General features: G+C 38.0%; 1 protein-coding gene across 1 annotated transcript; it reads right to left on the reverse strand.

Moving 5' to 3' along the window:
- Nucleotides 1-17392: 17392 nt before the first annotated feature.
- Nucleotides 17393-218494, reverse strand: lrp1bb (low density lipoprotein receptor-related protein 1Bb). The gene is made up of 91 exons (XM_044366489.1): nt 218260-218494; nt 194433-194570; nt 171870-171989; nt 171074-171202; nt 168854-169111; nt 167528-167690; nt 157611-157833; nt 154617-154809; nt 154325-154468; nt 152837-153073; nt 151924-152104; nt 147925-148144; nt 146126-146315; nt 143763-143885; nt 143289-143432; nt 141973-142098; nt 140400-140513; nt 135419-135499; nt 135095-135265; nt 133670-133852; nt 128524-128724; nt 126027-126272; nt 123147-123344; nt 122070-122274; nt 117328-117492; nt 116733-116977; nt 109550-109681; nt 109083-109310; nt 108482-108656; nt 108087-108181; nt 104798-104947; nt 100087-100227; nt 99829-99954; nt 99246-99377; nt 92026-92160; nt 91578-91707; nt 90039-90165; nt 89727-89878; nt 89014-89138; nt 88394-88765; nt 85243-85432; nt 82059-82263; nt 79613-79805; nt 76573-76698; nt 75351-75479; nt 75030-75149; nt 74041-74154; nt 73699-73848; nt 73362-73484; nt 67191-67310; nt 66196-66324; nt 65677-65799; nt 64576-64716; nt 64154-64341; nt 62724-62907; nt 62546-62631; nt 59642-59764; nt 56183-56364; nt 55810-56009; nt 55240-55428; nt 54955-55103; nt 54587-54680; nt 54209-54325; nt 53678-53797; nt 52695-52814; nt 47607-47723; nt 46386-46492; nt 44072-44204; nt 43186-43292; nt 42819-42951; nt 42258-42380; nt 41962-42084; nt 40210-40353; nt 39786-39920; nt 38796-38915; nt 38375-38616; nt 37740-37963; nt 36550-36656; nt 35378-35494; nt 34961-35134; nt 33040-33165; nt 32475-32639; nt 28092-28253; nt 27348-27522; nt 26882-26986; nt 24402-24515; nt 22723-22799; nt 21861-21951; nt 21374-21524; nt 19594-19668; nt 17393-18579 (listed from the first exon to the last, which is right to left on the reverse strand). The coding sequence occupies exons 1-91, from the start codon at nt 218492-218494 to the stop codon at nt 18439-18441; spliced, it is 13956 nt and encodes a 4651-aa protein (XP_044222424.1). The 3' UTR covers nt 17393-18438.
- Between the last annotated feature and the right edge of the window lie 69864 nt (nt 218495-288358).

The raw sequence follows: 288358 nt of genomic DNA on the forward strand, positions 1-288358 counted from the left end.
ATCAGATAATACAGTCAGAAGTACAATGCATAATATTTCTGAGAGAGAGAGCATACCACCTAGAATTACCTTTTCTCTCGCTGACAATTTGGCACTCAGCCAGTTCTTAAGTACCCCTGTACAAACTCAAAAATACCCATAGCTAACTCTAAAGGTTAATGAACAACCCTCAGATAGAAAGAAAGGTCCAACTACTCTAGGAGTAAGATTTCTTCATGACCATGTCTACTAGAATGACAGCACAAAGGTGTGGACCAAAGCAGCATCGGATGACAACGTGACTTTGCTGTCACATTGAATTGAAGAACAAACAACACTGTCCTCTAAGGGCTTGTCACATCAACACATTAAATAGACATAGACATCTACACAACTATGATATGTCTCACCACTGGCTCAGACAAAAGTACAACAACATAAAGTAACTGTTGACCAGAGGCTAAATAACTTACGTACAGTCAACTACTTCACTTTACACAGTAAGGATCTAAGTTTAAAATAGACACAGCACGTAGAACAGGTGTTGAATGACAGACTAACACTGACCACTCAATTTGAGAACAACAATTGTATAATATATACAAGAAATACATCAAATGATAACCATTATTTAAATCTCTTTCACAGCTGGTACTCACAAGACAATACATTTTCATTTCACAGGAATGTAATGATTGTTTATATTAGTCCTTGTCTTCTATCTCCTAGTTTGTCCATCCATTCCTTTCTTTAATTTGTCCATTTGTCAGTATCAGGGTCGGGTCTATGTTCAATCAGAATTAGCTTGTACGACATGTTGTCTGACCCCATTGGAAACCAAAAGTCTTAGTGTGTTATCAAGCTAACATTTGCTAATTAGCACTAAACAACAACTGCACCTGGGGCTAATGAGTGTGAGTGTTATTAATTGTGAAAGTAAAATATATGGACGGATTGGGGAACCCTAGTTACCCGCTGACCGACCACGCAACATTGCCATCCCAAACTACTGACTGAATTTTGATTAACCTTGGGAATGTAATGCATCTTATGTTCTACATTCATCTATGTTCTGGCAGTTTCAGGGTTATTTTTAACAAACAAAGTACAACATTATTTGTTTGTTCATCCACGCAGCAATCCAGTATCACACACACATTTCAATCAGATTACAAAAGCCAACAAAACCAAACAAAATATCAAAAACATCCCACTTCAACATTGTAGTCCAGTTTTCTGGAGTACAGGCCCAAAGCAAAATGCTCCTCATGAATTTAACTGTATTACTTTCTGGCCCAGAGGAAGACTACATCACTTGTAGGGAATGATTTGATTGATATCTCTTGACACTGCACTCTCATCACTATAACTCTATTCAAAGTCAGTGTTTGTCCAGTGTGTTGTTATTAGAAAGATATCCAATCCTTGGTTTATCTATGTTCATACAAGTGCATTGTATAATGATCACTATGAATGTAGGAAATAATATCTCAACAATATTCAGAACATATTCATGTAATATGATTATATAGGAATCCTTATTACATCGTCTTTAAAAAGGTATTGAACCAATTAAAAAAAAAATAGACAAAAAAGACTTTACTGTACATACAGATACCATTGTGCAGGATATATACTGTCAATAATTGTTATTTGGTGATTAAAATCTAGCCTAATGCAGCAGAGCATCTGCCCTGGCTGGAAATGGCCATTTACTGTACTTATGATTAATGCTCTTTACACTGACTGAGGAAATGTGCAGTGGAAGAGATGCCTTTAAATGATTCATGTCCTTTTGCAGCTTTTCTTTATATCATTCATATTTCAGTTCATATTCCAGCCCAATGTGCAGATTCAAATCCAGATTCTTGATCCTGCAGACTGGTGCTAGCTGTGCAGTGAAATATAGTGCCAAGTCAAATACAACTACACAACTAAAAAACACAGGATCATGCATGATTTTCTCCTCTGTTCTTTGAGAATTTAAACTACAAATCCCACATGGTGCATGTATTTATCCAGGTGATTGCCTAATGTCTGTTTGCCACCATATGCCATGGTTGTCATGGTTGCTGAATTACTTGTCTTGTATGCTTTCCCTTTTTGTGGTAGGCTGATGATGGTATTAAGTTAGGTTTTAACATGGATGAATGTTCAGTTCCAAAGTGGAGTTGTAAATTAGCTCTTATCATGATTAATTAGGGTATGAGAGGTTGAATTCAAATATAATTAAAGGTTAACAGATGTTTGTTTCCTGGTTGAAATGTCCCCACCTAAAGGACTATTCCGGTTTTCTTTTCAATCAATTTACCTTGTTTCTGCCATCATAATGAATGATGAATTGAAAATTTAATCAAATAATTTCCTGCAGAAACTTTATTTATACGGCACACTTCATACAAAAAGATGCAATACAATGTACATCACAAAACATGAAAAAAAGACAAATGCAAGAAATAGAAACATTAAAGTGAGATGCACAGTCTCAACCCTACAAGGAGAGTGTTCCAGAGTCTGGGGGTGTATGAACTAAATGCAGGCCTCACACACTTCACGCACTCCTGCTAAGTGCACAAGGGTTGAGAGACGTTTGAGCAGGCTGTGATTGACTTTTTGAACACTCATGCTCACTTTTAGTAAGTCTATGACTCTGCTGCCTTTAAAATAGCTGCATTTAAAGAAATATCACAGCATGTATGAGATAACTGTATGTTTAACACTGCCGTAGCACTGTTAACTTGTTTATCCCACACAAAACAGTACAGTGACTTTTTTTTAAACTATAAATAGCGGTGCTTTTAAAGTTCTGTTGCAAAATGTTGGCACTAGTTCTCCTTCTCAGTCGGATACAGGTGAGGAATTTGGGACTGAGCCCTCCATCCTCAGATCATCAGAGAGTTCTCTGCGTGGTACGGGGACTATACAGTGCCGTCGGCCATAAAGCTCTGTAGAGGGTTCTGCAGATGGCCCAGTATACCACTGAGGGTGAGCATCTTACCCGACATGAACACCAAGTGTTGTCTGAGGAAAGCTCAGAGAATCATCAAAGACTCATGTCAACAGAGCCACAGACTGTTCTTGCAGAATCATATCCTGGACAAGCAGGCTTTAGTACAGTTTCTTTCATTTGACTGCTGAACAGACTAGGTGATGGTTTGAGCTCCTCACAAGGATTCTTTCTTCACTTAATGTAGTTTACTGCTCATGGTCACCACACTAACACAATATACAGCTTTGTATTCAATTCTGTTGTGCTTTAATATTCCACTGTATTGCCCAGCATGCAATATATCAATGTTTATTGAGACTTGAATCTTATTTGAAGGTGTAAAGGTACAGTTTGTGTATTTGTTCAGTATGTTCTTATGACCTATGTACTGTATATGTTGCCCATTTTTTATTGCTAATTTTTTATGTCTGTGGTACAGCATGGAACATATATTGTAATCCATAAGGTTACTCCACTGATTAGGGACTTTGCTCATTCCTACCTGTGTAAAGCATGCAGTGATGATCAAGATGCTTTTTTCTAAAATGTACATGTGTTCTGGTTGGGGTCCTCTTTAACAGCTCCAAAATATATTTAACATTGTTGTATCAGCTTGATACTTAAATATTGTTCCTATTTTCATGAGAATTACATATAAACATGAGTTTTGAACTGATTACATGTTACTTCTGTCTGGGGTCTCAGAGACCCCTGCAGTAAAAAAAATGCTAAGTTTCATAACAGTTTGTTCATTTGAGGTTAAATAAGGAGACCTTTCTATGGTCTAACTGACCCCTGACGTTTGTGGCAAACAAAAGGAATATATGTATTTGTTCATGCATAACCCATATAATAGAGAGAGCATGAAATACTTCCTCATTTAGTGCTTTATGTTTTTTTTTGTATTTTTTCACCTTCACCAAATATGCAAGATCATTTTGTGGAAATGGGAAATATTAACACTTGAATGATTTCCTCCATATTCAGTTCAAATAAGATCAAAAGAAATGAAAAAGGGTTGATTATGCATTATGTGCATTATTATTATTTTTGCACATACAGCAGTGGGGTCTATGACCCCAGACAATGAGGTTGTAAAGCCAAAGTCAACAAAACACAAGGTTAAATAGTTCAAATAGTCCATGGGCCCTATAATGTATTCATAGCTGTCTGGCATACTGCAGTGTTTTTATACATCACTGCTCCATTTGGTTTTCATTTTGGGTGCATCGGTTTTCAGCTGACACACTCGCCAATAGAGAACAAACATGCCAAAGCTCTTGCTGTTGTGAACTGTTGTGAATCGATGTGAGGAAACATATGATTAAACCAAAATAATTTTGCAAAACATTTTCAAATTGAATGCCGCCCATTTTGCATGCAGATTGATTTTGTCATTTAAATTTGAGGGGGAGGAGGACTCATAGGGATCCAAAAGGTGCCAGCAATGTATAGGATTATTTGAGTTTCAATATTACTGAGCAATTTAAGAATTTGTGGTTTACATTCTCAACTAAACCACAATGAACCTTTCCACTCTCTGCATAGTTCTGGTAATTTTACTGACCTTGATGTTGAGCCACACCAATCTCTGGTTAATTAATCTCAAACTATTACTTGCTCATGGACACTGACATTATGTTGCCACCAGAATGTCTTCCTTAGTAAAGTAAAGAAATTAAAGGCAAAAAGAAAAGCCTCTGGAGGAGGAATTAGCAACCAGCTGAGGAAGAGGTGAAGGCTGTTTCCTTGTGATCACCCTGCCGAACCTGAGATCTCTCAAGAACAAGCTGGATGAACTGATATTTTGTACAGGGTTATTGGTAAAAACCTTGCCTCATCCATAGCAGATCAGCTGGACTGTCTACAGTTTGCATATCAGGCACACAGGGGGACAACACTCATCATGGTTTACATGGTTGCCAGTCACTTGCAGTGGACACATTTTTTTCAAAAGGCTCTTGATCTGACCACCCACAGATGGTATACAATGCTCACACCAGAGGGGTTTCTATTATCACCTATATAATTTTTTAAAAATACCAGTATTTGTTCTGTACCATAAGAATGTCAACTGTCATTACTTTGCTCACTTTTCAGAGTTGGAGCAATGGTATAAATTTAGTTCCCTGCTGATAAATGTTGATAAATAAAACAAACTCATTTTATACCACACAGGTCCATTACCATGTCTTTGAATTAGTCTGTAAAAGTAAATGTTCCCTGTGGAGTTTTTAGTGTAAGCAAACAAATGTTCTGTTTACATTCAGTGTTTCTCATCATAATATATTGTGTGTATCCTTGAGGTCTAACAAATCTGTGGAGTACATTTCCTTCCATATAAAACATTCTGAGAGTGTACCCCCATGGTTGAAGGGCTAAGACACCGCCTATAAAACACATCGTTACTGGTGTCTGTTCCAGAAAGTGGGTTCAGTGAAAACTGAACCCTGAGATGAGGGAAACTCTGCGGTAACTTACTCTGTGAACCTAAGCTGCTCACTTGACTGTGTTTCTGTCCCTCCTCCAGAGTCTGAAGGAGCTGTAGAACACATTGTTTCATTTCCTCATACAGTCGATATTGAAGCACATATTGAAGCCCATTCATTTGTAGAAAGTAAGTAGTAATCTGTTTAAATAATAAAAAAATCTGTCCATTAGACACATAAGGCCCTGATCAATGAATAATCTTATATCTCTCATGGTGTGATTGATCACACTGAGGAAACATTCCTATCATAGTTATTATATCATATATGAGATGATGTGAATATTTCTGAGTGAGAATGATTGCAGTTCAACTGAAAAAAATGGACTAAATGTAGTTTAAAAGTGAGTTTTTCAATATAGGATGGTTGGTCTATAAAAATAAAATGACTTATCTGTTTGATCTATATTTTTGTATGTCATCTTCAGTTGCTGCCACCTGTGTTTTGTCCCCATCAGGTTGCACCTGAACATATTTATTTAAAAAATTGATAACTATTTATAATACAGCCCACAATTTAAAGTGTAATTTCATTGTAATAAGGTACCAACTTTTTTCAGAGGAAAGGAGAAATAAATTACAATTCAAATTCAATTTTTATGAATACTGGGTACCTATATGGTGCAGTACTAGGAAACAGCTTTTCTTTGGGGAAAATGGTGTTCACAACACTGATATTTTTTAGGAATCTTTCATGTTATTATGGTTATTCACAGTTACAAAATACTGTCAAAACTGTATTATTGAAGAATATAACATATATATGGATTACGTTCCTAAAATGACAACAGGGGTATTAACTATTGCACTATATTTTCTTACTGTCAACACCTTATATTACAACCCACATAATTTGTTCATACAGTGTAATTAAAGACTGAAAAGAGAGAAGAGAGAGAGAATAGTCAAGACTATTTTTTTTATTACTGTCTGCATTAGCCTCTCATTATTCTAAGATTTGTACCTGTTTTCTACCCCATAACTACATGGCTGTATCGCAGCATTTATTGAGTGCCCCTGTTGCCACTTTGGGAATGAAAACCATATACAGTATTTTATATGTTCTTCAATAACCTCTCTGTCTGATTTTCAAGAGATTTTTTCAAAGTCCCTTGGGTAACCTTCCTGTACCTCTGCAGTTTTGGTAGCATATACTGTAGCTGTGAAATACATTATACTATAATTACTTTAGTTTTGTTTCCCAGTCCTAGTAGGTACTCAGTATTTACAAAAACACTTTCTTTTATTTCTCCTTTTGAGTTGTGGGTCATGTTCAGAGTTTGTTAAACCTGCTTTCTGGAACAGGCTCCTGGTTTGACATTGGAGACATGTGCATGTGACATAATAGACAGGGATTTACAAAAGCCTTTTTTTTTTTTGCTTGCAGTTATCGCAAAATATTGCCACAAGTCCATGTAGTGGAATAGATAAATCAATATATATTATCTCTTATCTGTTCATATCCAAACTTATCACTCTATATTCAGTTTACCCCAACTGCCTGATATAATCCACACTAATGTTTTATGTAGAGCTAAGAGCTCCTCCATCTGAAGGCCTTAGTGACCTTCTCCCTATCTTTCTCCTATGGTCTGCATAGGAGAAGGCCTTTTTATTTATACTATAATATTTATTATATTTTTCTCCCTGTCCAGAAAATTACTGAGCATAAAAATGACTGGAATCCTTCATTACACGTAAGGTAAATGGATAATGATGTTACACATTGCCAACTTAATCATCTATCAACTACTATAAAGGCTTCTGTTGTAATTTTGTTGATTCTTCTTTTGGCTCTCAGGGTCTAATTTAAAACATCAAGCCACACGCACAAAGCTGAGTTAACAAGGCTTATAAGAGTCCTGACAAAACTGCATCATTTTTGAGTAGCTCTTCAGAAAGGAAGTCATCTCTGCACTATGCAGCTACACAAAAATAGAGCCACTATTCCTGAATGCGCAATTTAATACTTAAACACAGTGTGACTACAGTATGGCTTGTCTCCAGGGATACAAAAAAAAAACAACAAACATTTTTTGGGGTGGCAACAGCAACAAACACACATTCTTAGGCACTACAAATGATAATCAGTAGATGACACTGCGAGTGTAGTGTACATGATACATAACCATCAAATCAAAAGTATGGAATGCCTCTTACTGAAAGTCAGAATGCTACTGCATCAATGGAAGGTACAATGGAGCCAGAACCTGCTGTACCAAAAATAGCAAAAATAGTGCAGTTTGATGTCTAACATTTTGAGTGCATTTCTTTCCTCATAAAAAAAGATTATTTTTTTTAAGAATTTGAAATCATGCAATATTTACATCCATGGTCACCTGTTAGTAGCCTTCCTCTTCCTTGCTTTTGTTGGTGAATTTCCATGCTTAATTGCACGTGATTGCAACCAAATATTTATCCGTGGAATAGAGTGAAATCATCAGTAGGATTGCATGTGTGCTGGCACATGTGTATGTACTGTATGTCTTTGTGTGTGCACGATACAAAGAAAATGAGGACCCGCTTCTAAAGACATTGCCATGTACTGTAGTACTACTAGTGGTCAAAAATTCCACAGCGTACCTTAAAATAGCACCAAAAAGACGGCAAAACTTGCACTAAAAAAAGAGAAAAAATTGGCCAATCTAAAAATTCTAAATACTCTAAAGCAGACACTCAGGAAGCTAGTGTAGATAAGTTCACAGAACAGTATTTGCCATACAATACAAAGGCAAATAAATCAATATTTCTCTACCACCTGAGTTAAGTCAAGAACTTTGTTACAACAAAGTATTTCATTTACAGTATTTTCTGAACACAGCCTCAGCTGTGTTCAAGTTTCTGTCCTTCACCACACATGATAAATCAAATCAAACCCTCAAGTCTTACCAAATCTGTTTGGCATCAGCTGCTATCTGTCAGGCGGGTTTAAATGCAGGAAGAAAGGCCCAGTTGAACTTTCATCCCCTTTTTATATTCTACTCCTTCGCTGGGTCTAAGCACTAAACCTTACTTTGGTATCTTCACCTTCATATTTTTCTTTCATCTTCTTTGTTTCTTTCTTAATACAGTGATTAGATTGGGGAACAAAATCTCTTTTAAACTTGTAACCATCACAATAGAGGAAGCATAAAGGAAGCTACACAGTGAACAACCCAAGACAGACATCTAAACTTAATGGGCTTTCAAATGAAAATGTTCACATACGCATTGACAGATCCCAAAAGATCAGAAGGAGAATAGAGTTTCACCTGTTCATTTAAGCCCACAGCTCAAGAGGCAGATGCGTGCATTGAGTTCTATGGATCTGAGGAGTCATGGATGGGAGTCACAATTATCTAGTATCCATTCTGCCAGGCCACAAAATTGAGCTGAACTTTCTCTGACCGTCACCCCTCATTCCCCTCACAGCAGAAAGGGTCAGGAAGCTCTAGCGATTCCTACCATGCTGTGGGGCTCAAATACACACAGAGACTCTATGAAAAAAAGCTAACATATCATTTCCTCAACATCTGCTGCCACAGCAGGTTTTTGCCTCCTGTAAGCTGGCAGGGCCTTGTGCGACTGACATGAAGTGGATTTAAACCAATAGCAGGATCATTGCTGCAGCCAGACAGAGCTTGGACAGTCATGTCTATGGCACCGAGAGGCATACTGCTGTTTATTATCAGCCAGACTGCTTCGCATGCTCCCTTACTTTAGGCCACCAAGGTTCCAGATCAGGCCACAGACAGGCAGACAGCAAAGGGGCAATTTGGCACTGAGGAATGGAGAGATAAAAGCAAGCCCTGAGCTACTTTTGGAATGTTAACATTATTTTTTTCCTGCTTGGATGAATATGTTTGCAAAGTGGAGTGCACCGCCCTGGTTACTTGGCACACGCTACAGTATGCTAGTGTATATCTATCACGTGTAATGGTCCATGGAGGTGGTCAGTCTGTGACTAATAGGTCAGATGTGTCCACTCTGCGTACAATCCCTCCAGCCATGCATATCTGGCTGAATCAGTACAAATAAGGTATACCAATACCTCTGTTCCAGCTCACCTCTTTCATTTCCCACTCATAAGCTATATTGCTGAGGTAGGGAACGCATTTTCTGCTACATACCCCACCTCCTCCCTCTATACTTCCCTTCTCTGATTCAGTACACATGCATCAGTCTACAGGGAGGAAGAGAATAAATAGAGTGGAGACAGTGGCTATTTTCAAATGCATACCATGGCTAATGGCTGCAGTTACTTATTAGGGTTAAGTTGATGACCAGACCTTTATATCTCTGTTGGCATAAAGAAATTGTACATATAACCTCTAACTAGTGGATAATACACACAAAGGTGTCTTGATATGGTGGAAGTACTTTATATTAGGACAACTCTGAGTGTATTATCACAGTTATACCATGACCACTTAGCACAGGAAAAACTATGTACAGTACCTGTGTTCAAATTGCCTTTCATTTCTAAAGTTTTTTTGAAGTCAGTTTAATTCATGGCTAGTTGGATGAATTGATAGATGGAGTTAACTGTCAACCTAGCATAGACAGAAGTATCGTTTCCACGGTTACCTGTAGTTTTTTTATGGATTGCACACTGATTTAAAACAGTGCTTAAACTGCGGACTATACCTTAGTCATGCCTATACCTTTTGGGCTCGGTCCTTAAAAACATCAAGCATATACAATGCAGTGGTAAAAAAGGGGGAAAAAGAGTAGATTAATATAATAACAGAGGTACTGAGGTGCATTTGAACAGTGATGTGACCGCTTTGAAAAAAAGTGAATGAAAAGTCAGTGACTACAAATCTTTGAACTGAACTGAACAAAGTGATTCGAATCACCAGAGTGATTTGTGATTTCCACCTCTAGAAGGAATAAGTCAATAAGTGAGTGAGTTAGATTACTGTCTTGTTTATCTTGTTTAATCTTGTCTAGTTTGTTTGTTGTTACAGTACCTTTTGTTCCTTTTCTCTTGCTCTCTAATAAAACACTTTATAATCTGTTTTTAGAAAAGTGCCTTAATAGTCGGTGTAGGTGTCAAAGTGTTAGAATTAAGGGGATATAATGTGCAGTACCCAATCAGCATGCAGTCTTTAACACTGCATGCTGCTGTGATCAAGGACCAAGAGCAGAATTGCAGAAACACAAGAGCTGCCAAAGAAAGAGTGGACCCTCCCACAGATTTATTGGCCGAGCTCACTGAAAGTGCAGCTTTCACCGTGGGGATTACAATTCAGCCCCATTTCCCCCTTAATCCCATCATTAGTCAGGGTTTGTGAGGACACAGAACACCCTACACTTTGGGCTGCATGTAAATACAAGGACTTATTGACCAGCATTTTAGAACAAAAAGATCTATTCTTTGGTAAACAGCTTTTAGAAATTAGATAAATGGGACTGGGTATTAAAGCTTCAGAATACATTTTACAGTTCTTCTTAGGACAGATCAGACTTGTTACAAAATTATTGGTAATAAAACTGGTTCATGAACCTTGTCAATGATATAATTTGTTACATATGATTTCCAAACCATTTCTACAAGGTCATTATGTCTACTTTCCACCACCAACCTCAAGATATATGATCAAATGTAACCCTTGAACATTATGAGAAAACCTATGGCAACATGCATGGCTCTATAAAACCTTTGGCCTCAGTAGTAGTGTATAAAATGACAGTAGAGGTTTGATTATTGTTTTTTAACAGTACACACATTTGCAATAGTGCTAAAATAAACATTTTAAATTTTCAGACAAAGGCCCACTTTCCCTGCAGGATTAAGCTTGAATCTAGACTGAGAATGTTCTCAAAGTGTATCTCCATTGGGCTTTATTTTAGTCTAGCCCACACTAAATCCTTGTACATGTAGGGTGTATAATGTTAGTATTTACTGATGTATGTCCATTTAATTTCAACTCAAGAATGACTGATGGCTAATATTTTAAGAGTCAAAATACTCACTCAACATGTTGCAGGGTGCTCACCACTGACCCAGTTTTATTCAAATAAGTCTTCCATACTGTACTTTTAGCCATGCTAGATGCATAACTCTGTGATTAGCAAAGTTGGTTGGTAAGTTCATCAGTCCACCACTTTGGTCCGGACTGAAATATCTCAGAAAATTGATTACCATGAATTTTTGTGCAGATACTTAAGTCCCCCTGAGAATGAAGAGTGTCAGAAAATGCTGGAATGATAGCGTGCCATAAAGTTTGAGTGTTGTGTTGCCTTGGTGTACCCTGGTTTGGACCTCTAAATATATAGTAGTATTTGAAGTTTTTGAGTATTTGGTGTTGCACACCTTTCATGCCACTAGAGTGCAGGACACATTAGGTTGAAGGCTATATAAAGCTGTTAACTCATGAAATCAACAGGTGTTATACTTTACTTAGTTATAATTGTATTGCTATGTATGTAGTATTTTACAGCAAATTAAAAACTAAAAAGAATAACAACAATCATAACTATAGCAGCCTCTTCGGTATTCTTCAGGATACAGGCAGTAGTTTGGCATGTATGGGAAGTGTAAAGGGCAGCGGTTATGTACGAGAGCTGGTAGCAGCAGCCAAATCAAAGAAGAGATTGAGTTGGGTATATGTTTTTTTTTTTTTTTAGTACGGAACAATCTAAGCATATACAGCTGTGGTAAGCCCAGAGGGGAAAACATGTATCCATCAGTCACCCCCTGCACTGCTTAAAGCAAGCTAAACTGTGTCACACAGTACTGACACGCTGATGTCCTTCTCAGGATGAACTGTAATAATTTTAGTGACCCCCTAACATTTCATCTAGCACTATCATGAGGTCACATTTTTATTTTGTCCAAAACTTTTATAACCAAATACCAGACATTGCCATTAGTCTTTTCTGTACTTTGTGTTAGTGGTAATTAGCACATGTTGGCATGTTAACATGCTAAGATGGTGAACATTGTAAACATTATACACTTAACATCAGCATGTTAGCACTGTCATTCTCTGCATGGTGGCATAAACATTCAGCTCAAAGTGCCATAATGCCTCAGTGCAGCCTCACAGAGCCTCCAGCATTACTCAAGTCTTGTTCTTAAATTAAATTTTAAAGTTTGGTGTCCAGTCATGCAGCTATTGAGTGCCACCATCAGTCAGGTGTTTTTTTTTTTCTTTTTTTTTTTTTATTCATTACTGGCCATTACTTCTTCAGTTCCCCTAAAATTGCTGCAAATGTTGGCATCACCTGTTTCTTCAAATCAGCAGTGTTGAATTTGAAGTTATATCAAGTGGAGGTAAATTTGCTGTTATTTCCATTCAACCCCATACCTCCTCTCTTATTTACTCTTTCTTACAGTCTCTCTCTCACCACACATGCAGAGATAAGCAGCTTTCCTTGGTGCAGGAAGTGGCATGAGTATGCAGCACCTGTTGTTCATAATGTGAATACGACTCCTGCTGTTATTGATTCTGTCCGAGAGATGAGCCCTCTGGGTTTTTCTGATGTTTATGCAGGAGAATGGTGATGCTTGCTAAGTGGAAAAGAGACAATAAATCAATAGGCAAGGTGAGGGGAGGGGAGCACGCCTATCTTAGTTCAGGACTTGTTTTCAAATTTCTGTTTTTCTCTTCTTTTGATGCATTTTAGGGGCAGAGTGAGTGGGCCAGCAGCCCTTTCCTATTTTTTTCCTGTGCAGCTGGGTTACATTACTGCTGAGCTGGAGGTCTTCATTAGTAAAAGACTTTTGTATAAAGAGAACTTGGAATGAATTTCAGTGTACTGTATCAGCTTCGTTATAAAACTTTTAACATTTCAGAACACTTTTGTTCATTTATTCTGCATATATAATAATAATTACATGTTCAACTGAAAAACACATATGACCAGTGTGAACCATGAAAACCTTCACAGTACAAACAACTAATATTGGATCATCTGAAATTATTTGATGCTGTACAGTTTATCATAGTTTTTGTAATATGGCATGGTTCATAGGGAGACAGCACACCATGTAACGTGTAGGGAAGAACTTCAAAGCCGATTATTGCTTTGCACTTTTGATTTATTTTTTACAACCTAACTTTGTGGAAAGGAGAGAGGGAACAACAGGTTATGGAGAGTCCCTTGAAAGCACTTCGCGTGTGTCAGTAGCTCAGCATTATCTCTGGGGAACACCCCCAAGTGATGTCCAAATTAGGAAATGTGCGTCATGTAGCAGGTGGATGTGACACCCCTTATTGAGAACTGCTGATAGACGTAACAGCAGAGCAGAGGAGAGAGACTGAGATAGCGATGTAACTGACCTGCGTGATGGTATTTGACATGTTTTTTTTTTTTCTTCCTAAAAACAGATAATTTTTAAAATATTTGTTTCATAAATATTTAAAAAAATATTTGTGACATGCAGTTGAAATTGAGATATTTTTTTCAAACATTTTAATATACTTTGACAATATTTGAAATTTTGTGATTCATTGAATACTTAATGTAACACATATAAAATGATCACAATTATTGATTTATGATTTATGATATTTTACAAATTTCCTCATCTGATAGAAGTAGGTTTAAATTTTCATTTTCAAGTTACAGCTACAGAAGTTCAGAAGTTCAAAAAGCATCCAGCCAAAGTCACATGATCAGTAAGTTGAGATCAAGAGTACTGTATGTATAACATTTGCATTTTGCCAGAAATTTGGTGGCTGAATTGTGAACTATGATCTACTGTTTCACACAAAGCTACTTTATAAGGTTTGATGAACCACTTTTATCATGATTGTTTTTTTATGACATGTTAAATTAATTGTGAGTTTGATTGAATTATGATTGTGGCACGCTGTGTTTGTAATTTGCAATTTTTTTTACAGAATAAATTAACTTTACACCATATGACTTCATACTGTAGTACAGTAAAAAGGCTACAATAGCTACAGATATTATTGCTGCACAACCCACCAAATACAGATTTCCTGTCTGTATCAGTTTTTAAGGCCAACATCAATATTTGTAATTAGATGCATTGATAATTAAAGAAATCCCTGTACCTGATCAATTTAACTGGTCTGTGATTTTTACTTATCTATTATTATTATCTATTATTGACCAGACATTGAGACATTGAATTGCCTGTAATTCCCACAAATTATAGACTATAATTTAGTCACATGTTTACAATAGTAAGAAGTGAGAGAGATGATTATTATAATTATCAGTACCGAGGGTTGTTGTCTACTGAAAAAAATGATTTCTAATGCTAGATACTACAATATTTTCATCACCATTTTCATCCAAGTATTTTTTTTTCTTCCAGATTTGATTCCACATATTACTTTGTGTGCTTTTAGGCAGCCAATACTCAAATCTTGGATGTCAGAACTTTGCACCGGCAAAAATGATTTAATTTACAACAATTTATGCTTTCAACTGATTTATCCTTGCAATTACTTTGTACAGAACATATGAATAAAAGGTTATAGATGATCTGAAAGAAGTAGCTGCCAAAAGGGTAAGAAAAGGTATTCATCATCACACCCTTAGAAAACTGTATGCTGTTAAATACATACACACAAATCATTAGTATGGACCCTTAAATGTATGATGGGTACAAAGAGCTGGTACATGAGCAATGAAGCCTATAGTGCCATATTGATCAGATCATAGATATATGATATCATTTACTTTTATGCTAGCATTAGCTCAAATGACTATACTGTTTATTATATCATTGTCCTACTTTGTTGCTGAACAACTGTAGACAGTCCTAAAATACCCCATAGATTGCATACAACCACTGATGACATGTTCTTATTGAAAGGACAATATTTTTTCTTTACAAAATTTAATTAAATTGATTTTTTTCTTTCAATATGCTCCATATTTCTCAATTGGAGTCAGTTTAGCAATATAAGTTTATGATATGGAAATCAATTTTAAATGTTTCAACATTGTTTCTGAGAAGTCGTTTTTTCATCAGTTTGGTATGCCAGATGGCTCATAACTATCAGCCTTGTTGTTATGGAGATGAAGACAGTCAGATGTGTGAATCAGAGCTGCAAACAAAACACTGCGTCATAGTTGCCGGATTCATCCAGAACTGACTCAAAAATTAAGTCCAAAAGTGAATAAAGTCTGAAAGTTTTATCTGCAAAGCATAATGTTTATCTTCTGCTTGCCTGTAGTGGTACAAGCAACTTCCCTGTAGCAATGATGATTCTGCCTTTTAATTTTTAATCCCTAATCTTGCATTGTGATACATGCAGATCTTTATTGTCTGGGCATATTGTTATAATCATTTATTGTGTAATGTGTTATGTCTGCTGATGTTGTGCTGTTAACACTGTGTACTGAGCGTATTCTCTTTGCTGTAAATTTGCAAAAATTTCACCGACAAATTTGTGGTTGCTTGACCATTGAAGTAGAATGAAATTTAAGCTCAGTGAATGGACGTTTCTGCTCTTGGGGAGCTGTAGCTGACTGCTCCTCATTTTTCTCAACACAACCTTGTATTTTGGAATTTCTAATTAAAGAACAAGATGTTTTCTGAAAGAAATGCTCATCTTTTGTGCTGATGATTAAAAGAGGAATTTCATGTCCATCCCTGGGAATGCTACACATGCCACTGACCTTACACTTGCTATTATGAAAATGAACTTCATAACCCTAATGAGAAAACTAGATTTGGGATTGCAGAGTGAGCCATGCTGGCCTTTTGTCCCTTGTGTAAACCAGAGCACTGCAAGGAAACAATCCCCCATGGCCCCCATAAAGACCACCATTAATTACATCATGAAATGTAACTTTTCAAGATGGTCACATGTTAAAACACCAGAAACTTCATTCAGCACAGACAAATCCAACATTTAATTAATTTGAAGTAGTTCACTGCATTTGATTTCCTGGCTGAAGTTACAGCAGAGCCTCCTACAGATGTGCTGCAGTCAGGATCTGAAACACTTCCTCTTCTCAGCACACCAGCTTGTCTTTCTCCAAGAGAAACATGGCTGATCAAAAATAAATTAGTTTCTCGGTACTTTTATCGGCCCATTTGAGAAAGACAAGCTATTGATTTAAAAACTGGTCATCCATCTTATTTTGAACTTGTTGATCTTTCAGTGTTCACAGCCAATGCTCTCAGTAAGATATGCTGTTAACAAACAAAGTCAGTTACTGCAAAGAAACTATGAATATCCTTTCATCAATCTAAAAATCTTCAAGAATGTTTTGGAAAATTATTTTGGTTTTAAGTGTTTGTGTATTTTAAGCTAGAAAATGGGATAATCCATAAAAATATTAATATGATAATATAAAACAAGACATACTTGATTTATTTTACTTTTTGGTCATTATTAACATTTTGGAACTGTCCCGTGTTATCACAGCAGATTTCTTAATGGTGTGTTACTAAAAAGCTTTACTGCAGAGGACAGTTAAGGAAGCTGGAAACTGTGGCATCTATTTGTACCATCGTCAAAATGTTGAGGGCTGGGTGCGTTGGCAGATCCAGCTGATAGCACAGACAGATGGAGAAAGGGCAGGAGTGCCTTCTCTGGTTGCCATGGTGACGGAAAAGGTGAAGTGTGTGGAGAGACAGCCATTGTAAGTAAAGTAAAAGGAGAGTGAATTATCATTCAGCAGGTGGCACTGATGCTGTGTCCCCACCACCAGATAATGAATGGTGCTGGCCTTCCTGCACACATAGGGAGGGCAATAATCCCCCATCAGCCACCTTCCTGTTCGCAGCAGGTAAAAGACCTCACACTGTTGATTGACTTGTCAGGTCAGTGGCTACGTGAACCACAGCACTATAAGAACTCTGCCAGTTTGATCACTGGTTGAATAGGTTGATAGTATAGCACATATATCACTACTTTTGTGAGGCCCACTGTATAATATTCTGTGGAGGATAAGGTGTGGTGTAATTTGCTGTGTCATTAGAAAGGGTCAGTCGAAGTGGAAATAAGCCCCCTTTATTCAATATCGATTTACATTTTATATAAAAATTACTTACATTTAATACATTTCTTCAAAATACAAGCAGCCAAACAACATACAAATCAAATACAAAATTATAAAATTTCTTATATTTATCATCTTCCTTTTCTGAAGTAACAGATGTGTTTTTATAATAACTCTTAATAACCTTTTTGTAGCTGTGGTAAATCTCTTCCTTGTCTACATCTTTAATCCATCTGTTGACATATGAGCTCTAGAAAAATATGGTATTCAGTATCTGTCTTTTCAGTGTACAGTACAGGATCTGGGAATCTGATCTGAGAACATTCAAGGTGGGCTTCAATCTCTTTCACCAAAAGATAAGTTCATATGGTATATTACTGTCGAAACAGGGTGGATGGAGCTTGAAATCCGTGGAAATGAAAACGACAGAAGACCTATGGAATTACATACTGTGTGAGAAAAGATAATGTTGATATTATGGCCTTTGCAGGAAATCCAGTCAGTAGATCCATTAGGTACAGAGGGGAAAAAAGACAAATCCTCAAAAATCTCAAGCTTCACTGCTCAGTTGTGTAGCTTTGTGGTCCGTACGTCACATGATGTGAAAAAAAAGCCTTAGCAACAAACCACTTAACTCTTTACCATACTTACATTTGTTCAGAAAAATTGAGCCAAACCTGCCTTCCTTACCTTCACAAAACTATACAGTTTCCATTTTCCCCTTAAACTAGAAACAGATATGGGTACAAATTTGAGCACTGCATTTTATCTGTGCAGAAGTGTGGCTTATGGTGTTAATAAAATTTTTGCGAATCAGCAGCTTTACTTCAGTGTCATACAGTATACAGTATAGTGCTGTATAACTTATGTTTGACAAACATTAGAAAGCAAACAGTAAATGGAAAATAAAACTCTTCAGCAACACCAACAAGGACATAATGCTGATGCTAAACCAGTAAAACCTAAAAGCCTCATATAGGAAATAGAAAATTCTTGTTTCCTCCTTCATATTATACATTGTACACTGTGGTAAAAAAGAAGTACAAAGTGTAAAGTTAGGCTATGCGGCGGTTTCATGAATTGTCCCCTCTAGTTTCTTTGGGAGTAGCTCTCTCCTCTCGTCAATACTGATGACTGGCTTCCGACAGTTTTGCCCGTCCATATAGATCTTTGCATACACTGGGTTGGAGTAATTCATGGGCTGTATAGGAAGGAAAGAAGATGGAGGCAAGAAATAAAGGTAAACATTCATTTACATATTACTTATGGTACTATAGAACAGTGACAGTCTTAAAGCTGCATAAATTGTTTTTTTTTTTTTTTTTTTTTTTTTTGGCCACTTGCAGGCAGCGGAACCAGCTGAGAATATGTTTTCCATCTTGCACAGTTGTTGTGACTAACATATTAGAAAACACTGCCTATGAATCCAGCAGACAAGAAGAACCATTGGCAGTAATTCAGAGCTGTGTTTTGGCCAATATCCACTCCCATTTTAGCTCTTTTTTGGTCTTCAGCTATTCCTGAGAAAAATATCTGGATCATTTTCCGCTAAATGCTCCAATATGTTCACCAGCTAGTTGCCAACTTGGTCTGTCTGCTGTTTGGTAGCTTACAGTCTGCCCATCAAAGAGCACTGAGTAGAGCTGAGGGAAACTGAAAAGTCAGGTGATAATTTCTGTGGGTTCATCATTACAAGCAACTTCCTGTTTCACATTACACAGAATCATTTGAGTTTATGGTGATATAAAAAATATTGACTAGTGCAGCTGTAAGGAAAGTCCACTGTGATTATCAACTTTTGACAAAGTGAGTAAAAACATCTGAGTTTTAGTCTTTCTAAAGCAGTGCAAAGACAGACACGAGACTCATGCATATTAATGAATTATTACTCAGCAAGCAATAGTACAGTAATAAACAGCAACATGCAGGAAGAAGGCAAGTTACACATAAAGCCATACACACACAGTCTTCTGTCAAGAAAATAATCTAAGTAGCAGCATGTTTCAGCACTCAACTTTGTCCTACATAATTTTGTGACTGTTGATATTAGCTTGATTCACTTTGGCCTGATTTATATTTGGTATAAGTAAACATATCATCTTCATCAAAATGGTTTCCAAATAACTGCAAAGTGCACACTGCTCGCCTACAACCTATGAAGGAATGACTCTTATCCTTATCAGGCAAACATACATTAAGGTTTGAAAAAATTCACCTGTCCAGGGATTACCTCCTTGGGCACAGAATTAATGCTCAAGGTGCGAGGGTCACTGGATTTTACACACCAGCCCTGCAACAAAACAAGCACCTTCGCTGTTTATCATGCCACACATTAAATTTGCCAACACAGCTGTCAGCAAACAGTCTACTGGTTATCTACATGCACAAAACTTCATGAACCATCTAGCTGTAGGTTATATGACTGACATTCAACTAAAATAAAACTGCATGAAAAGAAAAGTAGGGAATTGTTGGGGACCTGGAGAGAATAGTGGAAGACAGAAGCTACTTTAGATTCAAGCCAGCATGCCTCTGTTGAAAATACAGCCAGATTGGACTGACAATAGCAGATGTCAAAGTTGTCAGGGCAAGAAGCAATAGCATTAGGCTTGAAGCTCTAGCAGGTGAGATAGATAACAGTCAGTGTCAGTGAATGTGGTATGATTCATTTGATATGTTGAGTGTAAATGTGAAGTTGAAGGCCATGAACAGAATAAATCACCAGTCAGATGAAAAGTCCCGTTGGTTCACAGCACCTGTACATTCCTGCACATTAGCCAGGTTTAACAAAACCTCTGCAAAACCAAATGTAATTTTAACTGATTCACCCCACTGCTAGATACCACATTTACCTAGTTATTGGAACAAATAACAGAACACAAAATTATCATATGAAACTGAGAAATAGTTTAGAATTTATGGTTGGTGTCCTTGTGCCTTAGGAATTAGGTACTTGTTAAACTGAATTCACATTTCTGGAAATACTGAAATTTATGTCACTGTGTGTGTAATGGAATATCTATATACAGTATAGTTCCAATTAGTGTGTTTCATTGATTTTTATTTCAGACATTTGACTAAAAATGACCTAATTTTCTTCCAAGAAAGTTCCTCATTTTAATGATATTCCTTTCATGTTATAACAAGCTATTTTTGACATATTATGACATTGTTTCACAATACTATCAGATACCAAGGTATTCAGTTTTTTACAAGAAACCTTTCTTATTGTAATCATCAAACTTTCCTGTTATTATGGTAAAAGTAATAGATCAAAAATATAACACCATGTCACATGTCAATCATAAGCATGATTGAAATGTGACAGGGCGTTTGCATGTATTATGGCTTTGATCTGCTTTCATATTGTTTTGTACACCTATACATAATTATTGACGGTGGATTTGGTGTCAGAGTTGATGCCTCTGTACTAGTCCGTGCAGTGTTGCTACCAGCAATAATGGACATCTCCTACTCTCCCACCCGTTCTGACAGCATGAGCAATACGAACAAGGCTAGATGCGCATTCAGTTCATGCCCTCTCAACAGCATCAAAGCCCAGCATGCAGCCTCTGTCTAACAGCATTAAAGACCTGATTACCCTTCCTGAACACATACTGTACCTCTCTGACACTATATAGGTTATTTATGTTTCAACTTATGTAGCATACTTAGTGAAGTATCCAATGAGAAAGTCCACTCCTGGACTAGAGACAGAACACTGCTTAGGTTGTTGCATTTCTCACAGGTACAGTTTTACATCTGGACCTTGCTATAAGATGAAAAGGCTCTTTAACAAGACAACGACTTTTCTTGTTATATCCAGGAACTAAGCAAATATATTTTTGTCACAGTGGCAGCTGCTGTAATGTTGAATTGCATAAACCAACCAAAGTACAAAGACAAAACCATTAACTTTGCTTTTCAGACAGAAGAAGAGCTTTTGTTTGCCATTATTGTGCTGGTTAGTTTAATATTGAGCTCAACAGGCCAACCTTATGAGGGTCCAGTGTGAAGTTGGGTCGCAGCAGGCTGCCTGCATCAGCATGGTTGTCATGGTCCACTTCATACATATTGTATGACGGGTTCCCAATCTCCACGTTTATTCCTCCGTTCGTCATGGGCTGCCTCTGGACACGTTTTCCCCTGAGGTGTGTGGAGCCAGCCATCATTAACATGACACACAACATGCAGGTCAACATGCTGTACAGCCCTGCAAGGCTCCGCACAACAAATCGCATCACTCTACTTGGCATACTTGGTGTGCATAACTTTGCTGGGCAGACCTAAAAGCTGAATTATAATCAGAGGCTCAGCGTAGAGGTTGCTGTTCTGCAGAAAGCAAAACACACTTTTCATTTATAAAGCACAGATAGCTATTGATCTTTAAAAGCTGAGTAGTGTTGGATCTCTCATCATCTGTTGCTGCTTAGAAGCCTGTTTTTATTCATACTTTCTTTCTTTCTTTCGTTCTTTACTTACCTTTGCCTCCGTCTGCAGATGTAAACACCTGCTACCACCATCACAATTAAGATGACCAGCAGGACCAGAGGTACAATGATAGCTATGCTCCCTAGGGGACAGACAGAGGAGTGATGATGTGGAGAGATAGGTTCAAAGGAGCAGAGATGGGTTCAGATAGTGCTATACTGTATTTAACTATGGCTGAGTATGGTTTCAAAACAGGCCAGTTTATTTTTTTTAGGTTGACAAAACACTTGCTTAATTTACAGCAACAGCTGTCCAGTACATATGGGCTATACTGTAATATTTATGTAAATGCATAGCTTCTATGAAGACTTTTGAGCATAATTTTGAGCACCTCCAAACATCTTAGTTAGACAAACAGGTGTAGTAGAAGTCCCAAAGGTGACATGGTATGTAGCGCTGAGGATCAGAAATATAGAATTTGCATTTCTTTGTATATACATTGCTTTCAGTCAATAAAATGTTCATGTTTTACTTCAGCTGCAGTCCTCATAAGCACACCAGTCACATTACTGAAACTCTAATGGGACGGCAACTGTAGCTCCTCTAATTCAAATGAGATAAACCTGCTGCTTGAAGGCTTTTGTGTTCAAAAACTACAAACTGGCTAGATTGGATGGAGTTCAGTAATTCCTTAGTAAGGGTGCCAATCAGGACAGAGTCCAACTGTGGTGTATGAGTTGGAATAAATGCCTGTAACAATGTGTGGGTGTTTAGAAATGCAATAATTTTCAGATATACAGGTAATAATTCAACTTAAATAGAATGGAGATGCTGTAGAAATGACACATACAATTAATAACATGGAAAATTTTGAGATTTTATAATAAGGCCCATTGAAATTCCCAATTCTCACCTCCGCTGGTATTGTCTGATCTGCTGCTTTTAGGGGCAGGTCTCTCACACTGTGTTCCTGCCCAATTGGCTGAACATCTGGAGGTCAAAAGAGAGTATAAATAAACTAGCATTAGCATACGGCATACTTTTCTTAGCAGAAAAACACGGCTGAGAAAACAATGAACTATCGTATGACATGAGAGGGGCTTACATATACAACACATTATGATTCAATCTTGCTATGAAGTGCTTTGATCCTACACAAACAAAACACCACCTGGAGGGAGAACACTATGTATATACATTTTATGTCCATAAACAGCGGGTGAGAATTTACATGTTGAATATTCAATGTAAAATCAAATCAAAGGATGACAGCGGGACAACAAGTCGTCATCTCTTATGTGTTCCAATGGGATCCGATGGGCGTGATGTATGACCCTTGTTAGAGGAGGTGATATCTAATTTCACACGACTGACGCAGATGGGTCTGTAAAGCATGAGTGATCTGGTGGTGCGACTGGATGATGACAGAATGAAATTACTCTAAATTACATGCACTCTATGAATCAGAACACCAGGCTATCAAAAATAAGAATGCAGCCCCATGAATCACACCCCGAAGAACGAAATGTCACACCACAAATTTTAATAGAAAATTGATCTTGTGTGGGAAGCATGAACCATGAAAAGACTAATTCCTTAAATATTCTTTCAACCTGTGTTGGAGGAATTCATGATAATCACCAATTACTAATGAGATGTTCATCCTAGTAAGGTTACAGTACACATAGGTAATGATTGGTCAATAACGGACAACTTGCCATCATGCACAGGTTGCAAATGCACAGACTGATGCCCACATCACATAGACAATAGTTTCCCCCCTTGTTCCTGTGTGCTAGGTGAGGACTTCATGAGATGGGTGAATGGGTGGCAGTGAGGGGCAGCAAAGATAGAGTCATGCAGCAACTGATAATGTAACAAGTGCTACATTAGCTAATACCTGGTCCAAAACATTAGAAATATCATAATCCCACTGTGCCGAACTGCTAAAACGACTACTATTACTTCCAATAATGATCATTATTCAACTGTTCTTGAAGCTGCAACATTGAATTTGTTTACTCCATTAATTAGTGATTAAACTCTAAAGAGGTCGTAACATATTTTACATGACCAAGTCATTTTTTTGTCCAAGTCTCTATTATAAAAATAGATAACGTAGAGAAAAGAGGCTTCCTAGTTTAATAATGAAAACGTAATATATTATTAGTACTAATGAAAATTCAGTTACTAAATATAGTTAAATGAGAGAGTGAGAAAACATAATGTTGTCTCCTGTTCAGCTGAGTACAGCTGTGAACGTCTGCATTTACCGTGCTTGACAGCAACTTTATGAGCTTGCTGATTACAGTTAGTTAGCCATCCTGTTGTCCTTGTAGCCAGGGCGTGTGACAAAAGACATTTCACTCAAAATGGGAAGGCATATAGCAATCATTTATTAAGGACAGTAAGTAATCATCCCTGAATAACATAATGTTGAGCACTTACTACATGATAAGTTGCTACAAGGCGGCACTGTGACAAAGAGCTCATTTACTGGACTCAGGCTAAAATGGAGCCGGATGGAGTTGGGGTGGAGGTGTGGACAAAAGGGGGTGAGGGGCTCTGAATACAGCTGGAGAGGTGACCTACTTGCAGCGTGGTTTGTTAAGAGCTGTTAATGTGCACATCCCCTCATTCTGACAGAAGTAATCGCAGGGGTTGGCCAGCTCATCACAACGTTGGTTCTTGAACCCTGACGTGCAGCTGCAAAACATTGTGTTGGGAGTGATAAAAGGGCCCAGAGAATGTGTATTGTTGAACTTTTGGCTTCTTGATGAATGGAGACTGAAACACTAATCTCTTTCAACAGCTTCAGTTATAAAATGGAGTAAGTCAAATTAGCAAAATCCAAATATATGTTATGAACACAGAGCAACTCCACTGCTCACCAAGTTAGGGGAATATCTGCAAGAGAAAAATCTGTTACAGTGGTCTCATCTCTTAGATGTGTATTTCCTTGAGAAATAAGGTATGTAATAACAAAATACCAAAGATAATTGTCATTTGATTGCCAAGAATATAAGCTAAATTTCCAAGGACTGGGGATGAAAAATAAGGTACAAAGCATCAAAATATATGTTTTGTAAAAAAAACAAAAAAAAAAAAACAAAAACGTACATGTACATTGTGCATAGATCCTACCACATACACAGAAACTTGAACTCAGTCTTAATGCTGGAATAAATGCCTGTAACAGTTGTAATGCTGACAGTCAACAGTCTTTTACTTGAAGTTATCCATAAGTATAATCACAAGTATTCAATAAAACAAAACAAAATATGTGCTCATATAATTGTTTTGTTTTGACAACCATTATTAAAATTGTTGTGAAACGTGTCTGTGTAGAGAAAGTCTGCAATTTTTCACATGGCGTCTAAGTCGAGGAATTTTTGGACCCAAAAGTTAGTGCAGCATGTCAACTTTGCAGCAAAATAAATGTAATTTCACTTCAAGAAGAATATATGAGCTGTCTAAACTGAGGTCCTTTGGATACGGTTTGCCATTCTAATAAATCACAGTTGGCCTGGAAAGAAATCGTATTCATTGTAAAAGACTACTCAAAGTGCTACCCATAGATTAATACCACCTGAGCTATACTCAAATGCAGTGCTGTGTTAAAAAATCTCCCATGGAGGAAATTGGAAATCCATTTCTGAAGCCAAAAAGTAAAAGTGTAAAATATTGTACTATAATAGTTGAAATGGAAAGATGTTCTTCAGGAATAGAACAACAGAAAAAAAACATTCTCTTGTTATTGTGCACACATTATCCACAGCCTGTTTCTCATCCACAGCATCACAGATGAGAAATACTTTAGATACCTCTGCATAAAATAATGTTTTGGTTTACTACAAAGTTATGTGTTTATTGATCTAACTAGCCAGCAGAGTTGTTGAAGTAACTGAGGTTTCTGTAATGTGGAGAAAAAAGAAAAAAAACCTTGAGCTATTGTATAGTTGAAATGCTTTTCAAGAATACTGAGATAATGAGGTGAGTGAATGCGAGGGCTTGGATGTTTACCATAGCTATCTTTACTGCACTGCTGGTGCATTATGAAAATCTCTTCAATCTTTTTAGTGTTTTATACAAGAATCATCATTAAAATTGAAGCAGCTATAGCCAGCAAGTTTTTTGCTTTAATGAGGCTTGATGAAATATACATTTACTATATTTACTATAGTATTGAGATCAAACACTCTTGATACAGACATATTCATCATCACATGTAATCTCTGTTCTTTTCAGAAAATAATAAACCACATTATCAGGATCTGTTAACCTCAATTGAATAAGATGGGATCATTTGCATAGAAATTGATTCTATCCCCTTGAATTTGTGAGTGATGGCCACAAATTTCAATTTAATTACAGTGGACAATGGGCAGTTAAAAAAAATTGAGAGTTGGCTTTTGAAATGGATTTCCAATTTCCTCCTTGGGGAGATTTTTTTTTAACACAGCACTGCATGTGATTATAGCTCAGGTGGTATTAATCTACAGGCAGCGTTTTGAGTAGTCTTTCACAATGATTTCCCCATGTCTGCTAGTCAAGCTTTTGTCTGCTACAATTTTTTTTTACCATTGAGTTGCATGGCATGTTCAACCACTGACACATACCTCAGCAAACTTCTAAAACCTACTACTGAAGAGAGTCAGAGAGGCCTGACATCAGCTCTTAACTGCAAGGAGGAACAGTGTGATATGTTCAGAATGGCAAGCTTTGAAGGGGTTTAAACCATTTTTTTATGTGCGTAAAAACCTTAAGCCACAGTGAGGTGTCACATAGCATAAGATGGTGTACTGGCATCCAGCCCCCTGCTGTGTCATGGCCTCCAAATAGTGACATCAAACATCCTCTCAACTTAAGGATTTCTTTCCTGAGGAAGACATCTATCTTGTATTATTCTCCAAGCAGGGAAATGGTACCCCGTGATGGTTTTCAGTTCTGCTTGTAAAGCCAAGTTTTCTGGGACACAGAGCCAGCATTTAAATGGAAACAGTAGAAGTGAGAACAATAGTGCAGGACATTATTTTTCCCTTCTTTCCTTCACCCATTAAGCAGTGACTTACTGACAGAAAGGCAGGTTGGTGTCAGGGTCCAGGTGACAGGTGCCTCCATTGTAGCAATATCCGTCACACAGCTGACAGCTTGGTGCTATTCGGCCATTTGTGCAACTGGAGGGTGAAGAAATAACAGAAGCTAGTGGCAAGCAGAAAACTACACTTACACAAGAAGCAAAAATGACTCAGTGGTGGTTTTGTCAAACATATACATAATTCATATAAAATGAGGAGTTCAACTGGCCTCAATCAATGACATTACCAAAACTTAAAACTGCTATAGGATGTGTGGCCCAATAAATTTTTCAGATTTAATCAAATCAGTTAATCAAGCCAGCACCCTGTGGTTAAATCTATTGAGACCTGATTTGAGTAGAATTAATGTTTTTTCCATAAATGAAGAGGGCTATAGGCCTTCGGCATTATAGCAAGAGGGATGAGGGACAAGAATAGCGAGCAGATACCAAGTACTCACTTGCAAACCACATCTCCTGTCTCCTCATTAATGAGGCAGGGAGCACCATGGCACCGAAGACACTTGTCCACCTCGCACTTGTTTCCCTCAAACCTGGCAGGACACACACACTCCACATAGCCGCTACTGGATAACGTGCAGGCTTTGGAGTTCACACAGTAGTGATGACAGATGTCTGTTCCACATTCAGAGAGATAAAGAGAGAGGGGGTAATTTGTAATGAGAAACTGGGAACATGTTTTAAGCTAGTTTGATTGGAATTGTACAGGGCTTTAATGGGACTTAATTATCCACATCGAATGACATCTTAGCCACAGATGAAAACATAACACCCCTTGGGCAAGCAACAGTAGGAAAATATTAATGATGTGCACTTGAAATTGTTTTCACACAACCCATCATTACAATGCATTGCAAAAGAAAATACATTATCATTTCAACACAGAAATACCCAAAGGTTGTTTGATGGTAGTATTTTGATTTTGTTTATCAGCAAATGTGGTGTTTGTGGAAAGAAAATACTTTAGGGGTTTGCTTTTGTTCCACACACACTATTTGTTTATGAACTTTGAAATGCTTAGTTCTATAGATTTTATGCAGCATAACTGAATGAAAATCAATGCTTCTTTGTTATGATTGTTTGCGGCTAGGCTGAAAGGCTAACGTCAAATAGATGAAGGCCAAGCACATAATAGAAATCATTTAATGTGTTTGCTGCTACCAAGTAGTAGGTGCAGGACTCACGATAAAGACAACGATCTCCAGTATATTCTGCCATACAGCGACACACTGGCTGGTTCCCCTGAGTGACGTCGCATGTTCCCCCATTTAAACAGTAGTTGTCGCAAATCCTCCTCTCACAGAATGGCCCTGAGAAACCAACAGGACACCGGCATGTAGGCTTACCTGGACAAAGGAAGAAAAGGAAAGATTAAGAGGGCATGAAAAAAATCAAACAATGCATTGATCCTACTAACAAGTACTGTCTATACAGCCAAAGTCTGATATAACTTACTCCTCTGTGTCACAGAATTCTGTGGTTGTTAAAAAACTATTACAGTAAAACATATCCATGAGCCACACCATTGGACTGGGCAGTATGTCTCTTCATTACCATGATCACTGGCAATGTAGTTTATTTTGAGCCACCCATCGACCGTCCTGCTGCTGTAAGTTGTCACTAGTGTGTATTAATCCATGGCTGAAAATAGTCCCAACGAATATACTACTCACTCCTGCTTAAGTATGTTTGCTACAGTACATAACTATTTTAGGACTTTACTCAGCCTTTTTATGACTCATTTTTGAGTGAGACTTCCTTTTCTCAGGTTATATTTGCTTATATACGTATAAAATCTAGTGTTTCATAATCATAGTTTGAGATACCCACACTTTGCAATCTGTGGTCACCTCCAGTGTGTAATTGGCCATCAATCTGATGATCATATTTATATGTTGTATGGAAATGATACACCCACAGTTACACAAGTTAGTAGCAGTAAAAAACATTCAGTACTTTGGTGAGAATAAAGGCAAAGATCCATCCTTCCATCCATCATTTTCAAGCACATATGCATGTGTGGGTCACAGAGACAGCAGACAGGCACCTAAGTAGAGTAGATGAGGTGCCCTTTTACTCGGTTATGTCCTCCAGATCCACCTCAGGGATCCCAAAATGTTTCCAGGCCAGACACAATATGCATATAATTCCTCCAGTGTGTTCTGGGTCTGCCCTGGGTTTTCTTCCTCATCAGACATGTCTGGAATATCTCCAGCAGGTAGACATTCAGGAAGAATCCTAATCAGATGTTCAAATGACCTCCACTGAATTGCATCAGTATGAAGCCATTTTCAGTTTTCAAACATGTTATATAGATTTTTATCTTACATATGTTTATATACCACACTTGAGGCCTGTACTACTTAGAAAAAGACAAAAATGCAGAGATATAGATTACCTGGCTTCTGGCCAGGTTGTAAGGAGTATACCCATCTTCTAGCCAAATACATATTTAAAGGGGAGCTTAAAGTAAAAGGACGCACATTTTTTTTCATCAAAGAAACAAGCTACCATATTGGGGAAATTCAGTAGTTCCTGATTGACTTCATGTCTCATCATCTGGTTACCTGAACAGGTTTCTTAACCAGATTTCTTCCCATGTGACATCACCCTGAAAATCAGGGGAAGAAACGGTAGGTAGCCAGTAGAATACACTTTGTCAGGAGAAGTATATTGTATAAGTATATAGCACTGTTGGTTGGCACAATTGGTAGTCTGAGGTGCTGCCACTCCTGGATAGATTTTCAAGATGCAAAGGGCAACCACTGTCAGAAAAAAGGGAAGACTGCCTACATCAGTCTCTGGGTCTGATGATGACATGAGTACACCACTTGTACATCACTCAGCTCTGTCATTTTTATTGGCGCTGATGTTCCCAGGCTCTCATTAGTAGTTCATTAGTGAACACAGGAGCATGTACATAATGAAACAACAATACTTCCGCACTGAGGTTAGACATCAAACACACTTCAAACTCTCTTCACTGTACCCCGTTAAAGGCATGGTGAAGTCAATTATAATGTATAAAAACATAAAAATGTTAGAAGTGACCTGAAATATAGCAAAGAAGTGACCTGGAATAAAGTTAGAGGCTATGTTAGATGGACAAATTGTGTAAAGATCTTAGGCTCCACAGTGAGCTAAGAACATAAGTAAATAAGTATGGTCTTTATGGTATAATGTACTCCATGTATATTTCTTGCTTAGTTTAACTAAGAAGTTATTTACATGCTAATGAAAATAGACTGAGGACAAAGGTCATGTACTGTGAAACTACTCTCTAAAAAGTGTTATTGCTTATAAAACAAAACAAAAAAAACCCAACCTAAAAATATTGCAGGATGGGATTGTGTATTTCATTCGTACCACACATTGAAAGTAAGTTGTAGCTTAATTGAATACTGAATTATAAATAAATCCTGTAGACAAGTAATGTATAGCCCCTAATTCCAATTCTTGTTAGAAACACACTTTCTGAATGTTATTATTATCAAGGACAAGTTTACTTATTTTAATGCAGGGGGGGTAGTACTTTTACTATTGTACTATTTTTGATATAAACTCCAGATATTACACATATTTTTCTTCAAAGTATAGAATAAGAAAGATCTATGCTCCTCACCATGGGCACCTGGTTATATTTTAAAATGGGGGAACAAACTTGGAAAGATACATAGGGTTAGGGCTCACTGCTGCGCAGGGCTGCTGTTATGCTGTGCTGCTTTGTCTTATCTGTCCCTGCGCTGTCAGTGTCTTCTATTCGCGCCACAACGTTATCAGTTATGAATTTGTTTTTCACTGCGTGACAAAATGGACATGTGGTGTGAAAGCGTGGTAAAAGTGTCAATTGAATGGGTCTCACGGTCAATGCTTGAGACTTGGCAGCCCTGCATGCTACAAAGATTTTTTGCCCATTTATGTTATAAAACAAGAAGATTTGTCAGTAGCAGACGTCACGGACACATAAGAGCAGAAACTCAGTGGAACCTTGTGTTTTTATATATATATATTTATAGAACTCAGAAATGTACAGCCTCTAATTGATTGTGAGGTTGCCTTCATTCATCACTCAATCATTTACACCAATATTCTTTTGCTTTGAAGACATATGCTCAATGCAGCGAAACCTCTTCCTTTATGAGAAACAACTGCCAAGCATGAATGAAACAAAATGCGCTGTGTCCCCCGCAACACAATAAATATCACAACACTTTCATTTTCTTCTCTGCCGTTCACCATAAATAGGAATACAATTCATCAGCCAGTGTAGCATGTTGGGCTTAGCTGGTGAATGAAACACAAACTAAGATTGATTGTTACCAATAGGGGCTCTGCCTTCTCTTATTCAGTCCTGAAGCCCTACTGCAGTGATCCCACAGCAAGTAACATGATTCCTATGCTATCTTGACAGACAGACTCCACCTCGTTTAACGAGCAGCAGTGATTATCCTGGCTTCTTTTTTATGCCATGTAGAGCTGTTTTAAACATCTAAACCAAATTTGAAAAAAGATATCAACACTGACTTTTTTTTTTTTTTTTAATATCAGTTTGCTTCCTGTTGAGCAGACGCATTTCCCAAAGGCAAATTTTATTCTATGATTCTGAAAGACCAGTGGAGAGTGAAAGATAGCCTATTTGAAGGAATAAACGTTTAATCAAACAATTTGCAACACAAATCAAAAACCCACCTTTTTATCTCCCCAACTATTCAGTCTAACTACTATGACTCCCTCAAACCGAACCACACTGCTCAGTTTTTATTTACTGGATGTCATTCAATGATCTTTAATAAATCCAAACCCCTTGAATAAGATTCTGCTATTATAAACCATTTATGTGGGAATACAAGCCACACTTCCTGTAACAGGGCAATTACTGTGGTGAATCTTTATTTTTAATAACAAATGGAAATGGAGATGTTGTGGGTAATTGCTTTGATTGAGGGATGATGCACGGGCTTGTAAATCAAGGATAGCACTTTTAATAGGGTTGTACATCCTGATTCAATTCCAGCACTGACATCTCAGCATGATATACATTCATGGAATTGTGGGGTAGAACTGTTTGTTCCAGAAATCATAAAAGCATGAAAGTAGACCTTGAATTTAGAGAAGGCTATTTGAGGCTTGTTCTCCAGGAACATCAATGACAAAAACTGCCCAGCTGGCAGATGTTACATTTAGAGCTTAAGTGAGGAAGACATAGAGGTTTAAAAGAAGAAAAATGTGGTTGAATGCCATCATGCACTGGGTCAATGTGCAAGAGGAAATGGGAAGAAATTGAAAATATGTGTTTGTGGCAGTGGTAGCTTGGTTTGCCCAAAGCATTCTCTATAGCGAGACTGAACACAAGAACCATCTATTCATGGATACTAGATGCTTATGTTTTAAGTGATCACCCATTATTGACAAACAAAGGTCAATATAAACATGAACCAACAGGGGTCTGACACAAAACAGGAACAACTGTGAAATATAATGCAATTTCTGCAATCCTGCAAGAAGACAGGAAGGAATCATGCTGCAAACAGTGTTTGACTATACAGTATATTGTGAAGCAGACTTACCAAGGGGTGAGCCCATGCAGGTGCCTCCATTTAGGCAATAGTCTGTACAGTGGTTGACCTCACAGCGCTCCCCTGAAAAGTCAGGCCAGCAGTAGCACCTCCAGTCTCCTTTCTCATTGGCTAAGCAGCGGCCTCCATTCTCGCAGGGGGGACGGCATAGTTCACCTTCACAACAGCAAAGCTTATCACTTACTGTGCTGCAGTGTGTAGCAGTCAATCACAACAAATGGTGCTGTGCTGCTTATGCCATAAAACAACAACCAAGGAGGCAGAGATCTGGATTTTCAAGTAGGTAAAAAACAGCACCTGACTGACCATGGACTGCATGCAGGTGGTGAACTCTGGTGACAGCTATGAAAAACTATGGATGTCAGCTCAAATTTAATTATGGCACTGTATATTTACAAGTTCTCATTCTCTGATTATCTCAGGATAAGTAAAGGATTTTCATCTAAGCCACATTGCTCCCTTTATTATAGCCGTGGTTAATCCGCTCACTTACATGGCTAATCATAAAACAACAAGCCATCTAAATTGTGGCATTAAAATCAAAGAGTAGGCCTACCTGAGATGTTAACATCGCTACAGCTGCCATTGACCAGTACCTTTCCCTCTGGACAGGTACATCTGGCACCCGTTGGGTTGAGCAAACACATGAAATCACAAGACATTCTCAGGCATGGATTTGACGCTGTGGAGAAAGTTAAAAAAAAAGTCATTATATTTGGTTGTGAAAAATGTATTTGTTCTATCTCAGAGCAAAGCTATTTATTTCAAGTGTTTTAATTTCTGTTTTGAAGGATGTTATTTTCTTGAAGTCGAGAGAAGCACAAGGCTAAAACATATGAATAACTTCACACAGGCCTCATCTCCAGATTAAATAATCAAGGATTGTAGAATGTGTCAAGAATTTCTTGTTGTCTAATTGATTAGCAGCACTTTGAAGTGCTCTTCATGCTACTGCCTTCAATGGGCAGACAACCACAAAGGTGTTTGTACTATGTTCAATACTGATAATCAGCATGTGAAAGCTATGAGAGGGGTCTGGCAATAACCAAGAAAATTAATGTTTGAATTTAACATGAGACATCTAACAGAGCGCTAAAGAGGCCAACCTGAGCCCTAACTGCAGGAGCATAAGACAAACATTTGTAAATTATTTAATGGTATAATTATGACACCATATGCCAAACACAGAGAAACAGCCATGAGCAGTGATTTGCAAATGTGATTTAAATAAAGATTTCTTTTTAATGAAATACAATTATTTTTATCTATTGTATTACACTCTATTTGCACTATACTGTACCTATATAATAAAATTATCTGATTTCTTACACAACTTATGAAAGTGAAAGACCAAAATAAATCTAAATGCTTGGTAGGCTTTTGCTGAAGATATCAAGCCTTCATGTCACAGATTTTTGCAAGATGTGTGTATCTTCTGCCCACAGACTACACACTACATGCTACACACTACACGGCAGGTCTAATGAGTCTCTGGGGAATGGAACAGCTGCCCTTTAAGTGAAAAACTGACCAAGACTGAGCTGACTGATGCTCTATAACCATTAACTCCAGAGATGTAACACATAACTGGAGCTGTTCAAACACAATACATGAAGAAAGTGGGAGGAGTTGGGAGAAGAAAAAAAAAAAGTTTCCTGTGAAACATGTTTTTTTTTAATGTTACACACTTGAAAATGTGGCATGTTTCAAAGAGAGCTTCATTCAGCCTTATTTTGAGTAGGCTTGTACTCTTTAGGTATTATTTAACCAAGAGGTGTTATTTAACAGATGTTAAGATATTGCATTATTAATAATGTTATATGTATGTAAGGGTGGACAGGTGTGCATGTTATTGCATGGTAAGAAATACGATTAATAAGTGTATTTCATTTTTAAGACTTTAAAGGACCAGTGTGTAGGTTTTAGTGGCATCTGGCAGTGAGGTTGCAGATTGCAACCAACTGAATATCCCCCCACTTGTTCTCAAGGTACATCTACAGGAAGTGTGTTGAATTAAGGTTACATGTCTTATATGACTATTTTGTTCATTCCTGATATATAACTTGTGCAGAAGTATATAAATAAGATGCCATACATGAAAGATGAAAGATACATAAGTACATATGAAAGAAAATACATTTTGAACTTATCCTTAATGATGCTTAAGAAATGATAATGATAAAAAATATAACTAACTCCACAAGTAAAAATGTAACAAAAACAATATTTCCAAGAAAACAAAAAGTGAAACTAAAACTATGAACATGCATTAAGAAAGTTAACAAAAACTAAACTGTAATATACAGTATACAAAAAAATCCAAATCCAAATAATATCAAAAAATTGTAAAAAAAAGTGTAGAACCATAATCATCCTGTTTGGGACTTCGGCCAGTTTTGTTATCTCTATAATTTGTCTCTAGAGAACAATTACACATATCATAAATACCTGTTACTTAAAACTTTAAGACAACTTACCATCTTGTTGTTTGTAACGGTGGGAGATCAAAACATTAGTGGGCTTCTCCACACCCAAATTGAAATATTCCACCGACTGTTTGCCGTACTTGTGAATCTTGAAGACCTCATGTTTTAGTCCAGTTCCATAGATGTAGTCTTCAAATATATCAATTCTGTACGGTTGGGAGATTCCTGTAAATCCAGCAGAGAAAAGAAAATAACCCTTTATGTACACTCACAGCCTTGGGATAGAAGAAGCAAGAATGTGCAGTGTGGGCAGATTGATCTTAACACACTCTTTAGAAGCTTACCCCCGTGAGACATACAAACAGTGTTATTGTTGCAATTATTTGATAAAAAAGTTGAGGAACTCAAAGAGCATCATGAAAAGTATGTGTTTAAAAAGAGAAGTTGCAATTTGTTAGCTGGCATTACCGTGTCTATCACTGATTGTCACCAAAGGGTCTGAGCCATCCAATCTCATGCTCCCTATCTGTGAGAGCTCAGGATCAGCCCAGTACAAACGTTGGTTGAAATAATCAATGGCTAGCCCTGTGGGAGGATGAAGGAAAGAGATTTATCTACCTTACAAATAACAAAGAGATCATCACGGAATCCCTCAATGCAGGAGACCTTAAGGTCAGGACAGTTATATGTAGCAGATGTGGAGCAACCCCTTTTTGTTTCTATCTCCTCCTGGCTGTTTGCATTCAATATTCAATTTTCTTGTGTCAAAATCTTATTGTGCACTGCACTTTTGATGGAATGCCTACATTACAATTTCAAACCAGTGACTCACTTTTACTTTCTCCTAAAAGTCTGACTGGATAATTGAGCACCTGGCTGGGGCATTTAAATCGGTATGCGTTTTTCCACAGATGATGAATTCCTTTTTCTGTGACCAAGACAGAGCCTGGGTCCCTTGAATTAAAGGAGGCCAAAGCAGCTCTTCAAAACTAGATCAGCACTAAGTGTCTCCCTGTAGACAAACCAAGCCCTTCCAAGTGGCTGTAAAATATTCCATACCACATAAATTTCCTTGGTGGTGTTTTATTTATCTTTAGCTACCATATCAAAGCGTCTACTTTAAAGGTGAATATATTGGCAAGTTACTATGATAGCGCTGACTGAATATATAATATAGAGTGAATATGTAGTATGTGTTAAGATATGTGAATTCTCCAAAGTTATACAATGCTATATGGGTCATAACGTACTCTATATTGGGGAGCCCAATGACACTTGCTCCTGTGGATACCATCCAGAACTGTAACAAATGCATCTAATATCGTTTAATGCAATGTACAATTTAGATTTACGATTTAATTTAAGATTTGAACAGAAAAGAGCTCATGTAAACATGGTGAAACGATGGAAATTTCAAAATATTCCACTAATGTTTTGCAAATGCTTTATGAGGAAGGAAATTCAACAAGATTATTCAACTTCAAGGATAGACACAATGAGTTACAGTGAAAAACAGTGAATGTAAACATTACTTTGTTTTCAAGACAACTACACAGGGTACCTTTAACGTACCAAAGAAACAACAAGAAAGAAACATATTACACTATAAATAATTTGTGGGCTTTAAAAGAAATACCTACCGGTGGGTCTTCTGAGATTTTTCATTAAGAGCACTCTGCGTAAGGAGCCATCCATGGCAGACTCCTCTATGTGAGAGTGATCACCTATTACGCTCCAGTACATCATCCTGCAAGACACAAAGAGAAATACTGTATCTCCCTGACATCATCTCCTTGTAAAATATTGTAGACAGTATGCATAGAAATACACATCTCTATCTATATAGCCTAATAAATAAAAATACATGCATATTACATGCATATGACATGATCATGACCAATTGCGTCACAGCTACTTCATCACGTTTGGTCTTTCTCAGTACAGATTCTTATAAATCCTTCTGTACTTGGTGATGTGTGTGATGTAATATTGAATGGCTTAATGGAAAAGCAATTCCAACAACACTGAGAACAAATAATGCTCTTACATAATATCTGCCAACTGGTGACGCATTAGATGGCGATGTAGCTAATGAATACATGTGTAAAGCCTCCAGAGAGAGGTATCTGCCTCATGTGGATGTGACAACTTTATTGTTGTTGGAAGGGCCCCTTTGACGTGGCAAGGCCTAAGTAAAGTTAAGTAATGTGCAGTAACAGGTAATGTAACTGATTTTGCTACTTCCATATTTTTTTCTTTACATACTTTTTTAAAGAGAATTAATCAATACCTTATTGATTACATTTTCCAGTTAACATTACGTTATTTAAAACCGATCCTTGGACAAAGGTCCATATCTCAATGTTTTTGTCAATAACTGAATATGCATCATACTGTAGCTATCTTGATGACCAAAGGTGCCCTTCCAATAGCAAGGCATGCTTGTCACTTATGTTGAGTGATTGTTGATAAGAATTGGTTTTGGGGTGGTTAAAGATAGTTGGTGTCTCTCACACGAATCTATATGGTAAGGGGACACAACTGAATTTGTTCTGCCTATAGCATTTTTCTTCTTTTTAATTCCGTGCTAAACGCCAACGGATAAACATTCAATGTTATGAAACATAAAAAGATGCAATAAAAAATTACACTTAACATGAAATTGTGACTTAGCTGAAGTATTCTGACCAGAGGGAAGATAATAAATGACTGAAAAAATACAATGGATTAATGGATGAACAAACACAAAAAAAAGCCTGCCTACAAATATTTTCTAAAAATAAAACATCTATTGGGCATGTGTTTTACCAGTTCACACTACACAACTTACCCTCGGGCTGGGTTGACAGCAATGGCGTAAGGCTCCCCTGCTATGTCAGTGATCAAGCGAGTGCAATTTGGTCCCTTAAGCTGGCCCACATTTATGGAATATCGTAATTTAGTCCAGTGGGCTGTGTAATAGCTGAACCAGTGCATCCGTGAGTGATCAGTCCAATAAATATTGCCCGTGATCCAGTCAGCAGAAATATCTCTGGGTCGTCGAAAGTCTGAACACTGCAACCAATGACAGCCACAAAGTCAGGCGCTCTATTAAATGTTATTACATACAGTACATTCACATAAATGCGTGTAAAAATGAATAAAAGAAATAGCAAGGAGACATTGGGTACAATGCAGTCTATTATATGACACGGCTCACATGAAAGTTAATTATTTTCATTGTCTCATCTTGAATTGACAGACAACATGAGCAGTCATTGCATTTTACAGGCAGCTTTTATGTTAATCATTAATATAAAAGTTGAGTGCAAAAAACATGATTGACATTAAAGCTGGATTTTGAAAAAAAAAAAAAAGTTTTTTTTTTTCTACCCATATTGTCTTAACCAGCAAATTGAGAAAGTATGCTATACACAGTACATTAAAAAACAGCAATTAACACACATCCAGCTTAGATATACTTACAATGTTTCTGACATTTGTTTTAGTTTGACTTCTTTCTAGAGTTTCTTTGTAAAAAATTCCACCAGGGTTAAATTGGGTAGCCCAGATAAACTTTTGGTGGTGAAACAAAGCATCCATCCCAATAATGCGAGCATTGTCCTCAATGTGAGTGAGCAGTTTGTGTCCATGGCTCTGGTTAAACGGATACACAAAACTTCGGATTTCAGTATCATTAGCTATGTAGAGCACTCGATCTTCTGGTCCTGCCCGGTGAGTTATCAATATGTAAAAAAGAAAACAAAAGAAAATTGGCTAAATTCCATTACGGATATTAGACAACAGTTTTATATTTTAGTTATCAATAGTTAATGACAGCATATTACCAACTTAGCAATTATGCAGAATACACAGGAATGTTTGATATTAAACTTTGGGATCATACCTTTTGCTATGCAGTTGCCATTGATCTCCTTATAATTTCTGTCACATGTGCACTTAAAAGATCCTTTAGTGTTTGTGCAATAATGAGGACATGTGTCAAACTGCAGACATTCATTTACCTCTGAAAAGAAAAGTAAGAACAATTTACTTGAGAAAAAGTTTGCTTAAGTAAAAGGTTGCTTTAGAAATGTGTCCGTGACTATAAAGGCTCCAAAGCATTTATTCATATTTTTATAAATCATCGATGAAACACTTAATACACATTCAGAGATGAAAGCGTATAAGCCAGAAATACAGTATGAGCCTTATGTATATTCTCTCCATAAGTGATGCCCTCGACTTGTGAAGAGGACATTATATGTACGCATTAAGTAACACTTTCTCCAATACACGACAAAAAGCCATTAACTGGGAAACAAGAACCAGGTCACAGGGTTGACAAAACAATAAAAGCTATTATCTCTTTAGACTAAATGACTGCAAGCAATATTCTTCATCTGAAATGTGTTAGTGCAGTAGAAGTAGACATAACAAGCAAACATGTCTCAAGGAGAGGGTGTGGGGGCGAGACATTTGGAAAGCAAATATCTAATAATTTTACAGTACTCCTAAAGTAAGTTATGGTATTTCTTACCAGTATTTCTTTTGATGACTTTAGCCAACTTTACCTTTCTTTTAATTTACCATGTAGCAACAAACATACAGTTGAAGCATATCAATAGTTAATAGCATTTTTGATATCAGTGTAATACTATAGGGACTGTCAGTCTCTGCGTCCTGTCCAGAGATTCTCCAGATCACAGATTTGTTACTGCCAGTTTACCGCAGTGAAATTAGAGGCCATAGTTTGGCATGTTTTGACAAGATCTGACAACTGATATAACCACATTATTTGTTTCTATTTAAACAATGTGGATTGCTAAACTCTGGCTTGGCTTTTTCTCTATTTTGCATCAGATGCATTTAATGCATAAAATTGATCACATACTACCTTCACATTGGTCTGTCTTTTGGTTCCTCTTGAAGCCAGGTTTGCACTGGCATACAGCATTAGCATTTGTCTGGTTGCAAATTGCATCCTCTCCACATGGGTTTGTTTTCTTTCCACATACATCTCCGCTGGAAACTACAAATAAAGACAGGACTTTGATTACATATCAGTCCTCTGCATCTTAGACACCTGCTGTGCTTTTCTTTTGATGTGCAAAAGCCAAGAGGACATCATCCTCTTTCATATAGTACACAACGCACCTCAAACATGGGCATACATATATTACCATAAATAACAAAACATCACATCTAAAATGAGGCGATTGCTGAGCTTCCTGATAGCATCATGGTGACATTCGGTACTTTTCATCTCTTCCGAATGCTTCTTTGATCTGTTTGCTTAAGTCAATTGGCGCTGTGCTTACAGGCCTTGCAGTCTTGCTCATCCGAGCCACCATCCCCGCAGTCACTGAAGAAGTCACACTGCAGCTGGATTGGGATACAGCGTCGGTTACTGCAGGTGAACTCTGTCTTCCCACAAGGCCGAGGTCTTCCAGCCACCACCTCTGCTTTAGTACACACAAAATCAGTTTAAAAGACAAGAACTCATAATCTATCTAATCCAGTACCGAATATTCAGGTGCAAATATGTAGCTTTCAGTTTCAAAAGATATTATAGCATAAGATGAAAATGTTGAAATTTAAGAAGTTAAATATTTGGTGATCTACTATCTACTCTACTATCTTATTACTTTCACTTTTCTTCAACTGCCTTTTAACTAAATGTGATACTCTTTTTCTTTTATATCCCAGATTACCTTTGTTATTGGCTGCAAAACAAATCCATTTGTAAACAAAATCACTTCTTTCTGATCCTTTTTAACTCACAGTCAACACTAAGTTTGTAATAGGTGCTACAATAAAGGACATCACAGAAACAGCTGTTTGCTAATTATCTAGCCTGCAAAATTGTCAAAGTACTTTGCATATTTTGTTTTTGGTCATCAGTTTACTTGAATTAATGACACAGTTGTCATCTTTCCTTGCAAAATATACAGACAAAGAATGGGAGTTTGACATCCACCCTGAGCACAAAGGAGTGAAGGAAGGGAAGGAACAGAATTAAGTGATCGAGAGGTGAACGGAGGGAATGATGGGATTAAGGTGAGATTGAGGGGATGGATGGACGGAAGAGGCATACAATGGAGGGAGGTAATGGAGTGAGGTAAGAGATTGATGGTTGTATCAATGGAATCAGAGAGGAAAAAGAGGGGAGGACAGAGAGAATGAAAGAGTGAAAGATGAATGATGTGATTTGTCGCTTCCTATTCGGCCTGCTCCGTGTTATCATTCACAGAAGGGGGACCATGTCAGGACACTATGATAAAAGGACCGGCAGCGGTTGTGCCTTCATATCATATCATATAATCATAGCATATCAGAGTAAAATAAAAAAAAAAAAACACTCAAAAATCAATTCAAACCTAAACTATGTACACCAAATGTTTTACAATGAAACTAATAAACCTCACAGAGTGGCAGATACAACAAAACCTGCCCCCACTTTGTCAACAAAAACACGGGTGATTTGGTCAGTTCCACGTCAAGAATCCTCTTCAACTTCAAGATTTACACATAACACACCATCAGAAAACCACTGGGCATGTTAACATCTACCAACCTGGACAGCGTTTGACATTTTATACCAAAGGACACCACACATGGAATGAGAGGTCTAAAATATCTTTTTTCTTTTCTTGGATAAATTGACCTCTTCAACAGTTCGCAACTCATATATGGGGAAAATGTGATAAGGGGTCATAAATAAACACTGGTTCTTTTCAGAGGTCACACGCTACAAAGGTTGGGTTGGGTAATTTCCTGTCTGCATCAAAACACTCACAATGAACAGTGGTCATGGGATGCCAATTTCATTCCCATGCCTAATTAATGTTTTTGGCTGATAAGATTGCTGTATTTTCAATTAGAATGAAACAATATCTGCACCTCCACATGTCTAGGACAAGTGCATCTGGGGAGTTTGGTTATCTAATAATAGAAGTAAACTTCTGCACTCTGTTTAAAAAATAAAATAATAAAAAAAAATAAATAACAAAAAAAAAAAAAAAAACTTTTAGGTAACATTTTGCTTATTTAGTAGTTTTATTTATGCTCACCACACTCTTCCTCATCCGAGTTGTCACCACAGTCATCCACTTTGTTGCAGACTTGATCCGTGCGCAGACACACGTGATTATTTCTGCAACGGAATGGCCTTGTAGGAGGACAGGGAAGTTTTGCTGGAGATGAAAAGACACAAAAAGCTAATGGATATGTCTTTCAAAAAACTGCATGGAGTCTTGTATGAAAAGACAATGAAATATTCCCTCTTAGGAAAAAGAAAAGTAGTGCCATATAAAATATGCATCAATTGCCTTCAAAGGAAAGCCTTGTGAGTGACAATTCAACCCACCACACATGTCTATGTCTTCGTCGGAATTATCTCCACAATCGTCCTTGCCGTCACAGACCCACGTGTGGAGTTTGCATAAGGTGTTGTTGCAAATGAATTCATCAGCACGGCAGAAGAAAGCTCCTGCAATTACACAGATAAGTGATACTCTGCCCCATACTTTTAAGACTAACTTTGGTAGAAAAGTGCATTCAAGGTTGTAGAAGGTGTGACTCAAAGAACTGTACATGACAAGATTATAATGACTGATCATTTTGCATAATGGTCCTGACAGCCCTGGACCATTTTGCCTCACAAAAGTAAAGTCTAGAATCCATTTTTGTCTTCCATCTCATCTGAAATCTCTCATTCTTACCGTACTTGTATTTACCTTTGCCAAACATTGTCTTAACTTCCCTCGCCAATATTATGTCCCCTTTATAGTAAAGCTGTTAAATGGTTTACATGACATATTTTCAGTGTAAAGATTTCAGATAGCAAGTGAGAATCTATTTTTTTTACCTTCAGAGACCCAGAAAGCATTAACACACTCATGTACTGTAGGGTCACACTCACACCTACCTTGGCTGCAGTTTTCCTCATCACTGTGGTCCATGCAGTCTAAGACATCATCACAGCGCCAGCGCCGGGGGATACAGTGAGCACGATTCAGACACAGAAACTCATCTTCTCTACACTCCTTTACACAGCCAATCTGTCAGCATAGAAATACCACAAATCATCAAAACTGTCCCTTCTAGTGATGTCAGCTGCAATCAGAAAGAAAACACTGAATGATTCATGCTTTAACCTGGGTTTGCTTCATGACTGAACAAGCAGCTCCTCACCACTGAACTACTGCATGTTTAAAAGTTATACAATTTTTGGGAACAGAAAGGAAATAGTCAGAGGAAATGCAATACATTGAATCATGTGAAACTGTACTGACCTCATCTGAGCCATCCAGACAGTTGTCATGTCCATCACACCGCAGGCTGGCTGACACACACCCTCCACTGGCACACACATACTCGTTCACAGAGCATGAAGGGACTACTGGGTAAGGGCAAAGTATATCAGTCAGAAATTGGTCCCCCTTTTCTCACTTAGAAATCACTCAGGTGTGACCTTTTCAGTTTCTTTTTTATGAACGTGTGTAAAACTCCACATCACGGTAATGCTGGAGAGAGATTATTGTAACTTCTGACTCTTAAATACAGTATGGTGTTGTCCTGCAAGCCAGCAAGATCATACTGCGTGTATTACCAGGTGCTGAACAAAGTACTTCACAGTACTTGGCCAGTAATGAACGATGGAACTCAACAGAGCAAATCAGTAGAACTAAGAGCACTTGTACTCCTCCACATAATTATCTTATATTTTATTATGGAACATTTTCTTTTCAAGGTCTGACAATTAGCATGGAAGTACACAGAAAAATTGGATTTCTGAAAACAAAATCATTCATTCAACTTACACTTACTTTACTGTGTACTGTATAGTATCTTAAGGTAATGATGATAATACACGGAAAATTTCTTCAACCAAATTTGACTTTGATTTGAGTTTATGTGGTACAATAATAAGGCTAAAAAATATAATCCAAGAGCACTTGTACTCCTCCACATAATTATCAATATAGTCCATGCAATAAGGTCTACCTTCTTTTAAATGATAAAAATCACTGTATTGCATGAACTCAACTCTTAAGGAATGGTAAAAATATTCCTGAGAATACAAAGTTTAGAAACAGGCAATGTTCTATGCACCAACTGGTGCTTGGAACTACTAATCAGTACTCAGACTCAGTCTTTTACAGACTATTAGCTTTGCACCTGTTCCCTGGCAGTTTTTCTCATCTTCTCCCATCTTACAATCTTCTTGGCCATCACACAGCCACTTTTGCGAGATGCATAGGTTGTTGTTACACCGAAACTGGTCATCTGCACAGCGTGCCTCGCAGCCTTTCTGTGAACCAATATAGTAAAAACATGACATAAATATATGGTAGATGATCACTGTCATAATATAATTATCATATATTGCATGGTTACTGGTAGAAAAAAACACTTCTAATCTGTGAAATATCTTGACTGGGCTCTGGAACCCCCCCTATCATGCAAACTTGCAAGTGCCACTCATAACTGCTATAAAATATATTCAAAACAAAGTTCATTTTTCACAATCTTCGGATTTCAGTGCTGGCAAATGTAAAATAGGTGAAGAAGCCCTTGTGGTTTCTGTGATGTACTGTGTCTCCTCTTTTAAAGCTCATTCAAACTGCTTTAGAATCCTGGGCCAGTAGTCTCTCAGAGAAAATGTTAATCTTCACTGTTTAAAAATCTGACAATGCCTCAGAGGTTTGCTCTTATTCTTGGAATTGAAAATCAACATCTTGCACTTTTGTACCCACTGACAAAACATAAAAAAATTGAACTTCATGACATGTTGGATTCAGTATGAATACAACCAAATGTTGTGAAGTAATTTTATACAGATTGACCACTACTATATAAATGAAGAAACTTGTTTCAATAGTTATAATGATTAGTCTATAAAATACAGATTTTTTGTGATTTTGAACAAAACAAGAAGAAATAATATAAAAACAGTAAAATCAAACATAAAACAAAGCATGTTCTAAATATATAAACTTGTTTTATATACTGTATGTTCTAAATACATAAACTTGTTCTATATACTGTATATTCTAAATATATAAACTTGCAAGTATCTCTGAAACTTGAAGAAATGCTGTTATTTGCATCTGTTTATGCAAATAAAGATGTTCAGTCAAAAGTTTACTGTAGTGGAGTAAATATATTAAACTATTTCTACTTGAGTACAGGTCACAACTAAAATTTCTTACTGCAATTTTTTTACACACTCAAGAAAATATTTGCTGTTTATAACATAATAATGGGGTGAGCAATCTACCCACATCATGCCCACTGTGAATAACTACATTTAATAATCACCGTTAATTATAAAGGCCATTGAATGGCAACTTGCTTTCCTGAAACTATTTGACTGCGCTGACCCAGAAAGCTGCCACTGGGGAGACTTATAATAAAGGGTTAATTAGGGTTGCGCTGCTTTGCATGGGGAGGGATTACATATAAAAATTGCTGTGCCAATGTTGAACAGAGCAATAAATTAACAAGAATAATGAATCGTAATAACAAGCCTTTGTCCTTGAATTATGCATTGCGCTGCATTATTATCACTGATGGGGCTTTTTGTAAGAAACCTACAAAAATCTCTTTACACCATGAGTTTAAGTTCATTTCTCAACATATTACGAGAATGTTAAATTACAATGGCAATTTGAAACTCTATAAATTAAGATTAAGATTCAACAAAACAAACAGTCTTTGTTTGTTTTGTTCATAAATATGCTTATGCTGAACAGCATAAGGGGATTTGGATTTCCAAAGGCAAATGAATATAGGTTATTTCATGGACTAATATACTTGAAGTTACAATAACTCATCACAGTGATATTTTCTGTCCAGCGCTGTTTCGGAATGCAGCGACCATGACGAGGAGACTTGGATTGAGACAATTAATTGTGCCTAGAATATGATTATTTTCTTTTCAAGTGGCAAAATACCCATCCAATTTCACTTCCCCTTCCAATTGAGATATTTATTCTGTTCTTGTGCCGCAAGCTCAGACACTAACAGACATTTACAGGAGATTACAGACTAAATTACAGTATCCATATGTATAAACTGTATTTTTGAACTGTGCACATTGTAACTTAATATCCTTTAATGTCCTTTGTATGGTCTTCACAATATTACATTTTGTGTAAACTGACCTGTAATTGATATATTGGCTAGTACTGACTAATGATTTAATAGATCAGTTAGCACATGGTGATATAAGGAGAGTACATGATTTAGCATGATTTCTCATGATTATAATTGCATGATTATTCACATTAAGAAAGGCAATATGTCAGTAAAGGCAAAATGTCCAAAATGATGATTTATGATTTAAAAGGGTTCTTCTACTTTGAAGTGTGCAGTATTTCATTTTTTATTTAGCGTCTTGCTAATATCTGTGCCTCATTAACAGAACTAGTGTGAGTTCAGCTCCCTCTTTGATTTATAAGTAAGTGGTACACATATCTCAAACACTGGCCTCATCTGAATTATCCAAGCAGTCATAGTCCCCATCACAGCGAAATCGAGAGGAGATGCAGTCTCCGTTTGCACAGGCAAAGTCCTTGTGGTTGCAGGTGACTGGCTCTGAGTCGGGAAAAACACAAAAGACACAAATTCAAGCCAAAATGATTCATTTTCCAGCATTATACACAACAAACAGACATCCCCAGATACAGTTATTGGCCAAATGTTCTGTGTGTAGAATCACATGCTAATGCCTTGGCAAAACCATCGTTTTATATAATTAGAGTCATTTTGTATTAGAAGTGGAGAACACTGGCAAAGCTGATCAGCATGTAAATACATTCATTGCTCTGCTTGCAATTGAGGGGGCAACATACTCTCTGATACCAAAAATTGTGTAACTGCCATTTAGTGCGAGTCTGTCCCTAAGGACAATATTAGGACGCAGCTAAACAGCTGCATCAGATCCACTGTCTGGGCCCTCCCCTCGTTATCATGGATTGTTAGCTCACTCAGGGTGTATGTTATGAGCTGTGCTGCAACAGAGACTCACAGCAGGCATTGCAGCAAAATCTGATTTGCAGCCTCTCCACTGTCTGCTGGTCCACCTGCTTAATTCTTTGCCACCAAACACTTGACTGGCTTTTATTTGCATTTTAAGTGACATTAATAGGTATGGGGAATAAGCATCTAATAAATCATGTAAATTATGGATACTCAGCAAAAACACACAGACGGCCTGCACATACTTATATGATATACAGGCAAACAATCCCACTCACACATGCAAGGACTTGAATGCACAAACAATATGAAATTTAACTAGGTGCAGTGTCACTTCATGTGAAAATAAAAAGTTTTCTTCTAAAAGATGATGATGAGTATCTAAACAAAAGGGAATATGTACTCAGTAAATTGCATGATATCAAGAGCTCAGGAGCCTGAGCCTCACATTATTCTCAGGGAAATAGCGCAGATAATAAGCTTGAAAGAGAAAATTGAGGCTGGCTGACTTGATAGTTGAAAACATTACTAACAATGTATATAGAAGGTTGTGCGTGTGAGTGAGAATGAGAGAGAGAGAGAGGTGACAGGGTGGTTGTGGTGGTGGGAGGGGCAGTCAGGTGTCTTCAGAGAAGTCCAATTCTTCAATGCCTAAGAGCGTGTGGAACGTCAACAGTGTATATAAATGAACAAACTGAGCTGACAGAAAGTGAGCGAGTCAGGTACTCACTGCAGTTCTGCTCGTCTGAGTTGTCTCCACAGTCATTCTGGCTGTCACACCTCCAGTGGTCTGGGATGCAGTTGTTATTCTCGCAGCGGAATTCATGAGGTCCGCAGGTCTTTTCATCTTTTTCATCAGGAGCAAACAAACACAAAGATGAAAATGGCTTCAAAGAGCATGAATATTAATGGTGTGCTAGCTATCATATTTTCTGGGTGTAATCATCATTTCCTCAGGGTTTCCCTGAGCAAGTCTGACACTGAGTTCAAAACACAGTATGCACTCCAGAGGCTAACACACCGTAAGATGAAATACCTGACCGTGCTACCAATCTACCTCAACAAAATTTGTGACATGAAGATGGCAAAATGAACTTTCTTCAAAAAGACATCTGAGAGGATTTTGGAAAACAACAAATACTGAAGTCTGATTTTGGCTTTGTTATATTCCAAACCCAAACTGTGTTTCTTTCTGTTCTGTCAGTGCTAACAAGTACCAACAGCAGTGAATTATTGATATTTTAAATGCCATGTCTTTCAGACTGTGACAGACTGCTCTGGATATCAGCACACAGCTTCTTTGTCATTAATGTAATTTATTTGATTACAGTAAGTAGTATGTTCAAAATTCCAAAATTCTTAATTGCTATTAAATAACAGAAATCTCATATTTTCTTTTTTAAAAAATATATAAGTGCAAATTGTGCAAGCGGGATTGTAAACAAGGTTCTCTGGTTTTGTCTCTTTGACGGTGCATGACTTATCCTCTCAACTTGAATGCCCTGAAACTTAAAGCTTATTGTTTGTTGTTTTACTGATTTTTTGATAACACTTTCTATGAAGCCCATGTCTATGATCCATTATAAGCATACTTATAATACGTTATAATCTGCATATAGCACAGTATAATTATAGTTATAAGCACTTATAAATATTCATAATGCTTTATAACAATAATCATGACACATTATGAAGCATTTCATAATGACTTGTAAGGTCAAGTATAATACTTCATAACTGCTCGCCACTTGTCATTTCATCAGTCGTTTTACTAGTCATTTTATAATGCATTATAATCACTTATCACTTATCAAGTCACTTTTGTTGATTATACGTTTACATAGTAAGAAAACAAAAAGCTACAGGTGTGATTTGAGTCAATTTAGTGTTTAGAGTGAGTTTTTTTGAGGAAACGTTACATCAGTGAAATGTAAATGTCCATCATTCATGTTCATCACCAAAAATGTTGTGTCGAATTGGAGTACTCCATTCATTGTCTGTTATGACCTGTTAAACAGATAAATTAATTTTACAACGTTTTGTGTTGTTCTTGCAAAGATTTCATTATATTTTTTTCACTTTACTTAAAGCAAACAATGACCATGTATAATGACTTATAACCAACTTGGAAGAAAGCATGTAGGAGAAACTATGGTGGCCACGAAACCTGCAAAAAACACAAAAGGCCCTCTCTAGAGCCAGTGTTTGGTTTGTCCATTTTGGGCTACTGTAGAAACATGGCGGTGCAACATGGTGGGCTCTGAGGAAGAGGACTGGCTCCCTATAGATATAAAGGGCTCATTCTAAGGTAACGAAAGCACAACGATTCTTATTTTCAGTTGATTATATACTAATTAAAACATACTTATGAATATTATATTCTGCCAAGTCCATTTTGCTAGATGCCACTAAATTCTATACACTGCATGTTTAAAGCACCTTTATAATGCATTGCAACAGTGATTATAATGTATAATGAAATGATTATAATGTGTTACAACTATGAGGATTATAATATACTATGATCCTTGCAAAAAAAAAAAATGTCTGTGAGTGACCAGCAATTATGAAGTATGATACTTGACCTCATAAGTAATTATAAAATTCTTTATAATGTGTTATTATTATTGTTATGAATCATTATGAATATTTCTGAGTGCTTATAACAATAACTATCCAGTGCTATAAGCAGATTATAACACATTATAGGTATGTTTATAATGCATTATAGATATGGATGTCATAGAAAGTGTTATCAATTTTTCCAAAAAAGAAAGAAATAGATTTTTAAACATTTTGCTTGTACCTGTTTTTTCTTTGCCCAAGAACCCACAATTTTTAACATGTTCCTGCTGCAAGGCAACATTGATCACCACAGTTTAAAGTAAAACATGCTTGTGATGACAGCTTAGAAAATCTGTAGGTTTTAAAATGTGAAAGGAAAATGAGAGAAAACATATGTTGTGTTGATACAACCCAAATAATACAATGACTGAAATAATGAGCCTGTCTTGTACACAAGATATGAAAATTGCATTTGCATACCTTGAACACATAAACCAAAATTAAATTGGTCACCAGACTTGGGTCAATCATTTGACAGATTGAGCATTCCAGTGTTAAACATTAATGGCCTGAGTTAGAATTATTCAATTCTAATGATTAGATTTTTCTTTTCCTCAAAAAGAACAGATGTTTTGATGTTTGCTCCAGCAATACTTCCTCAGGATGGGTTTTCAAAGTCAAACTGAGAGCTCCCTTTTAAAAAGTCATTTCAGTGCAGGCATCATCAGGGATAATGGCCAAGGTAACGCTGTTATCAGTTAGGGAAGAGATGCGTCAAAAAAGGAGGGTGGCAGATTCTGCCTGGATCTCTTTCCAACATGACAGCAGGAGGAGAGAATCAGGGGGGAAAGCTGAGTTGAGCAGCAGAGGACACGAGGCAAAGCAATTCATTAGGAAGCAGTTCAGTCACTTACAGCATATAAAAGAGGTGACACAGAGAAAAAAAGCTATATTTCCCTGCTAAGTCAGAGCTCATTACTGTGCTAACAAGCAACACTTCCTTAAACAGTCTGAGGTAATTCAGAGCGAAAATAAAATACTTTTAAAACAGCATTATCTCTTTTGTGTGCTCTAAAGTGTTGAGAACTTCAGGTGATGAATTATCAGGTGACACTGACAAACACTGTGGATAATCCTGTTTGAGGGGCTAAAGTCAATCATCAGTAAGCTACAAAAAGTGGGATAGACATTTAGCAAATACAGCATGACATTAGGGTCTTTTCAAGTTAATCGACTCTGAATAACACATGACAAACAGTAAAACCTCTACATGAAACCAACTTAAAATCACAAAGGAATCTATTGAGAGGACGAGTGAGGTGTCAAACATCAAAGCAAAAAAAAAGCTCTCTTAATAATAATCAAAGTTCTTATTCAGGCAACTCTATGAAGCAGCAACACCTGGCTTTCAAAACCTGGGGGATCTTGAAAAACTGATAAATAACCATTAGCATTACTAATGTTGCAATTAATGATAAAAGAAATGCAGTACCAGTCAAAATTAATTCAAATTAATGACCTGTGTGTGCAACTCTGGTCAGTGCGGCTGACTTTATCTTTGGTCAATAATGCATGTAACATGACTGATCTGGACATATGCAGGGTGTTTATTATGTATCATGGCTCACAGGCTGCTGCTTGTGAGTGATTTGGTATCAAATCAGTGTTTCTGAATAAGTCCTTGAAGTGTTGGCTGCTGGACCGCATCTTCTGCCAGTGCATTCAGTCCAGAAGCCTTTTTCTCATCATTTCTGCCGTCCATTAAAACTGAACCTCCGCCATTCCCGATCACACGCCTTTGTGAAGCAGGTGTCTTATGTCAGCCACAAAAACAAGGTTTCGGAAATGGATGTAGGAAACACACTGCCATAGTGATTTCTCCAAGCAATGACAAATTAGTTATTTAGAAACAGGCCCAAATTTCTCACTAAGTGCTGAGTTTATTTATTTATTTAATTAAATTTCTCTTTAGAGGTGGCGATAGCAAAATAAAGTCTCTCTCTCTGCCTCTATATTCCCTCCTGAAGATTTCCATGGTTCTGAAAGGTTTTGCATGACAGACATGTCATGCATCTGACAATGGAAAAGACTTAGCTGTGAACTTTAAGTAAGTGCTATATTTTGCTATGTAGGCCTACTAGCTACAGTATATACTTTTGCCACAGTTTAGCTTGAACACTAGCAGGCTTGATACGTTTGCTGGTGGTAGATTTATGATTAATTTGTGTCCTTGGTTATGTGTTGCTGTTTGTTTAAATTGCATTCCACTTTTTTCTGCTAATTAAGATGAATCAGTTTGCACAAATCCTTTCACCTCAGTTGTGAAAACATTTGTGCACCTACTGCATGTGACTCCACAGGAAGGGAATATAAAGACTTTTCCAATCCTGTAGTTAGTCTAGAGTTTTATACGCACGTCCTTGTGATGCAGACTTGTAAAACATAATGACATCAAGTTTTAGTGAGTATACAGACATTTTCTCACAACATCTCAATTTCAAGTCTACAACATGGCCACATTAACAATTAAAAGTTGCATTTTGTACTTTACCCCATATCTGACATTCAATCTAGGTTTAAAGTGAATTTCCAAACCACCCTTTCAACCTTCAATAGCAATTCAAAAAATTTGATGAAAAGGGTACATTCTCAAAAGGGAAGTGATAATCAGTCCTCTTGTAGATGAATCCTATACTAGTTCTTTGGTTTCAGAAATTTTAACATTTTATATTTTATCAAGTTTTAGAAACAGATTTAGAGAGCAGGGAAAAGAACAGGGAAGTTAGTTTGACTACTAATTTGCATGTGGTAAAATATTTTACTGAGCTTTGCATTGATGGTGAAGTTGTTTTGATTGAAGAAATTCTTGCTCTCTTCAGAGGCATGTCAAGAAAATATAATCCTTGTGGGTGGTGTGTAAAAGTTCTTTATACTGAAGAAGTACAAGTTCCCAAGGTTCTTTACCTGGCCTCGTAATAATGGCTTTGACCAAATACCCGTGGTAGTGAAACTCAGTTTGATTGCATGTGTGTGTTTGTGTGAGTGAATTCAGTATTTAAAGACTGACAGCTGTCCTTCATGGTATTCTCCCTCAGCACAATCAGATAGGCAGTGAGAACAAGTAGAAGGTCTGAGTCAGACCAGAGTGAAGGCAAGTGTAAAATTAATTCAGATTAAATCAGATTCTTCCCCCTTAAACTGAAAAACAAGTGGAGTAGTGTGATTTATGGTTAAGTGGGTTTCCACAACTCACCGCAATTAGCCTCATCTGACCCGTCTGCACAGTCAGGGTCCTCATCACAAACCCAGAGTTTAGAGATGCAGTGCATTGAGGCCTTGCACTGGAACTGGTCTGGGGAGCATGTGCTTTCAGCTATGGGCAGAGAGAGAGGATGTGTGTGGGAAAGAGGAAAGTTATCCATATCACCATTCAGAAGGAAATTTAGATTTGTAGAAATAACTTGAATGTCGGAGTGACCATAAAAAACTACTGTGATATAAGAACCAGTGAGGTACTGTAGCCATTACTTTCTCCAAAACACTTACACATCTTCTTGACATACCTTGACAGTTTAGTATTATAGCAAGCTGGCTGTAGTTGCTTGTTGTAAAACCTCACTTTGTTTCAGATAGCATTTTAATTTCAGCGGTGCAGTGTTCATTACAAAACTGCATTCAAAACCACATTCAATCATGCTGAAAGTCTAAGAAGGGGTGAGGTAATTAGCTTCACTTTAATTAAAGCTTTTTCTCCTCCTTACTGTCTTGCATTCCCTTTCCCCCACTCTAACCCCTCTTGCAATCACATGCAATGCAGCAGGCTGAAAGACTTGAATGGGGTGTGATATTCTGCTGAGTTACATCATGGCAGAGAAAATCTGGTCTTATCCTCTGTGTGATTCAAGATCTAATCCCTTTTCACAAGAACAGGGCATAACAAGGGTTGCTTTTGGAATACTTAATGAAGCCTATGCACGGTTAATGGCATCATATAGTCTGTCCAAACAAAGAAATAAATTAACCATGTAAAAAAAAGACAATTAAGGTGATTTATCCATAATATTATGTATTTGAAATAAACATATAAAATAATAATAAAAATAGTAACTTTCATCTAAGGTTTTGCTATATTGTTGAGACATCAAACTGGGCATATATCCATAAGCTTCCCGTCTAAAAGCTCAGAAAAGCCATTTCTAAGACAATGAGTCTGAAAGAATTAATGCAGGGCCTTACGGCAGTCTGTCTCATCTTCTCCATCACCACAGTCATCCTGACCATTGCAGCGGAGGTTAAGAGGGATGCACTTCTGTTTCCTGGTACACTTAAACTGGCCTGACAGACAGATGTATGTCTCTGGAAGAGAAAAACAGGTAAGGGGCCAAGGGAGCAAAAAGCAAATCATCTTTACTACTACTTCTTCTACTACTGGTTCAAGTATTCAAGTAGTATAGCCAGTTATGAACACTTCTACCTTTATTGCTGTAAACACACGAAAAATTACACAGGTAGTGAGCAGTTTGTTTGCAATTAGTTTTTAATAAATAATAAGTGGATAGTATAAACATGGCTGAACACATGAAAAAAACAGCACAAATACAGAAAACAGAAAGTTAAAAAAGACATGACATGCTGTTTGACTGATGAAGACAGATTGCTGGGAAATGCAGAAACATCATAGCAATTAGCAACAGGTTTTAAATGACACAAAATGAAAAAGAACCTCTTAGATTTCATCTTAAACAGCAATAGTTGTTCCATTCTTACCACAGTTAGCTTCGTCTGAGTTGTCACCACAGTCGTTCTCTCCATCACAGATGAAAGGAGGAAGAGCACAAAGGCCAGTACCACACTGAAAACGCCCAGGCTGACATTTGAATTCCGCTGTTGGAAAGGAAATCACAACTATATCTCAGGGTTTAAATTGTGAGAGTTACATACATTGGTACATGGCCCCGTGTAAGAGTGTAAACATGCAAATTAAAATGTCTGTAAACCAAAAGTAAATAAGCAGCAAAGGCAGAAACATCAGTCCCTTCAGTTTCAATTCAATTTGAATATCCCCCTAAGCTCACCAAAAGAGGAGTTGACTTTCTTTACTATAGCACTACTTTAAAGCCAACCTTCGAATAACATGACACTCACGGCAGTCCGCAGGTTCGTCTGATCCATCCCCACAGTCATCCACTGTGTCACATTTCCACCAGAAAGGGATGCACTCATCTGTCCCGCAGCGAAACTGTTAGTACCACAGAAAAATATATTTAAAAGAAAAGAACAGAATTGGAAGTCAACATGAATACTTGACTATCCACTTTAGCTTCAACATTCTTCAAAGCCAGAGTCAAAATCAATACACAACCATTTCCTAGGACCTACGGTACATGTCAGATGAGGAAAGCATATCAAAGTAAAGCAATTTTGCCTTTGGGGGGAAAGTACTGAACAGGACAGAAAAGCAACAATATGTTCAAACTAGACAAGAAGTGGGAAGGAAGAAAAATTCAGCTGACCTGACTGGAGGTGCAGTTGGAGAGGCAGGTCTTATTGTCAGCAGCCAAGTAAAAATTAGTGGGACATGCACATTTGTGTTCCCCACCGGGAGACAGGAGACACAGGTGACTGCATCCACCATTTGCAATCTGACACTGGTGCTTGGGTACTATACAGAAGTGCAAAACAGAGAGTCCAAACTGTATTACACAAACCATTTCCTTCTTAAAACTGTAAAGGAGGCCCATAATCACTGCTCGGCATGGGAGGATAGAATGAACACAAGTGCCAGATGGACTTTATACCTTCAGGCTGGCGCAGGGAGTGGTAGACCTTGATGGATTTGATGGCTTGCCAGGAGTTGAGGAGCTCCATCCCTTGAGCGCCAGTTGTCTTATGAGCACGCCGCAGTGATTTGGACTTCCCATCCGTCCAATAGACAAAGTCCTCAAACAAAGTCAGTGCCATTACCCCTTGGATGTGATCATAAGACACTGGAAAGGGACAAATGGCCACTGTGAGCTTTTTATTCAATTCAGCAACCAGGAGCTTTGCAGCTAACTGGGGAAAAGGGACACTTCTAATACAAATTCCCTTGGACATTTGCAATAAGAATTGACACTTTTAATCAGTAACATCCATTTAACATCCATTTTTAAACATAAACCATTTTAACTTCATAAATAGCAGTAATTACATAACCATTCCTAAACACTAATAGGTACCAGTCATCCTTAGAGTTTAACTTATAGTATCTATCTAACTATGCCTGTTAAGAATTTAAAAGCCAGATTTGGGGAAAGCAGAGCTTATTGAGAAATTTTGAAGATTTTGTCTTGTATCTTACTGTAACATAGACAGGAACTTAGCCTCACCTTTGCGTTTTTGGGTGCCATCCATGTTGGCAAACAGGATGTGGTTGTCATCTGCCCAGTAGAGCCTCTTGTTGGTATAATCGATAGTGAGAGCAGTGGGGCTATATATCTCCGTGTCAATAATAACCGTTTGCCCTCGGCCATCCATGCCAATACGCCCAATGTGAGGGGGTTCACAGCAGTCTACCCAGAATACGTACCTAGGCAGAAATATAGCACAGTTCAAAGAGCTATGTAGTACAGCAGGTAACCATGATAGGAATGAAACTGAATACAGACACAAAATGAAATTTCCCGAATGAGAGCTGGATCTGCATTTACAGGTTAAGTATCTACATATACCCCTGTTCTCCACTCAATTTAATATGCTTACCCTGTCTGTGGGTCCAGAGCTAGATCTGTGGGGTTCTTGAGACTAGAGCTGATCAGGATGGTAGGGTAGAGGCCATTAGCTTTGGACACCTCCAGTGTATTCTTTTCTGCATCACACCAATACAGATTCTTTCCTATCCAGTCCACTGCTAAGGCGCTGGGAACTGCTGTTCTGTGGACTATCTGGTAACGCAGGGAGAGGGAAATCAATTTCAGTTGCTAGCTGTGACCCTTGCATCTTAGACACGCTTGAAATTATTAACCATTAATAAACACTTGAGCATGTACAAGGGATAGATCATCTGTCAAGTTGGAAGACATTATTTCAACCTTGACAGAAATAGAAAGGAGATCAGAGTCATTGTGAACCAATTTTTATCTCACAAACATCACAACACCACATATTTTATTGTTTATTATCAGCATACATTTAATTTTATTTATTTTACCAGAAGATTTTATCCCACAAACATCAATTTAGAGACATTAGTATGCTCTAAGTAACACCCAGAACTAAAATGTACATTCAAGTGATGATAGGGATAGTATTTTTTCAGATCTGGTCTGCATGCCTGTTATCTGAAATGCCTGTTATTTGGTGTTTCTCTTACTAAAACTAATGAAAAGGTTGTCAATCAGTCATATTCAGTTATATTCAGTTCAGTTATGTGCCTACAGTATTACCACAACTGCTAAAATTGTGGGAAAGGCATTAACTGACAGCTCTGACAGTTCTCTACATGTTTTTTTTTTTTTTTTTTTGGTTTGAGAATGGTGTATTGACTTTTGCTTTAAGATAAAAATGTCATGATATATTTAATGGAGCTCAAAATCCTGGTGAAACCTACTATACTCCAAATGATTTCACTTGGACTCTCTGTGAAAGAGCTTGATGTTATAAAAAAATCACACTAGTCTATGCCCTTATTTTGTTAGATCAGGAAGCTGTGTCTAAGGTTGTATCTAATTAATTAAGGTACCAATGTAGTTTGACCCATGCATAATTGTGCATAACATGTTTCTCAAATTAGAGACTACAGATGGAGAGCACAAATCATTTCTGCTCCTGCATGACAGCTACAGTTGTGGCTGACATTAGTAAGAATATAATTAATCTGACTCAGAACAGACTCGTCCTTACTCTTAATTACATTCATTGTATTTTGATGTGCATCTAAATATATACTAGCTGCTAATATAGATCAAAGTGAAAAAAGCTAGACAATATGCATGACGGTTTATTTTATGTGATCCAGTGAAAGTAATTTGCTCTTTGCACTTGTGTATGCAATACGCGGTAGTCTCATCAGCTGGATACTCAAATACAATGACGGTGTAAAACTCTCCATCCTCCATCAGAAAACAGTTCATTTCCAAAAAGTACTCTTTGTATGAGTATTTCTTAACTGTGTAAAAGTAAATGATATAAATACAGCAGATGGAATAGGGGAGAGGGCAGCAGAGAGACAGAGAGATGTGGCAACAGCTCATTAATTCTCTCATTAGTCTAATTGCACTATAAAATATAATTGAAGGTATCTAACTGATGTGACCAAAATCTAGGAACTATCTAGGAACTCCATCAATACGCCCACGACAGTCTAGCCTTTGAGTTTGCAAAAGCAGTTGTTCAGAATAAACAATCATTATGCCAGCTGGCAGATAAAGCCAATGCCTTGAAAACACTTTTTCAAAATCCCAGCACCCGTGCAATCTGTCATTAAAGAACATGGTGTGCTTTGAGGCCTTTTCTGTCATCATTTGCAAGAAAATATATAGCCTTGGCAGAAGACTAGACTGTCCCCTAAGCAATAATTTGGACAAAAAAATAAAAACAGTCTCTAAAATGTGCAATATTTTCCATCACTACTGCCTCCTTGGGAAAAAAATTCATTGATATGCTTTACATTATGTACAATAAAGTCCCTCTGGTGGTCTTCATCCATAGCATCTGACTGCATTGACTGAAAAGATTAATATATGTTTTAAAAGAACCTTTGGTTCCAGAAAGTTAACTTGTTCTAAACAGGTAACTTCTGAGGAATGTCAACGTTTGAATGTGACTCTAAAACATAAAGACCTGAGGAATCCACAGTATGTTGGATCTCTGCAATTACTGAAAGTCATTTGACTTTGGGCTGCACAAAACTTTTGCTTTCAGCCAATTAAAAGTAAAACTTGTTGCTCTAGAACTGAAATGTTCCTGAGAATACTCATTAAAGCTATTGGTGCATTTTGTCTTTCATAATTTTGCTAATCCAAGTTGCATGTAAGCTAAATGTTTTCACATACATGAATAGCAACTCTTCCTTTGTCAAGATCGCACCTGGCAACTGGTGATAGCACTGGCTGTTTCAACAAGAATGGACACAGATTAATTCACCTTAGAAGGTTTAAGGTGAACCCAGTTACATAAGGCAGAAAGCTGCTACATCACATTCTGTGAGATGAAAACAAGCGTTAAGTGGGTGTTTTCCATCAGCTATCGGTTGCAAAATACTTGCTATAACATGACTGATTGTGTAGCCAGAAGTGTAACTGCTAAAACCAAAGTTTCTATGTTTCAGAGCAGTGCAGCAGCACTAAAAAATAAAGGTAAAAACACAGGAAATACTGAAAATAAAATACAAAAATCCTGCATAGTTTTAATCAAACTGTAGAATTCAATTAATCTCTGCCAGGATCAGATGAAAATCCTATCTTGGCAGAGAAAAAAATCCTCAGATATCCTTACTCATGTCCAGTCTCTCTCTGCCTCACAAGCCTATACCATTGTACTAGATATCAGTGGCTCTTTTAATTAACACAATGTGAGGACCTCCCCGATCTGTGTCTCAGACAGTTTGTCCTCTTGCTGAGCTGTGGCAGTGGCTTAAACACAGACTGTGGAAGTAATTGAGCTGAATGAGTCCAGAACCCCCGCACACCAATGCTAATGAGTTGTGGGATGGGGGCCCAGCAGGTGTTCTGCTGACGTCCCAGTGTCCCCAGTGTCTGGGCTCCGATCCCATGACCCAGACAAATCTGGGTGATTAAACCAAAGAGCACTGTTGTATTCATTGGCCTGTTACATTTATCTGAAAGCCACTGGTGATATTACTAGTATTATCACTTAGACACATTCATTGTTGATTAAGCTAACAGGCTGTTAGCTGCCAACAGTAAAAATTCTTTATGTGGTCTATAAAAAAGGACAAAGCGTGCCCATCATCAACTGATGTGTCATCACATACTGTATGACTCATCTTCAACATAAAAAAGTTAGTGTTGAACGATAGTACATCTTGATAATGTAAAATATATTAGTTAAAAATGCATAAAACAGTAGCTGGATATAGCGAGGAAAGATTAATAAATAAAAGTTGGAGAGGCAGAAATAAAGATAAAGTCAGGGATTCTTGGGTGAAGTAGCACAAGGCACCATACGGTACACAATCACAGCAACTAAATCCTGATGTACCTTGAGATCACTCCCATTGAGGCGCATTCTGTTGATCTTTCGACCACTTGGCCTGGTTGAGTCGACCCAATAGATAAATTCCTTCTTGTAGTCAAAGTCTATGTGGATGATGTTGTTGAGGCCCTGTGAATTACACAAAAGGAAAGGACAGGTCTGTATAAATATGAAAAAGCTATTGAATAGAGGAAATTTAAATGAACTTCAGGAGCAAATTGTCATGTATTTTAATTGTTTATTATATAGAACACCAGTTAACACTGAAACAGACTGGGTTTAATCGATTATTTGAAATACGTACAATTAAATGCCAAAAGCATGAGAATCATTATTTATCTGCCAAAAATGAGCTTAACTTCTACAGTACCTCCTGTGATATTTGCAAGCAATATTGATTTAGGTTTAAGTTTTCCTATAGGTTGCAATGCTCTCAGCTATACAGAGCATTTGTAGAGTCAGTGAAGAACAAGTCGAGTCCTATCGAGTCCTATCAAAGCAGAATGAGGTACTTCCTTTCTCTGTCATGCTCACAAGACCCCACTGTCAGTCAGACAGAGCTGCTCACCAAACAAGTGCCCCCACCCTCCTATCTCACACTATGAGTGCAAAGAAAAAGGTGTCAGAAAATCTGACAGGTGAAATGAGACATCTTCATCAGATCATCAACACCATCACAGACAGGCGCCAAAGTGTCCCGCGGGAGCCTTCCTCCAGTCCAAACATCACCTATAAAGATGAAACCTGCATGCCCCTTACCGGAGCTTCCAGATCCAGAGCTACATTTTCACTTAATTTCCCCTGCTGACTATATGGAAACCAGCAAGCTACAAAATCAATCATAAGTTTGTAACAATAGATAAAGAAACAATAAATGTGAATCATTTATTTCCACATATTCAACTACTTTTCTCTTTATATGAACAAGAAGACATTATGCTTGACAGTAAAATCTTAGGGCAGGGGATGCGGTCACCAAAGTTTTGCTTGCCAACGAACTTAACTTTGCTTTTGCTTCAAGCATGATTATGAAGAAGGGATCATTCTATAATACCAGCCAACGATTTCAATTGGTTGCAACAAGTTCAAGTTTATCGACCAATAAAGCTTACTGTACTTCACAGACATAGAACTCTGGCATAGGACTAATTTCCCAAAACAGCAGTTGCTACTGTGTCTATCAACTGTGCTGCGGTTGTCTATAAAAACATTCTGTATTGCTATTTCACTCATTTATTTTGTTATTTTATCTAACAGCTCATGGAAAGCCTAACTTAATTAATGTAAAAAAAAACAAAGTTATCCAACATCATCACATACCCTTATAAGAAGCAGAACCTGATGTTACAGCTCTACTGAAAAATTAAAACTAGGTAGGAGAACATAAACAGAGCAGCTCTAAAACACACTGTGTTGGAGTATTGTGAGTCAGTTGTATTTGTGGTGGGAGGACAAATTTATGCTGACAGCAGAGGCAATATAAAGATAATGATTGGCTCATTTGAAATTTACATAATATCATGAACATATAATCTGAACAGCGTATGTAATGGTGTGGTTAAGTGATATGAGGTCACTGAAGTATCCACCACCACTTAGCAAAGCCATGTGCACATTTCCCTCTCTAGTTTCCATTACATGCAGTGATTAAAGTGAGTTGTGGCTGATGAGAACTCCGATACAGACAGTAGAGTACATCGAGTCAAGAGGTTAATATGAACGTAAGAGGGGACTGTTGGATACCCGTGGGTTGATTTACAGTCAATCACAGCCAACCATTTGTGATAATCAACAGCCAGATTCAAGCATTGCCCGGAGCAGCTGTGATGAGACCTAGGAACGATTGAAATAGTTTTTCCATGGGGTCCTCGATGGGGTGATTTTGCTTTTTGCCAATCAGAATGGCCAGTTTTCTTTTCCTCCACGGTAAAAGTTGGGAAATCATGATCAACAGTTGACGTCTCATTTACACAGAACAATACTTGACAGAAGTTTGTGCGCCATTAAAAGTTTAACCACAAAACCCACTTGTTAAAATAACTGAAGATGAGGAGTACACTAACCTATGCAGACGTAATTAATAATTTACAGTGAAAAGGAGTTTTCCCCTCATATTTCATGAATGTGCAGCTGAATGAGGTGCTTCTCAGATCAAGAATAGCAAACTTTAGAGACAAAAAGACCAGAACACACAGAATCTTCACTAGAGTCTGAAACACATGATTTTGTTTTCACTGTCATAATGTCTACTTTATTCTTTTCTGGACATTCATGGACATAACTGTCCATCAGTTCTGCAATAAAGGCTGTGTAGTGTTATAATAATATAATAATAATAAAAATTATTATTACAGTACATTCAAAATGTATGACTTGCATCAAGTTTTACTGCTCTGCTCAAAGGTACAATTTCACACAGGTGTACATCATTATACTGTCAGCTTACAGTAAAATGATTGAGGGTTTTCAAACTGGCTCTGACCACCATGTTGTTACACATCTTAATTGGCATACTGATGTTTCCACTTTATGACCTTCATGTATTATCTTTTTACATGCACTTAGGTAACCAGGTTACGGTGAACTTTCTCCAGTAAGCTGATTTCTTAACTGTAAATGAGAACATGTGTAATCATTATCGGGGTATGGGATTAGAGGAACCTGCTTGTTCTGCATTAAGAGTCAAAGCCATTTAAACCCATACTCCCTCAATGTATAGCTGACACGCTGGGTACAAGAGACAGGGGAGATTCAAAATTAGACAAAAAGAGGACAAGATGGTAATTTGATTGAGAATCTGTTGTTGCCTCTTAGCAGTATATCAATCTAATAATGGAACTACCACTTATCTTCTATCCTGTGAGAATGTCTCTACAGACACTATATGACAATGATACAGATATCGCTTACCTGCTTCAAGATGGTGTAATTTGAGCCATCCACACTCAGTTTCCGGATCTCATGGTGGTCCGCCATAATGAGAAAAGGCTCTTCAGCTGAAATGAGGAACATGCAGTATTAGAGGGCCGGCGGGACTTACAGTAGCACTCTGAAATCTGCAAGTGGAGAGAACAAAAATCAGACTGACCTGACAGAGCCTTGCATGTATTAGGGTTGCGCTCCAAGGCTTCATAGCCATCCACACAAAGGCACTTGTAGGAGCCATAGGTGTTGATGCAGCGTTGGCTACATGGAAGGGTAGTGGAGCATTCGTCAACATCCACACATGTCTTCCCATCATCCTTCAGGTGGAAACCAGGCCAGCATTTACACTGATGACAGGAAAACACAATGAAAAACACAAAATGGTAGATTTGATCATGCATACAGGAAATGCAAGACAAGAGCAAATTACTCATGCTTTATGTTCTGATTGGCAAAGTCATGGAAACAAGAAACATCTGAGATCTTTCTTTACACAATGTTTGTTTTCGTTAGTTTCTTTATACTATGTTATAAAAGCAGTATGCTATAACAGGCTGCACTTTGATAATGATTTAAAATCAGTCTACTTTTTAATCAAAGTTTTATGAATGTAATGAAGGTCAGAAATGAAAATGCCTCAAAAACCTAGCAACTAATATACCCTATATGATGACATCAAAGCCATGATACAGACGTACTGTACCAAAAGTCCATCACACTTCTGTGACCGTCGCCCCCCAAAAATAACTCATAGTGCTTGTATCAGCTGCTCTGGATTCACAGCAAATCCCTTTCTTAAACAGTTATAACCTTGAGGGCCCTTCTGCTGATCTCTCTGTTCAGGCCATAAACGGATGAGCTAAGGTTCTGCACTGAGTGCTCTCTGTCCAGCTCTGACCCTGTCATGGCAGGCGAGAGAAGTTTGCTATGCTTTCAGCCACTTTTCTGATGCAGTGAACACCATCTTATGGAACAGTAATAGAGGAGAATCCAGGGATGAAGGCATAAACTACTGCAGTATGACAACAGAGATGGCCAACGTAACACTCTAGCGGATGTGGCCTTGACCTGGATTCAACCCCTAACATCACATGCTACTATTGCCAGGCACAGCACAATCGCCCAGCACAGTCAGGTCGCACAGACAGTTGTTGGCATATCATTAAACTCCCTTTACAGTATTCAAGGTTATTCAAAAAGTCAAAGACTAAATGTGTGCATACTCCCACCCATCTTTATCTGTTTAATGATGTGCAAAGTAAGGTTTGATTCATTGTCAGTCATTAATCATTTGTGTCCACACTATTAGTAATATAAGCTCCACATTTCACCTGCTCCTGAATTAGAAAGGATGCTAGTGCTTAGAATTGTGGGTCAGTGGACTCTACAAACTAAAATCTCTAAACTTGAGTATTACATATAATGCAAATCACACAGTCTCATTGCTATCTTTCCATTTGCACTTCTACTGCAGCTTGGTTTAACTTTCAGCTGGATGCATTAGATTTATGGACTAACTGTATTCAGCAAGTGATTCTGAAGAGGAATTCACTTCCAAGCTACTGAACCATGACTAGTTCACTGGTCACTTACCTTGTATCCCACAGGAAGATCTTGGCAGTCTTGTGTGCACCTACTAACCCGACGATTCAAGCATTCATTCACATTACAGTTTCTCTCATCTGACCGGTCACCACAATCATCTTTCCCATCACAGAGATTCCCCTCAGAAATACAGCGTCCATTGGAGCACATGAAGAAGGAGCCATTGCACAAGCTTCCTGAAAAGAGCAAGAGACGACTGTCACTGGCACAACGCCCTTAATTTCTCAACAAAGTTGGGGAATGTTTTTGACCTGACAAAGGATGTCAACAGCTTAATTCCTTTCAGAAAAGCTCTCCTGGTTGTAGCACCTTTTAATTCCGCCATATGTCCCTGCCAGTTTCCTGGGCGAAAGGTGCTGCTGGTGACACTGATGAAAAGATTCCAGCTGAGAGCCAAACAGCAGTCTTACCTGCAGCTAGACATTTGAGGTTCAGAGGCAGTTCGTCAGAGTGGTCAGGACAGTCTGCATAGCCATCACACTCCCACTGCGAGCTGAGAAGACAGCGGCCATCCCTGCAGCGAAATTCCTCTGATCCACATGAACGATAGACTGAAGAAAGAGAGATAGCCACTTTTTCGTCAAGTTACACTTGGGGGTAGCAGTGACACAGCTTCAGTTTAAGGTGAAACTTTAGCGGAATTCAGAGCAAATAGTGTAAAATACAGCTGCACAAGGCAAGATTTCCACTGAAGCACCCCCCTAGTGTATATAAGAAACATTGTTGATCAACAAATCAAGCCATCCAGAGGTGTAATGGTCTCAATAATGTCAAATATAAATTTAGAAAACCCTCAATAATAGAAACTCACTACTCAGTCCCAAAAAACATAAATGCATAAAAAGATAATAACAATAATAATAATAAACCAGCTGCTAAAAGACCTAACCAAATTTCATCTTTAAAAGCTTAAACATTTTTACTGTGGAAGGCACAGTTTATCTAATCAATCAATCAATCAATCAATCAATTTCTGGTTAAAAAAGCAAATCATTTATATACTGTAGGTAATCATAATATCATTCCAAATTGTGTTATTCTATCTCAGAATTTTGCATACACAAACTGGCCAAGGAGTAAAGTAACTGCATAAAAACATTATATCTCCTACAGCGTGTCTCCGCTCTGCACAAGTCATGTTTTTGGCCCTTCATGTGGGGTCTCCACCACAACTATGGCTTCATGTTTTAACTAGACTTTATTCTGGGCTCCACTTCCATTTTGAATTGTACTTTTATTCACTTCAGGTTTGATCTGCCTAAATCTGTCATATATTTATCATACTGTAAATCTTAATGAGTCTTATCTCACAGATTAATTAGTTAACAGCTCTGATATTCTAGTCCTTTTAATATGATTATCATGTAGAACCTCTTTTCTGAAGGGAGAATATGCAGAGTTTAAACAGTATAGGTAATACAAGAGAACAAGTAATGCAGCTTTAAATAAAGCCATATTCATATACAATTTGTGAATATTAAGAGCAAGAGAGCAAAAAAAAATCTACTTGCCACATTCCACAGACTCATCAGATCCATCACCACAATCGTCATCATGGTCGCAGACGAATCTCTGGGAGATGCATGCTTTGTTGTGGCAGTGAAACGAGCTGTCATCACATGTGTTGTTGGGTGCTAATGCATGAGAAGAAGTGGGGTTCAAGTGCAAATCAATGGATACTTTTTTTTTTCAACAATGGCATGCAATATGTGTAGAACATCAACAGTTCTACACATTTTTCTACTGTTTTTCAGTTATTAAGAGAATTGTGCAAATGTGCAAATACAACAGCTTTCCACTTTATACTATTTTTCTTGTTCAAACTGAACTTTGCACAGGAATTTACAGCATAGTGGGTGTTACGTGGGTTTCATGTTCTATGAGCTACTATTTTACACAGTGTATTATAAAATTGTACATGGACAACAATGTGTAAACAAACAATGATCTCTTAATTCTGGGATTACATTCAGTTGTTTTTATAATTGCAGCAAGCAATTCAATGTGCTGAACTAGAAGGCAGAATTTACCACAGCCAGCTGCAGACAGTTCATCACTCCCATCGGGGCAGTCCCTTTCACCATCACAGAGCCAGCGTTTCGGAACACAGGCGTACGACCCTGGGCAGCTGAACAGCCCTGGAGCGCATGTCACTGAGCCTGAAAGCAACACAGGACCACATGCTCTACTTTCAAAAGCCAAAAATATAATGGGTCAAATGCTCCACAGAGAAGAATAAGTATAAAGGGCACTGAACTGACGCAGGTGTATTTTGTTTTGCTAGGATGGTACCCTGTTACCAGTAATTTACAAAAACCAAAGCACTTCACATCACATTAGAACTCAAAGAATTAAGGTTTTGGTTATGGTGTTGAACTGATACCCCTTTATGACCCCAATGGATTTTAATCATGCAGCAGTTCCCCTTGTAGCAATACACAAATAATGACTGGGCTATTGTGTGTAACAATTATTTACTTGAATTCTGTACGTCAGCAATACACTCCTTTATCTGTCTGAGGCAAAAGCAACCACTGCAGAAAAAATGGCTGCACAGAGAAATAAAAGGTGAATGCAGTAGCCTAATTAGGCATGCACAGCTACAATACATAAGTTGCTTTTGACTGGAATTGGGCCTCGGAAACCTCTGGGCCATTTTGTTAATATTTCCTTGACACTCCATTACAATCCAATTATACAACCAATGTTCACAGCAATTCTTGTCTTTTTATTGCAGTTGGATTTCTCTTATTTTATTGTGGAATTCATTACACACACATCTCTTTTGTCCATTTAAATAGCTGTGCCTCTGGGGCCTGATGAAAAATCTATTTGCCTCAGTGCCCACTCGAATCATCAGAAATGCCTGCGGTCTCATTTGTTGGCTTATTAAGATTGTTTAATTTCTGTCCATCCATTTCCAGCTCTGTTAAGAGGAAGACATGGAGCTGTCACACGTTATGTAGCAGATGTGACCTTTTATACCCACAGCAAGATTCCTCATGACATCTGAAAGGGCACTAACCACAGATCTGCACGCTCTCGTCAAGGCCATCCTCGCAGTCGTTCTCCCCATCACACAACCATTGTTTGGCAATGCACTTATTCTTCGAGCAGGCAAACTGGTTCCATAAGCATGATGAGTCTGCAATGGGCAGTGGGAAAGAAATTTCAGTGCCATAAATCATACAAAGTGAGGAGGAAACAACAACAAAGCGGCATACCCTATAGAAGGGGCTTAGTGCCTTTAATCAAAACACAACAAGTGGGCTGCCTCCTATTTGCCCCTTGGCTTGCTTGTTTTCCTTTGTAGCTTTTCGGCTTAGCAGCACACATGAGTATAGCTGCCACACAAAGGACTGTGCGTAGTATTTCTTTCTTTTCTTTCATGGTTACTGAGCAAGAAAAAAAATCAACTGAACACAAAACAATTTTAAATAATGTTTGGATTACATTTTTTAAATAATGTAATATCAAAGCTTGTAGGTACTGATTATTGAGATTAATTTACTCTTATTATATCTAACAAGAAACTAGTGTGCCGGTAGTGATGGGAACAGTTAGATGTGAACTGAGATGCATTCCGTTGATCATTGTGTAAAATGTGGATATATTCATAAACTGTGCAGAGTTTGTGTCACTGAGCCACCCCGCTCTCCCTGGGGAGCCGTTCTGTGGTCTTTTTCTCTCAGATGCCTGGACTGGCAAAGTCTGACATAGCTTTGATGAGATGTTGAGAGAAAGACGGGGGGATATGTGCTCTAGGTCAGACCACAGCACAAGGAATTATGGATCCTACTGGGGGTGGGTGGAAGGGATGGAGGGGGTCTGTCTCTCATGCTGCATTGCTTTCCTTCCTGTCAGACTTTGTTCATCACACCAGCTTTATGTGTACTGATAGGATGATGTAAGATAAGGATGAGATAAATATTAAGTGGCTAAATCTGGAAACCATGATTATTCAGACTTTCTGTGCGTGATATTAAATTTGCACTTCAAATGCGAACAGCTGCTTCACAGGTATTACAAAATAGCAGGTCTACAGCACATTAAATGTATCAAAGGAAGTCTTTCATGTCTCATTTTCAATAGTGTTTCAAGCAGTAGAAAGGCACATTATGCATTGTGAAGTGACAAATGACTATTTCATCTAATCAGATGTGGAATTTGAAATTTCTGAAATGTAATGACATTTTCCTCAAACCATTTTGCATTTGCCGTCAGATTATCAGTGGCTGGAGCTTTTTATATGATAATTAACTTGGAGGAATGGGAATACTGTCTATTTGTCCTAAGAAAGCTATTCAGAACTTCTCAAAGAATTGTCGCATAATTCATATCAGTTCTGATATAAGCACATTTGAAGCATGGGGTGTTATCATTTCACACAGGCACAAATGGCATTCTTAGATGAAGGAATGGAAATGCTGTTCATGTGTTATGCATCTCTCTAACAACATTCATGGCCAATTTACAAAATTTATCTGATAACCCGAAGACCATTAAATATAAAAACTGGATTGAACTGAACTGCCTTTCTCTATCTGTTAGAACTGAAAAGTGAACAAAGGTGCTGGTTAATTATACAGGAAGAGCAACCCAGACAAGTAAAAGATTTGCAATATCTAAGTCAAACACTCTCAAAGACATGTAAGTTCTGTGGTCACATTTTATTTGTGTTATTCCGCTTCTTAGAATTAGCCTCTGATGTCAGCAGTCCAAAACTGCTGGGGTATGGCTGGTTTGAAGGCAAAATGAATCATACATAAACAAGACTGAAGTTTACAGCCATGCTAGTGGCTCTTTGAGGCTGTACTTAGGCACAGAACTGTTTTGAGCTAAATGCTATAGCGTCAGCATGCTAAGATGCTCACATTGACACTGCTAACATGATGATGTTTAAGCATGAACTGTGTTGTTTACAACAACTCCCCCAAATGAAATGACAAAACACATCACTTGTAAAAGCCCTCCAGTACGACACATAAAAACATCTCTGGGCTGACACTCCTATCAGCAGGATGACATCATTTGTCTGTGTCTTCAAAAACTGTTGTAAATCACTGTTGGAAAAATAAATACATTTTATAAGGTAATGTAAAGGTTTGCTTAGGTTTAAGTACAAACATGCCACGGACATTTGCTAAAATGATGATTTTTTTTTACTGGAAGTACAGTCACAATATTTACCTTGATAAACATTTGCTAATTAGCAAATGATGATGACAGTAGAAGAAAAGTCGAGATTTGACCAAAGTCATTACAATTTCATGGCAATCCATCCCATACTTGTCAAAACATATTTTCACAAAATCACAAATGTCAACCTTCTGTTGACGATAAAAAGTCAGGGGATCATCGTCTGGCAACTATGAATGTCCATATAATTGAATAATTTTGTGCCAATCAATGTAATAGATGTAGAGATATGTCACTGGATAAGTGAATATGGTAACATGCTAGTGGCACCACATGAAAAGTCAGGGGATCACCAAGTACATTACGCTTCATCCTTTGGGCACCATGGATATGTGTACCAAATGTCATGGCAAATCCATCCAATAATAGCTGACATTTTACTATAAAACAAAAATGTCAACCTCATAGTGGCACTATGAAAAGTCAGTTATTAAAGACAGTAGGACTCATGCTATGTGGACCACAAATGTTCATAAAGAACTCCATCTCAATCCATCTAATTGTAGGAGATCCAGTGCCCTTCCTTTCCTTCAGCTAATGTCTGTGAAAGCCCACAGAATGTCTAGGCTTAATTAACAATAACCTTCAACCTCAAGAATATGGATGTATATTCAACTTTGGTTTGGAAATTCCCTTAAAGGTAAACTGAGAGTCCTTTCTGAACGTTAAAGTGTCAGTGACTCTTCACAGAACAATCCCTCTCCCATTCAACCTCCAGAGACTTCCCAACTGTATCAGGAAGTGGGATTTATTTATTTAAAAAGCAGTTACATTCTTTCATTAACTCCTCAAGTCTCCGAAAAACACTGAATTTAAAGACTCTTCCTTGGAAAAAAGAGAGACTGTTTTACCACAATTTAACCTCATCAGCTTATTTTGATGAGTTGGGACAATTCTATCACTAGGTTTCTATCTATCCCAAATTCTCTTTCTCTCCCCTCTAACTCCATGCTTACACACACACACACACACACACACACAAATACCAACACATTTATCCTCCCCCTTAGGTTTTACACTCTGGTGTGACTTCAGATAAGAACGTTTGCCAGACACCAGTCATAAATTAAAGGAAGGCTTTGCTTGAGTTTTCTGTGTTTCTAAAGCCAAAGTTTGATTCAGTGTTTATTAGGGATATGTTATGTGTTTATGTTATTCACTAAATTGCTGTTAAACTCTATATGACTTGTAGGAACTGGATGTGTGTATGAAGGATTATATTGATGGGTGATATCCAGTACAGATAATTTGGAACAGCACTATGTATGTGTGTAACAAACTGCAGTTATTTTATTTTCTAATCTTCATATATACTAGGTACTAGACATTCAAAAGTTTGAAAAGAATCAACATTAGTAGTTATAAAATAGAACATCAAAAGAAGATTTGTTAAATAACTATAGTGTATTTTCATTAGACTGAACTGATTGCTGTTTAACATTTTTGTATGAGACTATATAGTCAGCAAAGACTGCATTTTTAATTTTATTGTGTAACCTAATCAAGTTGTTCAACTCAAGTATTGGGATAGCTGATTACATTATGGATTTGTGTTGTCTCTGAATGTTTGGGTAATGTATTGAACTATGCAGGTCACGTGTTTTCTATCAGACAAAGGATTTTCTGGTTGCTGCCAGAGGCTAGGATAAAATAGTGTGTCGGCCTCTGCCCTCATTTTTCTTCTTCTTTGTATCTCCATTCAGTCGCACATCATGTCCCTAAGGGCCTCCGCCATCTTAACTCTCTCCATACTTTCTTTTATTATAGTATCATGTGATTTCCTAAGTTAACTTTCCTCTCTTTTAAGCTACGTGAAGTACTGTAACTCCAGTGAAACAAACTTTATGTTGAAATTCTTCTGCACTTAGTAACTTGAAGTATAGTTTAATTTCGGTAATTTGTCAAGTTATTTAGTAAGAAAGTCAGTGTAGTCAGTCAGGAGACTTCAAGGCGTAAAGCTCTTAATCTTCATCTGCTTCTATGATTAAAGAGTTGGTGTTGTTTTAACTGAACTCTCCAGTGCACCTAAAAACCTACTTTTTTAGAATGGCTTTCTCATAATATTTCATAAATTCAAGTGTGTGCTCTGGGTGATGACTGTAAACTTGCTGTGTTCGTATGTGTGAGATGTCTGTATGTGTTCTTGAATGTGTCTTTCATGGTTTTTGTGTCCTATTTTCTTTGTGTCCTAATGCCACTGTAAATCACTTTGTAACCTGTATTGAAAAAGGTGTTATATAAATAAATAAATAAAGTTTTACTTAAATTCTTCGAGAAGTTGGTTAGTCAAATTACTTTAGCTTCAATTATAATTTTCCGGTAGCTACGTTATTATTCAAACATTTCACTATCACGCATTCATAACTTCTTATTCATCATTTGGAACCTATTACACTCTAGTTGATTATTCATTTATCTGTTTGCATTGATATCTCATTTATTCACTTGTTAACCAACTTAGTTAAATAAATATGCATTTATCAGTGTGTCATTAGGGTTAGGGTTGGGGGGGGTAGGGTTAGGGTTAGGGTGGCTACAATTTAAAGCTTCATTTTAAAGCAGAGATTTAGATCCCTGTATTATTACACACTACTTCAGACGTGAGATTGATAAAAAAAATGTTTTCTGTGTCTCCTTCTGGCACAGTTGAAAAATAAAGGTGGGTAGTGCCCTGGTTATTACAAGGTTTTTTATGTTAATAAATGTAGATTATCCTACTCAATAATTGTTGTGGTATTGCAGTCTGGACCAAATCGGTGGACAGACTGACTGTCATTCCCATCCCTAGAGCCATAACACATGCGTGACTAATAAAAATGAAAAACAATGGAAGGGGAAGCAACAGAATTTGTTTGTGTGCACGTGTGTATGTGTGAGGAATAGGATGTACTTGGTGTTTATAATTGCAAATTCCAATAGTTACATCTCTCTTACTTCACAGAGAATGCAGTGCAATACTCCTCCAGGTCTGCACACAGATGACAGCACTAACGTCTGACTGTTTCATGACCTCTTACACTTTAATTGGCTTGACCATACAGTATGAGACAGTGCACTGAGCTGACAACTCATAATACAATACAGGTAGCGAGTGTTTTGACACTGTGTGTGTGTAGACTGTTCCATCAGATCTAATTACATTGTGCATGTGTGTGATGGTGATGAAGCTTAACAACTACTCTGACCATGTACTTTAAAGCACCCAGTCCGTTTTGCTCTGATGCCAAAACCAATGATATGTGAATGGGTATGTGTGCAAGCTGTTGGTTTTGAGGGCAAATTATATTAATCCATACTATGACTTAATTACGGTTCTCCTGTTTAATTGGGGAGATCTTGACTTTGTCATGGTGAGTTCTGCATATATTATCATGGATCAAAGCATAAGCAACATTGCTCTTGCTGCCTCTGGTGAGGGAAGAAGAGGAATGGCATTGTAATGTGTAATCCTTTCAGATGACACTGCATTCCACTGAACCCACATTCCCATCTTCAATATAACCATCTCAGTGGCTGATGGCTCATTAATTAATTGTTACACTGCACTACTACACTACAGTGCTGTATATTATAATTCAGAGAGAAGGGTAAAAAATAATCTCCTCAACAGCCTCACTTTGAATTCAGGGTCGGAACTTGACTTTCAAAAAAGCAGCATCATCCACTTCAGAAGTCTCAAACACACAATAAGGGGGAGCAAAACAAAGTGACTAGAAATTGCCTTATGGCATGATAAACAATCATCTCCTGTCTTTTTGTTTCCTTCTTATACTGTGTGCTGTATGTAATATTTGTTGCAGGCCTGTATCTATTTAAATGACAAACACATTACAACAAATAGCTTCTTGTTAATGGAAAATAAATATCCTTCCATCCACAGACAGTGTTGTGTAAAGCCCCCAAATATGTCATTTATTTCTTCATGTTAAAGCACAAAACATCTTTTTAGTTTATTGTGTAGAAGCTCTACCATAAGAGGTAAATTTTGTTGTCTTACCACACTGGAATTCATCTGCTCCGTCTTCACAGTCTTTTTGGCCGTCGCAGAGCCATACACTGGAGATGCAGTTCCCACTTGGACAAGCAAAGTGGCCCTCCTCGCACTTCTGCCCATGGGAAACTGGGACAAACAACAAAACCAAGTCAGTCCTCTGGGAACTCGTGATGATTGAGGTCAGTATCTTTTCCTAAGCTCTCTCTGAATCTCTTATCCCACTGTCACAATCATCTCTGAAAATGAGATCAGTCTTAAGTGTTTTCTGACTGAAGCTGGCATCCTTATATCTGTCTCTGAATGCACATTCAAAATGTGTATCTTTGTGTTGGTTGCTCACCCTGGCAGTTGGTCTCATCGGCGTAGTCTCCGCAGTCGTTTGCACCATCGCAGATCCATGAGGGGTGGATGCACAGTGAGGTGGAGTTGCAGCTGATGAAATCTTTTTCTTTCACCCCCAGCTTGTAAAAGTGAGAGCAGTCGTTGTGGTCTGAATACAAAACACAGCACCACAATAATTGTCTGTCACAGTGGCAGTGATGGTGAGGGGTGCAGCATTCAATCTGATGCGAGTGACGAGTACAGATTCAAGTTACTGGATCCAACTGATGTGCTATAGATAGAGCTGAGTGTTTACATTTTCTTTTTAACTGCAATGCAAAACACAAGCCAAAGGACTTACTGCAGTTTTTTTCATCCGAGGCATCGGCGCAGTCAATGACCTGGTTACACCAGGCTGAGCTGGGTATACAGCTCCCATCCTTGCACGATGATTCTGATGAGCCACATGTGACATCTGGGAGAGAGAATTAGCATTTCAAAAAGATAACAGAACAGAAACAGCACTCAGAGACAGTTACAGGTACAGCTCACAACAATACTTACAAGCTCTTTCTGGAGGTGGTGAAAATTAGCTCTTGGTTGCAAACTGCCTAACTGAAAAGGTTTATGAAGAGTCTGTGGACTGCCTGTACTAAAAAATTGCTTGAATATCATGACCCTCTTAGTGTTGTGCAAGAGCAAATCACACTTAATATTTGTTTTGTTGTTTATTTACCTAATACTGCACATCGATTCTTGTCATTTCACCCCTGCATGTTATTACCAAGATACAACTTACATAATCCTGTAACTAAATGTTCTAATGGTAAAAAGAATAACTTATTGTTGGTGCCCCATTAAAAAGAAAATGCAACACAGGAAATGACATATCACAGTGAGATAAAGTCCTTCTGAGATCCCAGAGTGATGACTTGCAAGGTTCACATTAATTAAGAGAACAGCACTGTCTTCTTGTGGACTCAATCAGCTTGGTAGAGTATTAAGAGTCTATACACTTCCACATTTTCCCACTGTTGCTAATTACAGCACAGAAATACACACAGCTGTACTTTTTTTTCCTTATTTCACCAACAAGGTCAAAACTTACTCAGTCTGGACATACTGGGGACATAGAGCATTGTCCAGACTCTCAAAAGCAGCCTTTTAGGGTGGGGTGTTAGGAGCATCTTTGAATTTGTGAACTCTTTATGATCTTGGGGCTCATTAGAGAGTGAAAGCTTAGCACAGCATGTGGCCTCGCGTGCTGTATTAATATAAGCATTAGTGTGGCTGGATCCTGCCCTCAGAGGCAGGACGGATTGAAGAGAAGATCAAACGGTCGTGACTCACTGCTACAGAAGGCTTCATCAGAGTTATCCCCACAGTCATCAGTCCCGTCACAGAAACGACTGTTGGCCACACAACGTTGGTTGTAGCAGGGCCTGAAACCCTTCCGGCAGCTCCTGTTGTCTGAACACAAAGGCATGCATAAATATGTTAAATATGACCAAAAACCCCTTGGTCCAGACATGACCTTGATGGAAAACAATCAACAGGTGCTTTTAGCAATTAATCCTATAAGAATTCTAAACCAAACCAACATCTATTTTTCTGAAATATTCTTATCTGAATATGCTATATACTGTATGTATGAATATATGTGTTTCTTACCACAGTATTGCATCTTTTCATCTGATTTGTCTTTGCAGTGGGCGATTCCATCACAGGTTAGCTGGTAGTTAATGCACTCTCCATTCCCACACTCAAATTCACTGTGGATGTTGCAGGAGGAATTTTCTGCTGCAGAAGAAGGGGAGGGTCATGAACAATGACTATCAAAATCTCAAAACTTAACTGTGTATATTGAACTAATGTCAAACATACAGGTAAAATCAGAGGCTACATTTCAATGCATAGTGAACTCCATTTTTAGAGCATTTTCTTCAGCAACCCAGTTCTGGGTCAACATTTGTAAATGTCATAACTGTATTCAATGACCCCATTATGCTTATACTTCAACTTGAGGGAAATCTGGTATATTCTTATCTGCAATTGGTAGCTAGTTCACATTTGGTCTAGTATAGTTATTTAAAAATAAATCTCAAAATTGTACTTGTAGTGATTTCCGTCATCAAGCATACAGTAAATTAAAACATACTCTGACAATATCCCTCTCTGTTCTGCTTGCAGCTTCATGATTTAAAAATACAAACCTTCTTCCTGCTCTAGTTTTGAATGGAAATGGGATGTGGTAGGAAGCCTGTATTCCTCTATGATATCCAGGCCATCATCCAACTCTTCTGAATCATTTTTCATGTCTGGTGTGGCCAAACTTCCCCCGTTTGAACAGTCTCTCCCACGTTATGGTTTATCCTCACATTGTGTTTCAAATTCAAACAGCAATTTGTCAAATTAGGAAGCCAGACACCGTTGCAATGCTTGTTTCTTGTGACTTTAGGCAGGTAACTGTGACAAACATCCTACTCCTTTGAACTTTGTGTTCTGCTGTCTGCATAGACGTAAAGTCACACAACATTATAGATTTATTTTCCTCAGCAGTATTGACTATGATCGCTGGAGTCAGTACAAACTTACTGATTAGTCAAAGAGGAAGAGACAGCAGCTAGTCATGCTTTCTTGTTTGTGTGTGGCGATGTAAAAAGGAATCAATTCAAAAATATCAAAGGTCCATGTAAACAGCACAAACAAGATCTTAACCTAAGTGTGGACAGTAGCCAGGTTACACTATGCATATAAATGTAGACAATGACCAAGTTCAAAATAACAAATCCATAAAGCGTGCCATTAGAATCAATATTTTGTACTGAGACTGTTCTAAGGGTTAGCAGAGGTGGCCCCTGTATAATTAAATCTGAAGCTCCTCATGACTTACACACGCATCTGTTGTCATCCAACAGCACACGTTCTCCACGACAAGTGCAATTGACCTTTCCATACGGGGTCAGGAGACAAAGGTCACCGCAGCCTCCATTCATGTGTCGGCATGGGGACAGCTCACCTTCAATAACAATCAAACACAACTGATTAAGCGGTCAGAAGCAGTCAAATCTCCTGGGACACACTTCCTGTTTTAGTTGCCATCAGTCTCAGATGTTCAGTGCATTAATGCAGTTATCTGGTGAGGAAGCATTGTAGATTATGCTTTACAAACTTAGGCTCAGCCTTCCTCATCTATTATTTTATTAATGAGTTATATTCCAAATAAATTTTAAAAATTCAGTGACAGAGCTGGAACAAAATTTGCATTATCTTCTTCTCATAGGATGGATTTTTCCCTAAAAGACTGGCAAATCTGAAGAGAAGATCTTGCTTCTTGAACTTGAGGGCTTGACACCAAACCTGACCTTTCCAGTTAATGGCTGTGATAGCTGATATGGATTTTGTCCTGTAAAATCCCATTAAATTAGAGATGGAGAAAACTTGATGTGTCATGCTGTGGTTATTCCAGATACTAGCAGGAATAAGAAATAGACCACTAAACCAAAAAGATATAGAGCAATTATCCAATAACTAATTTCTAGAATAGATTTTAAGCTTTATTAAGAATGGGGTTGATGTAAGGACAAAATACATTTTGTTTAAATTTAAAGGATCTTAAGTGGCCAACACATGAGTAAGAGGGCATTTCTGTACGAAACATACCGTACTAATACTGACTACAGGCAGCTATCCTCACTGACAGGTAGCAGGTGTACAATGCTGCATATTTTTTGTCTTTCCCTGCCTGGGGTGCTATATGAAAAGGCTGTTTGTAGCTCTGTGGGAATCATGAAATGCACTAAAGCGCATGACCAAACAGCAAGCATAACCAGTGAAAGAAAATGTAGGTGGTAGTCTAGTCTGAGAAAAAAACTGTAGAAAAGAAGCTTAGCAAGAAGAGACACAGAACCAAGTGCAAGTGTTCAGAGACAAGCATGTCCATTGGAGACCCTCCATTATTACTTACCCTCCAGTCATACGGTATTTTATTCATGAAAGATGAATATATAATAATATATATTTAAAGTCAGGATATTCTTGACTAAAACAATGCAATAAGAGGTTAACAATATAATGACTGAAAAGGACAAAGTGATTATGAAATCCACCAATGGCCAATGCACATTACACAGTAGACTTGCAGCTGTGCCCATGCAGGTCATGGGATGTTATTGTCATTGTTGGGGAGTAACTAGTTACATGTAACGGCATTTCATAAGTAAATTAATTAAAAACAATTGCAGTAGTAAACAACAATAATAAACAATAATAAAATGAACAATTACAAACCAATATGTCGGTGATTACAAAGGGGTTACATCTAAATATACTACTTTCGGTAAAAAGTGTACATGTAGAGTATAACAATCATTCTGTTGCTTTGCATCTTGTTACTGTGAAATTTGAGTGCAACACCATCAAGGGTAGGATGGCTTACAAGGAGCTGTCTCTACATCCAGACAGGGGCTGTGTTCGGGATCGCATACTAACATAGTGCCTACTACATACTTAATCAGTATGTACTGAACACTGCCTACTAAATGAACGATTAAGTATGGCATTACCAGCACTGTTCACACTGAAGTATACTCAAGCAAGACAGTCGTGTGATTGCATCCCATGTGACTGCATCATATGATTGATTGCCTGTCTCATCTAGCCAGCGGCTCCTCACATCTCTGAAAACGTTGCAGCAAATTTCCAAACAGGCGTTATTTGGATAAACTGACCACATATTGGAAATCTATATGGTTACTTTCTCATCTAAAAAGATATTACAACTTAATGAAGTGACATTAACAGCTTTTAGCCCGGCTCAAAATCTAATCTAGCAAGAAATTCTTAACTAGTAATCTGTAACATATTAGATTTCTAAAGTAACCTTCTCAACACTGGTGATTATTTCCCATGACAAGATAAACAAGGAACTGTGTACGTCTCAGCATCAGAGTCCAACCTTTGGGACACGCTTAAGCCCACTTCCCTTTGCCCTACTTGGAAATTAAACTTCATACAGCACTTTAGAGACTCCCTCAACACCATAGGCTACTTTTTTATTAATTACCTCTAAAACTTAAGTGTCTAGCCTTTCTAAATAAGACCTTCTTCATTTATCATTCCTGTTGTTTTTGGACATCAAAATGAGAAGCTCTTTTAATCTTTTGCTATTTGTTAGTATAGCCTGGCCAATATATTAGTGGACCGATATTATCAGCCAATATTGACTAATAACAGATACATCTGTGTAGAATATTTGACTTTTATAGTATAATATGTTTTTGTTGTATTTGGGCATTCCTATTACTATTTTAAATAATTCTATTAAGCTTTTATTACATTTACTGCATAAAATGTACTTTTTTTTAAAAGCGTTCACTGTCATCTTTAATTATAAAGCTTTTTGTTCAACTGTATATAAATATCCTAAATATCATGCCTAATACATATCTTTGTCACCAATGAATCCTTGCCAAACTGCTTTTTTTAGGCTATGTTTTTGGAAAAACAAAAGATTTTTATTATTATAATTACTTTGTATTCACAAATATTGATATTGGCCTAAAATATCAAAAATCAGTCTGGCTTTGTTATATAGTCAAGTGTTATACCACTGAAAAAACATTAAGCCAGAGAGGGATGAAAGTGTATCCAGTCCTCACAAAAAAAAAAAGAAAAAAAGAAAACAGACAAGTGCATACAAACTGTATAAGTGTCACAAATAATTCTCGTTTAGCTACAGTAGAAAGTGCATGAACACATCTATTTTGGTCTATTTTCCTAAACCTCACAAACATAATAAATATGCACATGTACAAACCCCTGCCCATAAGCATGCATGAACACCCAGGCACCTGCATACACATCATACACAAATATTTGCAGACACAACACTGCTCATTAAATTAAGTATCTCCAGGTGTTTAAATACTCACAGTTGTTTGTGTCCTTGGCCACAGCTATAATTCCCATTGGTTGATGAGGTATGTCTGCTCGTAATACCTTGGTGTCACCGCCTGTGTGCTTGTTTGATCGCAGCACAGACCTGCGGGCCCAGTCTGACCAGTAGATAAAATCTGCATAGATGGCGAGCCCATAGAAGTTCCCGGGGCCTGATTTGACAATGACCTAAAAATTGTAGAGCGGAGACATTAGGACTGCTTTACATCACGCTTTTCAGATCTTAGGCTTATATGTCAAATGCTACTCTGGTATGCAGCATTTGTGAGTGATTATTTATGCATAGATGATACAGCCACAACACAAGAGGAATTCATACATTTGGTGCTGTCAATATTTGCACTTCCACCCACAAACCCATCACACATGTCTGTTCAAGATCTGGCTGGAGAAAGCATCACCAGAATTTTGAGTGCAACCCTAGGAATAAATCTGGAGAATAATGTTTCGACTCATTAATCAACACATCACCCCTGCTGCCCACATGACTGCTTAACCCAGATGTTGGGGGAGTAAATGACAGTGTCATTGGCAGGGAGGCAGGAATCCATCAGATCCCTCCTTGTGGGACTCTCTGGGCTTGTGGGGGGGGATCAGGGCCTCCAGCAGATCTGTAGTCTCAGCCATTAGTGGAACAGGTTTGTAAGCAGCATCACATTAGCCCTGTGCCATACTGGGATTAATAGGACAGGTGTTGATTAAAGGAGCCCAGCGTGTGGATGCAACAACTGGCCATCAGATGAGTGAGAGTCAGAGAGAGAAAGAGAGGGAAAGATAGAACGCCAGATGGGATGTAACATACTGATAGGAAATTAGATTTGGGAGACATTAGGTTTACAGCCAGAAACATATTACTTGTGTGCTGAAATTGTGTTTTGGATAAATGTGAACATATTTCATGCGATCTTATCATTCTAACTTCAAGTATTCCACTCTGTTACTATTCAGCAGTATTCAAATATCTTACTTCAAACGCCATTGTCAACAGACTCCTACCTGATTACTTCAGTGGTAACATAAACACATTGAGAGCACATTGTTGACATTGAACTCAAATGACACTCAATTTATATTTCCTCTCTTCATGGTAAAAAGGGACATCTTTTCTCCACTACACATGCTGACATCTTGCCTTATCATGCACTCCACTGCCCTTTGTGAAGCACTGCCTTCATTAATGGCATGGGTCTCTACTCTCAAAATGGCACGGCTCTTGTTCTCCTCTGTCGCCAACCACACTGTAAGCATATAATGGCACTGCTGCAGTGAAGAGGATTACCGGGACACTCCATTGCCATACTAGTCTACATTCATGTTTCAACACACAATTGGTCCTCTATAATGCATTTTATTCTATAAAGAATAGTAATCTATAAATAAAATAAAATAAAATTAAACAATCAGACTCAGAACACACTTAAGTGACAAGGAGACTTAATCTTCCATATCCACAACAGCCAGTCCTTGTATACAGTGGAAGGAGTTGTCTTAAGATTTCCACCACTGCAGTTTGTTTAAGTGCTGAGGTTGACAATCAGCTATCTCTGTTTAATTTACACATTTTAATTGGAATGGAGAATCTGCACCCAGAGTGCTCTCATTGCAAAGCCTTCATTAGCAGGACAAGGCTGCAGAAAGGGCAGGTGGGGATCCGAAGTTGAAGACTTTTTGAGCCTGGTGACCCGGCTCAGCAAATATATGGGTAGCTAATTGAGATGGGCCAAGGTGCTGAGCTGCAGAGGTCGTGTCAAGCAAAAACTGAAATCCCTAGCAAAAAATTGTATCTCGCACTGTAATCCTTCACACACCAGGGATACAGAAGATATAGCCAGTTTTACATTACAATATGCATGCAACTGAGCTTCTTTACTTTAGCAAGGAATGCCTTTTATGATTAAGCAAACATCTACACTCTAAAAGATGAAATATCAGAAAGAGCGTCATGAGGTATCTTATCACTTGTATTGAGTTCTAGGAACACCAACAGGTATCGGGGAGTAAATGGGAGACAGAAAAAATGTTTAAAAAGGGCAGATAAATTTGAGATGTGTTCCCTGAATATGCACCTTGCTTCTCAGGTGTTTTGTGATAAAACATCCACATCACTGAGAAGCACGTGGAAAATACATCCTAACTCATGAGTCACTGGGTCTCTTTCATAAAAACATTTTTCGATTTGCAGGAATTTCAAAGGGTACAATACAAAAATGTGCAGCTTTAATTAAAATGCTGCCCAGTAATTGCAGTTATAATAAGATTATTAAAAATAAAAATAAAATATGTTTTACAATTGTAGGGAGAGATGTTTCTACAAAAGACCCATTGTATTTTTTTTGTATTTAAAAACAATTTGGTGCTGCTGGGTGTTCATTTTTGTAAAAAAAAAAAAAAAAAAAATAGGACCACAATTTTCATACTCACATATCTGCTGGAACCATCATAATCACATCTCTCAATTTTGCCAAGGCTTCCATCTGAAAAGTAGAGCTTCTCTGCTTTGTGATCAATGGTCAGTCCATTGGGTGTCAGGATGTCAGAGCTGATGATAATCCTCATGGTCTTGCCCGCTAAGGTGGATCTCATGATGCTGGGCCTCTGCTCATTCCAGTTGGTCCAAAACATCAGGCTAAAATGTGCGAGGAAAACGATAGCAAGAATAAGACATTTTTTAAACTGTAGTCCTCAGCAATTTATAAGTTGCAAGTGGCTTCATTTTAATGTGTAGATAACATCAGAGACTCTCTCACTCTCCAAATGAAGCACTACATTACTTCACCTCAGTGCATCTACAAATTCATATCACCTCAGCAAGAACTATGTGTAGTCTGAAATTGGATCAATGAGCAGCAATGATGGCTTTTTATAAGAGCTGCTACACCAAAATCTCACCAAGGGAACTCTGCCATGCAGGGAAAACAAGCACTAATGAATAGGAACATTTTCTTCACCGAATTAAATTACTAGAGGTCTATGCAGTAGTTTCAGTCAGTTATCAACATGATCCCATAGCAGCCAAGACCTCCAGGCCTGTCATCTGCTTCCCTATTTTGCCCTGAAGAAGCTCATCAGTGATAAAGGGTAGCTCAGTTTCAATTTGATAAAACAGATCAGCATCACAGGTTGTGAGATAGAGGTCATTTACTCATATTCTCATCTGTGAGGACTTCTAAGGATATAAGAAACACAGATAATAGCAGCAGACTAAATAAATGAAAGATTTATATCTTAGTTTTTATGGGTTTTGCAAGATGGACAATGCATGTTTTGAATCCACAGCTATGTAGATAAACCACAAAAAAGAGGTGGATATGTTTTCCAATTGTATAAACAAGTTTTTTTTAGCTCCTACACTCTCATTTCATACTATAATGAAGTCAAGGAAGTCCACTCCAGTTGGAAAATAAAGATTGCGGTTAGAAGTCACAACCAGGGACTGCTGATTAATCACTTGAGTTTGAATTTGAATTATCAGACAGTGGGTCTGAAATGGTGACAAAGTGCAAACCCAAATCTAACCTAGATGTAACATACATACTGTAAATTAAATAATCACATCAGCTTTTCAAAGTACAAACATTTGTTGAAGGCACAGATCACAAAATTGACTGATTAAATGTATGTTTACCAAAACACAATATATCTAAATTTAAGATAGCTCAAATTATAGCGTCAGACAGCATAATGCAACAAAACCTTGGCACCCAATGTAGACTTGCTAAAGAGTCAGAAAGTTGATTGCTGAGAAACTATAATTACTGTATCACACAATTTGTAACTGTGTTTTTTGGTGCTAAAAAAACCCTCCGAAGGTTTTGTCTCAATTTGTCTCTTCTGATTTTCTTATTTTTCTGAAGAAACATGCTATCACCTTTACAGTACAGTAAGTAGATCTGTTTAAGGTCTTTAAAGAAACATTTTTCAAAAAAAGAGGAATTTAAAAAAAACTAAGCCATTTGAATGTTGTAATAAATTTGTAATTAAGTGTTTTTTTCATTTAAATTACAATGAGAACCACATTACAGTGATCAACTGCTGATATGGATCAAGAAGCTTGGGACAGAATCATTCCTATACAAATGCTGTTTAAATAATTCAGTTATAGTAATCAAGTAGTCCGCTTACAGTTTTCATTTTGAGTTTTTTCATACATGACAATATATGGAAAAAATTTAAAACTACGGTAATTCTATTTTCTTTACTTTACTCCCATGATACACATATGATATGTGCTTAGCGGCTGTGGCACCATTATTACCTCGTGGTAACCTGTCTGCTTCCAGCTGGCTACCTGAGGCTGATGCTGTGTGCACATTGAAATAATGACGGGAAAAAGAAAGTCATTTTATCGCAATGAAAAACGTAGTCTCCTCGCAGCTTATGACAAATTGACAAAAACAAGACAACAAGATGCAGCAGTGAAACAACAAGCATTTGAAACAGCTGTACTGTATTTTGAAACAGTCAATAAAATTCAGTAAATAGCAAAGCTGTTTGTTTCAGTAATTTATATTCATGTAATAAATATACAAATGTCAATTAGATGGCAATCTGCATGAGAAATAAAGAAAAGAATTTGATTATAATAGTCATCTGTTTACAGTGATCAATTTGACGTGACAGACGTGATCACTGTTAATGGTTTGCACTGTAGATTAGAATTTTTTAATTATAATAACATGGCCATTGAGTGGTATTACTATCAACTAGGCTAAAAGAAAGATAAAAGGCAGACACAGCATGTAGTTTAAAATAAATGCATTTGGTGTGCTGTCCTCAGATCCAAAAAGAAACTTCTCCATTCGTCAGCATTTTTGTTACAATGGTAGGCAATCTGTAAAATTGAGAGCTCTACCTGGATCATATCTTGGCAGCATATCAGTGATATTGTTAGGCGCAAGTCTATGATTAGATGTCCACGATTTATAGAAAAGTGATCTTAAAATTCTGTCCTAAAACTAATTGGATGCCAGTGGACAGATTTTAGACTTTTTTTTCTTTCTCCCAGTGAAAACTCTGGCAGTGATATTCTATATGAGGTGTAATTTATTTATGGACTTTCTGAGGATAATGAGCGCTAGTGGAAATAAAAATGAGAGTAGCTGAACCTACAAACCTATAAATAAACACTTTGTGATTGATGGTATCAAGGCTTGACTTACAGTAGATCCAGACATTTTTTGAATTAATTGAGTGATTCAATAATTTGGAAAGAGTGAGAGAGTGCTTAAAGTCCAACTAAAAATCACATTTAATCATCCGCTTTTGCAGTCAAAAATAATGTCAGCAGAACAAGACGTGTGTTCATTTTTGTAAGTTATATAAGAGAGAGGCAGGAAGGTGGATCTAGTTGTTGTTCCAAGTCTTGTGTTGTGCTGCAGGCTGCTGCCTGGCTGTCTCCATCCATGTAGATGGAGAACTAATGGTATATTGATGAATTAATGCAAAGATAGGGGGTGCCATCATCAAACCATAAAACATAAAATTAAAAAAATCTCAGATTTTTCTCAAACATTAACACGGGACATGTGATTTACAGAGCAGATAATGTATATATGCTGTATGTTGCAGACAAAAAACATTGTAAAGACAAAGAAGAGCTACTAACTTTTGACACTCATCCAGAGCCAAGACATGTGGGTGGTCTTCCTCCGAAAGAGTGACCACGGCCTGCCGGCTAAGGGCACCCACTCGTTTCTGGTCCACAGTTTGTCTGGTGATCGTGGAAGTAGTGGAGCTGGTCCAGTACAAGGTGTCCCAGGCTCGGTGGTATGCTAGGCCCTCCACTGAACCCACATCTAAATGAACAGACAAGTAAGACCTCTGCTCAAATTCTAACCAAGTAACCCAACTCAGACACTGCATAAATTCTTCATTCATTCTTTTATAAAGGTAGGCCTGGGGAGCACATAACGTGTTATGTGTCCTTGGTTAAAGATCTACACATAGTTAAAAATTTAATTTGTCTGCCACTGCCTGAGGCCACTAAACTGAATAGTTGCTTACAGTAGTGTAGATTTTTGGTGAAAATACTGACTCTGCTTGTAACAGATGGCAGGCTCCAATTGTGTTAGAATTGGCATTATGCTTTCTTGGTGATTGACAGGGAACTTCATGCCTCACTATGCTGGTCAGACACCTATTTGTTGATGCAACGGTCACTCAGCAATTGAATGTTTTCATTGGGAACCAATTTCCTAAACACAGAATATGAAAAGGACTTTGCGGCCCCCAGGTTGGAACAAAAATGTGATTTACAGGAAGGGACTACAGACAGAAAAGCTGGCCATTATTCATTATTCATGTTTCATTATTTACTGTAGATTATTTTGCAATGCTTTGACCTATTAAACTTGACCTCCACTGCTTTAATGTTGCATGAGGAAGGTCAGAATAACTACAGTAATATAGTATTGTTGAGTTGTCATGTATTAATGCATGAATATGGCTACTATTCCCCATGGACCACTGTAGAGTATTCATGGAAACTTATGATTGAAGGATTGTTTCCATTTTGTTAGGGGGGGAGAAAAAAGAAGACAATACTAGGAAAAAAACACAACTTTGCACCCTGTAGCAGTGGAAAATGACACCATGCAAAAAGTAGTAGAGATTGCCAACCTAGTATTAAAAAAAATAAAATAAATGAATTTAAATCCCATAGTATAAATAGTTCTTGTGGAGGGCAACAGAAACCTAAAAAGGACTAATATGCCCCTAATCAGATAGAGGAAGCAAAACAATTTCCCCGAAGAGATGAAAACAAAGTTTGTTTCTTTTCCGATAAATCCCATTTATTAAGATTCAATAAAGCCACACTTTACAAAGCCACCAGACCCAAAGCAGTCAGATACCACAGTTTGTCAGCCAGATAGAAAATTGGCTTTGTTAGGGCTTTGAAAACATCACCTGTGTGAGCCAGGTTCTATGTATACAATTGTCCATGTCTAACTCTTTTATGTACTGGCACATTTGTTTGTTGTTCGACAAAAAGAACAGATTACCTTTCATACTTAAAAAGGCCAAGGGATTATCTACATATGGGTGTCAGTTGAATGAGAGCAACAAAATTGATAAAAGAAGACAAAATAATTAATTAAAATAATGAAATGAATTTTACAACACCCCTTTATTCACATAATAATAATTATTACATAATAATTATTCACATCTGTATGATGACGACTATCTTGGCCGTAATCCTATCTTTTCTTTAACTCTTGACGTTTGCATACACATGGCCAATGCTAGATAATTTGCCTGTATCCCCTTATCTAAAAACCCATAAACCATACTCTAAAATACTTAAGACACTACCTGAGTCAGCTGACTACTAATTAATAGTTTGCAATAAAAGCCGTCTGGCAGCTTGGAGTTTCTCACAAATTGTTGGCGGGGCAAGGGAGTAATTAATGGGGGACATGGAGTTTAATTAGGGAAATATGGATGATTAACATCTTCACCTTTCCTCAATGACGGGATGCAGGCAGAAACTTTAAGAGGAAAAGAGGAGAGTCTTGCTTTAGATGCTGCCTAAGGGTGATGATTCCAGCAAAAGGAGTATGGATTCCTCAAAAGAACTACACAGTCTTGTATTATAGATTAAAAAATTAAAATTGTAGTAAAATTAATTCCTTGCACCACTTTGATTCCTCATTTTGTAAATATGCTAAGGTATGAAGGACACTTACAAATCCCGACAGATGGTTTCTAATAACGCTTGTTCATCTCTAGAAGATAATAAATAAGCAGAAAGCTCCCTCAGCAGGGGTGTGCGAGAGGGGTCGGGGGGGTGGGTGGGAGTGGATCAGTAACACTCTGCCAGTTTCCTAGTGGGGGGAGGGTGGATGGGGTGGGGGTGGGGTGCTGAGCTCTGCTCCCAGTGGAAACTTCACAGAATGGCAGATGATGCTAGCCGAGCAGAACAGAGGCTTTTGCTGTTCATCTGACTCCAGTCATGCTTATCAAGACAGGACTGACTGAGCTTTAGTGAAGGAATAGAGAGGGATTGGCCCCATCATTCAATCTGTGACAGTCAGTAAGCGGAAAGCATTCAAACATTGGTATTATACCATACTGATTTTGTGTTAAATGGCCTTTACAGGGGAGAAACAGCAGAAAAAATTGACGAGAGGAAGATGAAATGTGCATCTAGGTAAATGCTATTAATTCTTTGCCTCCTACGTAAATGCTAATAATTAGTGAATATTGTGTTCTAAACAAGATTGTCCCATAAGATTTAAATTTGCATTAAAAATAACACTACACCATTCTGGTATTGAGTGCAGCACATCACAACAGCAGCTGCTGCAGTCTTGAGTCAGTGTCTAAAGTGGATCTGTTCACCCACAGAACCACTGTGTACTAGAGGCATGTCAGCAGCACTCACATCCCAAAACACAATCAATGTAGTTACACATAAGTCAGATGAAAATAGACCTTGAGGGTAGAAATACGCCTTGGTTAGCAGTTATTTTGTGAAAAGTGCAAGTGAAACATGAGCTGTTATGTGTCCTTGTAGACAGCCATAAACAAACAAAAATGTTACTAATCCTACACCACATTGTGCCAAACCATACTCAGGACCATCATGGGTGCAATACTTGCCACCATGCCACCATCAATACTGTAGTAAATGTGTAGTTCCTAAAATGGGCATAAGAAGTGAACATGTATAGTAGCAGAGGGCCTGTTATTATTAATAGCATCAACAACAACCAACAAATAATGTAAACGGAGAGAATGTGAAATTAACTTACTTTCTGCAATAATAGATCTCCCTGTCCAGTCATCATTAATCATCTGGATATTTCCAAAATGGACATCACTGAAAAAGATGCGATTGGTCCCTGCTGTCTTCTGACTATAGTCAAACGCCAAGGCTATGACATTCTTGAAAAGAGCAGGATTTTCAAAAGGCTGGACAGGTGAGTTGAGGTCATTCTCATCTGAAAGGTGGATGCTTTTCAGTATAGTCCTCTCAGAGTAGAGGAGATAACCTTCATAGCGCTCACAGGCAAAGCCATCCTCTGCCAAGCGGCCATGGGCGCAGGAACAGGTTCGGCGACCACTGCCCAGGTGAAAGCACAGCTGCTGGCAGCCACCATTACTCCTCGAGCAGGGGTTGGTGCCTATGATATCAAATATTCAAAACCCAACACATGTTAAAATACTGGTTTGCTTTGGTTTCTTCCACTATGCAATCATGTTTAAATTGCATATGACTGCATAGGGGAATTGCAGATGAAAATCAAATGGCAAAATGTAGCAGCCACATATCTGCAGTGTGGCTATTATAACAGCCTTTCAAAATAAGCTGTAAGCATGGCTGTAAATGTAATTTTGTGAATATATAAAACCGTGAAGCTGAAACCTCAACCTTTCTCTCTGCCTCTATTGAAGACTGTCACGTCCTTCAAATTGACCCCCAGGCCACTCCTCATGGTCACAGCCTCACTGGTGTCGGTCTTGAAGCCACGTCTGATTGAACCATTCGAGTAGGCCCTGAAGCACACCAAGAGAGACGGGGGGTAAAATAAGTGATTTTAGTTTCAGAGAAGAAAGCACACTGTATTCAGACTCTCCATTGAGGCAGGGTAATGGTTAGCTTAGATAGATAGAATGATAGAACATTTTATTTGACAATAATAAAGGTAAATCCAAGATTGCAATCACTCAGTTTTGACATGCAATTCAAAGTGTTGAGGATACTTCAAGCATGCAAGACAGATTAAAAACCATGCAAACTCAACCAATAGTTTATAACGTGTTTCAACCTGCTGCTGTTTCAGAGATCTTACAACACTGCTGCAAAGAACTGCAGGAGTGTGTAACTTCATGAAAAGACATAAGAAATCATTAAATTTATCTTTGTGCCTCTTTTACAAAAGGTTGTGGAAGGAGCTGCTCTTGCTGATGCCATAGAATTCTATCTGGAGTATTTACAAAAATAGGAGGTGACCCTCGCTATGTGGAACTGCCGTTCCTAATGTTTTCACATGAGACTTTTGAAGGGAGGGGTTAATGTCAGGTTAGTATTGCAGGCTTTGCAGGCCAATGCATGTGTAGGCATTTAAGAAAATAATAAATTACCTGTCAGACCAGTAGATGTAAGGCCCAAACACAGCCACTGAGAACAGGTCTACGTTGGCCACTGACAGTACAATCTCTCGGCTCTCACCTGTCTCAAGGTTGATCCTCTCGATCTTATCTGTGCGGGCGTCGCACCAGTATAATGTATTTTCCTGGAAGGCAATTTTAAAATGCATATTACACACAAAACTCTTACACATGGTCATATCTGTGTCACAGAAGAGTAAGATGAGGTAGGAGGTACAGAATGTAGGAGTGTAGTGGAAGGGAAAGAGGTTGATGACGATGTGCATAGGAAAAGAATAACTGTACCTCGTAGTCTATGGAAATTCCATTGGGCCACATAATGCCTGAATTGACCAAGGTGACTTGGTCTGAACCATCCAAGCGGGAGCGGCCGATACAGGGGTTCTGGCCCCACTCAGTCCAGAAGAGATACCTAGCCAACATAGTAACAGCACTCACTGTAACAAACGTACTGATTTTTGCAATATAGTGCATAGTGTAGATACTATTAATTAACAAACACTTGATTTAGAGTCATAACCAGGGACAAAGACCTTGAATCTTTCAACCACCATGTAAGCAGGCAGTTGTTTGTTATGAAGCCTGAACAACTTGATAAGGCAATCATAGGGCTGTGTGTCTGTTGCTAGTTTTTGTGTTCTTTTGCCTCCTAGTAGCCAAAAATATATAAATTCTACTCCAAATATTATATCAATATTATGACTGTCCATCTGAGTTGCATGGGAAGTTATCAAAATTGTAAAATATTATGTAGATGTACAAAAATAACACAACAAAAGAACAAGAGAAAACAAGTATTAATTTGGGCTATTGGACTAAACTGTCCAATTACTGAAGTATTGTTTATCATATTACTCTAATATCAAGTTTAGGTTTTGTTTAAATGCTCTTAACAATGTTTCCTTTCTGACTTGTGTGTAGTTCAGTTCTTGTCTCACTTTATCTTCATCATCTCATCTTGATGTATGTGCTTAGATATACAGTACATGTATACAACATCCAATATGTTACAACATAAAAAGTAAAATAGGTAAGGGAGAACATTTAACAATCTCCCATTTATTAGTGAAATCTATGTTTTGGGGAAAACCTTTGGGGAATATTTTTGGCAATGATCCTTCTTAAAAATATTTTTTGCAATATTCCTTGGTATAGGTATAACAGGTGTGACAAAGATACTTGGGAAGGATATTTTACAGTTTAAAAACTTTCTATCACAGATGACAGTGTGTGTGAATTATATTAAAACAGTTTACAGTACATTTTTTAACACTAAGAAACAATAATTATAAATAAATATTAAACACAAAACAAAATATTTTTAAAACTTTAAGAAAAATAAGGACCAACCACAATCCAGCTTTTCAGTTTGCATTACTGTCAACATATCAAAACCAATAAACATTAACTGTGATTAGTTAGTATTGCTCAATAATGTTGGCCAGCTGATATATTTATTAGTTGGACACATTCAAGATAAAGTAAGTTCTCCCCCGTTTGCTCCACTCAGCATGACCAGTTCATTGTCCAATAGAATTGGCCATTGCTGGGCCTTGTGACATTAATAACCATTTTATGTGGTCATTACCTGGTTTAGTGTCACAGTTTGACAAAGATATTTTCATGCTACCAATCATTATATTTACAATATATGAGTTTCTAGAGGGGAAAGTATTAAGCATGACTTCTGGCCAATCTGACTACAATAAACCTTTTTTTTATACTGCTGGACCACTGATAATAGAAATGTTAATGATTACATCCAACAGTGCATTGATATAGCGAAAACACAAACATCAAAACACAAAACAAGACATGGCCTACCCCTTCTGTGGGTGGACAGCAATGCCTCTGGGCTGATCAAGTCCTTCAGATATGACCACTGAGCGGTAAGCACCATTCAAACGGGAGATTTCTATTAGATTGAAACCATGGTCTGTCCAGTAAAGGTTCCCTGCGTATAAATAACACAATAAATCAATAATAAGGTGTGTAAATACAGCAGAAGTGTATTGATCCTCAATGGGACAAGACATGAAAACACCCCCCACCATGAACATACTCATACAGTACACTAAAACTAATCTTGCATGTGCATTCATGATTGGCAGATACCCTATTGTGTCACTGAGGCTTACTGTTTATTAGCAAAAACATCAACTTAATGCCATAACTCTAAACATTGCACATAAAATGAGAATTTTCAGCAATCAATACAAACTTAACTGTCTGCAGTAATACAACCCAGGGCCCAGGGAATCGCAATACTAACCAGCAATCCAGTCAACCGCGATGCCTTCAACCCGGCTGATGCCAGTAGTGATGATGTCCTCCCTCCAGGTCTGATCACGTTTGGCCCGGGATATTCTGTTCAGGCCCATGTCTGTCCAGTACACAGTGTCATTTCCTGTAAAATACAGTTAATGACAAGACAAAATGGGATAATGAATGTGGCTGCCACAAAAGTATTTATGCCCTCAAACAAAGCAGCTCATGAAACCACATTTTACTGCAGCACGGCCCATTTCACCAAATGTTGTGTGGGACTATAAAGTATGATGGTGAAAATACCCACACAGTTCATCCACATTTCTTTGTTGACATACAGTGCTTGAGCAGGCAAGGCAATTGTCAGCCAAATTTTACAGGGCAGTATATTGCTTCATGCAAAACATGGTGTTGGTAAAACTGTTATGGACCCTTTCTGATTTTACAGCCCTATTAAATAAGCATATGAAATAGTATGTAATTTATATCTGGTGTAGACTGAAAGTGCATCTCTGTGCATTCCTGTCAATTTGGCTCTGTACAGGTTGTTAAGAGGTTAGAGGGCGTTATATGTTTATTTGCACTTTCTTGTTCCTGCTACCTTCACACTCTGTTAACACGTAGCTCATATATGACAGAATACAGCTGCAGGGCTTTCATCTGTTCTGCTCTGGCAGCCTAGCTTCTGTAATGACATGTAAATGATATGCGTAAGCTATCAGCTGCTGCTCTTGGAGGGGCTTAGTAATGCATTTGCATGTTCACCTGCTGAAAGTCATAAAAGGGAGGACAATCGTCAATTTAGTTCTGTACTATGGCAATGTCTAATTCTGTTTTGGACACCACTTATTTTCTCTTTTCCAAAAGCTGTGGTGACACATCAAAATTGCTGGTGATCTTTGAAGTAACTGATATTCAGAATTAAATTTTAGGCTCTCTTGGTAGTAATTGGATAATGGACAGAATTGTGACTATTACTTGTGTAATGAGCAACGTAACCTGCTCTTGTTCTCCTGAACTCTGTGACTGAGTTGTACTTTTTGTGAATAATATTGGACAATGATAACATATGACTAAGAGTAACTTGGAGCAGCTGTGGCTCAGGAGGTAGAGCAGGTCATCCACTAATCGGAAGATCGGCATTTCGATTCCCGGCTCCTCCAGTCTGCATGTCAAAGTGTCCTTGGGCAAGATACTGAATCCCAAATTGCTCCTGATGGCTGTGCCATCAATGTATGAATGTGCGTGAATAGTTAATTCCCCCTGATGGGCAGGTTGGGACTTTGCATGGTAGCCCCTGTACCTGTGCAGCGTATGAATGTGTGTGAATGGGTGAATGTGACACGTAGTGTAAAGGTGCTTTGAGTGGTCAGAAGACTAGAAAGGCGCTGTACAAGTACTGTCCATTTACCATTTATCAGGATAGGGAAATGGTCAACTCACCACTTTGTAAACTCTCCTCCTGCTGCCTCTGCTACCTAGCCAGTCAAGGTTTTCAAGTGTAAGCATTGGAGTAAACATCGAGAAAAAGGTGGAAGGGATAAACACCAACTATGATTCCAACCACATAGACAAGTAAGACCATCTCTGTATCCATCTCTGCATCCATCTCAACATTGGAGGAAACACAAGGCAAACGTGGAAGGATTAAACACTGACTGCAATCCCAGCCACATGGATCTTCTCTGCCAAGCATCTGCTAGCCAATGTACAGGCGTTGGATAATAAACTGGACGACCTCCATGCCTGCATCAGTTTCCAATGGGATATCAGGAACTGTAATGTCCTTTGTTTCATCAAAACTTGGCTGAATCCTGGAATACTGGACAGTGCCATTCAACCAGGTGACTCTTTTTCTGTATACTGATCTGACAGAATAGAGGACTCTAGCAAGAAAAAAGGAGGAGGCATGTGCTTTATGGTGAACAAGGATGGGTGTGACATTGGGAATATTAAAATGCTATCCCGTCCCTGCTCACCTGATCTGGAGTTATTGTCAATCAAATGCAGACCAAACTTTATACCAAGGGAATTTAAATCAGTGATTATCACAGCGGCCTACATCCCAATGACAGACCGGTAATCCTGATTCTGCACTTATTGTTGCTGGAGACTTTAATCAGGCTAACCCTAAGAAGGTTATGCCTGACTTCCATCAACATATTGACTGTGCTACAAGAGGAATAAGCACTGTGGATCACTGCTACATGGCAACAGCTACAGAGTGGAATCGCAGTGATTCCGCATTCAGGAAGAGCAAGCATGTGGCCATCTTACTGCGGTCAAAGTATGTAAACAAATTACGACGCATGCCCCCAGTGACGCAAGAGGTCAAGAGGTCAGGAAATGGTCAGGCCAATCAGAGGCTGCCCTACAGTCTGCACTACATGATGCAGTCTGGAGCATGTTCCAGGACACCACCGTCAACATCACTGATGATATCAGTGGATTTAATTTGTGAAAGAACAGAAGAAACTGTACCCAAAACTAAAAACCGTTGGATTACCAGAACCATCTGATGTGTCTCTATGCTCACTTTGATACCATCGGAAGCCAACAAGCAAAAACAGCTGAAGCACAGGTTAATGGATGGATGGGTGCACCTTTCACACCCATCATCCTTTCTGAGCATAATGTCAGGAAGGCATTCAAGCATGCGAACACCAATAAAGCAGCAGGACCAGACAGTGTTAGTGGGCAGGTCCTCAAACTATGTGCTGACCAACTAGTGCAGGTGTGTTCACAATGATATTCAACCTGTCCCTGGCTCAGTCTGTCATAACCACTTGCTTCAAGAAGTCCATCATTCCATGGTCCAAGAAAACAAGACCAGCCTGTCTTAGTGACTACCGCCCAGTGGCACTCACCTTTGTGGTGCTGAAGTGCTTTGAACACTGCACTGGACCCACTACAGTTTGCCTACTGTCCCAACCAATCAAGGGAAGATGCCTTAGCACACATCCTTGACCACACCCTATCTCACCTGGACAAGAAAGGGAGCTTACTGTGAGATTACGCTTCATTGACTACAGTTCAGCATTTAACACCATAGCTCCCCCCAGACTCGTCACAGAGCTCAAAGACATGGGATTAAACACCTCACTGTGCATGTGGATCATTGACTTCTTGATGGGCAGACCCCAGGTGGTGAGGGTTGGTGGACACATCTCTTCTACCCTCATCCTTAACACAGGGCCTGATCACAGATAACAATGAAAAGACCTACTTGAAGGAAGTAGAGGAACTGACCTGCTGGTGTCAGGACAACCTATTCCCAGACATCAGCAAGCCTAAGTGCCTGATAGTGGACTTTGGGAAGAAGCAGAGAAGGTACTACGACCACCTTAATATCAACAGGTCCTCAGTGGAGAGGGTGGACAGCTCAAGTACATTGGTGTCCACATCTCTGAGGGCCTGATCTGGGTGCTGCATACTGACTCAGTGGTGAGAAAGGCAAGGTGGAGACATCTCACCTCAGATGCTTGAAATTCTGGGTATCCCTTCAAATACTAAGGAATTTCTACTCCTGTACCATTGAGAGGGTCCTGACAGGGAACATCACTGTCTGGTACGGAAACAGCACTGAACAGGACTGCAAGGCCCTGCAAAGAGGGGTTTGTTCGGCTGAACATACAACAGGCCTTACTCTACCCTGCCTAAAGGATATTTACACCAGGCGCAGCAAGATTAAGGCTAGGATAATCATTAAGGATCCAAATCACTTGGATAATGGCCTTTTCTTCCTCCTGTGGTCAGGAAGAAGGTACCATATATACCAGACCAGCACTGACAGGCTCAGGAAAAGCTCCTACCCTCAGGCCACATGTATTTATTACTATTCTATTTAAACTCTTTTTACTGCACAAATTGAAGGAACTGGCGGGATTACATTTCACTGTGATTGTACCTTATATGAATATGTGTGACAAATAAACTTGATTAATTGCTTGACTCCATCTGAAAGAGAGAGAGTCAATATGGAAAGTCATAGTTCAGTAAAGAACAGTACTTATATGTGATTATGTATGTAATTACAGTGGGCATGTGCACCCAATGGAGCTGATTTGTTGAGACTGCTGAAAAATGATTCAGCGACCTGTCATTTGAGGGAAGTTGAATACCTATCACCAGCTGTTGAATGTGTAAAAGATCAGTTTCCCCAAACCACAACAGGACGAGTCTACAGCTATGTTAGCAGCTATGTGAGGCTGTACTTATGTAGGCACAGTGGTGATTTGAGCTGAATGCTGACGTCAGCATGCTAAAATGGTCAAAAGGACAATGCTAACATGCTGATGTTAAGTAAGTATAATGTACATAACACAACATATTTACATACCGTGTTTGCCATCTTAGTTTAGTGTGTTAGCATGCTAACATTTGCTAATTAGCAATAAACACAAAGTACAGCGGCAGCTTGGCATCTCTTTGCAGTTTCTGTAACAGAAGTGAGTAAGTAAAGTGCTGGACAAATTGGAAAGCTGACCTGAAGATGGCCCTGGATGAAAAAAGAAGGGATCAAGAAAGTGATTATAATTTATCCTGAGGCACACATGAATAGCTGAACTAAACTGCATGGTGATTCATGGCAGCTGTTGAGATATTTCAGTCTGGACTGACCAATCAACCATGGCTAGAAAGAAAACATTTTTTGACCCCTGACCTCCTTTGGCTATGCAGATAGTTTTGGTTTTATTTGCTGAGACTCGATGATATCCATCAGGTTTTAAACAACCAATTATGTCATTTGACCATGCTCTCCAGAACGACTCACAGAAGTGTTGTCTAATCTGGCGGCAGGCAGTAATCGGCAGGACAATATAATTTTTCTGTGCTTTCTAAAACCGATACCAATCACTGTTGTGTTAATAAAATGTGGTGTGGGTTAATTACTACTTCCTTAAAGTTAGGTGACCTTCATCGTCATGCTACAATAATAACCACAGGGTTAAGGTTAGGGGGCGATTGCAGTTATGATTTTTAAAAAAACCGTCCTGCAATTAGAAATGGGAAACAAACAGTGGTCTCCTGTTGCAAAGTCCACTGTTTGGTTATAGCCTCGATCCACTGCATCTCCTCCAATAAAGCAAAATTTTAGACATATTTAAACGTCATAGTCACAGTAAATCAAGATACTTCCCAGACTTTGATGTGGACAGCGTTTTCTGTGATTTTCTCCCTTCTGTTGATAATAGTTGGTAGATAGTAATCCCTTTCTAGTGACAACTGTTGACAGCAAAGTCTAATATCTGCCTCTAAGTTGGGAATACTAAACCGGTTTCAGCGACCGTTTGTAAAAATGTACATTCCCTACCGTCATTTTTCGCAAACCAGCAATGGAAAGTTATATAATACATATGGAATTACCCAAACATGCTATCTTTATCTGGTGCTGCTTTTCTGCTTTCTAAAATCCTTCGTATATCAACCCTATTGTGTGTATGTAGTTTGTTTCCATTTTCAGTTGTGCATATGCAATTTCCTTTACACAGCTTTTGTTATCGTGCATCAGTGGCAACCTATTACATATATGGAGCACTACCAGCCTATAGTATATTCATAGCATTTGTTGGTGCAATAAATCTATCATTTTTATCATATATATTATGTAGAAGGAAGCAGGGATGTAACAAATGACAGCACAAGCTATCGGGTTCATGCTTTGCAATGCAGGTTACGGTACCTTCATTTGATACAATATCTTGGGAATTGCTTTGTATTAGGATTGCTTCAGAGGCTTGTGAGGAAATAGTTTTATGTTATTCATACTGAGGTTCGCCCATAATGTGAACTTATTACTCTTTCATCTATGCTGCACTCCACAAGCCCACGGACCATTATTCATAAGCATAGAGCCCAGTATAACAAAGACCTTTCCTTCGCCTTCATTGTTTTAAGACTGAAAGGTTTGTACTGTAGGAAATAAAGACAAAGAAGAGAAATATGTTGTGTTATATAATGTAATTTAGCAACAATAGTGACGGTTAACTAGTTACTAGTTAACTAGTTAAGTACTGCTTTCTTAAGAGTGATGCATTTCATGTAATAAAAAAAATATTAGCATGCAAAAAAATATCTTAAAATCTCAGCACACCTGGAAATATTGCTTAAAGGATCATCAATGTATTCTGTTCGGTGATTCTAAAGTAAATGCACACAATTTTTATTTTGAAAATCCTCTAATTTCTTGGCAGTACTAAAAAAACAAACAAACAAAAAAACTGTGATGTGTCAAATGTACTTCCCCTCTTGACAATTTGTAGTTTGCAGAAGGAAAATGAAAGACGCGAATCACTTTTTTTTGCTAGATGACTTCTATTTGTTAAGTTCAAAACTGTAATTTCCTGCTTCAGTTGATAGTGTATAGTGTAGTATGACTGGTAACACGGGCAACATAACAATAATTGAGCCTTGTCCCAGTGGCATGGTTAAAACTCATACCACATAACCACAGCGTCCATAGTTCAATTCTGGCAGCGGACCTTTGTAGCATGTCATTTGCCACTCTCTCCACTCATTTCCTTTCTATTCCCTACAATGACACTATGTAATAGAAGCAGAAAATACCCCAAAAATAAAATAAAAAAAACATAATAATAATTGTGTCATCAATTTTCTCTCCACTTGTCATTATAAAGCCCACTACAGAGTCTCTCAACTAGATTCCTTACCACTTTAGGGGGGCAACACAGAACGCAATAAATTGAAAGTCCACTTTTTTCTATTTTTGCAAGAATTGTTAATATCCATGCAAACATATGTGGTTTAAACTCTATGTATGTATATACCCTTTTACACAAAATGTCTTGCACAAGTATGTGACATGTAAGTTACACACTTGTGTGCTTGAAACATTGTTGAGAAGGAAATGCCACATTAAACTGGTCGACTTGACATCTTCACCTAGGCTATTTCACCTCATACAAACCCCCAAAGAAAATAACTGTTGAAAAAGAAAAGTTGAAAAAAGAATAATTGAGTTGAGAAGAAAGAAAAAATTCACTTGTTTACTTTCCAAAATTACAGTCAGGTTCATGGCTTTGTTTTGTAGTTAAACCCAAGCTAATACCCAATTAAAAGCATCCAAAAGTTAAATACCCGGAACAACACACAGTATGTTCATTTAACTATATGTCAAACAAAACAACTCCTCAAGCAAATGTGTCCAGCTGATCTCTGGTATAATTGCACAAATAATCCCTCTGTGGGTTGCGTGATACATACCTGCGTGGAAGTCAACTCCCACAGCAAACAGTGTTCCCGTGATGGGCATGAGGGCTTCACTGTTGTCATTTGGGTCCAGAGAAATTCCCCGGATTCCCTCATGGATGGAATACATCAGAAATGAGTCAACACCTAAAGATCAACAAAACAAAGAACAGCCTACAGTATTGGACCACAAACATAGACAGTATAGCACATTATGAATGCCCTGACGCCTCGGACACAGCGTGTGTGCGTGTGTGTTGCTGAACTACTGCGTCTCGCACGCTTAATGTGTCCACACAGGCACACAGCCCTATCTCTCTATCGTTTTCCCTGTCTGGAGAAAATAGGCGAGACCTCAAATCTCTAGATGATGCGACGCAGCAGCCAGGCTGTGTGGCTGCTCTGACCTGTTAACATGGGCACCGAAATGAAAAGCAAGAGGTTCCGCAACGCACACATGCTGCTCACGCATCCTGTGTGTCCTAGGCGTTAGACATATGTACAGATTAATCACATAGATTCAAACATAAATGCATTGCTTTAGATTAATGAATGCAAAGATGTAGTCTTAGTGATAGAAAATATTGGTGAAACCTACCCTCACAAGACATGCGGTCGCTACGCAAGTTATATCCAACAGTGCAGGAGCAGCTACGGGTGTTCTCAGAAGTGGGGAAGCAGAGCTGTGAGCATCCTCCGTTGTTTATCTGGCATGGGTTTCTTCCTGAATGTTAAGCACGATCAGCAAAAGGCAGAAAATAAGGTATGGTAAATGTATGTGGGTAATGTGTGCATGTTTGTGCCTTCATCTTCATATGTATGTTTGTGTTGTGTTGATATTATTGAGTGTGCTTACCTTTCTGACCCTCCCTGTCGTACACCTTCATGTGAACCACCCCGCTAGTCTTGTTTCTCAGAATGACAAGGTTCCGTCCATCCCTCTTGGTAACCGTTCCCAGCTGTGCTGATTCCTCATCTGCCCACCAGAGTTTGCCGCCTGTAACCATCAACGTCATTTTCTTAAAAATATGGCCACAGATACATTTTCAGTAAAACTGCAATGCAAGGGCAAATTGATCTTTTTGCTCAAAATAATACTGCAGCATTTTGGTCTTGTTGAGGAAATGTATGCAAATCAAGGTGTGATGCAAAGAAGCCTTCAAAAACATTACATTACAATCCAATAGACCCATTCATCACCAATTCAAAATGTAAACGGCATGCTTCAGCTTTTGCTCTAATCCACCAAGGCTGACACTCTTATGCCGTAAAGCCCCTTAATAATTGTTGCATTCTCTGAGCTGATTTGAGATTAAGGAGCGGGGTACCCTGTCCCCTGCTCTACCTGGTTGCAGTTGCTGATGCCTGCATCTTGCAGCCATAAACCATTGTTTGTATTATATTTGGGAAAGGTTTTCGCACCACCAAAGGCTCTTCCATGCACCTCAACAATGTGGGGAGTTTCCATTATGAAATCAAATGGACAAAATTGTAATTTTCAGTGCCACGTTCACAGATAGTTAAGGAAAACAATCACATTCACACACAATTTATATATTCATGACTGGCATGTAGAAAGATATAATCTTTGACAACTGATATTCATCAGTTTCACACTCATTGTGCTTGTGGTTGTATAACATGCAAAAACCTTCAGTGATTCAGAGGCAGCTTCTTTACATCTTTGATGTTTTATTTTATAAGACCATCCTTCATGGGGTAAAATTCTCTTTTAAGAGCCAGTCTAAACACCTAAATGAAACACTGGTGCTGGGGAAATGATAACATGTACTGTAGTTGTTGTGTGTCATGGCTTTTCACTGTCTACTCCCTGACAGAGTGGCTGGCGTGTCTGGCTCTATGTGACAGTGAACCTCCAGGTTTATGTGCTGCTGCCGTCGTGAGCATAAATGATGAGTGTGTCTTTGTAAAGAGGCACATGCACAATAGGCTCCTGACCCCAGCTCAACCAGCCACCACCACCATACGATCCTCCAGCCCTATCTCTGCCCTCAGCAGAAATCAGTGATGCACAGTCCAGGCACTTTGCCACAGACTCTACAGACGTGACAGGAACTCTCAATTTTCAAATCCCACTGAAGTGCAAAGTGAACAAAGTCAGGTGGCCCCTCTCCCTCCAGAATAGACATTGTAAATGGCGTTGAGATGGACATGATTTTAGTCCTTTTTGAAAGAGTCAAAATGGACTATAACATTGAGAAAGCATGGTTTAAAATGGGAAGCATAATGGGATGACACATTCATATTTATACAGAGGTAACACCAAAATAGGTAATTGTAAAGGATCATCTTCTTCAGCAGGTTAAAAAAAAAAATCGTGTTTTTTAATAGATTTTCTCTATTAAGTACCTGTTCTATTAGCAGCAGCAATCACTTATTAAATGACTGATGACTGAATGATTGATGTCACATCATTTACAGGTCAATACAATTTTTAATGTTTTGTGCTAGAATTCACTCAACCATTCTGAGCAGCATTGCCTTTATTGACATGAATAGTAGTGCTGCACACAAACTGGTATAGTGTATTACCCTCTTTAACTGTATTAGCAACATAACATAGATGACACCATAATGTTACAGTCAAAACAATATGTCATAAATAAATTGTTACTTATCAGACAATTTAGCATAGCATAACATATATGTTTTTTTACAAAACAACAATCAAAACATGTGCCCTTTAGGTTCACACTATCAGTCCCTTGAAGGTGAGACACTGTTTTGCTCTCTTACCCTTTTTGATTTAAAAAAAACAAAAAACAAACAAGAAAACACACACACACACACACACACACACACACACACACACACACACACACACACACAAACTATTCACACTTGCATTAATAGCTTCAGGCTCAATGTCATCCTTTAAAAAAATCAAATAAATTCCCATGAGTGAGAATGACAGTCTACATGCCGTTTACAAAACACTTGACCCTGGAGGACATGCTAGCCTTGATAAGCTTTGCCCCCTGTGTTAATTTGATGCCGTGGGGACTGCCGGCTAGCTGTGATTGTTCGCTTGTGGCACATCATATTCAATTTCCACTTCAACTGCTAGTTTGATTCCAGGCAAGTCAAGGCTGATGGATCGCCCACCTTCTAAATAGAAGCCCTCACATTTCCCTCAAGCCAATCCAATTATTACAGCGCCGTAGGACTTGAGTGGATCGACCTTGTGTCACTAACAGTGCCTTCGTTACACCTTTTCACAACCAGCTCGTGCAATCAGAAAGACATGCATGCAAAATGAATAAGCCAAAAGGAAACACAAACACCCCAGAATGTTTCTTTTAACACACTGCATTATGCTCATCAATTGAATTATCATTTCAATCGATTACTTTTACTTAGCTCTCTGAAGCTGAGGATGTATTATCACAAAACTTTTACAGAAGAAGGCAATATTCTATTCAGTCTGATTTCTTTGAAGAACTGCACTCCATCGATACCACTGCAGTAGAATCACTTTTGCAAAATCCCTTTCAGCAGTTGTGTGTCTACCTCTGCCTCCTGCTGTGAGGGATAGAACTCAAGCTTTCCTTGTTTACACATGCTGCTGCTGTGGAGTAACCTCAACCACTTCAAACACGACCAACTAATTGATCAAGATATCACAGACCATAAGAGAGAGGAGAACCACTGTTAGATTAATGCACTTTAGTGCTGATTGATTCATCCTTAATTGGTACAATTAGTTTGAAATACAGGTAGATAGGAGCATATTTTGAAGGGTGCTGTTGTGACACTCTGAACAACACTTTAAACTATCATCAGTGTTATCACATTGGAAACTTGGAATATGGAAAACAGTTCTACTGCTGCTGACATGTAATCTTGCAAAAGGTGAAAAGGGGATATGAGTTGCTACATATTATACAACGCCAAGCTTAACATTAACAATTTAATATCTTTACAATATCTATTTTACACCTAACATGGGTGAAGTCAGTCACCTCACGTCTAGATAATTTAAGGTCTGTGATATCCTCATTAAAACACGTCTTATGAATATTAAATAACATGTTCATGCTTGCATGAATCCAAGTAAAAATCCACTAAATTGCTATCTTCTATATATAGTATTAATTATAATGCGAAAAATGTACTGTTGAGCCACTGTGAAATTTCTCTATTTAACAAAGTATAATAGTAATGCAGTATAGTGCTGTTCATTCAACCATTCAAAACAATTTCCTCAACATAACAAAATATCATTAATTGTGATTGATGGCGACTCGCAGACATCATTTCACTGTTTTGCTGTACCTGCTACTGTGCAGGAACTGAGCCATTACTCTATGTCACCTCGTATTCTATCTCCCATTTATGAAATGCAATAATGAAGTCTCCATCATCCATATAGGAAACAGCCCTCCATGGTCAAAGTCCTTACTGTAAGAAATTCCTAGAAAAATGAACCAAAGAGATGTGGCTTACAGTTGGGGAATGCTAACGGCTCACAGAACAGTAGGATGCCATTCTGCCACTGCTGTGTTATTCTGTAACAGTGTAAAAACCAAAGTGCTCTCTGCACATGCTGACAGATACCCACTACAATGGAAACCAAGGCCTGTCATGATTAATAACATGCTTCAAGAATGCAAAGTATCACCCTGGCAACACTCTTGATTTAAATTTTTCTTTAAAAAAAAACAAAATTATACTTTGGTCCAAAAAGACACATGCACACACACACTACCAACAACTCTCTGTTCAGTATGTTTGCTCCCTTCTCATTATCAATCTTGGCAAGCAAAATGAATTCACATAGCTCAGTGGGAAGATTCCCAGTTGTCAAGACTGCAGCAGTGTGGACAAAATTACAATTCTGGTTTATGGCAAAAAAAAAAAGGCATTGCAGGTGCTACTCAGTAATTTCACTTACGTTTGGCATATACAGTATGTGTGTAATTTCCCCTACACCACAACACAGTTTGTGTTGTTTTAATTATAACATCCTGTTTGGTTGTTACACCAATAATAAATATCCCTCCCGAATATTATATTTTAAAGCAAATGTACAGTACTGTACTCAGTTGACTGTGACACATGGTCAATACTGGAAGCGCATATATACAAAGACTAAAAGTAAAAAAAAAAAAAAAAAGTTTTGAAGTTAAAAGTTTAAAGTAAAATGGTTTGGAGAGCCAGACCTTGCCAGCAAGAGTGACTGTTGCAAAGATTTCTATCCAGGCCATGTTGACTTGGATTTCAGCAGATTTCTAAATTAACCTACAAGTTGATAGATGATGTGACACATTGGATTCAGCACAGATACCAAGAATCAACACATAATGAACATCCTCCTCCCTTTTCATTACAAAAGGGGTGAGAAAATCAATCATCAATCACTGCTTCGCTGTGTTTTAATTATCTAATGCCCCTGCTACTACACACAAAGTGAAGCACAACTGTTGCAAGGACTGGCTAAATGGCTTCATTCTACAGCCACTTAACTGGTTAAATACGTAATCCCTCCACACTCTCTGACTAATCCCCAGTGGCAATCTGATGCACTCGTGACAAGCTCCACTCACCCATCACGGCCAGAGCTGTGCCTTTGGCTAACTCCCTCTTCAGAGTCTCCAGCACTTCCAGCCCACTGCCATCCAGATTGCACCTGTTGATAGTGCCATTGGCTGAGCTTATCCAGTACAGCTTGTTGGCAGTGTAGTCTATTGAGAGACCTGAGAGGAAGACAAGTGAAGAGAGAACAGCAGGTTAGAACTTACGGTGAAGGCTCACTAGGACAGCTAGCTTGACTTCAAAAGAATTTGTAGTACCACCGGCAAAACACTAATCAGAGACATACGAAATGGGTACTTAAATTGATAAGCAAATCATAAAATGGTAAGACAACTATATAACTTGTTATGTTATCCTTAATTTTGAGACATTACAGTAAACAAAGGAAACTATTCCTGAAAAGTGTGTCTATCTCTACCACTTTTTGTACTGCACTGAGTTCCACCAGGAAAGATAAACGAGTAAAATTAACCAGTAAAGTAAACATATTCAGTTACAAACCCTGACTACATTTAAGTGCAGCACTGAGAAAGTGCATAACACAAATATCAATAAAATCTAAATAAAGTCATTTTGACTACTATACTTTACTGTACAGTACTGCAATGATACATGCAGTAAAGATGCGGTACTGCATTAATGTTAATATGCGGAAGTTTGCATGCAGTTGGTTGGATGAGGTGTTCATGTTTATATGACAGCTGTTTGTGGGGGATCTCTTCATAAAAACTCCAGCTGGCATGAAAAATGAACAAGAGTGAGACTGGCAGCTTTTAAATCCATTTCCTGGCTGACATGATGGTTTTTCATAGAATACAACTATCAATGGTGGCAACTGAAAGCAATTTCAATTGTGGACCTCTGGACAACTCACTGTCTCCCACCATGTGTTGGATTTATGTCTGGCAGATTCACAGTCACAATGCATCATTAATTTACTCTTGTCCCCAGGTCTATCCCATAATCATAAATGAAGCCAGTGAAATACGGTGTACCCTGCTATCTGTATTGCTGACAGGCTCAGGAGAATGAAGAAATTCAGTGAAGACAATGGTGTTGTTTGTGTGAGAAAGGGGGAGTTTGACCTTGAGCTGTGTGACAACAGCCACTAGAGATGAAGACCAGCTGATTGTTTTCTCAAGCTGCAATCGCTCACTCAAGCATGTGGGAAAAGAGTTAATATTCAAAATATATGGGAGTACTATGATTTAAATATTAGCTTTATGAACATGTAGAAAATGTTGAAAATCAGATGCAAGATTACTGTGTAAAATAGGCAGATCTGCCAAAAAGCATAACATCATTTACCACATTTTCCCAAATATTGTAATTCATACCCCCAAAATTTAATGACACATCGAGAAAATCTTAGATCGATCACTTCTCTTACTGTTGATGCATCTCAGCAGAGGACATCCAAAACCATTGCTCAGTGATTCTTTTCCAGTTCTACATTCCGGCACATTTCTGACTGACTGTTTTATACCTATAGACTCATCCTACTCAACAGAAGCTTGAAGGATTTGAAACATCTTAATCATTGTCCTTGCTGGAATATTTTTACATATTTGTTTTCCCTTTTCTTTCTTCTTTTCTTCATTCCATGTTTAACACATTTTAATTACTTTAACTTTGTTTAAACTTAATGAACAATTTGTTTTCTGATTTCAGTAATAGAAAAGCTTGACTTGTGTTTTGAATGAACTGACAAAAGGTCAAATGCAAAAAAAAAAATTTCTAACACTGTCAGTATGCATGCAGGCATGCAGTACATACATAGTTATAGTATATACTCAGGTGAGCAGTCAGTGACCAGAGCAGTAAAAAGCCTGTCCTTTCAGAGGAAGTGAACATTCCCTTTATATCTGCATATGTGTCACTTCAAACTACATACACGGGTGCATAAATAACAGCGCCTCAATGTCTACACTTGTTAACGGCTTAAAAGATTATCTAACTGACTATAAAAAAGGCATAAATGTTGGAGCCAAGGGGACGGTTTGAACATTGCTGTAGAGTTGCACAGTATTTCAAAGGCAACCACCTCAACCTTGAACTAGAACACAATACCTTATCATACAAGGTGGCCCTTGGCAGATGGACATAGGGAGACACTGGGCTTGAACTATATGCAGTCCACATTAAGGCCTATTTACATTACAAAGCAATTGTAGGGTACAATCTACAATTTTGGAAATCGCAATGTGCCACACTGGGTCCTTTTAATACATACCTGCAGATTGACATCTTAATGAGAGCATATTTTAATTTAGTAGCAAACCAGGTTCATTCATTCATAGCCATCAGGTACCCCCAAGTGAATGTACACTTTCCATGTGATAATTCTTCCTGTTATAGTACAAGAATCATTCAGGATTGGTTCAAGGAACCTTCAGGTGAAATTGCAGAAATGATGTGATTACTATAATCTTGTGTATGAATCCATAAAATCAACATCAGTGAACATATTTGTCATAATGTCATAAGAGCTTCCATAGAAAGAAAAACATCTATCCATTAACCCTGGACAGTTGTGTGATGCTCTGATGTCTGTAGGATCAGCTTTAACACTAGAACTGTCAATAGCAACAAAAATGGTCATGAAAATAACAAAAATGTAAAATATCCATGCTTGTATTTGATTCACAGATGGTTTAAAAGTAAATTATTTCTTTGGGAATCAAATGATGAGTATACAAGTGTCTGCTGTAGGTAGGTAGGTTTGTCAAGGGAAAGAAATTCCAGCATTCCTTCATTAACCGCAGATTTTGACACCTTTACCCAAAGAGTCTGGGACATTGCCTGTTGATATAACATCACCATTGAGGAGGTGGGTATTCTTTTTGATTCATGTTGACGTTGTCAAAACAGAGAAAATGCAAACAGGTAAAAACATTAAATCTGATTCAATTTGTAAAAGTCAGTGCATGAACATACATGGAAATAAATTGATTATAAACACATTAAGGCAAACTGAGATTATTACAACTTTCATGTTAACACCTATGTTTCAAATTAAGGTTCAAATAAGAGAATTACTTTGAAAGAATTTGGAATGAAGTGAACACAGATGCAAATCTGCAAACCATGCAAGTGCTTTAATCTGGTCCTTTACAGTCATATTGTCTAGTATGTTATTATTTAGTCATGTGTATGTAAACATACAGTACAGAGTTTATATAAACTGAGCTGACAGAATAAAATCAGTGTCACTTTACACATGTAAAAAACAATCTGCTGGGTTTGGTCACATTCAAAGTACAATAGGGGTCTAACTCAGTGCAATACCCTCATACTGACCTACAGGTTCCCTCTGATTCTGGTGGAGGACCTTGCTGTTGCTCCCATCCATGTTGGCCATGTTAATGGTGTTGCCATCTGTCCAATAGATTTTCCTGTGTGAGAAGGTGTGAAGTGAATAGTTAGCGATCCAGTTAGGCACAGGGTATCATGTGGTTTATAACATAATTAGTAAATGTTATGTTTTTATTAATTAACTGAAAATTGAATGTAAGCCAATAGATTTTTTTCCACCTCACAACCTTGTAAGGATCTGAACTAACCTTTCAAGCTCAGAAAACATGTTCTCCTTACAGCAACAAGGCTTTGATCACCCTTTCGGTCTGCAGTCAGGTTTCTTAATGCATTGAACGTGAGGTACTGATGAAGTGTAGAGACTGTTCTAATCTACTTACCCCTTGGCGGGGTGCACTACAAGGCACCTTGGCTTATCAATGCCGTGGATGATGGAGGTCTTCAGGGACCCATCAAAGCGAGCCACATTGATTTGCGACTCATCATTTTCTGAGCTGAGCCAGTATAAGTTCCTGGAAAGCCAGTCCAAAGCCAGGCCACGGCAGTTCACTATGTCTGTCAGAAAATGTATGAAAAACCTGTCACACCTGTGTGCTTTAAAGTTAATCTGCTACTTATACCATGAGCAGAAAAGGCAAAAATGGTCTTTAACAAGTGACATATACTTTTGAATATATACTTTGCTCTTGAGACCAACATCAGTTCTTACAATTAATAACTATCACATGATTAATTAGTTATTAATTGGTTAAAAATAACAACAATTACTGCACTTGTACTTATTAATTACTAAATACTACTCCCTACGCAGGAAAAAAGGCCCTAAGGGCAGATTGCTTTACCATTTAGTACTATATTTAATTGTTACATACCATAGAATCAATAATGGCTGACACACACACACACAAACACACACCAATTCAAGTGCACATACACAGCTATGACTTTGTATTTTTTTATGGATGTCTGGAATTCTCCCACCTGCAGAAATTATGGTCTCTAGCTGGGTGCCATTGATGAAGGCACGTTTGATGGTTTGGGTTTTGATGTCAGCCCAGTAAATCCTCTCCTCCAGGGCATCATAGTCCACTACCGTGACATCATCGATGTCTGGCACCGTTAGCGCCGTCATGACATTCATGTAAGGGTTGTCAATGTCCACACCACGTATTTCAGATCGCCGCACATACAGGAGGAACCTTTTCAATGCTGGTGAGATGATTAAGAAATCAAACATTTGAGAAAGGCACCTTTGCTGACCTTTTCTGTCAGGTGCAGCTGAGAGCATGATATAGATGAATAGCCTGATAATAATGCTAATGTCAATCAAAAGGGGAGAAATTCATATGTAAAACAAAACATCTCTCCTGCTGATACCATAGTATCCTATATTTTCACGCTGATAATATAAGGAGAAAGCATGAAAAATGAAGGTGTTAACTGCTTACCAAAGCAGGATTGTTTGTTGGGTGAAAGCTTTGTAAGGTGCGGACAGGTGCAGGACGCAGTGCGGTTGTAATTGATGAGACACAGATGTGAACAGGGGCCACGTCCATCATTCTCTTCACATGGATTTGAGGCTGATGGGAAGAGAGGAAAGAGAAAACAAGAGAGGTAGAGTAAGACAGAACATTTTACAACATTCAGCATAAGAGGTTGTGATGGCAAGCAAAGAGATATGCCAGTATAATTGCTGAGTGCAATTTGGACTTTGCAGCCTTTGCAGCATGACATTTACAGGCCATTCTGATTGTGCCACTCAAATAAAATGCATATTTTGAAAATGGCAAAAAAGCACTGCTGAAAACAACTATTATTACAATATTGTTTTTGTTGTGTAACAGCAAAAAAGAGATAAACCATTAAAGAACTGAAAGGAGATATGAAAATGTGTTCATTTGTTCCAAAAGATAACAAAAAAGAGAGAACAAAAATACAAAAAAACATCTTCTGCCCATGTTTGGGTGTTTAGGCTGGACTCCTGTTGGATTGGGTTTAAAGAGATTCAGGGAATTTAGATTTTTGCTTTTTTTTCCTCAGAAATTCTCAGAAATTATGGGATAAATTATCTAAACCGATAGATATACACAGCAAGCAGAAATTCATTTCGCTGTTTTTAAGTAGAACAGTGATCCTAGGAGGATCATTTTCATGAATTTCTTACTCTACCCTATTCAGAATAAATCACCTTTGCAAAACTAAAGAAAGTCACCCACAGTTCAATTATTTCCCCTCACACTGTAATCACATTTCATGCATCAAACACATCATTTTTTCCATCTACTCTAGATGATTTATGTCAAACAAGCTCATTCAAAGTTCATTTCCCAGGCTCACTCAGCAACACATTGGAGAGTCCTGTTGCATCATAAATGTGGCTTATTTTAAAGCAAAAAAAATGCAACTTTGTCTCTGTAAGCTGGAAACTACACCCAGCTGACTCAGTATGCTAATAGGTAGACATCTGAGTGGATATAGCACTGCTTTCACCTGAATCACGCTCTTGAGGGATGACAGGCAGCAACAACAGAGCCAAGGTGTTTGTTTGCTCTAAACTGTACGATGTCTTTGTTACAAATAAATAAAAAAATGTGCACAGCACTGTGCAAAGGCAGTGGAAATGGTGGTTCTGCTCATTTGCAATACTGTAGGTATTGAGGACACTGTTCAATTCCAACCCTGAATAATTCAGTCACATTCAGGGAAGGCCCAGTGTGGTGATGATAGCACTTAGTATGCAACTGCCTCTTTCCACTGAGAGACCCATATTTGTTGTTCTTATTTGTTTCAAAGCCTGTCATATTTGTCATGATAACACTACCGACACAATTACAGTATGATTTATCCACCTGCATATAAATGTGTATGTTCTAAATGACATTACAGTGTTTGTATTCAAATTTGCACATATTGAGAAAAATGATTTTGACTGCAAAGGGATCTAACTGAATTATCCTCAGCCATACCTCAATTTCTCCTAGAGAACTTCAAGGTAATAGGACAAAGGGGAAAAAAAGGAAAGGTGTGTACTACTACTATGACTACAAAACATGTACTGTTCCTAAAAAAATGATTCCATAGAGCTAATTTGACTTTTGGGCAAATATAATGGTTGAAATAAATATTACACAATTGTGTTACAAAGAATGCATCAACACCAACATTCATTAATCAAAATATCAGAAAAGTCACTTTCTCTGCTTTGTTCTGTCTACTGTATAATGGTACAGTGGGCGTAGGTGTTTTTGTGATACTCTGGCTATAATCAACCAATTATCTGTTATAACTGCGAGGCCCTGGGACTGCCAATCTGCTTTCTAATTTGCAAATGCTTGTTCCCCACTCTTATGTTAAAACACTACTTTGCCTTTCAAATGACACGTTGTATTTACAGGCTGTTTATGCCTCCAGTGAAACTCCACTGTGGCACCTGCTGAATAGCTCCTGAGACCAGCTGCATATTGGTGTTCAGTCTCCCTTCTTCATCAGATCCCTTCCTTTCTTTTTCTCTGGCAGATGTTCAGGGTCTAGTGGAGCACCACATCTCCTGCCCTTAGTTCTGGCTGGAGTGGATAATAGCCAGCCCCCCAACCCATTGAGCTTACTGTCGTCTTTGGAAAAGCAGTCCCATGCAGATACAGGAAGGAAACAAGCAAATTAACTCGTGGCACATTCAAAAAGTGGAGGATTCAGTGAATAGATGTAAACCCGATTACCAACGTAATAACGCCCATATAAGGATGGTGCATGACTTATATGTGTATGAAGGGAGGGATACATAAACTTGGCAATGGTGAAAAAGGCAATTGTGATGAAGACTGATCCGTCAATCAGGTGGTCTTGGCACACATGGAAATAAATGTTCCATCACCCCGAATTTTATTTTGGCAGATCTGCTTAACAAATATATCAAAATCAATTTCAAACAACCTATTTACAGGAAATAAAAAACAAAACAAAACAAAAAAAAACATGAAGTGACTTGAAAAGAGATTTGATGCTATTCATCTTGAGCTTGGCAGTATATCTCACAAGCTGCACATCAAGTATGATTGGCTTACATATGTAGGCTTTCTGTCAGACAACACATCAGCAGTGTATCTTTAGTCAGAATCTTGGCTTACTTGGCCATTTCGTAAAATTGATTACCTATTCCACTGTGGCAGACACAAATTCAGCAGTGTTCAATGAAAGGAAATTGTTGGCAATATTAATGAAATTTCAGAACTATTTCATATATTTCCTGTTATCACAACACACTATTCACTAATTCAACTAATTGATTTGATGAATGGATGTGCCGCAGTTATTCAGTGGCGTTGTTATGGTTCTCATTTCTGCAACTTCCAGTAACCCTCCCTTTTACAGTCCCCTAATTACTGGTAATTACTGGTATGGTAAATTATAGTATATTATTGGGTAATTACCACTGGTAATAAGTAAGTAAATACAGAGAAACTACAGCTCAAACACCAAGGAAAACCTCTACCATTACCCAGCAACTCAACTAAGTACCATGTAGTTGTGACCAGTTTAGGTTGGTAATAACTCAGATATAATTGCCTACTTCCTAAGAAAGTGGGCAACCAATTCTTACAGACACCTCCTCTATTACCCATCAATTCAAGTTACAATTGTAGTTATCCAAGGTTAATATTGGTAACAGCCTAAGTTAAATTATGTTCTATCTAGAAACTAACATAGTACTTTCCAATAAATTACATTTTCCTATATAGTTATTGTTCATGGTTACACCCATTTATAAAAAATTTATTAGATTTACCTGGTAACTACCTCCACAGGAACAGTTTTCCTCTAGTGTCATGGTAAATCTTCTTAAATACTGGGTATGCTCTTGCATATGTTTTTACAATTTACTCAGTAAGTAAGCTGAAACTGTACTCTAAAATGAAGCCTTGTTTGTTTCCATGGTATTACCATGATCTTTCCATATCTGTCTGACCACCACTGTGTGTATTTTAACAGTTTTGATCATTCTCATGATTTGATTGTGATACATCACATTATATTCACTGAAAAACTTAAAAACAATTCAAACATCACTGCAAGAATATTTCTCACACCTGATCAATATCAACATTCACAATCCCAGACTGCTTTTTAGTACAATAGATTCTCTGGCAAATCCCACAACTAACTACAATATCGAGTTTCCAGGTTCTAAATGTGAAGAGTTTTCTGGCTACTTCAGGGAGAAAATAATCAACATTAGATCTGGTATCTGCCAGCAGAACAAGCACACTGCATTTTTAACTACAGTATATCCTCTGTGCAGAGTGATGTCAAGTTGGAACCTTTTAACCTGGTTGAAACTCCCTACATGTTCGCTTGTCCCAATTCCTACCTCCCTTTTTAAAACTACTTTTAATTCAGTATCTGAAGACATCCATAGTTAATCCCTCCCGACAGCTTGGTGTCTTCCTCACTGATTTTAAAACTGCTTTAGTAAAACCCCTTTTTAAAAAAGGGAACCCAGATATTTTAACACCTAGCAATTTTAGACTGATTTCAAACCTCCATTTTTTTGTTTTAGAGAAACAATTTTTTAATGAACTAAGTACCGTTTTAAACTCAAACCCTAAATTAGAAATGTTTTAATGAGGTTTTAGGAGCCCTGCTAAAAGTAGTGAACGATATCAGATCAAATCTTGATAGTAATTAACCTTCAGTTCTTGTGCTACTTGACCTGAGTGCTGCCTTTGATACTGTGGACCACCAGCTTCTTTTAGATAGATTGAGTGAGCATGTTGGCCTGTCTGGAATTGTTTTTAACGGTTTACCTCATATCTTTGCGGAAGAAATTTTTTTGTATCCATAAATGACCACTCTTCCAAACACTATGAGATTAACAGTGTCATCAGGAGGCATGGCATCTTTTTCCACAGCTATGCTGATGACACTCAGCTCTATGTGGCTGTGTCTCCTGATGACACCGGGCCTACTGACTCACTTTTTAACTGTATTTTAGATATAAAGACCTGGATGTCACAGAATTTTTTACAGCTCAACCAGGATAAAACAGACATACTGATCATTGGTTCAAAGGCTCAGAGAGAGAAACTGGCCCCCAAACTAAATACACTTAACCCAAGCCAAGAAGCAAGCAATCTTGGAGTGATTTTTGATCCTGATTTTAATTTCAAGGCTCATGTGCAGGGTGTCACAAAAACAGCATCTTATCATCATCTCCAAAGTGAGGTCATTTTTCTCTCTGAGCAACACAGTGAGACTGATGGACACTTTTATAACTAGCAGGTTAGACTATTGTAACACTCTCCTTTCTGGTCAACCAAAGAATACAATTAATCAGCCAAAATTCATTCAGAATTCTGCTGCACTAGTGCTGACTCAGACCAGGAGAAGAGCAGACATAACTTACTTTAAAGTCTGGTACCGCTGGGTACCTTTTAGTTTTCATTTTCATTTTAAAATTCTTTAATTGGATTATAAAGCACTACATGGCCTTGCACCAGACTACCTCTCAGAAATGCTTTTGGTGTATGAACCACAAAGGCCCCTCAGATCCTCTGGTTCTTCTCTTTTAGCTGTTCCACAAAGCAGAACAAAAACCTTCGGTGATGCTGCTTTCAGCCGTTATGCTCTGAGCCACTGGAACCACTGGAAAAAACCATCTATTTAGTCTGGCTTTCATGTAGTGTTTTATAATTCTATGGTTTTATTATCTGTGCTTATTTTAGTTATCATCATTATTCATTTTATTCTATTTTGTTCTACAATTTCATGCTTTGTTATGTTTATATTGCTTGCATTATCTTTTATTATTTATATTTTATTATCTTAACTATCTATCTTTTACTGTTGTCTTATTCAATTAAAGAGGACCTATTATGCTCATTTCAGCTCTAAATTTTTGTTTTTGGACCCCACTAGAGTAACTCTGCATGATTAAAAGTTCAAAAAACTCCTTATTTATCTTATACTGGTCCTTTATGCAGCCTCTCAATATACACAGTTTCTCTTGCACTCTGTTTTAGCTCCTGTCTCTTTAGAGCCCCCCTCCTGATGAGCCCACTCTGTTCTGATTAACCAGCTTTATGTAGTACGAATTGCGTAACTTTGCCGTCATTGCAAACCAAACATTTCCTGCTATACTGCTTCAAATTAAAAGCTTTTAAATGACTAACTAATGGGAGACTTTTATTGTGAAGAATTTACAGGAAGTAAATCCGTGTTCCTCACTTATTTGTTCAGCGGATCAGTTAGAAATAATGCAGGAAGGACTAGTACAAACAGAAACGGCCACAGTGAGATGTTTTATGAAGAGCTGCAGACAACCAGCACACCTCCAACAGGTAAACTACTTATTTTACTTTACTGCTACTCAGTCTCCTCTGCTCCACTGTTACATCTATCAGCAGGTCTCAACTAGGGGAGTCACATCCACCTGCTACATGATACACATTTCCATATTTGGACATCACTCTTGGGGTTGGGGGTGTTCCCACATTGTGCTGTCTCTGTGTTATGGGTGTATAAATAGGTAGAGGTCTGTCTGCAATGAGGTGATGAGTAAAGTTTAAGCTCAGTAGTCAGCGTAGTCGTCTGTGATCTGGGAGACTCCAATTTGAGACCCAATGTGGGAACCTCCTTCATAAGGTAGTTTATTCATGAACACTTATTGTAGCTTTAATTTTCTAAAATTAAAAGCGTAATAAAAACAAAAACAAAAACAGGATTCTTAAGTCTCTTTCTACTTTTATTCAAATACAAATACAAATAATTTTGCTGCCTCACTAAATACAGATAAAAATACAAATACTGGGCCCTCTGCACATCCCTAGTACAAGTTTGTGGTGATTGCATGGAAAAAGGAATAATCATTAAAAATTACATGGTAAGAGCCTTGTGATACAACAAACAAGGCTTTCAGTTACAATACTGTATTCAGTTTACTGAGTAAATTGCTGTGTTTTACTTAGTAATGTAGTGGAACATATATGGTCCAAGTTCCTTTTAACTCCATGGCCAGTGGAATAATCTGTTACAAAGGACATGGTAAGATAGCATATAACAATAATATACTATAATTTACCATATATTTACCAGGTAGATACTTGGTAATTAGGGGACTGTAAAAGGAAGGGTTACCCAACTTCCTTCATTCACATTCAGTTAAAAAAAGAAAAAAAAACTTAGTAGTATGAGCCAATTAGAATAATTTGGATGGCAAGAAAAACACATTCAGAGGAACTATTAACTAGCTAGTTAATTCCCTGCATGAGCAACTTTTTCATTCAGACACCTGCTCATTGATTGACAGGCCAAATGAAGGCAGAGGCAAAGCTGAAATTAATTACATTATGCTGTTTTTTTCCCAATGCAATATGAAAATGAATTCTGTTTTAAAAGATAATGTATCCTCAGATAATGTCCAGTGGTGCTTGAGGATTCTAGACATTCTTTATGTTTACCTAAAACATGTAATGTGATGATGTGATGAGTTTGCACTTTATATTGCACTACTGTGCATATGCCAGGAAAGCAAAACTGACAAATTATACAAAGGCCTGCTTCAGGCTAATACAGTGAATTGTCACTTATCTGTGAGTGTCTCATCTCCAACAGTAGAACCAGTAAAACTGTTCTTACCTTGTGGCTGTCTGCTGGGATGAAAGATCTGCAAGTCAAAAGGCTGAGCACTCGTCTTCTGGATGACTGTGACATTTCGCCCAGTCCACTTATTGGCTCTCGCTAAAGTGTTAGTCCTCCAGTCCGTCCAGTAGACATTGCCTCCAAAGAGAGATACAGCAAAGGGATGGGACAGGTATTCGTGGCCCCTGAGGATCTCAATGACCCCACTACCGTCATAGAGTGCAGAGAAAATGGCGTCGGAGCTGTTTAAAAGAGACCAACACAAAGGTCCATATCAAAGTTTAAACTGCTCTTCAAATGCATTGAAAGGAACAGTAGATGAAGGCAGATCAAATTGTTACCCACCAAGTCCACTGATGGAACTATTAAATTGTTCAAGACCCACTTTAAACCAAATATGGTCATTGTACTAAGATCTCTAAATATTGAATGGCTTCCATTATTTAATGCCCAACAGGTAGATGGAAATTCAAGTTGAATTTTTGCTCAAGGAATGCTGAATTTTTTGCAGTATATAATGTCATACATGTATTAAAAGGTATAAAATGTGTGAATGTTTCTGCACACGACTTGAAAAACTCTATTGGTATACCGTGCATCTGTCCAAACAATCCTCTTTTCCAGATGATCCAGTGTCAGTCCATTAGGCCAGGCCCCAATCTCCATATCCTTAAACACAATGTGTCGACCTCCTCCACTCATTGATGCAGCCTCAATTCGGGGGAAAGTAGCATCCCAATCAGTCCAGAAGAGGATCCTTAAAGTAGAAAACCAAAGGCAGCAGTTAGTCTTGCATCATTGCCTGTTTGCCTTTAAAAGGATAAGAAAGAATAGGTATCTATACACACAGCAAAAAATAAAATGAATTTAGTTTTCAGATGAACAAAGGACAAAATAACATCACTGACTATTAAATATAAAAGTTGGACAATGAGCACAAATCTAAGAAATAATACAATTTGCATATATCCACTAGCAAAACACAAGGGCTATTAGATAGACCTCTTGAACATCTGAAAGTAATTTCACAGCCATTTGTACTTGTTTGTTAATGTTATTATACTGCAAAACACAGTCAGCATATATACATTGCTGTTGTTACTGAATTCATTACCACAGACAGTGGCAGTGACTGTCCAAGAACAGCAGTGATCCAGTGCAACCCTCAACATCTGTGACAGGCCTTGAAATGGGAAGCCATCTGTTTTATTATGATTTTTCACAGCTCAATGAGGCCTGAAAATGAACACCATCGATGTGACCATCGACAGTATCCATAGCAAGCAAACATTGCTTCTGTCCTGCTTTGGTCCACAAAGTCAGCTAGAACGAAAGAGAAACTGGGTGCTCAAGCTTAAATCACACGCTGTCGACAACAAAACCGTGTTAGGAAGAAATATCCTTGTCCAGATCAATAGCCTTATTCACTTGATACGGCCTCCCTGATCAATGACCCACTACTTTGAGTGGATTCAAGTAATTAGATTAGAATTATTGCCCTGTAATGGAAATGCGCCTTTAGGCACCAAAAGCACCCATTAATCCTACTCTGTACAGCCACGAAATGTAGTCATCCTCCCAAATGTGAAAGAGTACTATAGGAGAGAGTGCATGAGCAGATTACTCATTTCTTAAGAGTGTTAAATTGATTTTAGGAATGTCTGGGTTTTGCTTTAATCTGAAATATACTGGCCACAGTATACAGCCATTGGCTAGTTCTCAGATGCATTTATCAAAGTAAGCACCTAATATGAAACACTATCAACACACCAACAGCAGATGAAATTGATTCAATTTTTTTTGTATAATTTGTACTACCATATATCATCTAAAACTCTAATGCTATATTCTGTAGATAGAAAGAGTATAACATTTCCCTGTTGTGTTTCCAGCATTGCAGTATTTACTTAGAGAAAGTGAACAATTGCTTCAATTAATAGGTAACTACTTTTTCATTACTCTTTATTTAACTTGTACTATACAAATATGTATAAAATCTATCAAACTGGAAAATACCTGATAGACCAAAAATTACCCTCAGAGTGACTGATTAAGCAAGGAATATTTAATGGTTGAGCCAACATAGAGTGAGCCAACATAGGGTTACAATAAATCTTTCAGACTGGCAGATTAGGGTGTGCGTAGGAAGAGATTGGAGAATTATAGTTAAATGGGGTAAGGGGTCTGACTTGTTATTAGCTGATGAAATGTTGAATTGTGTTGAGATATCAATTTCAAATTTAAATTCAGACAGACTGAATTGCTTGTGTTGTTGTTGGGGGGTTTTTGTATTTTTGTTTTTTTGGACTGTGTAACAATTTAGAACTTTGCCCATTGTCCTTATAACCCATAAAATAAAACTAAGCCAGGCGGCTACTGTCACCAAACTACAAACTACTTTTTCCAGAGCTGAATACCTTCAGGCATCATGGTATTCCACCCAGATTCCCACCTTCTCCACTCAGATACCTTGTCCAGTGGAGTATCAGTGTGGTGACATGGACATGATCATCTCTCCACCCAAAATCACTGTTTGATGAAGCACCTGGCCAATACATATGTGGGAGGTGAACCTTGGCAAGTGTTTTTTACACTACTTTTTACTTACTTACTGCCCACTCAGGCGCCCATAAAATTAAGTTGACTTCAATAGGAGTTTTCATCACTACCAAATGAATTTAAACCACTTTGGTAATTTCTCATTGATCAACTGGAATTGCATTGAATGCTGCATGGAACAAATCCTAGCCAGGTGCACAGGAACAAATACTCTGCTCACACTTAGAAATGTTTTGAACATGAAAAAAATGTTCAGAAGACCGAAATATAGAATTGTATTTTTGAAACTTTATCCTGTGCAGAAATAATTACAATATTTTAGGGTTAACAATAATTTTCTGTGGGATATTCATACCTGCAACAAGCTCAGCTGTTGTTGCTTAAACTGCACAACAGCTGATGTTGTGGTGGTTTATTTAACATATTATTACTGATGCATCATGTTTTCAAATGCTTTCAGATATTCACCATGTCTGTCTCTGTCTGCTCCCAAACTCTGCACTGGTCAGTGTTTTTGCTGCACATTTGTTGTATCTCTGTCTTGCAAGAGTGGATATTGGGTCAATGGCTGCTCTGTGCCCACATGAGGACATTGCGATCCAATTGAGACAAAACAATCTTAACCAGGATTTACAAGAATAGAAGTGAGAGACAGTGTACTGATTCATGTACATTGTGGTCTAAACTCTGCCTAAATGCCCCAGAGGATATACTTGACACAGAATCTTACTCTCACAAGTGGACACCATGTCCTGTTGTTCTATGGTTATTTTTCTTGTATTTGGACTGTTTATAGTGACGAAGCATGTTATTCTCTTCTGTGCCATACTTTGCTATGGCCAATCAACAGTTCCCTAAGCCCCACATCCCTTAGTTACTGCTGTTTTGCCTGTCAAGCTTTCAATTTAGCAAGGCACTTATGCAGTTTACAATGATAAAGGTAGCAGATTTACCACTTGAAATTAGTTACTTCTGGAACAATTGTTCCCTGATTTCACACAGAGGTAGAAAAACGTAGGCTTCTCATTTTTAGGTGGCTACCATCAATTTTACCAACTGAAAAGACAACTGGCAGCTTTTAAAGCAGACAAACACACTATTTAATGCAACACTTTTTCTTGTATTTCTGTTTTCGATCCTGGCCTCCAACCTCTTTAAAATGCAAAGTATCGCTCTTACTGCAGCCGAATGCGCATCGCTTCAGCATCTGAAGAAATCCAAAGCTTGACAAGCCTGCCGTGCCTACTTATGGTTGCAAAGATGTAATTAGACAATTGCTGTTCATGTAAGGGGTTTAGCAAAAGGTTAATTGTGTTTGCTACTGTTTAGCAGCTCCCCGACACTTTGAGTTTAAGTGATAACATGAAGCAGTCATGTTAGGATACTGAGGTAGTATGCCAACTTTTTGTCACACTTGAAACACAATAGAACACAACAAGCATCTTAAGATAAATCATGCAAATATTTTTTTTATCAGATATGAATTTAAATGGTAAATTGTTTTAAATAAATTATATTTCCACCTTCCTGCACCCGTGATCCTAAACTTGGATTAAAGTATACTTTCAGTGCTGAGCTAGGCTGATCTGGGATCAGAGAAACCTTAATAGGTTTAAGTGGCCTCTGAAATCCAAAATAAAATTGTATCACCATTGAACAAACCATGAAATCTTGCACAAATGTAAGGCTATGCCAACACTGAGATATTCACAACTGCTTATTTTCAGTTATGTCAAAATGCTAAACAGTTATGATGCATTGTAATGTGCTTCCCATGAGGCTCCATAAAACCATTCACTGCTCAGTAAATCTCAGTTTATAAAGTACAACAAACATCAATAGTAAAAATACATATGATGGTGCGTACAGATTAGCACATCATGAACAAACACTCATACACACTATTTCTTCAATGTTCATGGGCCACAATGCATTTTCTTTAGGCTTTCTGGTTAAGCAGTAAAGATTAATTTCAAAAGTAGGGATGACTAAGTTCTTACTCAGTCCAAAATAACATATAAAGCTCTCCAAGGTATGTTGCATCAATGGCTAATAACAAGTCAGCCTCTTTTCAACAACCTGTTTTCCCCAGTGTAACAACAGTGCTGCCCATCAACTCTCTTCCTATTGCACAGCCTAATTTACCAAATTAAAAAAACTTGTTATAACACTACTGTTATTCAAAAATTCTTGATATGATGAGAAAATGAGGTCATTTTTTTGTCAGCGTCATCAATACACTGCAATAGATGCCGTGTTTCCTGTAAAGACTTGCTTGTTGACTGTGGGGCAAACAAATGGTTGCCACTGCAGAGCCACAAATCAGTCTACAAACACTCTCCCCATGCATCTCAGCAGGATAAACAACCGTGATTTTGAAAATTGGGCCCTGAGGGGAATGATGCACAGATAAGAACAAAGCATATTTTTGGCTTTTTATTTGAAGTTCTTGCTTAAAATGATTTAAAGAGAAACATTTCTGGGGAACAAGACAGAAACTGTAGTAAAGCGTATGAAGCAGGAGCAATGGTTGGGGAAGTATTAGCTACATTAGTTGTCATTACTGGAATGGAGTGCACAACACTGTTATTGATGTATTCTATATCTGCTGCCTTAATGGACCTTAACACAGCTGACATCTTCATACATCAAGGCAGATGTGAAAGTGAGAAATACAAGACGGTTGTAATTTTACTTTATTCCAATAATCTCAGTGCCTGATGGATAGCACAGCTTCCAGCAAGCACTGTATGCAGGAGTTAGTGCATAACGTACCCTTGCCCTGGGTCGAGAGCGATGGCCCGTGGATGCTCCATGCCTCCGGCAATCAGTGTGGTGCGCATATCTCCGTTAAGTTTGGCTACCTCAATCTGGTCCAGATTGCTGTCAATCCAGTACAGTTTCCCTGTAACCCAGTCCACAGCCAGACCCTCTGGGGTGGCCAAGCCGTGCTGCACGACTACCTCGATTCCTGTCACCCCTGAAACAACAATATCAACAACACAATAGCATGACAATGTAGCACTGACACATTGTAGTCAAGGGACAGTGTTGGTGTTTAGTCCCTCTACACTGCTCAGAAGCCAGCAGGCAAGCAAGCAAAATTTATTTATATAGCGCCTTTCACAAACACCAGTTACAAAGTGCTTCACAGTCAAAGTAATAAAATAAAATAAAATAAAATAAATAAAGTCAGAATAAATAAAAACAAAGACACCAGATAAAATATACAAAGAAAATATATACAGAAAAAACATCCTAAAAGCAAAAGAGGAAACTAAGAAAACCAAAGCACTTTCTCAATCATGGTAAAAGGGTTTTCCCACAGAATTTATAATCTAGCTGTTAACAGGTATTGTCAGATGCTGAGGCCTTTATGTGTGTCCCACAAAGGGGGAAAGAGGTAGGCTAAGAGCTGATTTCTTTTTATGGCTCCACCAAGGAAAATGAAAGAAAGAGAATCCAGTAAGGTACTGCCACCCACAAAAATAAAGAGTGAAGGAAAGGAAGGAAAGGAAAGGAAGGGAGAAAAGTTCTGATTCATCATTTTATGGGGGAATATACTGTACTACTACAGCTGACTTCATGCCCTGAAATCAAATTTTTTATTTTGGTCAACTTGAGATAAATTTCCAGGGAAAGACAATGTCAACTCACCATGTCAGACCTGAATATGTGTAAAGATGGTAGAATAAAACATTGTTAATATCAGCAGGCTTTTGGACTTCCATTACAGCTGCTGGAGTACAGATGAGCACGGCATAACTCCCTTTAGCATATACATCACAGCAATCTTTAGATATATAGCAAAAGTTTGTGTGCATAGGTATGTTTACTTGTGTGTGTGCGTACCACCAGACTCGGAGAGCCTTCCCCTGTAAATCTTATCCTCCACCACATCTGTCCAGTAAAGGAGGCTGCGGTTAAAGTGGAAGTCTAGCGCAATGGTGTTCCTCAGCCCCGGTACCAGCAGGCTGTAGTCCCGCTTGTGAAGATCTATTCGTCTTATCTCGTGCCGAATTGAGAAAATGATGAAAGCCTCAAAGGGATCTGAGCAAGGAGAAAGACAAGAAAAAAGCACCTTATTTATTTAGGAGTGTCTCCTGGGGCTGAGTGATGTTTTGTGTAAATTGTTAATTGACAATGTGTAACATCATGTATTGGTCATTGTGAGAAAGGGTTTTGCACTGTTGGCAAACTGAGACCTTTAACAGGAGTGCCGCTGGAATGTGTAAATGTATACTACACGAACAGCTCTGGGACATATTCTGAGGAATATTATTCTCAAATGTTAAAAACATTTAAAAATGTAACAATGTACCAAGAGTAAGTCCCCCAAGAATAAACAGTAGTATGCTTATGGATCATGTTATTGTTATACCAAATAATTATAGCTCTTTTAAAGTCAAAACAAGATGTGGAACTGTTGATATCACTCAGACCTAGTGACTTCACACTTGCAAATGCATGGCCACATGCACACACACAAAGCCAGTATGTGTCAATACATAAATACACATTTCATGTTTGACTTACTATTATTTGTTAGTGCCAGAACTGTTTTTAGAGGAAAACAATTTGCTTTTAAAATCATAGGTTAATTCCTCCTTGTATGTTATTTGTTTAACTTTTTTAACATCAGTGCCTGCTATGGTCAGTATTTGTTGTTTATAGTGTACTGTTTAAATAAATTGATTTGAAGCCACACAAAAAAAGACAAGGGATTAAAGAGAGCCCCTAATGTCAGCATTTTAACATGCCATAGTATAAAAAGCACAGGTGTTATAATAAAACAAAACTGTGGCTGAATTCTATTTAGCTACTTCGGTTTTAGGGTCCTGCCATTGTACATACTATACTGTCACACTGCTGTGGGACATTTGACCGGAGCCATTGTCATTAGTTTCACATGCTACTCTGACAAGTCAAAATGCTATAAAAATGCCTATTGTGCTTTTTTTAGGTGAATGACGCTGTATTAACTGTTGCTAGCTCTATGTGCTGTTACATCAGATAAAACAGCAAGATCAGTGACCACTGAATGACAATGTAGGCTACGTGTGGCAAAAAATACATTTAATCATAAGTTATTTTGATTGAATTCCATCAAAACATGGTGGAAATGTATTACAGTATATAGTAATAGAGATAGTTGACATTCATTTAGTTAAATATAATTACATTCAGCTTGGTCCCTCTCTGCTGATTCACTGAGCAGAGGACATGCTTTCAAACATATCTCACTGGTTTATACCAGCACGTAGCACAAATTTATATGCATCAGCTGCAGCCAAACCAATTTAGTGCCAAATGCTTAGGGAATCAACACATTACATTTTTCCATTTTCTGAAAAAGTCGATACATTTGTAAGTAGTGTCTTTTGAGAAATAAATTTTGTAGGGTCTCAAGAAGTCGCTAAATCTAGTGTCGAGTCCTAAAACTGGCAACACTGCTTACATACATTTCTCTGGCCTCGTCCACTGAGGTTTAGCTCAATCAGTCAGATTATTTCTGCTTGCAGAACAGCTCAGCCTCTGAGAAATGTTTGTACAGCTAAAATTAAAAATATGCCACACATGGACACTTGTGCGCATTCAAACTAATTCATCTACACTCAGAGCCCACATCTCCTTAGCATACACACACAGTCTTTCAAAAGTGGGCCTTTTTGCAAGCCTTATCTTCACAGAACTCTAGAGTAAATCATACTTCAGGGAAAAGAAATGTTTGCCCACAAATGCAATTAATGATGCCCTTGCTTCAATGACACATTTCAACATTGTAGCCAAACTAGTCACAATGCTACCAGAGAGAATATATCTACACTAGCAGGTTTTCCTAACAAGTCTTTTATTACTAGGATGTGCAAAGGAAAAGGAGGAGTGGATGTGTGCTTTGGACTTCACAAAGAATCCAATAACACCTCTCTCAAGATTGAATTGGAATGTTTGTGGTTTTCTATGCAAAATTTGATTTATGATGAAGCTGTAAAATTCTGATCGGCTTCCAGAGGAAATTGTGTATTCTTTTCCTGCATTAATGTATGATTAAAGCTGCGACTGCCATCAATCTTGGAGTGAAATAGAGAAGCAAGTAATCAAAACAAGGTCCATAAATCTGAATCTGTCAAGCCAACAGCATGTGTGTGTAACTACTGTAATGTTAGCAGTTACAGAGCAGTCTCATCAAATAGATTATTCAATAACAACATGAGAATAGCGGAAACTTAAAATTTATGATGTGACACTATGTTGGCAAAACCTTTGCATTTGTATGGGATTGGGCTTGACGTGAACTTCTGCAAATCTGAATGTAGTAAAAAGGCTCTAGTGGTTTGGGAATAGAGAACACACTTCCTTCATTCAGCATCAGCACAGATAGAAACAAACAGGACTCTTCGCCCAGATGCCTCTTCAGATTTGAAACTGATTGAATTTGACCTCATGGTACCCTAAATCGCCTTCTATTACTATTCTTCAGACCAACTCACTTTTAAAGCACTCAGAAAGAATGACACAAAGACCTCCCACATCCGTAGCTCATATTTTAACAATGCAGTCTGCAACAACACTGCAAGAGCAATGACTCCAATTTACAATCAAAATTATAGAGGAACTAGTATTCCTGAGGATAAAATTAAATATTACTGCAAACACAGGCCAACAGCCACACATCATCATGACAGCTAACAGCATCCCTAAAACAAACACTAAAAAGCTAGGGTCTGTTACCTGTGCTGTGACAGCTGTCTCCGTCTGGGTCGAGCATCCATCCTGGATAACAGGAGCACTTCACTGTGGTCTTGTACTGTTCACACACCTGGCTGCACTTCAGGTGGCGGCTGCAGTAATCCACCACCTCACATGTTTTGTTGCTAGAGTCCAGGTGAAGCCCAGGGGGACAAGAACACACCACCCCTTTCCCTGGTGCCACGGTACACTGGTGGCTGCAGCCCCCTCTGGCTACAAGACACATATCTGGGGTGAAGAAACACCAACAATTCTCAGAAATTGTACAGACACTGGAAGAGAGAATGAGATTTAAAAGAGCATTTTAAATAGATGTTTGGTTGCTCTGTGAGATAGGAGCATCTCACAGAGGCCCTAACTGCCAATTGCATGAATTTAGAAGGTTTTATGTTTGGGCATAATGTCACAAGGATTTTCCATCCAGAGCTGCACATCAGGGTCACAATTCAAGCTTTAGGAGTGTGTTCACGATCTAATCAAGATAGCTGTGTTATGTAATGAGAAAACCTTCATACGGAAGGTTCTCTGTGGATTCACCTGCTTTTACTTCCATCAAAGTTTCCAAAATAAAACAGTGAAGTGAAAATTATGCACTGTTCCTTTCGTAAGTGATATAATGACATATCTTTATTTCATACTCTTATCTTTTTTGAAAGTTATTTTTCTTTACTAGACACCTGGTTCTTGTTAGAAGCTGCCAGGTCAAAATGGAAAAGTATATTGGTGAAAATAAACTGGTCTCGTGTCTCTTTCCCCACCATGGTTAAGTCTGTTTTTTCAAGGTGGGCAAGAACAGCATTGCATTCTCTCAACAGGGGGGGATGGTGTATGTGGTTACAGTAGTTAATGGTGGGCGGGAGTCCTGCTGAGCTGGTGCAAATCAATCAGACCCTCAAGGTCCCTCTGAACACAACGTAATTGTCTGTGAGGAGGCACAAGCCCTCTTTTCAGCTGCGATAACACAGACACTTGAGGGTCCTATAGGGCCCCCCTGAGGCTTGGTTAGTGACGCTCTAGAAAATGAACCTCTGTGTTTACACTGCTCACTTTGAGAGATTAGATGGCTAGGGCTAGTCACACGAGATCCCCTTCTTCCATCTGATGGCTGTTGGACAAACACTTCCACGTTCGCCATCATCGTTAACCCAGAGTATTTCTTCAAGCTCTGTCCCTTTGGTCTCTGAGACAACACATACCAGCTCCTTGTCAGGCTCTAAGCCACTCAATGTGAAGGAGAGAATATAGCAGGACTCCACTGGGAGATGTTCTTCCCATGATATGATATAAGATGAAAAATTAAAGTGATTGTTAGCACTAGTGATGTGAGGTGCCTCAGCAGGTAACATGTCCTGAACCTCTACAACAAAACTCGAGGATGAAAAAGTGCTTCAACTTTTCTTTTCTTTGTTCTTTTTGCAACTCTAAGCTGGTAAAAGGTAAATTATGAGGAATAAAGAGCTATATATAAATAAAGAGTTGCACAGAACAATGTGCTACAATTTTCATTTGCAATGCAAATGCTGTTTATTGACTCCTCACTGTTTTCTTTCTTTTATTTCCTTTTAAATGAATGCCACCAACCAAACCTCAGTGTTTCTATCCTTGCAAGAAATGGAAAGATCTCAAAGAAACTCAAACACAGTTGGAGCATCCAAAATGCCTTACAGTCTGTGGTAGTCATTATTTTTGACAGTTTTTGTTGGTCTTTTCACTTAAAAGTGATTCTCCATCTAAAATATATCTTTTGAGTATCAAACACTCACCCCCTGTAGGCTTGAAAGGTGGCTATAAAAAGTTTCTCATGAAGAACCACAGCTGTGGTCAGCTTGAATTTTGCTGTTTACGATGGATTCCAATGTTGACGAATGTTTAAAGCTTGAAGTATCAAAAAATCTATATAAACTTCCCAAACTCCTCAAAAGTGAGGCCCTTACCCTCCTCGGAGCTCAGACATTCAAGCACTAGTGCTATATTTAGCCATATTGAGGTAAAAACATTGATTGTTAAGATGTACTGAGCATACAAATGTTTTCTCAAAACCCGTGTTTGACTCTCTAAAAAAAGACACACTATAAAAAGCACACACCTCTGTCCAGATACTCCTTCTGTGTTCTTTTGGTCAGGGGCTGTTTTTGGAATGGCCCTTAATGCCCATTAAGGGAAGTGCTAATGCTACAGCATAAAATTATGTTTTAGACAATAAAACGTCCATCTTTGTGTTAACAGTTTGTGGATCTTCCTGTCTTGTTTCAACATCACAATGCACAAAGCAAGGCCCATGAAGATATAGTTTTTCATTTCTCATTTTCAATCAAATATGTACGTAATGTTCCGGTGTCGGCTTACCTTGTTCTGGCTTCCACTTATTTTTAGTCACAGTTATGTTGATGTTGAGTTATGTTGAGTATCAAATTACATCTTACATCAAGACAACAAAACAAAAAGAAGATATGACATGCACAGACAAAGCAAACTTTACCACAGATGGGTCCTTCGTCCGAGCGGTCAGCACAGTCCACTTTGCTGTTGCAGATCTTATCAGGTGTGAGGCAGACAGAGGTGTCATTGGCACAAGGGTACTTGGGTGGTTTGCAGACAGCGGACTCACAAGACTCCTCATCTGAACGGTCCTCACAGTCAATGTCCCCATCACACACCCAGCTCTTTGTGATACACTTTCCTGTAGAGTATGAGATACAGAAGTAGGCAGATATTAACTTCTTTTTTTTTTTATCTAGCACTTCAAATCTGAGAATTAACAGTTCTCAGTTTCACTATAATTCAAACTATGTAATGTCATTGTGTTAAGTATTTATATTATGACTTTTATACAAATTATGAGGTTCACAAATAGTTTCATGCATTAACTAACTCAAGTTAAACAAGTACATCCAACATTTGCATTTTCCCACTTTGTATTGATACCCACATCCTTTGAATAAACCATAGATAGCAAAAATGCCAACCTTTTTTCACAGGGGCTCAATCAACAACAAACACTTTTTCAGTTTTGTGCCAGATGTTGATCATAAAATGATCATAAAATTATGTACCCTGTGGAGTTTCTGATCTCTAGGAGTGTTATGGAACAGTTTTTTTATGAGTGGGTCCCATTTTGTTTCTACTGTGTAGGTGTGCCCAGCTGACGCAATACACAGTCCTGCCAATGGTTTCATACTATTCCAATGATCTACAGGTGGCTGTAATGTTCAAAGAAACACAACAAAGTGCCAACAAAAGCAGGGAAGAGTAAGACTGTGTACTTAGAATTTTCTCTTAGGTACTTCACCTAAGTTACTCTTGGGTGAACAAAATTTATGATAATCTCAGCCTTTCTTCACTGCGGAGAAACATGTGACTTACAATTATAATACCCTAATCTAAATTAATTTGGAGTTTAAATATGATACCTTTTTTTTTTTTTTTTTTTTTTTTGATTTTATGATTTTTATTGGCATATTTTAGTGCAGCAACTTCTACATTTCAGTAGTTACTAAGAAACTCACTCTAAGAGCTGCCCCTGTGTCTCTCTGCAGGTCTCTGTCCAGTATCATGTTGTGTTGCAGCTGACAGTGTAACATCACCTACTGTAGACTAATATTCTCCTTTAAAATCTCTGTGACTGCCATAATACCGCCTCCCATCACGAAGCGCTTTGCTTAAGAAAGACATTTTTTAGTATCTAACTGTCACAGCGCAGAGCTGCTCTAATGACATGTTAACTGGATTCATATTGTTTCATGTCTTCTATTGTCACTCCTAAATTTGTTCTGTGTTTGTCTGCTGATTTCTGAAAGTAGGACCTGAAGCTGTGCTGTTTTTTTACTCTTTGGAAGCTTTTTTGTGAATGAAACTCACCCACAAATGGAGCGGAACATGGAGCCTTATATGGCAAATTTAGGGGTGTGGATTATGCTAATGATCACATTTCACAAAGACGCACCTCCTCATGAACAGGTGACATTCATCAGGCTGAAACGAGTGATTTACGACAAGTTCAGGCAGTTAAGAGAGTTTGTTGAATCCCATTTATTATTTTCCTCTCATTTCTTTGTGCAAGAACAAATATAAGAAAAAATAAGAAAACATTCATGCATGAGGCCCAATGTGTTTTGGTCAGTTACCCTGAATGTAAACATAACTTCTCCAACTCCACAGGGCTCCTTTAATGAAAAAAATCCACACAAGATCAATATTCCTTTCACTGAAAGGAATATTGGAGTGTAATTTGTAATTCCCTCACTATGCAAGTTAGAAAGGGGTAGGTGGAACCACTGACGGGGGCGAGGAAGAAAACATAACAGATACCAGGATGTCTCATCATTTTTGCACTCTCCCAGGTGAAGCTTGGTTCGCAGCATATTCCAATTTACAGTTTTTCCATCAAAGCTACATCATACGGTTTTGAGATCCCACTGGTTTACGCTTGGTGCCAGATCAGTGCAAATCGACGTGGGAGGCTGAAGCAACTGCTGAGGGTGCGTGGCTCTTATGTGTTTTCAGGTGTGTCTGTGTTTATGTTTGGCTCAATTTATCTCTAAGCTTTCCAGTTGTCCCTACAAAAATATATTGACATGACTTTTGATTGAACTCTTGATATGCTTAGTGCCTGATGTTACACTCATAAGTTACACTTATGAAAATGCAACATTACTGAAGTGCACTGGCTTTTCCATGCGTGAAATATGGGTGACACTTTGGGCACAGAAATGTTCCACTTTAAGTGTAAACAGAATGTATGTTGGTGTGTGTTTGTGGTAATGTACATTGACAAGGAGGTTGATCATTTGTCCAATTGAATTAATCAGTCATGATTCTGGAATGACATTTAGAGCTTAGCAAAAGAAAATCAGAGAACTGCAACCTGCTGAGTTTTAGGAGTGGTTGGATCTGTTGAACGGAGGGGCTTAGAAAGTGAATAAAAATGGAAAAAAAAAAACATGATTATTCAGAGAGTGGGGGACACAAATGGGAAGGAGCACTTCTGAGTGGGTTTATGAAACATAACCGTTGGTTATTTTCATGAGTATGAAATATATTTTTACATTCTTTCCAAATATAGAAAAGCTCAAACATCTAAAAGTTTCATCTTTAATTCAACACAAATGCAGAATATCCACAGATGGATTTCCTACAGAGATGGTAACTTTCTTATTTATGTTGGTCCCTCCTCTATGCATGGCTAAAGATTTATTTTTAAATAATGCATGAGTAAATTCATAGCATTTCATTTTGAACGTCATTAAGCTTGCTGTGTTGATAAAGATCTTCATATTTGTTGTGTCCTCTATATTTTTTCACTCAGAGGATTTTATGCATTAAAAGCTAATACAGTACCATGTTTCAATTGAAGTTTAAGGTTTCACTCGTCATTCTTTTCCAGAATTGAATTCATATGAATTTAGTATATCAAATGATTGCAGAATTGAATGCACCTTTATAAAATAAGACTCATGCAACCTTCACACAACTTGTGAATGGTCCATCAATAAATCTTTGAAAGCCTTGTATAATGTAAAACATCATAACCCACATTCTATGAGTACAAACAGTGCCCTCTAATAGGCGTTATGGACTTGACCACTCACCACTGCAGAGCGCTCTGTAGTTTGAATGTATGTGTTTTGCTCATCAGTAAATGCATCTATGTTGTACTAAAAAGGATGAAGGCACCCACCTGGTCTTAAATGTGCAACACTAACCTAAGTGAGACCCATAACCTGCTACCAATTAAAAGAGGTGCTATCGTAGTATAATAACTAGTAGCTGCCAACTCAAGTAGTCATACATGAGAAGAATAAGGTGAAATTATTTTGTTGATCATAATGCACACAGTATAGAGAGATTTTATAGACCAAAGCAGGCCTGTTTCAAGTAAAATACATGGATGTTGGCTGAGGCAAAAGCGTGCCAGACTGTTTACCAAACCCAGCCTACCGAATATTATTAATATATAAACAATATTTTTACAAATACATCATCACATTTTAACCCATCAATGTGTAAAAAAATAATATCCATTTTCTTTACTACCAAATTGAAGTTTTTTTCAACCTCATTCTTCAGAGTATAATTGGTAATCTCTTCCATCTCTTAACATTTATAGATAACATTAACTAATTTCTATCAATCAAAAGCTGACCTCAATACATCTCTGCTTTAACTTTTTTTTTTCTTTCAATGTCCCATCTTTAAGATAAAATGTAAACCTCCAAACTCATTTCACTCTTTGTTTGCATTTTATCTTCTACAAGTAGAAATGCCCCTGGACAAAACACCAGCATAGCCATATCCTTGGTGTTCAAACTGGGCATGGTTCCATAGTGAGTATCTTTGTTTTATTTGAGAATCAGGAAAAAAAAAGGAATACAGCCCTTTCTCCCTTTTTATTCATCAGAACTGTTAAGTTTGCCCCTTTGAACAGCAGCTCCTGAATTCCGTTGCAAAAGGCACTCTGTTCTTCCACGGAGGACAGAATGAGCTGCGCCAGTGTACAGGGGTGTGACACTGCAGAATTAAAGTGGATAATAATTGTGAGGTCTAACAAACCCTTCACCACATAGCTTTGACTCTGTGCTTGATAATACTGTCAAGGGATGTATAATATAGAAAGCTACGGCACTTAAGACAGAAAGCAACTGAATCTTTCTCTGATCTTGTCCTTTTAGCTGCTGAAAGAAAGTGGATGCTGGGTTTGGGTACACAGGTCGTTTAAATGGTTCATTCTAATTGGTTGAAACTTCACTGCACTGCTCCACAATGGAGAATGGTTAAGCCTCAAGAGCCTGTCAGACAGTGAAGCCTTTGTGAAAGGAAAGAGAGTAATACACAAAGAAATGTTCATAAAACCACTCCTCTCTAAAGACCCAAACAAGTGGAGAGAAAATTATCTTTTATTCATTTTGTTGAGAGGTTATTGTTTATTACGGCTTCCACTGTGAAGGTTAACTACTGTGGAAGTCCAATCAGATAAACTGCATTTTTGTAGAAGGAATAGGTTTTGTCATCAAGAACAAAAGCTTTAGGCTATGTTCAAACTCCAGGCCATAATGCTTAATTTAGAAATGAAATCCATGATAATTTTGGATGATTGTTCATTTTCTTTTTGATTCTTTTTAAACAGAAGCAAAACTATAAGATTTTTTTTTGTCTTCACCTCTTTCCTATATAATACAATACTACAGTCAACAATTAAGTTAGCTAATTTGGCTTCCTTTCTGTTGCTGTGTGTCACTGTCCTTAATACCCACACTGCAGCCAAGCTGTCATGGTGCTACAAATATGTCAACAGTCTGAGGCGAATGATGCAAGATTCATTTATTGTTTTCATGCCTCAGGATCTGATTTTATACCAGAGCAAAGAAAATAGTCAGTGTCAGTTGACTAATGAAGTGTAAAAATCAATGCTATGAAGGTGTTTACGTATCTCAGACACAATTTAAAACCTCTGGAAGTCATTTCAGAGCCATATAACAACTATAGGTATACATTAACCACCCAAAATTAAAGTAAAAAGGAAACACCACCTTTAGCACCTTTTTTTAAAAAAATAAAAATAGCTGATATGAAAGTACCATTCTTTTCTGAGCTCATTAGGGTGTTCAGTGATGCACTGTTTTCAATACCTGTATCCTTGCAAGTAAACTTGGCCTTGGGGTCACACATTCTTTTCGTGCCCTCACAGTCTTTCTCGTCGCTGCCATCCTCACAGTCCTTGTCTCCATCACATCTCCAGCGTTCTGGGATGCAGGTTCCATCTGTGACACAATGGAATTCCTCTGCACTGCACTCAATCACAGATGGCAGCACTGAAACAAAAGCCATTTGACAATTACTGCATCCTAGATCTAAAACACACTGTCAGAGACACCAAAGTATTGAACTATTTTGTTACAAGATATCTTTTATTGTTTGCAAATATTTATCTTTGCAAGCAAGGCACTTGGCAGTAATTATAGGTCAATTAGTTCCAAAGATAGAAAATATTTCACTTAAGGCATTTCAGGCTTATGTCTCTAAGAAGTGTCTGCCTACTTCAATGGTTCTGTTCACTATATCTTTATCCTGTGGGAGTTCATTGCAAATAAGAGAAACTAGTTCCATTACACCATTATGTTGCAGATGCATTGCATTTAAGATGTGTTACATTGCAGGTCTTAGGAGTCACTGGATATATGCTCTGTTGATAATGTATGCATGGACTAAATGACTGTGTGAAAAACATCCCACATTTACTGTAATGTTTTTATAATGGTTTGATTAATAATTAAAAATCCTACAGATCATACCCAAACAGAAACAGAATGACACCAAATATGTTCTTGAGCATACTTGGTCAGTTTCATCATGATACATTACAGATTTTCTGTAGAGCATAATAAACAGCATTATGAATTAATTAAACAAAACCATGGCATCACGCATTCAGCATAGATCATGCACTAAATCTGATGACCATATGGCTAATGCTTAAAAGCTAAAGCCAAAAAGCATTCCCTCAGCAGCCGAGGAAAAGCTTAGACAGATTCAATCCCTTGGGGTGAAAGGAAAAGCAGACACGGGGGAGTGGAGAAGCCTACAGTTCCCATCAGGAAATGGTTTGATGAATAGTCTACACATTCTAGTGACAAGCAAGTGAGCTGTGAGTTTTCTAGGCGCTTGCATGAGGTTTCTGAGGTAATTAGATTAGATGATTCAGCTCCTGATGGTAAAGTTCCCTGGAACAGAGACTAGATAAGATTAGTCACATGAGTGTCAAAACAAAGTTATTGGACTCAAGCTGATTAATTGTTGAACTTGTAATTACAACACCTAAATTTATACGTTGATTTGAATTGCAAATAAAGTCATTAGCACACTTAAGGGGATATGAGGGCTACACCAAAATTCAAAAATAGTGAATCCCAGTGATGGCTTAATGTATAATAGGATCATTATAAATACCGTCCCTTTGTTCTGCCAGTATTTTAATACAAGATCATCTTATCCTGGAGGGATTTTTTTTAGTCCACCTGCTGTTTTTCTGACTCAACACTTTAGGTATTTCTTACCTGCCGATCCACCTCTGCAGGTCGTGTTCTCATCACTAAAGTCTCCACAGTCATTGTCACCATCGCAGGCCCAGTGGTCTGGGATACAGCGGCCACTGGTGCACTGGAACTGGGAGTTGGAGCAGGACTGGATGCAGCCCACTTCATCACTGCCATCTCCACAGTCATCATCTACACACATTCACAAACATGCATGCAAGTTGTGACCACACCAACACACAAAAATATCATGGTTGATACATGTAGAGTAAATAGAGTCACAAAATTCATTTGGGAACATGCAGTACTATACTATGAATATCTTAAAAAGGTTGGTGTCCTCACCTGAATCACAATGCCACTTCACACTGATGCATCGTCCGTTGGAACAGCTGAACTGGGTGAGGGGCTCACAGGTAGGAAAGGCTGAAACACACAGGTACACATTAAATACTGTACAATTCCAATTCAACTTAAAGAAGTAGCTGCACTACAATCAAATACACTGATCAGAAAATAATTTGGAATTGTTAAATGCCAAAGTCTATATCCCCAATTCCACACTATTACCATGTGGATCATTGTTAATTCATTCAATATAAACTTGCACCTCTAAACTAAAACATGGGGTTATCTTAGTTTTATAATATGGGTTACTTTATTCATGCTGAAAATGACTTTAAAAATGTAAACATGAATTCTGTTGTTGAGTTTCTTGATGTTTAATCAAGGTAGTCTCATTGAAGGACTCATCTGTGATTGTGCAGCACTTTCTAATGCCCACCATATTTCTCAGTTTTCAGATTCAGCTTTATTATTTATTATTAACAATGTTCAGGAAGATACACATGGACATACAGCCAAAACAAAGCCAACAAAGCTGAATGGAGAAACTGTTATAGAAACAGCAAATGGATAGCAACATAAGATGTCTATATGCAGGTCAAAGAGTTTCTGTAAATTGTAAGGATACAAGTAGTGCAAAGTTTTATAAGAGTGCGAAGAGCGCTGAAATAAATATTGATAATATAATAATTTACTTTATATACGTATAGTAAGTGGTTATGTGCCGTATGTGTACACTTCTGTGTACATTATATACAGCCTGCTTGAATATACATCTGGCAATGATGGATGATTGGTTTAACATAAGAGTTACGGCAAGAGGGAAGAAATTGTTCCTGTGTTTTGTCGTACAGTGTTCTGTAGGGCCTACCAGAAGAAAGGACTTCTCACCTGGCCTTGGATGAAAAACATTTTCAAAAAGAAATATAACATGCCAAGGAAACCAATAAAATGATCAGTGGGAGTGAAAGAAAAACATATACAAGCCTCTGTAAAATGCATTTTGTGAGAAGTGCTTTAAAATATGATACAGTAAAAAGAATCTGACCTTCTCATGGAGGGCTTTCTAAACTGCATCATTAAAGGTAAAAAAAAAAAAAAAAAGATGCAAAAGCTCTTTTAACCAGACCACTATACACTGGACTCAGGGAGCAGCCTCCTTAGAAATGACACCAGTGATGAAATTCAGTTTGGTTTTATCTTTAAGTTGAGAAGATGGTGGAATTACCAGATTTTGAAACCAGTATATAGAGAAAAATATGCATGTGTATGGTGAGGACATTTTATTGTACCCAACCAAAGATATGATGATGCAAATATATAAATCTGAATTGGACCACTAGAGCTACATCCTCAGAAACATTTGTTAAAGTCATTGTTATGTGTGGCCCTGGATGGAAGTTGAAAATAAACATAAAGAATAATATCAAATTCTTCATTTTATTAATGATTTGTACAGGGGCAATACAGTGGCATTTTTTATTTATAAGGTCTGTTTTTGAGTGTCCTATCTTGATCAATGCCTGCAGTCACAACAGGTTTGAACAAAAAAGAATCATCCCACTGTATATTCAAAGATCTGCAATAAAGTAATGGACTGATTGATTGATTGATTGATTGATTGATTGATTGATTGATTGATTGATTGATTGATTGATTGATTGATTGATTGATTGATTGATTGATTGATTGATTGATCGATTGATTGATTGATTGATTGAAGCGCTGTAGCCGAAACAGTCACATCATGGTCTATATTCCAATGCAGTAAGGATATATACTCTGCTACTACTATGACCTGAGTCCACATTGGGGGTTCAAGGCAGACAGGGATAGAAGAATGTGAATATTGTAATTAACTAAATGACTTGGTTTGACATATTACAGTCGCCATAATGTGACAGCTACTTTTTCATGTCTGTAATTGTTCATCTCAACCTATGGCTGCTATTGCACTCACTGCAAACTCTGGAAAGGGATGTCTCTCAAAGTTTCTCCCATATATTCAATCTTCTGAAGTATTTAAATCTCATAGACAGCTTGGGTTGGGTCAAGAACTGTTGCTGACTTGGTCTGTATAGCCAGATGAGACAACATACATATCCATGTTTTTCCCCTACATTTATAACTTAACTTGACAATGCAAGCTGGTGAAAGCAAATTACCACCTCTGTAGTCAGCAAATATTGGTTCCAACATCCATCACTGCAGTAAAGGAGACCTCATGAACTAAATTGGTCTATGTTATAGCATCAATATTCTCTACCAGTGCTGCAGTAAGTAATACAGATACTACTGTGTTTTGTAGACGGATGACAAGGTTGAGGACTTACATTTGTTTTCCATTCTTGATACCATTCTTGTTTCCGATTTTGAGATACTATATATATATATATATATATATATATATATATATATATATATATATATATATATATATATATATATATATATATATATATATATAGTGCTTTTCAAATATCTTACTGGATGCCTGAAGCTTTATTGACTTTGGTATGAAATGCAAGTCTACATTTGAATTGATTTGTTGGCATCTGCTGCTGCTGCCTGTAACACCTTAGGCACTGTTGAGGAGACATATTGTATCTGTATCAGACAACTGTCTTCTATATTTCCCTCAAATGTGTGAGGTCTCACTGACAGTGCATGACTGGTAGGAATTTAACATTCATTAAAAATGAAGCACTAACATCTATAAATAATGAAGGTTTCAAGTAAACAGTGAGCCTGGCTAAAAATGAAACACCAGCATCCATAAATAATGGTGGCTTCAAATGAACAGAGAGCTCAATATGAGACACTGTGTGACAACTACTAAACTACTGACAAACAAAATCCAAATTAGCATCAATCTCTAAGGCGGCCACCACTGAGCTTCAGGTGTTCCAAAACCCACAGTAGCTTCAGTGAAGCTAAGTGAGCTGCCAGAGCTGCACAGTGGAGTGCTTACAGAGAAGTAATGCCCGAGGAAGCTCAGACAACAGTATGGGAGAGAATATGTTTTGCTGCACAGCTTGATTATGATTGAATGAAGCCGAGCATGAACTTTAATTACTGCTTACGCCCTGGCTGTTTGTGACTGCGTATTGAAGCAGCTTAGGACACACAAAGGGAGGCTGAGGCAATACAGCACAGTGCAGCATTTGGCAAACATCAATCACTGTAAAGGGATGATTTAATACAAATAGTGATTAAAGGGGAATCTTAAAACCTTTACTCCCACCTTTTAAATATATGCTGGTAATTCATCCAGCCCAATTCCCCTGCTGAAAACATATTTTACAGCCTAAAAGGCTCTTTTCCCTTGCATAAAAAGGTTAAATACATCTTCAAAGAACTCTAAAAACTTCAGGCCATCATGGCGCACCATGTATTTTTCTCATTTACGTACAGTATGTTTTCCAAGATTAATCCAGAACACAGACAGCAACTTTTACTAACCGAGGCTGACAGATTGTATAATACCACTGAGACATGACTTGAGAACTACTGTGCTAAAGTATGTTCTCTGCACCACCCCTCTAAGCTGATGCCATCAGTGAGTGCATGTCTATTTCTTGGTCCAAAGAACACAGTATCAATAATTCAACTCCTAAAACTATCTCAGTTGAATAAAGTAATGCATGTGAATGAGACTTGCAAAATATTCAAGAAATCACAAAAATGATAAGAAGCTGCGAGTGGAATCTTTTCTAAGAATATTCAGAAGTATTCAAATGTTTAACAAGTGGTGCACCAACCATCAAGAATATTTGCAATTTTACGAAGGCTTTTATAAAACCAGTTGTGTGGCTACTCCTTCCCAAAATGTATTTTTTTAAATTGATTTATTAGATTAAAAATATTTTCTGAGGTTTCTAAATCAATACATCATATCCACAGAAAATAATCGTTGGCTGACTTAACATTAGGCACAGCGATGCTTTGAGGTAAGTGCTAACACCAAAATGCTAGCATGCTCACTATGATAATGCTAACACTCTGATGTTTAGCAGGTATAGTGTTTAACATATTCATGTATAGTGTTAAACATGTTTAACCTTTCCACTTTTCATGAGAAGGGGAAAGGTTAAGGATTCACCAAAGTTGTTTCATTCTGAAGAGGACATCAATGTGTGTATGAAGTTTAATGGTGATCTGTTTAATAGGCTAGTTGTCGAGACATGTCAGTCAAAACCACAAATGCCAACCTCATGGTTGTACTAGAGGAAAGTCCAGAGGATCACCAAAATCATAAGGATACATTGTCTGGAAACCATGAATGTCTGTACACACTTTTCACCAATCCAGTAGAAGCTGAGATATTTCACAGGATAAGTGACAATTTTGACCTGCTGGCAGCACTACATGAAAAGTCAGGGGATTACTATCATCCTCTGGGGACAATGAATATCTGTACCAAATTTCATCACAATCCATCCATCCATTTGTTGAGATATTTCAGTCTGGACTAAAGTAGTGGACTGAACAACAATCATTGCCATCCCTAGAGCCACACCGCTAGCTGGCTAAAAACTCCCTATTATGTATCAGGACACACCATTGTGTGCTATGGCTTTCATACAGTATGTCATTACCGGTGAAAAAGAAAATATATTACACTTATCAAATTACATCAAATGATCCTATGTAAGTGCTTAACACATATTTTCTGTCTATTCATTAGAGGTAAAACCCTATTACTAAGTTTCTGCACAAATGTTGAAAACTTTTTGGCACAATCTGCTACATGAATTACTCATTCGGGCTTTAAATATGCCCTGATTAGGCATGACATTATTAACAGTGAAGAGTAAACAACTAGTGATTGCCCTAAATGCCCTTATTAGTATTTGATTCATTTAACAAGCTGGCCTTCTTAAAATCTTGCTCAAACAGAACAGCACAAATAGCAATAGCAGTCAAATCCACACAGAATGACACTTGAATGGCACATGGTAAACAGCTATGTGAGACTCACTGCATGATATTTCATCAGACATATCCCCACAGTCATCCTCCCGGTCACAGCTCCAGGCTTGAGGTATACATCGTCCAGTTTGGCAGGAGAACTGGTCAGCCTGACAGGGCTGGGCTGAGAAGAGAGAAGAGAAGAAGGAAGGCACTTAATTGAATCACACGTGCATAAGTCAATGCAGGATGTGCACAACAACTCTAATGATCACTAAATCACCAGGATGTCAATGTCTGCCCAGTGAAAACTCTTTATCGCTCAATCACACAGTACAACACAGAAGGTCTGAAGGCCATGGGGAACGGGCTGTTACTTGACGGGCTGTCAGTGACATGCTGCACGGCAATGCTGGGCATACCCGGACAGCACACAAGTGATCTCTTGCTGATGTGGGATATATATGTCAATCGGATGATGATGGAACATTCATCATCCTCTGGCTAATGCTTATTGATTGATCCTCTAAGGATAAAAAGCTCCTGAGAGGCCCCAATGAATACATGGGGAGCAAAGTGATATACTGTAAGTGTTTCTGACATACTAGCCCAGTCTCACATTAAAATGCGTCATAGTTACATTGGTTCACAGTACAAAACGTATTAGTTTCACAATAACAGCTCTAAAATGTGGATGTGCCTATGTGTTTTTTTTGTTTGGTCTATTCTTTTCTATTGGCCTGCATCCACGTCACCTGACTGTCAATTTTCTGTCTACGAAAACAAAAAAAATAGTAACCCTACTTTGTAAATGCAACTCAGAGACAAATGACAATGAATGAATGCAATGAATGCCAGACAATGATTAAAACAGCATGAAACTACATGGTTTCAGCAATAGCAGCATCCATAGCAACCACCATAGCAATGATAGAAATCCTGAAAAAAATCTTTGAAATAACTGACAAATTACACATCATATACATTCACTGAACAAAGATTATGAAAATAAAAATGTACATTTCTCACTAGAAATATTATCAAAATGCATTTTAATGCTGAAACTATCTTAAAATATTGCATTTTTCACTGAGAATAAAAAGGAATGTCAGCCTTTTTTTGTGTGTTTTGTTTTCGCAGACAGAAACTTGACTCACGTGACATGGATGCAGGCCAATAGCCAAAAAAAACAGGCCAAAAAAAATGTAGGCATCTCACAATTTTTGAGTCGTTATTGTGAAACATTTTGCACTTTTGTCCCCTTGAAAAATAAGATTGCACTGTACTGAAGCTACTCAAAAGCTGCAAGGCCTAGCAGTGATAACTGTCTTGACAACACTGAACACGACTTTTCAAGACAGTGATGAATACAGCCAATGTGAGGTGAGAGAATTTTAACAAAAGAAATTAGAGAAAGATGTTATGTATATAGGTTATGTATGCCTTATTGTGCTGTACAGTAGAATCCTTTATACTTAAGTTCTTTAAATGCTTTATTGAAATGTTTTAATTACAAAAATTACAATTACAAAAATCTGAAATTGCAGAAAATGATCTTCTAAACTGAGGTGACATGATTGTAAGATTATCAGCCTGCAGCCACACTGCATCTAAAACAGACTTAAAAGTGGCCCAATACATACCTGAGCATGTGAAGTTGGCCTCATCCTCATTGTTACCACAGTCATTTGTTCCATCACAAAGCCATCGTTTGGGTATGCAGCGATTGTTGCTGCATTTGAACTGATCAAATGGACAGGTGTGATTGTCTGCAAAAAGTTCAAACGACAACAAAAAAGTCAGAAAGTGACTACAGCTACAAGAAGAAATGAATAAGATAAAATTAAAAGAATTTTAAAAAATCAGGAGAATTATACAAAGCCTTAATCTTAACCTTAAAGTCCACAGCTCAGCTAATCTTGCACTGGTAGACCAACAAGCCACATTAGGAACCATAAAAAGGAATGATGTTTGACTCATGTTTCTCCTTGGTGGTTTGTCCTTTAATTGAGAGTAATGGATTCTCCATAACAATTTTACAGTGGTCTTAAGAATATTTGATATATGCTTTTAGTGCTTTGATTTTCCTTTTATACAAAGCTACTTTCACATAATAACTTAGAAAATATACTTAACTGGAAGTAGGAGCCAAGCTCCATATTTTTTTTTCAATCATGTCGTTTAACTTTAATTACACATTGACAATTCAAATTCATTGAGCCTCACCACTCATAAATCATACTAAGTGAATGTGAGCAAATCTCTGTAGTTCTGGGATATTGCAGCACTGCGTGCATGACAAATTACCTTCGATTTTGAAGCAATATAATTCCATGTACCTAGGAGAGTGGTGGCTGTTTTGAACACTGTAACTAGCGTTATTGTAATCATAATCTTATCATTGACTTATTACAATCATCTTTTTCATCATCTGAACAAAATTCTGATTGTGTCTCAGTATAAAATCAAAAGTTGTGAAAAGCCAAAAATCTTATGGCCACAAAAAAATGACCAAATTGCCCTAAGAAATTTTCAACAACACCAAAAAACAAACCAAGTTAGAAGACTATTAAAGTATATGATATCCCAGCAAAGCAGATAACTGATTTGTCAACTTTGACATACCATTAGGTTATGGTACTTTGCTTTCTGAAAAAAATTAACCAGCATCCAGCCATCTAACATGGTGTTTATCCAAATGATCTTTTAAAGAGAAAAACTACTTCAACAAGAACAAAAGGAGAGACAGTAGCATGGAGGAGGAACATATTTCATCCATACTTCAGCACTGACATTTAGGAACACAGAGGTTGACTGCAATAGAGAATCAGCCTTACAAAGCTTGTGCTTTTTTTGATCAGTGCATGGTTGTGCATGCAAAAGTATCAAAATGTACAGTATCTGTATGTACAGTGCATTTTTGTATTTGCATGGAATGTTTGGGCCAGCAGATCCTTACAGCAGCTGTGGCTCTCCTCATCACTGCCATCCAGGCAGTCATCATCTCCATCACACTTCCACAGGGCCCGTATGCAGCGTTGATTATGGCACTGGAACTCATCACTTTTACATCGCAGCGGCTCTAAACCACTGTTGGAGACTTCTGGGAGAAACAGTGGTGAAACAAAATTAACAAGAGACTGTCTATGAAGTATGTGTTTAGGGGAAATTATTGGCACAGCAATAATAGCACACAAAACATGTTAATAATGTGCCATGACCTTATCCTTAACAACTGGGATTTGGCTTATATTTCTGGAAACCTAGTGGGAGGATTTCCCATCTGTATGTATTTGTTTATCAACAGATTTGCATATGAATAGATAAGGTTATTATTTGATCTTTCTCCCATAGGATGAAACCAGGATTACAGTATACTGGGAAAAGATGATCTTAGGCCTCTCGCTCTGTCTGATTCATTATGTCCTCCTACCTGAACAGGTGACATTGTTCTTCTCCAGAACCTGGTTGTCAGCGCAGGCACACACTCTGCCTCCTGGGATGGCAAGGCAGAGGGTATCGCAGCCCCCATAATTCAAACTGCATGCGTTGTCACCTGGAGAAATAGATCCCAAATAAGGTGTCTTGCTCATTCAAAGCTACATTTTCTAAAGCCCACCTTCAGTGCCATGCAATTCTGTTGTTGTTTTATCGGATTTTCCTATGCACAATGAGCAGCAGAGGTTCAAGGGGTCACTCTGAATACTACAAAATAAATAATCACACTGATACAAAACTCATTTCCTGTCTAGGAGAGCCATGCGATCTATAACCACATGTCAAATGAATTATTAGGAACACTGTTGGTGAGAGACATTTGACATTTTTATCCTTCTTGGAGGAATAATTTGTCTTTCTGGACAAAGCCGACATTCTCAGAGGGGAAAAAAAAAACTGTCACATATAAAGTTAAGGCATAAGACACCTTTGTCACTTTCATTTAACACAGAGCCCAAAGGCAGTGCCTGAGCCAATGAGATAAAGCTTTTGGTTTTGTATGAGCCAATCAGTAATACTCAAAGGAATGGACAGCCAATTAATCTATTCAGTGACATGAACAATGGAGAAATGTCCAGCAAATATTCTCTGCATGGTGTGAACCATTCATCTACATCACATACTGTACTTGGCATGGCACTTGCCTACTCAAAATCCATGGCATTAAAATTCTTGCATGAAAAACAGTGTCTTGAGAATGAAACAAACTCATGCCATGATTCTAAAACCACTTTACTAGACTGTATAAAATGATCTTTGTCTATTTAAATCAGTAGCGTCAGCCTTCCCTGATTATGTAGTGGGTGTCTGAGCACTACACTGTATGACAGACTTTATGTCTCACTAGGAGGATGCAGGTCTAGATTGCTCCCTGTCACCTGTGGTGTTCTGCAAGGATTGGTTATGTTGATGATACACAGCTGTACATCAAAACTGCCCCAAGCAGCCATGTCATGCCTCAGAATCTGTCTTGTGGAGATAAATGACTGGCCTGGCAAAACTTTCCTCCAGTAAACAAAAAAACTGAAGCTCTCCTTATTGGCACTCCACACCAGATTCGGTCATCCCCCATACCTCATCTCACCTTTGAAAGCCAGGACATCCCCTTTTCCTCCTCAGTCGCTAATCTGGGTGTTAGGTTTGACCCTCAGCTGACTTTTGATGACCATATAAGACATTTATGCAAACCTCTTTCTACCATCTCAAAAACATCTCTAAACTCTGCCCCTCCTTAACCCTGTCAGATGCAGAGAAACTTGTGCATGCCTTTATCTCAACTCTGGACTACTGCAATGCGCTCTTCACGGGGATCCCTGGCACGAGCATCCAGAAACTCCAGTACATTCAGAACAGAGCTGCCAAGATCCTGATGAGAGTGTGAAAACACGAATACATAACACCAATTCTGTTTTCATTGCACTGGTTCCCTATTTCCTTCAGGATTGACTACAAAGTTCTGCTACTCACATACAAATCCATCAATGGTCATGCGCGTCTCTACCCACAGGAACTGATCAACCACAAACCTCCACCCGCATCCTCAGATCTGCCAGCAGCTTGCTCCTCCAGACCCCCAGTACTAAGCTCCATGGGGGAATCGAGCCTTCTGCTCTGCTGCACCACACTTGTCTTCCTAACCATCTGATGACAGCACAGACCCTAGTATCTTTTAAAAAAGGCCTAAAAACATTTCTATTCAGGAAAGCTTTTTTGTAACTCTTATTGTTATTATTTTCTTTATGTTGTGTGTTCTATGTTATTATTACTGTAGCACTTTGAGTTTCACTATGCATGAAAAGTGCGGTACAAATTAAATTATTATTATTTTATTATTATTATGCCAATTACAGCACAACAACAGAAATGCTTGCTGGGTGGACAAATACAGTACTCCACTGTCAGCACTATCCATTACCTCTCCTATCTGTTCTTTTCAGCTTTCTAACAGCATGAATCCATCATCATTTGCTATAGAAGTGAGCAAACCCCTGCAAACCTTGACCACCCTATATAACTTCATAGAGCAGAGCCCCAAGTGATTTCAAAGTCACTGTCACTGTTGTTCAGTGTGCTGGTTTATACCATGAAATTTGACACCCGTAGGCATATATGCAGATTCTCTAGTGTATATACCATGTAAAGTGCTCTCCATTAAAGAAATGTGTATGGGGAATACAAATGTCTGGACACACAGCCCAGAATGGTTCTAAAGGCAGTGCAAAACAGCCAGTCTCTCTGTTAGTGGAGCTACGGTTCAGTGGCACAGGATGAGGAGTAAATGAAGGGAAAGCAGCCAACCTTGCTGAATCTGTGCGTCGAAGACACGCAGGCCAAATAGTGGTGGTCTCTCGCTCCGCAGCAGAGTGACATCGCCGGTGTTCAAGTCCAGCTGGAAGACCGAGGCATTCATGTACTCCGTCCAAAAGATGAAATTATGATAATGAGAGATTCCGAATGGATGGTTCAGCTCTTTTCCACTGTACACCACCTGCAACATGAAGCCAACATACAGTGTAATCACAAAATTTGGAGAGCTAAAGGAAGACAAGGTAATCACACCGATATGATAATCACACCAGTTCCAGATGGAAATTATAAATGTGGAGCACAACTACACAAACTTGGTTCAACCACCCACATAAAGGGTTAAAAACGCAGAGGAGTGATCTTACGCAAAAGGTGTCATTCATCTATCAACATGTCCTTGTGGAAAAGGATACTATGTGTAGGAAAAACATCACGAGAACTCAAACAAAGAATAGCACAACATAAAAGTACCATAAGACACAAAAAAATAGATCTATCCAATTGCAGCACATTTTATGGAAATGAATCACCCCTTACATATTTGGGAATTGAGACAGTATGTTTATCAAAGAGAGTGAGATATTTGAAGAAATTGCATTCTGGATCTTTAGGCTTTAGGCATATGATGTAATACGTAGTTTTGTTTGCCTGAATTGAGAGATGGATATTCTTCTTTTTTTTTACTCATTGATGGCTTGGGATGAAAGAACACATTTTCTGGAGAATATTGTGAAAAGATATGTTCTGGCTTTATGGTCATTAATATTTCTCATTGTTGTGTCAATTTTATGTATAGTAATTTTGAAGAAGGGATTGATTATGATGTTTTGCATGTACGGTATTTATAGTGATTTGTTGGTCACATGATGAATCAGTTAATTGCATATAAAGGAGACAAACACCACCCCGATGAAAGCAAGATAGCCGATAATGTTTGTTGAATAAAGCATTGTGTACTGAAGAAGAGCTGTACAACGTGTTTTAATTCTGATGGACTTGAATTAAAGCTCACAGTGGTCTGCACCTCGTTGTGTGTGCAAAAAACAAAGCAAAAAACTGAGCTACAGAAAGACACCATCAACAACAACAAAAATAATCTCAAACAGGGTTCTAGCTGTTTGAATATGTGCTTAGAAATTATTTGATCACAGTGTATGGTGAATGTGATTCAGTTTCTTTGCGAAAATGTATGCACACAGCGCTGTCTGCTTATAATAATGTTTGCTAGAATCTTGGCATTGATTAAATAGCATTTGCAAATAATTCATTAGCTTAATATGCCGGTATAAGCACAGTTGACAGAAGCAGCTGGGGATGAAGGGATGTCTTGTTGGCAGTTAGTTGTGGGAAGAGGAGCACTTTTCAATCATTACACTGCTTTGCAGGCTAACACTGTATCATTGCTAAAATAGAGAACTCATCAATATCGGACCCTGAAATTATTGTATAATATAGATTTGACATTGAAAATGAGTTTCATTTTTTTTAATTTATCGGAAAGTAAAACACTCATTTATCAAACTAACATGACAACAATGTTGAATTAGAATTCTGTGGAGAAGTGCCATTTGCTCAGCTTAATATTTTAATTATGTTTATAAGTTGGACGTGATTTTTACACAGCGAATAATCAAGTCAAGAAGAGCATGAAATAACAAGAATAGAAAAAAAATAGCCAGGAATGATCACAGCACACCCTCAAGCGTACTAAATCAGTGCTAACATTATTCGTACGTTAAGTTCCAACATAACATAGCTACTCTGCGTGATCTCTACATATTGAAACTCACCATTCTTCCAGTCCCATTGAGTTGAATCTTCTCTATGTGATCATAGTAGGCATCGCACCAGTACATGGTGCTGCTGCTGTGGTCCAGTGTCAGGCCATTGGGCCACAGCATGTTGGAGGTGACAAAAATGCGGCGGTTGGAACCGTCCATCCAGGCTTTCTCTATCCGCCCAATGCTGTCATTGACCTCATCCTCTTCCCAGTCTGTCCAGTACATCCAGCTATCATATATACAGAACCACACGTACAGGCACAAAAACACAGTAGTTATTTCAACGTTGAGGCACTGCTTTAGTTCAGGCATCATACAAAGAACATACAGCAGTAGATATAAGGCAGTGTGCTGTCTGCCCCCCCATTCATCCCTACCTTTATTTCTTGAAACACTGATGTTAAATGGTTGTGCTTGTTGCTTTGATGTCTTATCAATCAATATGTGTGACAGTATGTTTCTGCAGGCTTCTCTCAAAATGATTTATTCCAATCAGAGTGATATGTGTCTAGAGGGTTCTGTTCTGTACACCCCTGGGGTGGCATGACTGTACTCCCTGCTGAATCTTTCCCATGCTGCTTTGATTCATATGGAGAATATTATAAAGAACACAACCTGTACTGCCAAATAAAACTGTATAACCATTAGCTTAGAAAACTGGTTTTAACATCACAACAAAAGAGCTCCCAAAAGAAATGGAAATAAACTGGAATCAAGATTTCCCATTTGTAACACCAAATAATCAAACATCCATAGCAGTTAAAACTGAATGCAACACAGCCTGGGAAATTATTCAGGCTTATCAAGTCAAAGTGCTGCTTGACTGCACATCAACGCAAAGTTAGAAGTCTCCTATTCCCCACCAAAAAAGAAAATAAAAAGTTTTATTGTGTCTTGTGTATATTGAGACTGCAAGTCTCAGTGGGCCTATGGTTTTTGAAACGTGATTGGGTCAACAATTTGACGTGATCTGTTCTCTAGTAACCATGCCCAGGGGATTTGCTCTGTTTGAGCGTTGCTGACTGAGCCATGTACCCCCCTGTTTCTCATCAATGATAGATGGCTGGCTAAGGGAAGATGAAACAGAATCGGATATGGAGGTGAATGAGGACTCCCTCTGTCTCGAAGTCATCTTTACGACCCCATGAATTATTCAGTGGTTCTCAACGCACACACACACACACACATGCCTACAAACACATAGACATACTCAAATACCAGATCAGATGGGCATATGGACACTATACTGCTGCATTGTCAAAATAATCATATTCTCAATTAATGCGAGCATCAATCACCATCTCCAGAGGGGATATATGCACTTGTACTTGGTGTGAAATGGGCTTTATACTTCAAGTGAGAAAATCAGAATGGTGAAAGATGTGGCATTTGAAAATTGCTACAAAGCTGTCCATACTTATGTATACACACTCATCCAGGGGTCCAGAGTTGAGAAAAGCTAAGTAAAGCATCACTCAAGTCAAATGTTATTTGTGTGTAGATCTTTTATGTAAATACATGTATGAGATGAGATTGAGTTGACACTAGTTGTCCTTGACTGAACTGGACATGAGTTGCACAACAGAGTAGAAAATAAGGTCGCAAGGACACATTTAAGAAATAGATAGAGATCAAAGGACTGTCGGGTTCAGGCTCAATGCTCCCTCAGAAGCCAAAAAGTAGCTTTTCTAATCATTTTTGCTGTCACTAGGAGGTCCAAGTAAAAGTTATTAATCCTTACATAAAAAAAGGGATTTCTATTCTCCTCACCCCAAAAGCTGAATGCTTCATCTGTCAGGGTGAAACATCTTAATAAAATTCAGAACAAAGGCCAACATTCTATTTCCATAATAGTCTCAAAAGCTTCAGGCTTCGTTCCCACCAAAGTTGTTCCATTTTTTTTGTTCTTTTCACAAGGCATAGGCATAGATTTGATGTTTTCAAATCTGTGTGCTGACTTTGTCATTTACCTTCAATATCCAATCTGCACCACTGTGACATGTGTGTCACTTGTATCTGAATGTTTAAATCAATGCCACTGTCAGTATGAAGAGAAAGTAGAGAGAAAAATATCAAATACAATTCAGATGTTATAGTTATAGTCCTACGATACAGTTTTTGTGCTGAACTCTTCCATATTTTTAGAAAACGTGCTACGTATTTACTTAAATATTTAAGTATATTATTATTTCTACTTATAATATTTACTTAATCATTTTAAAAAGATATATTTTTAGCACAACAAATTGTATGAAAACTCAAAGTATGTACCAACTTTTTCATAGTATTCTATTCTATTAACCTGTGTATTTTTGATATATCGTTTCATGTTGGTAGTGAATATGAGGCCTGCAATGTTAATTGAAATCAGAAGGGCAGTTATAGTCAATAAAAACCAAGTATGAATAAGTTTTGGTTTAGTTTTTGATTTGGTGTATGCGTCTGTAGAAGTGAAACAGCTGTGTATGGCAAAATGTTCAGAACAACCCTCTTGAGGCTTGAAAACTAATCTCTGACTGCTATGGATTTGGTGTGTGTTAATACGATTTAAGCCTTAAAGAGTTAATCCCCAAGATCCTTAAGACACTCATTGAAATTGAGTTTTGCAGCATCTTCTCTGTATGTTAATTATCATCTCTGCTGGTGGGGTCCGCCATAAATAAATTCACACAGGAAAGCAAAGGAAATTATATATTGGGGCTACGGAAGAACAACTAACACGTGGCTAATAAGCTGGTAGTGGTGGTTCATATTCAAGCAACAAGACAAGCCACCATTTTCTTTCTCAAAAATTCACACCTAATAAAACAGCATATGTTCTATCAATTTAATCATGCTGGTTTACTTGAGGGTGACAGACTCCCCTCCCCCACATGTACGTGTTTTCTTCTGAACAAAAAGATATTTGATGTGATCCTCAAAGCAGATGTCTGCTAAAACAAATGATCGTCACGATTAACATCTGAAGCAAGTGATACTGAAATATACAAAAAGACATAGCGGTCTTTGCTAACTTGCAACATTACTGATGTATTTGCAACAGCAAGGCAAGACAGAGCTCAAAACTGATTTTAGGGTTTGACTTCTGGCAGTTGTGAGATGCTGATGATCATAAATCAGGATACCATGAATAATCCCATTGCATGCCAAAAAAGTATTCTCTGTTCAGATAACTTTTCTCTCACTTTAGGGTTCATAGACAACATCAGTTGTGCTTGAAATCTGGCTGTGAAATTTGATTAAATCCCCACATTGGTGTCTGAGGCAACACCAATAACTCTGTTCTCCAAGAAAATCAGGCAAAAACAAACATATGAACAGCCAGGGCAAACAGCTTACAGCAGTTTGAGGATTTACATCTTGTGATCTTTATTTGTTCAGTCAAAGTTTTGGCATATAAAAACTTTTTTTTGTTTGTTTTAGTTTAGTTGTGAATTCCCTCAAATCTATGCTTGTGAAGGTTTACAAAAAGGCAGGCAAAAACACACAAACATACTCTACATGTGGCTACCGGCAGAATCACACACCAAATCTACAAAGTTCAGTACCAGAACTGACCCATTATTCAAAATGATCACTAAATTTTCTTCAGACCAAACCTGACCGGCAATCCAACCCATACCCATGATTAAACTGGCTTAGAGCTGGCTGCTGGTATAGACACCAGGGTACTGTAGAGGCACACAGTGGCTGGGGGAAACGTGTGATGTGATGACAATGTGTGCTAGGACTGAAAAAACACATTCATAAATATTATATTGAAAAGACTGCAAAACTGGACACTAATTGTATTTCTTTTTCTGTTTGTTTCTTTGTTCCTTTTTTATTTCACCCACCTCTATCTAATTCATTTTTTACTCATACCCATGCCTGTACCTTTAATTATTTATTTATTCACCTTAGAAGTATTTTTTATGGGTCAACAATTGACCTAGTGCAGGACTGACCTATAATTTTTAGAGTACTTATTTCATACAATACAAAAACAGTTTTGTTTTTTTTCCTGACCTGTTAAGAGGGTCGACCACAATGGCTCGGGGATGTGACATGTTCCCTTCCAAGAGAGTTTTCCTGGTCTGGGAGGCTCTCTCCAACCTGGCAACACTGATTGTCTTCCTGTAGCCATCGTTCGTCCAATACAAGTTATTCCCAATCCAGTCCACTGAGATTCCTTCAACATTGTCAAGTTCTACAACAGAATCAGCAGCACAGAATTCAACAGAATCACCAAATCTAAATATTATCTGCAATTTTTTTAGGTTCTGAATAAATAACTTTAGTGCAGTACAGCCACTTTGATTGAGTCTACAAACAGCAATATCTGTCATTTATGTATGTAAAATAAGATTTCTATATACAAAACATTCTGATAATATTGTAAACGTGTAAAAATTAAAAATTAACCAGGGAGCCACTGAGATAAATTATCACACATGCAACTGGGAATTAATATGAATAAAATTCCCAATATGCAAAATTTTGTTTTGCTGTGTTTTATATTATTACTCATTCAAGCAATAAAGCATTCTTTGGTAAGAACTTGTATTTTCATTCTGTGACATCAAATTGATTTAATGAAATGCACAGTGCTTAATTATTGGTAAAAACATGTTTGTATAAATGATAAACACTTGAAAACTGCCTACAGAGCAGCCTCTTGCCAGTCTACTAAAACATATTTACATGTTTTTCTTTTTTTTTTTTTCCTGAGATGAGGTACAATTAGTGTGTAGTGCATTTTAAGTATACCTTTTCAGTGTTTTGAGTAGAGTAAGAGTGTGTGAAATGGCTTTAACCTTTAACCATTAAAGGTTAAAGTCATTAATGTCAGGAAAAGAGTCACTAATATAAGACATTGCATACCAGATTCATTATTCTGGGGAAATTCTGCAGTTAGTATAAAAAAAGCATTTTGACTCACCATCTTTGAGAATTGTCTCTCGACTGTTCCCATCTATTTTTTGCCGCCCTATGAGGAAACTGGTGGTGTCAGCAAAGTAGATGTGTCCTAATTCTGCATGGTAGTCAATAGCTCGAGGGTTGACCAGGTCCTCGATTGGCACCATGTGCTCATCGCTGGACTTGATGTTCATGTCCAGACCTCGGATGACCCCCGGACGCCCCTTACCATAGAAGAGGAAGAGATCGTTTTTGGGCTCTACAGGGCAAGAAAGGACAGACCCATTTTACTGTTATTGTTAATTAATTGGTCCAATTCATCAATGCTGATCCCAGCATTAAACCCTCTTACCGGCCACATTGTTCTTATATGTGAGCGGGAGCCAGGGCCATCCATTCACCTTAATGGAGCCAGTAATCAGTGCCAATGACCATACTCTCCCCCCTCAATCACACTTGCGCTACAAAGCTGCCTTCACAGTATAGGAGAAGGAAAATGCTTGAGCAAACAGACAATGGCAATACTTACCTTGGCTGTGAACATTTCCTCTGATCTAAAATAACATGGTGTCTGGGTAGAAAGGCAAACAGAGAGGCCTAGAACGCTGAGGCAGCTCCTCAGTGGCCCACCAGCCGCTTAGGGGGCTGTATGCTCTCAAACCCTTTGGGATCCTCCGGAGAGGCAAGAGGAGGAATGAAGGAGGGTTTCCAGTGAGAGAAGTAGACCTCTCCTCGCTCTCAGCCCCTGCCCCAGAGACTGTGATGCTGGGGGTGAGGACCACACATGCCTCACTTCAATTTATCATTTTGTGAGGGAGAGACCAACTACCCAGGAGACAATTAAGCATTGCAAGAGACCCAGATATCAAACTCCAGCATGACTGCTGTATGAAGAAGCACTACCATTTAGCACCGAATCTCATTATGTTTAGGGAGAGGGGAAAGCGCAAGCAAGAGAGAGATAGCTGGTGTCATCAGAACATCTATAAGGGGAGAATAAATCAAATCTGTCATGCCAAGCCTCCCGATGCTTCGTTACCCCGATCGAAATGTGGTGGGCCCTCCAATTGTGTCATCAATTTGATCTTCTGCTTTTATTGTCAACTACACAATGTCCAGCAATTGATCAGACCAGCCAACAAATGCAGACAAACTTAAAACCTCATTATGGCAATAATCAATCAGGCTCACGACAGGTCGATAGCGGAACGTCACTTACAAATGGGTCTGTATCCACTAGCGCTCATCTTTTTCATTGTCAGTCTATGGCTGATACATGTGTGGCACACCCTCAGCTCTAATATGACACATGACCTTTTCAGGCATAATTGTCAATATTAAAAAGAGCAGTGATGCAGAACATTCACGTCCTTATGTTGTCCTTTTCAGGCATATGTCAGGATCCTTAAGAATATGAAGAACTGCCAACGACAGTCCTTTAAAACAAATGGATTTAAATGGTAAAAACAAGACTGCTTTAAAGGATATGTTATAAAATACACAAACTAACTTTTGCAGGACTGTCCATCAGAGCCCAGACTGTAACCAATACGACAACGGCAGGCTCTGGACTTGTAGCTGCCACTCAGAAGACAAATATGGGAGCATCCACCCGATTTTCCATATGAATCCATCTCACATGCATGACTCCTGACTGTGGACAAAATGAAATGACAGATAAATCATTAAAAGCCAATAAAGCATCCTCTTTCTGTACTAACACAGACTCCGGCTTAAGAGTCAAAAGTCAAAATTCTGACACATACTTGCACATGTTAACCTATATAGAAAATGTCCTTTACCTTTTGGCTGAGTGAGTTTGTGGTAAACACGGAGTCTTCTTGTATTCCCCAGGCTGGCTAGTGTCCTGCTCTCTGCTGTGATGTTGAACCTGTGGATCTGCAGCAGCTCCACAGTGGAACTCCCTTTGGAAGGGTCAGAGTGGGTAGCATAGAGGTAGTCCTCAAACACAGCTAATGCATAAATGTATGACACCTGGAAAACAAGAAGATCCATGGTGCTTTTTTTTATCATCCCAGAAGCCGAAAATAAGTAAAACCACAAGAGGGTATAAAAAGAAAACAATAACAACAAAAATTAATGAGAGGCGTTTTATCTCAAAACATGCAGCAAGCATGAGGGGGATGGGAGATGGGGTTGGGGCTGTCTGCGCATTTGGCAGCCCACACTGGGTCAAAAGCTGGACGCCTAGGGGAGGCCACTGGCCCTGACACCACAGCCTCCATGCTACATTTAGCAGGCTGACACCCACACAAAGCGACATGGCTGGATGAGCTGTGTTCACAGGAAGTACACCTAAGCTCACTGGGCCACACCTTAACATCAGGGGCACCAAGAAACATGCGTCAGAATAAATAAATAAATTACAAACAAACCACTCAACCATCTCTCTCTATGGAACTGGCCTCAGCACTCTACTTTCACAGGAGAACTTTCAAAGCAATCTCACACATACTGCATATACTGTACTTGCATCTTTACCTACAGGACATGTAATTCATGCTATTTGGTACTTGCTGGAGGGAATATGATGACAGAATCAACCAGACAGGATCAACCTCAGACAGGGGAAATAGAAAAGCAAGGTTGTGAAGATTAAAAGATAGAAAAGGTTAGTTACGCTGAAACTGTATTGTATTGTTGCTTTTCTATAAAAGTAACATATTCTGCCTCTACAGATAGGGAGATTATTCTTAAGGGAATAGTTCAGCATTTTGGGAAAAATGCTTGTTCATGTTCTTACTCTCACATCTGTATGAAGTTATAGTTGGTTAGCTTAGCTTAGCATAAAGACTGGAAACAGGGGGAAACATCTAGTGTGACTCGGTCCAAATGTAAAAAAATCTTCCTATCCAATCAAAAACTGAGGTGTAAAAATGACAAGCTGAGGTATTAGGGGGTTTCTGTGGTGGGCTAAGACGTATTGCATGCTTCTCGCAGCAAGCTCTGCAAACATGCACAAGCACCTACAAATCTCTGAATTTACATAATTACAGATGGCCCATGGACCGGTACGTGCCTGTTCAAATATGCAATGTCACTGTCAATGGCTGCGGCAACTGGGAAGCTTAATCGCTATCTATTTTGATTATTTTTTTAGTCATCTGTGATAGTAAACTGAATATCCTTGGGTTGTTGACTGTCGGTCAGGACAAAACAAGACATTTGAGGATGTCACTTTAGGTTGTGGGAAACAGTGATCAACATTTTTCCCCATCTTCTGAAATTTTATGGACCAAATAACTTATCAATTAACTGAGAAAATAATCAAAAAATTAATCAGTAATTAAAATAATCGTTACTTGCAGCCCTAATTGTCTCATTGGCCTGTGGTACCTGACTCAGGAACAAATAAACTCCTGCTCTGGTCTTTATGCTAAGCTAAGCTAATGTCCCCTGGCTGTAACTTCATATTTAATGGGCAGACATGAGATGAAATACATCTTTTAATGTAATTCTTGGCAAGAAAGCGAATAAGCATATTTCTGTAAATGGCAAAAGATTCCTTTAAGCAAGACACAACAGTTACACGCATTACTATCATAGCCAATCAGAATTACATTTTTCTCTAGACCATAATAGTAAATAGCCCAGATCTAGCCCACACCCAACACTTTCTGCGCTTTTATCTGGCCCACATACTGTGTGGAATGATGTCACTTCAGAGTTCCACTCCTGTTTCCCAGATCTGGGCCACAAGCAAGCCATAGCAATGCCGTATGTCAACCAAGACCAAACCAGATAAACCAGAACTGGCCCACATCCAGAATACACATACCTGAAAGCACCGCATCTTTACCAAAAAAGGCCCACATTTGATTTGGGATATTTGGGCCATATTTGCTATTTTACATGTAGGCCATTTCAGGCTCACATCCATTTTGTCCGGGCCATCATTGCCTGAATTGGCCCACTTCCTTATGCTATCTGGAAGAATTGGAGGGTATTTTGAAAGAAAAAGATTTTGTTTTATGATTTTGTTTTTAGGAAAAATACTCAAATTTAAGGGAAATGAAAAATACAGATCACAAATTCCAAGTATGAAATGATTATAATGAATATAATATAAAATTGTATAGCAATGTGGTAGATTAAGTGGTGGGCAAGGTAGTCACATTTGACCACTGATACTGTTACCTATGACAGAAAAGACTACATAGTCTATGGAAAAGATGCAGAAAGGAGCTGCATGACATTTGTCATGTAGATGCAATGCTATAAACCCTCTGTCTACCAAGACCACAAGCTAATGAAGGAGGCAATATTATGCAAAGAACACCTGCAAACACAATAATATGTATGTTTTTTTCCCTCATAAATGATGAATATGTAGTCCAAGTTGCTTGAAAGGGTCTTTTAATGAATAGTCATAATCTGTGATGAAAGGCCTCAAACATACTACTGGAGAGAGACTATTGACATGCTCATTTGGAAGACAGCACCACATGTGCGTCAATTCCATCAATTTAATATATCATCTATTCCCTATTCAGAAGACCTTTTCTGTGAAAATGAGGAGTGAATTATAGCAACAAGCAATGAATATACCACCTGCCTTGCAGTGATAAAACAATGTGCCCTAAATCAGAAAATTAACCAAGAAACTCCCTCTCATACCACAATTTAGTGTCTCTCAAATGAAGAGGGAGAAAGTACTGGTAAGAGAAGCCAATTGTCTGTTCATATTCCCACTGATGTTTGTCCACAGTGGCTCCTTATGATGTGGAGCCCATGAAAGACAAAAAGCAGCACTTATAGTGAAATGTGACACTCACTTGGCTCCCATGGATAATGGTGTGCCTGTTCCTGCCTTGGTAATCCACGACATCGATGTAATCCAGGTAGGCATCTGCCCAGTACACCAGCTTCTTGACCACATCCAATGCCACAGCTGTGGGCTGCTCAATTTTATAATCCACCAGACGGGTCCGGTTGGTGCCGTCCATATTGCAGCGCTCCACCTTGGCCAGGTTTCCATAGTCAGTGAAGAACATCATTCTGCAAAGGGTGGGAGTATTTAAACGATTAAATGCTAGAAAGGCTGCTGTCTAAATTGTTGGGGTTGAGAGTCTCACTCTTTTCTCCAAATAGTCTAAGACCTGTTCCTTCTACATACAATAAACATATGTACAGACATACTTTACCTTATAGTACAGGTTTGTGTATTTTTCTGCCTTGTTTGACATGATGGTGTATTTACCTGTAGCCATTTGATAAAACAGAGTCACACTTATCACTGAACCCATTCCCCAAACAGTGAATGTTCTAGCAACTGGAGATAAAGTTTTGGACATCACATGTTGAAGCATGTGCATTACTACTCAGCATCTTAGGACGGTGGTGCTTTTGTACAGCCTTTTTCCCAAGCCAGAAATAAAACAGCAAAAGTATAAGGAATAGAAAGAGTATGTTTGTCTGCTGTAATGTAAACTGCAACCATTTGCCTGCCTGACATATTAGTTTATAACCCACAGCTGTTACATTATCTGTTTCATTATTTCCAAGGACAAGAGTTAGCATGTCATTAGCTAACTACATTATTTGCGTGTTTATAGGTTGGGTTAAACAAAATCCTTGTTCATGACTAGCACATCCACTGTGTAGGCTTGGTCCTGTTTTTCATTGCATTTGGAGAAGTATAGGTTCCAGCCAAACTCACTGCCCAGATATTCCCAAGAATGACATTTGTCAAACAACTTTTCTCTTGTAATGTTTAAACTGAAACATACTATTTGAAAATAAGAACAATGCTTTCTTGCCCAAGTAAGAAGTGTCCAATCAGGGTTATGTTAGAATAAAACAACAGTCGTATTTTACATTTGACATTTTCATTACTTATAATACTAGTGCTATCTGCACTACACTGCAATACAAGAAAAATGCTATTCCTCTGTATTCTACATGGATCAAAAACGTGGTGAGGACGTTGACTTTTTGTTCCTGGGACCTGTTAGCTTTAGCATCAATCAGTAGCATAGCACAATACCATGTATGTAGCCATCAAGTGCATATTTAAAACCCTGTTCATGGTATTCTTTAGCAGTACTTTTTTTTGTTCATAATAAAGTGAGCATTATTCATCGTAATGTGACCCACTTGACCGCTCTCTGGCCTTGTTTAGTGCTGCAATGCTGCAATAACTTTACTAATCTTGCTCTACTTAGGCCAGCTATACAACTTTACACCAACAGATCCTGAATAATACCTGACAAATTCATAAAATTAGACCATAATAAATAAAATAACATAACCATAATGACCATTGCATACACGAAAAAAGACAATACATTCAACCATAGGCACCTGGATATGTTTTAAAATGGGGGAAAAAACTTGGAAAGATACATAATTGGTGGGGGGGTCTGGGGGTCCCCCCCCCCCCAAACAAAATTCCCTTCATTTCTACATCACCTAACCTCTTGGATTAAGTCAAGATTTGGCCACCGGCATCAGTCTAGATTAATTAGATTGACAGTGCTTAGAAAACCAAGAATGCATCAACAACAGTATATAATTGGTTGGATCAAAACAAGAAATGATTATTAGAAGAATGGCTATTTCATATTTGAAATTATATTATAAAAACATTATGTAGCCTAAAATGGTAGGTTACCTAAAAACTATCACTGGGAATTGCAGGAAAGTTTCAGAGCGACAGACACAGAGCATCCGCGTAACCATAGTAAGTCACTCTCACGCCTGCCTGCATGCACGCAGCCCAAGTTGAGGGGGCGAGACGCTGTGCTGTTGCCAGAAGAGCCGCTGACTGAGATTACTCTGAGCAGCATGCATGGGAATACATTAAAATACAATAGATTTGTGTATATGAATAACTTGCTGCTGCATGGTGCTACTGTTGTGCTGTGCTGCTCTGTCTGCTCTGTCTGTGCACTGCCAGTGAATCTGAGGCGTCATCGGTTATGGATTTGCCATTCTCTGTTTGAGAAAATGGACGTGTGACGTGAGTCTCATGGTCAATGTGTGAGAGTTGGCAGCCCAGGGATTACATAATGTTATTATGTTATCTAGTTTAAGGAGGTTGTTTGTTGATTGTTGATACTTGGTGATCATCGGTCTAATAGTCAATGTTTTTGAAATCAACACCGAAAAACAGAATAGCTAAACGAATTTCAAAAATTGAGTCTTACAACTGTATTAATAAGCAGGTGACATGTGCCAGATCTGATTCTTGATCCAGTAACACCAACAACTTCCCCCAAAAATTGCTGCAGTCGTATTCTCAGTACCAACTTGATGCTGCCCAGCACAGCATGACATGAAATTAAATAAGAGACAAAGGAGTAAATGGTGAAGGCAGGTAAGCATCTGGCAGTCTAAAGACCTGGATATTTTTCTCAGGAGTGGTTACCCAAACCACAGCTGAAAGTGGATGTAATTGTCTCATATTCATGAGGTGAATTGTCTTACAGTTCAATGGTTTGCCCTTAATGCTGTTAGAGAGTAACTTAACACTAAATCCACTTGTTTGAGTTACATGTACTTCATTACACTGTCTATTGATCCTGGACCCATCTTATTGTTTTCATTGCGAAAGAAGTTATTTTCCTTTTCCAGAGAAAATTCAGTAATTTAATAACCGTAATTTAATTCATTTAATTTAAACTTAATTATTTTTTTCCCATTCATGTGTGCATCTTGGCCAGTGGAAGTCTTGGACATGCATGCTCTCTTGGCTGGAGAGGTACTAGTGAGCATGCTCTATGGCAGTGGTTCTCAAAGTGGGGTCTGGGGATCCCAAGGGGTACTTGATGGGGTTCCAGGGGGTCCCCAGCAAAAAGGGGAATAATTTATTTTCACTTTAGTTCCATCCATAAGTAACATAATGACAGAATGTATGACTATTTTGGTCATGGGTTTCATAAACTTTCTGTGATAAAACATTTAAAAGCAAAAATCTTATCAGGGGACCCTGGGACAAAATCAAATGGGGGTTCGTGGTCTAATTTGTGTCAGTTTAAGGGTCTTTGATGTGACTCTATAGAGTCACATCAAGAAGCAAGCTTACTCAAGAAGCAAGCTAAGTTTTTTTTGTTATATGCGCTGAGTGAGCATCTTTCATAGGGATGAACGGAGCGCCAGCATTGATAATGGTATCCAGTTCTTTTTAATACATCCATTGTTAAGACGATGACCAGGAACAGCAATGTCCCCTGTTTGAGTCCAGCCAGGAACCTTTGTTGTATCTCACTTCACCTGCACCTCATTTCCAGTCATCTCTCTGTCTTTAACAAAGGCATAAAAATGCCCCCCACAAAACACCTAACAAAATAGCCTAACAAAATAAAAATATCCATACAATAAATTCAAATTAATTAAAACAATACATAAAGGGTGTGGAATAAATGTTAAATGAAAAAAAGCATAAGAATGTTTTAAAATTCCTTATAAAAATTCACAGCGAGGCTGCCTCTCTGATACATAGGAGCTCCGTAACCTGGAGGCAAATAAAAACACAATAAAAACAGCAATTCCCATTTCCGTTGTGGTAATTTTAGGGACATTTAGAAGGCATGCTGTAGAGGCCTCACAGTACGTGAATAGACATTAAATGATAGACAATGTGTGATGCACAGAGAAGCCAAACCATTTAGTACCTCCAATACTGTGAGGAGGGCTTGAAAATCAATTCCAAAAGACACAGGGAGTCAGTGTAACTCATAAAAAACAAGTGTTAAAGATACTCTAATTTGTTTCTTACAATAGGGAACATCTGAAATGTCCTTTAAATATAAGTAAAGATCCCATGGATTATCAGAATTGTTTTGCTCAGGTCTGCACATACAGTAATTAACATAGCAGGTTTGCTATGCTGTCCAGCTGTGTCTCTGTGAGGACAGAACTCCAACAGCCTTCAATGATAATGAGCTACAGTCAGAGAGCGGCGGAGAGCCGACTTAATCTGCACAAGTCAAGTCAGGGGAGAGATAGGCTGCCCTTTGAACCCTAGACCAGGCTGTGCTGAAAAACTGTCAGCATCAGCAAGGAACCCAGCTCCCCAAACAGGTGCACCTCCACTGGCATACAAATGATAGCTTTCTGGGATTAGGATGGTGCTGATGCTGTACTTGTGCATTTTGCCGCTACAATGAGATCCATGTTGGATTCTGGAAATGAACACCCCTGATAAAATAAACTGCATGGGACCAGTGAAAAATGTGTGTCTCAAAGTCATACAGAAGACTGAATAGACACTGTTATAACTGATAATCAATAAAATGCATATACTGCAAAGTTGTTCTCTGTGCTTCTTTTCTTTAAGTAGTAGCTTTATATCCATTTTATACAGAAGTGTCAGGAAATAATTTCCTAAAGACATACTTCAGCTGCTTTGTTCATATTTGCTGTTTCAAGACTGAAATGCAATGTTGCAGTGATACCTCTATGATATAACAAGGATGAGCTAATCCTGGGGTTTTCATCCATTGCCACTGCCCAAGCCAAACATCTCTCCACATTGGGCTCCGCCTGCTGCGGCAGCGAAGGTGCCAGCCCGGCTTCTGTTGCACACAACGATGCCACTCTTTCCTGGTCTGGCTCTGTCATGACCGGAGGGGAGCAGATCCTTTCAACTGATGTCCTGGCTCTGAATGATGACATGTGGCCCATCCTCGGGGCTAAACCCAAGTCCCAAGCCCGCTCCTCTCCCTGCAACTTGGAGCCGTTGGTCCTGGTCAAGAGTAGCAAGAGTTGTGCTAAACACTCCCTCCAACCGCTCTCATCTGACACTCTTCAATTGAGCAAATTCCAAGCCCTGCACAGCGAGGATGGATCGCACTCTTCAGTGAGGCTCCAGCTGGGTGACCATCCATCTTCTGCCCAGGCCTCCACTCCCGAGCCAGTTGGTGGCTCCTCCACTGCTGTGGACCACGCCTCACCTTCTGCCATCTGGGTCCAGTCCCCCAAGTGGTCAGGCATGCACACTCAGGTGCGATGCCCCCCCTTAGTGCTTACTGTTGGCACCCCTATGGTCCAGCATGTAGTGGTGCGCAGTGGCTGAACTGGTCGCACTTCATTTTATGGTACACTGATAAGACGTAATAAGCCCTACTTTGTATTAAATTAGACAAAAACTAGACATATGTTCTTTTTAGAAAGTAAACAAACACAGCTATACCCTAATTAGACACCGTACACCTAAATTATGCTGTAATTAGAAACTGCATAAAATGTCATATTAGACCCACAATATACTATACTTAGACACTATTATACCAAAACTATACTACAATTAGAAACCAAATAGGAGATCCTCATATACTATTAGACACCATTTTACAAGATAATAATTTAATTAGAAATCAAATGATCCAAAATAGGCTACAGTTAGACACTATTCTACCCTTACTACCAAATTATGCTGTAATTAGACACCACATTTAATGCCACCAACATGGACCTATGATAGCTTAATTAGACAACACAGGCTATAATTAGACGAATGTAGTGCCATATTATATTGAGCATAGCCTTTATAATAGTATCAAAGTTAACCAAATCACAAAAGTATGATCATATCTCCCCTATTTTAGCTTCCCTTTGCAGGCTGCCTGTCTATTTTAGAATTGATTTTAAAATTTTAGTCTTGATTTTTTAAGGCCCTGCATGGTGTGGCACCGAGCTACATGGCTGAGCTTCTAAATCATCACTCACCAGCCCGTAGCTTGAGATCCTCTGATAAGCTATTCCTGGTCAAGGCTGAAGACCAACGGTGACAGGGCTTTTGCTGTCAGGGCTCCAACCCTTTGTAATAGCTTACCTGAGGAAGTCAGACTAGAAAATTCACTGCCTTCTTTTAAATCATCTCCCAATCATCTTCTTATTTATTTTATCTGTTACTTATTTTATCTGTTACTTTTATCCATTATTTTATACTTTTAACTGTTTTATTTGTTATTTTATTTGTTGACTGTGATTTTGGATTTGATTGTTTGCCTGCTTTCTTTATTTGTCCTGCTTTGTGAGGCACTTTGTAACGGTTGTTTTGAAAGGTGCTCAATAAATAAAGTTACTATTATTATTATAATCGTGGACTTTGACATTGTTAACAATTGTAAGTATCTGTTGTTAATAGCAAATTATATTTCAACACAAAAGAAGCACAATATGCACAGTACACAGTATATCAGCATGTTTGCTGTTGAAAAAAAATTAAACTGTTATCACTATTGTAAAAATACTAGTCTTCTTTAGATTGTGGCGTTCCATTACAACTTTTTTCTTTTTAATATCAATTAAACACTCATCAGACAATTTTTTTTATACTTACATTAAAACAAGTTACTCCTGGTTATGTAAAGGTTTTTCTACTGCCAACAAAACTGTGAATCTATGCGCAAAGTTGTACAGTGTGCAGTTTTCAGCTATTTGTTTTGGTTATGTGAATGCAACCTCGTCAACTAGAGACTACACCTATATACTTTCAATTAACAGCATTGCATTTTAAGAAAAATGTGATGCCTTAATATGAGTCAGTCCATAAACAACATATCTGGAGTGTTCAGTGACAATGAATTTCATTTTTCTTTCTTACAATATCCGCTCTTGCAACACAATATCATCTCATAGCAGCTGAACCATGAAAAATGTTTTTATGGTAATTTTTATGGTTATGAACTAAAAGCAACTGCTTGAGGTCAGGGAAAAATTGTGGTCTTGGTTTTATATTGGTTGAGTCAGTGCTGAGTGCTGATTTTAGCATTTAGCTCAAAGCACCACTGGGCTAACCTAACATGCCAGATGGTTTGATACATGGAACCATCTGAGAAGTCATCCTTGGAAACAGGCAGGTACTTTCAAAAATACCGGGCAGGTGATTGGATGAACCATCTGTCTATCACCATCTATCACCATCTTACCTTGCAAGGCAGCTGGATTCGCAAGATCATGAGATTCTTAGGGGGATATTTACTAAGTATTTGCTTTTTATGAGCATAACAGCCACATTGCATTTCTCCTTACTTACTAAAGGACCACACTGAGGTTATGCATCGGTGAAATGGAAGAAAAGTGGCACCACTGAAAATTGCGCAACATATATTTAAAGGCATTCTTGTTTAGAGACACAAAATATGGAAGAAGAGAATGGAAATTAATACAAATATCCACTGCACCTGATTCCTGCAGATTGACCAACACGGCAGAAGAAAGTGTCTGAATTTTAATGTTTAGGAAAAGCCTGATGTCTGCATGCAACATGGAATTATGATTATTCATGTTTCTGGTTCTTGTGCAGTGGTGTTAGCAAAGTGTATGTCACAAAAATAGCGACAACCAGCAGTTTTAATTAATGATAAGACAGCAAGTGTCAGCCCCCAGTATAGTGTCCCCATATACATAGTGTCTACCTACAGACTCTTCTCAGCATCAGGTCAGGTGTATATTTCAGTGTGGCTATTATGTTTCTTTAATAATATAATGCACACATTGGCATGAGTGAGACAGAATTTTAAAAAGCGATTGGGTGTCTAAAATTAATTTTGAAAGGGACATATTATGCTTTTTCTGGTTTTCTGTTATTTATGTTGTGTTATGATGTCGGATATCTATGTTAAATATAGTCAAAGTTCCAAAACTTCAGGTTAACATATGTAGAAATGCTCCCTGCAAGTCAAAAGCCAGGGCTTTAATCTGCTCTGAAAGCTTCGTTTGGGATGATTTTTTCTACCTTGCCAATGAGGTGACATCCTTGCTCTGCAACCACCCACCCACTGCTTGTGATAGCACTTGCTTCAATCGAAGAAACATTGATCTGGTGCTAATCTGACATACTTATTTGTTACATCCTTCCAGGCTTTATTAATCTGACTGAGCAGAATTTTTTCTGACTTTCCAAAAAAAAGTACATCCGGTAACACTCATTCACACTTAATTCAAAGGGGACTGTACAGTGCTGATAAAACATTTAGTGTACGAACAAACCAAACTTTCCTTTAGACCCTCATTCAAAATGCTTTTTAAGAAAAGAACAGCTTGTCCATCAAATAGCTTTCCTATAGCAAAGTTAAAATGCCTTATCTAATAGTAAGAGCAGAAAAGAGACAGAAAGAATCAAACAACAATAAAAACGGAGTGCCATACCAGAGAATATTCTATAAACACTGTTCCTCACACTGTGCTACTGTCTAAGACCTCCCTAATTTCTTATGTTTTCACTCCATTGCTCCAGGCTGACAGACCTCTCTCAGGCTCGCATCTTCAGCAACAGCTGTACCCATGTTTCCCCAATTAGAGGCAGGAAGAAGACTTGGAAAACTTCTGTGTCTTATAGAGTCAATCCAGCCAGCAGCCTCCATGCCCAGTCCCCTTGAGGGCCAGCACTCTATATCCATACTATCATCCCTCTATACACACAACAGAATGGGCACTTGTGTGTGTGAGTCATGTACTATTATGACGAAACCTCTGAATAACAAGCCTGACTTATCTAAGGCACTTCATGGAGAGCCAGCTTAAGTAGAGACTCAAAGGTACAATATTTACCATACGCCATATTGCTTACCAATGGCTGACAAGCATTTAATGAGAACACAGAGACACTGCCAACCAAATCAAAACTGTATGTATCATTAAGAGACCAGCAGCTAATTAGACCCAATAGTTGATAGTGGTAACCCAAGCTGCTGAAAAAAGTTCATAAATTGAAAATGCACAAATAAGACATGTAGTTCAGCATCAACTATCAATTTAATTATATGTTAAGATGCAATGTTAAGATTTACAGATTTTGTATATTGTCTAAGGCCTATGGGAGCTGGTCAGGATACAATTCAGCACAAAATGTGCACCACATCTTCCTTTGTTACTGCTGTTTGGAAGTGGTAATTATTTTGCTTTGAGATACATCGCTAATGAGACACACTCTTCTTTTCAGAAAAGGTGTATCATTATTATTAGATGGATAATGATTTCTGAAATCTGAATCTGAAACAGAAAAGGTGCATCATTAAAAACTTGCTCTAACTCTGAATATGCAGCCGGTTCCTACGTCCTCATAATATAATGGCCCTGCTCCACTCTTGCTCACTGTATGTTCGAGGGCAGAAGGCTTTGAGCTGTTGATAACTGGAATAATAAGAGAAGCTTTCTCTAAGTTCACACTCTGGTACAGCTGCTTGCAATTTATTCACATTATTTGGTTGGTTTGTGTTTTTTTGCATGATGACACAACCCGCCACAGGAAACAGCTGGGAAACCTACAATATAAGTTCTGTTACATTCTGATTCATGTGACTGTCAACCACATGCTGTATTTTATTTATTTCTTTCACTGTGAGCAATGTGGGGATACTTTTTACTCCACAGTTGCTCAGCTCTTTTGTGATGTCTACAGAGACAAAAATCTTGTAATGGAAATTCCAGCAGGGGGATTTTTTACTGAGAGATGCTGGGTGAAATCAGTGAATACAAATGAATGTCTAGACAGAAGAAGCATCACCAGCTATCCACCAAATTACACAGCTCAAAGAGAAAAGGGCTGAGTGGAAAGACAGGGAATCATTTAAATCCCTTCATTGTAACTCACTCACATTCTTCCAGACAAGTCAATTGTTATGCATAGTGATTTTTTCCTTCTTCCATGATTTTTTTTTTTCTTAACAAAAGATGCATGATGATAAATGAGCCCTGCAGGGCTTTCAGAGATGGTGTATTATATAGGCTGCGGAACACTCACCCCATGAGAGGATCCAGAGCTATTCCTTTAGGATTCAGTAGGTCTAGTTGTAGGATAGTAACACAAGTGTTCCCACTATGGTCGCAGACAAATATCTTGTCAGTGACCCGGTCAACAAAATAGAAGTTGCCTGTCAGCCAGTCAATGGCCATCTGGTCAACATCTGCAATAAGAAAACAGGAGTAAGATTCTTATGTAAAACATATAATAAATAAATATACACACACACACACACACACATATATATATATATATATATATATAGTGCATTATAAGGGCACTTATTCCATTCACACATAATGACTGCAGAATGGACATGTACTGACGTTAGAGCATAGTCCATATGTGCTTTTAGAGTCCCCAGAATTAGCAGAAGTGTTCACTGTTTGGCTCGAAGCGTCTGTCATCTAGTCCACTAGTCTTTGTGGGCACATATTTCACAGAAATACAGATTGAAAATACACTGTGGGTTTCATCACCCACCAACTGAGCCATTATGATTATCAACCTACTAATGTACACGCGCTCTACTCCACAAATGGCACAAAAGGCATACTTTGGGCCAGCTTGTGACAAGATATAATGTAATACCTACCTTCATGAAAACAACTGCTGTACTGTAGCAGTCCTGGACTTTCAAAGTCCAAGGTTAGAGCTATTGAGATATTACATTTCAGCTTTTACTGACTAAGTAAACTGATTTTTATATGCAAAATATGTAGAGTGGCATGGCTGCTGGCTAGCACGTTTGCAATAAGAATAATAATAATACTGCAGCAATAATAACCAGACACCTCTGATGTAGGTGTTTGCTGTTCTAAAATTTATACATCAATATGAAACTGTAGGTATTGTAACAAATATAAAAACTGACAAATAGCCATGTATGAACCACACAAATTTAATGTCAAGCATGTTTGAAATTTGTAAGACCAGTTCAGCGAAAGGGGAAAAAAAGGAAATGCTTTTGATATAGTGAAGATGGTGTAACGTGTTGGTTTTGAAGGACAGCTGTAGGGGAAAGGTGAGTTGCCAAAACCGCTGAGGCTAACCTGCCTTCAGCTGCACATATAATGAATAGATGGAGAGCTTGCAGGTAAGAGTATGAAAGGGAAAAAGAGAGCGAAAGAAGGATGAGCCTGTGTGTGTCAGAGAGTGCTGGGAGATATCTGTGTGTATCTCAGAAAAGATGCGCTGCTATCCTCCTCTATTCTTGTGGGTAAGTGTGTTCATGATTTGAGTGCAGATAACCACTTAAATTTGTCAGAAAAGTACAGAAAAGGAAAGGAGTTCATAGGATAAGGGTATGAAAGGCTGAAAACGTACTTAGCAAACTGTGTTGTGTTCTTATTTCCTGTTCCCGTGTGAATCCACGTAGATTCCTCATTTCAGCACAGCGAAGTTGCCCAGAGGACTCCGTGGATAGAACCCAGCATACACTTTTCTGGTTGTGCTGGAAATCCAATGCCAGTGTTCCATTTACACTCGGAGACCTCAGGGGCTGAAGGCCTGTTCCATTTAGATGGGTGATGACAATTCGTTCTGAACCACCAATGAGAAGCATTGGACGGCTGTCACCAGGATCTGGCGAGAGAGGGAGAAATAGCATTTTGTTTCTTTATTTTGGGAAGCACATTTTTTTATTGGTGAAACATCAAGGGACTACCTGAAATCAAAGAAGGAAAAATGTTCAGTCAAAAAAGGAATAAAGAAAAACAAAAATACATTCTAAATAAGGGTTTAAATAATGGAAATATACAGTATATACTAAAGAGGGGCACACAAACACAAAGAAAGAAAAAAAAGGAAGGAAGAAAGACAAGCATAATTCACAGACTCAAAGAAAGACAGAAGATCTGACACAACAAATTGAGACACATCAACATTAACTCAAGTAATAGACAATAAAAATAACGGAATAATGAATTGATCCTTCAAAGTATTGCCTGTCTAACCCAAAACTATTGCTCTGTGACATAGAGCTCCATTGTCATCCAAGAGCTATTAAAATACATCAGTGAGTCACACCATTGCACTAGCTTGACATGTTGCATTACAATGACATTACAATGAATGCCGACAGTGTAGTTTATTTTGATACTGTCCCGCTGCCATAAATACTCACTTGTGCATGTGTATTAATCTGCAGCTGATAAATAGTCCCCTAAAAATGCATTACTTACTCTTTGTGTTCTAAATTTTCTAAAAACTACAGTGTGAAGCTGGTCAAGAAAATTGCCTATTCCTTCTTTTTTTTTTTTTTTTTATCAAACTATATATTCATGGCCTGTTTTTAAAGATTTTTGTCTTCAGTAGGAACACTTGGCTTTGGAACTCAGTGCCACAGACAGTGTAGGAAAGTCAGACACTATTGAAAGAAGGAAAAAAAACAGAATAAAACCAGATGCATCCTTTAGGCATTGGTATTTTATTTGGACATCCGTATGATTCTCATCAATATAAATTTCAATAAATGTATTTGTCTGCACCATGCAATTACCCCACACTTCTATTACCAACAGTTTGGTACATATCATGAATCTGTGGAGTGTATTATCAAGCAGACATGGCAACCATCAAGCTGTTGAAGAGTCGGATTTATGTTAGGGGTAAAAATAGAATGGAAAGTGGTATACCTTACACTTTAGTCTGAGCCAAAGGACAAGAGATTGAATCAAGATTAATTCCTAAAAAAGAAAATTTGTGCTGTAGAGTTTTAACTTCAATCTTACACTGAACACGTTAATATGTTTTTCATACCCTGCTGCTCCTCATCTTCTGGCCTCAGAGAACTCTATCTGAAATTTATATTCATGAGCTTTTACAACTAATGGTAACCCCATAGTTATCGCCGTACCACCATCGCTCTCTGCTGAATTAATATTAATGCATGTGAGCATTGGGTTCAGTTAAGTTTATGGGTAATCATATTCAGTTTATTCCTGGTAGGACACCAGTCACATTGATTAAAAGCTGCAACAGTGGTGTTCTCCCCAGCTAGGTGTGTTGTGCCTCCAGCTATTTGCAACCCATATATGCCATAGTGACAACACTCAAAAAAAAAAAGTAAGAGAAAAAAAATTGAATTCATGGTTCAATGCACGACAAAAATATCGCATGAGGTTAAGCTTGTTTACTTGTTGATGGCAGACCACCAAAACACAATACCACTTTTTATCGTTTTATTTCTAAGTAGGCTGTTTTACTCATTGGGACAGATTTGTTACAAGCATCAGGCATTAGCATAAATCAGGGTAACGCTGGGCATTGTCTCTGCACAAAATACTCCAGACTGCTCGCATTTAAATCTCATGCTCATCAATTTTATCATTATCCTGGCCTGACCACGTCTACCTATTCCCGTGTGGGTGATAGATGTGGTCACTATTAAACCATATTAATCTTGCCCCACCAATGCTGGGAAGTACTAAAGAGATGATAAGCTATAATTCCACTCTGGTTTGAACAAAACCCAGTTTATTATTAGAAATGAAACATACATACTATGCAGATTATATTGTTTCCTGATACAAGTGTGCTGCTCACCTTGTTTGGCTTTACAAGATATCTTGTCAGGCTGCAGGATGTATCCTTCTGTGCAGCTGCATCTGTATGACCCGTAGGTGTTCTTGCAGGTTTGGCTGCATGCGCCATACATGGCACATTCATCATGATCTTATGGAAAAAAGAGGAGAGTCATTTGTAACAAATTAGGTGTGCTCAAACATGACCCAAATACATAAAGTATATTTAATGTGGCCTCACTCTGGTACCTCAGGCATAATTACTTTTATAACCAAGGAGCCTCCTTTGGAGTCGCAGTACCCTATAAACCACTCTTTCACATGTCTTTCCTAAACAGGATCAAATTCAGGAAGCGCTGCTGCTTTGTTAAACCTCTTCCTCCAGCATAATATGCTATTTATGCCATGTCTTTGGTATAAGGTATGTACAGAGTCCAAGTAAGACACAACTCTAGAGGCACCTTTGACATTAAAATTCTGTCTTCCTCATTGGCTGTCAGAAACCAGGCTTGTGGCACTTACTGTAAAGCAGTGTCTCTTTCTGTTGCTTGTAAAAAAAGCAACAGAAAGAGACACAGACAAATTGTGTTCTGTATGTGCTGTATATGTGTATGCATGTGTGTTGGAGTGTAATGTACTGTACATTGGGCCCTGCCTGCAGACAGATGGTTCTCATATATCCACCACCCCCTGCTTATTCATCTGAGGGAAGTCTGGCTGAGGGCACAAGGAGAGATTGGTGTGGGGAAGAGGAAGGAAAAAAAGGGTGGGAGAGGAGTCCATGGCAGGAGGCCCCCACCAGCGCTGCTGAAACCTACCTCTGCAGCTCGTCCCATCCTCGCCGACCTCAAAGCCGTCAGCACAGAAACAAAAGGTGCCATTTCTCGTCATGACACAGCCGTAGCGACACCGGAGCTCGTGGCAGGCTGACAGGAGCTCTGAAGGGGAAAGAGAATGAGAGAAAAAAGTGAAAATTGGGGGAAAAAGGGTATGAAAGGGTAGGTGGAATGGGAAATTTCTTTCTGATTTGTGAGATTATTTTTTCATTTTCTTCACAAATGCACCCTTGTCATTTTGCAAAAAAGGGACATTTCCAGATGACTGTCACAAGTTTAAAACCGGTGCAGAGTAAACAGCCATTTTGTTACTGTAAAGTTCAAATGTCCCAAGTACAACAAGTGATCCTTCCGTTTGTTACATACAAATTTACATTAATGTAATGACTGTTCTGTCCTTGTACAGACCATGTGAATTGTGACCCTGCAATCTATGACTGTTGATAAGGGTGACTGAAACTTATTACCAGCATTGCATTGCAGTCATTTGACACACTGATTGACTGTTAGCAGTGCTCAGGAAGTGCCTACATAGTAATTTTCCACATATTTTTTCGAATGTTGTGATTGGTGAGGATGCTTTGTATAGCACTAATCTTTTCACAGGAAGGAACAAAGACCAGCTAACTATGGCATGATGAATGTTCAGAAGAATAAATGGCACAAATGAAAGCATGAAAAGCCCTCAAAACAAAGCTTTAATTGCACAAAGATTGATAAGCCACTGCTGAACATTAATTAATGGCAACTTACAGCCCAGAAGATAAAAGCCTGCATTGATTGTCCTTGGTCTTTCCTTTGCTAACCATTTCAAGAAGTTATTAAATGACGCAGCAGCGGACCAAATCACTATTTGACAGGGTGTATTTACATTCAACAGCAAAGTGGGAACTGAACGACAATCAAAGCTTCAGTTTTTTTTTATTATTATTTTGTGAATGAAGACATAGTCTTTGGTTTTGATTTTTAAGAGTTGGAATTATGTGGTGTCAGTAGATCAGACACTTTTAAACACTTACTGAGTTATCAGAAGTCAGTTTTTCATTACAGTATCTAACTTTCTTGCTAGTTCACTGACACCTTAAGATGAATGGTTCAGTTGTATGGTTTGGAGTGCAATATATAAATCTCAGCCAGTGCTTTTTGGAGACCAATATGTCAACTGATAATCATAAAAAAACAGTTCAACAGTGAAGAGAAAGTAGACTGTAGCAATAAAATATGGTCAGTGACTGTTGACTGACATGGTGGAGCTGGGAAAATGCAACATGCACACACACACAACTGCACTTCTTCATTGTTGTTGAACAATATTAAGATCTCAATTCAATTTCACAACGAAACTAGAGGAATAAACTACTCACAACTATTTAAGTCTAAACACCACTACAGTGTTTACAAAGTACTGTTATTTATACTAAAAATGCAGGCTATAAAACAATGGCCCTGTCACCTTTAATAGCTTCAGAGAGGGCTGAGATAGAATTACAGGGATGAACTTTGTGTGTATTTAGTTTCCATATAGCACTCAGAGACTTTTGACTGACAGGGACTTGAGTAGAAAATGACTGAATTTTCATTTCGGGGCAAACTATATTTTGAGGTGATAGAGCAAGCAAACACAGAAGTATTAAAATGGTAAATGCCCAGTAGCCTCTGGTCTTCAATGACCAAAGAAAGCCTGCTTGGATATTTATTAACACTCCTCACTGACTCATAGTTGTGAAATGATTCTGTGGTAGAAAAGAGCTGGGGCTCAATAAACTGTAAAAAGAATCTAGAAACAAAATATTTCAGAGAGGCATGGCTTTTCTTTTCTGTGTTTAAAGGATATGTTGCTGACATAAATCATCAACATAAACCATAAAATGTCAGTGGCACGCATGCCTAGAGGTTTTGCTACACTATAAATATGCAAAGATTCATCCAAAATTACCCAGCGAAGTTCAAACACATTAGGTGGTGGACAAAATAAGACACTAAACAAGGCATGAGACATCAAATCATGAGTCCAAGTATTAGAGGCAGTAAAATGATCTTTTCATCATATGTACATTTTAATACAGAATACACTCTTATACAAACTAAATATATAGATCTTTGAGAAATGAAACACAGTATATCTGAATATTTTTTTCATGCATGAACAAAATGCATGAAATGACCGTCGATGCTCAGTGTGAATCACCGCAGTTCTTTGTGGTGACAAAGTGTGTGGCCAAATTGTTCTCTATCTTCTGAAACTACCCCAACTTCAAACTGCACAGAAAATGGAAGTATGCAACAATGCTGGAGATTTTCTCAAAGCAAGCAATTTTTTCCCCCCACCGAGACAGACAAACAGACCTTAAGTTACCTCTTAGAGTCAAGCTAATATCACCACCAGACAAGTCAGAAAGGTTAGCAAGGGCCTAACTCCAAATCATCGATGTTAAAGCCTTCAAGCGGCTCAACTTTCATGTTAAAAAGTTTAAGTTTCTGTTACTTACTGCAGCATACTGCTCTTTAGGAGAACTTGTTTCCAAACATTATGTTCACATACAACACATTTGCATTGTCTAATAGTTTTTGAAGGAAATGCAATGCTGACATATTACCTTATTTATTAAAGTAAAGACACAATGTTCACGTGGATGGTGTCTCAGTTTTCTTTGATCAAACTTGCTGAAAATCTCAAAGGCGATAGTAGAGTTTTCAGTTGATATTCGTAGAGATATACGTAGACATACACATAAAAGTACACATGCATTCAGAAAACACTTGGTGGCTGTATCCACACTTTCAAAATGTATTGTAAGCTCAATGTAACAAGAGAGCCGTAAAGTATCCCCCACCCCATTGCAGCAGCCTATTGGTTTGCACTGTTAAAACTGCACTGTTTATTAATGTGGCCAGCCCTGACATAATGAGTCGCTTATTATGACATAACACAAAATCATTGTATCTGAAATCCCTAGAAATGGATTTCCTTCTGATCAGAATACATACTGCATTTCAGCCTGAGCTTGCACTTTCTAGAGGCACCAACAGTCTGAACCAAAAGGATAATTACATTTACAGTATTTTCAACCTGAGCCATATGGGGATAGTTATCACCATCATGATGATTTAATGTTTTTACAGTTTGTACTTTAATTCACTTTTGAACTAATCTGAAGCTGTAATTAACAATGAGAATTCCTTTTTCATTTATATCATAAAGGCCAAACTGACAGTCACAGCTAAAAAGTGATTAAAACACTTCCTTCCACATAACTTCAGTTAACAGGAAAAATACTGTGACAGCCAAATGATATGCTATGAATATGAGCTAGCTGGGAAAGACAAACCTTCATGTCAAACTAATTCAGAGGATGAGGATGTGTTTTGGTTATTTCACGTTCTGTGATTTCATATTATGCTGGCCATTTTGGAGTGGACTAGAGAGGAGAAGTCATGGCAAAGTGGAGCCACATGAAACTCTACCATGAAATGACAAAACATTGAATACAATCAGCCACAGGTTGAAAATAACCAGAATTACATCCACCCACAAATATGCCAGTAAAATGTGTCTGCTCGGATAGACACATTGTCACTGGTTGCTATCTTTCTGAAGTATTAGCATTTGAATGGCTCAGTAAAAACAATCTTTGTTTGCCCCTTCTGACCGCCTTACACTACTATAGTCAATCAATTCAAAGATCAACAATGGCTGTGTAAGGAAAAGGCTCTCTATGATTGTATGATGGCCCTTCAGTAGGGGTATAAAAGAAAGCTAAACAGTAAAACTGTTATGGAAGCCCAACATGTTCAATATCAAATAAATAAATACACATTAATGAAATGTGGTGTCCTGGTAGCCTACTGGTCATACACATAACCACAATGCAGATTCTGAGCGCAGACCTTTGTTGCATGTCATACTCCTCTCTCAACCTGTTTCCTGTGTCTGCATTTTCAAATAAATGATCACATGATTTTATTTGTGACTTATTTAAGAACTTATTAAAGTCAACTCATTATTACACATACATTTTTTCCTAATAACATATTTATTTCATGTCAAGTTATATTTCATAATGTAATTTTTAACAACAGTGGTGGTGTCACAGCCCCTCACCTTTCAGCCAATCATATGCTCCCTGCGTCTTAAGCAAGCAAGTACTAACAGATTTAGCCAGTTAGCTCCTGTAAGCTAGAGCAACAACGTCAAAGTAATTCTGAAACAAATATCTAGTTGTTGTTGTAAACACAGTACACAGACACAGAAACACCTCCTTTTATTTATTTAGCTTAAAAAGGCTGCACTAGCTATCTCGCTGGCTAGCTAGCCAGGTGGGGGTGAACTTGGCTTATTACACTGCATCAAAGAAGAGACCCTGGAAGAGACAGTGTTAAAAGCAGCAGCTAACGTTAGCTGGCCAATTAAATGGCTAATTATTGGGTTGCCTCAGCAGTGTTTTGAATCTAAAGATGTTCCTCAGAGAAAATTCTGCGAAGATCAAAAAGGCTGAGGCGTGTCCAAAATCACTCCCAAGTTATTATATAGTGCACTATATTTACCCTCTGCCATTATATTTGCATTTCTGAATTTATAGTAAGAGCAATGTTGGGAAGCAACTAGTTACATGTAAAAGCATTACATAGTTAAATTACAAAATAAATGTAATTATAATCTTTTACAGTTCCTGTAAAAATATGTAATTAAATTACAGTTAGTAATTAAAATGTTGGTGATTACAAAGGGGTTACATTCATATATATTATTGGTTTATACATCTTTTAGGACTTATCAGCTTTATTGCCCAGTTTAAAACATTTGTCAAATGTAATAAGTAACGTAACTAGCAATCTGTAACCTATTACAGTTCAAAAGTAACCTTCTCAACACTGAGTAAGAGTAATAATTCAAGCTCACATGGTAGGTATGTAGCATGATAACTAGGACTTATACACTGAAGAGGTTTAATTACAGTGTCTGTGTGTACTGTTTATTTACAGCAACATCCTGTTGATTCAGTATAATGTTGGCATTATTGTAAATCTAGCTAACAGCAGCTAATTGACTTAATGAGGTAGTAGTTGAGCTTGCTATATTAAGAGAGGCTGGACATACATGATTTGTTGAAAGGCAAGGGGTGGACTCAACACCACAGTCATGAAAAGTGACATCATGAAATAAAAAAAGGGCAGAGGACTTTTTTAATTAATAAAGTAGATAACTAAATACAAGTGGTATCACTTAAAATCCTATTATTATAAAAGATATCGATGACATAACATTTCATAACAATGAGTTGAATTTCATAATGTCTTATTTATTTATTTAATGTTGAACACTTTGGGCCTCCATAAGCTGTAGAGTCTTTGCTAACTTACATCATTAATCTATACAAGATTCTGCAAATTCCTTTCTGCATTTCTATATGAATAAACACATATTTTAAAATATAGCAATGATCGGGGTCCAAGCAGATTGCCAGGAATCATAAAATTTGACATTTTTAGAGCAGAAGATCAGATGCAGATGACTTGAGAGATTAAAATGAAAAAGAAAATTTGACTCTAGGCTAAGCCATTTTCCAGATAATTGCAAAAATATAAACTTGATTATTACCACGCCACCTTGAGGTCAATGAGTGTCATTATATGTGCCTGAGTAACAGGTGACTCATCTGCTAATTTTTGGTGTTTTGTGCTGCACAAACACTTTTAGCAGAAAAAAATAATAAAAATAAATTTTCACAGAGCCACAATACGCAACCTTTGACTTAATATGACCTCAATAAGCACTTGAAAACATACCACATGCAAGAATTCCTACATTGTTGCCAAGTGGCCCTGCCCACCTGGGAATTTTGTATCATAGTCCACAGCTTTTGTTTTCACAAACTCAAAGTTGAATACAACGGAAATCTGGGACTTTATGCTGTGGAAGTTCAAATATTCACCAAAATTACAGATTTATAGATCAATTACTGAAAGACTAATCACATGATTGTTATCAACAAAGAAATGTTTACTGTTATTTTCATGAAGTTTGCTTGGACCATCAGTAGAGCACAGCTGTCACTAACAGCAGTTGAGGGTAAACATTAACTTGGTTTTGCATATAGTAAAGTATTGCACTGAAGTCAATGAGAGTGAATAACTTGGATGAATGAAGTGTGTATGCATGCAAACAAAACACAAAACCCTAATCCATCTGGCTGGTGTAGGCCTGGGAGGAACACAAAAGGAAGAGGTTAACAAGGAAGCCACAGCTGCCCAGGTGCAGGTAGTTTCTGAACACCCTCCTAACTTCACTCTTATACAGTGTAGTGTCCCCAGAATCACTCCACACATCAGTGGTCTGCTGTTGGTTATACTACAACACTTAGTTTGGAAAAAATGTTTACCGGTTATTGAATATTGTTTGAAGTATCTCTTTTCAGGCACTTGTCTCACAGCCAGCTGTACATAATGTTATTAGTCCAGCTTGGAGAACAGCTCATTTTGGTGAAAATAAGGTTGTAGCTCGTTGTCTACCTTACTACGATAGGAAAGTGGCATCAAATGTGTTTTAACGACATTTAGCTTATTAGTTATTGACGTGTTCATTACTCTTAAGTGTCTTCTGGAAACTCTTCTGTTGTTGTTCCTGTAATGTGTTGTGTTGTGGTATTTGCAGCAGGTTTTTTTAATTCTGTGCATGTGTTGTCAAATTGATAAAGATGTTTTCTTAATTTGCTTGTGTTTTCTTAAGTTACAGCATATTTGCCCTTGTCAGTCACTGTATGATTGGCCCAACGATTTCTGACGAGTTCTCGAAAAAAAATAGAGGAAAAAGTCACAAAATTTGACATTTTTAGAGTAGAGGATCATTGGCGCAAAGATGCAGATGAATTGAGAGATTAAAATGATGAAAGAATTTTGACACCAGACTAAGCTGTTTTCAAGATAATTGTGAAAAAGTTTTACAGCACCACCTTGAGGTCAACAAGTGTCATTTTATGAGCCTGAGTAGTGGGTGGAATTTGCAGTCCACCTGCCAATTTGGTGACATATGCTTTTACGGTTTTTGCTGCATGAACACTTTTAGTGGAGAAAAATAAAGAAAAAAATAAATAAAAAGAAAGGGAGAAAGAAAGAAAGAAAGAAAGAAAGAAAGTAGAATAATGAGAACAAGAACAATAGGGCTCCAACAGAGAGCTTCGCTATATGGACACCTAATAACACCCCACAATGAGAATGTGTATTAAAAATGCTGGCTAGGTCAGGTATTTTGAGGGATTAGGTACTTTTTAAAAAAAGTGGGGTCAATAACTGATGCTACCTCTAGCCATTTCTGTTTTGGTCTTCTTCAAGGTTGCTTGTGGACCCCACATGACCTGTGCATTATTATTCTTCCCATGGTGCGGTAACTAGCATGCTTCCCTGTTGTGAAGCAGTATGCAAAATGACTACATGCCGAGCTGAGGATATTCAAAGCTAATCCTTATATCTGCTCAAAGGCACCAGATGATCAGTTTTCCCTCTTGGCAAACACAGAATGCTACAGGGATTGTATATCTGGCACTGAGCCTGCTTGATGCTTTGCATAGAGCTTTGCACTCAGCGTATAGTACATGAGTCAATAGTAAAGTACATGTGGTAGCCTTTATACTATGGTCTGCAAATATGCTATATGTGGAAGAACTATGCTTTGGGTTCTTTGCAAATGATTTTTCATTTTCTGTGATCTATACCCTATTTACCTCAATATTATTTTATATAATACTGGCATTAATGCAAAATATTTCTTGAAACATTTCTTTTATCTTATCTTCTATCTTTACCACACAGCTCCCTACAAATGAGGGATAATACAACTGTGAAAAGCACATTAGAAGGGAAAGAATACACTCAAAGTGGGAGTTGTAACCATGAAGATGTGAGCAAACAGCATACTTAATTTGTTCCATTATATTCTCCAAAAAGTATAAAGATTTTACCTTATGACCATGCACGGTTTTAAAGGGGTAGCCGGGGTGGTCAGTGCCACCCATACAATCTGACTGGCCATACAAGATGCCACCCTAAAATTTCTGCCACGTCATTGGCTTCCACCTCGCTGTAGGGCAGGTGTTTGGCCAGCATCTTTGTTTCTACCAAGACACTGTGCCTGTATGGTTGATGCTAGATTCCACAGCCTGGGAGAACATTTTTACATTTATTTTTAATTTGTAGGTCATGGGAGTGGTTAGGGTTAGGGTTAGGGATAGGCTTATAAACAACTTTTAATGTAAAACAATTATGATGACTTGCGGCTTTGCAGCTTGGACAAAAATTGATGATCCCCAATAAAACACAGATGACCCCGTGTGATCTACCATCTACCAGGCGTGTACCCTGTATGTCTGGTCTGTCCCGCTTTTCCTTTAAGGGGAGAGCTGTTTTGCTATCGGCAGAACATAAATCAAATGAAACTCCACTGTCTGCAACACCACAAACACATGCAAGCACTGGGACCCAGGCAGGACACAACTTTTCTTGGAACATTACAGTGCAGTTTACAAATTGTAAGTCCAATTTGTAAGCCTCTGAAGTGTTTTGCTCTCGTCAGCTCTGCTGCTCAGAAGAAATTCATTTGGATGCTAATGTTGACACTGTAGCCTGTGTTATTTGGCTTAGGCTAAGTGGTTAACTAGCTATTAGACCAGTGGTTCTAAACCGGTGTGCCGTGGAGCAATGTCAAATGTGCCATGGAATTTTAGGACGACCAATTCATTTCTATATACTTAATGTGTCATCCAACCACATCCTCACATCAATTTTGGTAACAGGAGGGAGAATAATTACTTAGCTGCACATCAAATGTCAGGACGCGCATAACGAGCTGCTAGCAAAATCTTATAGACAACTCCATCTGTTGTGTGATACAAGGAAGGCAGTCCACATCAAGAAAAAAAGAGTTAAAACAGGCAACAGACAGTATCAAAATTATCTTGAGTTATTTGGACTGTCTGAAGATGTCAATAGCCCTTAACCCAAGAGTGTGATCAGTGAAAAGTTGTGTTAGCTAACTTCACTAATGCCAACTGATGCAAATAGTGCTGCAAAGTAAGGTGAAAAAAAACAAAGTATCCCTTCCACAGATAACGTTTTTTGTGCAGCAGATTCAGGTAATTCCCTCCCCCTCCCTGAAGTTGTGATATTAATGAGACAGCTATGTTAATAGCGATTTTTCAGTTTCTCCAGTTTGTCCTGATATAGCCACGTAATGCATCAGCTAGTATTTTTGTAAACTGAAAGTTCATTTCTACCCTAAAGCCATGAAAGATTAGGGCTGCTCTGATTGCCCAGCCTATTCCCCCCCCCTCTCTCTTTTTCTCTCTCTCTCTCCCACCCCATTTATTTTGATGTCTGTTGCCCAAATCCACACCCCTCCTCTCACAGTCTGTAAATTCTGGATTATGATTATTACAGGTACTGCTGATATGAACATGCCACTTGTGTAATCCAGATAAGAAATAAATACAAATATTGTACAATATCTGCACTTGTTAATCAGATGCCTATTACTTCCACATCTAAGTGCTGCTTGTGCTATTGTTGACATTGCACTGTTCTTTCATTTATGTTTCTGCAATCTCTGATTGCAAGTCAACAAGGCATTGTTTTCTTACTGCATCAGTCATAGGCCTTGATTTCATCCTCAAATCATAAATTACATTGGCTTATCATAATAATCATAATTATTTTTGCTGTTCTTAATCTGAACAATAATGTGTAGCACACTTGTCTTGCAAGCTATTGTACTGATTTATATAAAAAGGCCTCCATATTTTTGATGAGAAATGTCATTGCTGCCTGTCAGATTTAATCATTTGGCAGTGTGCCATATAAGGGAAATATCTATAACGACAATATAATTATGACATTTGAGACAATCTGTATAATGAATTACTGTGAGTTGGTGTGCCTTGACGGACTTGTAAGTCATCGTATTATTATTATTAGTAGTAGTAGTAGTAGTAGTAGTAGTAGTGGTAGTGGTAGTATTTCAAAGTATCCTACCCTTTGGAAAAAGGCCTCATCAGCTCTTTGAATGGTTATAGATCCACGACCACAAATTCTTGCACAGGTTTAGTTACGGTTCAGAGCATTATGTATTATAACAAAGGATCCTGAAGATGGTAATACACATTGTTGCTTTGTCCAAAAATCACATTCACACTAAGTCTGTAATGATGCATGTTTCTTATCCAGTCACTTCATGCTAGTCTCCTCAGATTAAAACAAGCCTGTAAATTGGTGTTATGTTGGTGTACCATGGCAGAAATTGCCTAACACCTTGCAGTTTGTTCTGCAGAACAAAGTCCATGACTTTGACAACATCAAATATGGTCAGAACCTGTTTTTTATTCTTTATCCAAAAACATCCAGGCTAATCATCTTATTATATCAGTTTATGCTATAATGAATGGTATAGTATATAATACTAATATAATTCAGTTTAGTCATTTTCAGTTAATTTGGAGGAAGATACAACCCAGGGTTTGCATAATGCATTTTTGTTTGATGGTTTGTTTAGAGCATTTGACTACGTAATAGCCTTAACTTTTGTGAATGAGGCCAGAAAAAGGTTCTATTTATTTGTAATTGTTATTTGTACTTGATTATAAAGGTTCTGCAAAATATAAATAAGTTATGCGTATGCATGTAGCTAATTAATTTATGTTTTAGCCTATAATTAATAGAATATGAATGCATATAAAAAATCCTATGTGCTGTGCTCATTGTGGCCACCTCTAGACATCCCTTTGCCACCCCAATTAAAAATTCATAGAACCGCCTCTGCTTATCACTGCAAAAGTTCAGAAATATTCATGAGGTGCTACACAATTAGACATAAAACAGTGAAATGTATGAGCCTGTTATCCAATATCCTTTCATAATGACTAAAACTCAAAGATCTGTAAAATGTTTGAATTACTGGAATATGCGGTCAAATGTTATTCACTCTGAAACACACAAGCATATGCATTCATGACAGCAATCCCTGTCTCATTTGCAGTCAACTGCAGTCTAATTTGCTGTAATCAGATATATCAACAGAATGATTCTAGCAATTGCACAAAATTAATTCCATCTGTTTTCACATTATGCCTTGTAAGAAAAAAATGGTGGTTTGAGATATGTGAAACTCAGGGGAGGTTCTGCTGCTTTGCTACAGGGGTTTTGAGAAAGTTATGATTTTCTCAGATTCTATCAGTGATCTTGTAATTGCAATGCCAGTACGTCTCTGGCAGAGCATATAATGTGCTTAAATGAACATAAACCATGAGGTTCAGTTTTTAAATTTCAGCAGCCTGTAGTGTATGGTAAATATATTATCATAAATAGTAATATAATAATAAAAAGGCCTTTTCCTTTCTTTTACATAAAATATCCATTACTGAAATGTGCAATAGGAGTGGTTGCATTCTCCACTGGTAAGCAGTTAAGAATACAATGAGCAATGGTGGTCATTCGTTGGGGATTTCTATTTGAAAAACAGAGTATATTTGAGCCAGGCCATATAATCATTTAGATCTTGATACTGATCAACGCTTGTAGTTTTGATCATTTTGTGATATAAAATGATATGAATCATATATAACTATTACATTTTTTTGTTCTATTTACCAAGAAAACCTATAGTAGCAATGAATTTCAGCCAATCTGGGACATAAAATTCACTCCACAGTATCACTCAAACAAAAAGTCACAAATCCATCTAGAGGCTTTGAGCAGAAGTTCCTCAGACCTTCCACATTTAGCCACACAGATGGCAGGGTATGAATGGTGAGTGTGGCACTGTTCCACTGCCAATACAAACAAGAAGCCTCACCATGGGCAAGAAAAGACTAACCCAAGGCTAACAGTCAGATTGCCCCATCTGGCCTAATTACAGCTTCCCTTCAGGAATGGCCATGGCCTTTGTCTCCGAATAACCAGCCTTTCCCCAAAACTCTGTTTGCAGTCAAGGTCTGTAATTAGTGTGGGACCAAACTGTGACGCCAACCCAGTACAGGAGGTAAACCCATGGCTGGCTCAAGGTCCTTTAATGAGTGTATTACCCACCCATAAATTAGGAGCTTAACCCATTCTGTAGGTCTGTAACTGTGGTTGGTATCCTCTGGGTGGCAAGAGTGACAAGATTGATTTCACAACGCTGAAATTGGGTCACGAATTCTCTGGGGATCAAACATTCAAGAATTTCAAGAAGTGTGTGCAGGGGAATATTATTTGTATAAGATGTGCTATGATTTCAGTGACACAATTTATTGACAAGGCTTTAGAAAGTTATCTGAAGAGCTTAAGTGTGTCAGCTTTGATGTGACACGGAGCTGTCCGGATGGTCTACAAGGTATAATTTTCCCAAGAAATTGAGAGATACATGCACATATACATGAAGTTTTCAAAAACTGTAATCCTGTAGCTCAAACTAGGGCTCAAATGTGACAGTGAATGTTGTTAATCCCTCAAAGCACAATTTGCTAAGGGATTTGAGAACTGGTGCACTGCCAGGCTTCTGACATGCCCTTAAATATTGGAGGGAACATCATGGGTGTGGGTGTCGAAATCTTCCAGCAAACAATGAAATTTTAATTCTAACCACTCCTGAGGAAGAAAATCCGCTGTAATAGGATTTGATGACACCAGATTGTTTCCTCGTATTAGGGAGAGTAATGATATGAGTGACAATATCTTGCCAGACTGTGGAACAACAAAGTAAGATGCATGAAATATTGATTGCCAGTGTCTGCTCTTGTTTAAATAGTGTGTAGAGGGGCCTGGCAGTCAATCCTAACCAGGGTTATCAGGCTAACAAGACTTGGAACTTCAACACCTCAAACAGCCAAACAAAATCTGTCACAGAATTCAAAATGAGATGAGTTTAATACATGTTATACTTTGACAAATTCTTTGAAAATGACCTTTAAATCATCTGTATTACAAAGCAGAAGTAGGATATAAAACACTATTAAAGATAATAAGCCCATCCTCTCTGGTGAGATAGAATAACACACAGTGTACCACCGGAGAGAGGAGAGCCATCACTTTGACTACTTACTGTAAATGTTCCATCCATTAGAGGAGCAAAAATTTAATAAATATGCTAATATGTTACAGTCTACAAGGCTGGTTGGCAGTACATTTTCAACCTGAGAAACACTAAAAAAATTATTGAGCTGTATTCATGGATAGTCATTTCAGAACAAGAGCATCACTTACCACAGGCTCCTTCACCCTGGAGAAAAGTGTTTGTTTGTTTGAGTTGTTGTAATGAAAAGTTAATCAAGTGAGATAATTGAATGTTGTTCGGAGACAGAGGGTGGGAGGGAATGTGCATGTTTGACATTGCTTGTTTTTCAGAGGCTTTATTATAAGAAAATAAAGAGAAATGCATACTAATGTTTTCTTTATCATTTTTGGTTTCGGAATGTCAGAGTCAGAGACTATTTGAAAAAAAAACTGTTAAGGTATGTGTTTGCCAAAGAAGATGAACCAAGGAGACAGTAATTTCTCACTTCCACGTCAGTAATGAGATTTTTTCCTGCTACTTCTCAGCAAATGTACTCAAAAGACAACTATAATTCAAATCCCCAAATAGCTTAAATCAGTGTGTTCTCCGTAGAGGGCAAACACATTGCCTTTGACAAGTTGTGCTATGACATGGAAATCATTGCCGCATAAAAGTCCAGATTACCCTTACGTGGCAGAATTAGATCCATATATTCTGAGATCAAATGCATTAGAGAGCCTGGCAAAGCAGAGTGCCGGTAGAAGCAGCAACACCTCATCACATTCAGAGACATTCAGAGGATTATTTCTGCTGATGATTTTCTGCTGGCGTGAGTGGGGTTGGCACAGGTTGACACTGAGTGTCCAAGTCCAATCAAATGCAATCACAATCAACTACGCTCTCTAGGAAACAATTGGTGACACTGTCTTTCTTTCTGTGTCATTATCCTTGTTATTTATTCCACATGTCAATCTTCACAGAGCACAACCAAAATGTATCCTGCATAAGACATGGATAGAATTGCTAAACATATAATGCTTTCAATGTCAGTGTGCACACAAACTTATAGGATAGATTCACATTCTCCACATTTGTCTTAAACCAATTCAGTTTTTGAGATACTTTGTTAATATACAATTTTAAAGTGGTCTGCCCCAACATCTGAGTCTTAATCTTTAATTTTAAATGATAGGTTCACATTTTTCATGTCTGTCTTAAAACAATAGTCAGGTGCCCATATGACCACTGAAACTGGTTTTGCTTGCCACAGTCATTCTTCCTGTTAACTGGCCAAAGACAAAATGAGGCTTCAGCAGTCTGAGTTAATCAAATCAAGTGAGTACCTGCCAACATTCAAGTGTTTTTACAAAATTGATACAAAATTTTCTCTGCTGTCTGCTGAAGCTTCATCTTAACTTCAAATAAATGTAATAACAATATAATACTGAGGATTTGGCCCCCATCTCTTCCATTGGAAGCACATTAGGAAGGAATCTAACAAGCAGTATGAAAAGGAGGAAGGATTATGGCAAGTAAACAACATGAAAATATGTGAATCTATCCTTTTAAAAGAAAGATTAGGACTCAGATGTTTGGGCAAGCCACTTTAAAATTGTTAATAAAGTTTCTCAAAATCCAAATTGCAGATGACTCAGGTCACGTCTGTGTCAGAGACCACAAAGAAATAGCTGAATCTGTGTTTAAACAACCAATTCCAGGCCACAAAATGGATTTTTGTACTGCCATTTATCTGTGTTGCAGGTAAATTCAGATATGGGAGTAGTGGAGATTTTGTTTTTCAGGATAAACAAAGGCTGTTTGAAAATACTAAATACACAAAGAATGTAGGTTTGCCTATTTATTAGAATTGTACATGGTATCAGATATGATAGTTTATCACAAATCAGTAATCCAACTAATCAGTGCAACGTGCTGATCAAAATCATAGCAAAATTGTTAACGTTCAAAAACTAACCTTCACTCATAATACCTTTCACTCAAGACAAACCATCGTTCGGGTCAACGCCTAGAATGTGAATTATTAACAAAAGCCAATAAATAATATAGTGAAGTCTTTCCCCAGGAGAGAGGGACACAATCAAACTTGCTGTGTACGTGTAACTTGGATGCTCATCCATTTTGCTGGAAAGAATCAGGGCCCAAATTTATCAAACTTTTAAGAATTACTCTTTAAAACACTCTAAAGTGCTAACTTAGGAGTAAAAGATTTCATTACTAAAAGTGAAGAATAAGACACATTCATCAAGCCATTTACTTCTACTGAAAGAAAAGTGTAGGAGGAACCTTTAAGAGCAGCTCTCAAGTGATTACAAGATTAATGATGTGTATGAGCAGCCAGTCAGATAAAAGGATTTCCTGTGCATTTGCACCACTGTTCACTCTTAAAATAAATATCCTTAAAGTTATTCTGCAAAGGCATGCATGATTTCTTTGTGTGTCTGTGAAATGTTAGTATCTCCCAGCAATTAAAGCTCAAAATAAACAAGGAAACAGATTTATAAATAGGGATAAAATAATAGTAAACAGGCTTTTTTTCTGCTGCTGCTAGAGGAGGTAGCCTGCATCAGAGATAATATATAGTGTAGTAAGGGGAATTTAGTCGAGGCTAGACACACAAAAAGTGATTGCAAACAAAATCAATGTAAAATGACAATAATAAAATAAAATGGTGTAACATCAAATTTGTTGAAGTGAAATGTAAACCCAGATAGCATACGGAAGTGGGCCACTTTGGGCAATGCTGGCCTTCTTCTGGCCCAGACAAAATGGATGTGAGCATGAAACGGCCCACATGTAAAATGGCAAATATGGCCCAACTGTCCCAAATCAAATGTGGGCCTTTTTTGGTAAAGATGTGGTGCTCTCAGGTATGTGTATTCTGGATGTGGGCCAGTTCTGGTTTATCTGGTTTGTTTTTGGTTGACATACAGTTTGCTTGTGGCCCAGATCTGCGAAACAGGAGTGGACTGCCCAAGCGCCATCATTCCACACAGTATGTGGGCCGGATGAAAGTGCCCCAAGTGCTGGGTGTGGCCTGGATCTGGGCCGCAGCAATTTTGCTATCTGGGAAGTAATGGCTTACAAGGAAACAGCTGAAAACAGTAAGCTAAAACTAACAAATTGACATAATCTATTATTCATTATGACCAATGATACAGACATTCTGAAAACATATTTCAAAAAGGTGCAAGGCCACCTCTGTGTCTATACTGCTGCTCTCTGTAGCACTCTTAAATGTGAGAGTATTTAAAGTTGGAAGATGGAAGTTTTATCATAACTTAAAGCAGCTATAATCTATATTTTTCATAAAAACAATGAAATTAAATGTCAGTGTGTAATATCAGAGGCATCGCCTGTAGTGATGAACCTACAGATCATCATCTGACTCTGCAGCTCCCTTTGGCTTTACTCACTGCTATCATGATGTCATTGTCATTTACTGTACACTACCTTGCTCAGCACCAAATGGCAAACAGATGCAGCTAGTGACTAGCTGCTGAATATAATGGAGCATTTAGCAGTAAAAGAGGTAGATATTTCCCTGATAAAAGACCAAAAACAGAGCTAAAGGAGAGTGAATATCAGGCTTAAATTCATCAAATGGACAGAAACATGAATCCAAATGGATGATCATGTTGCTCTTTAACTGCTGGATGTGGAAATAATCAACTGTTTGCTAATTAGTTCAAGATATCATCTTAAAATGTGATGATATAATTTCTTGTTTCAGATTTCTGCTGCTGCCAAGTGGCTGATAAAAATAGTTCATTCTTATTGTAGATTAATGAATATGTTGTTTGACAGCAACATGTGCTATTGGTTCCTCACTTAAACATGTTTGGGTGGGACTGGTAGAGTTAAAATCTACAAATAATATCACTCAAGGATGGAGAGAATAACAGTCTATTCAGACAACTCACGTGAAACGATTAGCAACTGCCTAGACAACTGTCTAGATATTTATACAGTACAGTCACTGATTTCAAGAGACTTGAAAGCTTAGCACAAAAAGAGAGAGGAGGGATGGGGGAGCAACAGACTTTCCTGCTGGGGGGAATCCTCAGATTCAGAGACTACAAGGGGATGAAATGGAGTGGTGAGTGCCAGCAGTTGGTCGCATTGTGAGCAGTGGAGCAGCTGTATTGGCAGTGAATGTACACGTGACAGCTTAAACAGAATACAATAGTAGAAAGGCTATGAATATGTGTGTACTGTACATGCATAGAGTGTATCGTGTGTAATTTTTGTAGTGTTACTCGAACTGTCTGAACTAGCTTCACAGGCGTCGTTCTTTTTAAGCAGGAGGGTTAACAAAGCATGAAATTTATCTATTGTGTGTTGTGCTTGATATTCAAATTGACCTGTTTTCTGTGTGAGAATGATTTTTTTTCCTGCTCCACACTTTACCATCAACAAATGGGCTGATTCTGCACTAAATGTCAAGTAATTATGAGCTATTACTAAATGAGGTTATTAATGATGAATGTAATGGTGTGGGTCGAGTTTCGTCAGGGATAAAAACACCAGAGTACTGACTAATGTGTTGTCTAAATGTCAGTCGAAGTGAAAGATGTGAACTGGATGTTCCTCTCATTTTAGCAGTCACCTTTTACGTGTATATCTGATCCCCCGATTATATGTTGTTTGAATCAAGCTTTCACTCAGAGTGAGTTCAGTTTAATATAAGGAAGGAAGACCTTAGGCAGAAAGAGAAGAGAGGATATAGAGGAAACCTCAGAAGTACTAACTAAACATTTCAAGCAACTGTACAGCATGGACATGAATGAGATGTATATAAGTGTGTGTACATAAATACACACACACGCCATTTCTGGAATTTCTTGCTATAATCATAACAAACTTGTCTCTTCCGATGTGGCTCTGAAGAGTGTGCCACTATGTCTTTTGTATTCAATTCCAATTTAATAGCATGTCCTCTTTCATTTGCGTCATGTGCACTGAAATGGGCACAAAAATAACATATGAGTGGGCAAAGCACTGCAGTGCAAAGCCAAAAAAATACCAACATATCATAGTCCTTTTTGAACCAATATTGATTAATGTGACAACTGAGCACTGGCTATTATGTAACGTTGTATTATGTTACGTAATTTGTAATGACTCATTAAACTTGATGCTGATCATCTTTTTGGGAACACAATATGCACAAAAAAGTGCCATTATGTTGATTTTTTCATGTGAACATAGCATTTTAAATGAGTCTGATGGCCGCACATTTTGTTTGTAGAAAAACTAGACAATCCTTGTGAAAACTGGCGCAGTCTATCCACCATCACTAACACAATATCACTACTGGGAGACATCGAAGAAAACTTAATATTAGGAGGAGGGAATTCAATAAAACCCAGATGCTCAGATGTTTTAAACAGAAAAAAGGAACTAAATGAGAATCTAAATTTAATCAAATGCCATAACCGGTTGATATTTGAAGGCAATACTTATCTAAGGACTTAGAATATAACCAAACTTTTGTGGAAATGAATAGCAAATGAAGTTTAAAGCAAAATACAGTATCCCTGGTTTTAACATTCAGCTGTGTAATTTCCTCCACTGTAGTCCAGGCTGCGTTACTGACATTGACTTTGAGACAGCAATGTCACAGTGCCGTTGAGTTAGTGTCAATCTATCAGTGATATTTTGATGACAGTGCTGTAAATGTGTTATCATGATACAGTTTCAGACAGGATCCCATCACTGTGTCAAGAAAGCAGAACCCTAGAGTTTAGTACTGACATGCTACTAATTAGTACCACTGACATTTCTATTTAGATTAAATTATTTAGTCATCATGGTTTATTCCCACAACAAGAAGTAATACTTTGTTGTGTTTGTTCTGGTTCAGAGCAGACAGCATGCACCACATTATATGGAACACTTTTTGGTGCAAAAAATTCAGTAAACAGTTTGAACAGACATGAATTAAGCCTGGCGTCATAATTAAACTTTCATTTTTTAATCTAGGAGAGTCAGACTTGGCAAAAAGCAGCATTTGCCCCTCCCTCATTACTACCACTGAGCAAGGCCCTTAAATGGCCAACAGATCAGACTGCGGTTGTACTGGGCAGCTTCCAGGTGTTAATGTGTGTAACTGTGTGAATGTGGTCAGAGTGTTCCTGCAAAAGATGGTAAATGGACTGCACTTATATAGCACCTTTCTACCTTAACAGACAAAGTGCTTTACAAAAGAGAGGCTTCCTCTCAGTGAAACAAAGCTTAAAGGTTAAAATAAAGGTTAGAGAAAGACAAAGTCTCCAAATTCAGTTTCTAAACTGTTAATGGCCTTTGTATTTTCCTTGATTTGAAAGAAATCTGTTTATGTCCACTTTCTGGGACTGCCCTAAAGATAACATATGCAGTCTGAAGCTGAATCATGTTTATTTAAATCTGACATTTGCCTTCCTCAATGCAAGCAGTGGAGACTTCACAGATCCCATGGCACAGCCATGAGCATGCGATTAAGAATGAGCAAGTTTCCTGAAGGTGAACGAAAAGAGTTTGGTGGTTTTCCATCTGGGCACCTTCATATCAAGGCCTCTCGGGATGTTCGGCATGTATATTCATAAGGGGTAGGCAGAAAAGGGAGGGAAAAAAGTTTTGCAAGAGACCCAGCTGGTTGCCTAAAACTTCTCTTTGGTGACCTCAATTTCTCATGCTTCCCAGTGAGTTTGCTCTGTCCATGTGGGACTAAGCATACAGTGCAGTATGTGTCCCTGAGTGAACTTAAGCAAAAGGTTGGCACCACACAAAGACCATGATGTGTTATCTATGTAGAAAGAATACAAATTCAGGTTTTGTACAAAACAAATGTTTTCATTGCAAAAGGCTGAATCTTTCTACCGATGTAGACAAGGAAATTTGAAGTAGTTGACTGCAGTGTTGCATTAAGAGGTGGATTGTTAGCATTCAGGTCACACATTCTCACAAATCACATAGTGCCTTTTAAAGGAATTAAACACAGAGGTGTCATGTTACTCCTTAATGGACAAGGAATGTGTAATATGACACAAGGGAGACAAGAAAAGCGGACATGCAGTTCTCAAGGTTAAGACAGTGTGAAACCCACAGCGGTAATGTATGGTAAAAAGCCAGGCTCAGTAATGTTTTCTTCACTGATTCTGTGTGTCAATTGAGATAAAATAGTTTTACAGTGAATACTGCAGTGCAACAGAAAGCTGTCCTTACTGCCAGAGTGACAGTCATGGTAGATGTGCGCTTTAAAATACTTGACATAACTGACACTTTGAACAAAAAATTCAAATACACAGCAGTACATCCAAATTACAGTAACACATAAAAGAGCATACACACTTCTGGATTTATTGGTAATTCAACTGTGGCTCTTTACTTCATTTAACATGTTGTTACAGAGAAAAATATATTTTTTTAAGTAGAGATAGGAGGCCTTGAAACTAAGGTTTATAAAATCACTTTACCTTTCAATATTCATGAAAAGAGGACCTTTGGTATCCAAATATATTATATTACATAGCACAGAAAAGCTCTTTTACCATATTTTTACTTTACACTTGTATCAGAAAAATGACAATCAAGATAAGATTATACCATTTATCATTTTATTTTATTCTTAGGTGTTTGATATAATGCAAGATTTGCTTGTAAAATAAGAACACAAAGTAATTCTGTGCAATGAAAGCCCTATTATTTTTAGGTACAATGTACTATGATACTGTTTTCTTTTGGAGGAGGTTCCAGTAAGTCTTTGTGTTGTTGCTGTGTATTCAAAATAAAAAAGAGCAAAAACAATCACACATCCTATTCAGCAGCAAAAAGCTTTGCAACCAGAAGAAACATCCAAAACAACAGAATTTCATTTAAAAACAGGACTACTTCTTTCAGTCCAAATTTCTTTCAGTTTATCTGAGAAATTGTGCCTGATGGCGTGACTCATCAATTCTCCCAGTAAGATACGGCATCCTGAGACTTACTGCTATTATATTGTATGCTAGCAGTATATTAGAATAGTGTCTAATCGCTTTCCTTTTGCAGAATCTGTAATGGAGATCATTATCATGATTACTACTTACTGCTGCAAGGGGAAAGTTCTCCTTGCCATGTACGGCGTTGAATATACTATCTGATATAAGAAGTATAGTAGCTGATACTGTGATACTGCAATTATGATCTTCACTACATTTTCCTATCTGTATTGGATGATTACTGTAACTGACTCTTCTCTGCTTGTGTGTCCTGCCTGGGCTGACTTGAGTGTTTCTCTAGGGTTGCATTTTACTTTTTTTATGAAACCTGACATGAAGGCAGTATTTGAAGTAGGTTTTCAGACCCCTTATCCTGCCTTGATGTTTAGTTGAATGAACTACACAGACCTTAAAGTATTAACCCCGAAGATAGTTGTGAAGCTCAGGAACAATTCAGCAGATTTTGAAAGTAGTAGTATGGTATCAGATATGTGCTATTGCAGTTTCACAAAGGATTCTCTAAACCCCAGGCCTCCATGCAGCCTCAAAATAAGGTTAGGTATACGTTAAATTTATTTTAGGTGTATTAATTTAATTATCACACTTAAATGGCAATAAATGGCATACTGCATACTCATGCAATCTCCCCACTTCAATCAATATTGATTCAGTTCCTTTCTCTTGTCTCAGGCAATCTACCAAGTAAAATTCATCAATGCAAGCATTAGTGTAGGGAGTGAAACACTTGAGTTTTCTGCCAACAAGCAGAGTTTTGGATTCTTCACAGCTGTGAACCAAAGGCTCCCATTTCCTTGCACCCAGCATTCACACAGAGACAAAGCCCAGCATGACTTTAACTGACTTACAGGTCAAGGGCACCGTTTCCGCCAGACCAGGGCTACTGTTGTGCCAAGACTGCAGCAATCATGAAGCAGACACCGCCTTATCACAGAAGCCAGGTGTCCATAGCAGCTTGGTACAGTTGCTAAGGATGCGAGCAACAACAAAAAACGTGTGTACAACACAACACCTGGTGCTACTGTCCTGCTGTGTCTGTTGCCTGCTCTGACAGGAAGCATGATGAGAAGTCACCTTGGCAACCAGTTTTACCACAAAAGTTAGACAGTTCCGGCTCAAGCTTCCATGTCATGAATTTGCATTTACATTATCAGCTATCATGCATTAAGGGTTGGATTTAGGTGTGACAAAGGGTAGATTAAACAGTGCTTATCAATGTGGATGTGAAAATGATCCTTAAACCCCTACAATCAAGGAAAAGCACACTTAGATTTACTTGACAGAATTTAGGAATAATGAATCTCTTATGCAAAGCTCATCAGCTGAGAATAAAAGTGTGCATTTTCCACAGCTATATATTTTACAAATTCAATACAGACTAAATGGGTAAACTACATTTCACAATCTTAATAATCCAAATAAAATGAGCATGATCTGATTAATTAACATAATAATGAGACTACTTATTCATTTATGTATTCCAAACCCAAGGCGAAAAGAAGCAGGATATGAAGACGCATTATTAACTCTTACCTCGACAGTGAACTCCTTCATCATAACCATCTTCACAGTCCTTAGCCCCATTGCAGAGTTTGTTGAAATGAATACATTTTTTTGTCCCGATACACTGTATGTGGTTGAGGGGACATCTGATCACCACCTCCTGTGCACCTGAAGTAGAGAGATGTTAAAATACTGTAAATCCATTTATTTCAACGTTGATATTTTGTTTTCTGTATCAGTTCACTGCAAAGCTAAATGAATTTTAACAATGATTGTTTCAGCATATGGAGCATCACATACAGTAGGACACCAAAGACCTGTATGAAATAAATTAGCATATTCTATTGTCATTATCATTTGTAATTTTGTGCAGGTAAACACATTTTTTTCCAGTATTTCTTGAGCTCCTTCTCAAAGTGCTGATACCTCAAGACCTCTTTTTTATGAGGTAGAAGAACCTATGCATATGCAAATGCATTTATACTTCACAGCTTTGTTCTTTACACACAACAGATGTTCACCACACTGCTTTGCAACCACACTGGTGAAGTCCTGTAACAAACTGCCCGACTCCCCCTGCCAGCCAGGCAAACAGCGGAGAGCAGCTGTTTAAGGATTCATGAGGCACATAGGTGACCCTCATTCATGTGGCAGCCACGGGAGCACATAAAACACAGCTGACCAGTGCACCAGCACTGTAAATGTGTCACATCTCCACCTTAACTACATTGATATCAATTACCAATGCGCCATTGCAGCCACTTAATAGGAAGATTTATCACCCACGTGATGAGATCTGTAACAATCCCTGGAGTTCTCCCAACCCTAAGAACTCACATCCCAGCACACATGGACCATCTTGACTGGGCGATTACTTATTCACAGCATCCATTTCTACTTTGTATGGCAAGAAATGCTGCAATTAATGTGGCTATTACAAAGAGGGCTGTCATCCCCTGCTGATTTACAGAAAGTGATATGTGGACAAGCACTGTGGGTATGCTTCTGTATTGACACAATAATGACTCATGGTAGCTTCTCCTCCCAAGCATTTTTATTGCTTTAAAAGGGTATCAGCGGATCTTCTTCTTTAATGAATATTTCTTGGCTATCTCTTCAAGCCCCACCGATTTACACTATTTTCATTCCATATTTAGGTAAGTCAAATATAAGTGACCTTGTCTCTGAGAGTTCATATTTCATATACGAGCAAACTGGCAGCCTCATCTTCTGGGCTCCGAAATGTGTTTAAAGCATCACTCTTTAAATTTCTCTTCTAGCTCATTTCGGGATTGACTTTTTGATACTTTTGCTCACACTGCATAATACCAAAGCTAATTTGTGATATCATACATACATATTCCACATTAAAAAAGAGGAGTGTTATGAAGAATTAACTTGCTTTCTCAATGATCATGAATCTGTAGCAAGTAAATAAATACACACTACATCTTCAAAATATCGGCAATGGTCTTGTAAAGACTAAGCGTACACACTTGACTTTTATGTCAGCAATCACCACTTATGGAAACCACTCGAGTCATACATTTCAGACATTTCTAACTCAAATATGTGGTCTATAGCATTTGCCTATCATACATTTGAAAATACAGAGGACATTTTCACTCACTACAGCAAAAGGACACACCGTCACAGAACGTTCATCCCAGTGTCACAGAATAGCACATGTCCATTTGGCAAATGTGCTATTTAACACACAGCTGTAAGGGTCGCTGACAACGTAACTGTGTTGTCAGCCTCTCCCCCTTGCTTCTCACCACATGGGTTCTAATCTAATGTGATAAGGGGAGGGAGGGGCATGAATATTCAGTGGCTCTGATCTGTCATGCAGGGGTACACAGATGGTCTCTCAACAGCTGGGGTGCTCAGAATTCCTCCATCAATTCCCAAACTACTGTACTACATTGGATGATCATTCAAAGTTGAATATACAGTATAATACTACTATGTAATCTAATATGTCCTCCGACAGCTGACCTGGAGCTTCTCACTCCTAAGCTTTCCATTTCATAGAACTTAATGCATGTTGCTTAAACCCAAGTTACAGTTACAATATGAGCAATTCTGCAATCACTATTTTGCCATGGACAAAATGAGGCAAGTAAACAAAAAGTTACTCTGGTAATTACAACTCCTTTGGGGCATCTTCACTAGCAAATACTGTGTCTGTCATGTATTCTTAGCTAAAGTCATTATGTGTACAATTTTTAGGTAATTATAACATCTTCCAAATTATTGGATGGTATCAGGGGAGTACTGGGAAAGAAATTCCAGTCATCTCAGTGTCTTAGTGGTTGGATTGGAGAAGGAGGGGTGTATCGGCGTCTGTTGCTGTCTGACACCATTTTTTTATATACTACCAATGGGGAGGGTGCCATTGGTATGTGGACACAATTTACAAGTCAGAATCTCATAATTTCAATAGCTCCAATATAGACATGAAAGCATCATATGTTCGCCCAAACAAAAGTGACAGGACTTTTTCCTACAATGTATCTGTATCAATAAGTCTCAGGGATCTGTTGTAACCAGAAGAGCGCCCTCTAGCGAGTTGCCATTGTAGCAGCTGGATTGGGTCTCTGTGTGTAGTGAGCCAACGGCGTCCCAGCTGTTTTCCCTCAAAAAAAAAACAGTATTAGCATGCAACATGGAGGAGGGAATGAATGAATCAGTTGATCTGTCAACTACAATTAGCTTAGTGCAAAACCAACACATTTTTCTAATCAGTGAGTTTTAAAATACTAACTGAACACTCAAACTCTAAAGTATGGCACTCGTTTTCAAGTTGGGACATAGTATGTAGAATGAACTGAGAGCCAAGACAATGGAGCAAACATCTATGTCTGTCACATAAAAATTAATCAGCCTTGGATTTTAATAACCTGAATGTTTTTGTGCCAGGGAAAGGGAGTAAAAGTGACCTTGTTTAAGGTAAGACAGCTCAGTCTGACTGCGTTCTGTCTGGTTTGTAGATGTATTACAATTTGGCAGGCTATATGATCAGTGCTCGATAAACATTAGGTAATTAGATCCTGTATAGTGATTGTCAGTAGCTTGGTAACTGCCAATCATAATAAGTTTGATGTATGGTGCATTATTATATCTTTGGGAAAAGCAGCATTTCATTCCATTCTCTGGTAAGCAAATCTGGTGTTTACATGTTGTTGAGTTTGATTTGCTGTTTCCTCCTGAATGATAAATTGGATAATTTTACTGTCAGTCCTGCATTGACACACAGCACAGGGACTCATGACTGAAACTTAGCAAACTGCCATCAAACACTGCAAGTGTGCAAATACATTTTTTTTGCTGCAGAACAGCAGGGATTTCATTAAGCTGCAGGTATTGAAGGCCTGGTGTTTTTTATGCAGTGTGCTTCTTTGCTTCGTGGTATGAATAAATAGCCTTATAGTCATATCAGCAATACTTATTACTGTATGTGAATATAGACAGCAGAAATTGGTTTAACAAGAAAATCACTTCAAATAAATATTGTGAAGTTAGGAAAAGGATCTAACAGGTGAAGTAGCACACAAAATTATAATGAACTAGTTCATCAATTTGTGCCCAGCAATGTAGTTGAAATAAATACTGGATGCTTTTAAGTCGCAATTTAGAAACAAAAATGAAAGAGTGACAGTGAGTCAGCATGCACAATACCAGGGCCTTGAAACCAAAGCAGCTAAATAGAATTAAGACATCATTCATTTTTTTTATTTAAATCTGTGCTTTTCCTACTGTAATATGTCAAAATATCTTAAGTGAAAAAGTCTTACATCGATGTGAAACTGTTTTCTGCATCATAGGCCAGACACGCCCACATGGGTGTTTTTTATTCTGGTAGATTACACTGGCTGCCAAGGTTGAAGTTGGGAAGACCTACTGTGTGTTGGAAATTACAAGAACACCAAACTTCATGAACTAATAAGAATGATGCACTTAACAAGTGCAGCAAAATGGCTGATGTCAATCAAGTACCATCTATACACACCCACTAATCCTGAGAAGGTCAGTCAGGCAGAATGAGTGAAGGTGTAGGAGTATCATGAGTGTGTAGGGGCTTGTAATGTTACTCTGTGGCAAGCTAAGATGGATGGACAGATGAATGGACAGACAGACAGACAGACAGACTGCAAAACAAACTGCATGGTCCCAGTAATGGTTTGATAAATGAATAATGTCCAGAGATGAAATGGGCAAGCACACTTAAATACCAGTTTAATAACACATTCAGTGGAAGGCAGATGTTCCCCTGGTAAGTTAAAAAAAAATAGGCGTGATATGTTTACTCAGGCAAAGCGGGCAACATTTAAGTTCTGCATCAATATTTATTAATGCCGTACTTTACAATAATACAACAATAAATTAAAATGAAATATTCCCATCTAGTCTAAATACTGCACATATACAGTATTACTGGCACTGCTGCAAGCAAAGCCACATTTGTGTTGTTACTGGATTGATTATGTGCTTCATGCGGAAGATAAACCCTGAAATGTAACTTGCAGCAAGAGAATTATAAGAAATGACTGTGATACTGACTGAAATTTTGTCAGCAAAATCACAAAAAATTACCTATTTTGTTCTTAAGATATGAGGACTTATTCCCCTAACCATACTGTGGTTGGTATGAGCAGATATTGTAGGAATAATTCATTAAAAATGTTTGCATTTCATGTGAACGAACATCATTGCTGACTGCAATGTAGAGTTTTGTGGAATCATTGCAAATGTTCTGTGTGGTGAGTGGGTCATAGTGTTTTTGCCTTGCTGGCTGGTGTACATTCGTGATCCAAAGTGAACTTTTCCTGGTCATTTTTATTGAGCTTCTGAGGTTTGCTATTGTGTGACTATTAGGCCAAATGTTTCAACTGTAGACAAAAATATATCAAAATCAAATGAGCAACATGAAACATAACATGAAACACAACAAGCACATTAATGTTCTCCACAAGATGAACTTTTCCATTTTGGACAATTCATGGACTGTATCTTTTATACTACTTACTACTTACATTTTGAATAGCACCAGTGGTAATGCTTAGTAGAGCAAATATTTGTTCATTATGATCATTGTTGGTTTAATGAACACTGCAGTCTGTAAGTGCCACCAGAAACACTTTGGATTGGATTGGAGACATGTTAATTAAAAATCATGGTGCTATTTACCTACTTTGAGGAGTGATTGAGGAGGAAACAGCTGGGCCAAACTAATATTACTAATACTAATATTAATATTAATATTAATATTACTAATAAAGTTTTGGATAAGGTTTTTTTATGTAGTATAGTATAGTATAGTACAGTCTCAGTTTTCTTATATAGATGTATGCAAAGTTTTTAATAAAGAGTTTTTGTATAGTATAGTCTCAGTTTTGTGTAATGATATTGTGTCCTGGGTTTGCCTAACTATATAAACTTAATAGGGAAACAATAAACGGGATGATAAGTCCAAACTTCTCAATTTAAACATTGTTATTTATTTGGAGTATTTTGTTATCTATTTAGAACATTTTTTTGTAACAAACCTGACCTGGCTCTCTGGCCATAACAAAATAGGAGACACACCATGCTTGGTTTTAACAGAAGATAAGTTTATTAACACAAGTTAACCAAATTTGACCAAATTAAAAAGCTAACTAAATATTCATAATATGGAATGTGGAAACCAGTAGAGTCAGTAGTATGTGATGTGCATGAGTGGAGGATGTGTGTATTGGTGTTATAGGGTGTAAAACAAAACATAAGGATAAACTAAAATAGCGTAACTGAACCAAAACAGGAAGAGAGTGGCAGCAAGTCAGAGAGAGAGTGAGCCGTGCTGCAGCCAGGACTTAAATAACCTGGCAACACCCTCAGGTGTTCCCAGTTGCGCTTACAATCACCTGCAAAGTAAACAGGCAGGTGAATCACACAGCCAAACAAAGATGACACCAGGGGTCATCACAATACCGCTGAAAATAAAACCCTTCCCTACCTCCCTCTCCCCTCCCGAACAAAGAGGAGTTGAATCTCACTCCTACTGGTGCTATCGGCTCCCTTACAGTGAAGATGCCAATGAAGCTAACAAAAAAAGGAATGTATTCATCTTGTATCGTGCCTGACTTTGGTGGATCATAACGTATCAGGTACGGAATTAATCAGTAGATGCTCCAGTTCAAGATGAGACCAAATTTTCTATGGATGTCAGTTTCTGAGCCACGGCAAAGGCCAAAATGTGGCCTAACAGACTAAGTAGGACTTGTTTTTAGCCTAGCTGATTGCCAGAAATGCCTTTTGCTATGTCATAATGTATGTCGTAAAATGGCGAGGACTGATGAAAAGAAGAAAGTCTAAGCGCTACTATAGGCTCATAAGGAATCATGTTATAAATTTTTTTTTTTTAAAAAATCACCACAACCATGAGAGTTCCTTGAGCATACAGTCATAAATGTGCACAAAAAAATATTAGTGATGGGTCCAGTAGTATGCGAGATTAGCTGCGGACAGATCCACACACGGACACACGTGCACACACACGGACATAAGGACACACACGACTAAACGCATGATCTCCTTCCAGGCTTACGCCTGGCGGAGATAATGAAATGCTTCTGGGGGGAAATGTTCATTATGATAATCATGTTAATCTGAGCCACTGCCAGTTTGTGTGGAATAATGAATTCCTAACAGAAAATAACTGAGAACCTATCAGCAGGGGAAGCTCCTTGCACTTTTGTGTTCAGGGATTCATCATCTCCCTTGGAAAACATCTGCAAAAGGATTTTATTTTCTTAATTTATGCTTAAAGTTGATGATCAAAGTAGCATCTTGATGCCTGACCTGAAGCAATACCAAAGTAGACTTCCCATAATGGCTTTATAACAGTATCTCTTTTGTAGCAAATCCCACAATTAGTTAATGTGAGCATTGCATTTTTCAACACCAACCTCATTATTATTCTTACATAAATCTCTAATCTAATCACGAGCATGCTGAGAGTGCAAAATCATTTTGGTGAATCTGAACCTAAGCCAACAGTTGATGTTGATCACTGAAAAAATATGAATGCATCGGCTGTGGTGGCACCTTAAACCCTCAGAGTACAGTAAATATTGATTTTGCCTTGTCACACACATACAATGCGCATACTTGGTGCTCTGTGGCTCAGGTTCTCGACAGTAGGCCTAAACCAGCAACAACCCCTCGTTTCACACTTTGCCTTCCATGTCAGAACAAATTCACTTGGATTTTGTGATTTGTGTGTAGGTACTAGAGTATAAAATATTTCCCCTACTTTCACAACACTGTAGAGAAAAAAAAAAGTTAAGATAAGTTTTGCCTTGAGTTGAGAGTTGCATATACATCAATCAAACTCCTTATTACACATCAGCAATCAATGTATGACAAATGTTATCTGAGTAACAAGTAGCCACAGCAGTGTTGACTTTCACAAAATTCATAGATGAGCAGTTCAAAACAACAAACCATGACAGAGATGATGCTGCCAAAAGTGGTGCTGTAATGTTGTTAACATTATAATCTCTGGGCTCATAAGCTGTGTCACTGGTGTGGAAGAATAAATATAGAGTCTAAAAAGCATCAATAATTCAGTTATTCTGCTTGTGTGCCTGTATATGTGTGTATTTGTTTGTGTGTTTGAGGAAGATTAAGCATCAAGAAGTCATCCCAATTCCCTTAGTTAAAAATAATGGATATGTATTAATGGTAGATATGATCGACAAAAGCAACCACAATGTTCTTCATTCATTATTAATATTTTTTTCTTTTAATGATATGTTATTTACCCCTTTAACCTTTATTATGTATAATATGAGAGCCAGAGAGAGGAAGGAGACAGTCTGCTGTCTGTCAGCAAAAAAAACCCACATTTTAATTGTTTAATTAATGTAATTTCTCATCAGTCACTTGTGAGGCTGTGAATCACTGTGTATCAGGTACAAACTATAGTTGGATGTGAGATGTATTACATCATTCCCATTTTTCCTAAAACTTTTGAGCTAATAAATAATTTCTACATTTCCAATAAATACAGACACAAATTATTAAATCTGCTGCCAGTAGAAATGGTTCATGTGCATTCAGTATCTGAGCAGTGAAGTGCATTTATAAAATGTGGTTATTATTTATACTGTGATTATAGTAGAAATACAGAATGCATGTTTTTAATAAGATGTGTGGATGTCAAACTGGAAGGAAAGGAAACATACAGACAGAAAAAACACTGCTGTGTTGGTAGTGGTAACTGTGTGCCCTTATTATGATTTGGCTAGCACATTATGTAAAGGCACTCCAAATCATAACAAAGTGTTCTACAGACTACAGAGCTGTCACAGCTGACAGACAGCTGATCCAGCTGTGCCGCCGTGATCAGAAATGGGCATCGCTTTAGACTACAGTTCACAGGAAACTACATCTCATTTCTTCTTTCCTCGCATCTTTTCCTTGCGTCTCTCCTTGCATCTGTAGTGGGAGGGATTAAGATGCAAGGAAAAGACGTAAGTGAGGGAAATGTGGATGCAATTAAGGCAGTTAGGGTGTACTCAGAAAATGGTGAACTCTTAGCCTTTGCATGTTGTCTGTCTGTGAAGTCATTATTGTTGCCATGCTTAAAGCTTGAGGATGTTTGGATAATAAGATGTCTCAGCTCTGTGATGTTGTAGCTTGCCTTGAATAACTGATGGAAAGGGATAATATATTTCCAACTATCATGTAACAGAGCTGCTGACGAGCCATTTTCTCCATATCTCATCTTGATTTGGGTACACAGATCTGTGTTAATGTCTCAAAGGCAAGCAATCCTTGCACAAATTCTGAATGTCTGGTGGTGCTCTACAGTACTTATCTTGCTTCTTGTCATGAACAACGTGCATCATCTGAAGTATGTGGCAAAGACTTCCAACAGCTCCATGGCAAATGCGTGCAGATAGGGAGTAATGGGGTAAACAGGAGCAGAGTGTAGTATGCATTACAGCCACATTTTACCAACTGTAAATTACATCTCTTCCCAGCATGTTCTGCTTTTAAAAGGCACAGTGGTCTTAACATGAAAGGCTCTTTGAAAGAATAATTTTCCTGTGTGACATTTACATCCTTGGCATTTGGAATAATGTAGTCAGCCAAGAGAGCTTATTTTGCTGTATTTGTCTGACCCCAGACAGAGAGGAAATATATTCTATATGGGCAGTGAAAGAAACAAACTTACTGTATGACCACAAGATTAAATGTTTAATTTTTATTACAATTAGAGAAAGATGGATGCCATTGGATGCCAATGATAGCATATACCTCTTGCCTCTTTTATCAACATCAACAGGACAGTAAGCAATCATTTGACTCCAAACAAATCACATGGAGGTACTGAGAAGCAGCCAATGGCACAGTATGAACTGGATGACTCCCTGGTGGGAAAATGCCTTTGCATGTTTGCTGATGCACATGCCCAGCATTTGGTGATGCTCTGCCAGACCTGCACTGCAGCCATCTTCAGTTCTTCAGTTTTTGGGTGGCTTTACACATTCAGTCTGGTCTTGAGCACATGAAACACATGCTGACTTAGACTGAGGCCATACTGACTTAGACAATCAAGATGTTCCACTGTTTGATTCTAAAATAAAATTCCTTGGTTGCCTTGTCTGTATGTTAAGGATAATTGTTTTTGCAATAGTTATTGTCCTACACTGTTCTCTCCACTTGCTGGCAGTGTTGGGCAAATTACTTGAAAAATGTACACAATTATTCATTATTAATCACTTAAAAGTGAAAAGTGACTTACATTATTTGACTAATTACTGAACAGCAGTAGCTAATTACTATCAGAGGGGAACCGTCAGGGCCCTCTAGGTCCTCAAAGAGGGCCTAAGATATTCTAAAAAATAATATTTAAGAAGCCCCTTTTGTCTTCCTATTAGATTTTTGTTGCCTCAGCAGTTGCTGGGAAGAAAATGCTATGTAGCTCTGTGATCGATGGTCTGGCTATAAGTTTACAGAGGGCTGAGCAATAGTAATTCAATGAGCGACTAATTTTAAAATGACAGTAAAATTGACCAATCATATCTTCCCTCTAAATGGATGAGCTTTGTTATCGCTAACTTTATGACAAGATCTGCCTGCTGTGGGGGACACAAATCACAAGCTAGAGGGAAAAAAAATCTAATAAACTAGCTAGCTAGCCTGTTGGTTCACTTCACAGTTTAAGCTGCAAGTAACACTGCTGCTAGTGAGGAGGATATCGTTTCAAATGTATTATCCATGCCATTTTCAAGGTTAATGAAAAGTTGGAGTTAATCTGCAAAGAAAGACCTATGCTAGAACAAAAGCTTTTGAAAGGCATTTCAACTTCAGCAATTACAGGCAATATCCCTGGATGACAGGATCAACCAAGAAGCAAAAGCTTTACTGCTGGGACTGCTTGCTGTTTGGTGCAGAGAATGGGTCCTGGGTCAAAGATGATTTTCTGATTTAGGAAGTTTATCTAAGTCAGCCCACCTCCATCAGAATGCTTCAAGTCATCTAAAAGCTACTATTCACCTTAAAACATTTGGTGGCACCAGGATAAAGCTCCAGCTGGATGAGCAACAACTCATTGCTCATTATGAGATGGTTGGGATGAACGGGGATATTTTGAAACATCTCATTAACTGTGTGGAGTTAGGTAAGCAGGAGTTGCCATTCCAAGGTCACGATGAAGGAGCAGGCTTGGCAAACAAGGAGGATTACCTGGAGTTGCTGGATTTATGACAGTGACCTGCACACTCACCTCACTACATCAACAGTATACAGTTGCACATCACTGATGATTCAGAGTGACCTGATCAGCGCTGTTGCTAGTGTAATAACAGATAGCATGAAGGAGGAGCTGAGGAATGTAGCTGTTGAATGAGTCAGGTTGAATGAAACAACAGACATTGTAGTCCAGATGTCATATGTGCTTTGCTATGTCATTGAAGATGGGATGAAAGAGCATTTTTTCAAGTATGATGATGTGACAGAGGACAGACGAGCACACGGCTGCTGGAGTTCTTGTGGGGTTGTGGCTGTGTTGACAAAGTGGTCGCTCAGCATAATTGACAACCTCCTAACCCAGAATGCCAACCATTTTAGTGACCAAAAAAAGCTGACGTTCCTGGCCCTTCTGGATTCACAACAGTTCAGGCTTTACAGTAATCATTTTCCTAATGCTGCCTTTTCAAGTTTGATGGAGAGTTATGGTGCATATTTTGACCAGTCCTGACTCTATATCGAACTCACCGTCATGTACTACATGTCTGACTTGGAAGGTAAAAACTGAAAGAAAGCATGGCACAAGTGGACACTCTCACATGCCTCATCCTGACAATTTGTGTCCATTGCCTCTGTGGAGTGGTCATTCTCTGCACTGAAACACATAAAAACCTACTCAAAGAACACAACTGGGCAGCCCAAAATAAAATTGCTGATGAAATTAAAAGCAAAGGATCAGTTGCATGACCCTGCCATCAACCACGTCATCCAAAAGGATAAGAGAATGGATTTCGTTCTCAAGTAATGCAATCATCAAAAGGTAAGTTATTTAAAATATAATAGGCTGCCATGCCAACTGATTTTATTCTGGCCACAGCTACCACTGTTTTGTATATGTTAAGGTTTATTTGAAAACGGTCATTATGCAGAATTGCCGGTCAATCGGTAAATTTACCAACTCAGTGGTCATTATGCACATTTACCGTGTGGCTGTGGCTCAAGAGGTAGAGCAGGTCGTCCACTAATCGGAAGATCAGTGGTTCGATTCCTGGCTCCTCCACTCTGCATGTCGAAGTGTCCTTGGGCAAGATACTCAACCCCATATTGCTCCTGCTGTGCCATCAGTGTGTGAATGTGTGTGAATGGTTAGTTCTCTCTGAAGGACAGGTTGGGACATTGCATGGTAGCCCCTGTAGCCATTCAGCGAATGAATGTGTGTGTGAATGGGTGAATGTGGCTTGTAGTGTAAAAAGCACTTTGAGTGGTCGGAAGACTAGAAAGGCGCTATACAAGTACTGTCCATTTACCGTAAATGCACATAATGACCAACAAAGTTTCATGTAATTCTGTGTGTATGCTCTATCATGACAGCGTGCACACAGTCAAGCCACCATTAGCAACAGATACTTCAGAACCATGGACAATGACCAGCAACACTGTGTCCCTGTACCGAGAGTGAACAGTGACACTGTTCATGGTTCTGAAGTGTTTGTCGCTAATAGTTGCTTGGCTGTGTGTGCTGTCATGATGTGTAGACTAACATGAAATTTTGTTGGTTTTGTGTTGTAGAAGGGGTGGCCGTCATGCATTTTGATCTGTATTCAACACAGTTCGAAATAGAAAACAAACATTGTGGTTTAAGCAGTGAGCCTACAGTTTGGCTGTTTGCTGACCATCAACAGCTAGCTTAGCCCAGGTGACTTCAAGTAGCAGCCAGTAGCTAGCCAGTGCTAATTAACACAGTTTATTGATAAAACAATTTTGGAGTTACAGGAAGGTGCATTCCTCTTCTTTTGGCAGATTTTAGCCACATTTGCCTATCTCAAGCCACCAAGCTAGCATGACCTAGATCAGTCTCTCCATTGAATGCAGAGACAAAATTAATCTAAATCCTCTCATTCAAAATCTAGGAAATCAGCCAATTTCCAAAATGTATTGTGATTACTGACTTTAACATTTTAATCTATACACTACTCAGTACTGAAAAAAGTATTACTATATAGCTTTAAGTACATTCTCACATACACATACAGTCTCACATCATTGATTTTTTGATATATATATACTGTAGGTTATTCTATTAACACTGAATAAATTACCTGTCAATCTTTCTGTCCTGATGTCAAAACCTTACATTTCCCCCCCTGTTGCATTAACTATTTAAATTATTTGCTATTGCATAATACATGGTATCACTCAAAATCTACCACCTCAGAAATGCAAATCAATATAATTTGCAACATGTTATATACTGTGTGCATTAACTGAATGCATAAGTAATTATAAAAGTAATGTGTACAGAGCTTATTGGACCCTCTGACATCTAATTTCCTGTGTGCAATAGCTTAGTATTTGCTGTAAATTATGCAGAGTATTCAATCAAATCTATTTGAAAGGCAGCGTAACTGTCGCCAATGTGCAGTGGAATGAAGCCAGGTGTTGGCATCCATGACATTCCTTCTCTACTGTATAATAAAGAATGAATACATCACTTCACAGAGAAGAATGAGCAGCCTTGGGACAATGTACTGTGGTAAAGCTGTACTATGAAACGCCATCCACAAAACTGCAAAAAGGCCAATCCATCATTATTTGGAAAACAACATAATTGGTCAATAGAGATACTTTTGTGACCAACCATTATGCAAATGTTTCAATCTAATTGTTCTGGGGCCAGCTTCAAATGAATAATACATACAGTATATTGTAGTCAGAAAGGCTAAAACTAATATTCACTGAGAGGAATGATCTCATTAAGAGTATAATATACAGTGTTGCATTTAATGCTGGCATCCTTTCATTATAGACATAAATACACAATTGCTATGATGTCATCTAACTTAATATCATTAGTACAATGAGATTCTGATGAATAGGTTCGCCTGAACACATTTTCATCATGTCATCATGTTATAATAGTAAATTCACACAGTCATTACACTGCCAATTCAGAATCCACACACCATATTTGGTGTTGATGGCTCTTTAACACTTTGGATACTAAATGTTCAACAGGCACATAACATACAGACCCTGACTTGATATGATATGATAGGATTGATATGATTTTGCCTTAGAACCCCCTTGCAGGAAGATTTGTAGTGATGGTTAAAGGATAGGTCTCGCTTTGTGTTAAAATCCTCTGCTGCGGCTCAGCAAGGAAACACGCAAGCGCAAAGAAGGGATTTTGTACTAAAAAGACTGTAACTTTGCAAGACAGCCATTTTACTTGTTACGAACACATTGCATAAGCCTAATATTAGCTTGCACATCTAGCACACATGGAGCAACATTAGCATTCATAACCATAACCTAACCCTCCTGAGGGAAATATCTGGCTCTTTAGCTGCTTAATGCTCCACTATGTTCACCAGCTAGTTGCTAACTTTGTCTGTCATTTAGTGCTAAAACACTGCATGCAGCTGTGGGGAACCATATAGCCCGGTCATCATTCTCTGTGGGTCTGTCACTGTGATCCCTTCTACCCAATAATAATATGATAAAGTAATTTCTATGCCTTAACCTAGCCCTGAATGTAACCACCAACAGCAGCGCCAAGTCAGAAAATTCTTTATTGTAGAAAAATGTTTTGTGATTTTTCTGGCAAAAAGTTTCTGGACATTCCACTGTGGAAGACGATAGGTTTTACACCCACTTACATTAAATTGTTCCTAAAAATTGGTATGTCACTGTGCCATTTAGTTTCCCCTTCAGTTTCCTTATCTTTGAACACATTGCCAAGCATATAATAAATGTGTGATTAGCGGTCCAAAACGAGAAGGGCAGGACGTGTCTGATAAGCCAGAGAAAAGAATGTCTGAAAACCTGAAGGGTAAAATCTTTTTGGTTTTCTAAGACAAACCAAGGAAGAACCATACAATATCTTTTTTTCTAACCATCTTGTTAAAGGACACAGCATAAAAGATAAGTAATACAACTCAATATTAGGTACTCCTGAGCCCCCTGACTTTTTATCTTGTTGCAGTATTGTATTTTTTATTCTTGGTTTCTGACCATTCCAATAAAAACCTCAAACCTTGTCCTTTTACCTTACTCCAAAAAACCTTTATTGAAGGTAGGTGAAGCATACTAATGTAAAAATGTACTCGTAGGAAAGTATTAATTATCACAATACATTGCTAGCTATGCATGATGTTGACTTTGTACATTGATCTAGATCTTTTATTCTTATTTTAAATAGCTTTCTATAGATTTTGGTGATAGTGTCATTTCTGGAAGAATATTATTGGGTCATATTCTAAGGCAATGACAAATAATACACAATGACAAGAGTAAATAGGCTATCTTTATACTTTTCTAATAGTATTCATTCTGTAATATTTTTTGATTAATCAAAGTGGTAATATACAGGCTGTGTTTTTTTAATTATCATGATCATAATTATCTTTTTAGACTTACGATTTGGCCACGTCTTCAATCAAAGCAGGAAAGGGAGCAATTCAGAATGTGGTTTGAATTGTGAGGACATTATAACCTAACCATATGTCTTTCAAATAAAATTGACGAGCTCTTATATGCCTTGGCCTTGGATTACTCCATTAAATTATAATAGTTTTAGTGAACTTTAACATTATTTATATTTCGCACTATGCAATGGGTTTTCAGGCCCCAAATTGATGTCCTGGCCTATAGAGTAAATCAATTGATCATAAGCGAGTAAATAAGTCATTTTTTTGGCTGGAAGGCATCTTTAATGAGGACCATGGTTAGAGTATAATACACACAGTGAGTGGGAGGGCATGCATTTTTCTCTAAATATCCTCTGGCACTAACCCAAGTCCCTTGAAATAATCATTGGACTATGACCACTATTTACAGAGTAGCCATAAGAGAAGGCATTAGCTCATTCCTTTCACTATCTATTAGGCTAGCCATTATTCATGATTAATAAATAAATAAATAAAGGCCAGTGTCACTGATTCATGCTCATTGAGAATCAAGTCCGAGCTATGAGATGAACAGCACTCATCATAGTGATCTTACGGGCTATTATTCTCATTGGGTGTCATGGTAAGTATGTGTCACTATGTTTGCTCTGAATTAAAGCTCATAACGATGTGATTCTTTGTTCTCTGCTGCAGCAGCAGGGAGATAATGTAGACTTAAGTACTTCAGTGTCACACTGGCTTCATGACAGCAAGCATGTCAAGTTTATAAAATATGCTCTTTCCATTGGTTCTTCAGGTGACAAGCTGAGGCGCTGTCCTTTACAATACTCGTACTAGGAGGGAATACAAAAAGGAAAGTGTGTCAGTGCAGCTTAACTGTTGAGATGGGGGCTGTGAGAGCAAAGACAAAGCAGTAATGTGCTCCTCCCAGTGCATCACTACTGACACGGATGAGACATGGTGCGGGTACAAAATTGTCACCAGGCAACGAAATTCATTCTCACATTAATGGTTTCTCCTAGAGTTAGACAAATGCTCAAACATATGAAAACATGTTAAATTGCAGAAACAGGGGCAACGCAGCAAGCAGGGGAGTGAATGTGAGCAAATTATATTTTAAGGGCAAACAGGTGACTTCTCTTTGATAAAACTATCACATTTTGACAGAAGAGACTGTCTTAATCATGCAGACTTAAAAGCACACACTGCTTTCACAGGAATGAATGTTTCCAAGCACACAAACATACAAATACACACACACATACACACACACACACAATATTTGTTGTGTCTGTTCCCCGCCTACTGACACTACTGGTAAAACAGATGGCACAAGCCAGAGGAAGTGTACATAAGTTATGTTCCAAATGTCGACAGGGAGAGGGAGAGAAATAGCAAATTAAAAAGTCTTATTTCAAAGCCTGCTGCAAAAAAACAGCAGATTACGATGTCTAAGATACACGTGGCAGGTTAAATACACTGATAGCAAAGGACAATGTGCTGCATTTGATCTCAAATCAAATGAAGGTGTCAGGTGCTGGGAGCTGAGAAACCAGACATGATATCAAATTTACATAACCTGTGGGCTTTCTAATATCTTGGGCAGATCATACAGATTTAATGGGTTCATATAGACATTCATAGAGTCTGGATCTTTCAGTGCATAATTCTCATAATATGCAGAGGTGATACGGGCATGGAAACTGGCTTCATTTGTAGTAATGACAAGTTTGTGGGGGTTTTTTGTTACGTTTTTTGATGAGTCAACAAAAGGGTTATACCTCAGTAGGGAAGGAGAGATGGAGAGGAAGGAAAATAAACGTTACATAATGCAAAAGGCCCTGTCCTTCAGCTCAATAACAAGGTGCTACGCTACATTACCCCCTAAACCTCCATCCTACTGGCGCCAATTCTCTTGGGAACTAGATACATTTGTGATGCCTTTATTTCAATATGGGACTTGCCAGATAAAATACCCTGCAGGATGTTGATCGGCAGCTTGAAATACACTGACTACAGTTATTGTAGCTTCACCACAGACAGGACCAAATATTTTGCACTTCTAAGCTGCATTTCCACAGGGGCTTTGCCAGCTACTTCCAGATTTTACATAGCAATATAAGTTTAACATCTAAGAAATGTACCTGTTGATCAGAATCAAGTTTATTGGTCAAATATAGTCATATGGTTCCATCTTATTGTCAGAGGATTTCACTGTACAGTGCTAAAACAACATACAAACCCCCCAAAACATAAAGGTGTTACAGGCAAAATAGTCCTGAATGATATGAACTAAAATCTCAATCAAAATTAACTGTCACATTTACTTCAGTGATGTCAGCTGCAGCTTTGATGATTACTATAAACTGCGTGATTACGGTATGATACCTCCTTTGTCATGTTGCCAACCCAACTACCAAAAAAAAGGACTCCGCTGTTTTTCATATGTTCTCTGCTACATAATGAACTTTTCTGTATTTGGACATCACTCCTGGAGTTGGGGGTGTTCCCCAGCGATAAAGCTGAGCTACTGACACATGCAAAGTGCTCCCAAGAGACTCTCCATAACCTGTTGTTCCTCTTCTCCTTTCCACAAAGTTAGGTTGTAAAAAATAGGCAATAAATGAAAAGTGCAAAGCAATAATTGCCTTTGAAGTTCTTCCCTACACGTTACACACTGTGCTGTCTCTGTGTTATGGGTATATAAATAGGTAAAGGACTGTCTGCAATTAGGTGAGGAATAAAAGCTTAGCTCAGTAGTCAGCGCAGTTGTCTATGATCTGGGAGACTCCAGTTCAAGACCCAGTGTGGGGACCTCCTTCATAAGGTAGTTTATTCATGAACACTTTAATTTTCTAAAATTAAAAGCGTAATAAAAACAAAAACAGGATTTTTAAGCCTCTTTCTACTTTTATTCGAATACAAATACAAATAATTTTGCTGCCTCAACAAATACAGATACAAATACAAATACTGGGCCCTCTGTAATAAATAAAGCAAGGGAAGTACATTTAAAAAAGGCCCTGGAGGGCGGGAGTGGATGAACCCAATAAAGCAAACACTACTGCAAAGAGGCAGGGATCATTTCATTGGTCAACACTACACCTCGCCTTCTATTGGTTGGGGAATTTGACAGGGTTTTTGCACAAAAAATCCGAGAGCAGAGCAGAAATCTGAGAGCAGATGTTTCATGAGCGTACAGAAGCAGCCTGAGTGCAAGGGTTGAAGCCGGAGCAGGAAATCTGTGCAAGCAACAATATATCTGAGTGCACGCATACAGTTTGAGCAGAAGCAGAGGAAATCTAAGCACAAGCAGGAGCTATTTGAGTGTGAGGGAAGGGTTTAAGGGAAAGCATTACAAAATCTGAACGTGAAATCAATAAATCATGCTCTCAAATTGAAAGACCACGCTCTTGAATAAAGATAGGAAAAAAGTCCCATATAAACGCTCCAGAGTGGAAATCGACCAAATCTTGAATAAAATGTAATCCTGGCACTAATGTTATAAAGATACATGTAGTATGGATCAAGTTTCAAGACAAAAAAGTAGAGAGTAATACTGTTAAACATTTGAGCAGAAAAACTAAAACTGAATACATGAAGACAACATGCTTACAAACTACACTCATGACATGACAGACAAGTAGATACATAAAAGATGCAAAGATGCCATTAGTATTTACGTGGCATGATCTGTACAAGATGTCAGTTACTAAAATATACTCAGTAACATAACTCACTGCATCCCTGTGTTACATCATGGAAGAGTTTTCCTTTCTGTTATTACTGTTTTTCTTATCATACTGCTTGTTTCCAAGGTCTCTGTAGGATACCAATGAGCTCAGTAAAAAAGAATCTTTGGACTTTAGAGGAAGGCATGGGGAGACATGCCCTCCCCTGTCGACAAAGGGGAATAAGAAGAAGAACCCCAGAGAGAGCTGTCTTTGAACAGTTCTCCTCCCCCGTGCCTTGAGGACACTGAGATCAACATTAGTGTTGATTGGGTCGAGCCAAGCCACAGCCTTGAAACACAGCTTCTGTGACCATGTTTTTGAAGTCAGCCGCTGACCCCTTTTATTGTCTTTTCCTCTGGGAGTGACAATTCAATCAGAGGATTCAGTGGTCTACATGTCCACCAGATTCACAAAGCTCCTCATGGCAGCACTACTGAGACAAGGCAAAAGTCCATGAAATCCTTTCCTGAAGGATTTATGAAGGATTTAAGTTCTAAGACACTGTTTGTGATCGTATAGCATAAATACAGAGGGAGAGCTGCATGCTGACAACCATTAGCACTGATAGTTTTAATAAAATTAAAGTAGAAAATAAATTTACAGAAAGTGAATTATGACTGTCCCACTTTATGTCAAATGCACAGCAAAACAGCATATCTGTATGCCCACAGAATGCCTTGACATTTAGACTTCCTCGTATGATGCAACTAAAAATGTGATTATTCTACTCTAGGTATCTTTCATCTTTTACTGTCACCACACAGATGCTGTGTTGCCCCCATAACACAGCAAAGGTTTGACTCTTTATTGCACGGATAGTGCTTGCTTGAACTAATTGGAGAATTGCCATTTTGCTGGGTTATCTTCAGCCGTTCCTGAAGGCAGGCTGTTTTTTCCGACTCCCTGAATACCTGTCATCAGCTGTCCAGTCCCAAGAGGCCAGTGGCTGAGCGGATAAAACGGTGCCGCCTTCCAGTCTCTAGGTATTGCAATCCACGGCCACTTTCCCTTCCCTCCTCCCTACATACCCTGAAGATGCAGTGAGTACATCTCCCCGACCAAGGCAGAGTGGGGAGAAGAGAGGCCATCAGTGGCACCAACATTTTTATATTTTCTAGACAGGTGTGTAATGTATTACCTTGCCTTTTTCTTAAGATAATATGTCAGGGTTTTCCCTGCTTATCTAACTCAAAGGTGGGGCCGTCTTTGTATTACTGGCCGCCACCTTTGTTGAAAATTCTGGCATAGATGTTGACGGAATGAAAAGGGCGGAACTGAACTGCGAGGGCAGTGCAGCACCTGGACAGTCTACAGCAAGCTCATGCTAGAGTTATCTTGTAATTCATCTTCAAAAATGGCAGCGGTTGCGAGCATGTTTTGATTTAATGACTCAATAATTACCTTTGTGAGACAGACGTGAAGTATATTGTGAACTATCTAGGCCATCACTCAGACACTAACGTTAGCGGAGCGGAGCAGCAAACACTAGCAGTAACAAACGAGACTGGCTGACTAACACACACTGCAGCATAAACAACTCAAACCACCTCTGAGATGAAGAAAATAACTCAGTGCTCAGTCTGTTTCACGTCAAAAACCCTGCAGCCGCTCAGCATCTTGAACAGCGATGACTTTCCCCGGAGCTAACAGTGCAACAGAGAGGCTGCTCTCCATAGCTGGAGACATGACGTTAATAACAACACAGAGGAGCACTCCACCTCCCCCTCAGTTTGTTATTCTCATACAGACAGGAGACTGTACAATGCGTTCAAATTAATTCATTCATTAATTAATGTAGTTCACTTTTTAAAATATAAAAAGGCTGAAAGAAGAATTGGTTTTGAATCAAAAATCGATTCTGAATCTAATCAGCACCCAAGTATCATGATAGTATCGAATCGGGAGATAAGCATATCATCCCAGGCCTACAAAATAAACACTGTCATTTGTCACAATTTTCATTTTTCATCTTTTTGTTCCGTTTTTGTATAAAATTTAAATCTTTTTTCAATTATGTGCATGACACTCTAAAGGTGCGCGCACAAACTGTGTACGCCGCACCACGCACGTTCTCCAGCCTTTGCCACCTTTGTCTCAAAAAAATCCAGGGGAAACCCTGTAAATTCCTCTGTACGATACATTTACCAAAATACTCACAGTTAAATGAACGCACTGATGGCTTCACACCATATTGAATATCTTGTGCTTTTTTTTGTAATCCTTTCTGGCTTTCCTTTTTTTTTCACAGGTTATGGCAGCCCTTGCTATCATTTAAGCAGGCAGGATACATTCCAATCCTGTCTTCTGCAGGGCAAAGCTGATCTAATTCCCTTTTCTATCAATACATAATCCATGATAATGAGCTGTGCCGAATTCCTTAGATGAATATGCAAGGTCTTCGTTCTTCAGGCATTGTAAATAAAATGGAGCCAACATTAATCGAAGTGATAATTAATTGCCTTCTGGAGATTATACGACTTGGCCCACAGCAACCATGTAGAGGTTATATTATATCTATTATATTAAAACATCTTTCACAAAGGAAAAGCGGAAGACTATAGGTGACAGGGAAGCCAGAGATCAGAGAAGATATCAAAAATCTGATGGGAATGGGAACAGTTAACAGGACCGCCGAGTTGTTTTATTTTATTTTATGAATATATTCATGTTTTGCTAAACCTACAGAGAGCCAATCTGAGGTGTAAAAGAGCAAATGCTCCTCCAAACACAAAAATCTTCCGGCACACAAGCATGTGGGATAACTACAACAAGGCAGTTTACAAGAGTAGCACAAGATCATCATAGCTGAGCTGATACTGTAGCAACCAGCAAACCCTACAGCAACTTACTTTATCTTTCGACAAAGCTTTCAAGGGAAAATACACAACAGTTATTGGACAATATCTACTTTTGCTTTTTTCTGGACTATCCATCCCTCCATCTGTTTTCAAAACCTCCTGACTGCAATATAGGGTCACAGGGCTCGGGGTTATGTTGCCTTATCTTAGAACTCACTGAGGCCTGAAAAACACCCTCAACAAGCCACCAGTCTATTGCATTAGAGAACATGCAAGCAGCTGTGAACAGCCGGTGACTGTAATTATATAATTTTGACATAAGCAGTGAGACCTCCATCTCTTTCTACAACAAGCATTCCCAACCACAGCCTACTTGATATATGACCTCTTGCACACTAGGGCATTAATAATTATTACACACAGTGGTCAATTTATGCACAGATGTCACTGCCAAAACTATAAAGCCCTAATTATACCCAATAACTCATACTGATGAGAAGCCTAGACTGAATTTTAATAATTTGATTTTCTTGATTTTTTTTTTTTTTTTTGTGTGTGTGTGGTTTAGAAAGCCTAATTCAACTCATAATAACATAGAATTGCTGCTCTTTTTATCCATTAAAGGAAATCTATAACCCAGAGGTGTGTAAATAATAATACCAGAGAGCATGCATGCCACAACCAAGTCTGATGTGAAGGACTAATGAAGGTTTACATGACTGCAGCTGAATCTGACGAGTAGATTCTTCACAACATAATACAACACATCCAGTAATACCACATTCCTGACATTCTTCTAAAATTATTAGCTATGTTTGTGCTGTCCTTCCCTTGAGAGTAAGTGCAGTGGTAGTCAAATTGTGCCCTGTTGGATAAATAGCTGATCTCTAGAATGTGCACTACACCATTAGCAACATGCACTTAGCAGTAAAAAAGCTTGAAATGCTAGTTCAGGGAAGTGTTAGACTTTTTACAGGTATGAATCAGTTTCCTGCAGTCAGCTTGGCATTATAGCATATGCATAGTGTCTGTCTGGCACTGAGAGTTAATTACATTAATGCATGCAAAAAGAGAATAAGTGGCTTAATCATCTAGTGCAAACTATTATAGTTGTATTGATTAGTCTATTAATTGATTATTTTCCAACTATTAAATTCATCAGCAACTATTTTTATAATTAATTCATCATTTTGAGTAATATTTTAAGAAAAATGTCCAAATTCTCTGTTTTCAGCTTTTAAAATGTAAATATTTTCTGGTTTCTTTGGTCTTCTGCGATTGTAAACTGAATATCTTTGGGTTATGGACTGTTGGTCGTGACCAAATGAGACATTTGAGGACGTCATCTTGGGATTATAAAAACAGTGACCAATATTTTTCACTACTTTCTGGCATTTTATAGACCAAACTATTAATTTATTAATTGAGAAAATAATCATCAGATTAAACAATAATGAAAATAATTGTGAGTTGCAGCCCTATACCGCATCATGCCATTGCCTGTATTGATAAAACAGACATTAAAGCGATGTTAAACAAAGTGCTGAATTGCATTTTGCAATCTTCAAAACAATGTGCAGTTTCCATAATGGTCATGGTTTTAAAAAAAAAATCAATAGGGGCTTGCTTGACATGGTAAAGTGATATTTCATGATAAAACTCTTAAACACATATGCACATGTAGGCTTGAGAGATGGCAAATATAAGTTCATGCCAACATGGAGAGCAGCAGCTGTGGTCAACCTAAATTTATGCCGGTCACTGTGTACTACAATGCTGACAAACTGGAAAATATATATTTTCATACCACTCCTGCAGCATAGTCCTCTTCTTTGCTGTCCACCTGGATGCCATGTCCAGACACTCATAATTTCACTAAGACATTGTTAAATACCCTGCTTCTGTTTGTAGACTACTTCTAAGGCATGCAACTACAAACAAGATGTGAGGGAGCTTCATGTCTTCAAAATGACCACAGCAGCTGTTTTCTGTGATGGAGGAAACCACAGACTTCTAACACCTTTCAAGCTTACAGGGGGAGTGTTTGATCCTAAAAAGAATACCTTTTGGGTGGAATATCACTTAATGCATGTTAACACATGGCCTACATAAAAGTGTTGTGGCACCTCATTTGTTTTACATTAGTGAGGAATGGATGGAATGAGTGACTTACACATTTCGTCAGTTTCATCTGATGCATCGGGGCAGTCGGGTTCACCATCACAGAGCCAGGCCTCAGGGACGCAGGTTTCCTGGTCGTGACAGTGAAACTCCCCTACGTCACACAAGATGGTTTCTGGATGTAACGAGGAAGGGGTGGAGAAGGAGACAGAAGAGATGCAGCATGAGGTGATGGAAGTGAACAAGTGGATCACATGTTTCACCAGAAAACATGAGCTCATGAGCATGAGTGCGAGTGGAGAGGAAGTGGCTTACACTTGGGCTTTCTTTACAAGTACATACAGTAAATGGATCTTGTGAAGAGGCATTGATGTAAGCAAATTATCATTATATCATCATCAATGGAAGTATAAAGCTGAATGGAACAGGGATAAAGCCAAGGTTTTTCAAGAAGCTGCAGCTCCTTATATCTGCTAATGTGTTGGCAAAAATGTGCAATGGCTGATAATCAATAGAGTATGTCCTTTTGTCAGAAGTATATTTCTCAGAACAGGAGGCCATGCATTTTCTCTCCAGAAGATTAAAATGCTACCAAAAGAAGCAGGCACAGACGTTGCCCGGGCATTGTGATTTTGACAGCTACTCTCCTTTAACAAAGACATGATGTCCTTTGCGCCTTGGCAAACTATTAAAAAGCAGTTTGGCAAGTTTGTTCTTATCTTTTCGCCTCCCTGGTGCTGTGCTTTCATTTCATGGTGGGATGGGGGGGGGAGTTCAGTGAAAGCACAGTCAACTAAAAAGTCATCATAGCCTTTCAATATAGCAAGCATCCGTCAAAGTGTTGACATGTTTCCTGCCAGTTGCTGTCAGAGACTCAACTCGATCATACTGCAGAATGACACAAGCTTTTGCTAAAGATTTGACACCACAATGTGACCTGCCGCAGCTTCTCCTCGGTGCTGAGCAAAAACGGTAATTTGTTTCTAAGCTTAACCCACAGACAATCAGACAGATTGTTCTCTTTCTGTCTCCATCTTTTTTTCCCAGTGTGTTCCTAACCCATTAGTGGTGGGAGTGGAGCAAGTGGGAGATCAGGTCTGCAGCGTTTGAACAGTGGGAGTGATAATTCAACGCACTGCTGCTCCCTGCCCAGGCACCCTCCAGCAAATTCACTACCCGGGGACAAATCTGAAAAGGTCAAACATCTCATCCATTCTACCTCTTCTATTCCCACTGATGCAATATATCTGAAATCTTACCATTTAAATCAAGGTCTCTTTTGAAATATTCAAAGCCTTTTTTTTTTACATTTTAAAAGAGGACATTCTTCAAATTGCACACTGAAGCTATCAAACCTTAAAACGGGAGAAAAATGCATGTCATGCTGAGCAGGAAAAAAGGCATCTCAAGATAACCTATTGCATGAGTAATCAGTTCATGATCATTATTTTGCCTCTAAACAGTGGAATAGCACCAACATATCTTGCCAGATATTTCTCAAAACACTGCTAACTTTATAATAACACCCAGCATTTTCATGCTAAGCCAAGATACTTGGCTTCAGTCAAACATGCTTCTTTTAATCATCACCAAGCAACACAATATTGTGATCTTCAGCAAATATGCTGTCAACCTTGATGCATAGTGATTATCACTGTGTTAAATATTGAACAGCACTGGCCTTTAATAATGACGGGTTGTGCATGTTTTGACTGTTTAGTGGTAAAATGCACTTAGGATCACAAATTACTGTGACATTAATTAACAGCCCAGAACTAATTATTTCACATTTAATTTTATGTCAGAAACAAGTAGTCCAGTCTAAACACTGGCACTTTTTAAATACACCTGTACTACTTACAGCAGAATTAATGAACTGTATATGAGCTAAGTATGTTGACATTTCCACTCAGTACATAGCAAGGCATCAGTAAATACATTCTGGGCTTGAGGATAGAATAGGCATGTTCAGTTTGCTGAAGACTCTAAAGGGATGTCTCCTTTAAAGCTGAATTGATTACCATTGAAAAGCAGAGGATTGGAGACAGAAGGGCCACTTCCTCAGCCAGTGATGGAAGCCATGAAAGGAACTGCCCCTGGACCTTGGAGCAGCCCAGTTACCTATTGATGTTCTACCTCCTTTCATCTTCACCTTGAAAGCTGAGGGGCCAAATATGAGTCAACTAAATGACCTCTTATGTCAATTCATCTTTCCTCTCTCCACACAGCATCACCTTGACATCACCCGGGGGGTGGGGGTTATAGTGCCACTCTGTTGTTCTTTTGTTCCTCTTCCAAAAACCACTGCATTTGCATAGGAAAGATATATAAAGGTGCGGTATTACACAGTATTATGTGTTTTGCTGGTAATTCTATCTAAACAACAAACAAGAGTCGACGGCAGGAATAGCAAACAAACAAAACAAAAAAGGTAGCAGACACCTTGAGTGAGTGAAGAAAGCCAAACTGGTCCCATTAACATAACAGTGGGAAACACACAGTGGCACTCAGCCGGGCATATTATCACGAGCTTCATTTCTGTCACCCAACAGCCACCACTGGCACAATATTGTGGCTCATTAAAGCCATTGAGCCTTTGAAATGTGCCAGATTTTCAGAGGAACAAAGAGTTATTTGGAGGCAGGAAGACAGTGAAGACGGCTTGCGAACCCTCTGAAGGAAAACCAGCCAGCACGCCTTGCAGCAGCATATATTTTGATCAAGTTTTGTTGCTTGAGATGAGGTATGAATTTCAGAGTGTTGACCCAATTACTCAACAAATCTAGTGTACTGCAACATGAACACTTAGATAGCACAACAAATCTCTTGATCCTGCATTTTGCAATATCATCCATTTTCCTATGTGCTCAGTCCTATTAAACTCTTTATTACATGAGAGCTTAGGTCTTCATTTATCTTTCTAAACAATATTTTATTCCAGTGAGGTAAGCTACAAACCACTAAGGCATTACAATCCCCTGAATTGCATCAGACACACAGTTCACAATATGGTACACTGGATAAGTCGTAAGCCACAGGCCTATTCAAACACAGCCTGTGTTATAAAAGAAACAGTGCTGCACACAGCTCAAAGTGGTGAATTACACATCAGCTATGTTGCACAGCTGAAAAAAAGCAGATCTGAGAATACTCCTCAGTCAGGTCTATCTTACAGTTGCAGGTTGAGAAGAAAGAAGCTATTTGCAGCACATGGAAATTGCTCAGCTCTACATTGAAAGCTGAGTGTGAGCTTGACAGAGCAGTGATAGTCCATTAGATATATATTGCATTCAGGTCAGAGGTCACCCAACAACTGGAGTGTAGGAAAAGATAAAACATGACGATGTGCAGGCATATATGTACATATACACTTACTTACACTTATACATGCACAAAAATATGTGTCTTAAAGTTAAACTGAAATTACATTTAGTGATCCCTTTTTGCTGTCAAAATAATGAGTGTTTTTTTAATTGTCAATAGCTTTTTTATCATTAAAAGGAAGAAAAAAAAGATCTTTGGGGAAATGTCAGAAATACTCTTTTTCCTCTCAGTGGCTGGAGGACGGTGTCAGTGTCTGTCAGTGTTTGTGTTTGACTGACAGCAGCTGGCAGGCTGAGCCCCTGCAGGGGAACTAGAGACAAACTTGTGCTGTAGCTTACAAGACTTCAAGTAACTCTTATTTTTATTATCCATCAAGCTGATGATTATTTTCTTGATTCATAGATTATTTGTTTGGTCAATGAAACATCAGAAACATCTTTCATAGTGTCCTGGATTCCACGTTGTCATCAAATGTCTTAAAAAATGACACAATCAATTATCAGGATAGTTTTCGATTAATTTTCTGTTGATCGACTAATTGATTAATCAACTAGCTCAATTTACAAGCCATGGAGAGACAGTGTTTTTTTAGCATTGGTACTGAAGAGTAAGGACCACATCAGTATCTAAACCAAAGTAGCATTAGCAGGTAAGTTTATCTGCTGTTTAGTGTGCTCCAGCTGAACAGCTAATTAGCTATCTAGCCTGCAACTGATGAAGGGCAAGACTTGTTCTTTTCTTCTTTTTTTATATTTATATTTCTATACTAATTTGAACAACAAATACATAACCCCGCTTGAATGTTTCTAATCGACACAATGAGGAAAGCTGCAAAATGTTCACTGACGTTCTATTTAATTATTTTTTCCCACAATATCTGCTCTTGCAATACAATATCCACTGATAGAAACTAAATAATTTTGAATGTTTATGTTAAAGTACTCAAAGTATTTGGTTAAGGTTACATAAAAATCTTGGTCTAAATATTGAAGAAGAAGAAATGTGTTTTCTTTACTGCTATTTAATCAAAACCACAATCATTTCCTAACCACCGCCCCATCACAGTCCTCTGTTTTGCATGCCAACCCTCAACCCTGACTGCCTCCAAGTGACTTGCATGTGGTGAGGAAGTGTTGCTTGTGAACATAACGCAGGCTGCAATTAAGTTTCTGAATAAAATGTACCTGGCAAAACAAATTGCTAGTATATAAATCTTATTTCTAGGAGACAGGGTTACCACCTACACAAAGACCAAAAGTCGAGTGCGACAAGTTCACCTTCTTAGGTATTTGAGAAATGTTTTAAATGACTGTATGAAATAGATGTAGACAGGATGGGTGGAAAGAAAGTGGGTCCTCCAAAAAAGTAAATCAAAACACTTCATAACAAAATAACTCCTGGAAAGCACTGATGTCAGACTGATGATATATAATAGTCTGAGTATATGAGGGTGAAGTATCCCTCTCAAAGATACATTTACATTGTGTAAAATAAATCAAACTTACAGGTTAAGATACAGCACATGTAAATGTTTCACAAGTTATTGAGGACAAGTGCACAGGGGTACACTAATTCACACACACAAATACACACATCAAACCCACCCAATCCATGTACATGCACATGGATTAGTGATTTTTTTCACTCTCACACTGTAAGAGCAGACTTAGCGTCCTGGCCAGCTGCAGGTCATATGCATTATGGATGAGCATAGGGCTATGAGCCAAACTAAGCAGGTTATTAAGTATAACAACAGTATAATGCGGTCTCTCCTTTAATCTTCATATCTTTAATCTGCCAAAAGATGCAATGTAGTGCGATGCATCTCAATGATGCCTCACACCTGCATAATGAATCTTTATTACAAGCGTAGTTCTGGAAGTGACATACGCCATGTGGTATTTAGACTTAAATGCCATCCACGTCAAGTCTGATCAGAATATGAAGACTGGAGAGAGTACCGTGACTCTGCTCACTGATGAACGATTTGAGAATGTCACGCCACCACTGGACGCATGCCCACAGTTATATGTGTACACTAGCTCTGCAGCACTCCAGCATCTCTTCCCACTACATCTTGCAAAAAAAAAGATGTAGGAATTAAGGAATTCTTCGAAATCACTAAGCCAAATCAAGATAGAGAGCTGTGTTACAAGAAGGGAGAAAGAAAATAATGATGTACTACGAGAAAAAAGTAATTGTGCTTGGGTAAAACTGGCTCCGGGAAAAGCCAGCTCGTACCCGAGGCCATCCCTCATGGCAACGCTACACAACTCTGCATTCTAGCCATGAAATGGGTAAGAAATCAATGCTGTAAGGCTTTTGGGCCTTCATTAGATACTGCCTGACCTTCTCCACAGAGCGAGGTCACTTTTATTTTCTCTACAACAGCAGGGGCATGTCAACAAATTATTAAAAGGGAGCATCATATGAAAACTTTCAGAAGACAATGGTAGAATGGCCCCCTGCTCCTTGGCATAAATCTCTGTACCAGTGAATAATGAATGATTCATAAGACTGATCTTAACACTCGAGCTGCCAACATTCCAACCCCCTAGACCAACTGGGGGGGTCCTTTTCACCACCACCACAATAGTTTAGCAATCACAAAGATGTCGTTTCTTGAAGCAGTTAAATTTTTAATTTTCATCTTTTTTAAAAAAAATAATAAGTAAGAATTGACAAAATAACTATTTAAAATTCAGTTTATTAATTTTACAGTTTCATTTCAATTTCAATTTCAATTTCACTACAGATCGAAAAGATCAAATACATTTTAAAATTCATCAGTAAACTGTGGGCTGAAACAATCAAACAACAAAATAATTAACTAATTTAAATAATTTAATTATTGTAGAGGTACAACATTAAGTAAAAATAAAAAACAAATTTTGGATAATAACGTGTTGTTTTAGTTACGCTACTATAATTGCTTCATTTAATTACAGATTGAAAAGTTCAAATACATTTTATAAGTCATCAATAAACTGTAGGCTACAACAAACAAACATCAAAATACTTAATAAGTATAATAATTTACACATTTAAATAATTTAATCATTGTAGAAGAAGAAATGGAATTGTGGATTATAATGTGTTGTTTTATACTGGGAATAAAGACACAAAGCACTTTCTCTCTCACTGCTTTGGCATCACTCTTCATCTGTTCACCCATGGATCATACATGTTTGCAGTAGTACTAAATTATCTGTGTGCATGAAAATAATTGCTCATAAGTAGGGTTGGGAGATATGACAATATATACATTGAGACGAAATAAACCTGAGCTGAACATGGTTCAATTTCCATTCTCACTTGTCATTGCAACAACAACAAACGGCAAACTTGAACACCAATATGCAAGTCAAAGCTGCTACAGCAACTACACAGTCAAGAACACTTAAGTCATGCAGGAGGAGGAGATGATGAGGGAATGTATCTGGAAAATTCCCAGATAAGCTCTTGGTATATGCAGCAATAGACTTACAGGCATTTTTTTACCAAGTCAAAGAATTGTGCCATACACACCCTTTCAACAAGATACAGTACACACACACACACACACACACACACACACATACGCACAGTACTCACAATGGACACACACACACTGTAGACTTACACGGTGTGCTGTCCACACACTGCACATAAGCACATCTTGCACATTTTCATTGTTTTGTTTTTTGCACACTTGCATTTTAAACCACAATTCTTCCTCTATCAAATGTAGCTCTAGCTTGTGATATGGAAGCCTGCTTATCAAAAGATGTCTTAACAAGGGCGCAGCATTATACAGCGGTTTCTATGAGGGTTAAAAATGAACCCTCAGTGGCTTGAGGTATAAATTATCATATTTTTTTCTCTTTTTATCCCACACCCCCATAATTCACTAGATGATTAATAAATCCATTTTAGGAAAAATCATGAACTGAGAGATGTAGGAGTTTTATTTAACAGAGTTGCATGTATTTGAAAATGCCACAGGATTAAAAATGACCCCTTGGCAGTTCTAGTGTTAAACAGTGTGCTGTTTATTGCCCTTTTACTCCACATGCAAGGCAATGTGTGTCAGCACACTGCATTCACAGAGAAACTATATTACAAGGATTATATGAAGGTTTTATTAATGACTGCAGTGAAAGATTTCGGTGAAGAAAAAAAATGTTCCTGTTAAAAATGGTTTGTTGATAGTGTGAAGTCAGGACCAAACCATGTAATCTAAAGCTAAATTACCAGCGAGGGATCATGGGAGTTGTTGTCTTCACCATTGCCGATGAAAATCGATCTGACATGACTCAGACAGAAGAAGAACTTCTTGTGTTGTTTGGTTTACCCGTACATTTGCGCTTTATGAGAACAGCTTTGGCGACAAAACTTACAGCAAACAGCAATAAATAATCATGCTCCATCACAAGTGAGCAATACAAACAATAGTAAACAATAGAGTGGCTAGCTAGCTGAAACGGACCATTATCTTGATTAAAATTATGGATTTCTCTGGGTTTGAACATTGTTGGAAGCATTTGGGATAATGTAAGTGCACAACACGACAAAATATGTATATAACATAGGTCTAGTTGTTTTCAGACATTTTAATGTGGAAAAGTTACATATTATGTCTTTAAGCCTTGAACCACTTAAATTGTTTGCTTTTTTAACAACTGGAATTTTCGTAGTAGTTGTCATCATAATGATGATGTTCATAATATTAATATTTTACTTGCATAACTCCACATCAAATGCACTCTGTCCAATAAACACATATATTGTCAGCTTCAGTGTATGTGAAGAGATGCTGTGCTGATCAAAGCACATCTCTTCATCACAGAAACACTTACGCATCGGTTACACATATTAAAATAGCAACATTTCAGTTATGACTGTTCTTGATAATTATTTCACATCACTCAAAATCACCTTGTTTGCCCTGCTGGCTGCTGCTATTCACCCTCTTCTGAGAAAACAACATGTGACTACCTGTGACTGACAGCTTTTTACTTGATTTGCTGGTTAGATAGATAGGTATTTTATTATTCCCATGCAACAGTGTTGGTGATAACTGTTTGGTACAGCTCGGTAACTCACTTCCAGTGCAAAAGAAAGAGCAAAAGAAGCAGACAGGCATGATAAACCATTACAACAACACACACAAGAAGGAAACACATGAATATGAGAGTATGTACGGTGAATATATATATGTGCAGTTCAGTTCCCCAGCATATCAAGTAGCCCAACAGACAGAAAGTACAATGAATGATGTACCAGTGCCCCAAGTCCAGTCTGAGTTCAGTCCAGTGCATACATATGGAGAGCCGTTTCATTCAAAACCCTACCCAAACCGTGCACCACCTATCCAGTCGACAGCGCCGTCGACTGGACGGCAGCGCCACCCAGCTGACAGCACGCAACGTCTAATTCGACGGTGGCGCCACCCAGCTGACAGCGCACGATGTCCAATTCGACGGCGGCGCCACCCAGCTGACCACGCTGATTAGACAGACATTCAATCGTCTCTCTTAAATCAGAAGTAAGAAGAAACTTTGGAAATAAGTGAAGATCTAAGGCGGGGGAAATTTGTATTATGTAATTATATAATTTGTTGTACCATGATGGTACCATGATGGTACAACTGACCAACAGACTGGAGGGCCCACATTAATATTAATAATACAAATGGACATTGCGCGCTGTCAGCTGGGTGGCGCCGCCATCGAATTGGACATCGCGTGCTATCAGCTGGATGACGCCACCATCATCTCATCTCTAATCATATCTCACTTGTGAATGCAGCTGACTGTACTAGGAACCTATAAACGGGACAGATTTTTAGTATCTCGGGCTGTCAATATCAAGATTTTGTGTTATGTTTACTACCTGTGAAGACACACTTCTAAAGTTTGCGATGTCAGCTGAGATATCAGAGCCTAAAAAAATCCACATATCCTCCGGAAAATCCTGGTGATTGACATGAACACTTTTTTTCTGGCTGGAAATGTGTTTGCAGTAAGTCCAATAAAGGTAACCTCAGACCACTTGAATAGTCAACTTACCAGTCAACACATTAGGGACAGTGGGCAGCGAAGATTCAGACAGGATAAAGGGGAGAGAGAGATGGGTATAACATGCAACAAAGGTCTCTGGCTCGATTTGAACCAGGGACATTGCAGTTCTGTGGCAAGCGTAGCAACCATTTAGCTACTACAGCACACCTAAAATATGCATATTTAAAAGTTAAGCTGTCAATCATTTTTTGTGTGCATTGGACAGAGGATGAAAACCTTCTTCATGAGATTAGTAAACAAATTGGTTGTGTTTGTCATGTTTACCAAATTAACTGCTCTCTGGTGCTTTGTCAAAGGAAGTGAGAGGAAGGATCTCTAACACTGGTGTCCATGCCAAGTGGCAACTACCATGGCTTGAGGCTGAAGCCAGTGTGGAAGTACCTTAAAGTGAAATGCCATCGATGGGCGCTACATGCTGGTTCCAGTTGGCTCCCATTCAAAAAGTATCAACTTCTCTCTAGAAATACTAAGTCAACATTTTTTTTCAACAAGTCATTATGGTCTAAATCACTAAATTCAGGCCCTCGAATAATTGGTGGTAGCCATTTTGGAAATAATTGCGCTGTTAATAAGTATTGAAGACTTATCTGCCATGTGGCATTGAATGACAGCTGTGATTGACAGTTCGCTGGCCAGTATTCGATTAAGCTAGCATTCACTTTGGTCTGAGATAGCGGGGTGTGTTTCCAGAGCGTGAAAGGCAACACCCTGCATATAGAAGGTCCCGGCTCCATACATAAAAAAACATAAATGGCAACTCTTGGCGTGACATCAAACCTTGCTATATCCACCTTTATATACAGCCTATGGTCCATGCTAGCACTTGGCTGCAGTGCTAAATCCCCGCTGTTTAAGCAAGGAATATCATACCAGGTGTCTCTGAGCACATACCAGGTAGCTCTAAGCACACTGCCAGCACACTAAATTAATGGTCCCAAATACTTATTATTATTTAGCTTTGCTACCACTTTCCACACTATACATTTGTATCAGGTATATTCCACATGGGACCAAAAAGGGGGCTACTTCATCTGATTTTTCACAGGTGTGGGGGCCAAATAGAACCCAAATATTAATTATAGTTACAGTTATAATATATATTTACCATTAATCCCACATATTTAGATAAGAAAATGATAGACACCAAATATAAATCAGCCCTAAAGAAAGCAATACAAAAACAAACAAATTCCATCTTACTTTAAAAGTGTAAATGTAAACAAGAAAATAAGTTTCAAATCCCACAAGTCAATGGTTTATACATGGGTAATAAAATGTACTTAATAGAAAACAGTCATCAATTAATGGTAGATAAAAGACAATCAACTAAGACTTAACCTTACAAAAAGAATAAGAAAAAAAGATTTAATCTCTACAAAAAAAGTCAACATGTCAAAATCTTCATTCAGCCCATGAGTGAACATAGTATTAAAATAAATAATGTTTCCTGTGGACTAGTCTTCTTGGTCACCTGTGGGGTATACTGCACCTAATGAAGATGTAATGCTTAAACATTAGTAGCTGTGCTAAGTCAGGTTTTTGGGAGCATTACTTCAATGTGTTGGCAGCCTTTCTTTTAATTGTTTTTTATTCAGCAAAGTTGCCAAGATAATTCAGTAAACCTGTTTCTTGGGATAGGCCCCAGTGTTCACACAAAACCACAAATTAATTTGGGCAAACACGATGAATGTACAACATCTCAATTTGTGCACATTAAATGCTCTTCTTTTCTAATGCCCCACCTCATGATTTAGGTAGTATATTCCTCTTAGAAATCGTTGAACACATTTTTAAGGGCTCTGAACTGTTCCCTGGTTTGAATGTAGCCTACGTATGTGAATTTCATTTGCATGAGAATGTGTCATTATACTGCCAATAATAGAAAAGTGCACCCCCTCAGCCTCCCCTCGCCTGCCCCATTTCCATGCTTCATCCAAGGTCACCTAATAACCGTGTTCCTTCAAAGACCTCTATCTTAACCAGCAGCAGTCTGAGGGATTTATACCCTACTCCATGTCATGATTACCAATCAGGTGGAGTAATAGCTGCTTAAGCAGACAGGGTTTTTGCCATCAGTGAGGGGTGAAATGCCAGTCAAGGTTCTCACTGAGTTTGTCCAATGCTGGATGATACTCTGTGGGGCATGTCAGTACCTTGGGTGTAGCCTCTAGATTAAACTGCATTATCGGAGTTGAGTGAGAGCTGTTACGGTGAGGGATCACATCCCTCATGGTCCTCACTGTACCTCTGCAGACAGCAAGTGAGCTGTTCATTATCTAACAACTCCATACACACCTTGAAACCTCTAAATTGAATACTTCATTTAAAATGTGCTAATAGGTTGAAATATAACGTCCCAAAGACAGAAAGTTGCAACAGTACCTTCACATTAGAGTAACACAGAAGCTAAGAAGATAAACATCTACTAATAACTTTCTATTAAATTGCAACACCTGAACAAAGACAATTTTAATTAGAATACTGAAAAATAAGAAAACTGTGTTACATAGAGGGATTCATTGTAATGGTTGTTATCATCTGTCTAATAGGGGAAACAAAATGAGGAATGGGTAGTACACTAGTATACGTTCCCACATGATGGAAAAAAAAAAACACATATTACAAAGAAACAAAACAAGATTCTGTTAGATTTTTGTTCTCCCCTAATCACCCACTGGAGTTGATTTTAATCAAGTATAAATACTGAATTCATCATGCTGGAGGCCTACTCATTTACATCATCATGAAGCTCTTCAGAGGAAGATTTTTTTATTATAGGCACAACTGGATAATAATAACTGAATAATGGGAAATATTCCATATTTTTGATAATTGCAATTCCATATTTTTTAATTGCCTATAACTGTAAAAAAATAAGATAATGGATATTAACTAGCCAAAATGCAATATTTAATAAAAGGCCAAAATCAGAAAATGACATATTGGTTTAACTGTCTATATGGTGTAATAAACCGCACTGCTAATGTGACATTTCTGTTTCATTGCCTGCCAAAGGACCACAGAAGCATGTGATTAAGATGGACTTGCCCTTTATTTAAGTTTTTCCACTTTACTCCTCAGTGAATTCTGCAAACTTGCACAGCTGGGAATCAGCTTACACATATCAGATTAGCTTCGTTCCATTAGAAATGGGGAAAACATGTCTCTTCCAATGTGCCTCACAACACAAAACAGCCTTATTAACTAGTGGTACCACTGTGACTGTGTTAAACTGTGAAATGAACCCAAGAACTGAAGAAAATGCAGGCCAGAGACACTGCATTGTTTTCTAATGTGTGATCCAAAATTATCCAGCCGTTTTCATTAAATATAACGTTGTGATCATGACCATTTTTCTGTTTATTGTTAATTATTTTCTGATTAGAAAAATTACAAAAAATTTAAATTAGGCTACACTTAATGAAGCAGAGTGGCGGAGAACTGAAGTCGGTTGTATTGGCTGATTGGCATCAGCTGTTTCAGTTTAACTTAATCATTGGCTCATTCAGCTGGCTAGTAACATCCAATCATATTTATGCCAGTGTACAGTGCTCATTCACTGCTACAGCTCCCTCCACCAACCTCCTCCATGTGTACTACACCTGTAATACAACATTTTACAGCAGTGAAGTAGTTTTTTTTTCTTGTAACTGTACAGTGTGCAAATACAGAAAAGTTAGTTGACTCACTTTCCTATTTTACAGTCTCTTAAAAGGTGTTGCCATACATTTTCCTTTAATTTGTCATTATGTTTTGTGTAGGAAATGTTCTATATGAATGACAGGTACACTCATTCATGGCATGAATTCCTTGTAGAATCAGAGAAAAATGGTGCTTTGACATTATAATATCAAAAATGAATGCCATTTCCATTAAATTGAAATACTGTCTGTTTTGCTTGGTTACTTTCATTCAAGGGAATTATTATTTTGTTCACTGGTGTGAAATTGAGACTCAGCAGGTGAAATATACTTTGTAGGGATCAACACATTTAGTAATATCAGTGGTGGAAAGAGTACTGAAAATCTGTACTCAAGTGGAAGTACTGTTACATTACTGAAATATTACTCAACTACAAGTACAACTACTGGTGTTAAAAATACTAAAAGTACAAAGTATTCTTCTCAAAAACCACTCAGAGTATTAGTTACTTTTTAACTGTTGATGTTTAATGCATTATCAATAGCAGGTATTCAATTGAAAGGGGAGGGACATGTAGAAAATATCTACTTTCAACAAAGCACATTTCTCTGATAAATGATAAAAGGTATGAATGGCAATTTGTTTTCTAAACAAATATACATATAAGCATAGAACACATGTAATTTGTATAAATCTCTCCCAATGCACTGCAAACAAACAGCCAGGCAAGGGCCTAATAGGAGTGTCAAAACTCTTGGACGTGCTAGCGTATCTTTCACAATTCACTTTCTGAAACTTTTGTGTTCAGTTTCAGCAGGAGCTGATTTTCCAAGTTAACAGAGTCTATCTGGCTTTGTTTGGATGTGAAGACTAGATCAGCACAGCTAAAAAGCCATTCATATGCAGCAGAGGCAGGCAGAGCTGTGTTCATCTTAAGGGGGAGCTTCTTAATGGCTGAGAAGGAGTGAAGCAGCTCTATGCCGTCTGTGGCACAATCAAGATAACCATCAAGCTAAACTGGACTTTCTGACTTTCTGGGAGTTGGTCTGGAGAAGAAATCATTGTCATCAGATGACTCTGCTGTTGCTCACTCTCATGCTCTGTTGTTTCACGTATGTCAAGCCTGTAATTGCAAGTAGACATCACAATTTTGGTGCTTTAATCTTGTTGTTTCAATTTCAGTGAATATTCCTGAACACACACACATACTTAAATCGGCTAAATCACAGGAAACGATACTTTGGTATTATGGGGAGTTTATCAATAAGTAACAACCTTTAGACCTGTCATGACTGAGGAGTTATAAAGTATACAGACCTATACATGTGTATGAACATAGCAACACACACAAATGGGATAATGTGAATCTTTGACAAAATTTGACATTACCAGCCTCTATTACATCAGCTCTACATCGCTAGTCCAAGAGGTCTTGAACTTGGTAAAAGGACTGCAGCTGCAGCCAACTCTGGATCATCCATCATCTGTCAAGAACGTTTCTGCAGGCCGTTTTACTGGGCTCTGATGAGTGCCATGCAGGTCTTGCTTGATGTCTCCAGCCTGGTAAGTTTGGATAGTAGCCAGTCGACTACTGGCAGCAGCCATCCCATGCAGGAGCAGAACTCTGACTAGAGGATGTTTGAAGCTTTCATCAGTGGCTTAATGGTGGTACAATACTCCCTGAAGAATGCAGCCTCTGCAGGACTCAACTTATAAGATACAACATGTATGGTTTATGACATACAAGACTAAAACCATCATGACAATAGAGATAGACTGTGTATATGGTAGGTATCTAATTTAAGTCACATTTTCACCTTCAACTCCTCACACACCCTCCTGATGGCATCTTCCCACTTCTAATTGATGATGCATATTATCCTTTCAAAGGCAAGATGAATTCCACCCTGTTGCATTGGGACAAATGATCTGTAGCTCACACTTGTCCTCTACCACTTCACTAGCCAAATTAAATTGCCCAGTTTTGTTCCAAATGCCCTGGCATTTTGCATAGGTTGCATGGGAAAGCCTCTTGTAGGTGTCATCCATGCCCTCTGCCAGGGCAGCATCTGTTGTTGCCACAAGATTTAGCAGGTGACATGCACAGTTGATGGGGGGGTAGTTGATAGTCCAGACCAGAGTCTTCATCAAGGATCACACTTGCATGAAGGTATTCACTATGATCACTCAGGTCAAGAGCATCTGAGTCTGCTTCAACTCCATCTACCTCAGCATGATTCTGTGCCCCAAACACATGGAAAGCTTTGATGAAGTTGGATCCACTATCAGCTGCGGTTCTTATAACTTTGCCTCTAATTTTGTATTGACAATGGACATCAGTAAGAGCAGCAGCAAGCATGTCAAATGTGTGAGACCCTCTCAATCTTTTGCAAGCTAGTGCCACATCTCCTTTCCAGGGACTCTTCCTCTATCCAATGGCATGTGACACCAGTGTAACCTTTCTGATGAACTGACCAACAATCAGTGGTGGTAGCAACAAATTTGACTTTACCCAGTTTTGCACTCATAGTCTTCCTCATCTGATCAGCAGCTTCAAAGATTCTAGTAGGGACAGTAGGTCTGGAAATGACTTTGGTTTGAGGTTGAAATGTGGTAACTAATTCTTTGAAAGCTGGCTGTTCTACCACTGCAAGTGGCTGTAGATTTTTACATATGAAACTGAAGTGTGTCAACAGTTGCTGGTGAGACACATTTGCTTTTGGCTGCCAACATCACATCTGGTAACCTGGCTTGCTTACTTGCTGAGAGCTTGTTTGGTGTGGCTGAGGTCTTTTGTTGACATGCTGATGTCACAGTGATGTCATGACACTGGTCAATCTTCGATGGATGTTTTCTCTGTAACGATAAATATTATCTCAATGCATGTTCACATTATCTCATCACATCACCACTATTAACATTAAAGGAAAAACTGAGTAAAATCATTCACACAAGTAATTATTTAAGCTAACCATTAATTGTTTAGCATGATGTGAAAGTGTGGTAAATTTGGTTAAATGACTACTGATTTAACCTATTGTAATGTAAGTGGTTATCCTTATATTTTGCAATAACATTTTTAAGAATTGTAGTTTAATTATTTAAGCATGCATGTGCATGAACACGTTAGCTAGCTCTGTCCTACCTGAATCCCAGGCTAACCGATGACACTAGAGCATAGTGTTATGTTAGCTGGCTTTATGTTAGCTAAGCTAATTACCCTTAACATATAAAAGATGAAAACAACAACATACAAATAGCTGTAAATCTTCTTACCTCAGTGTATTTATTGAGATTAGAGGCTGAATTCTCGTAAGCCAATATCACCGTACACAGTAAACAAAATTTACATTGTATTTGCAGACTGTCTCCTTTTCTACCCCTGGATGTGAAGAATTCTACCAGGTGCAGCCATGGGCACACATCCTCTGTCTTTTCTTCATCATTTCCACTGTTTTCATTGTTGTTGTCCTCTGTCTCCATTTGGTTTCTGTTTCTCCAAATCCTCAGTCCCTAAATTACTCCCAACTCCTGTTTTTTTTTCATGGTTTTCATTGGCCTGTTTGCAATTGGTTGATAGTCTTATTGGCTACAAAAATGCAGATGAAAGGATGAAATTGTAGGCCTACTCAGTAGCAAATTATGATTTTAAAAGTAGCAAAGTAGATTACATAGTGTAATGCATACTTAAGTAACAGTAAAATTACAGCCTTGAAAAAATACTCATAAAAGTATAAGTACCCAAAAAATTACTTAATAACACTTAATGGAAGTAGTTGTAATATCTTGAGTAATATCTTGATGTGGCCTCACATTAAGTAAATTTAGATTGTATGTAGTTCAGGGAGCATTAAATATCAGAAATAACTTGAGAGTGTAAAGAATTTCCTCCATACTAGAGATTATGGGTTGAACTGCTTGTTTCGACAGCTTGAAATCTCAGCTGCCTCTGAGGTTACAGTGGTGTGACTGGTATTGATCGGCAACATACTGTACATCAGTGTGGCAGGATGTGGAGAGATGAGATGTGGAGCACACAGCAATAGTAAGAGCTATTAATATAGTGCAGCAACTAATGTTTCCACATAAAGCATGTCTACATGCCTGAGTCTGCCTCGTCTGCCTCTGAGTTTAAAAATACGACAAAATAATCAAGATACACTGTAGATTAGGCTACAGATCATGGTCTTGCCAAATCATATGCAGTGACTCATCTGATTGATTCATAATATGCACATCCCTAAATGTGACTCATGATCACAAATCAATGCACCTAATGCATAAATTAAAGGTGCAAGGGAAAAAAAGGTATTTGTTGCCGAAAAAAAGGAAAACAATGCTTGCATAAAAGTAACTATTATCAGTTATTAGTTTTTGTGTTTCTTTTTAAAATTTAGTTTACAGTGAACATTTTGCTCTGATAAAGGTGCAAGTATGTTAAGCTCTAGCTTGTGTTGTTTTTTTTTTATTCTTTGCTCATTTTTATTGTTAGACATAGTTGTGCGCTTGTTTCCATTGCAATGAGGGACTATTTGCAACATTAAGGGTTGCACTAACTTTCAATTGATCTTCGAATAAATTGGTAGCTAGTCTGGCAAAACTACCTGCTTATTGACAACCTGAATGAGGTGGCCATACAGATGTTGTGAGGAAAACACCAGCTGTGCCGCTTTCATCCTTTTATCCAAGGTGCTTGGGAGATTGCGCTACTGTCGTGCCTACCGTTTCTAAGCAACCAAAACCACTTGTTCCTTTTGGTTTTTAACACCGGTTAGTGACCAGCGTTGGCTGATTTTTCAACTGGATGTTGTTACATCCTTGGATGGAAAGTGTGAAGAAAGTACTGTGGATATGATTGGTTAATTCTTGTCACATGACCTGCAGTGTGCTTACTGCATTCCAAAAAGTTAAGTGCTTGAAAAACAGGCATGTCACAACGAATATGCACCACGATAGCGTTACTTTCAGTTTTGAGCATGCTTGCTGCACATCTCCATTGAAAAGAATGAATTTGTGCATGCAAAAGATGCAACATCTGAACGGCCCCTGAAACATATTTTTAGCAATGTTGCAGTGTTTTGAGATTGAGACAGAATTTACTGTGCTGAGTATAATATTAATAAACTGTAGTTTTCCTTCAAACAAAGGGTGGACAGAACCACAATGAATAAATAGTTTACATTAAGATGAAAAGCAGTGGGTATTCATAAATTCACATTTAAAGATTCACACTACTAAACTGATGCTTCTGTAAAAATGGTACAATGAAAAATGGATTCATACATCTTGTGGGAACACTGTCTATGCTTGTGTTTATCTTACTGTGTTTATTTTTCTTGCACTTAAATGGTAACTGTTGATGATTACTGCACATGCCCAGTGTAAATCAACAAATCTTCTACACATTATATATTTACTAAATGTTGGTGGTGTTTAGGCCATTTTGCAGACCAATACATATAAATTAGAGTATGTACATGCGAATGCTTGTGGGTGCATGTGTTGAGGGTCCGCCGCAGGTCCCTAAGCTAATGAAAGTAAGGAAATGATAAGCAACACATATTACTTGTTAAACAAAGCTGAGAACAGAGTGTTTTCCACATCTTGGCCTGAAGCAAAGACTAATCTGGCTCCATTAATACTTCCTAACAGAGAAAATATCTACATTCTTCTCAGGAAGTACAGTCTTTTGCCCTGTAGATATATATAAGCTTACACATGAGCATTTGTAGAATTCTGAATGAACCAAGAATGTAAAGGCAAATCCAGGCATAGCAGTTTTATTTAAACCAATTTTGATGTAAAACTATTGTCTGTCAAGATTCAGTGTTGCTCACTGCAGCAGTTTTATCACCACTAACTAAAAAATAGTTATGTTTTATGGTGTGACAATGCTGTGTTTAAGGTCTGATTAAGGTTAGGTACAAAAACCACTTGGTTAGGATTAGGGAAAGATCACGGTTTGGGTTGAAATATCACTTAGAACATGATTGGAAGCAGGAAGTGAACATTGGTGTCCTGCAGCAAAGTCCAACTTTTTGCCATCTATTTACTTAGCCATCCACGCAACCCGCCATCCCTGATCAAGGACATTTGTCACCTTATATAGACGTCTTTGGTCTCATGGCGTCTACTTCAGACATTGTGGGAGTTCTTCAGAAGTCTATTGGACTGCCCTGCATGTTGAAAAATGAGGCTTAGGGACACCCAGGCTGCATCCAAAACGCCATACTAACATGCTATTTAGTACTGTTTTAGCATACGAAATAGCATGTTAGTATGGCAGTTTTGTTATGTCCATAACCTTAGTATGAAACCAATAGTATGTGAAGTGCATACTATTTCTGGGGAAATATTGCAGTATGCAGACACTGGACACTACGCCAGCATAAATATCCCAAAATGTAACGCAGTAGTGATGACAACAACAATAACAGACAATGATGGACAGTGACCAAGGCAACTATGGTGTAATGACAATAATGCTTCAATTCAAGTAAGGTTTCACTTTGCTAGGTGTAAATTTTTTTTTAATTAGTTTAGACTTTTTGGTTGGCACAGGTTACCATGGTTACACATCTCAAAACAGCAAGGATGCTCTCAGGAAATGACGTAATAATTACAGCTCAGTGCGTCCAAAAAGATACATACTACTGTTTATTCACACAAAAGTATGTTGAACTATAGTACACATATAGGGTATATAGTGCATAGCATGCGATTTCAGATGCAGCGTCAGTGGGTTAAAAAGTGACGCAGAGGGGTGTGATATAGCAGCAGCATTTGACAAGTTGGGGGTGAGAGCGGGCTGGAATGTGGGGGAAAAAGGCTAGGCTGTGAACAGGACATGAAAGCTCCTATTGGGTCAAGTGAGGTGTCAATCGAAAGGCGTTTCAAAAGGCGCATTCAGACGTCCTTTGTGGAGGAAGCCTAGTTAAACTACAGTAAACAGCTACTGTATATTTTTCATTAAGGGGTACCTTTGTGGCTTCCTCTTATTTCACGCCAAAAACAATAATAAATTGTTTAAATATGTCTGCACAAATTCATAAGTCAAGAAGTTCACTGACATAAGCAGTCCTTATAGGTCCTGAATGGCACAACTATGCTATGTACACAACTCCTACCTTTAAGTGGGTGCTCATGACATACATGAGCATCTTAGCTTGGAAAGCTAAGATGCTTTTAAATCGCTTCTTAAAGTTATTCAATTGATCAAACCATTTCAAGATACAATCACAACAGCGGGTACAATCAACGCCTCTGTCAGACCACCAACAAACAACCAACGAACCAAACCAACAATTGCAAACTCACCTATGAAGCCTCATATTACTCCACTGACTGATACAACTCTGACAAAAACGGTCTTGTGACATTGGCCATTGGTCCAGTCGATCCAATCCAGTATAATATATATCCACTAACGGCTGCTGCATCATTTCGAATCAGCCGGCAAATGTCCTAACCTTCCACATACTTTCATGTCATTACTCACACATGTAAACATTAGCCACATCTTGGTATCAAAATGGTGGCTGCACTCTGACCTTTCGATTGACACCTCACTTGACCCAGCTTTCATGTCCTGTTCACAGCCTACAATAGCCAATGAATGTCTGTGTTGAAAGAAAGTGCCTGCCCCTCTTGTTTCATGTTAAGACTGAGCCAATAGGGACAGAGTCTGCCAAAGACTGGTGCCTCGAATAATGACCATATGTAGCTTTAATGGTTTCTATAAATCCACAACATGAAAATAATGTAAATATAAATAGTTTGCTGTGTGTTACTTTTCATATAAACTGCTTTTCCACCATAGCACTTCTTTTGACTCATTTATATGCAGTTCAGTTTAGTTTAGTTTCAACAGGGACACAAAGCACTATAATGTGTTTATGCTTCAGTTACTCTGAAGCAGGGGTCATTTGGTGTCTGTAAATGGCTTTTTTTTGGAAGACATCCAAAAATACCCTTAGAAAAAAACTGTGTAAAATATTAATTTTCTGTGATATTGTTATTATATATTACTGTTATTAAGTTTGAACTTAGCTGTGGTCCCATTGTGTTTTCCAGCTAATAAATCACAGCTACAGGTCATCTGCAGGCATCTGTTTGCAAAAAATATTCAGGTGGAAATAAAAACCTTATACCTCAGTGTGTTCAGACTTCTATTACTCAATGTCAGTAGTACTTACAGTGATTCTGACTGCTGGGAAAAAACACTTAAGAGTGTTACCTTTCAAAAGAGACCAAAACCATGCATGTACTTTCAATTTACTTTAGGTATGCCTTGGATAGCATTTTAAGCTAATTTTACAGGAATTTAAAGGAATGTTGAGGGGTTAAAAAAATACAACTTCTCAATTTCCACTTTTATTATATATAATATTGTCTGAAAATTATAGTCCTGACTGGACATTTAGTTTATCAGTGTTCTAGATCATAGGATCCATTTTAATTACATTTGATCCTTTCCTTAAAATGTCTGTTAACACCATTGTTAACAATATGTTTTTGTATTTAGAACCAATGGGAGGTGCAGAGAGCCCAGTATTTGTATTTGTATCTGTATTTGTTGAGGCAGTAAAATTATTTGTATTTGTATTTGAATAAAAGTGGAAATAGACATAACAATCCTGTTTTTGTTTTTATTACACTTCTATTTTTAGGATATTAAAGTGTTAAAATAAGTGTTCTTCAATAAACTATTTTGCAAAGTAGGGCTCCAACACCAGGTCTTGAACCCTGATCTCCCAGACTATGGACAACTGCGCTGACCATTCATCCAAAACTCAGCTCCACCAGACACACAGACCTGCAGCTATTTATACATGACAGAGAGACAGACAACAGAGTGGAGCAGATGAGAGACACTTGAGACAGCAATGTAACCTCACTACACTACAAATCCCAACCTGCTTCCTGTTATTTAACATGTTTTTTTTTTCTTCCCGAAAACACAGTTTTAAAAATATTTGTATGAAAAAAATATTCGTAAAAACTCACTATTTGTGCTTTTCATATTCAGAATCGGCTCCACTCCTAGTGGGCATCACTGTATACATAAAAGTGAAAATGAATAAAGGTGTCTGCAATCAAGGAATGGCTGACATTTTGCAGAACATTTGCTGATTATTTCACTGTACTTTTAGGGCTGCTGTACTGTATGTATCTTTCCAAGCTCAATTCAGAATTAATCATAAGAAAAAAGCTTTCTCTTACCATTATCATACCTGCACATCTTTTTCTTCTTGAACAACTCAGGCGAAGACAGAAATTAAAGGATCAAGGAATGTTATAAATAAACTGTTAAAACCTCATAGCAAACACCAATACAGCATCAGTCTTTTCTGCATGCAACTATAATATGAAAGAGATTGTCTGTATTAAACAAGGCTATAGGCATTTATGAGTAAAATCCATTAGAGAAGTCGATCAGGTCGGCCTCTTTGGGGCATGAAAGTGAGTCAACAGAGGGAGGATCAGATCTACTTTATTGCCTGATTAAAATCAATTTGGTGTGTCTGATGCTGAAGGTGGAGAGATGAAATGAGAAATGGGGGAGGGTTAAGCATCTTCTCCTCTCTCACAACTGAGTGAGTGCCGTACAGTGTGAGAGAAAAGCCGGCTGTGACAACTCTATGACTCAATGATTTATGACATGTGGTACTGAAAAAAAAAAACAAAGGTCATCAGATGTGCCCTGTCATGCAAAACAGACAGATATGATTAAAAGATTATGAGACGACTGTTTGACACGGCATGGTAATGATCACTCCCATATGAAAATGAATTACCTTGTATTGTACGCTGCTTGTAAGATCGAATTCACTTAATCCAATTTCATGTTTTCACTCATATTAAAACAGCACCATAATGCCATTATATGCAATGAGCTTTCAGGTCTATTCAGTTCTTTGTTAAAATGATAAAACAGAAATAGAAAATTTGATTTGGCTAAATTAATCAGACAAAAAAAAAATATGGTAGTACCAATAATTATAAAAGCTAAATAATATCCAGTGAAAGCTGTGATTTTTCATTCTCTCCCCAGTGTAATTAAGTGTGAAAATAACAGTCTGGCATTGCTCCTCCAAATTACCAGCAACAATGTGTAGTTGCAGTGCAATTTTGTAACTCGCTTCATTACTTGGTATGACCTTTATGCAGCTAATTAACAAGGTTGTCAACAACTTTTGGATTAAGGTTAAGATGCACAGCACTATTTTTTTTCTCTTTGAATACAGAATGGAGAAATTTCACCACCTTTTCTGATGGGCAGAAAAGGTGGTGAAACAACTTGACAATGTGACCTTTTAGGAGCCTCGCTAAATAATCACCATCAGCGCAAACACAGTAATAAACAATGTAGCCAAGCATTGTGCAACAACACAGGACATAAAGCTCTCCACTTTCCTTTAGAAAACCCTAAGGTAGAAAACAAAACAAAAAAAAAACCAACTAAAACACTCATACAGAGTGAGCTCACTAGCTTTGCCATATGGAGACCCAAGGTACTTGTTAGCACTTAGCAGGGTGAGAAAATAAGTGTTTATATTCATGTCGACAGCACACTGAGCAGATCTGAAAACACTTTACCCTGGTGTTTGTCTTGATATCTTAGAGAAAAAAATTATGAATTAATTTCATGTTCATCATGAACACCACCATAGATTCGTATTGGACTCAATCAGACCAATAATAATAATTACAAATAATAAAATTACATGACCTCGAGAAGGTCATCCATGCTTTTATTTCATTTTGGCGGCATGCAAATTATGCCGTGGCAAACTTTTTTTCATGGGGGGGAACTTTATGTAAATTTGTGAGTAAGCTTCCTTGTTTTCTTTTTGACACATCTGTATGCTGACTACAAAACCGAGAAATGGTGATTTGGAGAAATGCGGAGTAATGCACAGACTGAGAGGGACTAAGAAAGTTTGTTTTTTTTCTGATCTTTGAGTTAAAATGAGTTAAGTTTATGATATTGTGCAGCCACACTTCGATGGTGATGGCTAGAATAGCATGCATGCAGATATCTTTATTAAATTGAATTAGTGATGAATTATCCTCATGCATGAATCATACATCAATAATAGCCTAATTTTATGCATGATCCATGATGATGAAGATACAGAAAAATAAAAATGCGTGGCAAAAAAGCATATTGCTAAGATTTAAGAGATCTCCTAAAATTTCACAAATCAAGTTTTCAGGGGAGCTCATGTCTTATTAAGAGGAGCAGTTAGATTACTGTAATTCACTGTATTCAGGGTTAAACCAAAACATGATCTCACATCTTCAGCTGGTACAAACAAGATCACATTAGCCCTGTTTTAGCCTCTCTTCGCTGGTTACCAGTAAGTTTTAGAATTGATTTTAAGATTTTATTGATCACATATAAAGCTCTTCATGGTTCAGCCCCCAGCTAAATTAATGAATTGCTGCTCTCCTATGAGCCAAAACGCAGCCTCAGATCCTCAGCAGGGCTCCGCTCTCTGTTTCTGACTCAAGACTAACTCCCTGCCAGAGGATCTGAGGCTTGCAGGATCGGTGACATCTTTTAAATCGCTTCTTAAAATGTTTTTTTTTTTTTTTAAATTTATTCTAGCACACTGTTTTTATTTACAACATGTCTTACCTGACTTATTATTACTGTTTCTTCTTTTTTGGGATTTTACTCCATTTCATTTCTGTATTATTTTAATTGCCTGATTTTATTTGCCTCAGTCCTGAAATGTTTTAATCCTGGTTTAACCTTGTAAAGCATTTTGTAACTTTGTTTTGAAAAGTGTTGTATAAATAAAGGTTATTATATATTATTTACGAATTAGATCATTATAATTCAGAAATTACAAATAAACATCCCTCACTACTCAAATATTTTACTTTCACCATATCTTCTAACAGTGCCTGTGGAGGAATCATGTGGTTTTTCACACAGCAGTAATAAGTTGTCATGGCAACAGAGCAAAGCTTTGTGGGAGCAGCAGTCTGTTAAATCTGATGTGGTATAACCAAAGGACGAGGGATAATCTATCAACACTGGGATCAGAGATACAGCTGCAAAATACCTGCCAGGGACGTGCACAGAAATTCTGAGGGGCAGTGAATCAATTATAAAAAAAAATCAACCCCCACTATCATTCATCTCTCACACTTTTGGGCACACGCGCACACACACACTTGTGTCCTTTAATTATATAAACTGAAATCACAGACAGAATATCGGTCAGCATTATAGGTTAGCATTGTCCAAATTATAAAAAGGATACAATGCAGGCAATATTAAACAAATATTTGTTTTATAGTCCATAAAGTGTGCATACATCCAATTTAAACATAAGATTCAGATTCAATTTTAGCCGTCTCACCTTAACACAAAACCTTATCACATTTTAACATAACATTATTTATGTGTGAGATGGCAGTCCTGACAAAACAAATCATATTTTATCTCAGCTCCTGTATAGTTAAAAGGATATGTTGACACTTGTTCAAGTTTGTCTTAAAACAATGGTCAGGTGCCCATATGGGCATTAAAACAGGCTGTGCTTGCTATAATAATTCCTCCTGTTCATTCTGACCATTAGATCCCCTCCAAACATGCTCACGATGTAAGTGATTAGGAACAAAATCCACAGCCCTCATTTTGAGCAAAAATATATTTAAAAGTTTATCTGAAGATAAATAAATATGAGGCATCAGCAACCTGAGTTAGTCAAATAAAGTTGAAATCTTCCACAGTTGCAGTCTTCTTAGTTAAGATTTCCCTCTTTGTGTCTCAACAGACTGTGTTTTCTTGTGTTTTCCAGCTGCAGTGGAAGGATCATATCAAAAAGAGGGAATCTGGCACTAAGATGACTGTAACTTTGAAAGATATTGACTTGATTTGACTAATCTGGATTGCTGAATCCTCATATTAGCTTCAAATAAACTTTCAAATAACTTTTTCCTCAGAAGGAGGGCTGTGGATTTTGTCCCCCATTACAATGAAAGAGCATTATGATGGGATCTCTTAATGGCCAGTATGAACAGGAGGAATGATCAGAGGAATAAAAACATGTTTGGGCACCTGACTACTGTTTTAGGACAGACTTGAAAATTTGTGAACCTATCCTTTAATCCAGGGCAAACACAGGTTTAATATAATCTTAAGAACAGGAACACATCTACCCTACATTTTCAGCTTTTCACTCAGGGCATATTAAATGTGTAAATTTAAGTTCTTTTGCTATTTGGATAATAATTACATGTAAAATAATAGATTTTTTTCTGAATTACTAAATTGACATTGTCATAGTTTGACATTTCATGTCTGCTCTATGATCATATATGATTTAGAAAAAATATCTTTTAGGGTTTAGTTGTATCTCATTTTTAACATCACAACATATTTTTATGTTGCAGCTCAACACTGAGTGTAAAGGTGGGGGAATGTGCTTACCAGTTGGCTATTGTAGTGCCCTAGCCAACACTGTCAGCAGAATATTCATAGCACACCCACATCAGGGTTGTAAGATTGCCACAGCAGAGATACTGAACAGTGCAAATACTGGAGAAGATTATATTATCGTTAGAGTGAAAACTTTGGACTAACAGTTATAACACCGACCAGAGTACAAACCAATATGTAGTCACCATGCTGCACTTCTTTAATGTTTAATGGGAAACGGTAAAAAAAAAAACAGCATAGAGAATGTCTGAAGCCATGAACTTTAAAAATAGGTTTATTACAGCTTTTGATGTGCACAAATCAGTAAGTCCACACACAGGGGAAGAAAACTAATATAAGTGGATGAAAGATGCTTATGATCGCCTCTTGCTCAGTGCGAGTACTTGTTGATTTGTGCACATCAGAAGATGTACGAAGCATTTTTGGGTTTTGCAGGCAAGATGCCTTGGAAGTTGTTGATTCTCTCTGGGCCTTGTGAAATGACGGTTTACTCACTGGATTTTAATGGAATCCAATTAAGAATGAAACAATAACACAATGTACTGTGAGCTTAGTCTCAGGCAAACATGCGAACCTTGTGACAAGAAAAAGTTGCATTGTCATGAAGAAATAAATATTCAGCCTATTTAGACAGTGGAAGTGCTTGCCATACAGTATCAGTATGTTAAAGCAATGGATTATTTATTATCTCTTTCAGTCCATCTATACTGGGATACTTTTTATTTCTTGTACACTTCACTGATATTTTCTTACATTCTGTCAAATACTTTTCAGCTTTAAAATGCTCATTGTTCAATGAATTCCAGCAACTTTTGCTTGGAAAAAGAAGCTGAAAGCTTTCAAGCTTTGCAAGACAAATGACAGCAATTTCTATTCTTGAAGAGATGAGTGGGGCTTTCAAGCTTTCAAACATGACAGGTAATGGGGGTTTTGTGCTTTGTATGGATATTCAACTTATTCACTGAGTGGCAACCTGAAAAAGTCTGTAATGGCACTTTGATGCAAGGTTTGGAGGACAGTGTTATAGGGGTCCTCCTTTTGAAGAGTATCTCATTATTTTCCTGCTTTAAGCAGAAATCATAACAACAAACCTTGAATGGCTGAAAAAGCATGTATGACTGTGGAAATTTACTGTAAGAAAGTGTAAAAAAAGAAAAAAAAAACCCACAAAAAACCCCAACATTTTTAGGCATCCATAACCTGGTGAATTCAACTGAAAGAAATAATGCAAAACAAAAAAAGCAAAACTTTGTCTTGCGTGACATTAACTGTTTAATAAAACATGACTTTAAATGTACTGTCTGTCCCTCTCTTATAGCCTCTCTTCTTGTTTAAAGCTTGGCTGTCAGCAATGTCAAAATATAAGCCATGGGTTGTTTCACGGGTGTTTTTCATAAGTACAAGATAGCTGGTAGCTGTTTTGTGAGGCTTGAATAAGGGCTGGCATTTTGCTTTTTCTTCCAAGACGATGCCAACGCAGTGCAATGTTGGAGGGAGACATGAAACGGTCATTCAAAACTGAAGTTGTTCAAAGTAAATCAATGCAAAAAGAGGAGGGGAATGCTTCTGTGAGTAAGGATGCATCCTCCTTGTGGGCGCTATTGCCCAAACAAGAGAGTGATGATGTAAGATGAGGAGATTCAAAGGAACACAGTTCAATATTGAACGGTTCAGGCACGTAACATATTCTTCACTGAACTCCCAAGGCAACATTATGTCAACACCTGAATTTAAGCTTATACATATTTAATTAAAAGACTGTGGGAATGTTGCTTTGATAAAGACCTCATTAGGTACAAGATGTAAAAACTGTGTTATGGCTTGTGCACTGACAGTCTAAATGATTTCGACACAGGGGGCTGTCTTACTTAAATCCTGTAGAGAAAGCTCCACAGGTAATGTATTGTATACTCATGGGCTAAGTGCAGCACAACCATGACTCATTTTCACCAAATGTCTGCTTTTCTGTCTGCACAGGAAACAGGTGTGGTGCCACCAGACTCAACATATGACTACCACTGGACTTTCCAATCTCTAAACCAGTGTAGCTGTGAAGTGAGAATTTTTGCCCTCAACAATTTTAGTAGCGATCTGTTTTACACTGATGGTGTGTTTTTGTGACGTATTTCTGTTTAATGTGTCAGACAAATATTTTAATTTAGATGAGAATGAACAATGAAATGTAATTGTGAGAACAACGGTGAGAATCAAAATGTGAGTCTCAGACTTTGAGTCTACTGAGGTTTGTTAGGCATTTAAATTACTCACTAAAAGAAACAACCCAGGATGCAGGGTTTTTGTGGATATAAGAAGATAGATGTTGACAGCCAGATATTCATCATGCTTAGAAGCCAAAGTGAAACAAAATAAGAGCAAACAAAGAGAGCAGGAAAGATACTAACACTGAAATTAGATTAGTTTTGACTATAACTAAGCTGTGTGAACAAAATAACCTCCAAACTGCCCAAATTTCTAGACCATGCAGGTTCCCATTTCATTCTATCTATTCTATTTACAGTATAAAAATAGATCAGATATTAAATGGCAGATTTTATCTACACTCAGCACTACCGTAAATGGTTTCTCTATGATTAAATTCATTACATTCTCAGGTAGATTGTGATGGGCTTTGAGGTTGCAGTTAAATAAATTGCTAGCTTTGCTTTTCTTACAATTTTAGCTTTTTGTGGTTTTGTGTTATCTTCTGAATTAAGTTAACACTACACCATGATAGCAAGACATCAGATGGATCCACCAATTCATGCTGTTCATGCCACCAACAGGAACATAGTGAACCTCCTGCTTTATTTCTACATGATCCATTAAGAGGAGGAGTGAGCTACTGGGAATATGGGGGTGTACATAATAGATGATGTACAAGTAGTTATCTGTATATGAACTGTACTGCATTTGTAATGTTAGATTTATAAAAAAATAACCATGCTGTCATTGTAGCTGAAGTCTTTTGCAGGATCTGTCTATCACACAGCTCTGTCTGACTACTGTGATTCTATTCAAGGTGGATTACATCTTATTGCTGTGTTTGCTGCTAATAAAAGCAAAGAAAAATACATTCATAGTACTGTGTTTGGTGTGTTACAGGGGTCCCACAGTTCACACAACATTTGCAAACTGGAGGAAAGCAGACATCCATGATATCTGCTTGTTTTTGTCTTAGTGTTTTATCCTTAAAAACTGCATTTGCATGAAATTGTGCCATGCAACTTGAACTTGAACTGGTTCATGTTCACATATGTCAAATAAGCCCTGCAATGGCTCTGGATACAGACGTGGCTAAAGGGCCCTGCAAAGATGTAATGATATACAAATAAAGTCACTAAAAAGTAAATATGATGGGTAAAATGTGACACTTGGCAGATGAAGAACAGGTGTACAAATATAATATGCACAGTAATAATGTGCAATACTTTTTACTTGCACAGAAATACATATTCTGTCATGTACAGCCCTTAGATGTTTTAGTGCAAAAATATGGAACAGCAGTCTGCACTTGCTAGCTTAACATAAGAGTGGTTAACAGCTGTTTTGGAAAAACTAATGATTTAATGATTCCATTACCAAGGAGCATTAGGTAAATAATGCAGTGACAGTGATTAGATTTTAGTTGGTTGTCATTACAAGTGAAATAACACCATTAGTGCAAGTAGAAAACAAAAACTAAAAGATAATTATTTGAAATAATATAAAATTTCATCAAGTTTCTATCTTTTAGAATGTTAGTCAGCAATCAAAATCCTGTCAATACCACCCCGTTCACCTCCATTTCACCACCTCAGCGCCCGGTGTTCCTCTTCTCATCATCCAGATCTCAACATTCCCTTATTCATCACCACCACCAGTGTCTGGACTCCATCGGGGGACATCCTATTCTACTCTCGCCTTCACTTCCCCCTTATAAATATAAGGACAGCACGATGGGGTCTCATCGCCAAACACTTTTCACATTTTCATCTTATTATGCATGTTCAATAAAATTATTGTCACTTATAAAACTGAAGTCTCTCTTGATTGAAATGTGTGTGAGAAAGAGCTCATATATAATTGTGCTGTCCTAAACCATAACCTCAAAATATGTGTAAATTCTTTAATTCCTTATTTTGCATTCATTTTCAAGAGTGAGGTATTTTTAGCAGAATTTTTATATTTAAATCCTTGTTGTGTTCCAGGCCATGCATGTTCCACTTCCAGTTATAGTTCTTACCAAAAATGCACAAAGACAAAAAAGGACACTGAAAAAAAGACATGTCTAATACCTGATTGAATTTGTCAGCCATGCTCATGACCACAGGCAGAAACATGCTGTAGTAATTTCACACCAGAGCGTGGCTGATGTTATGGCATTTTGTCACTTTGGTGTGGGTAGGGGAGATTTCCAGTTCAGCAAGACCCTGCTCACTATGACCAAATCTGCCCTATTTTCTCTTGCCTGGTTGCACTGACCTAACATGATGAATGCTCTTCTCAAGAGACAGAGAAACAGGGCCTGTTGTTATTGATGCACTCAATTAATAACCCCACACACCACCAAGGCTTCACACATTCAGTACACTGCACCATTGCAGCAAACAGCTATCAGGCATTGTGTGGGATCTACCTCAAACACGAACCTTAACAGTTATCTGAAAAGGAAGGAAAATCTGTGTTTTTCAAATAGCTTGGCTGTGCTTAGGGAATAGCTTGTAATCATCGGTCAAGGCGAGTTGCTTTTCTTTGTGCATTATAATAAAAAAGCAATGTCATTGCTGCACATTGGAGCTTATGCTCTTCAGTCTTAGCCAGATTAGCATCTACCACTGCAATAAACTGAGGATTAATAATCAGAAAAGAAATATTTTTGCCTCTCTCAGCTATAAGGCATCAAATGTCTCAAACATCTATCTGTATTTTTAACATACATCAATGAATGTCCTCAGTTCAGAGTAGAAATATTCTGCTAAGATTTCCATGTTCATTAAAGACTTATGCCAAAAAAAGACGTCCCTCTTGGCAGCTTGTCCGTGCCACCTGCTCTGTGTATGAGTCTGCGAGCAACAGCAGTCAAAGCAGTCTCTACCAATGGGCAAATGGCCATCTGAAGGTGAGAGACTCCAGTGGCCTTGGGCCAGCATGAGTCACTGACTCCGTGTCCTCAGCATCAACACAGTTACTCCAGAAACTGCATAAGTTCGCCCCTCAGGCAAGGTGACTCTAGTTCCCGCTCTCCTTGCCTGAAATGTTTTCCCACCTGGCATCTCTCAAGCCCCACTGCCCCATCGCCACACTCTGAGGAGCAGAGGCCGAAATGCCACTTGTCACAGTTTCTTATTGACCACAGTGAACCTGAATAATTCCAGTGTTTAAAGGAATGCTCCATTGCTTTTGCTGTGAACATCAGGCTAATCTTGCACATTACACTTAGTTTATAGAACTAGAAAGAATTCAAATACACCCATTAGTGACTGAGAAAAAGTAATTTTTCTGCTTATACTCCAGCTTGCATTTGAGCATGAATGACAACCGTGAGATTTGTTTGAAAGCGCCGAAAGCTAGTAAACAGACCTTTGAGATCAGATTATTTCATTACATAAGCCTCCATTTGTTCCAACTACTCCAAAACAATTCCAAACTATTCCAAACAATATTGGCTAATATTTTTGTATCAGAGCAGCTGTTAATTTGAGTTTGTCTTATAGATGTGCAAACACAATATGGCAGTATTGGCATATTTGTAGTGTATGTGTATTTATTTATAGTAGAAGTTGAACAATAATTATCTGCATACTGTATTCTTTCTGCTATCTGTTTACCATTGGCAGTTCAATTAGATTTAATAACAACAAAGTTCTCTCTCAACAAAGCACCACTGACTCTCAGGGCAGAGGCAAAAATATGATCCCTAATCAACATCCCACCCATAAATACCGCCAGTTATGCTTAATGGAGTACCCTGCAAAGCAAGAGATTGAATCTAGGTTACTGTGGGACCATATTAGATATTTGGACAAAGGTAGTTTTATTGATTTGTTGACTAGGTCATAACTGTCAACTCACTATTTCTTTCCCAGATGTCTACCATATTGGTCTGTTGCTTCTTCCATCATTTTCATGACCCACAAAAGGGAAAATATAACCATCTCCGTTTGTTTGGCAGACAAATTTGCCAGATTAGATTGTTTACTGACACGTTGTTGACACTGTTGCATGGTGTTAATTGGTGATGAACAGCAATGGGAGGATAACGTGTCCCTGACTTTTACATTTTCAGTTTGATTTACATGATAAAATTGGTCCAAACACTGCACTCCTACTGTCCAGCCACCAAAATTCAGGTGCAAAAAGCTGTGAGATGATAAAAATATGCTCCTCTAGACTTTTTTCAGTCATTTCTGGGCACTCACAGCGGTAAGCTTTACGAGCAGCAGTGAATGCTTTATGGACTTCATTTCCTTGTATTTTGGCTCTTAGGCTACATACAGTACAGACTGCTCTGATCCTTTGATTGGTGGAGCTTCATGGGGCTGTACACAGCCTGACAGCAAGATCTGCAGATACTACTGTGAGCTGAAAAAACTACTGTGACCTCCTCTACATGTTTGACTTTATTGTTATTGGAGATAAATTTGAATAATACATTTTGACACTGGCTTTTATTATACAATTAACAATGTATGAACATAGTAAGTAAGTATTGGACATCAGAGATAAAACAGTGAAGGACAATCCTCTTTTAAAGTCCAACTGAAATCACATTTGATCATCCCTTTATAAATAATGTCAACATATTTTTAAATATATTCTTAATACTTTTTATTATTAAAAGGGAAAAAAGGTCTTTTGGGAAATATGAGAATTGCTCCTTTTTGTTGCAGCCAGCTGGAGGGGCGTGTCAGTGTCCTGTTTGATTGACAGCAGCTGCTGGAGTGCTTGTGTTACTGAAGGGATCGAGAAACAAAGTAAACAAAGTTTTGTGTTAGCTACAAGTCATGGGTAGACAGCATGTTGTTAGCAGTGGTACTGAAGACTGAAGACCACACCAGCACTCGATCAAAGTGACATTTGCACTTTTTTACATGCTGTTTAATGTGCTGCAGCTAAGCAGCTAATTAGTACTTTTTCTCAGTGAATGTTTGTTTGGTGGCATGTTCAACAAGCTAAGGTGTAGGACAAGACCTGTGTTCATGTTTGTTTGACTTAAGCAGGAAGGCTAATGTGTGTTCTGAGTCTATGGCTCTTGTGTAGTGTAGCAGGATGCTATCAGGCTCAGTGTGACCATCTGTTAAGCCTATGATAGAATGCTGAAGTAATCGCTTTGTATAAAGATTTGATTGGCTGTATCAGATAAAACCATCATAGAAAGATAAACAGATAATAGATAAACGGTATTCCATTGAATTAATGCAAAACTAAAACCAGCCACATAATAAAAAATATGAATGTCTTCCTTTTGATTTTGCTAAGGAAATTAATAAACTTAATTTCAGTTGAACTAAGGGAAGTAAAGATTCAAATACAACATTATCTCTCATTAAGTATCACTTCTGTCTCAACAAATGTGTATGAAAGAAGGACTTACATAAATAAAACATCAGTTTCCATCACATCTAATTCTTTTGCTAGACTACCAATATTATGGATATATTATCATGAGAGAGAGGGAGAGAGAGAGATCTAGTTCTATAGCTCAGTTGTTTCCCACGCATTTGGTTTTTCTGCCAATTTTGTCTCAATTCACAAGACCACCAAGGTATTTCTTATGTCAGCATTACTTATTTCTGAATAAACCTCCTAACAAGTGAGGAGTGAAAGATAACCCTTAATTTGTGGATGCACACTTCTTGGAGTAACCTTTGTAGTGACATTTGCTGCAAAATGACAGCAGAATATCCTGGATGTTGCTCTACCTGATGGCGCATGTTATCTTAATATGGCAACCAAGCCACGAGATACAAAATAATGCTTTCCTCCTGAGCATATGAATGCATTTCCAATTTTCTCTCTACGCAAAGCACTGTTTGGCCTTTCACTGCACATACAGTACATCAGACGTACTCCAAATGTGCAGTACAGGCAAAGCTGAGATGAAAGAAAAGCCCTCCAGTCTTAACAAGGAAAATGTAGCTTCAAGGGCAAATTAGCTACGAGCATCCTCAGAGGGATGGATGGAAATGGAATGATAGAGGTCTAGAATTAACATATTCTGCATGTTTTAGTTAATCTCTTACTGTGCGTCCTGAGAAAACTCAAAGTGCTGAAACTAAAGTGACAATGTGAGACTAATTGTTATGGTGCCTAACAAGGAGGGAGTTTGAATGTTTTTCATGGGCTAATCCAACTCACTGCTAAATTACTTATTTGGACATTTTTACACGAAATGAGTGATTGGGTTGGTAAAACAAGTCTGACAAATGTGAGGATGAAATGAAGTGTTGAGACAAAACACACAGCCCAGTTTGGTAATCATCCTCATCCACTCAATACAGAATTGAAGAATTGTTCTAATCAAGTGATGTCCCATCACTGAAAATGGCCCCACAATGACCTCACCTAATAACACACTGAAAGTAAACCACTCCAAATGGAATATTTATAAAATGGATCCGGTCCTTGATAATGATTGGCTGAGCCATTGTAAAATACTCTATAAACACACACCTGTGACCACATTACAGCAGCATTACTGTGCCAGTTAGTCACCTATACAATTTGTTTCAAATTTTCTGATTTTGTTGTGAATTTTGATTTACTGGGTGGGCTAAACTTGGATGAGTCGTGGAAAGAGATGGACAGGATAGAGGATGAAGATCAAAAAAGAAAGGTGACACACTGAAATTAATCAGAGAGAAATTAAAGAGCTGGAAAAGTCAAGAAATGAAGCCGGGACATCATAAGATTGTTTTGTGAGAGAGATCTTGGCCCACCACGCATCATGGAAAGCACAAAGACATTGTGAGGTTAGGTTTTTTGCCCATAATCACATAATCACTGTCAGTAAACAGCATAACCGCCAGCAAAGAGGAGGCTAACATAGTCTTCAAGGATGCTTGACTAGCCTGATTAGCATGCTTTCCACTGCGTCTGTGTTGCTTGGCAACCATTCTGCTAAATGTTGCTGAAGAACCACATTGCTTGGCGGAAGAATGATTTGTTATGAGTAAATTATTGATTATTTGTTGCTGTGTGTTTATTTTCTGAAACCTTGCCATGTATATGTAGTGACTGTTTTATAAAACATACTCCACTCCACGTTGTGCCTAACAACACCCCTTAGCTGTTCTAAAATCACTGTAAACCACAGCCTCCTGTGGCTTTTTTCTTTATTATACACTCAGCATTCCTGGTCTCTCCTGTTTGGTTGACAGCCAGTGGATGAGTTAAGACACCCACATGAATTTAAACATAGAGATTATGTGTTACTATTTACAGACATTATCACATATGCAAACAAATTCAGGGACTTACATCAACTAGCAATGGATCCATTTATGCATTAACATGGGACAGAAAATTGCATGCAACTATAAGACAGTATGGCTTCCAGACAATGTCATGGAAGAGACCACCGTGTACTTCAATGCCATTTTTGAGAGCATGTCACCTGTTATTGAATACGTATCACCTCCCATATGAGGAGCAAGTCAGCCCATCTGTCGCAAAACATCTGGAGCATATGTGGAAGCTCATTCCCTGCTTGACTGCCTGACTTACCCAGAGTCCTTCAAGTTAATGGTTCAAAAGAAGAAAGAAAAGAAAAAAACCTGACCAAATGTAAAAAAATAAAACATAAAACAACTGTTCAGTAAAGATTTCGCAGCTCTTTGGTTCAACCTCTGCTGGTAAAGTAGCTCCAAACACTGAAACACTCCTTCCCTGTTTGTGACATACAGTATACCCTGCCCGTTCCTCTCCACTAGCATCCACCATCTGGTAATGCCTTTCCATCTGGACCACTTGCCTACATGGCAAAAGTTGTACTGTCCCCTAGTCCTCTAATGTGAAAACAAATCAGTAGGTGGAGCTTTATTGTAAGTCGTTAACGTAACATAACACTTGAAGAGTATCATCTGCTATTGGTTGCCCTACCGTTGAAGTACAAGTCTCTATCCATATTGGAAAATGTTGAGCTTCAATATCTAGAAATCATGTAGTGTCAGTCGGTGTGGGTAATATATTTAATTAATTTGATTCATTTGAATTTTGGTTCCTGCATAATCTGTAAAATGTCTAGATCTTGAAAACTGAGTTACTACAACATGCCCCGAAAGGTTACTTCCTGTCAAAAAGTAACATAGATGATAGCTACATGTCAGAAGCTGTCAGTCCCATAAAATGTGAGGTGAGTAGTAAAACTTAACACACCTGCTACAGTTTACAGGACAGTCAGTACTCCAGGTGTTTAGGCTATGGCTATCTCATAGTGAATTAACAGTCATATCAATGAGAGGAATAAACTGTACAAAGACTCTGCACCCTGATCTGTGCTCTTGGTTTGCATTGTTGAGGTGTTCTCTCTTGTTTTGAGAGGTGAAGCCATGGGAGTCAATGAAACAGTGTGCGGATTCTAGCTCGTTCAGTCTGTCCCTGACAAGCTAGTCAGCTGTCGGTAGATATCAATCTGGTGTCCAACATCTACAGACAGGATCAGATGTACAGTACCAGTCAAAGTTTGGACATACTTTCTCATTCAAGGGAATGGGAAGGTGTGTGTCAAAACTTTTGATTGGTACTGTATTAGTGTGCATACTTTCTGTGCTATGTGTGCTGAAACTGAATACTTTAGTTTTCCTGTGCTTTGCAGGAAAAAAAAAATAAATTAAAATTAAAATTACAATAGTGAATCATCCCTATGCTTGAAAAAAATAAAGACTGAAATTTTATGGCCAAGTTGTCCATCCCTTTGTGTCAGTAAACTCCAGACAGCATGCTTACTTTTTTTTCCAAATGCAGCCACAGGATACAAAAAAGGTTCATTGTTGGTTAGTCCACTTTTATTTGTATGTATTGCTCAATCACCAAATCATGACAGTGTATGAAACCTTTTCCAATTTGTTTTTGAAGTCACAAGGAAATGACATTTCAATGCCTCCCTGCAGGCGTGCTGTGCGTGTCGGGAAAGAGTGTTCAAGAGCAGATGAGTTGGACAGGAAGAGTGAAAATCACTTTATACTGGATGTTATGAAGCAGTCCAATGAAATGTTTGATGTATTACTTATGTGTTATTTGTATTTATTACCTTTCACAAATACCTAATGGCTGAAAATGATGGCATTCCAGAAACCAGAACAAAACCATATCTTAGAAACTGAAACAGGTTTGTGTTTCAGTGAGCATCAACACCAATAAAGAGGGACAGAAGTTGTCTGGTACCAGACCTATGAATGATGGCTATTGGTTAGTTGTAGAATCAGTCCAACAATCAAAGCTTTGTAGGCAGGGGATGGAATGGGGATGTCATCTTAGCTACATAGCTAGCTGGCTACCAAGCTACATCCATGGAAAAAGTCACAGAAGCAAGGATGAGATGCACAGAGATAACAACTCTCAAACTGACATATTTATTTGAATGTTGTGAAAATAGCCCAAGTAGAAAATAGCTCACATGAACACAAATGTCAGGCTGAAAGAATGAATGAATGAAGTGAAACAAAATGGCAATTCAGTACCTTCAAACCTTTCAGAATCTCAGCACATAAAACTGAAACTACCTGCATGGCTAAAAACCACTTAACTCCAGTTTGTGCCTCTCATGTATTAATGTTGTTTTGTTAGAGGCACAGCACTAAGTATCCAATAAAAATAAAAAAAATATGACAGAATGTTTTTTTTTCCCTCTAGGTGGTTAGAGGGGTCTGAGGATTCTGTAAATACCTTCAAAACAACTGTGTTGTTTTTAAATATATTTAAAGATTATGGATTTAAAGATTGCGGGATGATTATTTTTCATGAAACTCAGATGTTCTATGACTCAAGCACATATTACATGAGATACACAAACTGGGGCTTGATACAACTATGGGGTAAGTGAAGAAATATCTTTTGTGATAAGGGTGAGCTAACCCTTTGATGGGAAATACTAAATCAATCAAAGGTGAGAAGAGGAAATACATCCAGTTTGATTTTTATTAGTACTATCAGTTTGTCTAGACTCAAAATTACTTCATAGAGTCCTGTTGAAAGTTTGAAATACCCTTTAGCTGTTTAGAAAATATAACCTTAGATAATTTCCAGTGCCCTTTCTAGTGCAGCCAACAGTCCATACTTCAAACTTTAATTATTGTTATCTAACTCATTACAGCTCCTCACTTGTGTGTGATGATTAATGTTTGGATTGCAGTATGGAAAAAAAAACACATTGTTTACTCAGGTAGACCAGTAATTAGCTACAAATGATTAGTATCACCTGAAGGTCAGTTAATCTTAAATAGACATGGGAATAATGAGAACAGCATTTGTAAACACACTGTTCCTCTTTGTTTTATGTGTACTTGGAAAACTGTGTTCGTCCTCGATGATTAGTTATCTTTTATATGTTGCAGATCGGCTTAATTCTATGGGTTTGTTTTGATAATCAGTACTTCAATGCACCACTTCAAGATGCAGCTGATATTGGAATGCATTTCTCTGACAGCAAAAGGAGGACTTGTTGCTATCTAGGGACAACCGACTGTGGTGCATGACAGTGCTCACCAAACCATCGGTGTCACCAGGTAATTTTTCCGGGGCTTAAGCCGTATAGCGTAACTTACGCAGACTTTCATCAATTTACAGCTGTGGCCTCGGACTGGTTTCCTACCACAGTGTCTGTTGTTGCTTCTAGGAGTGCTCATTTTGTTTTCCGTTTGAACATTGTATCCTTATAAGTGACACAGAGATGACTGTTACTGTTAACATCGACCAAAAAACCACCGCCCACTCGAGCTACGCGGGTTTCAAAACAAACGAACCCTCCGTGCTGAAGCTAGCAGGCAGACTGGAGCCGCTTTCATGAGAAAGACAAATGAATCAGAGTTCAGAGGATCATATATGACACTAACTGACATGTGCGTCGTTAAATAATAATCTGTTAGACAAAATTCAACAAAGTATGTAGAGAGCAAAAACTCTTAAGTGGATCTAAAGTTTATTAAATTGACATTATTGTTTAACCATCCAGTTTATCTGGTGCTGCTGCTTTACATTACAGTAATGTTAATGTAGCTTGATAGTTTGGATAGCTTGACTGCTGATGCATTCCCACTGTGTGTCGTTTGTCTACAATTACTATACAATTAACACCATACAAGTTAAAGTTCTGCTTCATGCTCTGTCAGACTTTTAAAAGGAAAGCGTTTTACATTTTCACAGCGAGCAAAGGAATCATTTGAGAGGAGAAAGAAGTGAGGAAGAATCGCAGGATGTAATGGTGTTGACAGAAAAACAAGGAGGAAGTAAAGAAGACACTACTGATTCAAGATTGAAAGAAAATATTTAAGGAGGAAAGAGAAACACAAGTGAGGCAGCCCAGGCGTCAAGTGATGGAGAGACATGAACAAATTCAAAGCAGGAGGCGGAAAAAAACGGTAAGGTCTAACTTACACCTGTGTCTAGATGAATTACTTATTTTTTATCAAAGTAAAGGACATCCCAACAAACAAAACAAAGCACAAGATTAAACCCCGCAATAAAAGAACTTTGAATACACTACATAACAACTCTATGAACATGATGTTTGCTTAAGCAGTTAAAAGGTTGTTGACCTCAGTAACTGTTGTAAACACAGAACTAAAACTGACACATAGTTTCAGTTTTTAGAAAACAAAATGCTCATTCATCATTCATCAGACTGATTCATCTATTAGTCTAAGTGTTGTCTTGATTTGACCTCAAGTGAGAAAATGAATTCCCCATAAATCAGTTTTGTTATTTTATTATATTACAAACATTGATCTGTATGAAGGAGCGTATAGATGGTGTGAGAATCGAGATTTGTTTTTAAGGAAGGGACTGATTGGTCCATTTATCATCCATAAGGCCTACGTTTATTTATGTGTTGTAAATAAATATTGTTAATATTCATTTACCTAATTTATTTGCAATCATTTCATTTCAGTTCATTGCAGAGAAATACATCGATACAGACAACCACCTTACTCCATGCGTCCATGATGACACTGTCGACACCATATATCCATATCCTTATCCAACCCACGACAAAACTGGTAAGTGAGTGAGTGAAAGAAAATTTAAAATTCAAATAAACTAATGTTAACATAAATACATTTAACTGTTTTTCTCTAGTCTGGCACTGTAGCATATCAATATATGTTTAATGATAGCAGTTTCGAAGTATTCTGCTTCTACTCAATACTAATACTAATTACTAACAGCTACTAATATTTTAACATCACAATTCATAATTAATCTGGAAAGTAAACAATTTTTGAGGTAAACATTTCAACTTTCAATGATTAAGACATCTACTTTGAATGCAAAGAAGGTCCCAGAATGCATTAAAAAAGCATCAAAATAGAGTTTATCAAAAACAAGCCCCCCTTCAGAGGTCCAAGCTAAACCCTGAATGTCCTCTAATCCTAGAAACGCCCCTGCACCAAGCCATTGTAAAGTTGTCAGTGATGTGCCAACTGAACAGCCAGGTTTCCTACCAGGAGATCAACCTATGCGTAGGATAAACCCATCACATGTAGGCAGAATGCAGGTCAGGTCTTAATGTGTCAGCTCAAGCAGCAGCTCTTTACAAAGTCACCCACTGGTGTGGATAACAAGACAAGTTATGTTTCCTTACACACTGCTGGACTGTTCCTATAAAATTATCTTCATCAGAAATCTAGTCCACACTAGTTTCAACAGCCTTTAATGAAACTCAATGTCACCCTTTTGAGCTGATGTAAGAGTAACTCATTAAAGAAAGTTCTTGAAACCCATTTGACACTTTTATTTCAATATGTTAAGATGATAATTGGTCCTTTGACACTAAAACAGCCTTCAATAGATAAATTAGTGTCGTTTGCAAGTTATTATACGGAATCCTAAGTGTGAATCAAGACCTGTGTATGTCATCATCTGTCTTCAAAATTTCTCTTTCACTACTGTCAAGCTAAACTTAAAGCCAAAAAAAACATTTAAACAATGCTTCCCTAAAAATAGTGTGCTGTTTGCATCTATGAGGCAACATTTGCCATTTAAAGAGCCATACACCATGAGCCGTACACCTGTCATCGAGAACTGCACCCAAAAGCCTCAAAAAGGCAGGCATTTTTTTTACTACTACCAGAATAATATGCCTGTAATTTAGTTCATGGTAATTCTGCCTTAGGTCTAGGTTGACACATTAAAAATGCAACCCACGTAAAAAGGCATTTGCACAGCCCAGCGGGTCCATAGGAATCAGCAGAGTAGCAATCAATCCCTGCCACAGGGTTCTGTTGAGAAGATGACAAAAAGAGTTACCCTCTGATGTGTTGGACCAAGACAGTTAATGTGCTTTTAGACACTCACTTACAATACAATTACAATTTTTTTGTGTGTTTCTCATTAAGTTGTTTGAAAACTAGGCTCTTCCACATGACACATTGAAAAAAATGCATGTGAGACTAAAAACCAGTAACGATACTATTATGAGTAAGGAAGAGGGTCAAGGGGGTTAATTGCTACCCATTGTGGTTAGTTACTCACAGTTTTCAAAAAATTGAGCCAAAAAAATCACCTGCAGTTCATGATCTCAGTGGCTCTGATATCATTTCACATCAATACTTTAATGTTAGGGATTAGGTAGTTATGTCGTAACATATTTCCTAATGCACCGTCTAGGTTTTGGCATATGTTGTGATTAATGTGCAGACAGAGGTAGTCATTGAAAAATATATCTTTCCATTACTGGATGGGATCATTTCCTTTTATTGAGGGCCAACAGTTGTACTCAAAGTCACATTTTAGCAGCACCTAAGAAGAATAAAGTTGTCACACCTCTTAGCGAGTCCCCTGGGTGTATTGAAAGGAGTGCACTGGTGCCTCGCGGGTGTGGCTGCAGGCTAGCTGGGTCTCAGAGGCTGCTTTGGGCATGAATGTTTCATCCTGGCCTCCCTCTGTGCATCAGCACTAATCACTGCTCCACATCGATACAAACAAGCACCCACACTCTCAGCTTCTTAACAATCTGATATCACTTTGTCTCCAGGACTTCTACAGTGTAATCTTGATGTTCGCTGCATTAAGAATATTAATCTTTTTTGATCTGAAGTGATAGCAGCAAAGCTCTTTTTCAGTTCATCCATAAAAATCCCTTAATACCATTCTCCTATGACAAATCTGAATAAAAACAATATCAAGTATCTGATATTGTCACCATCTTAGTAAAATGTGGTAAATGCTTTTAAATTAATAAATGGATTTGTGACATCTAAACTCCTCTTTAACAAGAGGCAGCTGGAAATCTCCAAGAGCTGGAGGCTTTATTAACATTTTTAGAAGAGTGATGGACAAACGGCATTATCTCTCCATATTACAGTGGAGAGACAAAGTGGACACTTGAAGGGCCACTCAAACTAACAGCATTAAATTGGTGTTTTTCCACATATACTACAATGGAGGGGATGGCATTACTGTATGAGGTCAGCACTTCTCTCTGACTCTCTTTTTTGTGTTTATACATTCAGAGTGTGTCTCAGAATGCGCGCTGTGGAAACTCTTTCCAAAATCATCAAATGGCCTTCCCATCATGCATTGCTACAAAAGAGAGAGGGTAACCTGTGTCACTAGCAGGTGGGAAGGTAGCAACAGTTGCACCTTGGCACAACATCCTTCATCATGTCCTCCGTTTATGCAGCAGTTGGCAAGGTGGGCAGGCCATGTGTTGGCTTTTAAGAGACTCAGTGAACAACAACAGAGATAAGGTTCAAAGCCGTTACCTCAAAACAACATACAGTCGAACTGGCATTAAAATCACCAGGTGCAGGGAAATGATACTAATGTCAGCTATTGTGTGTAGAGATGACATCTTGACTCAGAGGATTAATAATCAAGTTTTAAAAATTACACAATGGTAATTTTACAAATGCCATTACAGGAACTGTGAGAAGAAATTAAATTCTCCTACATGTATGCCTGTGAAATGCAACCCAGGTCATATGCTGCTTCAGCACCATGGACAGCGCTTTTATCAGTAACCAACATATGACAAAAGGTTGAGCTCTGTGCTTTTTGTACTATGTAACGTAATGGTCACAATGGAAACAAAAGAAATAGCCAAGAAGGAAACAAAACAAAATAAAATGAAATAAAATAAAATAAAATAAAATAAAATAAAATAAAATAAAATAAAATAAAGGATCAAATTGGGATTGTGTCAGAGTGTTTTTACTATCCTTTTTTAAACTTGACATTGGCTACATCTACATGCACATAGAAAATCCAATCATAATGTGATTAGAGCAGTAATGTGAGTAAGATGGCGTCCATGTAAACATCAGACTCTGATTATGTTAATGTAATTATACTCCTGGCTGGATTAAGCTTCAAGATATGTGTAGTCCCATTATAGTCCCATTACTGATGGGCATTTAGCCATGTAAATAATCCAAGCATGACTCTTTATCAAAGTTTTCACTACATTTTGTGACACACATACACACACACACACACACACACAATCCAGCTGCTTGAGGATGCATGCCAAAGATGTTCTGCTGGTAAGAGACTTCATTGTGTCATGAAAAAAAAATGTCTTGTGCATTTTTTTGTGACTCTAACAATCATTTACCAATTGTCGTTCCTCTCTATGTGAAAAAATGTACTGTACGTACTATGTTGGAACTACTGTTTAAGTAAAAAGTTGCAATAATTGCACAATAGACACAAGGGTGTACCACTATGGCATCATGACAGAGGGATAGTGTTTGAGGTTGACAACACTGTTACTGATGTAAAGTAATGCAGAGGAGGAGGAATTTTTGTCCATTTATCTGACTATGTTCTGCAGCATAGACACAGAAATATTAAGCGCTAACCTTCTCAATTAGATACTTACTAATGGTTGAATTTGGATTATTACAGTAAGTGCATGCAAATGTAGGCAGTGAGACTGTTGTCCAAAAAGAAGTTGAGGACTGCATTAGCATTTCAGAATTTTCCTGTAAAAGCACTTTGCCTCTAACGAGTTTAATGCATCAACAGCCCAGTTGAGTCAGTCTATGGGTGCCTGAGGCTCTGCTCATGTACACAGATGTTGCAACTTCTGTTCCTTAAATGTCTCAATTCTAAAGCTTAATACAGATTTCTCTCAAAAGTTTGACATATGCACGCATATGCAAGATTTTAGCAAACTTTCTAAACTTTTTGCCATTTTCTATCTCTAATTACATCCACTCACATTATCTAGGCACTTTGTTTGGTTTTCTTTTCTCTTTTTTTGGATAGTTGTTTTATCCATGCCTTCTCCTAAGGTATCTAAACAGATTTACTTGCTATAGTAGTTTCATTACCATCTTGAGGCGTATATGAGTGCAAAATTGGTTGATTTGATGTATTTCTTGTCTAACCTACAAAGGTTATTTGATGTCTCTCTGCACTTTGATTATGGCTAGTGCTATTGTAAGCCCCTGTTTCCAGTGCATTACAAACAGCCCTGTCATATTCTTTGTATGTTGTTTTTTTGTTTGTTTGTTTGTTGATCCATACGAGCACTAAACTAGCTTATCACTGTCAGTTCATCTCATTCAAACAACTTAGAACACCCATATCATCCAATAACTATATAGAACTTCATTTGTCCCAAGTTGTCCAAAAAGGATAGACACATTTATACAAGGCAGTGGGTCAGGTCCTGTACTCTCTATTTACAATGAGAACACTTATTTGGGCCTTTGGACCAAATTCCAATCAAATTATGTCCTAATGTCAATGACTGCCAACTTTTTAATCATGAGTTCCCATTGATAAGTCATGTGTTGGCTTCAATTACATTCTGCTCAACTTAATATGCGTCCTAATTTACTTTAAGTATATCTAAAGAAGATTATTTTGTTTCCAGACAATTCACAATTTAATTAGCTCTGATACTCCACAACAGATTCATCCTAAAAGCCTCTTACGGCAAATATCACATTCTATAAATATTTTTAGATGTATTGTAAGTATAACAAAACGCTTTCACTTAGCTAATGAAAATCCATTTTCAAGTCACATTTCCATACGTCTGCAGTCCCTTTCCTCTGCAATGACTAAGTATTCTCCAAAATGGCTATTTCTGGACCAAATACACACATGAAAGCTAATGGATCATTATTGATAAGAGAAATCATTAAAAAAATGTCTGTTAATAGCAGTTTATTGCAGCTGATATTAGCACTTTCTTTTACTCATTAAAGAGCTTTTGGAATACTTTGTAATGGCCCATTACAGTAGTGATTTACCAAATCTCAGTAATCATTTTGTCCAGCTCTTAAAGGGAGTCCACCAGGCACACTGTCACAGCCAATGTCAGCTACACTCTAAAGCAGGTAAGGGGGCTTTGTTTTCTCAGTTGACAGATAGATTTTAGCCAAGGGTTGTTGTATAGTATAAAAGCTGTTACACAAACCTTTGATCCCTTCAACAGCACAAAAGTAGTCTGTATTTTAAGGTCCAATCATGTGAAAAATGCCTTTTCAGCACTGTCACATAAATTCTTGGGTGCATTGTACTGCTACCTACCACGGTGTGGCAAATACTCAAATATTTAGTGACCTTAGAATTATGAGGTTGTATCTGCATTCTGAGTGGTTTTGAGTTATTGAGCAAAACTTAGACAGAATAGTTCTCTCTACTCTCTTAACCTTAATCCTACAGACTGGGGTACCCACAGACCCCAGAGATGCTTTATTCTATCGTTCCAATTTTTCATGACTTTGTCAATCAATTTGTTCCTAATGACTTAACATCATTGGGTTTTTTTGTTTCTGTTTTAATTAGTGCTTTTTAAAAATACCAATAGCATACAATTCCGCCTATGCAATTTAATAAATGGTTGTCATGGGTCCTAATTTAAAGTATCACACACCAGCTAGCTGACTAGCATGGTAGTTAAAGGTAAAAATCTGCTTTTCACTGAGTTAAAACAAGACAAAAAAAAAAAAAAAACTGACTTTAGCTCAGCTGGTGTTTGTATCAGTGTCATACATAATGATTTTGGTAAAATAATCAATTTGGAGGTTTCAGAACTTAAGATTGAGCAACATTTCATGATATTTTCAGCACCTTTAACCACAGTCACAGAGCAGTGAGGTCACATGGTAAAGATGCAGAACCTAAATGGTCCTCCAGTCTACATTCTGAGCTTCTGACTGGTGCTTTGCAGATGGAACCTTATAGCACCATTTGAGATTGGTCGAAAGCATAAAACAAAATAAACCTGCACAGAATGTTAATAATTTGTCCAAGAACAGTTTTATGTGAACAACTAATTTTGTGTGTCAGATAGAAAAAAATGTCAGATAGAACCTTCTAAGGTCATGATTTCACGAATCCGTGTTTGCAATTTAGAATATATAAAGTGCCTAAAATCTTTCACAGACACTGCAGTTAAAGACATATTCATCATTTTTGAAGCAATCCAGCGATCGAAAGTGTTTATTTGGGTGCCAGTGTCACATCTCCCATGCCATAATGGATCATCGTGTCTTTACTCTGCCTGCTTTTGAACTCTTATATCAACTCCTTCTTGACATTAATTACTGTTGCAAAGTCCCATTTCATGCTAAAATGCATCGTATGCATTTGCTATTTGATTTGACTTAAAAGAAGGTAGATAAACGAAGTAACTAAAAAAATCTTTCACTTGGACCAAGATTGTTTCAATTTCAGGAGCTGTAAAGATGTCAGCATTTAGTCAAAGGTAGCATGGCCTATAACTTTTAAAGTATTTGTAGGATAAGCGATTAAGGTCAAAACCATGTCCTTTCTTTTATGACTTCATTGTAAGGAGGGCGACTATATTAAGGCTATTTATACAGAAAGAGAATCAGAGCTGCATGAACATGTGGTAAATGTCCCGCTTATTGGCCTGAGGGTAAACTGCCTGCTATCAAGAGGCAGTGTAGGGTGATGGGGTTGAGGGAGGGGGGGCAGCACAGCAGGTAGCGAGCTCCCTACTGTTCAGCTGTGTGACCTCTGGAAACCATCCAGCACTGCCTCTGCAAGACACAACATGACCTCACCTTTCACGTCACACAGCCTCAAAAGAAATCCCACAACCACCAGCCACCAGCCAATTAAAAAGTTATGCATAATTTACCATGTCATTTGGCAGCGTAATCAAATTGAATATGATTTGCAGTTAATTCTTGGGAAGTTTCTTCGTGCAAGCAAAGATGGCAGAGAAAAATAAGTCTGTAACCTGATTCTGTCGTCCATTGCTTTAACCCTAAATTTTATCCTTCATTTTTCCTTCGAGAAAAAAACTCAGACATGGCTGGACTCAACCACTTTTGCTGATATGATGAAGACAACCCCCCCAAGAAATATGATGGCAAGTTTTAAATACAGGAAGGTTAATGACAAAGCTGAAAATTCTCCCTCCTCCATTGTGCAAGGCCAGCACAAAAGCAGCATCATGCCTGTAAAATAAAAGTAACCTCAATGGGAAAGCTATCCCTGACTATTAAAAATTGTGGCCTAGGGGTGAAATCACATTACAGAGGCGGCTAGAGATTCTTGTTCTATTCCACTCTATTCTTAGCAAGCTGAAGGCAGGTAAAACACATCTCCTTCATCCTTGGTGTAAAATGACTCCCCCGTTCCTCCAATTAAAAGATAGCAGTAAAATACAGCAGACGTAGAGCTGCGATAGCGTAATTGCCCACTACAGCCAGCATGGGTGCAAGCAAAGCTTGTCCATTTAAGCCTGAAGGGGCACAGCAGACAGGGACATTAGCGGACATCTCTCATGATCCAAATCCTCTCTTTTGCTTAACAGCTACAGTTTAATTGTCACTAGTTCTGCCAATCATTCAGTGCATTCAATATTCTCGTTCCTCTTCGTCCTTGCTGTTCAGATAAATCCATGGAAAGAAAGCCAGACATCTCAATGACTAATGCACCTGTGGCTGTGCACTACTTATTATTTTTTTCTTCACAGAAACACACACACACACAAACACACACACAAAAATCAAATCAAATCTAAAACATATTGTCAGTCATTTTTGACTCTAGCATGTTTTTTTAAATTTCCTTCATTTATTGGCTTATGGCATAGCCACTATACATGTCACCCCAGGATGTCATATATTGTTTTATTTTCTTTCCAGACACGTTAAGCTATTCAGAAATGCCATCATTTTGCATGTGAATAGTACTATACATGCTCTAGGATACTTTTTATGGAAAAAAAACAAAAAATTCTAATTGAAATTTAAATGAATGGATAGAGGCAATTGTCAAGGTCCCAGGGATATATGAACCATGTTGATGGGACATTCTCAGCTTTAATAATGTCAAAAAATGTGTTGATAGTGCCAAATGAACAAAATAGCATGCAAAGCCCCCATTTTCATTTATTTTACACGTGTGATTATTCTGTATCAGCCGCCAAGGCATAAGTGTATTTTATTTCTGACTGATATCAACTTAAAATATCTTTTTTTTTTTTCTTTTACATTATGGTGAATCTGCTCCATGCTGTGTTTGCTTTTTTTAACACTTCCAGTTAACACGCAGACATAGATGTAGCTATAAAAAAGATTCCACTCGGTTACTTTTATTGGAGAAACAAGTGATACAGTAGGTTGTCAAGGGCTAAGCAATACATACTTACACCATTCATCTCTGTGAGGGTAGCCAGCAAATCATAGCTCATATAGCAGCAGTCTCATGCTATCAAAAGTCAATTCGACTGAGTCCAGCTTGGTCTGGTAAAAGCAGTATGTTGTAGACTGTTTGAGTTGATGCCAGGGGCCAGGCGCTGCTTAAAGGAAAATTCCGTTTTATTTAAACTTGATGTATTTCCCATAAACGTGGCCACTGTGGCTTTATGTGTCAGGCTAATTTTGCTCTCTCCAGGTCTGTTATAGAGATTCCAGCGATTCACAAAAAAAAGACGTTTATCGCACAAAACAACGATCATGGGAGCATGCTGCTGAGATTTCTACATCTGTCCAAATAAACATAATTTTTGCATGAATCGCTTAAAAAATTAGAAGAAACTAGCCACCTTTAGCAGCCATTATGGCTAACTGGATGGGGAACTATATACAGTATATAGGGGATTATACATAGTGGGTTATATTCTGTTCTAGGATATCCTATTATTCATCAAAGACAGAATTGCTGGTCTAGTGCAATGAAAAATGGAAAATGCTCAGTGTGTGTTTACTAAATCTATTCCTCTGCAGCATGAGTTGGTAACAACAAGACAGATGGAAAATTGGCAATGGGATGTTAATGTATGCCTACCTGATTTTCTTTCCCACCAGAGCCACAATCTATCACACCACCAGGCTTGCTAATGATCTCTGACAGATTGACAAGGCTTCTCTTCTGAGAATTCTCATAAAAACAGGCACATGTATTGATCAGCCAGGCTCCAAATAGCATCCAGCTGATGCATATTTTATTCATTTGCACAAAACAAAACAGACACAGAACAATCTCATTTCCAAGTACTTACACACACTGAAATTGAAATGTCTCTGATCAGAGATTGCAATAGGTCTGGACAATGAATGCAAAGGAAACACATGACGGAAACGCTCCACAGTACGAGATGTTGTTTCCCTTAAAAGCTTTGCTTTAAAAGTGGAAAAATGCAAAGAAGCAATTGGCTGTTGGACAGCTGTTGGAGTTTAATTATCCTGGAAAATTGAAATTTTCAGCAACAAAACCTCATAAGGAGTGCAAATCTGTGGTCTGACACAACAGGGACAACCACATTTTCAGATGGTAATGGGATACAGATAGTCCCAACTCTAGCAGTAAATATATAGGATTTCCCTTCATACTCGGTACTTCAATACCTGAGCAAAGTCACTTCAAGGTGATACCTGGGAGAATAGGATCTGAGACCTATTGACTTTGTTCATTATTAATTCAGTTTCAAGCTTACAGCAGCGGCAGCATGATTTCAGAGGCAGAGATGAGAAATTGGAACAGCTGGAGGTGTAATACTGTGGCTTTTCTCTCTGGCCCCCCTGTCAATACCACACCAAAAAAGATGGAGGTTGAAGCCCACATGTAGGGTCAAAACAGAGTGCCACTGGAATACATTTTTTTTTCTATGTCCATGACAATAAACTACAAAAGTAGTTTGTGAAAGTTGAAAGTGGCAAGTTGTCACTCAAATAAACAGTGTTTCACTGTAAGACATTATTTACCATTTCTCACAGACCAGAAACGTGTAAGGAAAGCAAATAACTCAATATGGATGATGACAGAAAGAAACATTATCATCATGCAATTAGATATTTTCTTTTTTGGGAGAAGAGATTTTTGTCTCCTGCCAGAATTTTTGGTGCCAAGGCATTATTGAACACTGTAGCAGCAGCTGCCGCAACAAAACTAAATGTTGCATACAAAGCCATAGTTTTAAAATTTGGAAGTGAAGTCTTCCACTGGCAGCATTTATTTCACAATTTATCAGAGAAAACATATCGCCGGGAATTGCAAGACTCACTGCAACCTGTGGCCAAAATGCCCACTGAACAGAAAGCAAACATTAATGCAATTTCAGCCTGCTGTGATAAGAGAGGAGTAGTGTGTAATGACAGCCTTGGACAATCCATCAACAGATCTATAAAATGTTATTACTGGTCCAGATAAAGCAATGTCAATAGAAGGGGACAAATGTGATGCTGTAAGTACGTGTCAGCTTTGTTCCACACCCCTGTTTTAGTGACAGGCCTAACCTTTCACTGCAGCACACCTGGCAACCTAAATCTGCCTACTTTCCCTGGTTACCCTGTTGTTTCTTTTCACCTGCAAGAGACAGTAAATAACTGAGGCTCTTCTACCAAGCTCAGCCTGCAGGAAAATCGATTGCAAATGTGAATGTCATATATGCTTTGAACTTGTAATATAGCTATAGTCTGGTCAGTAGTAAGAAAAGTAGCACAACTGTCAGGATAATTATTCAATGTTCTGTTCAGATGTTCAGCTGGAGAAGCAATCTGTAGTCATCAGTGATGTGAAGATTACAGTCCCTGTTCAAGGATGACATTTTTGACAACTCTGAAGTGACGCTTTTGTCAAAACACATCTCATAAATATTCACTAAATAACTAATCTCTTTTGAAAACCACTCAGCTACAAGGCTTAAAGTCCAACAAAGAAGAATCTCACAGAAAATTGTCATCACAATTATATATAAAAGAAACGGACTGATGTTAAAAAAAACTAAAATCATGTTTTTGTTAATATGCTGAAAATGTCAACAGATTTATCTGGTATGAACTACTTTTAAAAGAGCCAATTATTACTATACTATTAACTCTATTACTGCGTGCAAAGGTTATGTTTTGTTTTTTGCAATATACAGTATTTCTTGGCTTTTCTATATCCCTTTCATTATTATTTTTTTATAAATTAATTAATTGCTATTGCTAATTTTTTGTTTACACTGTATTCTTGATCATCTATAGCACTTATTCCTCTGAAAAGTAAAACTAGAATGTTCAACACAGTATTAATTTTGTCAACGTAGTATGATGAATATCATATTTCATAACAAAAACAAGACTAAAACTTAACAAAAAGAAACCCCTGAAAGCAAACCCTACGATAAATCTAAATGATAATGTGAAAAATGGACAAATAGACAACTTAACTAATTACTATATTAATGTAGTATTATTCTAAAACCTGCATCTACAGAATCATACATTATATGCTCCTGATTGTAAAGGAGGAACATTACCATCTGCTGTCCCAAAACATCAGAAGTTAATGAGACAGCTTGAACAAGCAACATCTTCTTCAGTAACAATGAGTCTTTTCCAGTAATGTTAGCTAACGTTACCAGTATTTGGAAAGAAAAAAGTAAAAGATTTACGAAATATTGTAATTGCATCCACAATCCCTCTGAAAATTAGACAAGAAGCAGCAACAAAACAGCTGAAACAACCTACAAAAGCAGGCAGGCCAGCACTCTGGAATAAGAAGATATGTCAATGTAAGATTATAAAGAGCTGTGGATGTGAATTTAACGTTACTGTTATTGTCAGTCAGTTATTTTTTGTGTTTCTAGGCAATGAATGAGAAGGAATGATTGCAAGATTAATGCAGGCTGTCAACCATTTAAATCTTTCCCTCGATGTCCAATAGACAGTCTGACAACCCGAGCAGTTGCAATAATGCCAAGTGAGCAAGAACAATGAGCAACTATGTATAAATAACCAGAGTTTGGAAATGACAACTGTGTAAGGAGAGTGTGTGTTGTGTAATCAAAAGCACAGTGACATGGACCCTGTGATAATTGATGCTTTGTACTCTAACCTTGTGATAAGGAAGATGAACAAATGTAACCATGGTAACTTTAAACTACAATGATAAATGGTAACTATATAGCACCTCTCTAGTCTTCTGACCACTCAAAGTGCTTTACAATACATGTCAGCATTCACCCATTCAGACGCTAATAGCAGAGGCTGCCATGCAAAGTGCCAACCTGCTCATCAGGATCTAATCTAATGCACATTCACACACACCTAACGCAGCCATTGAGAACAATCTGGGGTTCAGTATCTTGCCCAAGAACACTTCGACATGTGGACTGGAGGAGCCGGGGATCAAACCGTTGATCTTCCGATTAGTGGGCGATCCCGCTCCATCTTCTGAGCCACAGCCGCCCACATAGTGGGCCCAGATAGTGACAGCTGTATCCTCAGAATGCTTAAGGGACATACAAGTTAAAAATGCATGAAAAAAGTGGGACTTAAATTTAACCAACAAAAACTAGACTGAAATGTCTTTACTTTTTGGTGAATAAGCATGGACTAACAATAATCAAATGACTAAAATGTGACTAGCCCCGACATACATTTTCATCAACAAACCAGGCCAAAACAGGTGCCAAATTTAACACTGGTTCAACATTCCATATATCCTATTAAGGGCATGAAAAATGTCAATAATCCAGCAGCAACCTCCAATTGGCACTGATTGAATCAAAGCTAAATTTCATCCTAGCATCACCACCAAAGGGTTGCACGACCTCTGTGCCATCTAGAAAATGGTGTGACATGAGCACAATGTAACCCAAGAGAGGTATTTCATCACTATACGTCTGCAGATTAATGGCTGAAAATGTCACAGGGAATAAGGTCACGCACCAAGAGACCTGGCTATGAAGAGACGTGAGCACTTCCAAGTCTGAGTTGCAGTTCTATGGTCCACTGAGAAGCCAAATGTGCTGCTGTCAAGCCTTGCCTTGCAAACACACAATTGCACACGCACACACACATACACACACACACACTTAACACCAGCATAGTGTGGCCTCTGTGATGAGGGAGGACAGAGACAGGGTAGACTCTTACATGGAACATTAGACATGATTAGAAGCCATTCACTGAAATGCCTCTGTGACTATGATGGCACAGCTTTACAGCCAAAGCACAGGAGATAGTGAGTGCGTTATTCACTGCAACACACAACATGACCTAAAAACTTTTCTGATGACACCATGAGCCATTGTCAAACTCAAACTGACTAGCTTATTTTAATGCAATAGTGGGATTTACCAAATCCAGATGAAAGCAAGCTTCAGTGAGAGTGTACATGAAAAAGCTGCATCCGCCAAATTAAAGTGTTTCATCTATATTTTTCATATGTTAAAGTCCCCCTCCACTCAGAAATGTGTTTTGCTTATTGTTGTTTTACACTGTGCAGACTGATGTATGTGCAGACACTAGAAGGCTGTTTTCACATTTATCTGCTGCAGAATTAATGTTTTTCAGTTTAAGGCATGTGCCTACAACAAGGTGACATCACAACTAGTTTGGAGTTCAACTTGCACAAACGTGATGCGGAAACTTCAAATCTCAGTGCACATACACTGAGATTTGACTTTTCAGTGAAGCAGGAGACATCTTGTGTCCAGCAGTTAAACTTTTGAAATAAACAATATTTATATATTCATAGATTCTAGAATTTTTAATGAGGGAGAAAAGGGAGAGTAAATGTAATTTTAAGGATTTTAACAAGATAATTCAACTGTTTTTGTGGAAAAACCATATCAGACACACAATATTATTCATGCTTGTGTATTTTATGCATCTTAAAACATGTCTGGAGGGGATCTTTAATTAGGCAATGTTTATCAGTTTGTCAGCCCACTCAACACTTTGGTCCAGACAAAAGTATCTGAACAACTACTGGCCAGCATGAAGTGAAATTACTCATAACCACCAATAAATAAGGTATTTTAGAATACCTAACTTCACTAAACATAATGGGCATCACCATCAAGCCAGAATTTTTATTCTTTCACAATAAATATGAAAATCAATTGTACAGAAAACACAAAAATTCTAAAAACGGGAAGATAAAACAAGGAAGATGTCTCCCCTCACGTTCTGCTTTTATTCCTCTTTGGTTGAATATCTGCTATTACCTGCTGTTCTATTTTTTCTCCATCTCTTCCTCTTTCTAACACAGTCAAAATCTTAAACCAGATATCCTTGCACTGGTAATAAGGTAAGCGGCAATGATAATAAAGGAAAAACGAGTTTTCATACAAGACAATACTATAGTATTTGTGATACCTCCTGGAAACAGTATGAATAACCTTACATGGCTCTAACACAAGGATAATATCATACAGGTTCTGCACTTTCTTCACTCACAATGCCCACCTCCACCCCCCACCACCCCATCCCCCCCATATAAATTGCAGCATAGTCTTTTGTGTGTTAGTGTGTGTCTACAACGTGAAAGCAATACAAACTGCCAAGCTAATAAGAAAGTGTGTTTGCAGTGGAGCGAGAGCAGCAATATTCTGTGTTTTATTTGGCACAGTATATGGGCCAAGATACCAAGGCAAGGTCTGAAAAAGGGAAGGAACAATTTCAGTCTAGTGTAAAAGTGTGAAAGTCAGGCTGAACTCTTTCACACTGATTAATAAGCACTTTTCCTCTAAGTCAATGTCGAAGACTCCTCCCCACCTGCCCCTGCCCTTATGGCTTGCCACCTGGGACATCTTACAACAGGCTTCATTGTCAGCTGCTACCAGCTTCCCTCTGAGAAGCACATGATAATGATGGACAGATATAATGAGTGTTTAGAGCTGGGGAATATTCAGTCAATATCAGCAGTTTTTTGACTACTATGACAAGAATTTACTCAATGTCACATCCCTCCTATCACTCTTGACATATTATATTTTCTTTAGAATCGGTTTCATTAGCAGGTAATCTAAAATAAACATTGTTTATATTGACGCATTTTATTAATCACATTATAGATTGCAGCCCGGTGCTTGGAGAAAAATGACTATCCAAGTATACAAGGTAATGTGATAAAGTGGACAGACTGGGATACGGTGGCTGGGAGGAAAATCCCTTTCTTTTCCCAAAGAAAAATAGACACTCCAAGGTATTTGATTTGTACTAATTATGTTGATGTTCTATTTCATCTACATCCATTTATTGAATTGTTGTGAATAGTTGTTGAGGCACAATTTATTTTCCCCAGAGCCAGCGCAATAGCTTTATCAATAGTTCCTCTTTGATTGAATTCCAGCCTCAACAACTTGCAACAAATCAGCATTTGCAGACATCCACCAAGCAACACCATAATCACGTTTGGACTGAGAAAATCAAATTCTCAGTCAATTATCTTGGCCTCAATGGAACTGATAATGGTTGCTCTTAAGCAGTAAATTGGCACAGTTTAAATGTAAACACCATGTTTCACATCAAATGTGTTGGCTCAGTGTATCAGGTTTCCGCTTTCTGGTCCAGGGCCACGTTTTCATTGGTGGGCACTGGTGGGGGAGGGAAACAGGACATGGGTGTTCAGAGGGGTTCTTGGACTCCATTAACATTATCAGTAAATCCCATCATAGTCACAGAGCAGTAAGCCAGATGCTGTGGCAAGGCCCCAGCCAGACTCTCCGCTGGCGTATTCCGGTGCCAAAAATTGTGTGATGAAAAGACAAAGGCTGTGTCACAGCACAACTGAAGACGATGTTGTCTTCCAGTCAGCCAAGATGACAACGGTATATAGCATGACACGTACACCTGTCTTAAAGCACTGTATCTCGCTGTCAGACTTTGTAACATAAAAAAAAAAAATCATTCAGTGTCAGAGTTTTGTAAGTGTGAAAAATTTGTGGCATTGCTGCATATGACAGAATAGTTGAATTTGGAGGATGTGAGGCTCTGCTTTTTTCAGTAAAGCTCCATTGGTTCTTAAATGCTATTCCTCCATATACAACTTAAACCTAGATTAAGTTTTTGTATTTGTGCATAGTTTTAATTAAGAGATCCTAAATCCAAACCCATTATTGACTAATAGGAACAATGAGACAACTAAAAGCAAATGTTTCTTTTGCACTTACTCTATTATTGAATAGAGCTGGGAAATATATCAGGATCAGGTATACCAATAATAATATTGATTTATTGATTTATTTATTTATTGAATGGGACAGTGTGCAGTTTGAAACATTAAAGATGCACTGCACCAGAGTAAGCTTGAAGCTAATTTGCATCTGTAATCCGCGACAAAAAACATGCAACAGCACAACAACAAACAGCAAAAAGCAAAAAAAAACAAAAAAAAACAAAACACACAGAACACACCATAAAAACTACAAAGCAACACACAACACACCACATACACCCACAATGTCAATTAGAAATAATGTAAACTAAACTCAACTGTGTGACTCAATGGTTGGTCTTTAGTACATGTTTCAGTCTGGTCTTGAATGAAATTATTAAAATTATTATTATTGTTATTAAAATTATTAAAATATTACACTATAATTGAAACTTTATGATACAGTTTTCATATATATGTATATAGTTTGATGAATTTTTTATTGTTCTATACAAAATGCAAATAGCCCAAAGCTATAACTACCATCTTTGAATTCTTACTCAGATTTCACTAGAAATAATGAAGTTCATGTCAGCCAGGAAGATGTGCCATTTGACTCATCTGTCAGTATTACAGCCTGAGGATCATTCAGATGTTTCTTTCTTGCCATGCTACTCTGGATACGAATCTCTCAAATGAACTGCAACTTCAATAAATGACCTGACTGAATTCAATGTAGAAATATACCCAAAACATGAAGACAATAAAAATATCTAACAATGCATATGCACACAAGAGCAGTTTCAGTGGCTGAGTTCTTCTCTGAGTTCCTCTCCTCAGCATGAACTAGTGTTTCATGCTATTCATGGAGATGAAAATAAGTATTGCTCATATTGAAAGCACAAAACACTATCCGTCCTCAAAGAAATGTGCAAAGTTCACACAGTTCATGCCAGCAGAAGGGTTTGCATGATGTTGTTTGTTGTTATCGCTGCTGCCCATATTGCACTGATCTATGACTATGTTGAATGTGGAAGTTGCAGTCTCCTGCTGCTTTGGGCTGATTGAAATGGTTCACAATATTTCAATGTTCTCTCTTCGGAGAGGTTTTTCACCATCTACTTCTTCATTTTACAGCTTGATCCCAGCTGTTCTAAGGCCTCTCACTTAGTCCTCTGAATCATTTAGAGAGATTCACAGTTGACTACCCATCCTCTAGAAATTAAGATACCATAGATGGAGGGTGGTACTACACTGAGCCTATACTATGCACTCATAATATTTTACAAACATGAACTACACAAACATTAGCATGTAAACATGCAGCAACCAGACAAATACATATACAGAAAACACAATCCCTCATCTGAAAGCTCACCCTCATAAAACGAGACTAGATGCACCAAAAAAAGAACAGATCATGTCATGTACCAGACATTCTGACAGACGAAGTAAAAATTCAATTTTCTCCCCAAATGACTGCTGTGTATGATCAGTCCCAGTCAGAGGTGCCAAGTGAAGGTCCTTTGCAAAATCCAACCAGCTATTAAAATGAAATATGAAATGGTGTAGTTCCCCACAGGGCAAGGTACCTTATACACGCTCACGTTCTCCTTTAATTAAAAGTGCAGAGGAACAAAGACTACAGCGGAGTTTCCTTTCTCCAAATAAGAACTGCTTTATGCTTTTCATGAAATACAGTGGTGAGATATATCATTCTCTGGGCCGCCCCTGGCCTTGTAGAGACCCTCACTAGAATTAGATTTAAACTTCAGTCTCCACACAAACACACGCACACACACATTGATAAGCCCATAACAACTGGGTAACATACGGTGAAAGACACTTCAATAAATAAATTAAATAAAATCAACGTAACAATGAACAGCTGGTTGCATTTCAAAACTCAACTCACTGTATCTTTCTGGGCTGTTTTTGAACCATCAAAGTTATCCACCTACCGTCTACATCACAATTGCACAACAGCTAGTATATATATATGTGTTATCCAGCATATTGTAGCTAGTGTGGCAGATAGCTATAAAAAAACCTCAGTGCTAATTATGTACTAGTGGTTTTTGTACTCCATAAAACAATGACATTTTCAGTGCCATTCATATTGACAGATTCCAAATGACTATGTGTAACTCCCAGTGACAAACCCACAGAAAATTATCACAAACTCTGCTTCTCAAAGGCTGTTAGCCTTTTCTAGTTCATTGTTGGTTTCATGACCCACAAAGTTCAGTCTCCCCACTCTCATAGCTAGACTTCCAAAAGCAGCAGACAGCCAGTCAAGAAAAGCTCTGAAAAAGGCACAGACGCAGAAATCTCAATCAGGAGTTTGCAAAAACCAAAGCAGAGCAAAAAAGAGAGTGAATATTGGACTTACATTCATCAAGTGGACATGAACATGACTCCAAATGACTGCTTATGTTGCTCCATATCTGTTGGATGTGTGAATAGGCAACTGTTTGCTAGAAAGTTTAACAGCTTTGTTATGTTGTGTGTCCAGGGTTCTGAGATTAAACGTCCTCAAAATAATACACTGAGAGTGATGAAAAGTAGAAATATTTGAATGCAGTAACATGGTTTATATTGTATGCTATCCCATTCTGTATGCTATGAAGACTCTGCAGGCGCACACAGGCTTTTTCATATACTTTACATGGGTGGATTAGACAGGACAGGACAGAATGATAACGGTGTAAATTGCAACAAAACTAACCACACATGAGGGAAATGTCAATCACACACAGCCTATAGATGCTAAATAATCCTAAGAGGAGGTCTTATTGATCCAATAAGTGAAAACACCTGTGTGGGTGAACCATAGGCATGGGAGCTTTAAGGTCAACTATACATTGTATCTTCTGCAGTGTGATAATTGCTCATGCATAAATTGCATCAACAGTGTTAAAACAATATGCTATGTTGTTATATTGTCTGACCCTATACTGTAGATGCATGTTGGTTATGAGGATTTTATTAATAGTAGGTAATTTAAATTAATTGGTTTAGTTGGCCAAAGGAGAAAATTACACTCTGTTAACAGTGACTCCCATTTACTAACAAGACTGACTCTAATCAGGTTCAAGGAAAACATATGTCAAATTGTTCAACTACTGTATATATACATATTGCAAGACCTCATAAACACACTGCTGAGCTAGCTCAGATTAACGTGTTCTAACAACAACACCATCACTGTTGTGTTTTCACTGTACCAAATATAACAGCATAACCTTTACTAGATGAAAACACATTTACTGCATATATATGGCCATGGTTGACTGACAAGTTGATGATAACTTTTCTGTATTCATAAGTACAGTTATCAGTACCAAGAGTTTTGTGAGCATTCCTATGGAAACCCAGTATTCATGTTAAATGATACACAGAAAAAGATAGAGATATATAGGTATAATTTCCAAGACATGCTGCAGATATAAAATGCATGTACACTGCCTACAGCAAACTCCAAGGATATGGTTGCTGACATTAAACATTGAAATGGAAAGCTTTAATATTGCTTTATCCACACTCTTGATTTCACACACAGTCAGTAATGCACTAAAACATTCTCTCAGTTTATTTCCTTCTGTGTGCAGACTAACTTGGGGCCTGTACTATCATTTTGGCAATTAGAATTCTTGTTTTCATGAGCTGCTAACAGTCTGCCAGTACAGCACGAACACAGTACACAAACACTGGCTAGACTTGCCATAGTATAATAATACATCCAGTGCAACGGTACATTAAAGGGGACCTATTATGCTCATTTCCAGCTCTATATTTTGATTTTTGGACTAGAGTAGCTTTGCATGATTCACAGTTCAAAAAACTCCTTATTTATCTTATACTAGCCCTTTATGAAGCCCCTCAGTTCAGCCTTTCTCTGAAACAGGTCGTTTTGGATTCCCCTTGCTTCGGCCCACCTCCCTTAAAGCCCACTCTGTTCTGATTGGCCAGCTTCAGGAAGTTCCCCTTAGCTCCAGGAGATGGCTCCGGAGGCAGTGTAAACAAACTATAGTAGTCAGATTTTGCTTCTTGTTCTCATTCTTTACTCAAAATATAAACTTCTCAAATACATCCATACTTGTTGGAGCTGAAATCTGATCCAACGTATGTGTGTGGACAGCACAAACATCTGCAGCAACAAAGATTACGACAGGACATCTCTGTTTGGTAAGGCTCATTACCTGCATATTGTTTGATGATGTATCTGTGTTCAGCTCTCAGTACATCTGTAGTTTCTAACTAGATCTTTGTGGTATGAAGTTTAGTTTTTCTCTACATTCCTGTTTATACCTTTAGATATCTGCCTTATTTTACTGTTTTCTGATCACTTTCAGCACACATTATATGTATATATATATTATATCATATGAAGTTACTGCTGATGAAAACCCTACATTTCCTGCTTTTGCTGTTTCAAATTAAAAGCTTTTAAATGACTAAATAATAGGAGACTTATACTGTGAAGAATTTACAGGATATGAAATGTGTTTATCCACAGTTTTCGTGGCGCTTTGTTATAGTTGTTGCATTGTTCTTCCAATAAAACCGGTTGACACAACAAGATCTGGAGATATTTGGAGTTCTTTGCTCAGCAGATCAGTTAGAAATAATGCAAGGAGGAATAGTAAAGCACAAATAGCCACAGTAATGTCATAATGTTAGTGGATTGGGGCAGTGAACTCCAAAAAGAGCAGCTAACACAGGCTGTAGCAGCAGATGACCATATAAAGAAATCAGTCACAAGTTGACATCAGCTCGTTTTTGACAGTAGACCAAAAACATTGAAAACCGAGTATTCAGAGCAGTCTGAAGCTGATGTTTTATGCTCACAGGGATTACTTCTACATACATTTACCTCATTATTTGAAACTTTGGCCACATCTAATATGAATATGCAACATTGTAACATTGTATATATGACTGAAAATTAGGAAAATGCGTAATAGGTCCCCTTTAAAGACCTAAAGACTCCACAATGACAAATGATAAATTCACAAACACCTCCAGAAGAAGAATTGTAAAATTGTAAACTGTTTAAAGTTACTCTTATATTCTTTATGAATAACCTTCCAATACATCCACAGCTCCAATCTGTTAGCTAGGTATGTGTGTCTATACCAGGCTCTGTGCATGAGAGTAGGAGTGAGCTGCAGACTTCTTCCATTTCAATGCATCAGTGTTCTTACTTCAGCACATTAATTAATAAGTATTAATATCAGGACTAGGGATATTATAGTATGAACCAAAGAGACAGAGGTTGGTGCCCTTTTGCATACAGATAGGAGGTCGAACATTTGGCCCTGTTGTGCGGTCACAACAACCTGAAGCTGAACACGCTCAAAACTGTGGAGATGACAGTAGAGTTCAGGAGGAGCCCCCCATCACTGCCCCCCCTCACTATACTCAACAGCACTGTGTCGGCCATGGACTCCTTCAGTCTTCTGGGATCTACAATCTTCCAGGACCTGAAGTGGGAGTCCAACATCAACACAGTCATCAAAAAGGCCCAGCTCAGGAAGTATCACCTGCCACAAGAGCTGCTGATCCAGTTTTATACTGCAGTCATTGAGTCTGTTCTCTGTACATCCAACAGGACAGGAACAGACTACAACGGACAGGCAGGTCTGCAGAAAAGATTATTGGTGCCGACCTGCCCATCATCCAGGACCTGTACACCTCCGGAGACAGGAAACGGGCAGGGAAAATCACTGCAGACCTCTCACAACCTGGACATAACCTGTTCCAACTTCTCCTGTCTGGTAGACGCTACAGAACACTGTACGCCAAAACCACCAGACACAGGAACAGTTTCTTCCCCCTTGCCATTACACTTACAACAGTTAAATCCCTGTGGCACTGTGCAATAACCCTGGATACTATAATACCCACTGCACCTATAAATTCTATCTATCTATATTAGTCTAAAATACAAATGTTCAATACATTCTGTTCACTACTGTATAACTGAACAGGCTGTACTGTATATAACCACCTACTATATGTTTATAAAGTAATGTTTTTCTTTTTTACCATCAAATATTTATCTCAGCACTCTGTGCACTCCTCACTTCTTTGCACTATTTATATCCTGTTTATAGTTCAGAGAAACGGTTTCACCTGTATATAGTCATCCCTTGTGTATATTGCTGAATATTGTTGTGTTGCTATGTTGTGTTGTAATTCTGTGTAGGTACACTGAGAGCCACTTAACTGGAGTCAAATTCCTTGTATGTGTATCCATACTTGGCCATTAAGGATGATTCTGATCTTATTAATAACACAATATTTAAAAAGAAGAAATAATGCCATTGTCTAGTTTGTAGGTATTCCTACAAATTTAATTTTAACTGTGATTTCCATTTTTTTTTAACTCACAAGCTGATTCAAATCAAAAACTCTGGAATTATATGGTGACCACTTTTGATGCCACCTTCCCCATTTCTGTTCACTTTGTTTCATCTGTTAACCATCTGCAATTGTTGGTCTGCATACATTATCTTATGATATATATAGTGCAAAATTACAAGTGAACACATAATTTAGTCATGTCTCATTAAACAGTCATGATCATGAAAATTGCATACATTGCTTTAGAGATTGATTTTTGGAAGATGCATTTGTTCACAGTACTAGAGAGCTGCATCTACGCGTGCAACAATTAACTAGCTTTATTTGTGCTATCTAACTGATGTCAGTACTGATTGGTGGGACACAATTAAGAATGTAGAAAAAAGATTTGGAGTTCAGCATTGGATAAGTTAAATTAGTCATCTTCACATTAGTGTGCCTTTAACAATGACACATACCTCTTTTCTTTTTTTGGTCTGGTGGCTCCAAATTGCAGCTGGTATGAAAAGCTTTGGACATGGCATTTCTTGTAAACCAGATAATAATTGGTCCAACACACAACAAAACAAATGTTATCTCATCAGATAAGCTTTTAGATTGTATTTGTATGCGATTTTATTTTTATAATTATTCTATCAATATGTTAAATTATACTGTTACTTGCTTTAAGAACATACCATGAAATTAAAATAGATTACATATAATGTATATTGCTTTACTTTAGTCTCGATAGAGCTTACAGTATCATAAAACAAAGACATGTAAATCTGAACACAAACAAACTGTTGGATGCTTGTTAATTTTTTATAATGTTCCATTATTTTTCATTTATATTTTTAAAAAGTGTATGTGGAGAATGAATGAATGAGATCAGATCTATTTTCTAAAAACACCCTCATGACAGTAATTACATCCAATGAGTAACCTTCTGTTTGATTCCATTCAACAATTAAATGAGGTGACAAAATGGTGAGAAACACATTTAGGTCTAAAATACATGTTGCCTGTTTAATGTTAATCATGCAAACACTAAAAAGACACTCAGAGTCTTTCTTTTGTCTAGTTCAACTTTAGTTCCCTACTTCATGAATGTGAATACACATCAATATTTAATGCCACAAAAGGGCAATCCCATTTTCTCATCCTACCAATTGGTATAAAAACAAGGATGCAGTGTTTTGGCTGCTGTTCCAGAAGAAGACAAAGAAAGAGCAAAACGGGGATGAGCTTTAAACTGCAGCTCTGTTCTCCAGAAAGTCATTAGGTCAGAGAAGTGTGGAGGATGGTCGGCAAGGGGCCTTTAATAATGAAGAGCTTGTGTGCCACAGGGAAACACCGCCTGCAGCAACCATTCACACTAAGACGGCTATGGAAATAAAAGATTCTGAGGTGCAGAAAGGTCCCACCACACCTCTGAAAGACACTGGTTGGCTAACACTTCTTAAGATGATTATTTGTTTTAGCTGACAGCATTTTAATCTCCTAGAGATCACACCCTAAATTGTATTTGTCTTTCCTCACTGTCTGAAAATCACAGAGCACATTCAACCAATATGATAAATATTGTATATGGATTCATCAAATTTGACTACTACTGGATCTGACCAACAAACAATACTGTATCCTATCTATCTATCCTACTTGTAATTATGGTTATAATTGTCTTAACTCAAAATGATTGCATACACAGTACCAGTCAAAGGTTTGGACACACTTTCATTCAACAGAATAGGAAGGTGTGTCCAAACTTTTGACTGGTGCTGTATGTATACTAGGTGTGTGAATTGTCAGTAAAATCCTCTAATGACTGAATAATGATAATGAAGCATTTAAAAAACTATTACATGCACCAAATTAAGCCTCAAACAAAAGTGCAAACATGCAGTAAAAGAGACTTCCCGCATTGGCAGAAAACACAACAGAGGAATTGGGAACACTAAAATACTGGGCAGATGCAAATCCCCTCCCGAGACTCCAGGACTTTGAATGAACATCCAAATTTAGGCCTTGGTAGCAATTTAGAAGAGAAGACTAGTTCCACTGGCTGTTGCACATGTGGCATATTTGTGACACACTGTCTATTCTCAAACTGCTCTACCGCAGGACTCAGTTCATGTCACAGTGTGATCGACAGGGCTCGACTATCATGTGGCACAGTTATAAGCTTCTTTCATACTTAAGCTGACCTTTGCAATATGCTTCTTTTACTCTTATGTTATTTTTTGGCAAAGAACAACCATTTGTATTTCTTTTCCTTTCATATCTTTATGAAAGCATATAGGGGGAGGATACATGCCAGTTTTTGTCACTAGAGACGCACCAATCTCCTTTTTTTTCTCTCCCAGTACAGACTGCACTATATTCACTCGGGTTATTGGCCTCTGTATACCATGTGGAACTGATTGGTATCATTATTCTATGTATAAGGTAACAAGAGACTTTAAAAACACATAACTTAATATTTGTTCATGCATATAAAATTGCAATTACAGTGACTAACAGCAGTATTAAAGGACTACTTCAACATTTTAAAAATCAATACCAGTTTACTGTATAAGATATAGCCAGGAGATGTTAGCTTGGCTCAGCATAAAGATTGATAGCTTGCTTAATCTGTAAAAAATGAAGTTTTACCATTTTTTGTGATCATTAAGTGAAGGGTTAAGTGAGCTTTAGGTGCTAGTAGGTGGATTTCTTAAACCTTTGGACAGAGCCAGGCTAACTGTCCCCCCCGCTTCGAGTCTTTAATGCTAAACTAAGCTAACTGTCTGCTGGCTGTAGCTTCATATTTAGTGTACAGACAAGTGGTAATGATCTTATCATCTAACTCTCAGCAAGAAAGCAAGAAACCATATTCCCTAAAATGTCAAACTCTTCCATTAATGTGGATCAGTCACATCTAGTAGATAGCTGATCCACTTACCCGATCCATTTTATAAGGTCAGTTTTGATGCCAATACTGATTCGTTGTATTGAATCAGTGAATCCCTATGCCACTACAATAAATACTTATAGATATCTATTTAGCCATTGTGTCTAAATAATGTCTGGCAAGTTTAATTCTGGCAAAGGCATCACCATGACACCTCCTTAGGGATACTGTAACCACAGAGGTAAGACATGTTCTATGTGAGAGTCTTGGCTAGACAGATGCTGGAGCCTGACCTCTGATAACTGTGTCAGGGAGCTTGGTGTGATGGCAGAGGAATCAAAAACTGGTGCTCTTAGAAAACGCAGGCTGCCTAGAAATGTCTCCACAGACTTCATTTCTTGATTGTAGCAACCACATCAAAGTCTTTGGGGAGCTGATATTCCTTGTCTTGACCGATTGTTATGAATGATGAATCAGAGCACGGAGGTAAATTTGAGTCAGACATGAAAACGTTGGTTAGTTGAACAAGGCTCGGGTCAAGAGGAGAGTATCTAAAAATGAGAACTGTCATGTCATGCTTGCCACAGCTGATGATGACAGCCCTTGAAGACACTCTTTTTGCACAACTGTTTATTTTTAGAATAGATTTTTTTGTAGTCACTTTTAAGGAGCTTCACAGAAAAGCCTTGACACACCTGACAAGAAGACATACTTGTCAACACAGTTAATAGGCTGGTTTCGTGAGCTGTATCTCAGGAGAGGGCGCTCAGTTACAGAAGCCACTTGTCAGGTAATTTCTACCTCTGCATAAGAGATTAGGTGAAGCATCACAGCCAATTACTGTCATTACATTGTCTTGTGACATTAATACACACAGACAGATCCATCTTTATTGTTGTACAACCTCAGAGGTTAATAACAGAGGGGAAAATGTAATTGCTGCACATTAGATTGAGCCAAACCCGTGAGCCATGAGATGAAGCACTTTAACAACAATCAACACTCTATCATATTAGTCAAATTCATCATCAGGCATAGCTTTTGGATTCATGACTCAGAATAATTGTAAGAATGGAAAGAAAATAAAAATAAACATGCAAAGACATTTATTCACTATGGAGTGCTATTACTGTATGTAATTAAGTTCCCTCATTGATATCTGCTAAGCTGTTGAAAGGGATATGCTAGGTTTTCTAGGAACATCAAGTCTTTTTTTTTTTTCAAAATTCAATTCTCATCAGTGATTCATAGCAGAATGTTGTATGAGGTTTTGCCATATTCATAGGAAAGGATGTTGCATGCAAGCTGAAAAAGCACCAATTTTGTTACTGGGTTTTCTTACAAGGAACAGGCAACTCATTCCCTGTATGGTGAGTCCATCTCATTTGTCGAGATGTAGTATTCTGCCTTTCTGATAGAGCTGCCATACTAAAACATGCAGACATGATAGCTGACTGTTATTGATGTTTTTAGAGTAGTTATTTAGGAGGTGCACTTTCTGTAGAGAGTTGGAAAGTGTCAGGGTGGCAGATGGGCTTCTAGCGTGTGTAGCGCGTCCAACTTTACTAATGAAGACTGGAAATTACATCCCTTCACAGTCCTTCGATTTTGTTGGCTTTTTCTTTTCTTTCTTTCTTTTTTTACTGTAATCATGATCTTCCTCTAACCTTAAATTCGCCCTGAAGTCAAAAATGTGCTTTGCTTATTATTTCTTCACTGTTTTAGCTTCACTGTGTAGAATGATGTATATAGAGAGTTTGACATTCATTGGCTGAAGGGTGAAAATTTCTGAAATGAGTATAAGACGTGAACCTACGATCATGATTTGTGACACAACTCACTACTAGTTTGGAGCCAATTGTGGTCCAGTATGCAACTTACATAAGTGTGATGTGGAAACCTGAAAACTCCAGTGTGCATACACTGAGAATGGACTTTTCAGTGAAGTAGGAGACATCTTGTGTCCAACATTTACATTTTTTAGAAGAAAAACATTTGCATATTCATAGATTCTGGATTTTTCTATGAGGGGACAAGGAGATGTCATTTTCAGGATTTTCGACAAGGTAACTCAACTTTTTTTTGTAGAAAAAAAACATGGTGTGTGCACTGCTGTTGAAGGTGTGTTCAATGCATACAAAATTAAGTGTTCTTTAGTTTGAAAAAAATCAGCTGTACCCTGCTTGTTGTTCATTACACTTTTCTTTTAATGTTGTCCTATCATATATAGTGCGTTGAACTGTATTTGTGTGGAAGTGTGTCAAGGCCTCACATCCAGCGTTAATCATTGTACACTCAGGTAGGTAACCTATACCTAAGTTTGGTTATTGATCAAGCTATTTCATTTTGCTCTATGGTTGATTTTTGATTAATTACATCTGTTTCTTTGTTTTTCTATTTTTGTCTCTCGCTGCACAACCACTTTGGTATGATAAAGAGCATTAATTATAAGTAAATTATATTTAATATGACAATAAACAAAAACTACTGGAAATCAAAAAACTTCAAAAGCAACAAAGGGAAACTAACAAACTGTGTCAAGGTGGGGTGTCTAATTGTGATGATTATCCTTCTACTTTTTTGTTTTTACCATCTAGTTTCTCTCCTGGCATTTCCTGGCTAATGAGGATAAAGTGACTGTATAATGATGGGAGCAGATGTGGCGTCTCTGCTGGGACGTTTACGCTACAGCTTGATTATGAAAAACTGTCGGTCAGAGTTGACAATGATTCATCAAACATCAAACTTTCACACAGTAAATCTCAAACTGCTGTTTGTACATCAATATGGGCAATTTCAGACTGTTACTTCAAAAGCAAGCAAACACAGAATGACACCCGTTACAACAGCAGCGACACCTATGTCACCAAACAATTCTCTTGCAATCTGTTGTGTCGAACAAGTGGGCTTGCATAATGCATGTCAACATAAATGTCACCTCAGCATGGAGAAACGCAGTATGGAGGCTTCCATCACTTGAAAGTAATTCAACATTTACAAGAGGATGGTGCACTTTTTAATTGCATTCTTATTTCCCTAAAATACCTTTAGTAGCATCATCCGTGCTGCCTTTTGTTCAGCTCTAAAATTTGCTTTACTAGAATTATGCCTCTGATTTTCATTCACTGAGAGCTATTAATTCCTTGAACAAGGATGAAAAAAATATGAGAGAGGGAAAAGACAGACAAATGAGAGCATATGAAAATGATAACCCACACTGAGTGAGTATGATGAGACAATAATGTCAGACAATGCAGTCAGTCTACAGTATTAACCTCACTGGTGCCCTGGCTAAATAAAAGACAGCCTGCACTTATTGGATTACATAAAATAAGTAAAAATAAATAAATAAATACATTCTGTTTAGTCATTCTACACTCAAATGTTATCTCTCCTCAGGAAAAAAAAATGTTGGAAAGAAAATGATTTTTTGTTGCAGACAGGACTGTCACACATTGTGATATAGTGTATGATAGTTAATTGGTAATACTTATCGCCTCCTTTGAAAAGGCTAGCAGAAGTCAGTAAATATTAACATGTACAGCATATGTTCCACAAAGGTTTGTATTTATTCTCTTCTTCTTCGTTGTATCTGTATGCTTACCTGCGAGTGAAACAACGATAACCTTGCCAGAACCGGCAGGGTGAATAAAGTTCATTCGCCTGATTACTCACTTTATTTATTTGTCTTTCTATTCATAGACTACTGTCAGAATTTGAGGCGTGGTGAGACTTTGTGGCTTTTGATGAGATAACAATCCAGTCAACCTTGTCTTTACAACAAAGAACTGATGCACTAACAAAAAAAGGGTTCATGTATCCTCAGTGCAACCACAATTCTCTTTACATGTAAAAAGCAAGAGTTTATTTAGTTGGCATGACCTTAAAAGTCAGAAGTTTCAGCCATCATCTTGTGATG

Source organism: Thunnus albacares, chromosome 11, assembly GCF_914725855.1.
Source record: "Thunnus albacares chromosome 11, fThuAlb1.1, whole genome shotgun sequence".
NCBI lineage: Eukaryota > Metazoa > Chordata > Actinopteri > Scombriformes > Scombridae > Thunnus > Thunnus albacares.

Coding starts and splice junctions, on each gene's coding strand:
- lrp1bb (XM_044366489.1), bottom strand. CDS start 218,494: ATGCTCATGAGCTCATGTTTTCTGGTGAAACATGTGATCCACTTGTTC. Junction 123,345..126,026: donor AGACAGCTGTCACAGCACAG/GTAACAGACCCT, acceptor CTCCTTGCTCAG/ATCCCTTTGAGGCTTTCATC. Junction 64,717..65,676: donor TGATGAGTCTGTGGAATGTG/GCAAGTAGATTT, acceptor CTCTTTCTTCAG/TCTATCGTTCATGTGGATCA.